The sequence below is a fragment of the Onychostruthus taczanowskii genome, unplaced genomic scaffold (assembly GCF_017590055.1).
Source record: "Onychostruthus taczanowskii isolate IOZ18803 unplaced genomic scaffold, ASM1759005v1 scaffold56, whole genome shotgun sequence".
Lineage (NCBI taxonomy): Eukaryota > Metazoa > Chordata > Aves > Passeriformes > Passeridae > Onychostruthus > Onychostruthus taczanowskii.
Window position 1 is genome coordinate 3,732,753 of NW_024503235.1, and position 287,377 is coordinate 4,020,129.

At 42.7% G+C, this 287,377-nt stretch overlaps 10 protein-coding genes and 1 long non-coding RNA gene across 28 annotated transcripts in view; 4 read left to right on the top strand and 7 right to left on the bottom strand.

Moving 5' to 3' along the window:
• Positions 1–74,518: 74,518 nt before the first annotated feature.
• Positions 74,519–85,946, bottom strand: RRAGC (Ras related GTP binding C). The gene is made up of 7 exons (XM_041417550.1): positions 85,355–85,946; positions 81,727–81,930; positions 80,836–81,035; positions 79,861–79,975; positions 78,258–78,400; positions 76,965–77,113; positions 74,519–76,456 (listed from the first exon to the last, which is right to left on the bottom strand). The coding sequence occupies exons 1-7, from the start codon at positions 85,619–85,621 to the stop codon at positions 76,305–76,307; spliced, it is 1,230 nt and encodes a 409-aa protein (XP_041273484.1). The 5' UTR covers positions 85,622–85,946; the 3' UTR covers positions 74,519–76,304.
• A 1,863-nt stretch (positions 85,947–87,809) lies between these two features.
• LOC121342928 (MYC binding protein) lies at positions 87,810–93,106 on the bottom strand. 2 transcript variants are annotated; one of them, XM_041417683.1, is made up of 6 exons: positions 93,011–93,106; positions 92,739–92,811; positions 92,347–92,532; positions 91,006–91,054; positions 90,173–90,302; positions 87,810–87,905 (listed from the first exon to the last, which is right to left on the bottom strand). In XM_041417683.1, the coding sequence occupies exons 1-6, from the start codon at positions 93,023–93,025 to the stop codon at positions 87,861–87,863; spliced, it is 498 nt and encodes a 165-aa protein (XP_041273617.1). In that variant the 5' UTR covers positions 93,026–93,106; the 3' UTR covers positions 87,810–87,860. The 2 variants fall into 2 exon arrangements, with proteins under 2 accessions (XP_041273617.1, XP_041273618.1); XM_041417684.1 differs by lacking the exon at positions 92,347–92,532 and having other exon boundaries at positions 93,011–93,099.
• Positions 93,107–95,639: 2,533 nt separating this feature from the next.
• GJA9 (gap junction protein alpha 9) lies at positions 95,640–97,446 on the bottom strand. The gene has a single exon (XM_041417688.1). It carries the CDS (start codon positions 97,444–97,446, stop codon positions 95,914–95,916), a length of 1,533 nt encoding a protein of 510 aa, XP_041273622.1. The 3' UTR covers positions 95,640–95,913.
• A 5,231-nt stretch (positions 97,447–102,677) lies between these two features.
• LOC121342932 (NF-kappa-B inhibitor delta-like) lies at positions 102,678–108,594 on the top strand. Of its 4 annotated transcripts, none has more exons than XM_041417690.1 (11): positions 102,678–102,745; positions 103,528–103,616; positions 103,703–103,736; positions 103,907–104,028; positions 104,563–104,747; positions 105,220–105,325; positions 105,992–106,138; positions 106,311–106,362; positions 106,828–106,985; positions 107,369–107,482; positions 107,819–108,249. In XM_041417690.1, exons 1-11 carry the CDS (start codon positions 102,730–102,732, stop codon positions 108,191–108,193), a joined length of 1,398 nt encoding a protein of 465 aa, XP_041273624.1. In that variant the 5' UTR covers positions 102,678–102,729; the 3' UTR covers positions 108,194–108,249. The 4 variants fall into 4 exon arrangements, with proteins under 4 accessions (XP_041273624.1, XP_041273623.1, XP_041273625.1 ...); XM_041417692.1 differs by lacking the exon at positions 102,678–102,745 and adding an exon at positions 108,260–108,594 and having other exon boundaries at positions 103,299–103,616; positions 107,819–107,983; XM_041417689.1 differs by lacking the exon at positions 102,678–102,745 and having other exon boundaries at positions 103,298–103,616.
• A 1,002-nt stretch (positions 108,595–109,596) lies between these two features.
• On the bottom strand, positions 109,597–113,631 carry LOC121342934. Its single transcript, XR_005953619.1, has 3 exons — positions 113,400–113,631; positions 112,143–112,255; positions 109,597–109,884 (listed from the first exon to the last, which is right to left on the bottom strand). It is a non-coding gene; the product is annotated as an uncharacterized LOC121342934 (long non-coding RNA).
• A 591-nt stretch (positions 113,632–114,222) lies between these two features.
• On the top strand, positions 114,223–154,848 carry RLF (RLF zinc finger). 11 transcript variants are annotated; one of them, XM_041417332.1, is made up of 9 exons: positions 114,223–114,415; positions 119,711–119,865; positions 125,606–125,687; positions 134,561–134,693; positions 143,327–143,529; positions 145,098–145,234; positions 146,275–146,416; positions 146,587–148,492; positions 154,658–154,848. In XM_041417332.1, the coding sequence occupies exons 1-9, from the start codon at positions 114,263–114,265 to the stop codon at positions 154,720–154,722; spliced, it is 2,976 nt and encodes a 991-aa protein (XP_041273266.1). In that variant the 5' UTR covers positions 114,223–114,262; the 3' UTR covers positions 154,723–154,848. The 11 variants fall into 11 exon arrangements, with proteins under 11 accessions (XP_041273266.1, XP_041273265.1, XP_041273256.1 ...); XM_041417331.1 differs by lacking the exon at positions 154,658–154,848 and adding an exon at positions 148,836–149,130; XM_041417322.1 differs by lacking the exon at positions 154,658–154,848 and having other exon boundaries at positions 146,587–151,724.
• A 135-nt stretch (positions 154,849–154,983) lies between these two features.
• On the top strand, positions 154,984–166,386 carry ZMPSTE24 (zinc metallopeptidase STE24). Its single transcript, XM_041417335.1, has 10 exons — positions 154,984–155,139; positions 156,304–156,450; positions 157,765–157,851; positions 158,469–158,585; positions 158,893–159,045; positions 160,939–161,080; positions 161,772–161,932; positions 163,309–163,413; positions 164,130–164,273; positions 164,581–166,386. Exons 1-10 carry the CDS (start codon positions 155,023–155,025, stop codon positions 164,803–164,805), a joined length of 1,398 nt encoding a protein of 465 aa, XP_041273269.1. The 5' UTR covers positions 154,984–155,022; the 3' UTR covers positions 164,806–166,386.
• Positions 166,387–168,228: 1,842 nt separating this feature from the next.
• KDM1A (lysine demethylase 1A) lies at positions 168,229–195,517 on the top strand. Its single transcript, XM_041417317.1, has 21 exons — positions 168,229–168,241; positions 168,359–168,588; positions 171,204–171,369; positions 176,223–176,282; positions 180,052–180,185; positions 181,895–181,973; positions 182,885–182,977; positions 183,701–183,807; positions 184,679–184,760; positions 185,966–186,060; positions 186,908–187,050; positions 187,514–187,604; positions 188,321–188,455; positions 189,422–189,495; positions 190,147–190,258; positions 190,627–190,759; positions 191,484–191,671; positions 192,045–192,159; positions 193,220–193,347; positions 193,665–193,811; positions 194,748–195,517. The coding sequence occupies exons 1-21, from the start codon at positions 168,229–168,231 to the stop codon at positions 194,931–194,933; spliced, it is 2,511 nt and encodes an 836-aa protein (XP_041273251.1). The 3' UTR covers positions 194,934–195,517.
• A 4,267-nt stretch (positions 195,518–199,784) lies between these two features.
• On the bottom strand, positions 199,785–228,338 carry LUZP1 (leucine zipper protein 1). The gene is made up of 4 exons (XM_041417334.1): positions 228,215–228,338; positions 204,328–207,594; positions 201,136–201,300; positions 199,785–200,650 (listed from the first exon to the last, which is right to left on the bottom strand). The coding sequence occupies exons 2-4, from the start codon at positions 207,484–207,486 to the stop codon at positions 200,615–200,617; spliced, it is 3,360 nt and encodes a 1,119-aa protein (XP_041273268.1). The 5' UTR covers positions 207,487–207,594; positions 228,215–228,338; the 3' UTR covers positions 199,785–200,614.
• Positions 228,339–234,609: 6,271 nt separating this feature from the next.
• HTR1D (5-hydroxytryptamine receptor 1D) lies at positions 234,610–235,746 on the bottom strand. The gene has a single exon (XM_041417570.1). It carries the CDS (start codon positions 235,744–235,746, stop codon positions 234,610–234,612), a length of 1,137 nt encoding a protein of 378 aa, XP_041273504.1.
• A 49,817-nt stretch (positions 235,747–285,563) lies between these two features.
• Positions 285,564–287,377, bottom strand: part of HNRNPR (heterogeneous nuclear ribonucleoprotein R) — a 20,620-nt gene continuing 18,806 nt past the window's right edge. For all 4 annotated transcript variants that reach the window (XM_041417700.1, XM_041417697.1, XM_041417699.1 and 1 more), the window contains 2 exons: positions 287,058–287,179; positions 285,564–286,862 (listed from right to left, as the gene is read on the bottom strand). In XM_041417700.1, coding sequence (XP_041273634.1) covers positions 286,250–286,862; positions 287,058–287,179 — 735 coding nt within the window. In that variant the 3' untranslated portion in view covers positions 285,564–286,249. The remainder of the gene's footprint in view (positions 286,863–287,057; positions 287,180–287,377) is intronic.

Consider the following 287,377-nt stretch of genomic DNA (forward strand, 5'->3'; position numbering starts at 1 on the left):
ATTGGAATGTGTCCTACAAAATAAAGTCACAGTGCTTCCAGAGTTGTACAGAGACAATATGAAAAATGTTATTCATTATGAATCTTATGATTCAAGTATTTTGCTTACAACAAAAATTAACATTGCCATTTAAAATAAATGTTAAGGGCAAGTATTTTATCTTAATTAGAAAATAATAGAATTTTATATTTTTATATTGACATTATATCCACTTTTTTTCCTATAAAAATCTCATATAAACCAGGTTCGATTTTATATATACATATATATATATATATATATATATATATAAGTAGTTTAAAATTCATAAATTATTGCACAACATCAAATGGCTATTGTGTAAGATTTGAGTGCAGCTAATAATATTGTAAATCATGGTCACTGGTACTCTGCAACTGAAAAGGTACTATGCATATGTAAACAGAAACTAAAGTAAAGAGTATATGTTTACAAATTCAAATTTTCCAGTGATACCATGAAGGATATTGAACCTTTCTAGCATTCCACTTTGTGTTATTATCCTCTTATATTTTAAACCATGCCTTTTTAATTCTCCTATTTTTCTTCATGGCTGCATCTCTGCAATACAAACTTGTTTCCATAACCATTAAGAAATATTACTAGTGCTGGAAATTCATCTGTCATTTTGCAAATCTTTTTCAAAGGAAGAAATAAATAGGTTGTCTCAGAGAAAGAAAATAACTTAGAAACAAAAATAGTATGCATTTTGCTCCCAGTGGGACAAACCAAGTAATATTTACTCTGACATGATAAAAGATCAGAAAGTGTTAGAATTAATGGCTCTGTAAATAGGAAATTCAGAAGAGAGGGATCCTGGTAGAATCACAAGAAAATTGTATCCATTTTCAGCTGCCAATTTTTATGAAACACCCTGATTTTTCAACTCTGTATTTATAGAACTGTGCATGATAGCAGCACCTCTGCCATCAGTATCATCATCTTTTTTACATTATTGCCAGGATTTCTCCTGAAGAATTATCAACAGTTTCCTGCACAGAAACAAATAAAGCACATTATGCAGAGGTCATTTTCAATGACAGCTACATTTGGGGAGTAGAGTAAAATCAAATCCAGCACTGGAATGAGCCCACCCTCCAAAGAGAACAGACAAGTGTCTTTCTGAAGCACTCAAGACAAGGGCAGAGAAAACTAAATGCCCATTTCACAATATTCCTTTCTCTCCAGCAGAGGGTCAAAGGCAGGATAAAAATATAGCATGGGCAAGATTTTACAGATGTATCAGGATGTGTGAGAATCAGACACAAGCCTGGTGGATGCACCTTCCACACACCTAAGCAAGTTATTTTCTAGTGAGGAGAACACAAAGTTACACCAAAGTAGTTTCTGTTCACAACTTAGCATCAGAGCACAGCAGAAAAACAGCCTAAAATCCATCTAAGGTGGGAGCATCAGGAAGGTCGAGGGAAGAATGCACTTTAAACAACTGCAGATACTCAGTGAGAAGTGGAAAGTTCTTCTGAAATTCTGTCTGATTTATTTGAAGATAAACTCGCAGCACCAAATTTATGAATATTTTATTCTAAAAGCATCTCTCAGGTGATTATTCTCCATAAAGCACACTTTTTTGTTATTAACTCCCATTATTTCTGACAACTGCACACTGTGATGCTACACATGCCTTTCTAAAAAGTGAGAACACAGTGGTGTGACTGTGCCCCCTTCGATGTGGTCAGCTCTTGCTGGCACAGAGTATTTAATTTTGCTCTAGTTTGTGTATTTAAGAAATGCAAGTTGATTAGAGTCTGAGTTTCTGTCTTTCCTGCAATGTTAGATGATTAATAAACACATCCCCAGAACCAAAACTAAAAAATATGCAGTTGTGTAAAACCTTACAATGCAGTTTTGTATTCATCCTAGATGGACACCAGGTCTTCTCCCAGCACTTAGAATATAATTAGAATTCAACACTAAAGAAAAAAAATTGCCAGAATAAAACATGCAAAGATTACAATCTAAATACAATATTGTTAGTTGAAAGAAATGAATGTAGAGTATTGAATGTTCAAAATTGTGTTGAATTAGATAAGCAAATCCCATGTAGACTTTGTTAATGATTCATAATCAGCTAATAAGCTCATCTCTAGTAGAATAATGATCCATGGACCTGTTAGCTCATTTATCACTATGTTTTACAACACTGGCAAAGAAACTAATTAAATCCCAGCATCATTACACAGAATTCCTTTTAATAGAGATACAATGATGCACTAGAGGCTACAGATTACACTGCAAATTGTACCCAGAGATTCTGGACAGCAAGTTTTAATTAACACCTTAGCAAGGAGCTACCCACTTAAATAATAACTAACTAGGAAACATCTGCACACTCAAAAACATTGGAGGAAGGAGAGAGTAATGAAAGGAGCATGATGTGAAGTATGAAAATTGTAGGTTTTTTTCTATCCACAGCAAAAAGCTGTTGCTGTTCACCAATGGCATTCATTATCCAGCACAAATGAGAAGGCAGAACTCTGGCTCCAGATCAGTGTTGAAGATACTGGCAGAGGCATGCATAGCAGGTTATAAAAATAAAAATTAAAACCTGTGCAGCACCAGCACCAGTGCAGCTGGAACATCTCCCAGAATACAGCAAGGATTCACAAAGCACAAGAGAAAGAGTACAAGTTTTGATGTCATTTTGTTCATTGTAGGAGAAAATACAGGTGTGTAACTGCCCAGATGAACAAGCAAAAGATCAGGAAGAACTTAAGAGATCACAGAATGAAAAAAGACTGAAAGACTGAATAGTCCAACACTGGTATTCAAAGGAAAGATGACTCTAACAGTGGGAAAACAACAGAAAGTAGTCATTGGTTTAACCTCTTGCCTTGATAATCCCAACACAGAGTAAGAAGCAGAAATTCTGCAGTGAATCTGAGCCAAGAACAGTGTTTGCAAGTATCTTTCAAATGCACATATAAAGGAATATGCAGCCCCCAAAATGGTGAGTTGTGGCTATGAGTATCAAGAAAGTAATCAAAACACAAGACTTTCTAGCAAAATACCTCAGGCTTTGTTGGTTTAACCTCTTTTTTATTTCTGATAGTAGTGATTATTCAGCGATCAGATTTTTTAATGCCTAAAAAAAATTAAAAGCTTGTCAGTGTATATTTTTATTTTCAAAGCTGAATTATTGCAAAAGGAGGAGCAAATAGGATAAATCTGAGTTTGAGCTGCATCTGTTTTAAAGTTAGTTCTCAAAGACTTTTACAAGAATTTATTACTTGTGAGTGTAACATTCAAAGAAATTGTCTATCAGAGCAACTCCAGCAGAATCATCAACATCTTGTTGATTTTTCTGAGATTTTTATTGTCTGATGAAATGTAACTAAAGATTCCCATGGTGACAATTAAAGACTTGAAAGAACTGAAGTTGGTGTTCACATTATTAGATGGTAAAATGCAGCAATGCTGTAAATACCCATTAGCTATTACAGTTCTCATTAATCCCCAACTCATTAGTGTCCTTAGACATGACAGACAAGTACAGCAAATGAGATAAATCTATCAATATATTCATGGTGTGCAAAATCAGGGCTTCCATCACCACATTCACACAGTGACAATCAGTTAAATGTTCCTCCTGCAAGAAATAAATGTAAGAGCATCTAGCTAGAGTGGAGAATGCTGCAGGGTGAAATAACCAAGACATCAGAGGTTTCAGGTCTACCTTACAGCAGGTTCACACGAAGTTCAGGTTGGTATGAATTGTCACAGTTGTTTAGCCAATGCTAAATTTTATACAACATATTGATCTAGCTTAAACTGCTGTAACTTACAGTTATTTCAGAGCTGAGGGCTGCCAGTTTGTGGAATTTAATGGAGGCTTCTGGTTGTGTAAAGAAAACCTGAGTAGATCACCTAAGAGCTGGAGACACATCCAGGCCTGATACAGCCCTGCACTGATGCCTCAGGATCTCAGCTTTTATATTTTTCATCTATTTGTAATCCTGCAGTTCTTTAGTGCATAACTCCAAACTCCACACACAGTGTGAGCTGCTGCTTTCCCATTTTGGGCAGACACAACAATTCCTCTCCAGGCCTGGCAATCAAGGACCCCTCACTGCCTCAGGCCCTGAGAGATGGAAACAAACGTGAGTTGGGGGAGCAAACTTGGGGTCCATGACTTCATTAGCTGAAGCTGTAATTGGAAGATGAACCCCCAACATGCAAATGGCCTAAACTTATAAAATAGACCAAACTGTGACCCATTGTCCATTTTGGGTGCAGCCCCTTGGGGGCTTTGTCTGCCCTAAATGTACCTGAAGGCCTTCAATAAATAGAACTGCTTTTTATTCCCTTAATTTTGTCTGGCTCCTGTTTTTAGGTAGCCCCAAAAATGCATCAGCACAGTGCTCAGAACACTGCATGCTGCTGAAGGTGCCAGTGCCAGACCAAGGACATTCCAGTATGAGGCACTGAAGCTCCAGCCACTACCAACCATGTTCTGAGTATGGACACATACTTCCTCATATGATAACTCTACTTACCAGCATTCTTCTTTCTCCCATCTTCTCTCTACCTTTTCTTCATGAACTCTTTTGACAAAAGCCTGTAATTAGATAATTTTCTTGTACATCTGGTACTTTCCACCAATGTCTTTATCTTTTTGACATTATGCATTCATCTTTTCACAGCTACCTTTCAGAGTTCTCTTGAGATAAAAACTCTACAGCCTTTTGGTGAAGAACAGCACAGCAAAACTGCTGAATTAGACAGAGACCAACAGGGCTAATAATAATGCCACTGTTTAAATCAATAGCATGGCCTTGCCCAGAATACTGTTTTCATTTTGGGTTTGCTTTATCCCAGAAACAGAGCAGGAAGAGAAAGAATTCAAAGATAGGTCACAAAAATGGTGCCGGGCCAGCAGGAATAATTGCAAGGCATAATTGGAATATGGATCTGCTTAGTTCAGGAGAAAAAAAATCTCATGCAGTTAAAAAAACCACCCAAACTGCATAGGGATTAAAACAAGAGTTCCCACTTGCTACATCTGGGAATACAGACACATGATAAATAAATCTGAAAAGCAAGTAGTACCTTTGCTGCAATCATTAAGAAAAACTGGAGGTTGGGGAATGAATGGAATTGCACATAAAATCCAGTAGGGCGGAACACAAGAGGTGTTGCTGTAGATAAAGAACATCTGCAAATCAAAAAAACCACCCAAACTGCATAGGGATTAAAACAAGAGTTCCCACTTGCTGCATCTGGGAATACAGACACATGATAAATAAATCTGAAAAGCAAGTAGTACCTTTGCTGCAATCATTAAGAAAAACTGGAGGTTGGGGAATGAATGGAATTGCACATAAAATCCAGTAGGGCAGAACACAAGAGGTATTGTTGTAGATAAAGAACATCTGCAAATGAAGGACTAGTGGCACCACTGATGTGATGACTCAAAAATAATTTAGAGACCATAGCCATGCCAGGCTAAATTATTGTTCTGGAGATTTGAGACTGATGTGAAAACTATTCTACCTTTGCAGTTTAGGAAAGGGTTTGGCAATTCCACAGGTGTGCAAAGCACATTCTGCAGCCCTCTCTATAAGGATTAAGACTCTGATCTTCACAGACCTGGTACCACTGACAGCACAAACGAGACTTTGCCCTTCCCATGACTGCAAGAAATCCACATGATGGGTGTTTTTGTGTATGTCTATAAGCTTCTCCTCTGTGTTCAAATGAGAAAGAATAAATTGGATTTTTTGCCATTCTTTGTACGGTGGGATCTATTTTAAATGCATTCTGTGGTTTAGAAGACAATTTTAAAATAGCACCCACATTTCAGAATGGTCTTCTTTAACTGGATGATCACAATTTCTACACCTTGTCCACCACTGAGTCTCTTGCAACAGCAGGGGTCCTAGCAACACCAGCTCATCACAGGATGAAAGGTAAGTCCTGAATCAAAAGCAAACATGCAGTCATTCCAAACCACTTTAACACTATGTATTCCAGCATTAGGAGAAAAAAATTGTTCAAGCAATACTGTGACCTTACTGCCCCCTATTCTGAAGCTTAGAAAATTGCAGCATTCCCTTAACCATACATTTGGCAGGTTGAATGAATAGTTCAGCAGGGACAGGAAAGAATTCCCCTGAAAAGGAAATGGCAGTGGAGATGTGGTTTTTCTTAGGTCCCTAGAAATTGTCATTCTTACATGCTATCTGTGTTTCCTGAAGTAGAGGATGTAGCCATTTTATGCAGAAAGTACTCTGGGGAATTAGTTCATTTTTATCCTGAGCTAGTCCTTGTAACTCTTTGGAAAAAAAGGTCAGCAACATCCAAACACAACCAGCTAGAGAGACCCAAGATGCACGGAGTACATCACTCAAACACTTTCTATCATACTAGGTTATTTTTCTCTTCTTAAAGCATGGAGAATACATTATATAGTTATCCATGCACTAAAGACCTCAGAAAAAGTTCAGACTTCTACATTTTCCCATTTGCTTCCCTCTTCCCTTCCTCCCTGAGTAACTATCTCCCAGCACATCAGCTGCCTCTGTCATTTCTCTCTTCCCCAACACTGTGGGCTCCTTGTCATCATCAGTTCACGTGGCCAAAAAGTAGCAGCTCAGTACATGCTGCAGCACAGCCATCATCTGAGACATTTAACTGAAGATGTACAGGACTATTTCTCTTGAAATACTGAGTGCTGTACACTTTTAAAGAATTCAGAGTGCCCAGATATTTTTACAGCAAGAATGAGGTTCGAGATGGCAAGGTCCATATTGTGTAACACAACTGGATATTCATACACACATCCACATGCTGGATCTGTTTCAATCTATTTCAATTTCCCAGCCAGCTTATTGGACTCTATCTGGAAGCTGATTAGTTTATTCTACTTGTTATTAGAGGAAACAATAACTCCCAATTTAGCTATTGTTTGTTCTTTATGTTCAAACTCGGTTGTTCTGAATTCAATTGTTATGAAGGCAGAGTTACCAGAAGTACCTCAGCTTTACTGAACATATCCTTTGAGTGGAAAAAAAGAACCATCAACAAAACAAACAGCCCTTTCCCCACGAAAAGCATTCAAGCCTCGTATCCACCTCTTTTATAACAGAGTCCATAACTTCTCAGCAGTGAATGTGAAATAAGTGGACAATCCCAAAGCACACACTGGTGTTTGCTCAGCACACTGTTCAGACCCAGGCTGCACGAGCACCAGGACCAGGAAAATATCTGTAAGTCAACAGGTACTGTTAATATGGTGATTAATCAGAATAACATTGGTATCATGGGGTTATTTCTTTGTAAGTGGATTTCCTTTGAGGTACTTCAGATTTCAATATGGCAATTCTTCAACCCCAGTTTCCTTTTGTCCTGTTCAAATTACATGAAGTGGAATGAGTTGAGAATTGTTGATTCTACAGCCAGATAACTGACACAGAAGCTTTACTGATTTCCACAAATCATGGAAGCAACAACTGATTTTATACTCACATTGAATTGGTTTTCATTTTTAAAATTAAAATAATTTTAGCTGACAAAATCTGACATATTTTTTAATAGACAAATCAGTTCTCCCACTCTATTTTACCATCTAAAAGAAGTCTTAAATTTTAAGTACATATCAATTCTAATGCACAAGGCTAATTCACAATTAAGTGAATTAATGCCAAGGTGACTAGAATGCTTGTAAGAATGCACGATTTGGGAGGGTGAACAATGACATTACTTTCCTTTTAGAAGTTTTCTTTATTTTCTGTTTCAGTTATTCCTCATAAAGCAAATATCCCTCCCCTTCTCTGCTCCCAGACTCTCATATTTTATCTACATTTCTTACACACAAAAATTTCTATGACATTTATTCCACAAGGAAGAACTTCCCAAATAAAGTAAAGCACAAACAAATTACTTTTCTTATATCAAAACATATTAGGCAGACCTCACAGTCTCTTTGTTGAATTTTGAAGGGGATTTTGGAGGAACAAGGAAGCTTAGTTTTTGAGCAAAGGTAATTTTGAAAGGTGGAATCACAGCTTATGAAACTCTCCAGAGAATTTTCCTGATGCAAAGCTAAGAAGACTTTGTGATAATTTCTTAGGAGCTGGCCTCATTCCAAGTTGGATTTTAAACACAGATTATAAGGCAAACACCATCCCCCACAAGTATTAAGAAAGAAGAAAATAACAGAATGGGGGCTGCAGAAATGGTGTCTATTGTGGGACAAAAACCTGTCAATCAACCAAGTTGACAGGCATCAGAGATTGACAGACAGGCCCTCTCTCTTGACTTCAGTTATCTAGGGGAATGGGAAAAGTGTCTGCAAGAACAAGTTAAATTGCCAAAGTCATTACCAGTCACCAATTACCAAAGAAAAGATAACAAGGTGTATTTTAGAAAAATCGATGCAACAACATGCATTTCAATAGAGTGAGTTTTTCAGAACTTTAGAAAACAAAATGAACTATTTAGGGAATACATGATGGTTTTTCATAGAATACCAAGCACTTTACTGTGCCAGCAGGCTTTGGAGATTCATCACTATTCTCCCTATATTTTCTATGAAGTCCAAAGGTCAACCAACAAATATGTCCCTTTGTCTCTTCTTAGTCTTAACCTACAGCAAGAAAGTAATCTCTCTATCCCAATGATTAATTCTAGGATCTGTGCTTGGAAAAACTAGAGTCCAAACAGCATTTTGGTTCCCAAGTGCATTTATTCTAGTTACAAGAGAAAATTCTATTATGTGCTAATAAATTATTAAGAAAAGACCAAAGGATCTTGATATTTTCTGCCAGATTTGATTTTTTCATTCACCCAGGCTGAAAAGGCCATGAATTGTGCTGGATCCCCAGTTGATGGCCTTGGGGTGGCCAGCTCCTTATGGCACATTTGGCTCTGATCTTCAAAGGGAAAACCACCTCTGACACTGAGTAATAAAGCTGAACAAATGCCAAAATCCACGTCCACTCATCACACTGAAGAATAGGAAGATATCAATCCTGAAAATGCTTTCTACTGATATTGTGTCTTAATTTTCATTAGACCTTTATTTTTAATGAAGCTTAGGTGTAATATAGACTAATTTCCACTAGCCTGTCTGCACAGGGCCTGTGGAGGAAAATTTGCTTACAGGGAATGCTCTAAAGCAGCTTTAGTATAAAGTACTAACTGAAGTACATTACACTTTAGTTTAGAACATTCAATAGTTCCTTGCTTCAAGGGGGCCCATATTTAGCAGCACATCCCAGACTTGTAGCACAACCTTTGCCAACACCTGAGACTCTTTTGGAGGATCTTCATTCACACCTTGATCCTCTGCAGTCTCCACACCCAGGCAGGCTGACACTTGACTCAGGTTCCTCTGCCTTCCTGCAGAACCCTCACACCAGATAATTTGATCGAATCAAAACTATTTCCATACAATTATAAAACATAACAGACCACAGCAAAAAATGTAAAACCTCCAAAGCAGCTCAAAGCTAATTAATTTCTATTACTAGTGAAAGAAGAACCACTTAACATGCCTTTTCTTATTTAAATTACCATTGACAGCACCTGGGATTTTTTTGTTGTTTTCTTTTTTTACTCTTGGGAACTCCTGTTACAATACTAGTTAAATTCTGTATGACTGTAGAATTTATGAAGATAAGGCAATTACCATTACAAAAACAATCCCAGGTTACAATTTATGGCTAAAAGAAAAGAGTTATGATGGTCTGTTAAATCATTCAATGATGCATTACATCCTTAGTTAAACCTTCTTGTTGTGAAAATTTAGGGCTAATTGGTGTCGTTGCATTCAGTAATTAATTATTTTGTTTCATTTATGGATACTTCATCTATATATTGTTAAGCAATAATGCAACTTAATAAACAGCAAGTGTACAAGCCCTGTAGCAACCATGTAATCAATATAAATGACCAACAGGAGAAAGCACAATTCCATAAAGCTTTGATTTCCACTCACAGCAACGGCAGAGTTAAACCTCTGCTCAGAAGAAGCTTCTGACTGAGAAGTCACAAACTGTAGAGCAAGAGTTGGTTTTGCTGGCAGAGAGCAATTGTGAGTATGGCCTAAGTTAGAGGGCACATTTCCTTGGTATTTTGTACTAAAAATCATTCCAAGAATTCAATTAAAATTATAAACCATGAAAAATTCTATCTAAAGTTGTGATTGAAGCTGTCTGAACTGCAGCATTGCCTTGTCTGGAAGGACCATGCTACACAGAAAGAAAAAGGGAATGATCTGCTCTGGACTGGGAACCTACCTGAAGTAGCTCACTTCATTAATAAATGCCTGATTATAGTACACAATTTTATATTGCCTTTATTTAGATATACAGAGTTTTGGATTTTTCAAGACAATCTCCTCTGCCACCTGTTTTTCAAACCTGTGGTGAAGGAAAATACCCATTATCTCTATAAAAGATTTAGATGTTAAGGAACTAATTTAATAACCTTTCTTTAGTTTAAATTGATTACATTCTACTGGCTGTTTTTGACTTTCCCCATGGTTCAGGCTCACATTTCAGAGCTACCTGATCTCTCTGTAGGATGTCTCTGTGAATATTTATTAACAAGACTGCAGGAATTACCCTCTATATTAATCATCTTCTGTCAAAAAAATGAAGGCCAGCAAGCAACACACTCCAACTGTGGAGCAGTCAATAGATTTGTTTTTCTTAATTAATTTAAGAATTTCTAAGTCAACTGTCCCCAGTGGTAATTAATAAGAAGCTTGTCCACTGCTCTTTAATGCAAAGATCACAAAAAGTGTGTAAGATAAGGAGGCTCGACCAAAGTACACTGTGTCCATCTCTCATGTGCTGAGACAGCTAACTTTGGTTAAAATTAATAATATTTCACAATTGCTATCAATGTACAACTAATTTTAGGAAATGTAATTAAGGCAAAAATTTTACCTGTTAATTTCTGCTATTTTTTTCTATTGCAATAAAGACTCGGTCTGGACCATGATGAATACTGTGTGTCCTGCAAATCCAGATGGAAAGGAAGATAAATGAAGCGAATCCAAACAAACAAAAACCTTAAACCACTCAACTAACAAAAAAGATACCCAATAGATTCACTCTCCAAGATGAGTCTTGCAGGGCAGAAGAAGTTAATGTTGGAATTTCAGGTTTAATCCATTCCTAAGCAGGAAGAGCAATCACTTTGGCCTTAACCTCAGCTTTGAAAACACTGTTCTGCATACATGCTGTTTCAACATTTCTGGGTTGCAATTCAGCAGCAAATAATCAATATTCAAGCCTGTTCCCCTTGCAGCCTCCCTGACACACCAGACTGAATTCCACCTTCTACAAGAGCGCTGACACCATTTGAAATTGAAGAACAAACTTTGCATACCTCCATGTCTCAAAGAACATTTTTATGCAATGCAGATGATATGGTATGAATTTTTGCAACTTCTTGGCACATGCACACCAGTTTCCATTCTTTCAGCTGCTGTCATTACTTCCTGTGTTTCCCAAACAGCAACAGGAATGCAGTGCTGTAAATGCTGCATGCACACAAGAAAATTCAGATGCTAATAGAATTTACCACGTCAAGAAACATTTGCATTGTTAAAGAAATAGTCTCTGTATTATAGTTTTAGCTAATTTTTGATATTTTCTCCACTTTTGCTGCCCCAATCAGGAATCCAGACATTTTCTGCTGTTTTAAAACTGATTTCTGGATGATAGGTGTACCATCTTTTTATAGCTGGCATGTACTGGAGGCAATCTGCAAATATAATTCCATGAAAAGGTATTTTATCTTCATTCACATAAGCTCTCTGCTATCCAGAACATTGCTATAATTCCTAAACCTCGACTGGGAGTTCATTAGCAAAATTTCTGCACAACAGAAACATATTTGAAAATATATTTAGACAGGTGTAAAAGAGACGAGATTTATCATCTCTGTTTTTTCAATAAAAACTCCTCCAACATACTCAGAAAATGAACCATAAGAGAGTAAGATTTATTCTATTTTACTGCAAAACCCTACTTTGAAATTTTCAGGACTTTTCATGTCCTCATTTTGTAACAACAGTGTGTTTCCCAGATAAAAGCAATTACAAACTGAATGTCCCAATTAAACATGGCAAAACTCATGCTTTACAGGGAGAATCTAGAGAGAGATAGGTGCAGTGGCAATTACATTTTCTGTGTTCACTGAGCACATAAAGAGCTTAAGAAAAATACCAACAAGACAAAGCTGTCCTGCAGTTTCCTCCAGAGATGTACCCAAGCTGCATTTTTTCCCACCCACCTGGATTTTTTTCTGGTAGCACTGAAAGTATCTGTGACAGCTTCCTGAACTGTGTGACAAAATGAAACAGATTCTTTTTAGAGTAAAAAAAAAAAACCTGGAGGACTCAGGCACCTTTTGTGCTGGTGAATGTCTGCAGCCAAAGCTGCAGCAGTGTCCCAGTCTGGGCTGACTCTGGCTCCCACTCAGCTGAAAGGCTCCTCACACCACAGAGCTCTAGAGCAGCTCCTGACAACCATCCTCATCCTTCTTGTGGAGGACAAACCCAGCCCAGCATGGTCAAGAATGTGTTGGCAATTACCAGTTTTTCTTGTCACAAACAAAACTTTGACAGCATCATGACTAGCGCTGCGGTGTCTGCAGAATATTCAATTTTGTACCCATCGTTTTCTGAAATCACAAAAAATTTCCCAGTTGTCATTACAGTTGAGTAGAGAACCGCTCTAACTCTTTGCACAGTGGTGCTTTACACAAGGTTTCTGACTGCTCTACCCTTCCTCATTCCAGGAGTTCCTGTGTTTGTGGTGCTGCCCCATGGCTCCCCTCAGCAGAACAGAAATAGTTAAGGTCACTACAGAGTGCTGCTATGTAAAGGAGAAATTTCCCTGTCCTTGCCTAAGTGAATGTCTGGGATTAAACTGACAGCCCACCTTAGTGATGGTGGAATAATTGGTTGTTCAGCTCTGTCCTTGTCAAGCTCTGACAGTTCTGCAGATGTCCTGCTCGGCTCTCCAAAGGTTAGCCTCAGCTGAAGCTGGTGTTCATTAATCATTCCTTCCTGACAGGACTCAGAGCAGCCCACATCTGCCACTCTGTCCCCCTCAATCCCTGCTGCACCCAGCTTGTGTGTAATCACTGATGGTTTTCTTAGCAGGATACCTGATAAGGGAATATGCATTTAACTGGGACACTCGTGGTGTTGCTTTCTTTCTTGGTAATTCTTTCAGCAAGGGACAAGTAATACGAATTTGGTGTCTTTGTTCAAGACAGGCTTGTACAAAATGGGTGGACTTGGTGGATGTGCACAGTATTGCATTTTTTTTATAGTGCCTCTAATGCCTTCACATAGCTATTTTCATAATAAAACTGAAGATGGAAGGATGTGGTACTCACTAACCTTGCATGGCTACATGGTGGGTCCTACAGCTCCTGAGTTGGAAGAAATGGAAAAAACCCCACCATGAGCAGCTGGGGAAGGAAAAGCCTCAATACATTCTTCTGATCTTGTAAGTTTTTTCCAGCCACTGGATCTCTCTGGACTATAACATTTGCTTCACTGTCTCTTTGTGGAGACAGTGACTGAAAATTTCCATCACCAGCCCTGCTATAGCCCAGAAGAACTGGATAATTTTCAGAAATTCACACAGGACTAATTTCTTTGGAGCATTCTCACTGCTTTTACCAGAACCTGTAAGTGTCACTCATGAGTAGTATGCACCCTAGAAAAATTAGAGAACTAATGAGATAATGCCCAGGAATTTCAAGTATACACCAGAATTTCAAGTGTGCCCCAGAATAAACTGTACTTCTTACAGTTAGACAAAACCACAAATATATTACTGATGACTCTTGAGTAAATTGGAATAACCATCAGCACACAGACTGCCAGTGTGTTATAGTTGCCAAGACTGTGTATGAAATGAAATAATTGCCCACTTCAAAACCTTATTACAAGATTGCCCACTGACTTTTTTTAGCCTGCTGGTGTTCATATGTGAGTATTGCAGGAATCATCATTTCAAATAATTGATTAACTGTCTAGTCTACAAAGTTTAAAAAGGAACAAACAAGGACATTAAGCGATTAGCATTCTTCCATTTAATTTGCAAATCCTGTCTTCACAGCTAAAAAGCCAAATGCCTCAGGCTACATCTCAGGCACACAGATCCCAACAAGCTTGACAGTAGAAAGAAGGTGCTACAGAGGCACACAACTGACATGCTGGATTAAAGCAATCAACACATTGACCATTAATCACGACTGAAGGCTTTGCAGTGAGCTCAGGGAATGGCGCTGGGCCCGCTCTGCAAGGCAGCAGCAGTGATGCTGAATTTCAAACTGCTGAGCCCACCCACCAGTGTGATCTGGGCAACACAAGCCATTGTAGCAGCAGATCTTCAGTTAACTCAAGTAAATCTTGGATTTAGATGAAAAGAGAAAAATCTAATGGGCTGCCTTTCAAGTTCCACAACACAGACTTTTCTGGGGAAGCCTAAATAATCAAACCAAGTCCAAATGATGTGCTCATAACCAGAGTCCCCATCACGTCCAGCTCTTCTCCCATTGCTCAGCTGACAGTGACACTTTGGGGTGCTACCTCCAGTGGATATATCCAATCTAACAAAACCTGAAGAGCAGGAGAAGGTGTAGCCAATTGTAAACTGTTTTGATTCTCTGCAGGACTGAGTGCTTGTCAGTCAGAAATGTGTGTGCTCCATTGCTGAACGGCACAAAACATGAGAAAACTGTGGAGTCCCCTCAGCCATGTCAATAATTTCATTGTTGGGGACTGCACTAGGACACAGAAAATAAGCTTATAGGATAAGGGATGAAAACACTGAAATGGATGAGGATCAGTTCAGTTGCTTTGTGAATTGTTTTCTCATTCCTGTTATCCCTATGCATTACAGTAGTACCCAGTTAATGAATCACTCGAGTGCAAAAGAAAAAGTTGGGAAATGACTGCTACTTTGAGAATAACTTTGAAACCGAAGGAACAGACCCAGTAGAATATGGCTACAATTGTGTCCATAATCATTAAACACAGTCAGACTTAAGGTCTTCACTATCATCTATGTGCATGTATAACCAAAATACCTCCTCCTAACAAAGGATGTACAACCTATCTCCCTGATTTTCCTTGAACCACTCATTCAATCAGCATTAATGATCAAATGATTAAATTAATAACACTTTTTGAGTCAGTAAAACTACATTTCTGTCATGCTTTAGCAAGGATTCTACGGGCTACTAAATTACTTTATCAGCTGCATTAGATTATCTAGTATTCCAGAACAAAATATTGTCATTTATTCCTGTATTCTCAATGACAGATACAGAAAATAAAGAGCATTATCTCTTGTTTTGAAAACTAGCCTTGCCTCTGTCTTTCTGCTTCCTGTATTTATGCTCCCTCACCTCACCACACACTTCACTTACCAGTAAAATGGTCTTGCAACACTGACATACCTGAAGAAATCCTTTAAATACTTAGACTACAGACAAGTAGACATATGTGTACAATGACCTTTTTTATTGTGCTCCCTCTGCTGGCTCTGAAAAAATCACTGGTGGGAAAAAACTTTCCAGAACTTCACTGTTACCTTTGCTTACCAATACACAAAAGCTGGGTTTTGAAAATGCCCCAATATTTAGGTTTAAGGTTCCAAAAATTCAGAGAAAGAGACCTCTGTGTCTTTCCAAAGGAAAAAAGACAATACCAAGAGCAAGGTGCTACCTAAAGCTTAGGAAAACTACAAATAATTGGGGAAACAATACTCTCTTGCAGAGCAGCCAAAAGTTGCTCCCCAGAGGGCAAAGAATTAGATATCCCAGTGTGCAGGAGAAATTCTTCTGGTATTTGTGATCTCTGTACAGGTGGAGTTGTATGGAAAGACTCCAGAAGGTGTTAAGTGAAGAACAGGGAAAAACAGATCTTTGTCTGATATGATATCCCTTTAAACATCAGGTGTGTGGCCTGTGGAAAGGCAGCATTATGCAAAAGTAGACAGTGGCATTGCCAGCAATACAGTTAAAATCACTGAGTTGCAAGTAAAATATAAAATATTCTCTCTTATGTTCCATACCTACCTTTTACCCTTCACCCGGTGTTTCTACCCTCTGAAAATATGTGCAGGTCTGTGAAAATAAAATAAAACACACCACTATGACAGTATTTTAGGTTAAAAAATTGGCAACAGCTACTTTTCTCCATATACTGGCAGGACCTGGCAGCTTTAGGCATATACCATGCTGTCACAAAAGAAATAACATTTGACCAAAGACTTTTTTCAGTGTAAAATGTCATATTAGCATCATGAGAGTGAGCAAACTTGCCATCCTTAAAAAGCTGTTTCCTTGCTGGTAAATATAATTAAAATTTTTAAGTCCATTTCAAGAAATCAGACATCAGGAATACAAAAACCTAAGTGTTTCTTTGTGGGGATATCAGGTTTTCCCCCCTCCAGTAAAAATGCCAATTTCATAGTGTCCTCCCCTTCTTTCACTTTCACTCAGATATACAGGAAGGCACCAGAACCTTCATGAAGAGCTGTGACATATTTTGGGGATCATATATAGCACCCTCAAATGTCCCAAAGCATCAGCTGAGAGAATTCAAATCACACCTCTCCAGGTAAACTGCAACACATGAACCCTGTTTTCAAAATACACAAACCATAGGGCAACAAGCATCATGTGCATTTTGTGCAATTGAAAGCAATTCAGTATTAAGCAGGTTTTATAATTTAATTAATTTAATAAATAATAATAATATTGTAATGATGTATATAATTATATACAATATACAATATACAATATACCATATACAATATAGAATATTGAATATAGATTATAGAATATAGAATATATATAATATATGATGTATTATATATTTTACATACACCTCTATTTATTATATCTACATATATAATAATATTAATATTCTATAGCAATAATAAATAATAATTTATGATTTTGTTATCACCTCAGCTCCTCCATACAGGGAAATTCAAGGACAGCAGCCTGATCTACTCTGGACCATTTCAGAGCTGTGGGTTGGACAGCAACCTTCAGCTGGTTCTTCCCACCTATATTAAACTTTGATTCTATGTTTTGTTGAAAGTTCAGCCTGGGTTGAGGTACTGAGGTTGTGAATTTTTGGGACACTACTGATCACAGAGTAATGGGGTTGTTCTTTTTTATTTTTAAATTGCAATTCATTATAGATATGGTGACTAAAGGCTAAGAGGATTTGGAATTTTGAGCAATATGCATTGCTAGAAACTGCAAATCTGCTTCTTGTGTTGAATGACAGATTTTTTTCTTTCCAGACAAGTCCTCTGTTTTGCAAGTTTTGTGGAAGACAGTCTGTTTTTTATAGCTTTAATATGAGACCTGGTCACTGATTGTCTATGAAAATAAATCTGATCTGACATTCAAAGAGGGATTAGACATAATCCAAATTACAATTTTTTGGATGGCTATCTAACATCTTGTCTATGTAAAAATGTCATATGTTAAATGGCTTGGAAACCATGACAACACCAGCTCTCCAGAGCTCCACAAGCTCAATCAAGCCACAATCAAGGATTTCCTTACATGATTGTCTATTATCTCCTTCTCAGTCAGAGATGCACATTAAAGGAGTGAAAAGATCAGAGTGGAATCACCAGCATTAATTACATGCTAGACTAGACCTGTCTTCCTGGAAGTGCTGTCAAAAAGAATTTGGAGTACCTGTAGGACATTCAGAGTAGTCCTCTGTTGATTCTGCACCAACTGTAAAACCGAAATAAAAAAGATTAGCACAGGTCAGGGTTACTGAAAATATATTAAGCTCTTCATATTTGATAAAAGAGAAAGTCTATTCAAATCTGTGAACACAGATGCATTCCTTAATGCTTATTGTGTCCTTCTAATGATGAGAAGGAGCAATTACAGCAAAAGTGAAAAGTGCTTTTGATGAAGAACAACATTTTAGACTAGATCATTCCTGAGTATATTTATTAGAATAAAGACTTGTTAAAGAAAGTACAGTCATTTTAAACCTATACTAAAGAGAAGTCAATTATTTTTCTTTGTAAGGCTGTTTGAAAAGGCACAGCCTTCTTTACACTTATTCTTTAGGTCCTGAAACAATTTAAGTTAAGAAAGAGTTCTATAAATACCTGCTTTTTCCTATGTCCAAAGAGAAAAATAAAAAAAAAACCACCAAAACCAAAAAGAACAACAACAAAAAAACATACCATGTGATTTATGCAGCTGAAGAAAGTCACACAAGAACAATTAAATTAATATTAACAACAAACAAATGCAAAAAGCATGCAAACTACTCATGGATTTTTCATGAGGTGAAAAAGAAATTTGTCAAATTATTTGCTCTGAACTATTCACTGTAATTATGGCCACTTGCAGGCAGTGAAACCAATAAATTGGACTGATGATTTCTGAGCTTTTCAGCATATCCTTCCCATGATCTCAAGAAAAAAAGACTTTTTGCTGGATTTGTAAAGTCATGTGCTTTGTTCAGGCCACAGTCACTGCCTTGGCCTATGACTCTAAGTCAAAATTTTACCCTTGTTTTATTTTGCCACTAATTTATAAATTATTATAAATTTGCCATAGAAAGACTGTGTTATTGTTCAAGACAAAAGTCCTGCTGCAATGCAACAAGGTAGACAGACAACAATCCTAGGCTCTCACAACTGAGCAGAATGCTGCCAATCTTTTTCTGTTCCTATGAAAAACAGTCTTGTAGCTAAACTTCATAAAAGATTTCATCAGTTCTTTCCTTATGCTATGCACCCACTGATTAAATTACCCAAATTTATGATTCTGCCTCCAGAGGTTTTCCCAGTTTTGTCTATTCTTTTCAGTCCTTGCACCTCAAACTTTTCCTGTACGGAAAACTCTTCTCATTTACCTATTTAAAACAAGCAAAAAGGTTTTTCTTTTTCCTTCTAGGATTTCCTTCCCATGATGAGACTAGGCATTTGAGGAGGAACAGAAGCTAATTGTTATCTCACATTCCTCTGCCATTTAAACCCCCTGAGGGTGACCAGGGGAACAAGGAGACTGCAGCCCCCAGACCCCACAGAGAGCAGCTGAAGGCACTGTGTGCTCCCTGCTTCTCTTCAGGGTATTGCACAGCATAAATAACAACAGAACACAGAAAAACAAACAGAAAAAACATAGCTGTCATATAAGAAAGTATCCTAAACCATCTGCAATTTGTGACAAAGTGCACAGCGTATCATAACTGTGAAAATAAAGTTTCTTGCTTCTGAGCCACAGCCTTGGTGAGCAGCTGAGTTCAGCACAGTGCAACACTGGGCACATCAACATGGAAAAGAAAGCTGCTGATAGGTACAAAACTTGCTAGATCATAACTGTGAAAATAAAGTTTCTTGCTTCTGAGCCACAGCCTTGGTGAGCAGCTGAGTTCAGCACAGTGCAACACTGGGCACATCAACATGGAAAAGAAAGAGCTGCTAATAGGTAAAAAACTTGCCAATATTTTGATTAAGTAAGATATTAGTGCAAGAAAGCAGGTACAAAGTATTAGTACTGCACTGGTACTGTCAGAGGATCTATCAGACACAGGCAGGTATCTGCCTGCCATGAATATTGACTTAATGTGTCAAAAATTAGCTTTGTGCAGGCTTAAAACTCTACTTAATGGAAAAGACAAGCTTCAGAAATGTTTGGCATGATCCTGAGTGTGAAAAATGCCAATCACTTGTTTTTTAAATTTGAAAAGTTTAATAGTAATAATATAATTAGAATAATAAAGTTCGAACAATTGAGATTAGGACAATATGAGACAATAAAAACAAAGAGATATGGACGTCCAGGTACCTTTTTCTGGGCATAGGACATACTTGCAGAGCACTTTTTAAAAAAGAAAGTGTCAGTACTGCACTCAGTGATGCTTTTCTGAGAGTAGTAACTGGGCTGCAGCTAGGCTTCTCAAAATATATTCATCCATAAGTGAAGAGTTGGGAGGAAAAAATATAACTGGAAACCTGAACAAGTATTTTCATGATTACAAAACATTTATCAACTAATAGATCTGCTGCTCCTCTGGGACCACACTGGTAATCCCTGCTACATTTTCTCCCATTTTTAAATAAACACCTGAACTTTTGCCTTATTACATGATAATCTAATCAAGAGAAGTATTACTACAAAAATCGGTTACAAAAACTGAACAAAAATAAACCAATAAAATGTTCACCTTGGGTGAAAACCCCCTGACTGACACTCTGAGGGTTTTATTAACTGGAGAAATTTCAAAGCCTTATACAGATAAAGCACTACATTAATTCAGAGAGTTGCATTTCTCACATTGATCAGCTTGTGAAAACGCCCCAAAGAAATTTCTCAATGCCAACATCAAGCTGATGATCAGGGAGTTCATTGTACAACTTGTCAGGTTTTAAATGGTACTGCCAGGGCTTTAAACTGACAGGAATCAACCCAAGTCAGGGGCTGCATTCATAAATGTGTGTAAAAAGAAGCAATTTCAGGCAGCATTTGGTTTCTCTGAGAGTGGAGTGACAGTGCAAAACTGCATCACAGAATTGTTCTTTATCCTGGCAAGAACTCTCAGGGCACTTACAGAATGAAACAGGGCTGCATATGAGCAGGAAACCTGGTGGTACTCTTACATAAGCAAACTGAATGTGGTTTAAATCAAGAATCACAGATTTTGTGCACTGTGAACTGTGCATGCAAGTGAAGCACGTGCTGGCTGCTGAGCCCTGACCACATTGTCACCAATTTCCATTCTTATCACAATTTCATGCTGATGATGCCACAGAACGCATTCTTTTCCTACAGAATATTGACTGAATAACAACTTTCACTTAGAACATGGTCTGCCAAACTCACAGCACAGGTGTTCTCACAGCAGCAGGCTGCACAGGAGCTGCAAGATTACTGCTGCTGCATGCTTTCCCCTAACATAGAAATGTGTGGGTTTGATATTTGGCTTTAACTATTTATCAAGTGAAAAATTCACCTCAGTGCTATGGAGTTCAGTTTTCAACATATAAAGTCTTTGACAAAAATGTGTCCCTAAAGGAAAAATATAGAGAAAAATATCATTAGGTCCCTATTAAGCTCTGTTTGAATGGGCCTACAAATTAAGAACAATCAGGGATTCATAAAGGGAATTGCTAAAACTTTCAGGGGTGCTTCCTTTTGAATTTAAGTGAATTAGCTTCATCACTTCTGGGATAATGGATTGTACCCATACAAACACCACCTTTTCATGTCATACAAGTTCCTACAAGCTCCCCCCACACCAGTGAGTGTCACATCTGCTGGAAAAATCCCTGACTGCAGCAGCATCTCTAGACAGATCCTTCCTGAGAGAGGCTCAGCTTTGGTTAAAATCCGGGGTGCTGGGATGGCAAGTTTGCTGTAAGGTGGGCCAAGAGTCCCCCCAGCCCTTTCCTGGCAGCACTGCACTGCCTGCTCAGCACCTCCTGTTCTCAGGGGCTGCTCGAGTGGCCAGAGCTGGCAGTAATTGCTGTTGACGTTGTTCAGAGCCTTGCCTCGCTGCCAGGGACAAACCTTTCATTCATGAAGAAGTGCTTGTTAGGCCAGTGGTGGACTCCAACCCCACTTAATTAAATTCGGGGGGGGAAAAAAAAAAGAAAAAAAGAAAAAGAAATAAAAGAAGTTGCTTGGTTCTGGTGGGAAATTTGCACACAAAGGCTGGTGTCTGAGCTGTTCCCCCACCATTGTGTCTCCCAAACAGTTTTGCAACACCACAGGATCTCTCTCCTCCATCCCTTTCCTTCCAGGCACTGCAAAGGCAGCGCTGACCCTCATTAAGAGACTGGTTCGTTATGGGATGTTTTCCCCATGATTCACTAACAGGGCTTTTCTCCTCATCAATCAAGGGCTCACAAGTGCCAGGCAAGCACTCTCCAAGGGCTTCAAGAATTTTAGAAGCAAAACATGTAAACAGGTACATAGAGAAAGCCTCCTTTGAGCAGTTATGTAAACACTCCCAATGCAATGAAAAAATGAAACTGTCAAGTCAGACTCTCCTTTAATTGTGTTCACATTCCCATTTCTGAGCAGCAGTGGGTCAGATAGTCTGGAGAGTGCTGGCAAACACACAGTGCAGGGCTGAGAACAGTTAGGGGGAGCACAAAGATCAACAAACAAGCTGCTTCATGAAGAGGGGGTCAGGAAATTGAGTAAGAATTGAGCACAATGCTCGAACAGATTTAGCTTTGCCCTCATCTGCCACTTCTTGGTCTTTGCACTGGCTTTCTAATTAACATGATTTTTTTGCTGTTGTTTGATTTGGTTTTTTATCTTGTTTATTTGTTTGTTTGTTTTAGCATCGATTTAATTTTAATCCTTTGTGGACCCCAGACACAGGTCTGACTATAACACAAAATAACTCAAATTGACAGTATTAGTGATGGATTGCAACTGCATTTCAGAGAAAAGTATCTAACTACTTGGAAAGTATCTACATGGAAAGTATCTAACTGCAAATGTTATTCTTCCTCTGCACATCATATCCTCTTCTATATGAATAAAAATAATCTGTTCTATACAAATAAACTTGTCACTGAATAATTTTCCTTTTATATGGTAACTAATGTTCTGAGTAAAATTACCTGATTCTGTGTGACAGCTGCCTTCAGTTGTTTCTACATAATTCTTTACTATAATTCAATATTTATTTACATAAAGTGAAATGTTTATGTCATTATGTGAAACAGAAGAAATAAATAGGAACAATACTATAATAATTTTTTGATATTTCATGGAGTCAAACATTGAGAAAAGGTAATTAAGCTAGGAGGCAAAGAAAAACTTCAATCTGTCCCACAATTTACAAGATGTTGTTTCTATCCTTACAAAATCCTTAGTATTTTCTACAGAAAAACTGTTACAGATAAAATTAAATTTATCTGCAGACAAATACTTCTTGTCACACCACTTGAGCTGTCATCAAGTAAATACTGAAGTGAGATGAGCACAGGCACCTTTGATACACAAATATTTTTCAAGTGTATCTGTTGTCCAAAAACCTACAAGGTGCTGAACTGAAAACTGCTCTTACACCCCTGATTTCTGCTTGTCACAAAAGACATCAGGCACTACTTGTGTTATCAGCCCTTTGGATTTCAAAACATAAATATTTCAGAATCTTTTGCAGTACAGTTATAAAGCTCCTGTCTCTCAACAACAAATGAACCAGCAATGCCATGCAATGAGCTCCCTTTTTTCCGTTGTTTTCTTTTTTGTTATTGTTGACACCTGTAAACAACAACAACAACCAAAAAAAAAAAAAAAAAAGCAGCACTGGAAAATTATTGGGAAAGTGTATTTATTTTTGTCCTGTGCATTTTTGTAAATATTGAGGTGGTGATAACTATATGAGGTTCTCAGAAATTCAAATTTATATCCTGGAATTTGTTTTTCCTTATAGCACAGCCATAAAAACATGGTGCTTCTATTTCTTTTTGCTTTTTGTATTCAAAATGTTGTTTAATATTTTCAAAAGTCAACAAATCTGAAGTTTTATGTCACAGAAAATCTGAAATAATTATGATTATTCACTGTCTACACTTGAAGCTACTGTTGCTTTTTAAAAGCAGTTTAAATAGATAATAATGAAACAAGTCTTCTTGATGGTTTGGACCTGTCTTTCCCCTTGGCTTTGTTTTATGCCCCATGTAGAAAACAGTATTTCTCAAGAGTAAATGTAAGAAATCAGAAATCACATTTTTTAAAATTCTAATTGAATAATTATTAAAAGAAAAAACAAATAACTGTTTATTTTATTCCTTTTTACTTAACGCCTTCTGGCTTCACATCTGAACTCTTTATTTTATGAACATCTCAATGAAATTTTCATCAGGCTGATTTTGAACTTTCCTGAAACAAACTAGAAGACAAAATATGTACCCAAACCCAAGGTAATCAGAATCTAAGATCAGAAGTTATTTTTTAGAATGAATATTTGAGATTACCCTTTGGTAACCCATGTAAATCAAGCAAACATTTTCAAACAATAAAACTCTGGAAATTATTTTGTATCTCATTTCCTGTATTGTAGGCTACCAAAATTTCCTTTTTACATGTAGAACTGTCATTTTAATCTCAATTCTACTTCATTTTTGCTTGCAAAAAATTCCACAAATACAATAACATTTTTCAGACAATGGGAACTAATCAGGAAAATACATAGATTTGTAAACCTACACTAGGGGCAATTGCTTATGATATGGGTCCTACATTTTCTCATAGGAAAACAAGGATTATCCAAAGGTGCCTGAAGTCTCCAAAGTCACTTCTAAGTGACATTTCAATAGACCTTTGACCACGTTCCAAGGCAGTGGGTAGGTGAAATGTTTATTATGTTCTGATCAATGGAAAGTCTATTAGTCACTCTAATAATTGATTATAACAGCTCCCTCCACAGGGATATTTGGTAAGCTTTGCCACTGAAGGTTTTCAAAATAAGTTTTGGGTACCTAAAAAGTATTCTTCCATTAAATACCCAGCAAGATGGACTGCATGTTTCATACTTTGTAAGTGAATATTTGAATTTTGGTAATACTGCTTTTCAGACATTGAGCAAAATAGGAGGTAAACAGACTTTATGTGGTTCTGCTGCAGAACTGAACCCATAAAAATGGAGCAATGCTCTTCCTTGACTCTTGATTAAAACTGAATAGAGCTAAAATTATTCCTTTATACCTTGCTTTTTTTACTTATGTATGTTCAGAAGAGGCTGGGAGCATTAATTTGTGCATCAGTCCCATTCTACATCTTGTCTCAGCTAAAACAGACTAAGTACACACACACAAAAGATTACTTGTTAGGATTTACTGAGGCTATTAATTGTAATTCTGAAGCATATTGCACATCTTAGTACAAAATCAAGGAGATTTCAACATAGAAACCTCCTTCTAAACACAATAACAACAAAAAAATGTTTGTAAGATTAATTTCCAAATCACAGGTTCAAGAGTTAAAACTAACCACTGTAAAATATCTTTTCAATGTTAAACTGAAAACCCTGGGAAATCTCAGTGAAGAATTTCAATGCCCAGGTAAAGCTGGAAGGAGATTTGTACAATCTCATGAAGTGCACAAATGACAATTTGCAACAGCACATGCAGGACCATGCAGAAAAAGAGCACACAGCTGTGCCAAACTCTCAAAGAGCCAAATTTAAAACTTATCCTGTTAAAGAAATGTAGTGTGGACCACAGCAGGACTGGTGGTAAAAACAGAGTGCAGGATACCTCAAGTCTAATCCAAATTTCAAACCCATCTTTTACTAAAATATAAAGAAAATTTGAATTTACTAAGTACACACACACAAAAGATTACTTGTTAGGATTTACTGAGGCTATTAATTGTAATTCTGAAGCATATTGCACATCTTAGTACAAAATCAAGGAGATTTCAACATAGAAACCTCCTTCTAAACACAATAACAACAAAAAAATGTACCTCAACCTGTAAGATCAATTTCCAAATCACAGGTTCAAGAGTTAAAACTAACCACTGTAAAATATCTTTTCAATGTTAAACTGAAAACCCTGGGAAATCTCAGTGAAGAATTTCAATGCCCAGGTAAAGCTGGAAGGAGATTTGTACAATCTCATGAAGTGCACAAATGACAATTTGCAACAGCACATGCAGGACCATGCAGAAAAAGAGCACACAGCAGTGCCAAACTCTCAAAGAGCCAAATTTAAAACTTATCCTGTTAAAAGAAATGTAGTGTGGACCACAGCAGGACTGGTGGTAAAAATAGAGTGCAGGATACCTCAAGTCTAATCCAAATTTCAAACCCATCTTTTACTAAAATATAAAGAAAATTTGAATTTTTTTCTCCTCCTTACTTGCAACTTGCTGTGAAGTGTAGATAGAGTTGTAGACCTCAAAGATCAAATGCATTTTGCAGGAGAAAGAGGCCAAAAATACCAAACTGTTTTGGCAAGAACATTTTTGTAGTAAAAATTATTTTTGGTCCATGAAAATATACGTTATTTAAAGAGTATACATTTATTTTTTACAATGTCTCTGTGGATGTCTGTGTGCCTATCTGTCTCTAGAAGGAAAAACACTTCCCTAAGGCAATTCAGAGGAAGACAAACAGTCCAGTTATATCCCTTATTATTCAGTTATATCCCTTACATCCCTTATTGTGATCTGCTTTCTGAGGAGTCTGGGAATCTCAAATTGCTAATTACAGCATTTTCATCCAAAAATGGCTTCTTACCTACCCACAGAATACAGAATTCCCAGAAACCAGATGAGATACATCATCATATCTTTAAAGTTTGGCTGGTAGTGATTTCAAAAACAAATACTGTGGTCCTTATAAAACAAAACAAACCCCAAATTGTCACATTATTAATAAAAAGATTTTGCCCATGGCCCTTAACAATATGATAATTTATTTAAAACAGATACAGTCCTGAAAGTGACCCACTTAAAATTATTAAAAAGATATGGTGTTTATTTTTGCTGTCCATAAAACAAGCAAGGGCTTTTGAATATGCAGACTCTTCAGATGTAATTAATATGATTGGCTTCTACTGGAATACAATCTTCTGTGTTTGAGGGAGTTGAATGCAAAAACTAATCAGGTCGATTTAATATGCCTGTGAAAAAATCATCAGCTTTTTTTTCAGTGCAACTGACAATAATGCTGATATTAATCCCCTTTCCTGAGAAAATAATTCAAATTTTCCTCAGTGAAGCAGGAAATCTTAAGAGCATGGAGTTAACCAGTGCTGATAAATGTGGGGTGGCTAACAAGGAGGAAATAAAAGCATGTGTCCATTTATAGTAACAATAAACATGTCATTTAATTAACCAGAAGGTTTGCAGCAAGTGTTATGGACAATTATTTGACCATCACAGCATGGCCTCATCAATCCAGCCCAAGAAGAACAATTCCACCAAATGACCTGCAAATTTCTAACCTTAAGGAAAATCTAGAATGCAACTAAATGTGTTGTGACATCAGCAATTAAACTAAGCAGGTTTGATCACTTAGCACAGAAATCAATACCTATAAACTGTTGAATGTTTAAATGTGTACATTTTTCTTTTCTAGTGGTTAAAATCCCCCCAGCCACCTCAAAATGCTACTCCTGATACTGTTCACATTACTGGATGCTCTAGTATTACACAACAGTTGAAATCTTCCTCCCTCCCTCTTCCAAAATGTAATATTCTACATTACAAGATACAGAAAATCCCCTAATTTGAAATAAAACAGGAAAAAACAGAGCTGGATATTTGGAACTATAGGGGATTTTGCCCTGCTTGAATGAAAAGAATGAAAGAATTTGGTAAAGTTTGAATCACCAGCAAGAGTTTCTAAATACTAAATAAAAAGTTTTGATTTACTTTGATTCACCTGCCTCCTTTACTAAAATACAGATGAAATGAACATTTTAATACAGGACATGGTTCTTACTTGTAAGAAATGTGGTATATTATTTTGCCAAAATCGTCATTCCCTCCTAATGTAAATATTTAAATATTAGCTGAATAAAAAGTCGAAAACATACTCCAAATCCTCAAAACAATCCCTTAAGAGTCTGAAGCAGAGCAGGAAAGATTCATTCTCAGTTTCTGCTAGGTGGAAAAAGACTGAACAATAAATTCCAGAAAAGGACATCAAGTTTGCTAACAAGAAAATTCTGTGAGAAGAGTGATGAAGCACTGGAAAAGATAGTCAAGAAAACTGACCATCAGTGCTGCTTTTAAAAATGCATTTTTCAGGGGTAGTTTAAGGCCAAATTGACCTACTGGGGGTGGGGAATGGGTCAGATGTCCTCTAGCAATCCTTTCAGGTTTCCATTGTATGGTTGGAGTTTCTATTTCTTTGAACAGTGGTGCTCACAAAAAGCAGGTGGCAGCTCTTCAACAGCCCCAAAAATGCAAAAAAAAAAAAAAAAAAAAAAAAAAAAACCCAGAGGGAACCACTCAGAGCTGAAACATGGGCACATAGGAAACACCAAAGAATTGATAAGCACTGTTGGCACTGTAAGCAATATGTAGTGTATTTTTATAAAAAAACTGTTCCACCTTCATTCCCGTGCTTTGTGCCTCTGCCACTTGTACTTAAAGGTCTTCAAGATCTTCCGAGGCCAGAGAAATCCACTTTCAGCCGGGTTCCTGTGGTGTAACAGTGACACCCAGTGACAAATTTACACCGCGACTTCCTGTGAGCATCCAGAAAACACCATCGCTCTTCTGTTTAAAGGGAAAAGGCAAAACGAGTTCGTCTATCAGCTAGAAATGTCCTTTGTGTGCTCCTGGGAGAGCTCAGGAAGGGGCTCAGCCCGGCAGGAAGATGCTCTGCCTGCTGATGCTCCATTCAAAGGCTGAAGCAGGAAGGAAATTTCTGTTTCGGCGCTCTGATGATTTTCCTGGCCTTCTCAAGCACAAGGATTTCACAATTATCTGGCCCACACAAGCCAAGGATGTGCATCAAGTTTAATCGTGGCTGTATTTGAGATTCTGAGATGAAAGTAAAATGGAGTAGACCATTCTTTTGCCTGGACTACAAGGATTTCTAATCTGTAAGAAGGCCATTATGAATTCGCCCTCCCTCTTTTCTCTTTGAGGATTAAATAAAATCATAAATCCCTACAGATATATGCATTGCATTTGCAGTAAAGTTCCCTTCCACAAGATCAAGAATTCTAATAAAAGACATAAATTCTTCTTCAACCTTGAATCACAGTGACAGCTTTTCAGTGCCCAGATTGCTGCATGGTTAAAACAGAAAATATTCCACTGAAAACCTGTCTAGACCTCACAATATATATCAGGCTGTTGCTTTATCTTCAAGGTAGGTATTTTTCTTCTTCAATAATTTTTAGCAACTTAAAAGGCCTGCTAAAGTAAAACGTATAGCACTTTTGGGATGGAGGGAAGCTGTAGTTTTTAAAATCATAAGCATCATGCCATAGGTGCACTCAGGTAAGAGTCTACCTCAGGCCAAACTGCAGAAGTTTACATTACAAATTGAAAACACTAATTCAGGAGCTATTCACCTGTAATTAGGTTTTTTTTTTTCCAATATACATTTTTATGCACCTGCTTCCCCCTGCCATGAATATTACAAAATAAACTACCAGTCTGTACTTTCAAATAGTATTTTTCCACAGTTTCAACACCTTATGAACAAAACCAGTTCAGATGTGAACAATAATATCAGCAGCTCTTGGTGCAAGTCTCCAGCAGCAGATGTTACTGGCCCAAAAAGAAATGGAACTATGGAACAAATGTACCATTACCTGTTCTAATTTCAAACTTCCTAAGAAATGGAAGATGGAAAAGGCTGCACTCATTTTTTGGGGTGATCACTGAGGACACTGTGAGCACTTAGGATCACATTAAGGAAAATAGGAATGTGAATGGATTCAAGGACATTATTCATGAAAGCACAATTTATTAAGAGTAAATAAAGGTGATATTTATGTCTTAGAAAATCTCCTGTTCTGGAATGTGGAAGGAGGCTACGAGGGAAATATCATGGTGCACTTGCTCTATTTCCAAACTCTTTCTTAACACTGCCATCAGAGGCAGGATGCTAAGCTTGGGAACCCTTAGGTCTATCCAGTTGTTTAATGACAGCTATAAAAATAAAAACACATTAAACTAAAAGATAACCAAAGAATTGCAGGATAAAAGGATGATAAAAAGGCTAAGCTAACAGTATTCAGTGAAAAGTGTAGCATAATACAAAAATGTACTTAAGTTTACATATGCTTTATGGATATTAACAAGGCCCAAAGTGTTTATTAGCACTCAAGAGAAAAATCTGGGAGTTAGCTGCAGGTGAAAAAAAGCTTGCTTAACAACAATTTAAAAGGCAAGTAGAAAGTTAGGAATTGTTTTGAAAAGGACCAAAAACAAGAAGAAAAATGTCTCTGACACTTTTTCAGAGTTCTTATCAATGTATCAGAAAATGGACTTAGTAAAACTGTGAAGGACAAAAACTGTTAATGGAAAATCAGAAAGAAATGTATGAATGGCTTCTAAAATGGTCTGTAAACCTGCAGGTGATGGCCAGAGAACAATTCTCACTGAGTTTTTTAACACAAAAGCCAATGAGCAGGGAATATCTGAATAGCAGGAGGCACATTTGGTAAAAGCATTGCACATCCTCTGTACGAGGCAGAGCTGCAGGGTGGGACTCACTAGCAGGAGATTCTGCCCTGTGGGTTTTACACAGGCACAAAGCACCTGGACAAACTCATGCAAAAAAATTCTTTTCCTCTGTCCTCCTACTTTTCCCGAGGCTTCCAAGCCTGGCTGCTGCTGGAGACAGGATGTGGAACTATATGGAGCTATAGACTACAGCCAGGTATGGAGATTCCTGCCACTAGAAAGAATTACAGCCGTGTTTTCTTCTCCTCTGAAGACTGGCTGCATATTTACGACATCTCCCACAATGACCAGCAAGCACCTGCATATACAACAGTTGTAGGGAGATGTGATGAATGAGTCTTGACAGCAACAAATCAGTCCCATGGAACCACCTGTGCCTCCAAAAATGTGTTTTCATGGCATACACAGAGTACCAACAATAGCCATGTGGCACCACTGCCTCTGCACCAATACTCCCCATGGATGAGAGTGCTGTGAAATGTCTCCACTCCATCAGCTTTTGTATGTTATTTTTGTATTTTTATTTTTTGCATTTTTGTATTTTGTATTTTTTTTATTATTATTATATGTTCTTGAAGGGCCTTCAGGTACGTTTAGGGCAGATGGAGCCCCCAGGGGCTGCACCCAAAATGGACAATGGGTCACAGGTTTCACACTTTTATGAGTCTGGGCCATTTACATATTGAGGATTAATCTTCCAATTACAGCTTCAGGTAATGCAGTAATTTACCCCAGATTTTCTCCCCCCAACTCACTTTTCTCATTTACATCTCTCAGGGCCTGAGGCAGTGAGGTGTCCTGGATTGCCAGGCCTGGAGAGGAATTGTTGTGTCTGACCAAAATGGGGAGACACTTGCTAGAACTGTATATGGAGTTTAGAGTTATACACTAAAGAATTGCAGGATTACAAGCATATGAAAAATATAAAAGCTAAAATCCTAAGGCATCAATAGCAGGCAGCATTCCAGCAGGAGTACTTGCAGCCAATGTATTAAGCTCTGATTCACATTCAGTGTCTAACACTTGGATATCTCCAGCTTCAATAAATTCAGCTGTGACAGTTCAGAAAAATTCAGATGTCTGTGAAAAGTCACTGGCTGTCAGGAAGGAGGAACTCAAGACACCGTTGCTTCGTTTCAAGCCTTGTTTTGAAATACAAATCTTGAGGATGGTTTAGCAGGGAAACCAGGTGACAGTCTGGGATGGAGTTCAGCATTTATATGTATTACCTCATCCTATGCTCACACCTGCACATCTAAGGATTTATTCTGTGTCTGAGTAGGCTAAGATTCCTTGGGAGACAATGAGAAAAAAACATGGAAAGAATGGGGTATGACAACAAAAAACTTTTAGACATCTTGCCAAGCAGTGAAATCCACAGCACTGCTGAATTTTGCAAGCAAGCAAAGTAGGGATTACTTATCTGTTAGTTAAATAGTTTCCTCAAAAGGAGTAAAACCTCATAAAATCTTTCTGTTTCAAGTTCTTATTAGTGAAGAGGTAACAGTGAGGCAGATACTAAACCTAAAACACCTCAGATGGATTTGGAAAAACCCTGAAATTAGCTGATTCCACATACTCTTTCCTCTCTACTGTTCATAACAGGCCTGCTGCCAGTTGCCATTCCAACAAACTAAAGTTTCTCTAAAGAAGAGCAAAAATAATAAAGCCTGGAGTTCAGGCAAGTGCCTTGGTGCAGGCATAAGCAAATTAAACTATCCCAACATGACAGGCCTTATGTCAGGCCTGGCCTACATTCCACAGTTCCCCTGCTGAGACCGTGTGGCTGTCAAGTGCTCCTGCTCATGCCCCAGTGATCCCAAAACTCTTCAGCTCAGTGGGTGAAACATCCAAATCACAGTCAGCAGATGTCTAGCACACAGTCAGCACAATGAGACAGCACCACATTGTTAGCAACAGCAACAGAACAATGTCAGCACAGAAGGCAGTAAGCACAATTCTGGCTAGCACAACATTTTGTGCACAAAAAAAAAAAAAAACCCCAGCAGGATCCTATGAAGATGTTTGACATTTTTACTATAGGCAGAAATGCTCAAGTTCTCATAACTAAGGAGATTTTCTCACACAGGAACCCAAAATACTTATGTTCTTCACAAAAACCCAAAGTTTACCCCCAGTTGCATTATCAAGAAAATTAGTGTAGAGTTCTTGAGCTCACAGAACAGGAGACATTTTGGGGATTCAGAAATATGACTCCATTTCCAAGAAGAAAGCAAACACGATCTTACAATCTACACAAATATCAGAGCAAATAAATAGTCCATCAGACAAAAGCTAATTAACATCATTATTTTCAGCCTCCATTTAGTGTTTCACTTTTTCCAGTCTCTCCCCAGCTCTCCTTCTAGCCTGATCTATCAGCAAATTCAAGAAAGGAAAAAGACCTATATGGTGGCTAAAGGGAAGATTTGGATGGTCCAGATCACATCCTTTACAAATCCCTTTGCTGATTCATAGGGCCACACAGTAAGAATGAAATGCATGCTTCAGTAGCTCACCTGGAACACCCTGATGCTTTGGGTTCTGTTCTGCAACCCGAAACCTCCCTTCAGAAAGTCCTTTTTTATTTTGGATTCATGTGGTGGATGACTTCTTCTAAAGTTTGCTCAACACATGCACCACATCCCTTCAGTACCACATCCCCACGTCCAGGACACCTTCAACAAGGGGAAAGTTCCTTCCAGTGTCAGCACTGAAAATCACAAAGATCACAAGTTGTAAGGCAGTGCCAGAGCACACCCCATTTACTAGGTCTGTGGAACATTTTAAAATCTTCACACGTCACAACACTCAGCAGTGTCCACTTTTTGGAGCTTGTCCCATCATCTCTCTCAATCATCCCATTTTCTAAATGAACAGCTTCACACACAGCCACTATATTCTCTGATACTCCTGTGTGGTTTTTTCTTGCTTCTCTCCCCTAGTACTGCAATTCTCTCTTTTATCTCCATACTCTAAATTTCTCTGGCCTTCTCCCAGGGCATATGCAGAAAAAAAAACCCTGTTGGAACTGGAGTTCTGCCAGATCTAAATTCATTGACACTTAAAGGAATTCCAACTAACCTCAAATCGCACTGGAAAGAATCTCTAATGAACTCTTATTTTTCATTCTTTTTCAGTAGATGAATTTTTCTGGTTTATTGGGGGAGTAAGGCAGATCTAGGTTTTTACAGATTGCTTCATGAATATTTCTTACTACGTGCTCCATGTCATTATTCTCCTGAGAATCAATTAGCCCAAATGTTGTTATGACAGTTAAAGAAAAAATTGCAATTTTAACTACAATTGATGGAGTTTTGTCTTTTCCCAAGCAGTCCTCACAGAAATGCTAAACACTTCAAACTTAATCAGGCAGTGAAAGAAAATCTCTTTTATAAGGAAGAAATCTATGTGATGGGGAGAGTTTTCTAGAAGAAAACATAAGCCTTTTGCTTCTAGATGTACCCTGGTATTTTAAAGGAGTCCAATTGAATGTATAAGCAAACAAAAAAGCAGAAAAACAAGATGCTGAGCAATCATTTTCCATGGAAAACATCAAACAGATTTGTTGAAAAACAATTTAAGTTGTTCTCTAGAAGAACTGCAAAATCAAAAATCCAGTTTAATTTCAAGTCTAGTGTTTTAACAAACAGTGTTTCTCAATTTTTTGAGTCCTATTTGTCGAAGAAATAAAGAGTAAAAATATTTAACCAGATATTAAGAAAATCTTAGAAATATACCCTCAAACACTTCAGGATCCTGATGCTTGGCTTTCCTTAAAACACCCATGTCAGGCAGTACAATCCCATTCACCATAAAAATTTACAGGATGATGGATGATCTGGAAAGTGGAAAGTAAGTATGAGGACTTCTCATTCTGGTAGATGTCTCTCTACAAGTGGCAAAATACAGAAGCAAATTGTCACATTGTCCATTAAGCACCTTCAGTGAGCTGAAATTCCTTGGAAAAAGGAATGACAACTGTGTGGAAATGACAAAGTTGCTGTTTCTTGTTGAACTAATCACTGAAGGATTAATTGAACTCACCAGTGAAGAAAGGAAATTAATGTAAGAATGAAAAATGCTAAAGGAAGTAAAACACCCACTACTACCAGCTAATCTAAAAACCTGAATTCCAGAATTAGTCAATATTCTGGAAAAATATTTCAAACTATTTAATAAAATGTGATGAAAAAAGCAACATGAAAAAGGACCAATCTAAATGTGACCAGTGACTGGACTCCAGGAAATAGCATAAAGCTGATTTAGGAGAAGCTTGGGCTGGATATCAGGAGAAGATTTCCAGCCAAAAGGTGCCTGGGCACTGGAACAGGCTACCCAGGGAAGTGGTCTCATCACCAGGACAAATAATGTGATATTTGGGGTGTTCTGTGAAGGGCCAGGAGTTGAACTTGATGATCCTGATGGGTCTCTTCCTATTCAACATATTCTGTTCTATATGCCAAATCATCAAATACCAGAAGAATACCAACATGTGTACAATATTTATAAAATGGTGAGGAGAAATACAATAAACACCTGAAGGAAAGAAAAAAGCAGAGTCAGAGAATTGAGAAAAAACTCCTGAAATTACCTCTAATTTGGAAAAATTCCAGCAGAAAATCAGTCTGAAGGTGGCAGCTAAGAAAATACAATATGTACTCACAGCTTGTCTAACCTGCCCAGTGAATCCTGGGCTGCATGGTGTAATTTTTACAAACTTTCTTTCCCTTGTTAAGTATGGCAAACATAGCTCATGTGATAGTAGTCTACATTTGAAGTGGTAAATTAAAAGGAGAGGGTAATGATCCAATCTTATCTCTGGCACCAAAAGTATCCTAGCCAGCCAGGAGAGAAGAAATGCAGCGGGGATGGTCACTGGATCCCGAGTGTGAACAGCTCTGCCAGACTGCAGGAAGTGTCTGTCACAACTCATCTATTTTGATGTCCATTATCAAACCCTCCTGGGGTTAAATCATGCACAGATACAAGACAGTTTCACCTCCACTGGAAGGGTTTTAAAAATGAAATTAGACATGTTTTTGAGGCAAAATATTTTGCAGTTAACTCCCCAGGTCTGCACATATTCCTGCAGAATCTGTGGCCAAAGGAACCTCCTCTAAACCATTTCCCATCACCTCCTCTGAGCTGTCAGCTTCAATTGGGCTTTTCTTGCAGCACTACTTGTCCTGTACTGAGAGGATAACAAACAAACAACTTAACTCATCCTTCTGTCTTTATAACTGCAATCTAAAAACCTGCATTTGGGATTTAATCTACTTGCTTTAAAATCAGAACTGTTTCAATATACATTATTCACTGCTGCACATTTCAGACTGCTGTACCTTACCTATTTCCAGCATTTGTTTAATACATAAAATTATTGGGGCTATAGTTTGTTTTTAAGCATTTATTTTATTTTTAAATAACCTTGCAGCTGGCATTGAAACAAATTTAATTCTTCTGAACAGAATTGTCCAACAACCTCTGAGAGCATTTTAGAAGAAAACTGTATTCCAAATCAAATTAACCAAAAATCTGGAAAAGCATCTTGCTTGTTTGACATAAAAAGCAGAAAAGAAACCAAACAAAAATTCCATGAGACCATACAACCACTTTGCAAAAGTCTTGTTTAAAAAATCTTTTAAAAAACTTTTTATTAAAAAAAAAGCTAAATGGAGATACAGCAGACTCAAAAAGCAATTGAACTCTCGGGACAAATTGTCCACAAATACTGGTGCAGGAAATGGAAGAAATGGTGAGGATTTCCATCATAATGGTCACTACTATGGCTGCTTCTTTCAGAAACTTTCTCTCCTGTGGGGTGCCAGTAAATGAGTGGAGAGAAAGTGACACAAGCACAGATAAAATAATGGACATGTTTCAGAAAAGCAAAGCCATCAGCCTTTCACCCTAGCACTCACAAAGACCTTTGACATGAAGTGGATTTTTGAGTGATCTCAGTTGCTTAAGTCAGGATTGGAAAATCCTTTGGTAAAGCCTTTTTTACTACAATTTTTGATAGAACACAGAAATATATGATTTCAACATTTTCCTTTCTATGCTGCCTCATGTTTCTCCTCTGCTGAAAATTCTTGAGTTAGGATTTACCAGAGATCAGCACTGCTAATACACTGCCAAAACCAGCTCAGAACTATAAATTTCTGCAGCACTAAATGATGTTTTTACACTGATAACAAAGTTATTTAAAAAACCAAACAAGCAGCAGTTCCAAGAATTGACATATTTATTTTGACAGTTGTTACTGTTCCTAACACTTCTGTGGCTCAACATGTTTCATTTGGATCTATAATCACTTTAAAATGCTTTTAACATGGTACTGGTTATCTTTACCCTAACCACTTAGGATGAATGAAAGAAAAGTATTTGATGTTTCAGCGCAGTGAGGGATAATCTGATTTAAAAACCCCTCAGCTCTGTTGGTATAAAGAGGTAACACAGCTAAAACTACTATAGTTTTACTCAGTTATATTATTATGACATTATTTATTTATTTAATATATTTTATATAATTATTTATTCTATTTTAATAATAAATTTTATTATTTATAATAAATATATAATATCTATAAATAATATTTTATATAATTATAAATATATTGTTTTATACTAATATTATTTCTTTATATAGTATAAATATTTTAATATAATATGTATAAATAATATTTATACTATATAAATAATATATTTTATAATTTAATAATTAATAAATCTTTATTTATTTTATTTTCTATAATATATTTATTAATATATTATTTACTCAGCATTATGTTCTACTATCACTAGTAGCTGTGCCAATGTGTTTTGGAAGCATCATTAATGCCAAGTTTTACCTACAAAGATAAAAGTGCAACTGCCCAGCTCTGAGGAGCAGACCACAGGGGAAAGGAGCTGGTTCTTTACACTGCTGGATGCTTATGATGCTTACAGGCACAGAGGGAGTCATCCTGCTGTCAGGGCACTCTGTGCTGCTCAAACAGCTCTTTGCCTGCCTGGCCTGAGAGAAAAGCTGAGAAAAAGAATGAAATGTGCACCACAATGTTTCTGTTTCTGCAGCTATGCACATACGTGTTTCACTTTGCACTTCACTGTACCCAACTGGGAGCTGCATTTGATTAAAACCTGTCCTAAAGACTGGCTCCCTCTAGTGCAAATTGCCAGGAATCTGATTCTGTAATAGAAAGGCTTCAATCAGTTTTCTTAAATTGCACATTCTCAGATAGCAGAGCTCTTGTTTGATATTTCTGTCGTTAACAATCTTGCACGGAATAAAACACCTGTGGTCAGCTTTAGTGTTTAATGGAATAAACACAGATTACCTTCAATTACACAATTTCTACTTCTCAGTAGGGATTTGACATCTGGAGTTCACTTCCAGCTGGAAAGCACATGCTATTTTAATAGAAATATACATACACAAAACTGCAACAGCTAATGACTGTCGGCAGGTCACAGATGTGGTGCTTTTGGTGCTCCTTTATGGACAGAATCCGTACTCCCAGGGGCTTTTTTGGTCCTGTTCCAGCACTGGTAGCTTGGTATTCTGGAGAACCTGTGCCAGTACAGCTGTCAAGAACTAAAGTTTGACTCTGGAAGAGATTTGAGCATAGCAACTGGATTTTACACACAACAAGCTTCAACAGGAGCCACCCCTGTCCTTGCAGAGAGAGAAAGGCTTCATTCAGGCGGTTCTAGACCACCACAGCAAGGATGAACAGAAAACTCCTTTTCTCAAGGTATTGACAAGGTCAAATATCTATTTCTTCCACTCCCAAAAGGCCTTACCCTATATTCCCTTCTCCCACTTACATTAGCTGCTGATTTGACTGGGATTTTTGTTTCACATGCTTGCCCTCCACATTACTTATGCCTTCCAAGACAGAAAGCTTCAAGAGTGAGAGTTTCTAGGCAGTCTGTCCTTTTTGCTCTGTCTCTATAGAAATTATACCTTGTAACACATAGTGAAGTGAAATATTTATTCTCTCAGAAGTTGTTTAATGTCATTAACACAGATTCTTCATAGAATAGTAAAGAATAGCAAAGGAAAGTTTATTTGTAATAAAATAAAAGTGCAATTTAGGAAAAAAAAAATCTCAGAAGTGCCAATCCCAGCTGGAGAACTATAATGTACCATCCCCCAAGTTCTTTGCAGTAGGGGTAATGTTTGAAACATCCACCTCTAAGTAGAACTGTTAGACACAGGGCATTTATTTTAGATTTCCAGTAACAGTTCTGTCAGACTCTGCAAGATCTCCCTCTCCAGATTATCTTCAAACATATCTGAGTGAAAGGGCAAACAGAAATTTGAAAGAGATGATTGATTCCTTTGTGGGGGATAGAGTTACCCACTGAGACAGGAACATATATGAATTCTGATTTGCAATCATTTCCACTATTTATGAGGTCACAGGACATGCTCCTGCTGAGCTCAATTTAGCAGAAGCTTTAGCAAGATCAATGCATAGGGTATTGCAATCACATTGACTTGGTGATGTCCAAACTACAACAAATTCATAACTCAAAGCTATAAATAGACTGAAAGCTAAAAATATTTCAGTACACAGCCAGATTAAAAAAACTAAGATGCAAACAGAAATTAAATAATGGCCTTAAAGGCATCATTAGTTATGAGTTTTTAAAAAGGGATGCAGGCATCCACTTAGGCAGGCATGCTGAAGCCAACAAGAACTTCAGGTGGTCATGAAATACCTCACTTTAAAACAAGCAAACAAAACTTCCACCAAACTGTAACAAAAATGTCTCTTTCTGTCACAGAAAGAGACATTTCAAGCATAACCACCCATTTCTCCCAAGTGCACCGAGGACTATCCACTGAATGGCCTGCAGGGGATTTGAATTTCAGTCTCCTTTCTTTCTACAAGGATTGTCTAATGATCTCTGCAATCAGGAGAAAGTTGATGGCTATAAATCCAGAATGTTCTGTAAGATTGTTTTTCTTTAGATTATGCAGATGTAAACAAGCTGAAGCAAATCAACACAAATACTTCACCCCCTTCCTTTTAATTCATCTTTTTTTATCATCCTTGAACTGATGTTTTATGTAAATTAATAAATTGTATGTTCTTCTTTCACCTTACAGAGATTTAAAATGTGCTATTTCCTAATTTTAACAATATGGTATTTGGATTGAAAGATCTTTAACATGTTGTACATTCCTCTATTTTCTTGTCTGGAAAGCTTCCTTAGCTCTTCATATTCCAGATTTTGGCAGGAACCTGTCCATAGAAACAGCAAGAGCAGTGGAAATGGAATCAAAATATTTCACCTAGTTATGTTGGGTTATTCTTTCCTTAAGTGTAGTCTTTGGTTTCACTACACTTAAGTATATTTCATTGGTGTTTGCAATGTGCATTTTAACAGAACTGTGAAGGGTGCTGCAGACCAAGTTGAGAACAATATGCTTTTTCTTCCTGGAAAACCAGCCTATAGGATAAAGCCCATTCCAGTAATTTAGTTTAGCCCTGTGTATAAAATACCAGAAGTCAAGGTGCCTGCGCTGTTATTATTTTTTTCTGATGTTTTTGACACCAATGTGCTGAGCTTTATGGCATTCACCACTTCAGCAGTGGTGAGTTCCCACTAGGTATAGTCACAATACTCCTTAATATTTTCATTTTGATGTAATTTGTGGCCCCAGCTTTTTAAATATCCGCTCTGTAATAATGTTTAATTTCAGGGGTCACTCCGCCAAGGAGTATATTAAAGCCCATAAAACTCATTTCCAAAGCTCAAATATCAAACTGTGATCAGGTTAGGAGGGCAGCATCTGTGAATATTTCATCTTTTATCATGCTGATAATAAGGAGATGACAGAGGCACATTATTACAATGAGAGAATTGCTCATTTCAGCCCTGGCTGCTGGAAGATGGGGTCTGCAGTGTGCATTACTCAATAAAATCAATTCTTATATGAAAAGCAAGTTTACTGAGCCACCACTGTGTCTTATTTGATTGTAATGAATAATATATGGACCCAAGAGCTTGCTCATCTGGTAGGGAGAGGGAAAGGAAAAGGCTTGAGTTTGAAGGGGCATTCAGTGTAGACAATAATTTATCAAAATTGTATTTTATTGTTCAGAAGCAATGTTATGGGACTGAAGTCTGTTAGACTCATAATTTTGAAAATAAATCTTAAAGTTCCACTAAGAAGAGTATTAGCCTACATTGAACAGTGTAAAACAATTTCCATCTTGCTTTTTGTTATTTATGCTCAGCAGATAATGACCAACTAGCATGACTGTTTAAGGTTTACACAATTTCTGCAGCAATTTCTTGTACTTTCACTTTTTTTTGGCCACAATTCACACTACTCTCTACCTAAAGAAGAAAAATTTAGAAAAAAAAATAGTCCATCTTATCATTAGTAAAATGGTAAACACACCTCTATGAAAAAGTAGCATCATACCTGTTTTGAGAGGGACATAGAAAAAAAGGCTGACATTTACTTATCTCTTGCATGATATTCTATTACTTTTTTCCCTTAAACATATTTTTACCATTTGAAAACAGCTTACTAAGAACAGAAATATGGATAATTTCACAGACCAACACATGTTTTGTCCAAATTTTGAACTACAGCTTTAAATCAATGCCTTATAGGAAAATGAGTCTCAGTATAACCACTTATTTATTATTAGCAACAGTATTTAAAAGGGCCATTTCTTTTCAGAATTCTGAGAACAAATGGCCATCATTACAAAAATATGACTTTAAATTGTCATTATCACCATGCTGTGATAATGACCTATCATTTTGGCACTTGTAATCCAAGTTGTGTTTCCTCCAATGCCTTGCTGTAAAACATATTTAACTCATTTACATATAAATATTTATTCTGCCTGCCTTCATTTCTTTCCCTTTTGCTTACACACTACCAAGTTCAGTAGAGTTTAATGTGGGAGGTTTATTAATTTTTTTTTTTTATTCTAAGATTTTAAAACTCTCTCCCCCTATTTTATTTTAGGGGTGCAGTTGAGGCAAACTGAAACAACATTCCCAAGTTCTCAGAAGGAGAATTAAGAAAATTATTGAATATGAGCACCAGCAATATCAGGAAAATTACCAAAGTTTACACATAGACACTCCAATTAAATAAATGCACACTAATGTTTGTAGAAACACAAAAACATACCAAAAAAACCCCTTAGGTTGCAAGGAACTCCGGGGGATTATCTACTCACAGCTTCTGCTTTGTGCAGAGTTAACTTTGAAGTTAAATCACATTGACCAAGCATTTTCCAGGATGATTTTGACATGTCACAGGTTCTCTGGGCAATCTGAGTGCTTGTCACCAGCTCTGCTAAAATATCTTCCTTAGGTAAAATCAGATTTTCCTTGTTGCATCTTCTGACCCTTGGACTTTTCCTGTCGAGGTTTCTCTGAGAAGAGCTGGGCTGAGATGTTTTCAGACTCTCCTCCTGTGTCATTTTATTTCAAAGCAGAACGAACCAAACCCTGTAGCACCTATCATCATCCCCCTATTACAATGCAGTTCCAACACAGACAATTTCTACTAAGGTTTCTGAAAGTTTGCTTAAATAAATTTGCTTTTTAAACCGGCATTGTGTGCAGTCGGTTCAGCTGCAATGGAACCTCATCAAATCCACTCTGCATTATTGTGGTTGAGCCACGTGTGTGCACTGCCAATAAATCTCATTATTTTGGTCTCTCAGTTGTCAAGGACTTCTTAAACTTCCACACTGTGGTAAATTTTTCCTAACAGATGATGTTGAGGTAAACAGGGAAAAAAAATCCCTGCATCACAATTCTTCAAGGACTTCTTAAACTTCCACACTGTGGTAAATTTTTCCTAACAGATGATGTTGAAGTAAACAGGGAAAAAACCCTACATCACAATTCCTGCAGTTTACCTGAAAATGTATTTAAAACACAGGAAATACAGATCTAAACATACCATAAAAATATAGTAGATATACAGATTTCACTGAAAACTGTCAGCAGAAAAATAAGAAACATTTCCCTATGGAAAAAAAAACTTTAAAAAAAATCACAAATCTTCATTCATACAGAATAAAAAATATTTTTAAAGAGAGTAACTTGATTTCTGTAATATAAAATCAAACTATTTTAATAACCATCAGCTGCTTAGAGGATGCCCCAGATAAAAGAAAATTATTAGGTGGAATTGAAAAACACTTTTTCTTATAAATGAGAAATCCATGCTTGAATATTAATTTTTTTAAGAGAGACCATAGAGAGAACTACATGTCAAACATATCAGAAGGGGTTAAAAGAGGCCTGTCACATCTTCACATAAAACAGCAATGACCAATGTGAACATATGAAAATGAAAGACTAAAACTCACCCATTATATGCAATCAGAGCAGTAAAACATCTTTTTCTGAGTTAAACCAACAGAGAGTAAGACCAAAACACCCCAAGGTGACAAGGCTTTTAAATTTCAATATTGAAACAAACATTTTTCAGAGAGATCTGTATGTGAAGTAATTGTCTTGAAAATAAACAGCAAGGTACAACTTTAAAAAGAAATAAATAAACAAACAAACCACATACATCCTGCACCAGCCCCTAACAAGCAGGTTTTAGAGTTGATAGTCTGGGATTTGTTGTTTGCTGTAAAAGACCACAATATCTTAGAGGGGCTCTCCCTCTACCTTAAAACTCTTTAAAAATGCATCACTTGATGTTAGAATTTTGCATGCATAACCTTAAATCAATTTATTGTGAAGGTCATTTCACAGCAATTAAATCTCAACAATAAAGAGCAGGGAGAGTCACTTTTATCCAAACACACGTTGCAACAGCAGTGTTTCCTTCCTAGCCTCAAAACTTCCTTCGAAGTACAAATCCTCTAAGCAAGGCATGGAAATAATTCCCAGAGTCACAGAATCAGCCAGGCTGGAAGGGACCACGGTGGGTCCATCGGTCCAACCTCCCTGTTCAAGGCTCATCCAAGAGAACAATTCCTACACCTTGGCAGATCCTGTCACCCAAGGTGTGCTAATGACACTCACCTCGTTATTATTCCATTAGTAACACCATTACAACCACTGAATAGCAGAGATTTACTCTAAGAAGCAAATATCGCTTGCAAGTGGGCTGTTACAGCTGAATAAGTGCATTTCTTCACTTAAATTAATAAAGCACATCTTCTAGAATTACTTTATTTTGATGATGAATGAAAGGAGTGAACCATTAACAAGCCCTTTAAAAGTTACTGACTACACTAATATCTTCTGTAAATGGAAATAGAACTTTTAAATTAAGTATTTAAGGTTATATACTCTCTAGTAAGTGCTGCTTTGAGCATTTATAGTGACACTTTCTGTGCTGTAATAAAAGGTAAAAATAAGAATATAATTCCAAATGGCAAATTATGCTCTTTTGTAGGTCAAGTTTTTGAAATGGAATCAATGTGAAGCTACCTTTTTATTATTTTTTATATTTTTTCATTTTGATCAGAAATGGGGGTCACTATTTTAGTGGAGGTTACATTGTTTTAGGGAGAATTCAAAGAACAGGAGCAAAATGGTAAGAAGTTTACTCTAGGATGAACGAGCTTGAACAGGGAGGATTCATTATCACCTATACAGGCATTAGATAGTACAGTGCACAGAAAAGAGACAAAGATCAGAGTTAGAGAGAGAGAGTTTTTACCTCTGAAACACAAATCTTCTAAGCAAGAAGAATTCATTCTGCACACATGAGAGACATGGGTTTTTTTTTTTAAAGGGTGGGGAGAGGTAAAGGATGAAAAAGGAAACCCCAACTCAAACGAAACAAACCAGAGAAAAAACCAAAACAAAACCCAGAACACCACAATGCCCATCTTGGATGCATTATTTGCATTTTTCCTGATACATGCAAACTGCTGTAGAATAGCCAGGTGTTATTATTCATTACAGTTTTCTATTACACTGTGATAAATGGCACCCCCAGAGCTGCTCAGAGGATGCTTATTACAGTCATTTAAGTAAGAGGTGATTTCCCTTAAATAGGTTGTTTCATATAGCTGAACTCCATGCCTGCCACTACTACTCTTGTTAGTGCTGGAATAACTCAATTTTAACTCAATTTTAACTCAATTTTAACTGAAAGATGACTGCTCCATGCATGTATCACACTGCATCCTATTTATTTTATCTTGCAAAATAAGACTCTACTAATTCTACATGCTGGACAGCTAGAATCTCTTTATTCTGTTTAGAGATTTGACCCCTTTTTTAGTGTCAAGTTTGACAAAGGTTCTTGTTCAAAAGGCAACCATCACTCTCTAGTGACAATATTAGAGAAGACAATCTGCAGGCTGTACCAGTCACTTTCCCATGTATCAAAAGAAGGCTTCTTCCACCTACATATTTCATAATTTGCTGTCTTATTTATGCACAATGCTGTCCAGACAGCACAAGGGTTTGGGCAAAAACCTGACAGGAGCAGGTTTAACTCCTCTTTGGGACTTTGGCCTTCTCTTCCCTGCTGGCACAGAATTATAGATAATAACAGCAGGTATAAGGACATTCTGCTTCAGCTCATATCAATATGACAGATATTTAAGCCTATAAATAGTCTGGATACAATCAATGTAGGTTACTGGTTTTAAAGCACAAGATTAAATTGAAGCAAGTGAAAGCATGACTTCATGTTTTCAGTGAAAAATGAATGGAAGGTAAGAATTTAACAAGTAAAAAAGAAAAACAATTCTCCTTTTAAACAAAGAAAGTGCTGCATAACTTTCTTCAGCCTGTTCCCAAAATTCTTTTAAAAAACTTAAAGCAAAAACATTTCATCAATAGCCACAGATTTAAATTCTCAGTGGTGCTTTTCCACCCCAGGCAGCAGAACTTTTCTCAAATTGAGGAATTTCTTATTGCTGTTCCTTCCTGAGTATCAGAATCATTATTTTGCAAATATTCAGGACCATTGGCACTATACATGACCTACATATTTTTGAGAAAGAGAGTTTCATTAATGCACTTCTCACACTATTGAGAGAAAATCTCACACAGCTGAATTTTGCTTGATTGTGCAACCACAAGAACACAGGAGGATACAGGAGGATACAGTTTCATTATGCATTACTAGCAACCCAACAATATTTCCCAGTTTGTTTTGTTTAAAAGTGAAAGGCCCAAAAGTAAAAACCCAGGCAAAATTACATGTTAAATTTAGAATTCAGTGCTAAAGCAGCAAAGACTACCTGAAGTAAAATATCTCACTCCAACATAAAGTTCAGACAAGAAAAACAGATTGGGAAATAGCATTATGTATTGTTTTTTCTGATGTGAGAGAAAGCAATATTTTTTCAGATTTTGGCATTCAAATGCAGGTGCTAATAAGGTTCAGCTCCAGGGCCACTGAAGCTGTTTCACAGAACCAGAACTCCCTGTGCTACTGAGTGATGGATAAAAATAGCTTTCATAATCACACTGGTCATCAAATGAAGCCAGCACACCAAAGTTTTTCATCTGATCCTGTAGAAAAAAATTCCTAGATATAAGCAAGAGTAGCATGCAATAGAGAAGGTGAAGCAAAGCTCAACATTTTAAAAAGAAATCCAAGGTACCTGTTGGCAAAACAGCTTTGTATAAACCACCTGCTCTCATGACAGTACAAAATCATCAATATAAATGAGGATGCTAAAATTGGTCATGTATGTGAACTGTAAAAATGAAAGTGGTGATAAGTAAGCAGTTTTAAATAGAAAAGTAAATTTACTTGTTGGAAACAGAAAACAGTGACCCTTGCATTCACCTGCCTTTGGCATCACCCTTTAAATGACTGTCAGAATCAAATCACAGACCCAGTCACAGAAGGATTTTACACCAACTTTGTCCAGCATTTAAAATAAATATTTTAAAAGGAGAGCAGTAGTGAATTAAATTCTAGCTTTCTAACATAAATGGCAAATCCAACAGCCAGAACACATTCTGATGAGAATACATCAGAATTAAACTTCAGCTACTTTTTAAAACAAAGTCTTTTAGATGCTAATGGCCATTGTTTTCTCACTTAGTAAGCAAAATTTTCTGCCACAAAAGGTTAGATGATTGCAAAGATTTAATTGAATGTCTAAAAGAAAGGAAAATGTTTCTTAAAAAAGCTAAGATGGACCTCTAACACCATTCCTACAGTAAAATGTCCTGTAACAATAGAGATGTGATTTGCTGAAATTAAAATGCTATTATGGTGGAATTAGGGCTTCAATATTTTTAGCAGCTTAAATACGCTTTCCATTTTTAAAGGACATCTGATAACAGATAATTACATTTCATCTCATAGAAACTGAGTTGTTTTCTTAAGGAAAAATACTTTTCTTTTTTCCCATGAAGGTTAAAACACAGCCATCATTAGTAGCAGCAGTAGGACTTTGGTGCCTACTTCAGCTTGGAGGATTTATATTAGCATATAAATAGCCACTGGTGGCTGCTTGATTTTACCTATTTTATGTTTCAATGTGGCATCAGAATGCACTTAGCAAGAAACATAGGGGGCAGTGAGATTTTTGCCCTGAGGAGGAATTCTGTAATGTGGTGGTTCTGTAGAAGGGGCATCTTTTGCTATTAAAAAAATATCACCTGTTGTTATGATACTGAGTTTTATGTTTATTATATTAAATTTAAATTTAAATACTTAAATTAAATACTCTAATTAATTCAAATACTCTAATTAATGAGTTCCACAGAGAATATGACACTGTTAGAAGGAGGTGCATTGGTTTATGCAGCACTTCATTCCTAAGAATATGAGAACATGTCAAGGCAGTGCATTCTCTGTATGATAAATACAATTGTTTATTTATTTTATATTTACCTGAAATTATTGTGTCCAAAATTACTGTCCAAAATTATTTCTGCCTTTTTATTGATGGGAAAAAAGTGGAAAAGCAAGGTGTGGTTATTACCCTGCCAGCAGTACTTTCATGCAATACATTTCCTCCTGGGAGGCAGGCAGGGAAGGAAAGCCACGAGCATTCCCTGTCCTCTGTTTCAGACTGACCTTCAAGATTTACCACTTTAAAATGTTAATCATCATGAGTGACATTTCTTGTGTCACTGAGAGGATTGCAGAAGCAGAGGCAGAAACGTTCTTTTTAACAGCTTTCCTCCTAGCCTGGGAGGGGTGACCGGAGGCAGAGCAGAGGTGAGCGGGTAGCAAACACACTTGGTGCATTCTTATGAGGGAGGTGAGGAGGGCCTGCAGCAAAACAAACCTGCCTTGATGCAGGATGGTGGTTGATAAAGGGACGTGGACTCCATGGTTTCACAGAATTCACAGAATCACAGAATTCCCAGAATCCCTGGAGTGGAAGAGACCTTCAAGCTCATCGAGTCCAGCCCAGCCCCAACACCTCAACTCAACCCTGGCACCCAGTGCCACATCCAGGCTTTGTTAAACACACCCAGGGATGGTGACTGCACCACCTCCCCGGGCAGAACATTCCAGAACTTTATCACTCTTTCTGTGAAAAACTTTTTCCTAATATCCAACCTGTATTTCCCTTGGGGCAGCTTGAGGCTGTGTGCTCTGGTTCTGTCAGTGCCTGGAGAAAGAGCCCAGCCCCAGCTGAGCACAGGCACCTTTCAGGAGCTGTGCAGAGTGATGAGGGCACCCCTGAGTCTCCTTTTCTCCAGGCTGAGCACCCCCAGCTCCCTCAGGGGTTCCTCACAGGGTTTGTGTTCCCAGCCCCTCTCGTTGTCTGTCACGTACCAGGTCATGTTCCAGGTTCGTGTTTGTGATGGGACCCCTCCCTCAGAACACCCCTATAAATTGTTACCTTCACCACATCCCCCATCTTTGGATCTTGCCCCTCAGATGATGCAGTTTCTGTGCTTGTTATTTTGCTATTTAAGTTCTTTATTTTTCAGGCAAGTCCATCGCTCCCTGACGCATCAGCCGGAGCTGCACTGGTTCCAAGCCGGCTCTGAGAGCGGGTCACAGCCCAGGAGCAGGATGAGCAGGATGACCCAAGGTGCAGCTTCAGCAATTACTGTGCAGCCTTTCTGGCTGTCAGTCTGTGCTCTGAAGAGGCAAGGATCAGGGGGAGGCCTGTTGCATAGGATAAAAAGAGAATTTATTATTCTGGGGAATCTGGGGGCAAAGGCAAGAAGGCGAAAGCGCAGCAACTGAAATATTGGGGGAGGTTCAAAGGGAGGGTACAAATCATCAGCTAATTGGGGATATCCTGGGGAGGAGTAAAAGGCAGGGTTCACGAAAGCATAGTTCAGTGTGGGAATTAGAGGGGGTTTGGGTCATACGGACAAATGGGACATCAAACTTCAGGGGATTTCTAAAGGACAGCTCCAAGCAGGGCGTTGGCACAAGGTGGGATTGACAGGGAACTCACTAGAGCAAGGGGCAGGTATCAGGATAGATTAGCAATGAGGTGGGAGGGTATAATTTGGACCAAACCATTAACTTGGGCAATAACAGAACATATCCTTAACAAAAAACATGCTCCAGCAGTTCCCATCCCTCTGTTTTTGCCACATTCCCCTGGCTGGAGCAGACTCAGGGTCACAGCAAGCCAAACTGTGCCAGCACCTTTCAGCCTCTGCTGGTTCAGGGTGTCAACATACAGGAGCACCAGGCAAGGTGATGTGAGCACTCTGGAACTACCCAGCTCAGCACTGGCACACTGCTCCTTCACAATCTCCCCAGGCAGGTAAGAGGAAAGTGTTACCTCTCTTTGGCAATTTTATCCACTTAATTTCAGGGGAATTAAAGCATTACCCAGGAAACACCATTAATGTGTATCAGCTTTAGCGGGTAACAGCATAAAAATAAGACAGCCACCATGAAAAAGTAACTTAACTCCTGATATTAAATGGTCTAGGCCCTGAGCTTTTTAGGGTCCCTCTGTAATCACGTGTAATACAGGATGGAACAGAGCCATTCCATGATTCTGTGTTCTAAACCTTTGGGGAGGTTTAAGTTGGACCTTAGAAAGAAGTTCTCCACAGAGACAACATTAGAACAGGCTGCCCAGGGAGGTGGTGGAGTCACTGTCCCGGGAGGTGTCTAAAACCAGGCTGGATGTGGTGCTCAGTGCCATGGTTTACTTGTAAAGGTAGTGTTAGGTCACAGATTAGACTCAATCACCTCAAGGATCTTTTCCAGCCCAGCTGATTCTGCAATTCTGTGGTTCATACTCTTCTGGAGAAGCTACTGGAGCACCTAAAACTCTGTTAGGGTCTGGCACTCAAGTAACTGAGCCAAACCATTCATGTCTATGCATTTTGTTTTGAAAAAAGGAACTGTACAAACACATCTTGCATGCTATTGGTGCATCCTGATATCTAACACATCAATCTCCCATGTTCCAAAAGGTTTTTTAAAATTAGAAAGCAGCCAGTACTGCAGACACTGCTTTCATGGATGCCACTTCTGAACATTCTGCCTGTCAATACTAAGCCCTTTTAATCAAAGCTTAGAATCTTCATTCTACATTCCTTCTTCATTTTGGCCTTCATTCATTTATTCATTCAACAAAAAAGCAATTAGGTCCACAAGGGATAAAGTAAAACATAATTTCTGGCACCACAAGTACCAATATTTGAAATGCTTGTTGAAGAAGTACAATAAGAGATTTTTAGATTGGGCTGATTAAAGTAGTTCTTTAAAGTGTTAATGTTTAATTATAAACAAAACATTGGAAGACATTATACACCAGTCCCATCACTTTTGAAATTACCATCTCACTCTCAGTTAATCAAGTCAAAGAAAGGTCAAAGACCTCTATCTTCTGACAAACACAATTCTTCATTCATTACATTAGTAAAAAATTTTAGATTGCAAAAATCTGACATAATCCTACTATCCTGTCTGCATCATTATAATTTTTAAATATGTTATTTCATTTCCATGACCTTTGCATTATAGTTCATGCTGAATGAAGCAGGGCCAACACCTTGCAAATGAAATGGGAACCCTAACCAGGCACTCTCTTCTTGACTAAAAGAGCTGCTGAAAATAATTATTTTTCAAATTAGTAAAGTCTACTTCTATGGCTTTCAAGTCACTAAACCAGAAAAAAATATTTTTACAGTAAAGGGAGAAAGATGGAAGGACCCTACAATTATTACTTCTTAAAAGAGCAGCTTAACACCCCAATATTACAGGGTATAACAAACATACCAGAAACCTTATCTGCTAAACAACACAAGGCTTGTCCATTATAAATACCAAAATGGTGATGTATTTTTCTTCAAGAAGCTTTGTGAGCTCATTAACAACTGATCAGTTTACATGACATTGGAGATACCACTGCTTTTTCTCTGCCTCCAAATTTTGAGCCTGCACTGACATAACAATGAAGAACATGAGATCTGTGCACATCCCTTTAACAGCTGTACCAAAGAGAGTTTAAGGGACCAAACTAGATAACCAACCAGAGAAAACCAACATCACATGTCATTTGAATTTCTGTTTCCCAGACAAAAAATATTTCTCATGTATAAATATTTTGCCCTTTCCAAAAATCTGTAATAATTAATACCATAATTCCATTAATACCACAATCCCTGTCATAGAGTTTGTTTAAAAATATGTCTGGCAAACATTGGCTCAGTGATCAGAAGTGTGGAAGTCCCACAAGAACAAGGGTGGAATGAAGGTATGTGTTGTAGGACAATGCTTCTAAATGTTTCTAATGCACAGCTTAACCTAACCACAAAGCTAATTTTGCAGCCAGAATTATGTTGGTTCATGATCTCTCTATAGCCACGTAATTAGAGAAGGAAACTGAACATTAATTCTTTAGCAAGGAGCACACCTTGAAAGGTGCCCATGATAGCTCATTTTTTTCCTGTGGCAGTAGAACTCAAGGAGGTACAAACATTGCAGCCTTGTAAGCCAGAATTCACACTGCTCTTAAGCAAACTCTGCTTTTCCTGGTTTTAATGAGACAATCTCCTTCCTGGGAGAAGCTAACAACAGGAGAAACGTCTTTGTTGGGATTCATATGCGTCTTTATTTTCAGTTGGAGCAGCTTTGTTGCAGACCCTCTCGCTTTCATCTCACAGGAAAATCTAACAGGTCTGACCTGAAAAAATAGGAGATTTTAATAGGCATTCCCTGTTCATCTGACTAGGCAAATAAATGGTTCTTCTTTTACTCTTAGGCTGCTCTGTAAAAAACCTTAGTCTGAAAGAGAGCTTTGTTCATTTCCCTTCCTGAAACAGCTGAGAAACTGCAGACTTCACAACAGATTCTCTTATGCAGCCATGTACCTTTTGCAAACATGAGCATTTGAAGAAAACATACCTCAGATCAGAAAAATTTGTATTGTCATGCGAAGAGTTACCATAAAATCCTCTCAAAACATTTTTTTAAAAAGATTAGAATATTTGTAGTCTGCAGCCTCAGTCTGTAAAGCCCTTTGATCCATTCTCCAGCAATAAGCAAAAGCATTTGTGCTAGGATACTTCTGAATTCCTGAATTACCTTAAGCAAAACTTAATGACACTCTCTGAACTATCTGCTTTACTTACAAATATACTGCTTGAAATGGAACCAAACTTTAACCAAAACTGAAAACCCTTCTCTTCAATGAAGATCTAACATAGTGCCTGTAAAAATGAAAGTAAAGATTTTGTAAAAGCAGTGTGCCACTAAGTTATCTTTAGAAACTGCGAGTATTTTCATAAAAAATTAAACATACATAAGAAAAAGCAATAAACTAGTAAATATTTGCACTTATGCATTTAAGAACTTGATTACATTCTTGTTGGACTATTTAATGTTGAGGCACTCATTTTTATTCTCTCAATTCATTCTCATTGGTGAAACAACAAAGTGTAAATGTTACCATGTGATCACACACTGTGGAATTTGAGGGGAAAATGGGAGCTGATTTCTGCCAGGGGAAGGTCTGGCTGCTGCAGAGCTGTAACTCACCAGCAGAGCTCTCATTTCCCAAACCCCACCTTGCCCAGCCAAGCAGAAATACAATATTGTTTGGTACCTCAAGGCAGCAAAGAATGAAATTCCACTAAAATACTGTAATGGCTTTCAAACTGATACTTAGCATCTTGAAGAAATAAGATTACAAACAGCTTAATCACATACATGTTTTAGAAGGGCAAACTGTGGTGAAATTTGCCCACTTGTTTAGCTGCCTCTCAGTTTAAACTAACATTTCATATTCACTATTCCTGTGATTTTCCTTACCACAGGTTCATTTCCACTCTTCACACGAAATAACTCATCCAACTTAATTTGAGAAAACAGGCCAAAGGCATAGACCAATATAAAGAATAACATTAAAATATGCTTTAAAGGGACAAAATCAGAGGAGAAAAAAGCCTTGAAAAGAAAGAACTAAACTGTTGCTCAGCACATCCCAAGCTGCTGAAAACATATAAATGCTACAGCTATATTTCTATATAATCATTCACATGTAACTTGTGACTTTAAAATAATAATAGTAATAGTAATAGTAGTAATAGTAATAGTAATAATAATAATAAATGTTTGAAATCAAGTCTACACAGAGTTAGGTAATTTAACACTACTCTTTGGAAAAAAATACCTGATCTGCTTCTTCCTATTGAGAGGTAATTCAATATTGTAGTGCAAAAACAACCCAGAAACCTATTTCACATTCTGTTGACTGACTGGATGGGAAATGTACTGCCAAGACAGACAAGTCTCCTGAGTGCAAAAACATCTGTAATCATAATTAAACAATAAAGTGCTGGCAGCATCTGTTTCCTCATATCCCTGCAGGGCTTATGTGTAGCATTTGAGGTGATCTCACTATGCTGGCCAAAAGGGTTAATTACTGTACATTGAGAAGGAGAAAAAGTAACACTCTGAGGGGAAAGTATCACTGAGGAAATGTGCTTTACTGGATCAATGGCCATTAACTGGAGAACAGATTCACAGCAGGCTGTTAATGACCAGACACAGATTACAGTAAGATACATCTTTCTGGTAAGGTCATCTGCTCAGAAGTAATAATAATGATGAGGCAGCACACACTGGAATGGATGTGTAAACAAAACAAAAAGAAGGAAAGAAAATTATGAAGATGGGGGGGAAAAAAAATCTCAGTTGATACTTACTCATTCCACTAAGTATTTTAAGTACTGTGAGTCAATGATAGCAGTGGGGGGAGCTTCTTTCTAACCACACTTAAAGCAGATGAAGGATTTTTCCCCCCTCCTCTCTAAAAACTGTCTCTCTAGAGGTCTGTGTTGCAAAGCAGCCCATAAAACTTCAGGGGTTTTTAAGGGTTCACAGGGCCAGACACACGTGCTCCATTATAACTGCTGAACTTCTAAAAACGTGTCACTTTGAATCGCGAAGATGAAGCATAACACAGCGAGATATGTTTCGTTTCCCGATGCCTTAAGAATATTTTGTTCACCGTATAGTTATCACAGGCTCATTCCTGCAAGGCATTGCTGCCTCTTGTACGTGTCAGCTGAGACGACAGCAGCCCTGCTCCAAGACAGCTGATGAACCTCCTGCTGCGCTGGCAAACAGACACTCAACAAGACTTGACTTTCTCTGCTAACAGGCACGGACAGTGAACTTTGCAAACGAAGCCTCAGACTGAGAGAATGTGTCCAAAAAGCCCAGAGCTTCAGTCCCCAAGCTGTAGTCTCTGCCCCTCAGCTTGGTCAAAAGCAGCTCTCTCCGTTGGCCTTGTTCTTTCCGGGTCTTTTAATCAAATTGTGAGCCAGGGAAAGGTTGGAAATGGGAAAAGAGACGCAGTTGGACTATTGACAGCCCAAAATAAAACGTTCTGGAAAACCAACAGAGTTTAATAGGAGCGCAATCTGATTTTCACCTTAAAATAAAACAATGTATTTGCTTTACTTTTGAAATATTATACCACTATTTTGCATAAGGGTTTTTTCTGATGGACTCTCCAGTAACTGAAATAACTTTGTATGCTGAACTTCATTTCACTACAGTAACCCAGAATTTTCTCGTTAATTTACCTAAATAATAACTTGGAAGGCAAACAGGGAGACAATCCAGAACTATTTCCCAGAAGAGGATGACAGTGATTGTGCACTGATATCTGCATTACTTAAAATAATTGTAGCCTGATGACAGACAAGACCTTCTTAAAACAAAATTAAAGAATACCCAAGAAGCTACAGCATGTAAGTTCCCTTCAAATGCCAGCAGCCAATTCTATCCTTTGGGTATGCACTTCCTTGATGTTTATGGTAATGAAAAAAAAAGCATTAATCTTTGGTGCTTTTGAACACTCGTGTCACATAAGGAAGAACTTTCTCACCACATTTCTAATGGCATATGGTAAAAAATTTATTCCAAAAAAGCAAGCAGGAGAAAGCAGCACAACATTCTTGATCCTTCAAGGAAGATCTCTATGATGCTTAGCAGCTTTAAGGAAATCTGAGTATGTCCTTTAGTCAAAACTATTCAATAATAAACGTATAAAAGCAGGCTGGGCTTTTTTAGTCAGCAATTATCTGAAATTACTACCATTAAAAGGAAAAATAATACCTCAGTAAGTGTTTGTGTCTTATAGATACCTTCAGAGCACAAAATACAGAGAAGCAGTGTTACTCTGCTGTTTACCCCAGTGCAAAGCAAGAGCAAGGCAGAGAAACCCAGGGTAGATCCAAATGTAAGCTGGTTTAAGTTTGGAAATGAGTAGAGCCAGAGGAGAAGGGCAGAGGGAGAGCAATGATGGTTTCTGCTCCTTTCAAAAGAGTTTTACAGATTTATGAATGACAGGAGTCCCCCATCCCTGCCCGATGATTCCTTTCATCTGGTTAATTAACTGCAGGCAAATTTGGCAGAAGAATGAAGATACAAAGGCTCTTTTCAATTTCATTTTTTAAAAAACCCTACCAAACAAAACTCCAAACCATGCCAAACCAAGCAAACCAACTAAAATTCCCTCCAAACAAAACAGAAATGAGAAAAAAACATCTCCCAAAGAACTAAGAGATAAATAGAGGGAAAACATTCAATTTGCTGTCTCATTGAAGTAAACTCTACACTGTAAACTCAGTAATTGTCATCCTTCAGCACACACACTGCCAAGACAGACTTCTCAAAATCAAGAATTTTTTAAAACACTACAGCACCCTCTAAATTCTCACAGACAAGTAACAAATCCAAGCTGATTTTAAAGTGAAAATCTTCATTTAGACTTATTATAATCACACCACCAAAAAAAGCACAACTGAAAGAAACACAAAACAAAACAAGAAATAAATTACCATCTCTATGTTTTCATAAAAATTGGGGGGTTTTAAACATTCACAGACAGATGGGTTTCCTTTAGGTTTTCCTATTCTCTGGCAAACCAATTAGTCTGGGGTTTTTTGGCATATCACTACAAAATAAATGGTGTGTTTGCTGATTGAGATATTAGAACATTAAAAAAAAAAAAAAAAAAAAAAAAAAACAGAACCAGAAATGAAGAGGAGTGGCTTTTTTTTTTTTTTTTTAAAAAAATTTTTTTAAAAAAAAAAAAAAAAACCCCCCCCCCTTTTTTTTTTTTTTTTTAAAAAAATTTTTTTAAAAAAAAAAAAAAAAACCCCCCCCCCTTTTTTTTTTTTTTTTTAAAAAAATTTTTTTAAAAAAAAAAAAAAAAACCCCCCCCCCTTTTTTTTTTTTTTTTTAAAAAAATTTTTTTAAAAAAAAAAAAAAAAACCCCCCCCCCTTTTTTTTTTTTTTTTTAAAAAAATTTTTTTAAAAAAAAAAAAAAAAACCCCCCCCCCTTTTTTTTTTTTTTTTTTCTATTTGCTATAGAGAATATTTATTAGAATTCTGCCCTTAGGCTTAAATTCAATACTGAAAAGGAAGCAACATATTTTACAGTTCCAATTAGTGTCCATTTATACTTTGATGTGCTGGTTATGGGAGTCCTGAGAACAGAATATGTTGTAAAAGACATCAAAGACACATTTACCTGATGATTACATAACAAGACCCTAAATAAAGAATGGTTCTTACTAGAGAACAGGTTTCCTTTTTACAGATGATTTATCAGGGGTTCACAGCTCTAATCTATGTGTTATTGATAGGGATTGATACCATTCTTCAGCTTTTTTCAGGCTGATAAAATCTATACTTGGAAGAAAACAAACATTTCATCTATCATAAAAGGTAAAGCAGGAGGTCAGGGACACAGTTGCTCCACCAAATCTGGGATTTTAAAAGGAATTAATAGAATAGAGCCAATTATAGTCTAATTGCTTTCCTTAAATGAGAGATAGAGCCAATATGCAAAATACATGAGAATTTTATGGACTTGTGATTGCTCTAACCAGTAAAATCCAGTCTAGGAACTACAAGTTATAACTTAATGAATAGGATACCTTGAGTTAGTTACATTTAGATGATTGTATAAACCTCTGCATTTTACCTATTTAAAGTTGTTTTGTCTCACAGCTGCCAGACTCCTGAATTCCTCACGCAGATTCATTTTCACTGTCCTAACTGAAAGGGTTTCACCTATTTTCTCAATGCATTATGTGGCCTACAATCATAGTTTTGTTCAGCTTTGGGTTAAGAAGATTTTACCGCTCTCCAGCTCAGTTTGCCTTCTAGCTACATGTCTAAGATTAATCACAAAGTCTCTTCTTTCTCCTGCAGAAAGCTGAAGGGTCACAGATGTCACAGCAGAGACAGCCACCATTCACAGAGTGTCACCATCCAATTTCAGAAGGCTTCAACCCAAACACAGGAACACCAGAAGGCTTCAAGCATTTGCCCAAACAGAGTAACACCATACAATTTCAGAATGCTTTAAGCATTTGCCCAAAAACAGTAACACCAGACCTCATCAGAAGGCTTTAAGCATCCACCCAAAAACAGTAACACCATACAGTTTCAGAAGGTTTTAAGCATTTGCCCAAAAAAAGTGTCACTATCCAATTTCAGAAGGCTTCAACCCAAACACAGTGACACTAGAACCTCATCAGAAGGCTTCAAGCATCCACCCAAACAGAGTAACACTTTACAATTTCAGAAGGCTGCAACCCAGAGTAACACCACACCTCATCAGAAGGCTTTAAGCATCCACCCAAAAAGAGTAATATCATAAAATTTCAGAGGGCTTTAAGCAGTTGCCCAAACACAGTAACACCATACAATTTCAGGAGGCTTTAGGCATTTGCCCCAAAAGTGTAACACCATCCGATTTCAGAAGGCTTCAACCCAAACACAGGAACACCAGACCTCAGAAGGCTTCGAGCATCCACCCAAACACAGCAACACCACACAATTCCAGGAGGCTTTAAGCACTTGTAACACCACACCTCAGCAGAAGGCTCCGGGAGAGCTGGAGAGCAAGAAGGGCAGATGCTTGAACACTTCTGAAGTGGAATGATGTTCCTCTCATGAAGCCTTGCTGTAGAAGCTATGCCAAAATACAGTTTGAAGATGCTTCAATCCAGAGTGAATGAATGCCCCTCAAGGGGATCTCAGTGATTCTGGGAGCCTTTACTTTGAACATTGCAATGGTGGGGTTATTCCATATGGAACAGCTCCTCTCAGCCTTGTAGGGCTGGATTTCCTTCCTGGCCTGACAGGAGCAGCAGCAGAGATTTTAGCACCTTAATATAACAAGAGAACTGTAACAAAAAGATGGAAGCTGACCAAGCTTTCCTGCAGACAAACTCTCTGTTAAGACTGAATCCATCCTGATTTCCTCTTTGTCTACCACAATGAGCAACCTGTGCATGAAGATTATCTGATCACTTTGAAAAAACCCACAAAAATTGATTGAATTTTTAAAAAACAACCAAACTCAAATTTAAAGCATTGTGTTTATCACCACAAACATAGTGAGGGTTGTTATGAAAACATCAAAGATGAAGCTTCTTTCCATGTTTTGCTCATTCTACATTTGATAGTTTTCTGTGTAGCCAGGCAATCTGAAACGTGCAGCTAGAGAAATGTGGAGAGGGGTTCCAGATGAAAAAAGAAACAGGAATAAAATTCAACATAGATCTCCTCTGCTAAGTACACAATATTTGATTAATGAAAGACCTCACCTCACAGTGCAAAAATAACATCCTCCAAGAACTCCTACAGCATCTGTGGGAATTTGTTGGGGCAGCAATTCGATTCTTTTCTGTGGTCTCATGAGCTAGAGGGAGGAAAGTAGGCAATTATGAATGGATCACAGAATTTCTTTTTATATGCATGGTAGGCTAAGTCCTACTTCCTGTTAAATGGAAATGCCTTGGCATCTAATGTTTCACAACTGCAATTTTATATAGGGTTTGGATGAGTGTATTCTGCTTATACTAATGTAATTTAGAAAATAAAACAAAACAAAACCTAAAAAGAATTATACTCTTAAATCTTCCCAAACGTTGAAGGCTCTTAGTATTATGAAACAAGACCCAAAATTAAATTCATGCTATTTGCACCTAGAACAAATAATCTATAATTAGGTAAAGTGATGAAATGAATATGTTAAGCATGCTGCAATAAATTTCCTTATATATATCTACCTTACAGAATGCGGGACCTTTTGTCTTTGTCGTTTTCAGTACAATTTTACATTACAAATCATAGTTTCATGCATGGTGTTAAAAAACTCCCACAGATTATTATCTCTGTCAAAACCAACCTATATTCCTATTATAATACAGCAAATCTGAAAGGATAATACAACAGACTTAAATTATAAAACGTTTCCAAATATTTTTCTGCATTTGAAAATACAAAAAAGTGCATTGTCACACGAACATGCAAAATTTCAATACAGAGAGAAAGTAATGCAACATTTCTTCTTTCCCAATAGACAGAAAGGCAGATTAATTAGAGATATGTCAGTATGCTGGTCTGCACTCCTTCACTCAGCTGCAGATAGGTGAAATCATCTCGCTGTGTATGGATCTCTCCACTACCACTGGAAAAAAAAAAAAAAAGCCCTGCAGTTAAGAAATGCCTGGCTAATAATACATTTAAAACCCCACCTGACACGATAAATGAAAGAGAATAAATGTATACAGCTAGTGAAACTTGCAGGGAGCAGGGGGAGGCTGCGGCACTTCTGCTGACAGTGACTTTGCTGTCAGTGGCCCGTCTCTCTCGGAGGCAGCTGTCAATCAGAGCCCGAGCTGCTGCCCCAGAGGAGCTCGCTGTGCTGTGGAATAACTGCTCCTGGGCGTCAGGGCGGCAGATGGAGTGGGTCTGTCAATCATTGTCACTAATTATTAACTTCTGTCACTCACAGCGAGGCAACACATCTCTCCTGATCCTCTGCGGTTTGATGCGCCGCGCCACCTCAGAGGCAGGCGGCCCAACCTTTGGTTCTGTGTCACACACAGAGCTCTGCTGGGTCAGCCCTCCTGGCTCCAGAGCCCTGCTGCAGCCTCTCAGCGAGGCAGAGAGGAGCTGGGGCCAAGGACACGCTCAGCCTTCAAATGCAGTGGTCACTCCTCTTCTGTAAACATTTTGAAGATCAGCATGGCCCTGATTTTTAAAGGTTTTCTAAAGATTTTCTGATGTTTACGTTCTTGTAATAAACTTCCTCACACTCTCTCTGTAAATAACTTATTGTTTTGCATTCTTTTCTGGAGGAGGAGAAAGTTGATGGATTGTTGGTTTGCCCAGTGTCATTGGAGAGGTGGCACTGTCACCCTCCAGTCCACTGTCACTTTTGGAAATCTATAAATGTCAGAGTCAGAAATTAAACTTCCCTTTTTACCTTGTGAGCAGCAGAGTGTCCGTGTCATGTTATTTTGTGTCTTATAGTGACAGGGAAGCATAGAAACACCTCAGTTTTAAGAAAGGGGAAGAAAAATTATCTAAATGGAAGGCAAGCAGGTCAGATTTTCCCAGGATGAAAAAACTCAGAGAATTAATTTAATCATCATGTGCAAGGATCATCATGGAAAGGAACGAAAATGACAAACATTCTGCAGGAATGCTGGTCTGAAAAGAGAGGAGACAGGACTACACGTGTGTGAATTAGACACAGGGTGAACAGCCACAAATGCCCTGAATCAGCACTTTTTAAGAGTAGAGGTGATCCATTTCCAGCAGTGCACTGCCCACAGTCTCCTGGTACTTCTGAACATTTCCAGACAACCCAATTTAGCTGAGTACAGGGCACATTTAAAAAGTTAATGGGATCAATAAGGCATTAATGGTTGAAATACAGAATCAGTGTGTCCCTTTTCCAATGTTACCTGTCTTGAAGTCTCCTAAAATGTTAAACTTAAAGGTTTTAAAAATTCAAGTAGTTCAGGACTGCTAAGATTTTGCTTTCATCTTAAATTCTATTAACTCTTTTACCCAATACCACTTGGCCTGACTAGATCTTAATAATTAGCTATGCTCATTTATTTACTTTGCTTCTGATAAAAACAAAAGTACTAAGAAAGTTTAAATTTTAAAGACTTTTCCATACCAAAGGATACAGATCCTAAACAGCCCCAGGTTTAGTGCTTCTCTCTCTCTCAAAAAGAAACCACCAAAAGAACCAAAAAGCCCCACAAAAAAAAACAAAAAAAAAAAAAAAAAACAAACCAAAACCAACAAAAAAAAAAGAAAAAGAAAAAGAAAACAAAAACAAAAAAAACCCACAACAACAACAAAAAACAGCAAGCAAACCACACAAAATAGACTTATTTACATATTTACTTTTCAACACTCGTTGCTGTCTTGATGGGTCTCTTGAAGATCCTTCTTCATTTTTCTCAGAATATTTCCAACTGAAAACCAAATAAAATTTCAAATTGGTCAACAAAATAACAGCAAGGAAAATCTGAAAAGAGGAGCCGTTATTGGAAATGGCACAACAAACCATACATTATATGATTGTATTATTATAGAGGTTTGATAGTCCAAATTTATTTCCTCACACAAGCCCATTGAATAGAACATACATTTCAGTGCCTCTAATTATAGGGACTTTTGATAATGTAGAGTTTTCTTTGGGAAATAGGAACAAAAAGAGACCATGAGATTATTTCTCTTTGGACCCAGACCATCTGTTGTCATTACAGGTCAAAGAACATTTAATTTCCTTTCATTACCTTTGACAACAAGAATCACTAACAGAATTTTAGTTGAAGAAACTTTTATAAAATATCACAAATCAAATAAATTGCATCTGAACCTCTAAATGCAACGCAGTGGAAAACACAATAGTTCTTTATTTTATCAGCTGTCTGGTCATATATACATCATCTATAACTAAAACCAAAAGTATTGAGAATGCTATTTATCCAGAGTTAGCAAAAGGAATTATTTGACAGCTGAAAATGAAAAATCACTAATAAGCATTACAGTATATTGCAGAGTTTAAACAATGTGATTAAGGAAACTTTTGCAATAATAAGGAGTGTATGCAATTCTATTTTACCTTGCTTAAAAAATTCCTTTGGGATTTCTTACTCTGTTATACAATAACTAAACTGGAATATTGTGTTAAACAAGCCTCACATTCTACCTGTATTCAGTATATATTTAACACTAAGAAATAAAGTTCTTTCAACTTACTGCCCTTCACTAAAGTATCCATATTTTCCCTCAAATTATTTGCCCAAAGCAGTAAGTAGAGCAGAAGGAAAGTCTAAAAGCCCTAACTAATGCTTTGGCCACTTAGATGCTCAAGACATGCACTGTAAACACATTTAAACCATCTAATACAAATCTATTTTTAAGAGATGAAACTAGAAATTCTTCAGAAAGAGCAGAAGTTTCAGGGAGGGAACACAGTGAAGAGATGGTGGGAAATAAAGCATTTATTATCTCCTGCTGTGAGAAGCCAGTAACAAAACAAAACCAAAAGGAACAAACAAATCCTGCAGCATAATTCTTCATGGAAAAACCCAAAAAATGAAAGCACAGCAGCACAGACAATAATTACATCATCTATACTGTTGTCTTAATGTTTAGAGAATTAAAACCAATACAAACAGAAATCATTCAAGATATTGCCAAGGAGAATGTGCAGATAAGAAGAGCAAAATTTGTCACTTATGCTATCTGCTGTGGTCAGCAGTGATTAGACTCCACCAAGTCACCAAAACATTATCAAGAGACAGAAATTAGATCAGATGGCTGTCACTGAAATGCAAGATTTGACAAGAGCCTCACATCGTCTAGAAAACACCACACTTGATGTTGTGTTCCTGAGTTATGCTGATTTACAGTTTATTTAAAGGTTAAAATTTGAAAATTAAGCCTAATTTTCAAAGTGAATTTACGTTCCTTAATTAAGTTTACTTAGGGCACTGTTTGAAAGTATTCACTGATGAACAAATTATTCCAATATTTGCTGCTGTCAACGTCTTCTGAACCAGCAGCTTCACTACATCCAAAGCAAAGACAATTACTTAAAGTCTTTAAGGTCAAAATCCTCAAATTTAAAGTTTTCTATAAATTTCTTCAGTTTGTGTACAGAAATCTGCAAATCATTAGCAAATATTCTGGCCATACAGCTTGCAAGTTATTATTTAGCCCTCAGTAAGTCCAGATACATAAATACTTTCTAGACAAGTACAGTGCTCTGATAATTGGCCATTCTAAAGCACAATAAAATTTTCAAAGAAAACAAAGTACACACATGCAGAAATAATATTTTCCAAACTCCAAACAATTAAGTGATTACCCAATACTATTTTAAATACTTAAAGTTCAAAATTGTATGCGTCTGAATCAGCATTTGCAGTCCATGTGCTTCCATAGAGTTACAAAGCAATGATGCAAAATCACAAAAATGCATCCAAATTTAGCTCTTGATTTTGCTCAGATTTTAAACCCAGCCACAAGCAGGCTAAATTCATAGTTCTGTATAACTGCTGTTTATGTCAAGTAGGTTGTCACAGGAACATGAGGCGAAAGTTTATCCTACATTTCAATTTTATTTCAGCCAGCTGAGGCAAATCAAAGTCCCCAACACCCTCTCCTTTATAGAATCTCTGGTTTAATCACAATTCAACTTACAGTGCTGCTCTTCAAACCATTCCTGGATTCAACATCTTTCAAATACAATCAATAGAGAAAATGAGAGAGGAAAAGTATGTGTCTTGACCACTTGGTTTAGAAAACACTGAACTCAGTCTTGACAGTTCATGTTTTGAGACAATTAAAAATGGCAGGAACCCATAACTGTTGTTCTTGGCACCACTGAGCTTTAGTGGTCATGCACAGAGGAATGAAGAACTAAACGTTATTCCCTCAAATCTTCAGAAAAAGGAAATACAGAACTCACAGAAGAACCATTCAGCAATAAATTTATAAGTTTAAATTTAAAAGGGACCTATCACTCTAATTCCCAAATGCTCCACTCCGTTGCCAGTCAGCTCTGAGTTCCCTGTCTGTCTAAATTTCCACTGGCCAAGTTCCTAGTGCTCTAGAACTCCTGCCTGAGCCTTCTCCTTGCTCTGTTCTGTACAAAAAAAATGACTGGCCTGCCTCAGTTGCTTAATGAAGCGAGACATTGAAATCCTTAACAAAGCAGAATCTTAAGCCCATAATTTGTTTTGGTATTTTCTCTCTGCTGTTTAAAGCAATTGGGTAAACAGGCCCTTGTGGAGCCCAGTTCTGGTCAGTGGGCATTTTTTATATGGCACAATGAACACGAATATTTAAGATTGCACTCCCCATGTCAATGTAAAGAAATGCAAAGGCTTTCCAGTATCATCATTAGAAAAAGGACAGAATATGTGCTGTGCCACAAAACATAAGGTATGAGAGCTACAGTGCTGAAATAGCAGCCTGCTGTGAACCTGCCTTTTTTGGCTTTCTCAGGCTTCAGTCTTCCCTTCCCTGAAGGCCTCCCATGCTTCCATTTAACATCAAATTTTGTTCTCTTTATCAACAGTTACAAATACAGATAGCTAGATAAGAAGGCACAACACGGTAAGGACCATAAAGAAACAGGAACTCTATTCAGACTTCAAGAGGCTTTTAGATATTACAATAAAGATTCTGAAGCATTATTAAGTGACCAAGGATGAATACCTTTATCATTACAAAAGAAGAGTTGTGTAGCAGTCACATTATGTAAAGAAGCTGAAACAATCAGGAATAGAAAATGAGCACAAGGTAGAAAATTTTTAGAATTAGGCTAATATTATAATTCCTGTGCTGTCACTATAATGATGGAGAGCAGCACCAGAAGAATATTCATTCAAGTAATGCCTTTCCTAGGCTAATAGAAAAATATTATTTTAATGTTGAAAATGAACATCCTGCCCTGTCCAAATCAGAGAAACAATTTACAAAACGAAATGTCACATTTGCAGCAGTCCCAGAGGGACATTTTCTTATTCCTCAGAGAACCGAAGCTGGTAAAAATGATAATAATTTTTATTATTGCAACAACAACAACAACATTTCATACTGAATAAGCAGGGATGCTTTGTGCTCTCCCAGAAAGGCAGGGATAGCCCTGATGTTTGATTCTGAGTGTGTCTGTCAGGAAGCAAACGCGAGCCTTCAGCAGCCGCGGCTGCCTGATTAGTTTGGCAGTCACTCCAAGGAGCCATCAGCTCCTCAGCGTGAAGTTCTCCTGCACCGCTGCTCCAGCCTTCGGGCAAAGGATTCTAATAATGAGTCACAGCGCCGTGACTGAGGCCACACTTCTGCTCTGCTGAGCTGCTTGCTGAGAGGGACTGCGCGCTCCCTCATTATCATCTTACAGCGCTTTTTTTTATTATTATTATTTTTATTATTATTTATTTTTGTTTATTCTTTTGTGTTCCCGCTCCTTCCTCCAAATGCTTGGTGCATTGCAGTGAGAGTGCTAAGTGCCACCACCAGGACAGAAGCCATATGCTCGTGGTTAATAACCTTCTGCACACAACTTCAGGCGGAGTATTTTGGGGGAGAACAAGTTAAGATGCAGTCCTCTAGCACATTCTAAGAAAGGGAAGGAGACATCCTCCTTCCAACCAACTCTTACCCTACACATTTTTCTTTTGTTAATGGAATTATGCAAGATTCAAAATAAAACAAGCAAAGGAAGGTGACTCATTTATTTAGCTGCACCTTAGCAGCTAGGATAAAAAACCAGATCTTTTTATCCCCCTACCTATTTATTATCCACTGCTGGAGCAGGAATTCCTCCAGAATTTGATGATGTTGCTTAAACCAAAGTGTGGTTGTATCAGTTACATCTCACACACACACAGAGTGCTACCAATTTTCCATTTATTAAACATTTGGCAGCATCAACTCAACAAATATTATGGAAAAAATTGACACCAGACTTTAAATATTTCATGCTATTATGCCACTCTAATAAAATGTCCCACTATTTCAGGGCATGTCTGGATTACATGCAGTGTCATGTGGTGATGATACTATTTTGTCTTGTTCATTCTTTGTGTAATTAGAAACCTCTTGTTATTTCAATGTTCTTTACGTAAGATCTAGATTTACTTGACCGCTAGCACACTTCTTAATTACTTCTCTAGAGAGGCAGCGTGACAATAAAAAAATGAAAGATTTAGAATATGAACATATAGTTCTGATTGACTGAATCCCCAAGCAAAACCAGGAAATAAAGTGATTTTAGAGCAGACAGTAAATGGATAACATGACTAGACTCTCATATGAGGAATCCTGAAGTTGCCTTACAGATATGCCACCTGCATGTTTAAAACTAAACAGAAAGAGGAGCTACCACAAATCTTCTACAGACCTACATATTTATATATATATTATATTTAAGTATATATATACACTTTATCATTCCAGTATCAGATATTAAAAAGGAAACTCAGAGAAAGTAAAAGGTGGGAGCTTCAATAAAATTGCAGTAAACTTTTCCTATTTTATCATTATTAACTACTATACACATAGTAGTTCCTGTGCAGGATTAAAAGGAAGGAATGATGCAAAAGCTGGAACAGATGTGATCAGCTTGGTATGTTTTCCCAAATCTGTGAGAGAATGTTGGTCTGAAAGGTGCAGAGCTGGACCGTGAAATTCAGAGCTTCATTTAAATTTACACTGTTCTCATGGTACTTTCAATTAAGTTTTGAGAAAATTATATGGTCTTGGCAATTTGAACAAGTATATTCTGCAAAAGGCACAACCAGGAAAAAAGAAAAAAAAAAAAAAAAATTTAACACAGAGAAAAATGATTACCCAGCTTTTGACTGAAGGACTTTGCTGTAGACACAGAAGTAAGAAAACCTTTTTTTTGTGTTGAAATCATCTTTTCCAAAGACAATACCTCCCCCAACAACTGTTACATTCACTTATTTTTGACATATTTCAGGGATTATCCTCTCTTCAAACACTACTGCTTTAACTGTCCCCACACCTGGTGACACATCTTTCTCACACAAACACAACTGCTCAAAGAATAAAGCTTAAATAAACCTCAAACTTTCTCCTCCTCCTTGAGTTTTCTTTTATGATAAACTGCTCAGATTATCAAGCATTTCTGAAAGTTAATGCAAGTTTTGAAGCTTTTTAAATAATATTACCAAGCCATCTACTTCATTGGAAATATATTTAAATTAGGTAGACTTGAAAATTCTATAAAAACTAATAATTTAATAAAGTGTAATCTAATTGTTGTGATATTTTTTCTTAACCTCAAAAGACTCTTATTTGACTTCTGATTTTTTGAAGTGAGCTGACCAACCAACTGTGTTTTCCAGCCGAGCCCATTCTGTGATTCTGTGTGCAGGAGAGGCAGATTAAAGCAACCACTTCCTAACCCAAAGTTGCTATAACTGTGCTAATTGTCACTTATGAAAACTGACATCATTCTTTGTGACAGCAGAAGGATGTTTAATAATCTTACCATCTCCCCTTCAGAAGCATTAACTTATAAGGGAGTCTTTTCCAGAAAGCAATTATTTTAATCAATGCTCAATCAGGTAAGTTATCATCCCTTATCAATTGTCTATAACAGCAATTAACTGGAAGTAGTTTCTGAACACCCAAAGATCAATGCTGTCAAGAGGAGGGCACTTCTTGTCCAGTGAGCAAATTCCATTTTCGGTAGTTCAGAAGCAGGAAAAGATATATGTGTAAAGACATTTAGAAACAAAAGAAACAGTGAGAAGCAAATGCCATCGTCGGTGTTAGAGGTTAGGATTTTTCTTTTTTTTTTCCCTTTCTTTCTCTCAGGGAATTTTCTCCCATTTGTTGCCTAAGAGTTGGTGATGAGGATAGTAAAGAGAAGTGGCCAAGGTGAGGGGAGGGTGCAGCTGGCTGCATCTCCTCGCTTGGGGGTTTTTGGGAAGGGCAGAGACCCCGGGGGATTTTGGATAGAAAGGGCAGAGATCCCGGGGGATTCAGGGAAGGACAGAGATCCCGGAGGATTTTGGATAGAAAGGGCAGAGATCCCGAGGGATTCTGGCTGGGAAGGGCAGAAATCCCGAGGGATTTTAGGAAGTGCAGAGATCCTGAGGGATTTTGGGAAGTGCAGAGATCCCGAGGGATTTAGGCTGGGATGTGCAGAGATCCTGAGGGATTTTGGGTAGAAAGGGCAGAGATCCGGGGCATTTTGGGAAGGACAGAGATCCCAAGGGATTTTAGGAAGGACAGAGATCCCGAGGGACTTTAGGAAGAGCAGAGATCCCAAGGGATTTTAGGAAGGACAGAGATCCCGAGGGACTTTAGGAAGGGCAGACCTGGCTGGCCCCAGGGATCCTGGCTGGCCCCAGGGATCCTGGCTGGCCCCCAGGGATCCTGGCTGGCCCCGAGGGATCCTGGCTGGCCCCGGGGGATCCTGGCTGGCCCCCAGGGACACTGGCTGGCCCCCAGGGATCCTGGCTGGCCCCGAGGGATCCTGGCTGGCCCCAGGGATCCTGTCTGGTCCCAGGGACCCTGGCTGGCCCCGGGGCCCGGCTCGGCTCCCGGTCTCCCGGCGGGGCAGGCGGAGCCCCGTCCCTGCGGCTCCCCCCGGCTCCCGGGGGCTCTGCCCGGAGCGGCGGGAGCTGCGAGCTCCTTAACCCCGACCCCGCTGGGAAGGACCCTCACGGTCTGCTCCGGGGATATATATAATATGTAATATATATTATACAATTATACATGTATACATATTATAATTACATATCTATATACATCTATACTAATTCTATTCTAATAGAATATATATAATATATATATACATATTATTATACATATTATTGTATGTATAGATGGATATTATTATATATTATAGATACATATTATGTGTATATACAAAAATATGTAATATATTATTATATAATTATACATATATACACATATTATAATTACATATCTATATACATACATAGATACATATTACAATATTGTATACTATATCTGGATTATATATAGATACATATTATTATACATATTATTGTATGTGTAGAAACATATTATTACATATTATAGATGCATATTATATTATAATATAGACATGATATAGATATTATACTAGAGATAGATATTATGATATTGGTTTTCATGAATATTAAAATGGATTCTATATGGGTGGTGTTAAAATAACTTTGTTATAAAGATAGTGTTTTTATTTCTGTTGTTAATTGATGTCCTAGTTCAGGGCAAGTTTGGGAAAGAACCCCCAGAGGGGTTCCTCTAGAAAAGCAGATTCAATTGGCCCCTCCTCCAACCAGTTCAGGAAAAAATACCTCCTTGGAGAAAAGTGGAAAAAACTCTTTTCAACCAGTCAACCCAGCACAACTAAGCTTAGACGTAGTAGTGAAATAGCTGATGTAAGTGTGTTTGTATTAAAGTGCCGGCTGGGATGGGATCACACCCAAGGAACACAGGATGATCATGGACACTGTACAGATGTGCCAACATCAGCACTCACCGTCTGAAGGCAGCGAGGGCCAGGCCCAAACTGGAGGTGATGATGAAAAAGGACTAAAACCACAGCCTAGGAATGTGCACGCTCTAAAAAGGTGGAACCGAGGAGGAGCCATGCTAAACAGCTCTTGGAACACGTAAACTAGTTTGGGGAAAAGTTTACTATGCATAAAGTTTATGAATATGTAACAGGTTGATGGGAAAAAAATTGTATCTAAAGAGTGTTTCAAAATTGCAAGTGTGCTCTTGGCTGAGGCAAAGACACACCCAGCTGGAACATCTTTTGCTCTATGGTTTTTGTCTCCTATTGTCCTTTATTAAACTTTTTAAATTTTCACAGGACAGTGAACGTGTTTTTCACAATTTCTAAGTTATAATAATTAGGAGGGAAGAGGCTCCTGTTCTCCATTCCAAGGGAGGTTACTGCCTTCCTTGGCAGACACCTGTCTTTCAAACCAGACAATCACAGATTCAGAAAACTGGGCAATAGATCCTTATGTCCCTCTGGACTTTACACACAGGAAATACCAGGTCCCATTCTACATTGATTTTTTACTTACAGGTAATGATGTCAGCTGAATAGCAAACATTGTACTTGCTCCTTCCTGCACTGCACAACAAAATAAATGAAGGACTTCAAGAACCAAAAATTTTAGGGTTTTTTTTTTTTGTTTTGTTTTGTTTTTTAACAAGGAAGAATTGAAAACCTCAGGAAATTTTCACTCCACACTGAGCTGTTGTTTGGCAATTATATTATCATTTACATAAGTTTTCTTGTGCAATAAATTAGCAGCTTTTTGATATAATGGAAGTTTATTAGGAATTACTTTCAATTCTCTTAAACAAGTTAGGACTTACCCACCTCTGGCCCAGAAACAGAAGGCACATCAGCTGACAGTGGTTCACAGGTTTTCAAGTCACATACCATAATTTTTATTCATAAACATTAAAGTACATTGCAAATACACAAATGTGTGAAAACTGAGACTAATTAGATAAACTTTTGCCTTACAGCTCTATCAGACTGTGTAATATTCTCTCAAAGAGAACAAGACAGCCATCTAGAGGGCATGAAAGATAAACTGTCTTTAAATCACAGGGGAGCACTGAATAACCAATTCACTCACTGCAAGCCAGAAAGAATGACACGGATCAACACTACTTTTATCCACCAGGCAGTTTAATATTACTTGGTATTTTAACATATTTCCTCTTTGACTTTCTCTGACAGATTTCAGATAAAGAATAATCAGTTAGCAGCCCAAAAGATATCTGGGGGTGGGGAGATTAGTGATGAGAGACAGGGATGGGCACAACATCAACAATAGAAACTTGATTGTAAAAATCAAAGTCAAGCAAGGTGTGGACAGACTGCAATAGCTTCTCTTTTATTTGCCCCTAAGTGACATAAATCCAGGGAATTAACATCATTCCCTTTATCTTTGTTATGTCATAGGGTAAAAGGCTTTAAGAACACTTTGTTAGATAATTACAGATTTAACCATACATGAGACAGCTCCTTTCACTTTCCGTGACACCCTTCAGCCTCCTGTTCCCCAGATGTGTCCAGGGTGACCCGTCCCAGCTGCAAAATCCAACACTTGCATTTCACAAATCGGTGATTGCCCCACCCTCTAATTTGTCACGGTCTTGCTGCAGGGCCTCCACCTTCGAGGGAGTTGACATCTCCTCCAAATTTAACATCATAAGCAAACTTAATTAGTATCCCATGAAGTCCAGCTTCCAGCTTGTTTACACAGACAGCACAAGAGATTTTTGTAAATGTAAATGTAAACCTCAAAAAACGCCAGCATTCAGAAAAGGCGCCTCTAGAACTCCGTTTTTGAAGGCTATGTTTCTCCTGCTACCTGTTTCCACAACTATCAGGGTAAAAAACTGTGCTGGGAGTGCAAAGCATAGCAAGAAAAGGACAGGAAGGGAGACGATGGCCATAGGCACAGCAGCAGGAGTCAGTGGAATCGCATTTTTTAAACCTTCTTGCAGACGCGTTACCAGAGCGCCGTCTGCCGCGAGCGGCTGCTCCAAGCCCAAAACTCAAACCCAAAGGGAACCAAAGGGAACACAAAATTTTCTCTAAACGAGAAAAACTACTCACACACAGGAATCCTGCTATAAAACAAAATCTTCCCTAAATGAGAAAAGACCACGCACACACAGGTGTCCAGCTATTCTGCACCAAAGGGAACAAAAATCTTCGCTAAATGTGAAAAGACCATGCACATACAGGCATCCTGCTATAACACAAAATCTTCTCTAAACGAGAAAAACTACGCACACACAGGAATCCTGCTACAACACAAAATCTTCCCTAAATGAGAAAAGACCAACAACACACAGGCGTCCAGCTATTCTGCCCCAAAGGGAACAAAAATCTTCGCTAAATGTGAAAAGACCATGCACATACAGGCATCCCGCTATAACACAAAACTTTTCCTAAATGTGAAAGAACCAGGCACACACACAGGCATCCTGCTATAACACAAAATCTTCCCTAAATGGGAAAAGCCCACGCACACACAGGCGTCCCGCTATAACACAAAATCTTCCCTAAATGGGAAAAGCCCACGCACACACAGGCGTCCCGCTATAACACAAAATCTTCCCTAAATGGGAAAAGCCCACGCACACACAGGCGTCCCGCTATAACACAAAATCTTCCCTAAATGGGAAAAGCCCACGCACACACAGGCGTCCCGCTATAACACAAAATCTTCCCTAAATGGGAAAAGCCCACGCACACACAGGCGTCCCGCTATAACACAAAATCTTCCCTAAATGGGAAAAGCCCACGCACACACAGGCGTCCCGCTATAACACAAAATCTTCCCTAAATGGGAAAAGCCCACGCACACACAGGCGTCCCGCTATAACACAAAATCTTCCCTAAATGGGAAAAGCCCACGCACACACAGGCGTCCCGCTATAACACAAAATCTTCCCTAAATGGGAAAAGCCCACGCACACACAGGCGTCCCGCTATAACACAAAATCTTCCCTAAATGGGAAAAGCCCACGCACACACAGGCGTCCCGCTATAACACAAAATCTTCCCTAAATGGAAGAGATCATGCACACACAGGCATCCCACTATAACACAAAACTTTTCCTAAATGTGAAAAGCCCACATACACACAGGAATCCCACTGTAACACAAAATCTTCTCTAAACGAGAAAAACTACGCACACACAGGCATCCTGCTATAACACAAAATCTTCCCTAAATGAGAAAAGACCACGCACACACAGGTGTCCAGCTATTCTGCACCAAAGGGAACAAAAATCTTCGCTAAATGAGAAGAGACCACGCACACACAGGCATCCCACTATAACACAAAACTTTTCCTAAATGTGAAAGAACCAGGCACACACACAGGCATCCTGCTATAACACAAAATCTTCCCTAAATGTGAAAAGCCCACGCACACACAGGCGCCCCGCTATAACACAAAATCTTCCCTAAAGAGAAGAGACCACGCACACACAAGAATCCCACTACAACACAAAATCTTCCCTAAATGTGAAAAGCCCACGCACACACAGGCGTCCCGCTATAACACAAAATCTTCCCTAAATGAGAAAAACCAGGCACACACAGGCATCCTGCTATAACACAAAATCTTCCCTAAAGAGAAGAGACCACGCACACACAGGAATCCCGCTGTAACGCAAAACCTTCCCTAAACGTGACTAGACCACGCACACCCAGGTCGCTCCGGCCCCAGCACCGCGCACTGCCCGGGCCGGACGGCGCGGCCCGGGCCCCGGCTCCGCGGCAGGACTGCCCGCAGCTCCCGCGGGCGTTTCACCGCCGAGCGACGGCCGAGGATCGCCGCCGAGGATCGCCGGTGCTGAGCCCGCCCCGAGCCCGCCCCGAGCGGGCACGGCGGCGGCAGAGGCCGGGCTGAACTCCGCTCCGGCCCCGCGGGGCTCGGGGCGCTCCGGAGGCGCTCCCAGCCCAGCTGAGCTGCCCCACGCTCCGCGAGATACAGAGTGTGAAAAGTGCTATTACATGGCTCTACGCAGGTATTTGCTAAATGTATTGTGTTGTATTGATTAGTAGCGTTGTATTAGTATTTTAATAGTATGGTAAAAGTAGTTTGTAGGTAAAATGTAACTTTCGTAGTTAAAATAGAAACTATGTATGTGGGATATTTTTTTAAAGAAAGGAATGGGGTAACCGCACCAGACAGCAGCCACAGGACACCTAAATCCTTCAGAGAAAGAGAATTTATTGCTCCATTATCGAAAGAAACGAACTTCTTCCTGCCTTGCTCAGCCCTGAAGACACTGTTAGAATTAAGAGGAAGAAGCTGACACTGACCAGACAGAATTCTTTGTTTGAATGGAATTTATGCATCATGTATGAGGTGTATGAATATGCAACAGGCTATGGTATTTAAGGGTTAATCCTCTGTTAACGTGGATCCTTTTTCAGGCTTATTTTGCCCAGAAAGAGGTACCCGGACTGTCCATAACTCTTTGTTTTTATTGTCTCATATTGTCCTAACCCTAATTGTCCAAATTTTTATTACTCTAATTATATTACTATTTTAATAATCATTTTATTACTATTAAACTTTTAAAATTCTAAAAACAAGTGGCTGTCGTTTTTCACAGTGAGGAGGGATTTTTGGCTCTGTCTTCCAGCTGAAGGTAGGTGTATTACACCTTCAGAGCAGCAGTGATACCACCTTTGATTGCTCTGCCCCTCGTCCAGGCTTGGCCTTTCCCTCCATCCCTCCCCTGTGCTACAGCTGGCATAATTAACAACAGGAAATTCAGTCAGTCATCAGCAACGCCCCAGTGCCCAACAATGCAAACGTTGAGAGGTACCTTGCAAGGGATTGCTTTAGTCTTCAACAGAAAGAAATTTTATTTCTTCTCTCAGCAGATGGGTTAACATTTTGCCTATGCCCTCCCCTGTCAACACCACTCTTTTCCTTAAGATCACAGGTCCTCAGTTGTTTGCAAAAAAAGACTGAAGAACATCCACACCACTGCAGGTTCAGAGGAGGAAAAAGGGGAAAAAAAAGGCAGAAAAGTGAAGCCCCAATTGATGGTTTCCTCTACAAGTTCAATGTTTTTATTGGAGATACTGTGATACTGCCTTCCCTTTTCTCTAATAGCATCTCTCCCTGCAGCAAGTCAGCACAGGAAGGAGAGACAAGTTCCTGCCCAAGGAAGAAAATAAAGCCTAATTCCTATCCTTCCTCCTCTTTGGCACCATAAAATTTTCAGAAGCCAAAAGCTGTCTGAGTAAAGCAGTCACAGGTTATTAAGACTCTCCTTGTATAACAGCATCTTAGTTCAGTAAACTGAAGAAATACGGTACTCCTTAGTAGAGACAAATTAAACTTTCAGAGCTTAGTTCTGAAACAGTTTTTAATTAAAATGAAAGCTAAGGCTGACTAAATGGGAATGTAGTATTTAATTTTTTTAAGTATACCATAAAGATAACATGGCTTTAAAAACTTTGCTTAACCACACAGGCCTTTACAGACTTCTGTCCATAAAGACAAGCAGAAACAAGTGTTACAGTTTGACTTTTTTTTTTTTTTTTTCATTTTATTAGCACAAAATCTTGTAGTGGTGAAAAGAAAGAGAACATATGCAGGTACTTAGAACATGGAAAACTCACTGCACAAATGGGGATTCTTTCTTCCTGTTATTTTGCCAATTACTTCTCCTCTTACCTTCAGAATCTGAACTGTGATAGTGCTTGCAAACTACAAAACCCAATCTTAAGAGCCCGCTGTACTCCCTCAAAAAAAGCTCTGTAGTTCCATTAGCAAAAGGGGGCTCAGCCTAGATTTAAGAGAATAGACCTAGAGCACTTGAATTCCAGTTTCCTGCTGTAAAAAAAAAAAGAAACATTTACACAGTATGTGCATACACCCCAATGTTAATGCATGTATATTCATTTTTATATATATCAATGGAAGTTCATTCTATAAGCACAGAAGCAGTCCCATGGTTATTTCTGACCACATAAATACACCAGCTGCAGAAATCACTTCAATTAGTTCTTCTTGCAGAAACTTTTATAGTGGGACTTGTATAGTTGGTCCAATGGCTTTGCAACACCTATACACACATAGGGACAGGTAAAAGGAGGCAAGGTCTCTATGGGCCAGTGGCTGGGCCTCCTGCACAGCAAGGCTGGTGTACAGAATGACATCTGCAGTACTAATACCAATAAATTAAAGAATTCACATATACTGCCCATAGTATGAAAGTCAGCAGAATTCACAAAATCAGAAAAAACACTATTTTAGTCAGATTGCACAGCGACAAACAAGAGGGTGTTTGTCATAGTACAGAAACAATGTACTTTCAAAGTCCAGTACTATTAGTAAATTATGGCACAGTGAACTTAATTGCCATGCACAGACAACACCCTCAGACATTTTGCTAGGAATTGTCTTGATTATCAGTCAGAGAGTGGAGAAAGATCCACCATCAAAAGTCAGTAACTTTGTAATTTCTTTGCTTGGGAATAGCTGAAAGTGGCTGCTTTATTCCAACAGATGGCAGACATTTCAGTTTAGTTAGCCATGCAGTTGTTTCATGAATAGGATTAATCACACAGATTTATGACATCCATGTTTTTGCAAAAGAGAGCAGGTAGTTTATTTCTGATTTTAATCCTTCCCTTCCATCAAAGGAGACATACCAAGAAGTGTGGTCTGAAAGCAAAGTATCACTATCTCTTAAAATGAAGCTCCAGGTCAGTTCTCTAAACAAACACATGATCACTAGAACAGAGCTCTCTATCTTGCATCCACTTAACAAGCACAGAATTCATGAGAACTATGAGCACACCAGCAAGAACAAGAACTACTTAATGGAATGATTTGAGACCAGCCTCAGCAAGCAAAAAGCTTGAGTTTCACAAGCCTTAATAACACCAATTTTGTTTTTGCATGACAGGAGGTAAACTTAAGCAAAAGAGGATATTCTACAGATTAATTTAAAAAAAATTTAAAATGTTAAGCAAGTGACTGTTCAGTGTTTCACACAAAACCCAACTCAATTGTTTGTAAGTTTTGACCAGGCAATCAGTCAGACACAGACTGTTAAAAGAGGACTCCAAACTGAAAACCTACTGCATTTGCAATACAGCTGATTTCAAACTGGCATTTCTAACTCCACTGGCCTCAAGTATTTTCACAGTAGTCTCAGTTGCCCAACATGAGTTACAATCTGCTGCTCCACAGTTAGGACCACTCTTCTCTGAAACATACTTCAGGCTTTCAGACTACTCTTCTCTTGTTCCACAAAACTTTGGAGTGAAGAGCTGACAAGTCTATCCAAGGTCTTTAGCTTTCCTCTAGACTGCATTCCTAGGTGTGCCATTGTGAGTCACTGCTTTCATATTTGAGGTGCTTGATTGATGGTTGCAGATCCTGTGGGAGGCAACACCTACTTCAAAAACTTCATGAATGGCTTTGCGGAAGCAGTGGAAATTGTAGTCTATCAAACCTGTCAAGGAGAGGAAAAACTGTGCTCAGATTGGCATATTTATGTAAACAGAGCTTCAAAATCGATATCAAATCTAACCAATAGGTATTTTGCTACTTATTTAGTATAAATTTGGACTCAGAAGATTTAACAAAGTTTTACTGATGTTAGTATTTATTTGGACTCCTTTTTTTGAAAAAAAAAAAGGTACTTATTTGGAATGCAAAGTGTATATTCATGAGCAAAGAGTAGGTAAGAGGCCCATTGCTCCATACTAGTGATCCCACTAGAACAGATGGTAGAGACAGAGCTTGTGTTAGCTACACAAGTCATTTTGGCAGGAGGACAGTGATTAAAGCGGTGATTCACAAATTTAAAAATACAACCTCATTATATCTATCTCCAAAAAATAAAAATTTCCTTCTAGAAGAAACTACACAAATCAAGGTGACTTGTAAAGTCATATTAATATTTTACAGCTGATAAAAAATATTAGATAAAGGCTGTTCAATGGCAGGGAAGTTCTTACCTTTGCGCTCAAAACTCTCTTCCCTAAGAATGCAAACTAATGCCAAAAACTTTGTTACTTCCTTTAAGTACAGGACTGTTGTGTTATTGAGCTTGATAATTGCCATTGACTCTTTATCATAAGCACTTCCAGTGCCATCTTCTTTTAACCTAAAAGAGAACAAGTTAACCCAAGGCACAATCTAATAGGCATGCACATGTAGCTTCCAAGACAAACAGCTGTTAAATGCAGCTAGAAGAATATTACTCATACTGAACTAAGCAAATGGAGAACCTGCAATGCAGGTTAATATTACCAGTGAGTAAGACCATTATCAGACCTCCAGTTTCTCAGGAAAACCAGATCTAAACAGGGCAGAGGCCTTCATTAGATACTACCTATCACAGATGAGCAGTTAAGAGCAAGCTACCAGCATGCATTCTTTTGATGTCTGTAGTAACATCTCAGTGAAATTACTTTTGGTACATGAATACAAAGGATTCCTTTGTGAGGCTGGGGCAGAGGATGCAACATGGAGCAGGACACTTTTTAGTCTTAAGCTACACCAGCCTCCACTTACAAGAAGAGATGAACATGCTGTTTTCTAGCTTCAAGTTGTTAGTATTAGTCAAATTACTATAGATGCAAATGATGTATTGCAAGTTACTTCTAAGCACTCCTGAAAAAAACCCCAAACCAAACAGTCACACAGCCCTGGATCAACCCATCAGGAGACAGACCATGAAATGCTGTAGTATTTTCTTGGTAGCACTGCATTTTCCAGGCTACAATCACAGTTCTAAGATACCAGTTTTTCAGAACCAGTTAAGTTGCCACTTCTCAAGTCCAGTGGGAAGAATAACTCTGCTGTAAATCATGAGATATCAGCACTATATGCATCCCTCATAGAAAGTCAGCAGCAGATGAGCTGACCTCACAAATGTTATTCTGTTCAGACTGCAGCAAGTCTCAACAAAGTCACTGCAAGTTACACTTATGGCATGCTATTGAGCCCAATTATTTGCAGGTATTTATGTACTTGCTCCACCATGCCAAACAAGACACAGCAGTATTCAGATTTTACATGAAACACAGTTTCCACAAATGTCAGATAGCTGTCTAGGGCCACAAGTGGAGGGAAACAAACCAAGTATAAATGCTGCCAAATAATTTGGATTTATTTTAGTTACTCACAGAACCAATGTGCTCTAAAGCACACTTTGCTGCCTGACAAAGCCAGCACCAGTTGCACAGTTTGTAACCTATTCTACACATTCTGAGGACTTTTTTTTCCTAAAAGTATTCATCACTTACCCATATATACAGGAAACATCTATCACTACATCAATCATGTCACAGCACAACTCATATGACTGCATGTCCACAGGAGAACTGTCTGTTGCAATGTAGATTTTGCTGACTACATCGAAGAGAAAGGCTTTTTCAATGCCTGAATTCTTCAGAAAGAGAAAGAATTTGGATTAATTTTTAAAATAACTGCACTTTTATAATCTCAAGTAGAATTCATACATTTTCACATTTTAGTAGCAGAAGATGGTTTAAACATAGGCAATTAGGAGGTCTAAGACAGATTCAAGATTTACAGCATTTACTTTACAAACACAATACCCTTGTTGCTAGAGTACATATCAACATCACATAGCTGACAAAAATAAAACTGTGGACTCTGTTACAATTCTTTTTAGTTTATTATTTAACTAATTGTTATTAAGGTTACATTTTACTATGCTCCCAGAATCCATATTCAGCAATTTACCCCTTCTGTGTTTCTATTAACTCCAGAAGAGCCACAATTCATATCCTCCTAAGGGACTGGAGCTCAGAGATGAGATATTTCATAGCAGTGTGCTGACTCTTAAATTTTATGCTTGTAGTATCTTGGCAGTTTCTGCATGAAGCATTTGCCATGCAGTTTAACATGCAGAGCAACTAAGTCAGTGAGTCATAATGTGGTACTTTCCATGGATTTTTAACTTCAGAACTTTTTAATTACAGAAAAGCACAATGCCATTAGTAACTGAGCACTTTAGTAAAGTGCACGTGCTCACACAAAGTTCAGAAGCCTCTATGGTTCAATTTGTCACACAGACACTACTGGCAAAGCTTCTTTTCTATTTATGCACCAAAAGCATTCCTTATCTCTTCCTAGCTAGTCTGAATACCCAGGACAGTGTCCTGAGGACATCCAGACAATCTTTCTGGCATCAAGATGACCCTCCACATCCTCATGGCACTGGGCAAGGTCAACATACCCTTTATCCACTGGTTATTACAAACAGTCCTCTACCAAACAAGCATTATATGGTAGCATGGGGTGACATGTCTAAGTGTCCAGCTCCTCCTGGATATAAATGTTTTTTTCTTTGTTGTCCAAATGCCTGCAACAGCCTCACAGACAACTTAAATGAGATGGTCTTGTCTCTAGGGTGATATTTTATTTAATTAAAAGTATAGAGCAGGAAATTTCTATGACACTAATTCCATAAGAAACACAAACACTGAAAGAATAAGGGGGAAAGTCCCACAGGTCATATGAAACAGACAGCTAAGTCTGAGGCCAAGTTCATATTATCAAAAAAGTCTCTGGCCAGCACATTAGACTACTAAGTGCCTTAGCAAAGTAATCAGTACACCTTGCTGACAGGAAAACTCCATCAGCTGTTATAACCAGGCAAAATACACTTTGTCAATATTTAGAGAAAGCCCACAAAGCACACACCAGTACAATTTAGCTGTGGTAAAGAGCTTTTAATATAGAAAACCAGGTCACCAGAGTACACCTACATGAGTGCCACCCAAATCTCTCTAGGGCAGATCTAGCCAGCAATCTTTAGCAAAAGATTTTGCTTTACCATGCTGGGCATTTCATTCAAAGTTCTGTTAGATGAACACTTACTGATATGAAGATATTAAGTAGATTTTCCAGAGTTGGCAGTTGTGGAATGAGCTTCTGTACCACTTTACTGAAGGCTTCAAATATTGAATGGTCATAGATACTGGTCAAATAAAAGCTGAGATGAGGAGGAAGGGCAAAGAAAGAAAAAAGAAGATTCAGGAGTATTTCAGAATTGTAATAGAAATGTTAAAGTTACATTTCCTAACATTCAGGCCTGCTACTTCTGCCTGGGATGCCTTTACCACAAATGTGTCTGGACATTGCACAAAGAATCAAAGGTCTGAGCAGCTGGAGTACACGTGAAACAGATTTTCCCCATCCTTGAGAGATGGGAGACCAAAGATAAAAATCTGAACATTGTTAGAACACACTTCACCCACAGAATGCTTATCACAAAGGTGTAAAAATGCTTAATCAGATTTCTTCCAGTCCCATTCCTGGCCTTCCACTTTCACATTAACATTGACAGATACTGGCTCCACAAGATTCAAAAGGACAACAAAACCAGGGAAAAGATAGCTTGCTTTAAAGGTGTCTGTAGAAGATACCTTAAAAGTGAGCCAAATCTCAAGTAACAGACTAAGCTTTTAGAACCAATCACACTAATTACAGGGAGAAGTCAGTGCAAGCCAGGACTCAAAGGCAGAGAGGTTCCCTCTCTTTTCCCTGCCCCTCTAGCCCACATGAACAAATCTGTTACAAATCTGTTACACTGAAAGACATTCAATTATCACTGAGCAGGGATAAATTTGTTGATTTATAAATCTGATACAGTAGCCTGCCTCTTTTTTAGTGTGCCTAACAGCTGAGGCTTGTGCATAAATTCAGCAGTGTATCTTAGTAACACAAGTTGGTTCAATATTAAGAAACTACCCAGACCTTGCTCCAGCTGTTCCAGTATGACATCTACAAGCCTTTAATCTGTATGCATATCAGCAACAGTATGAATCACATATGCCAGAGTCTTTAACTCACCTAAGGTGAAGTTTTTCAAGCCCAGCATCTGTAAGATCATCATTAGCCCTTTGATGAATATCCCTCTGAGTTTCTATTTTATGGTCATCTGATAAACCATCAACTTTATGAATAAAAACTTCAAAGTTCATTTCTGGGTTGACCTTGTAGGCTTTTGAAACTGTAATGTGGAGTCTTGTTAAAGCTTCCATGTAGTCATCCTGTAAATCAGTTTTGACAGGAATGAATGGCAAAGTTTCTGCCTGATAACTATTCCATTCTGCACAAAGACAAAATATTTCAGTGCAAGAACTTCGCTTCTGTAACTAAATAGAAGTATGGGACAAGAGAATACCTTGATGTGTCATAAATCCAAGCAGCTTAGACTCTTTATGTCAATTAAGTTTCATTAGCTATAAAAGGCTCAACTACACAAAAGCAGACTTCAGAACAAAAGGGGGTTACACTTCAACTCCAGCACAAGGCAGCAGAGATCTCCAAGATGGTCCTAATAACCAGGAAACCTGCCAGGGTGCAATTCCTTGGATGATTAGAAGCTACCAGATACCCAGCAGCACCAACACTAGAAACTGAGGTCAGAAGTGTGCTGTTATTAATGAACTCCAGAGCAGAAAAAAGGGACAATTCAGACCATTTAGCCAAGCAGGTTCTCCCTATTATTGCAGAACAGGTAAGCTCAGAGTAGAAGCCCTTTTCCACTCTCTCCACCAGCAGCATACGTTCAGTCACTTCACCAAAACAAAACCACACACTAGAAGTCAGACTGCCAATGCATCTCTTCATACACAGCAGAAGTCTTATGAACTTATCTAAAAATATAAATTACTGGCCTCTCGATCATTCCTTTCACACAAAAAGCAAAATGAAAACTTCCTCGTGATTTGTATTTACCTGGGCATCAATAACATATATTAGAGCACCTGTTCCTCTGAAGATCATCTCATAATCAAATGTTGGATCAAAAAAGTCCATCTGTCCAGGAAAATCCCATATTTGGAAGTTCACAAATGAACTGTTGGAAATATCATCCTTGTAGATTTTGTTGGTACTTTCCAAGAACAGAGTCTCATTGGGAGACATTTTGTGAAACACCACCTGTTAAAAGAACACAAATAATAGTCTAGATTTTACCTTATCAGAAGAAATTAGTGAAAGATTTGTGACTTGAATTCTACAAATAGGTTTGCCCATTCTAAAATGTATAGCTTCCTTTGGGTAAATAGACAGCTTCCTGTATCAGCTACCCCTTAAAAGAACCAAGCAACTGAATACAGTTAAACATTTTCACAAACAAATCTACTGGCTGAAGATGCAGACATCCAAGTTATTCTTTCTTTCCCTGCAAGGCTAGCACAGTGCTTTCAAATTCTGTTATATTCAGATCTGGTATAAAGCCAGTTAATTAAATAACTGCAAGCTTTTAAGAACTTTTCCTTTCCAGTCTTAGAAATTCCTAAAGGAAACTTCATTTTTAGTCTGGTGACAAGTGTTAAAACACAACATGATCAGATGGTTCCTAAGCTACAACAGAAGAGTACAAAAATAACATCTCAGTTTTAGAGGTCCAAACAGCTAGGTAGTTTGCCATCTATTAACACCTCCTTTTGAGCACAGAATCACAGAGTGGGTGAGACTGGAAGGGAGCACACTGGGGTTATCTGATCCAACCTCCCTGCTCAGGCAGGGTCATCCCAGAGCACATGACACAGGATTGCATCCAGACAGCTCTTGAGTAGCTCCAGTGGGGGAGACTCCACACCCTCTCTGGGGAGCCTGTTCCAGGGCTCAGGCATCCACACAGTAAATAAGTAATTCCTCATATGTAGGTGGAACTTCCTGTGACAGTTCACTAAAGAAAGGATGAAGGATTTCACACTAGTTGGCAAAAACAGTTTAGCTGCAGGATGATAAACATACCCATTGCCAGAACTCAAAAAGCCCCACTGGGATTTTAGCCCTTCCTTGTACAGAACCACCAAAAGCAGCCTGTAGCAAAACCAGTCAGGGTCAACAGAGAACTCTGTGCTAATGCAACTCAACAGTATGAAAGTTACTCCAAACAATGCAGTCATACACTAGGACTGCAAAAGTTAAAGAGGTTTCATATACAGCACTTGGTACATCTAAAAACTTCACAACAGGGGCTGCAAACTTGCTAATTTTGGTTTCTTCAAGTGTTTCATACAGCTACAGAAGTCATCCATTAGACACCTGATGCAACAAACTGTCAAAAAAACCTGCAAGACAAACACCTCCACACCCAGTACAGTTTAGTGAGGTTCAAAGTAATACTTCAGCCTAGATTTTTAAGGCCAAGGGAAAGAATTTATTTCCTTGGGACAAACATCTTAGGAGGCCAGGGTCTAAACAAGGTTTTAAACAGCAGGACATTTGTATGGAGAAGTAAGAACAGTTCTAGATACACAGCAGCTGTACTGCATTCTTCCAGGTTTGCAGCATAGTTTTAAAATATTCTGAAATCCACATTTCTTTTGGAACTCAGCATCTCCCACAAGAGCAGGACAGAATTAGTAAATTCAGTTTAAAGCTGGTAAGTCTCTGGGAAGCAACACTGTCACCTCCTTTTTTTTCCCAAAATAGCACACTTCATCAGACTGATGTTCTCCACCTGAACTCTTCCCAGTTTCCTATTACATCAGTACAGTAAGTCCAGTTATGCAAGTCTGCACAGAAATTTGTTTATGACCTCAAGCAATCACTGCATTCCCAAAATCTACCTACAATTTGCTACTGAATATTCACAGGTTACACAAGTATGGAAAACCCAACTGACCAAAGGGAAAAAAGAGCCTAGGACCGTGGATTTTTCTTTTGTGAGAGATCTCTTGTCAATACTGATCTCAGTAGAAGCACGACATTATTTAATAAGTCATGTTTTTCACAGAAATTTCTAGGTAATCACAAAGCCAATGCTTCCCCCAATACAGTGTTTATCTTGCATATACCCCTATTTTCTGGCAAGGGGATCAACAGCTAGTGCCCAGACAGAAGAGCTGGGTCTGGGTATGCTCATTTTTGAACTGGAGAGATTTAAAAGCAGGGACACTGTTAATAAGAAATTTCTTAAGATATTAGTTTGCTCAGGCAGCATAACAATGAACTCTTAGGTACCAGAATCACAGCTTCTAATTCCTAAGTAAGATTGGTAACTGGCAAAAGATAAATTCTATGTCCTCTTACTGTATATTCAATATTACACTATTTCTTTCCTACACAACTACTGGAATAGGCCCTCAAAGAATTGAAGACTACCAATCCTGGCCATAAAAAAGTCCAAAAGCTACATGTATAAAGAGACTTGTAATGTCTTGAAATCTATCTGTAATCTGGAGTTCCTGTCTTCCTCTAGCTTTTAGAGTTCAGTTTTTTCAAAAGTGGGTAATACAATCAGATCTCTAATAAGAGTCTACAACGAATACCATTTACATGGCTAAAAGAGTTAGAAAAAGGCTTTCAGTGAAAGCAGTACTTTTGCACATACAGTGGGAGCATTTGACCTAAATAACGAGGAATAACCGATAAGGCTAAAAAGCAACAACAGTCCAGTCTGCCACTGTATTTCAGCATAGCACAATGGAAAAGATTTCTCACTAACAGAGGCTGAAGCCAGCTTAGAACACATTGGTTTACTGCAGTCTTGGATCACCAAGCAGTCTGCATAAGATTGCTAAAAGAAGCAGATGCATACCTTCTATACTGCAATGTCCAAAAAGGCTTCTCTGCACAAAAACTTTCTAGAAATCTCTGCAGGTTTTCACACTTGCATCTGAAATAAATTTGAGGCCCTTAAGTCTAGAGCTGAGACTTATGCATTTCACTAGTAACATCTTCCCATAAAAATGTCACCTGCAAAGTTCACAGGGAAGGCTGCAAACAAAACTTGCACTGAGGAACAAGGATTGTTCTGACTGCTACAATTCTAGTCAGTTACCTGGCAAATGAAAAGTCAGTTTTGCCTTATTTTTATTAAGAGACACTAGCGACTTAACAAAGCTACCAACAAACCTAAAGCACCGGAACTGTTGTATTTCCTCCTTGACAAGTGGCTCTGTTTACTCGGTCTAAAGGAAACCAGAGGCTGTCTTTCTGCTCACACAAAAGCAGAAGTCTCTCTCAAAGCATCAAAGGGCAAAACAACGGCTCAAGTCTCCCAAGTGGAAGCACTAGCTAAACACCACACACCTCTACCACGTAAAAAACCACCTCATGATAAATTTCACACCGCTGTCTTCACTTTTTCCTTTTGAAGCCTTAAAAGTGAAGAAATACAAAGGCTACAACCTATGCTACACAACCTTCCTCTCTAGGGCAGATGATCAGAGTCCATTCTGGAAAGTAAACGTCTGTAAGGAGGAGGCTCCCGTCGCTCCAACTTCGCCACACGGGCCCACAACAGAAAGTAGAAATTGCCCGACCAGCAGCACAGCAGGGAGAACCAGCTCGGCGCCGGAGAGGCAGCGCGGCAGGCAGAGGCGGGGAGCCGCCGGCTGCCCCTCACCTTCTGGATGGAAGACTTCCCGCTGCGCCGCAGCCCCATGAGCAGAATCCGCGGCTTGGAGTCCGCCCCGCCCGCGCCGCCGCCAGGCCCGCCCGCGCCGCCCCCGGGCCCACCGGGCCCCGGGCCTCCCTCCAGCTCCGCCTCCTCCTCCTCCTCCCCGTAGCCGAAGTCCTTGGGGAATGAGTCCGCAGCCCCGAAGCTCCCCCCCACCAACGCCGGCTCCTCAGCTGTGCCTGGCGCGCCCGCCCCGCCGAACTGCAGCGCCATGTCCGCCCGAGCCCGCCGCCCCGCAGCCGCCAGCGCCCGTCCCGGGGCCTCCTTCTGCTCGCCCGGCCCAGCCCGGCACGGCCCAGCCCGGCCCCGATTGGCCGCTGTCAGGCTCCGCGCCGCCGATTGGCTCGGGCGGGCGGCGAGCTGGGAAGGCTCCGGTCAGACGACCCCAGTCACCTGACGGCGCTGCCGCACGTGAGCGCAGGGGCGGAGCGGCGGCCCCGGGCGGAGCGCTCGGCGCGGCCGGAGCGCGGCGCGCCCGTGCCCCGGCCCTGCTCCCGGGAAGCGCCGGTGCCGCCCCTCCCGCGGCAGGAGACCGCGGCCCCGGGCGACGCGCCCGTGCCCCGGCCCTGCTCCGGGAAGCGCCGGTGCCGCCCCTCCCGTGGCAGGAGAGCGCGGCCCCGGGCGGAGCGCCCGTGCCCCGGCCCTGCTCCCTGCCGGTGCCGCCCCTCCCGCTTCGCTCCAGGCGCAAACCCAGCCGTGGCAGGGGAGCTTTCTCCGAAGCGGCCGCGTAAGAAAGCAATAGTCTTCGTTACCTTGCGAAGCGATAGTCTTCATTAAACAGTCATTAATTTTCTTCTAGCAGCCGTGGTGCAAGCCTGCACTGAGCTGAAGTTTTAACAAATCTTTGATATTTCATCACAATCCTAATTTAAGGTTGGCGACATCCAAGTGCTTTGAGAGGGAAGCAAATACAGTTATGAAAATTGAAGTTTGATTTACTTCCCCGGCACCGACAGCTCAAGTCCTGCCCATGCCTGTGAGGGCTGGACTAACACCTTCACCTGCCTTGCTGCTTCTTTGGCAAGACACGCCAGTCCCATCACTCAGAAACACGTTCAGCTGTACAACACCTTTCCCACAGCATCACCCTCTCCCCACTTCCACATGGTGCAAGTTAATGCTTAATGTTCTACCTTACATTCAAGGGAACGTTCTTCTGTCCTTTATTCCAGAGGTTGGGGAAATTTATTTTTTTGCCTTTCTTGTTTGGCTTCGGTTTGTTGGGTCAGGGCAGGTTTTTTTCCCTAATTAATGCTTTACATATATAAAACAGTATTTTCCCCTCATTTTACCTCTCTTCTGGTCTATTTAGGACAATAGATACAGTAGTAAGGTAAGCAATTATTACATTCACTAGCCTTTGATTGCAATGACTAATGAAAGTTCTGATCCATCCTACCATATTTTCAAGATAGTTTAACTTCCTCATTTTCAGGATGGGTTTTGCAGACTAACAGCCAATAAACTGAATACATAAGACAACTGCATTTCACTTCCCTCTTCCTTTATTTCTGTTGTCATCAGCTGCCTTTAAAGTACTTAATTTTAGGTTAGGAAACAAATACAGCTCTTTAAAATATTACTACTCTTTTATTTTTAGGGGGTTTTTATAAATGACTACTTTGCATTTCAGAAGAGTCATAAAACCAGTTCAGGGAAGGGGAGAGGGAACACAGGCAAAACTAATAATCAAAAGTCACACCCACATCCCACCCCACTGGGATTTTATTTTCCTTGTTAGATGAATCAGAAAGCAGAACTCTCCACACTGTAGTCTTATATGTGCCACTCTAATTACACAGGACTTCCATCACAAGTAAGACTTTTGTATTACGTTCAGAACTGCACAGGCAGCCTCTGGATCAACTCTCCAAAGCCCAGTTTCTGAGATGGGAGCAGAGCCATGAACTGCATGGAAAGAAGACACACCTCATGCAGATTGACATGTAAATTCAGTAGGTACTGCATTTCAACACTGTGCTGTATCCATCACTGAACTATACTTGCTCATTTTATGCCCTTCTCAGTAGTGTTTCCCAGCAGCTTCAGTAGAAGTCTCACCTCAGTGCTGAGTACAAACATAGAAAGTAATTTGAAGGTCCTGCTTTAATTTACAGTTGGTCCATCAGTGCCATGTCACTCCTTTCAGCTAAAGGAAAACAGAGACTGATCCATAGCTCAACAGGACCATTGATGTGAAAATTACATGAAGTTGGCAAGCACAGTTATCTAAAAGTTAATCATAATTGTCATCTTTTCTTAAACACAAAAAGCAAGAACGTTGGCCAGTATGCTTAACTCAGCAGTTGCCAAGGCATCTGCGTGCTCATGGTAATGCATTCTTTCTTTAAGATGATGAAGCAACAAAGTAGACAATGCAGAGTTCACACACAAGACAGCATTTCTCAGGAAGCCCTTTATTAAGTCAAGGCAATAAAGAAAAAAACTACTGTTATTCACCATGCTTCTCATCTTGAGGTGGTTCATACTGAGCCAGCTGTGGATTAAAGAAAGGAATTTAGTTAGTAGCAATATTTCATGTAACACTCTATATTAAGAAGTGAAGGAAATTGCATGGTCTGGACTTGTTCAATTTACTTTACTCATTTTAACTCATCCTTATGCAAGTCCATTTTCAAGTCAGGCAATAAAGTAACCCTTCTCCCAAAACATCCATTTCCCACGCTGTATAACCATGCAGCCATAACAAAGTGATTTTTAAATGCACTTTGAAGCACATGTGTCTTGCCCTTAACTTTTTCCCTGTTTCTAATTCTAGCAGTCTAAGTACTTTCATCTTAAAATAGTGACTAGGGTACTATAAACTTTCACTGAAACATCATTAAATGAAACAGTCAGTCATTCTCATTGCAATAGTATCCACCTAACATTTCTTGTAATCTTTCTAGCTTCCATTTTGCTTTCTGGAGAGTATAGCCTGGGCAACTACATACTTAAATATGACCTTTACTTGTAAAGTTACTACCAAAGAAAGATACAAAGTTGTTCATATGACCTCAGTGGCATTAAAGATTAGGTCAAGCTTCAAAAACAGTTTAAGAATTATGGCCATCTCTCTAAAATATGCAGGTTCAGTTTACTCAATTAAGATTTCTCCCCTCTGCAAACTGCAGAGTAGGTTAAAAATAAACAAAGTACATATAAATAAAATTTTTAAAAAAGCCTAAATAAAAAAGCATAAATAAAAATTAAAAATAATAAACAAAAGAAACCCATCTGTTCCTTCTACCAGCTACAGTAAATTGCAGCACTCTGCTACTAACAAGAACCACTAAAATAGTATTTTTTTTATTGTTGTAGACTTCACTACAACAGATGACTAGTACACAACCCAAAGTCAGTTTTCTTTTCTGCCAAGGACCTAACTGTTGACTTCCTGTCCTCCTCCCAACACACAAAAATATCTGACATTTGTGTGATGAATGGAACAGCAGTTACCAATAAAAGCACAAATAAAGACATGTATTTTATGTTAGAGGACTGCTACAAGAGAATGGTAGTGTTCTCCCTGCATGCTGAGTGAACTTCTACAGTATGTCAGAATGATGGGCATGGCATTGTAGAGGAAAAAACAGGAAGAAACAAAACACACTAATACTGGGAAATATGTAAAGGGGTTATTATTTAAAGAATGAACAGGAAAGCACCAATGAACCCATGATTCCAAAAGGCTTACTTTCCTGCAACAAGTTTTGACTTCTTGAAAAGACTTCTTTAAACAAAGACCCAGATTACTCTGCTCTTATCTATTTATTATCAGCTGCATTTTTAAGCCTGCTAAAACAAGTGGCTGGTCTACTGCTACTCTGCCTAAAATGCTGTTCTTTGCCATATTTCCTAGTCAGAAATAACAAATGTAGCTGAAGACTCATAATGAGTAACAGGGAAGGAGAATTACTAGGACAGCAAGATGGCACTCAGGATTCTTGGGCATTACCTCTTTGTATTTCTTATCCATTCTCACAGAACTAAAGTGAGGTGGTTGTCTCCCAGTAAAAAACTCAGGGGTATTCACATATAACAACCACCATCCTCTTTCAACAAATGCCTGGAAATCTGCAGTGGCACATAAACTACTAGCATATTTAATATCTCACAGGTTTCCTTCTTCAGTGTTGTTAGAAAGCTGTGCACATCTCAGAGCTCTCTCAGACAGCCTGTAGACCCACTAAAGAACAGCCCTACCCTAGCTAGCATTTCAGATTCATTGTTGTTTCAGATAAATACCAAGGCCACTTTAAGTAATAAGCACAAATTATTGTTCCACACGGATCTAAGTGCCTGTGTAAGATCCTGCCATGTGTAAGTCTGTGCCAAGTGACACAAAGTAATACATAATATTCCTCCTTCAATCTGCCTTTTGAAAGGCTTTATACTGGATACAGTACCTTACTTGTTTGTCAAAACTGTCTTGAAAGCATGATCTACATAATATCAGATAACTTAAACACATCCAGACAAGACTCAATACAACGTATTGGACATAATAATACACTTTCCCTGAATAAATAAAATCCCTAGTTTAGCAATATTTTATGTTATATTCTATAAGAAGTGTTCCATAAAAAATAATAATCTTTACTACAATGAATTCTATCAGCATTTCTCAGTCATGAGGTTAAACAATGCAACAACAACTATCTATTACTCTAATGGAAGAAAGTTAGCTCTATTCTAAGTAATTAAAATATTTTTCTTGTTGTATAATATGGAACTATAGAGTAGCACCAAGTAGACTTTTACCTTGGTTTTCAGTTTTTTATTTTCTTCCAGCACAGCTTCATATTTTTCTTTCATCTCTGCCACTTCCAAGCGAAGTGCCTCTATTTCCGGATTCTCAGGAGCTGAAGCTCCCAGATGATGCTTCAGAAAACTGATATTTAGATGTTAAGTATTTCTTCAGTTGTATAACTACATTTTAGTTTTAACACCCGTGTTGAAGTTAACATTGCAGTACACATGGTTGAAACTGCAGTAAACCATTGAGATTACTACAGGAAAAATGTTACCAAAATAAGAGAGCTTTTCAAAGTCATAGCTATATTCCTTAAAAACAAACAAAAACAAGACATCAGTACAAATCCTTATGTGTTACTACCCCCTTCTTCTCTTTTCTCTTCTTAATGGCAGATGTTTTGAAGAATTAAAAGAAATAACAAAAAAAGAAGCAATACCAAAAAATGTAGGCGGCTTAAAAACAGCAAGAAACCAAATATGCTAGTTTCCTTCTTCGTGTATTTAAAAACAAACAAAAAACGACAGAAGAAGGAAGTGTGAAGAAGCAAACTTCAGAACCCATTGCCACTGCAGGTACTCAGACCTAATGCTGCAGGTCTCAACACTGACATGGCCTCTAACTCAGCTTCGTAATTGCTGGCACACTGAAATACCCTGCTCTCTTGCACCCTGTCAGACTCTGTTAGCTTGTGAAATGCAATCATTAGGTAAAGTGCATTGATAAAAGTCACGTTCTCAATGCAAGGCTTTGAAATGAGCCTATCCAGTTCACCCACGAGTCAGAAGCAGTACTGTGCATGAAGTCTCGATAAATAAGTCACAGCAAAGAAAAAGGATACTCCAGTGCACTATCTGGTTTCTCTGGCTCTTCATATAAGGCTACCAACACTGCAAATAGAAAATATTCAACAATTGCAAGAAGTTCATGCAACTCTAAGTCTTTAAAACGCATACCAGCAGTCAGAAAGCATACATGTTGCATTTTTCCATTGAACAAGATTTTCACCTGTACACTTTGACATAAGCAACAGGTCTGCTGTATCAGAGGGGACAGAGCATTCCACCTAGTAACAGCTAAAGAGTTTTCTTGATCCCTAACCCCACATAGTCTTTGGCTATTCTAACACAGAACACGAAACAGCCTGAAACATTTTTACATATGCCATATGCACGCTAGTACTAGCTTTTGCCAGTAACACTGAAATTCTAACTATATTGTTCATAAAACTTCTACTTAAGCTACATCTCTAAACAGCGGGACATCGGCAGTTTTGTAACTTCCTGCAGAATAGCAAACCTTCATTGAGCATCTACAGTTACAAAACTAAATAGCTACTAAATGGCTAACTGACCCTGATAATCTTCACGGATGGGTGCTCTAATGGCCAAAACAACAGACAAAAGCACCAATACCCCGATAATTTAAATAAAAATAGCCACGTACATAGCAACATAATAGGAAACTGTCACATGAAGACCCAGGAAGTTCCCAAACATAACCACTCCCTGCTCCCCACAGGGGCCACGTTTCAGGTGTCTGAACTACACAGCCAAACATGTTTTCAGCTAAGTACCTCCTAAGTTAAAAGCAAAATTAGGCTGCCTCACTGCTTGGGAGACTTTTTCGCCATCCCATAGGATGGTACTGCGATTGAAAAATCAAATGGTACTCACGCACCAGGCCAAGAGTCTTAGTGCAGCAGCTATTCGCTTGACATCCTAGATCTGCTGCTCCCTCTTTAAACAGCATATTTTCAACATTAGCAGAATATTAATTTTTTCAATATTAACACATTTTTGCCACATACTACTGGAAGGGTCTCAAAAAGATTTTAGAAGGATTTCAAAGACACCAAGTCACACGTATCAAGTTTAGCATCACCATTTCCCCCCAGTTAGATAAGGAGAATCATTAATCCAGAACTTAGTTTCATTCATTCTAGAAAAAAGCACTAAGTTCCATCCACGAAAGGGTATGAAACAAAGAGGGTTTTTTTAAGATAACATTTGCTGTTATTTCATCTCAAGCACTGACTTCCTCTGTAGAAGAACTTCACGAAAAGCACCCATGGAAAGAAAATAAACTAACCAAAAGCACGCATTGGAAGTAGCGCTTTGGCCGGAGGGGTCTCGGACACACCAGGCGGGGGAAGGGGCCCGCCTTGCCGTTCTGCACGCACCTCGGACACCGGCCCCCCCAGGTGAGCGTGCGGGGCAGGAGCGCTTTGCAGCTCCCGGCGCTCGTTTCCAGCGGCCCGCTGCCCTCTCCCGGCGTGCACCGCCTCGCCGCGCACCTCGGACTCCATTTCCAGGCCACGCCGAACCAAGTTTTCCAGGCGAGTTCTTCTGCCGGCCGCCTCGCCGGACTGAGGAGAAAAAGCGATCGGCGAGGCGAGGCGGGAAGCCAATGGAGAGCGGCACGGCAGCCCGAGGGACGACCGCGACACTGCCGAGCGGGGCGGCAGCTGCTCCGCGGGAGCGGGACACCCTGAGAGCAACGGCACCCGCCCGCAACGCCCCCGAAGAGCGCCCGCCGGCCCCTCGGGCGGCACCACGCGAGCCGGAGGCTTACCCTTGGTGAGCATGTCCAGCACTCCCGACTTCTCCAAGTACTGGCGGAACTGCTCCCGCTTGGAGTCCGCGGCCTGAGGGAGGACGCCCACACGGTCAGATCGGCGGCGCGCCCCGCCTCGACTGCGGAGGCGGCCCTTTGGCACAGGCCGGTCCCGCTCTCCGCCGCGGAGGCGGCACGAAGGGCCGAGCCGGTGTCGGTCGGCGGCCCGCCGCTCCGCGCAGCCGGCACAGAGAGCGGCACCGCGCCCACGCCGGCGCGCTCCCCCCTACCTTGTGGTGCGCCATCTAACCCGCACGGCGCCTGCCCCGGCCGCGCGCCTGCGCCCTGCGCTTTAACGGCGCGAGCGCTTCCCCGCGGTTACCACGGCGACGGCGCCGCGGCAACGGCCGGGGCCTCGCCCCGCGGGCCCGGCCCCGCGCGCCGCCCTCGCTCCCCTCGGGGCGGCCTCGCTCTCTCTGAGGGGCAGCCGAGGCCGGCGCTGTGCCTCTTTTCTTCTTCTCTGGCCCTCGTCCCGCTCTGCCCTGCTCTCCTCGCCGCGGACGGTTCCGGGGCTCGGCTCAGCCTTCGGGGGCTGTGCCGCCCGCTGCCCGGGACGCGGCCCCGGAGCTCCCCGCGGAGAGGGCGCGCTGTGGCGGCGGCAGTCCGGAGCGGAGGGCGGCGGAGCGCGGCCGGCCGTGAGCGGGGCCCGAGCGTGTCCGAGCGGCGGTGCCGCGCCGTTCGGGCGGAGCGGCGAGCTGTCCTGCGGGTCGCTGGAGTTTTTTTGTGTTTTCCATCTGGTTTGTGAAATTCAAAGTGTCTGATTAATGAATTTCAGTAGCTGCAGCTGACTGAAATCACAGGAGAAAGTTGCAGCGAGCTGCAGCTGCAGGAGTGCCTACCCAAGAGGCTCTGAAGAGTGATTGATACGTGATGAAATCTTCACGTCGAAAGGAAAGTCTTTTGCCTTAGCCTGTTTTAAAAAAGCAGAAACACTTATACCTGTTTATTTTTTTGACACGCTGACAGATAAAATCTATTTATTGTAGAAATAAAATTTAAAAAAAAATAAGCACCAACCAAATGATCTTGCACATATGATGTTAGGGAGTTTTCACGCTTTTTCTCCATGCTCTTCTGCAATGTTTATATTTTTCAGTAGTTACTCTTAATTTCGGTAGGTGCTGTGATTAAACAGAATGTTTGACTCATGGCCAGACATAAAAAAGTTAGTAAAATTCTTCTCACAGCAGCAGAAAAATTCTTTTTTAACTTGTCTTGAACAACAAAAATACAAATGTCCTATCCCATACAGGAACATCTAAATGCTAACTTTCTATTATTTAGACAGCAGGAACAGAGTGCATTAAGTATGAGGCTTTTTATTACGGAGAGATGAAATGCAAAATAAGCATTAGCAGTTATTGCCCACGGAATTTTACACATCAAGAAATGCAAAAATCAAAGCCACAGCAGCAGTGTTAATGCCTAAGTCACATTATAGAGTTATGTACATTCTAGTATATTATACAACCTTAAACTTTACAGTGTAAACACAATTATGGAGGGCTGTATTTATGTGTACACACAGAAGTGAAAAGGATACTTACTGGAGAGAAATCTACAGCGAATCGTTTTAATAGTTCTTGTGTGTATTTCTTACATGGACAGTACCAAATTCATGTTGCTGCTGCAAGCAAAAGAGCCTTTTAGGTTTTCTGGCTCCTTTTTTGCTAGTATTGTACAGTTTTCAGTCAATCTGAAACATGGCTGTCTGGTAAGCATAATGACAGTGCACTTGAGGAATTTAATTGTGCTGTAACATCATTATGCTGTATCTCACAAATTATTTTTTTCAGTACATGAACAGTATGTGAAATCTGCTAGTAAAAAATACACACAAATAGTAATGCATTTCAGCTGTGACCACCTCACCAAGTATTTACAGTGTTTCAGTGCTGTGCAACTCAAATAAATGTATTTCACACACAGAAAGCTTGATTACAAATGTACCATAGTATTTGTTCATCTTTGCCTCCTTTATTATTTCAAGATATTTCATGGAACTTCCTTTACACCATATGGACCTGAACAGTGAGTGGATAAATGTCCTAATATTTTACTATCCCCATAAAAAGCATAAACAAAAATGCTCCTCCTAAACAGGTAGAAGCTTTGTTTGATTGAAAAGTTTATCAGAATTCAGGAGAGAGACAAACAGAAAAGGAGTAATTTTACTGTTTGATAAAACTTTTATATATCTTTTGACATTGTAACTGAAATCAGGAAGGTACTGCCATATTTGCCTCTTTTTTTTTTTTTTTTTTTTTTTTTTTTTTTTTTTTTTTTGTTCTCTGTCTTAGGTTTTTCGTTTGTTTGTTGTTTTTGGGGTTTTTTTTCCATAGTTAGCCTTCTGGTTTGTGAAATTCAAAATGTCTGATTAGTGAATTTCAGTAACTTGTTTTCTGATTTTGCTGTCTTATTATTGTTATGAAAAATGTCAAAAGTAAAGCTCACAACATGCCTGTAATTCATGATGTTTTAAAAAATTAGTGGTGTATTGAAGAAATTCACTTTGATTTTTCTGCTGAGGAAGTCAGTGGCAATACACTGAAAAAAAAGTGTACCATGAAGCCAACAAATTTTAGTGACCGGTTTTGTAAATGCTTTTTCTCTTTGTATTTACAACAATTTGAATAAGTTCAACATTCTGCTTTCAGTCAGCTATCAAATGTCTGTTTGAATTCTCAAATTGATTAGGCAGAGACAAGTTTACCAATATGTTCTTCTGAGAGCCTCTTTAGCCTAATTTGATTTACTGGTCTTTGTAAAAAATATCATTGGACTGTAAATTTTGTCATAAAACCAGCTGTGATTTTATGCCTGACTTTTTCCTAATATGTGGATTGAGAGGATGTGTGTTTTCCTTTTTAGCTGGAGTGTAGAAGTTTATACTGAGGTCTGTGCCACATTTGCATTACAAAGGAAGTAAAGAGACTGTTTAAAATTACTTAGCTACTCTTCAAAGAGTTACACGACTTTTCTACCTATGCAAAGAGCTGGTTAAAGTTGAATTATTTAGCTGCACTTACACATAGGTCTGGGTTATGTCTCTGTTCAGGAATTATCCCAGCACTGGTTAGTGCAGCTAATGAGTTAGTGCAGTTAATGAGTGCCGCTAATGAGTTAACTCACACTATATTTGAAGGTCAGTGGGGGCACGCCTACTGCTGGCATTACTTGACAGTGACTGTTGCCGAGACAGAGAGAAAAGCTTAGGACTATTCCAGTTTCTGCTTTGTGTAGACTCTGAGCTCACCACCCCCATAGAATCAGAAGTGTCTGGTCGGCTGGAATTTTTTCCATCAGCATTGTAAGGAATTTGGGCTTTGTTTACACTGAAACTGCTTTGTCTTCTGTCACCGTTCTTTGGAAGAGAATGTGTTGGTGCTCCTGTGCTCTCAACCACTGCCTGTCGTCTAGAACTGGTACAAGGGAAAGTTGTACCAGCTTGCAGTGAAGTTTGAGATGGCATCTCAGCAAAGCTTCTCAAGTACATGTTTGAGGTGGTATCTGCATTCTGAGTATCAACAGGAAAATGTTTCTTTTCTGCCTCTTCTTGTGCATCATGCCTCTCAGTCCAAAGCTCGCCAAGAAAGCCTTCATTATTATTTGTGCTAGCATTTTGAGTCTGATTGTCCAAAGCATTTGTGGCTGGCCTCTTCTTTGGAGATTTATTTTCCTGATTGCAATGGGTGTAATTGCTGCTGCTTTCTGTATGGTTATTTTGCACAGACTGAAACACAGAAGGAGAATTTAAAACTGGGTAGAGCATACTGTCAGTTTGCTTTTCCATCAAAAAGGTATAATTGCTAAGAGCACAAGGAAGTGTTTTCTGAGGGGTGGTGGATATTCCCAAAGAAGAGTGTGGTATCACAGAGTATTTCTTAGATTTGTTTATGTAGAAATTCTCAGAGTCATCTTTAGTTTTATTCTGCTCACAGAGTCCCATTTTAATTTTTCGGAATCCTAAGTGGATAATTTCTAGAATATTTAAAAACAATGACACGGTTGCTATTGATTGCATAAATAATATAAACACTGTCTTTTCTGTTGGTCTAGATACAAAGCAGTCAACTGTGTTTGGACATGGGTCTCTCTGACATTTATAAAGGGGATCTAAGTGAAAACCATAAAGAAGATACTGCCCAATCATAAAACCAACTTCCACTGCAGATCTTGTGAAAATATGTATCACATAAGTGCAGAGCAAAGAGCCTCTTAGGGGTGCTTTGTTCAGCTTCCTTTGATCCAGTTGCCGGAGCTCCCTCTCCAGTCTTTTACGATTTTCAGTCATTTCTAATTCAGTGCTTTCAAGTTCCACCCTTACCTGAGCTTTCTTTTTTTGCCTTTCTTTTTCCAAGGCTCTTAGTCTGTATAAGGCATGACCCATATACACCAAGGAAGGGGAAGACACAAATATAACTTGCAAGACCCAGTATCTTATAAGAGAGATGGGAAAAGCCTCGTCATAGCACACATTTCTGCAACCAGGCTGCTCAGTATTGCATATGAATTCTGATTGTTCATCATTCCAAACATCCTCAGTTGCCACTCCAAGGACAAGCATTCGAAATATGAAGAGGATTGTTAGCCAAATCTTTCCAATAATAGTGGAATGAATGTGGACCTCCTCTAAAATGCCTCCAAGGAAATTCCAGTCTCCCATGGTTATTCTGCCATATTAACACTAAAATGTATGAGAGAAACAAGTATCAAACATTGTAAAACTTGCATTCCTTCCTTAATATATTATGAAAAACACAACACTGGGAAAACTATCATTATCTCACATTGTAACCATGGGAACATGACCAACTGCTCTTTGATAATTAGGTATTATTTTCTTTCACCTGTGAGATGGAGAACTGCATCATCTGCCTGTGCCTGCTTTATTATTAACATCCTGATAAGCACTTCACTACAAGATATTAACCACCCTCAGACCAGTGGAAACTAGAGTGCCTGACTTGTAGCAGGATTTAAAGAGCATTATGTGATCCATTTGAATATCATCCAATAACAATGTGAGAGTAGTACATTTATATTTAGGTCACTTATTGAGGTACAGGAATATTTGCTTGTCCTCTTTTTTGGATGTTCCAAGCCCCATGTCACAGCTGTAATTATAGCAGTTCAATTACTGTTTCACAGAGAAAATTGGTTATATAAAGGAGCTCAAGAGGGAATAAATTATCTCATGGAAATGTCAATATTAATTAAAAAGACATGTTTAAGCATATCATTTTGTGCAGAGATTTGCTTTTTGTTTATGGATGCCAACAATAAATAAATAGAACTGCTGTAATTGGTTTGCTTCCCCTGATCAATGATACCTGCATTTGAAATAGTGAATAGAATGCCTAAGTGTCAAGCATTACTATTTTTGGTCACAACTCTTTGAAAAATAAATTATTTGCACAAAAATTCTTTACCAGCATTTTCCTACATGACTGTCATCTGAATACAGATAAACTGGTAATATATGTGTGTAACTGTACATCTCACCTTTCTTTCATGTGGTTTTCCATTAACAGGATACTACATTGTGGTCAAAATTTTAAATTCTTTTTCAATATTTATGTTATTCTATACATATACAATTGTAACAATTTTTCTTATGTGTGGGGACAAGCAAAACACTTGTAGCTAAGAAACTTGTCATTGTATGTACAGCACAATTCAATAGAATAGTATCTTACTTTGGTATTTTTAAGATAAAGGTGCTTTAGCATAGCATTTTCTCTTCAAATGGGATTAATCTTCACCCTATAAAACAGGAGTGCTAACAAGTCAACAGAAGCTGGAATTTTATGATTGCAATATTGATGTCCATAGAGGAATCTTTACATTAAGCCTTTTAAACATGAAAATACTTTTGCACATCAGTATACGAATGAGCAAGTTAAACATTTTTTAAAGAGAAACAAATTAAAAAGAAATTATAAAGTAAAAACAAAACATACCTTTCTTTACAAAAATATGTAAAACTAAACATCTGCGACGTCCAATAAAAAATTACAACCCCTGCCATCTTCCATCTATGTGAGTAAATTGACACATTATAAGCAGTTTATTTTGCTACAGTAGCAAATGTAGTGTGAGCTTTGCACATGGAATTTATATTTGCTGGTACTGAAGGGAGGAGAAAATCGATCTATTGTTCAATCTACTCCGCTCCAAGCATAATTTAACTATGAAAGATTATCATTTTTAAAAAGCCAGAAATAAAAAATCTACAGCTTTAATTTCTTTGAGATTATCTTCACTTTTGCCTCAATAGCACCTTTTAAGTTTTAGGAACAGTCTCAGCCTCAGAAAAACAGAATAAACCAGAACTTTCTGACTTCATTTTAGTTTACACATCTCTCTAGCAGCAGACATTCCGCTTGCCTCTGCAAAAGGAGGTAAATCTTCCCAATCATTATAATTGTAAATTCCTGCAGTCAGTCTGTCCTGCAGCAGCTTAGCACCACACTCCTGATGCAAAAAATCAGTGGATGTACTTTTGGCCACTCCAAACTCACTCCCTCCTCATACACAGCACCTCTTATATTCTATGATTCTACACTTCTTATTTATTCTCCTGAGACCACATTACTTTTCATACTGACATCATTAAAAGATTCCTGAACTTGACAATGATTTGACTCTGTTTTCCCCATCCTTATAATTCAGTATTTCTTTTTGGGAGCAAATCATTATAATTCCTGTCTTAAATGACAGACATACTAAATATGTAATTCTTCTTGGTCATGATACTTACATATAGCCTATAAAAACTGACTAGGTGACACAAGTTCCATTTTTAATCCAGACCTTAAGCTACCCATCTGCATTACCTCAGCAGCAAAAATAGGGAGAACAGGCTGAAATATTTTCTGTTATAAAAGAGCACACAAACTGTCTGATCTCAAAGAACATTTCAGGCACTGATGGTAAACTGGGGAAACCGTTTCAAACACTCTAAACATAAAATGTTGGGCAGGGGGGAGGGAAAAATACCTTATTTTACAAAAGGGAAAAAAGAAATAAATATGTCTATTGTGTGTACAAAAATGTTTTCTGGAGCCAGCATTAGCAGTGCAGTGGCCAAGGGCACAGCCTCATTAGGCACGCCTGGTGTTAATGTGCAAGTCCACTGCTGGGACCAGTATGAGGTACGAAGCATATCTAGCACTGTGATGTCCTTTTAGGTGATCCTCATCAGCACTCTGCAAAAGTGTAGGTCTGATTCAAATGTCCTGTAAAAGATAAATAAAATTCCTCTGCTGAGAACTCTAAAAAGATAATCATTATCTTTTAATTTTGGTGCTGAAGATCAGTCAATAGGTCATGTCCAATTTCACACTTGACAGCTTGCCTGAAAGTACTCAATCATTTTGGCAAGCTAGCAGTTTCCAGCCAGCCGTCTCTGTGAAGTACTTAAAGCAGGATTCTAAACATGTGTCTTCTATTGAGTACTTAAAGTAAGTCTCTAAATATTTTTCTGTTATTAATAAAACCCTCTAAGTCTGCTGAAGTGACCCACAGACACACACACACAACCTCCAGCTTGTACAGAGATGCTGAAGCTTTGTTTGAAAACCTGAAGTGTTTGGTGAGACTGAGCTGCCATGGCTGGAGATTTATTTGCTCTGTAAAACCTAAATATTAAAAAAAAACCCCATGTAACGATCCACAGTGTTCCAGGATGCACTATCTCTTTTAAAATAGTACTACAGTTAAATGACAACTTGACAACTCATGAGGGAAAATAAATTCAAATGCCAACAATAATTTTATAGTGTTGATGCTGCTTTTTACCTTAGTTGAGACAGCTTGCAACTCTGACTATCTACATAAACTGTTCATAACACCTTCAGAATTTAGTAATTTAGTGTTGTATGGAGAGGCTATTAATTTTTCTTCCAAGTCTAGAAGCTACCTCACTGGCTTTTTATTCACTGGAAAACACTCTCTAAATTTTTATGACTATATTGATTTTTCTTAGCTTAGGGTCAAACGTCACAGTAATCTTCCAATCATGGAAATAGTCTCTGAAGATCTAGGCCTTTTCATTTCTATACATCAATAATGTGCACTTTATGTGTACAATTGATTTTAATTTTCTGCTGTTATCTGTCTGACCCACAAAGGACAGCTAGATTAGCAGAGGCACAAACATCAGTGACGGGTTCAGGCTAACATGAACTCACTCCCATAGTTTTCTTTCAGTAAAGAAGGAAGACCACAAATGATAAACTGCAACAATGAGAAATTTGGACAACTCTGCTACTCCATGTTGTCTTTAGGATCACCAAATTCAGCAGTATTGTGTTTGAAGGCAGACCAGATACTACCATATGAAGACTGAAACACATACTCTCCAAATTAGTGTAGTTTCTGTGCTGCCTTATAGATTCAGTCTTTATTGCTAAGATACACATGCAAATCAGGAGGTGCACATTTATATTTTCACTTTCACAAGCAAAATTTCTGAAGATGCCCTGGCCTATATCAGAAAGTTTAAGGGGTTTTTTTTTACAGTTTCTGTCTTTATCTTAGTTCACTGTTGATAGTTTTTAATGCATTCCTCTCTTAGCTTTAAAATTTTGTATTTTCTGCATACTTTTATATAGCTTGCTGTCTATTCTCCTCTCTTAATCCCTTGGCTGTAAGATTTTATTTGTACATATACTGTAAGTTTCTGTGACTGCTTTTAGTTCTCTCTGACCTTGCTCCTCTTTACATTTTCAAGTTTCCATGTTACTTTATTAGGCTTCTTCTATTTTTTTTCTTCTTTCCTGCCAGTTCTGTATCCATCTGCTGGGCTCAGGGTCAGTGTCTGTGGTTGGGGTCAGGGGAAGGGAGATGGGCTTCACCTGGGAGCTGCAGCATCTAGGTTGTTCCCATGAGGTGTGAAAGTGGCTGAGCCAAGGATTGAGATCGGGTGGAGGAAGGGATGGGTTGGGGCAGCAGACGTGCAGCTACTGAGGCTGGGGTATACAAACCACAGCCTCTGTCAGGGTGCTCTGCTGTTCCTCCAGCTGTTTCAGCTCCTAGGCTGTTTCAGCTCTTTGGGCAGGTGTGTTCTGGAGTTTAGAGAATGGAGCTACCTGTCTGGGTAAGGCTTCAGGACCGGTGAAGCTTCGGCAGCCTATGTAGTAGAAAGTACACTTGTGACAGACACCCCCCAGTCAGGATCCTGGAGAGAACCCCCCTGCTGCATGACATCCCCCAAAATAAATCCACCAGCCTTGGTAGTCTCAGGGGTCTTCATGGTCTCAGTGGGTCTCAATGGTTTCCTTCCCATGTGTCAGAGACTCCCACCAAGATCAGGCTGAGTCCCCCCAGCCTAAATGGCACCCCCAAGTGGGTGGGAAACCTCCCTCAAGTGGGGCAGAGATCCTCCCAAATGGGTAAGACACACCCCACACCCCCCAAGTGGGGGGTATGGAGGGGAGCAGTGACATCCTGCAAATTGTGGGTGGGGGGACAGCCCGGTCCCCCCCAGTAAAGACATCAGCCCTGGCGTCCCCACAGTCTTCATGGTCTTCGTGGGTCTCGTGATCTTCTGGGGTTGGGGAGACAGAGCCCCCCCTTAGAATGGGGAAGACAGCCCCCCAAATGGGACAAAGACCCCCACAGAATGATGGGGGGTGAGAAGGACCCTGGACTGTCGACCCAAATCGGTGCTGATGACGCCACAAGGGAACAACCCAGGACCTGTGACCCTTCCCGACACCCCTCAGAGGACCCCGGCTCCCGGGTGACCCCGCCACCTTCACCCATCCTCTGGGTCCCATGGGCCCCTCCGAAGCTCCGCCCCCCTTCCTTGTCACCCGTCGCAACAGTGACAGCGTTGGCGTTTTGGTGGCGTTTCCCTCCGGGGCGGGGTTTCCTCGCCCAAGTCCCCCCAAAAAGGTCCCCGCGCCCGCCCGGTCCCCATTTGCCCCCGGATCCCGCGGGGATGCGGCCCCAGAGAGGTATGGGGGGATAAGGGGGGTGGGGGCGGGGTGTCGCGGGCCCTTTAAGACCCGCTTTAAGGGAACGCTGGCCTTTTAAGAGTTCTGGGGGGGCGGGGGGGCGGGGTGTCGCGGGCCTTTTAAGACCCGCTTTGAGGGAACGCTGGCTTTTTAAGAGTTCTGGGGCAAGGTGCTGGTCCTTTAAAACACCCAGGAGAGAGTGCTGGCCTTTAAAGACGGTCTTTTAGGGGCGCTGGCCCTTTAAGAGCTGCTTTGGGAGATACTGGCCCTTTAAGAGCTGCTTTGGGTCATACTGGCCCTTTAAGAGCTGCTTGTAGGAGACACTGGCCCTTTAAGTCTCGCTTTTAGGGGACACTGGCCCTTTAAGGAGCCAAGACGGGTCTGCTGGCCCTTTAGGAGAGCCTGGGGGCAGGAGGGGGACACTGGCCTTCAAGGACGGGGGGATTCCCGGGGCCTCCCCGCTGGATTCTCCCCGCGGGGGAAGAGGGGGTTCCCCGGGGAGGAGGGCGGTGACGGCGGGGGCGGGTGATGATGCATGGGAATCCCCGTGACGTCACGACAGGGGGATTCCTGGGGGAGTGCCCAAGGGTTTGGGGGTCCCGGGGGACGCGGTTATGACACTGCGGTTTGAGGGGTCTCAGGAGTTCAGGGGGGACCCCCGAACAGGGTCTGGATGAAAAACGGGGATCTGGAGGACGCCTGGGCGTTTGGCGGGGTTCTAGGAGTTTTCAGGGTTCCCCGACATCCCGGGGACCCCCGAACCCTCCCTTGCACACCCCCAGGTCCCCCGCGCGCCGCTCCGCCCCAGACGGTGAAGCAGCTGCTGAAGGAGCTACGGCAGCAGAAGAGCCGGGAAGGGGCGAGATCCCCGGTGGGTGACCCCCTCTCCCAGGTGGCACCTCCCCCGGGACACCCCCACTCTCCTCACTGACCCTGCCCTCCTCGCTCTCCCCCCAGGTTTTGGCTCTGCCATCCCCGCGCCCCTCGGATGGTGAGTGACCTCCGATCCCCCAGATCCTCCCCACACCCCCTGTGCCCCTAAATATTGTCCATGCCCTCCCCCCCGCCATCCCTACATCTCCCCCATTCCTCTCTCTGTCCCTCAATTCCCCTCCATGTCCCTCCGCCCAAACCTCCCCATGTCCCCTGGTCTCCCCTCAGGCGCTCCCTGGCCCGCTGTCCCCGCAGTGACGCCCAGCCTCTGTGCGGTCCCACACGTGTCGCCCCATGGCAGCCCGGGGGGGGCCCATGGGAGAAGGGCCTCCGGTCCGAGGGGGTTTCAGGTGAGCTGTTGGACGGGACAGTGGAGAAATGGGGCGTGAACTGGGAGGTTAAAGGGGGGGCAGTGTGGTAATTGGGTCAGTGGGGGAAAATGAGAGCGCAGTGGGGGGAGAATGGGGGAATGGGAGACAGAGGGAGGGAGATGGGGGGGGAAGGAACTGGGAGGTTAAAGGGGGGGCAGTGTGGTAATTGGGTCAGTGGGGGAAAATGAGAGGGCAGTGGGGGGAGAATGGGGGAAATGGGAGACAAAGGGAGGGAAATGGGGGGGGAAGGTGGACAGAACACTGGGAGGGGAATGGTCGGGCAATGTGGAGTTAGATGGGGATAATGGGATGGTTAAGGGAGGCAGTGGGAGGGAATGAAGGAAACAATTGTGGGCAGTGGAGGGGCAATGGGGGCAGCAGTGGGGGGAGATGATGTAGATGGGGGCAATGGAGTCGCAGCTGGTGGGGGTAAGGGGAGGAAAAGGGGGGGGTCATTGGGGCAGGGGTAACTGGGACCAAGCCCCCCTCCACCTTGACTGCTGCCCCCCCAAGGCTGCTGCCATCCCTGGCCCTGCCTGGCCCCATCCCGCAGTGCCGTGGGGAGAATTTGGGGCCACCCTGCTGGGAAGGGAGATCCAAGACCCGTATCCTGAGCCCCAGGACCTGGCAGCCGCCCGCGCTGCACTGGGGGGCCGAGACCCCCGGGAGCTGCTGTGGCAGGACGAGGAGGGGGACACGTGAGCAGGGGGGCCATGGGAGGGCACTGGGGGGTACGGGGGTGATAACGGGGTACTGGAGTCAAGGGGTCCATGGTGGGTCAATGGGCTAAACTGAAGCAAATGGGCGTCAATGGGGGGCAATTTAGGGGGTCACTGGTGTGAAGGACAGTCAGTGGGGCCCATAACAGTGCAATGGGAGGGCAGTGGGGTGAGTGGGGTCAGTGTGGTGTTCAGTGGGGGGCAACGGGATCAAGTGGGGTCTGTGGGTGAGATCAGTGTGGGGTAAATAGGAGAGTCAATGTGGAAGTCAGCAGGGAGTCAATGGGGGGTCACTGGGACAAGGCAGTGCTGGGAAGCCCCCAGGGGCAGTTGTGAGGCACTGGGAGGAGCTCTGGGGTGACAAGTCCTTTTGTGGGGTCTGTGTTCTGGGTGGAACGTGGCGGGTGGGTAGAGGCCAAGGGGGTCCCCTGTAACCCTGCTCCACCCCCAGGCTGCTGCACGTGCTCTGTGCCGGGGGGCAGTGGGCGCTCGCCCGGGCTGCGGCCGAGGCTCTGCGGGACCTGGGGGGACTCGAGGTGCGGGAGCACCTGGGCAAGGTGAGAGGGACATCTGGACGAGCAACCTGGGGGGCCTGAGGGGACATCTGGAGGAGATCAAGATGCAGGAGCACCTAGGCAAGATGGGGGGGTCGGCGAGGGGAAACTAGAAGTGCAAGAACACCTGGGAAAGTTGATGGCATGGTAATAAGTAAAGAAGGGGTAATAAGTGGGTCTTATTGGGGCAATAAGGGGGTGATGGGGGTAAAAAGACAATAACAGATCAGGGAGTGATGGGATAATTAATAATGGGGGTGGGGTAGTTAATTCTGGGATAATTAATCACAGAGTTCTGTTGCAGTCTAATAACAGGGGGAGTGCTGGAGAATAAAGGGGGTAATTAATACTGGGAGGTAATAATGGGTGATTACTGGTGGTGTAATTAGAATCCAGTAAAGGGCAATGAAGGGACAATTAATAACAAATAATTAATGAGGTGATGATAAAGGAATGATAAGGGGAGACAGAGCAGTAGCAGAATACCAGGGTGATAATTTGAGGGTTCAGGGGTGCTTGATGCCCCCCAACCACTCCTGACTCCCCCAGATCCCACTGACCTTCCTTTTCTCCCTGCAAGAGCCCCCAGACCCCCTTTACCCCCTAGACATCCAACTCCCCCCAGGAGTCACTCAAGTCCCCCCTGTCCCCTCCATTTGATGCCCCCAGACTCCTCTGCTGGTGGCAGCGGCTGCTGCAGCCCCGGAGATTGTGCGGGACCTGCTTGTCCTGGGGGCCAATCCTGATGCCGCAGACCACGGGGGCCGCACGGCCCTGCACCTGGCCGCAGCCTACGGGCACCCTCAAATCCTCCAGGTGAGATCCCAACGCAGGAGGGCCGGGCAGCCCTGGGGACCGCAAAACCCTCTCAAAGGGGACCCCAGAGTGCGTCCAGAAGGAACGCAGTTGTTCTGGGAGACCAGGGAACCAGCCTAGTGGGGTTCCTGGTATCCAGGGGGACCCCAAATCTTTCCCCTTGCCTTCCCAGGCCATGATGTCCTCGGGGGTTCCTGTCAACGTGGAGGCCAGAAATTTTGAGGGTCAGCAAATTTGAGGGGGGGGCGGGGCAAGGGTGGTGAAGGGGCTTGCAGTAGGCCCCTGGTTTTGTGGTGGGGGTGATTCTTGGGGAGTCCTTGTTTGGGTGGGACAGGGGAGAGTTCAATTGGTGGGTCCCCAATGGGAGGGGGACTCAGGGGTCCCTGATGAGTCCCTATTTCAGGGTGTCTTGGGAGAGTCCCACTTGAGGGGTATTCAATACAGAATGGGCTTGGGGGTCCCTGGTTTGGAGGGGACCCTGAGGAGCGCCATTTTGTGGTAGCTCTTGGTGGGATTCCTGGTGGATGCATCACTGTTTTGGGAGGATGGGGGATTTCCAGTTTGGGGTCCTGGTTGATGTCCCAGGGGGGTGTGTCTGTAATTTGAGGGGGTCCCTAGGAGGGTTCCCAATTCAAGGGGGTCCTGTTTGGGGGAGGGGCCCTTCCTGACCCCTCTTGGTTCTTCTCCAGGCCAGACCCCTCTGCACTGCGCCGTCCTGGCCCACAACGCCTCGCTGCAGGGAGGGCACAGCCCCTTGGGGGGCTCTGGAAGGGGGTCCCCCACTCCCCAGGACCGATTCCACTGTGTTGAGCTGCTACTGCAGATGGGGGCAGACAGCAGCAGCCAGGTACACACCCCCCCAAGGACCCCCAGGTACCCCACAACTCTCCAGGTGTCCCTCAGATCCCCTGGGTTCCCCACACAGACCTCTGTGCCCCTCAAAGATGACTGTGTCCCACTTTGAGGTCCCTGTGTGCTGGGCAGACCTGAGCTCCTGGCCTTTGGGATCCACTGGGGTACCTTGGGAGGGTTGGGGAGGGGCGTGAGACCCCCACAACACCTGTGTGCCCCCCAAAGACCCCTGTGTCTCCCTTTAGGGTCCCCATGGGCTGGACAGATCTGTGCTCCCAGGCACTGGGATTTCTTGGGGTCCCTTTGGGGAGGTTGAGGAGGTTGTAGGGGGGTGAGACCTCCTGTGGGTCCCCCCCCCGACCCCTATCTTGCCCCCAGGACACCAAAAGCAGCCTGACAGCACTGCACCTGGCTGTGCGGGGAGGGAACCTTGCCCTGGCCCACCTCCTGCTGCGCCAGCCTGGCATGGCCCCCCGCCTTGTCAACATGAAGGTTTGAGGGACTTGTGGGGCTGGGGGGAGCTCTGAGGGGGGCTCTGGGTTCCCCCAAGGGCTCTGTGGGGCACATGGGGCTGGGAGACCTCTGTGGGGCTCTTGGGGTTGATTGGAGGGCTCTGTGGAGCTCTTTGGGGTTCCTCTAATGGCTTGCGGGGTTTGAAGGGGCTCTGGGAGGCTCAGGGGGATCAAAAGGGCACTGGGGGCTTTGGGGTGTCTGTGGAGGGTCTGGGGGGGCTGGAGGTGTCGGTATCAGATCTCAAGGGTCTCTGAGGTACCTCTAGTGGGCTGGAGGGTGACTTGTGGGTACCCTGAGCCCCCTCACATCCCACAGGCCCACGGGAACACCCCCCTGCACATGGCAGCAGCACTGCCTGGGACCCCCAGCCAGGAGCCCCTCGTGAGGCTGCTCCTGGCCTGGGGTGCCGACCCCAGCGCCCGCAACCTGGAGCACGACCTGCCCCAGAGCCTGCTGCCCCCCGGGGCCCCCGGAGACCAGGTGAGACCCCCGATCACCCTCACACCCAGCACCCCACTGCACCCTAAACTTCCTGCTGATGGGGGGAAATGCCCGGAATTGCTCCTGGAACCCCAAAATCCCAAGGTTTTCCTCAAAACCTTGCTGCTATGCCCGAATGTTCTGCTGCTTCACCCCCTCATTTTCACCACCCCCCAAACCGTGGGGTCCTGTCCCAGGACCTTTGGGTGACATCCCCGTATTCTGGGGTAGAACCCCGTGTTTTGGGGACCTCCCTGAACCTTCCCTCTCCCACAGCTCCGCCTCCTCCTGAGGAGCCGCCGGGGGTCCCATCGCCCCCCCCACACCGCCGAGTGACGTCAGAGGGGCGGGGTCTCCCCGGTATCAGATGGAGGGACACCCCCATATTGGGGGATTTCCCCATGTTAACTTTTCCTGATTTCAATGAAATTGCCCCCAAATTTCTGTGAAATGAGTCTGAACCACATTGGTTTGGTGGGGGGAGGAGCATGGAGGGGGTCCAGCTCCCCCTTGCCCTCCCTCACAGCCTCATTAATGGGGGCTGCTAATGAGGGGCGTCTCCTCTAAATTAGGGGATTTGGGTGGAGTATGCCAAATTGGAGGGGACACCCAAAAACTGACAGAATTCTGAAATTAAATAAAAACTCTTAAAATCTGAGTGTTTTTTCCCAGTGCATCCCAGTGACAACAGAAAAAGGAGAGGATTCTGGAACAAAGGGCTTCAAATTGAGAAAAACTCCTTTTTTCTTATTTTGAGGATTAAGTTATCAAAAACACCTCTTTGACACTATTTTAAATCTTTAAATTATGGGGGTAAATGGTGGGAAATGTGAAGGGAAAAGAGCAGGAAACATAAGGGAGAAGGGGTGGGAAATGCAAGGGGAAGGAGGGTGATAACCATGAGGCACTTGGGGTGACTCCCAGAGGTGCCCCCAAATGCTCAGGTTCTCCTCTCCCCAGGGCTAGAGGAACTGCTGAGGGGAGCATCCCTCAGAACCATCAAACCCCTCACTGCACCCACTGAATCCCCTCACAGCCAAACCATCCCAGATCCCCCAATCCACCTTCAAACCATCCCAACATCACCGAAACCATTTCAGCCAGCTACAGCTCCTCTTTAGCCCTCTCAAACCTCACCCAGCACCACTGAAGGGCCGATTGATGCCACCCAATCAATCCTTCCAATTCCCTCTAAATCTGCTTTAACACCACTGAAACTCCTCCTGGCCTCTCCAACACCACACCAGCACCTTACAATACTCCTAGAGACAAAAAATTATGGAACTTTCCTAATTCATTTTTCTACTTAATGGGGTTAATTAACTTTCAATTAATTATTTTAATTAATAACAAGCAGTGTAATTTTCCACTTTAGCCAGCATGTAGTAAAGTTTTTTCACAGACTGCTATTGTTAGAACAGTTTGGAACAATTACTGAAATTTAAAGTTTTACTAAACCAACCTTGATGTCCTTCAATGAACAAAGCCTGAGGGAGAGAAATGATGCTGAGAACTTGTTCTGCCAGTTGATAGGGGTGATTTAAATGACACAGACACCAGTGGCAAGAACGGTCTTCTTTTACTATGACTATTAAGGCAACACAAAAGTAAAATTATACATTCAATAAAACTCCAAACTCCACACACTTGGCTTTAGCAACAAAGAAAAAAGCAAGGTAATGCACCTAATCATTACTACAGAGTGACTGAGAAAGATACCTCCAAAATTGCCTAGATACTTGTGCCATCCTCCAGAGTCTGCAGTCACTGGGGAGCCTCATTTCACAGTGAGGACCTGGAGAATCCTTCCCAGCAATTGGGAAAATCCTGCACGATGCATCCACCCATAGGTGAGGTCTCCAAAGGGCCCCAAAACTGGGTCCAGCTTTTATAGGCCCAAACTAACAAGACAGAGTGGCTTGGTTATATTTTTGGCCCAGAAACACCTGGATCTGATGGCACACTCCCTGACCAGCAGGGCCCAAGGCTTGGCCAGAGCCCAGGCCTTGCCTGGGAGGGTTTCCCCTAAACTATCTTACAAACAAACCTCTATTGATGTCAGTTGGGAAAATGTCTTCAAATGATACATTTCTAGCAGATAACTACACAAGGTTATGTGCAAGTTTCAAAGCAGTGGGTTTGGTGTGAAACAGCTGGCATAAGCATCTTGGTCATCTATTTTTAGCTAAATAATGGGGTGTGAACTGGAAGGTTAAAGGGGGGGGGGGCAGTGTGGTAAATGGGGGCAATGGGTTAATTATTTAACTATTATTTTAGCTAAATAATGGGGTGTGAACTGGGACGTTAAAGGGGGGGCAGTGTGGTAAATGGGGGCAATGGGTTAATTATTTAACTATTATTTTAGCTAAATAATACTGATTGTGTTAGTCACATAATACCCAGGGCTGATCTTGTAAGTCAGCTCTGGCTGAGTCCTGCTGCTCAGGCCTAAGCACATCATGGACAGCAGGAATGCAAAATTTACAGACTGCAAGAACATGTTGCAGAAACCAGAGATGAAGAAACAAAGACAATTCAGCATCTGTACTGAAACTCTCCCTATGACAAAGTGTGATGCTAGGAATAGCTGAGGAAGAAAGTGCAAGACACCACCGTGTTTTAACAGGAGCAGTTTGCCACACTGCTTCTATCCTGACACATTTTTCTGTGCAAGAAATAGACACACACTTCAGACTCTGCAGGACTGAAATTGTGTGATACAGTGGAGAACAAAAGTACATTGCCACCATTGTTATGTGCACAAGCTGCAAGCAAATGTAGCTGCCACTTGTTTCTGGTGTGAATTTAAGCTTGCAGATGGGAGGGAAGATCAGTGAAATCTTTCTGTTCTGGTACGTTTTCTCAGCGAGAGTGAAGGACATTTTCAACTTTGCATCTTCACTCTTGGACACCCTGATGCCTTAGGATTTCAGCTTTTATATTTTTACATATTTGTAATCCTTCAATTCTTTAGAGTGTAACTCCAAACTCCACTCACAGTGTAAGCTGCTGCTTTCCCATTTTGGGCAGACACAACAATTCCTCTCCAGGCCTGGCAATCAAGGACACCTCACTGCCTCAGGCCTGAGAGATTGAAACAAAAGTGCCTTGGGGGAGCAAACTTGGGGTCAATGACTTCATTAGCTGAAGCTGGAATTGGAAGATGAACCCCCAATATGCAAATGGCCCAAACTTTTAAAAGTGTGAAAACCTGTGACCTGTCATCCATTCTGGGTGTAGCCCCTGGTAGGGGTTCATCTGCCAAAAATGTACCTGAAAGCCTTAAATAAATATACCTGATTTTATTATCTTAATTTTGTCTGGCCTCTGTTTTTAGGTAGCCCCAATGATGCCTTGGAGGGGCTCCCTAGAACAGAGGCTAGACACAGTTAAGAGAATAAAGTGAGTATTTATTAAAGGCCTTCTATAGACACACCCTGGGCAGTCAGAAGCCTTACAGAAGCTACACCCAAGATGGACCATGGTCATGAGTTTTTCAGCCAGATCTAAGTTTGGTCTATTTGCATATCAGGGGTTAATTGTCCAATTACAGCTTCAGGTAATGAAGTCAGATATGCCCAGTTTGCTCCCCACTCCTCGACTCACTTTTGTTTATACTTCTTGGGGCCTGAGGCAGAGGATGTCCTTGGGTCTCAAGCCTGGAGGGATTGTTTTGTCACCGTGATATTTTCTGAGAAATCCCTTCACCAAGACTTCTTCTCCTGGGAAGCTGAGAAGCCTCAGAAAAGAATGAAAACAATAATTATCTGATTGCTTTGGAATGTGGTCTGGAGGTTGCTTCCCAACAGGTGCATGTTTGGTTCCATGTGAATTGTGTTTCCTAAATGACCAATCACCATCAGCTGTGTCGGACTCTCTGAGGAATCACGAGTTCTTATTATTCATTCTTTTTAAGCCTTATGATGTATCTTTTTCTCATTCTTTAGCATAGTTTTAATATATAATTTCTTTTAATATATATTATATATAAAATTATATACTTTATATAATTATAAAGTATATAATTTCATAATATAATATAATATAATATAATATAATATAATATAATATAATATAATATAATATAATATAATATAATATAATATAATATCCTAATAAATCAGTCTTCTGAGATCATGGAGTCAGATTCATCTCCTACCTCATCCTGGAACCCTCACAAACACCACATCGTTTTGTCTGACTAGCATGTGAAGAGAGCTTACTACCCACTCTATATGGAGTCCGTTGCTATACACTGACGCAGTACAGGATCTGAAAAACACAAAAAGATCAAACTTAAAGCAAAAGGCGAATTTGAGCCAATGGCCGGCGCCGCCTCTTTCGAGCGCACAGCGCCACCCCGTGGCCGCTCCCCGCTCAGCAGCTCCAGCAGGTGGCGCTGTGTGCCCACCCAAGGGCCCTCAAGGGCGGGACCGTCCGCTCCGGTCACGGCGCTCGAACGGAAGCACGGCGAGAATGGCAATGCCAGGCACGGCAAATGGGGACAGCTGATACCTCTGTGACCTGGGTCAAAGTTACAAGATGCTTATATAGATTGAGTTATACCAACATAACCTGAATCACGGCGCTCGAACGGAACCCGCGGTGAGCAAATGCAGGGCTGGGCAAGCACGGCAATGCCGGGCAAGGGAGATGAGGACAGCTCATACCTCTATAACCTGGGTCAAAGATGCTTATATAGCTTGAGTTATACCAGTGTAACCTGAATCATAACTTTCTGTACAATGTAATAGCTAGTATATGGTTAACTAGTTGCTTAATGCTTAAATAAACAGAAACTCGCCAAGTGAATAATCTCAAAAATAGACAAGTGTAATTATACTGGGAAGCATCAGGATGTACTAATGAGAATTTGGCAAATGTAAAGCAAATTAGCCACGAAATGGAGAATTTAAACCGGTTACTTCCAGTAAGACCAAGGAACACCATAACGGCGCGGGCTCCAAAGACGAAGTTGAGAAGTTCAGATGCAAGGAAGACCTTGAGCCTTCATCGAAGAAGACCCCCAACACCACCTAAACTGGGGAAGCCCAAGCGCAGTACAGAAGAGCTATTGCCTTGCCTAGAACTTCATTCACTTGCCAAGCCACGTCTATGCCTTCTTTCCATGCCTTGCCAAACACTTCCGTGCCACATCTTGCAAGGTCCCTTGAATTGTCTTGACTTTTCTTACCCTTCTCTTGCCTTGCCTTCCCTTCCTGTAGTGGAATGACCCTGGCCGGATGCCAGGCTCCCACCAAAGCCTGTCTGTCACTCCCCTCCATGAATGAGAAGTGGGGAGAAAAATATGTATTTCATTAATTGAGATAAGGACAGAGAGAGATCTGCTCCGATCCATGGGCCCAGCATCTCATGTCACTACACACACTGCAAATTCTTGGTAAAAGCTATTTACCATCCTCCCCGGTCCCGTGTCTGGGCAACAGCGTCTCCAGGGCTATCCTGGAGACAGGAACGTTCTGCTGCCAACACCGCGCTGTTAACGGGAGATTAAAGTAACGGCAACCTAAGTTAAAAAGCCGGCTCTGGCCGGTTCCGTTATCATGTTTCAAGTCCCCTGGCCCTGCAGTCAGTCACCTTTATCGCAGAGGGGCTGTCACTGGGGGGCCGTGCCGGAGCCCTCACGGCCCGGGGGGCGGGGCTGCAGCGCCCCCTCACGGCCCGGGGGGCGGGGCTGCAGCGCCCCCTCACGGCCCGGGGGGCGGGGCTGCAGCGCCCCCTCACGGCCCGGGGGGCGGGGCTGCAGCGCCCCCTCACGGCCCGGGGGGCGGGGCTGCAGCGCCCCCTCACGGCCCGGGGGGCGGGGCTGCAGCGCCCCCTCACGGCCCGGGGGGCGGGGCTGCAGCGCCCCCTCACGGCCCGGGGGGCGGGGCTGCAGCGCCCCCTCACGGCCCGGGGGGCGGGGCTGCAGCGCCCCCTCACGGCCCGGGGGGCGGGGCTGCAGCGCCCCCTCACGGCCCGGGGGGCGGGGCTGCAGCGCCCCCTCACGGCCCGGGGGGCGGGGCTGCAGCGCCCCCTCACGGCCCGGGGGGCGGGGCTGCAGCGCCCTCTCGCCGGCGCCGCCCTGAGGGCCGCGCGCACCGCCTCCTCGTCACGTGGGGTCGCTCGCGGGGGGGAGCGCGCCCGCTCCCCGCCCCGCCCCTCGCGCGGGCGCGGCGAAGCGTCACGTGCGCGCGCGTCACGTGACGCCGTCCCTGGCCGATGAGGTCATCGGCGGGTCACGTGACCGGTGCCTACGCGCAGTGGGGCCGGGTGCAGATGGCGGACGCGGAGGCCGAGGCGGCGGCGCGGCCGGAGGTGTCGCGGGTGGTGCCGGCGCTCCGCGCTCGCCTCTGGCAGCTGCAGACGGAGCTGCGCGAGCAGGAGGTGTCGGAGGCCTCGTCCCGAGCCTACTGCCGGGGCTTCTGCCAGGTAGGAGCCGGGCGGGGCGGGCCGCGGCGCGGGCTGCAGGCCGGCTGCGCGCAGCGAGGATGCGGCGGGGCAGGAACGGCTCGGCACGGCGGGGCAGGCACGGCACGGCTCGGCCCGGCGGGGCAGGCTCGGTACGGCGCTGCCGCTCGCTCTGCCGCTCGCTCTGCCGGGGCTGCCGGTGCTCCGTGGCCGGTTGCCCAGCGGGGCTGTGCTCGCCCTGCCCGGGGCGCCCCGCGGGCTCTGCGCCGCCAGCCGGGGCCGAGGGCTCTGCTCGCCCTGGGGCTTTGGAGTCGCTTCGGAGCGGGGCACGCTGCGGGCTCGGCTGGGTCTCCGGGCCGTACCGCATTTACTCGGTGCAGTCTTGGCTCGGTTCCGAGACCTCCGGTTGTCTGTTTCACTTGTCTCGGGATCACATCTGCGTATTTGCCTTGTTTGAGATCAGCCAGGGGTGCAAGGAGTGCTTGCTGGCCTGTCAGGGCCTACGGGGCCCTTAAGTCGCTGAATGAGCTGTGGTTTGGATAGCTTGTCTTGAATACTTGCTTAGTGCAACCAAGAGAAAGATCACCAATTTCTGAATTGGGGCCCTGAGTTCCAGAAGAAGAACTGATCTAGATTAAAGCCACAGTGATGGAGATAAGTCGTTCTTAAGTAAACTCTTCCAGTGGTTAGTTTTTGCTACCCTCACAGCATCATTTACTGTGAGCTCTAAGGTTGAAAAATTGTTGTTATGATGCTGGGTTGAAGAGTTGTCTCTGTTGAGTCTGGAAAGATTGTGGGGTTTAAGCAAGAAAAAAATCTGTTTTCTAAGCTGGTTTACAATACCTCAGCTGATTAAGCTATAGTATTTGACTGATGAATGGTAAAACCAGAGAAAAAAGCTTGCTGGGTTATCACAAATTATGTACAAGTGGTGTTACCCTTCACAGTCTTCCATTTTGCATCCACAGGTTTGTGCTGTGCTGTACCATTCTGGGAGGATGTTTAGCTCATCACTTACTGAAACAAGAGAATAAGTGTATTTACTAGATTTTAAAACTCTTTCAAACTGCAGGGTGCAGCTGCATCCTGCTGTGTTAGTCCCACGTTCAGTGTACGTGACCTTGCACTGACATGGAGCCTGCTACAAAGTGTCAGCCTGTCCAGGTTCAGGTTTTGCTAAAATTGTTTCTAGTTGTGTACATTGTGGCAGAACATTGAGGCAAATATTCAGCTGACCCTTAATAGTGGATCCTTGTCAGGATGATCTCTGTACATGTCCAGGTTCCCAGATTGGTTGGGTACAGAAGAAGCTTTAAAGATGCTTGATCAGTGGAGTGTGGTGGTGAAAGACAGTTCTGCTACCTAAAAGAAAAGTAAACAACAACAACAACAAAAAAGACCCCAAACCATGCCCCACAAATAATGCAACCCTCTGTGTCCTTGTGCTGTTATTGTAGTCTGGTTTTTAAATGCTGTGATAGCACAGATAAAAATGGTGCAAAATAAAAGTTGATTTTGAGTTGTTACCAGTCTGGCACTTTTTGGATTGTCATGCCTGTACTCCAGGGGATGCAGTGGGAAACATGGAGCAGCTGGTCCATCCTGAAGCACTTCATCCCTCATAGAGGATGAATTTGTGATGTCTTTGTGCAGTCACACCACTGTGGGTGGGGTGGAGTTTTATGTCTGGGTTTCTCCTGACAGGGGATGTTCGTGATAACTTCAATAACTTAAGGTCTGCCCATGAATGAAATTTAGGGAGCTCAATTTTGTATTAATTAGTTGGAAGGTACCACTGATGCATTGCTATAAAGTTATTTTGCTGCAGCAAAATGTGCCTAGAAAGAAGCTGAGTTTGATTTTGGGAAGTAGCTGATGTAAGGAGAGCTGAAATGTTTTATGTTTGCCATCCTGTGAGTACAGCTGGGGCAGGGGCCTGGAAGTTGCTGTGTTTTGCTGTGGAAATTACCATGGCTGCCAGGCAAACTGAACCAAATTAGTGAATTTCCTTTGCTTTGAGCTGTCTGAATGCTGTTTTACTGCTTGTAAACTTGTGCTGCTGTGTGCAGCTTTCCAGTAGCTCATACAGGGAGTGATGCTGGATGTCACAATTTCCTTGAAGATCCCTGTGTTCAAGCAGGGAAATGGTACTGTTGTCCATGATAACAAAACAAAGAATCTGCTGAAGCCTAAAAAAATGAGTTGACTCTGCAGCTTTATATTGTATAGGCATTAATGCTTTGCACATTCACCTTGTTACTTTGTGGAGAGCAATATGTACCCAAACAGCCAGATAGAACTACTAAGGGGAGTGTTTGAGGCTGTGCTGTCATAAATAGGAAGAACAGTTTTCAGTGAAGGGGAGCTTGTAGGATGGCAAAGCATCCCATCTGCCAGTGCCCAGCTGCTGTTGGCTTTCTGAAAGTTTTGAAGTTTACATGTTGAGTGCACTCAGATACGGTTAAGAAGACAGTCTTTTTCTTAAAAAGTCTCAAAGCTTTACCAACAGGTCAGGAAACTTTGAGATATTTGTCTTTAAATTGGGTCTGAGCAAAAAAATTACAGTTCTGAGAAGTGCAGCTAAGCAGGTGTTGTGTCACTGCAGAAAGTGAAAAGCTGTGCAGTGTGGAGGGCCTAGGCTGGCCTGAGTGTGACACATCAGGGCCCTGTGGTCTCTGCACTTCTCACCCCACCTGCCCATGAGGTGTGATCCTGCAATGGAAGAGGAGGGTGGGATGAAGTGTAAATGAGCCAGACTTTAAATGTGTGAATACTCTCTCGGGTAATTATACTGTAAGGTATAATTGCTTCTAAATTGTTACTTGAGAATCCCTTAAACTTGTAGGCTATCTGATTCTGTCAAATTAATCATTTTTCCATAATAGTTTTTATACAGACTGCCAGGAGAAATCCGTAGTGGACAACTAAACTATTACTTGTGAAATTGCACAAGAGCTTTGAAGAACTTCTTTAATGCAATTACTACATTTGGCTTATTTGTCAGTGTGCCCACACTCATAGCATCACAGTGTTCCAAACTACAGATCCTTGAAGTCTAAGCTATTAATAAATCTGCCACCTTGAATCTGTTTTTTACATTGAAACCATTGTTTATGTATTTGACAAGAAGTTTCTCATAAAGAGTTACTCAGTGAATTCCTAATGGTAGCTTTAAGACTTTGATCCCAGTGCTCAGGTTGCACTTGAGCAAGGCTGCAGTGTCTACTAGAAAATTTATTTAATCTTAGAAAGTATTCTGCTGTGTTTTATGGTTTACATAGACCAGGTAGTTTGTGATCAAAGTGTCTGTCAAAATAATTGAGTACTAAATTTAGCTTTTTAAATAGATTGGTTTTGATGGATATATTTTTAGAAAAGTGCAGGGATTGGTGTGTTTGATCTGTTTCTCTAGTCAATGTAATGCTAGTGTTACTGCTGGCTTTATAAACAGCTGATTTATGATAGTCATCAGTTGGCTCTCCTTGGGAACTGCAGCTTGACAGTCTTTGAATGTGATTTAATGCTACAAAGCAATGTGTGATATGAGTTATATTATCAAATTCATTAATCTCTTCAATAAACTTGAAGACTGGTATTACCATTACCTGCTGCAGCTAATAATATTTGTGCTGTGCTTAAGGATGATTTCTGCAAACTTCCAATTCCATGCCCCCAGCTTAAGTTTTTATAACTATTAATATTGTGTGGGGTTTTGGGAAAGTTTGTAAATTCCATTCACCCAGAAGTTCTATTCATTAATTGTTGGAGAACAATCCACAGAACAGCAGATTACTGATTCTTAGATGGTATTTTTTATAGATTTCTTTTTCTTAACTGTAACACATGATTCTGCTAGTCTGCATTGTTTTTAGGCTAGGACTAGTGTAGTGTAGTTATATCACTGATGTAACATTGGGAACTGGCCACTTGTTTCCTGCTGTGATGGAGGGTAAGTTTTGGTCATTGTTAGGACTGCATGTGGTTTTAGCAAACTTGTAGAAGGGTTTGTTCCATAGTGTGCTGTTTCCATTGACCACCTGATAAGATCATGTGGGGTTTTTGTAAGGTGTTAAAATAAATTTGTTGTGTCAGAGTCACAACTTCAAGTGATTTGAAAACTGATATGGCCTCACCATCCTTGTAAGGACAATTTGACTTGTTCTAAATCGTAGGGTGAAGCACTCTGAACTTTTTTTTCCCCATGCAATCTTCACAGAATCACTGGGTTGGAAGAGACCTTAAAGATCATTGAGTCCAACCCATGCCCTAACACCTCAACTAAACCCTGGCATCGAGTGCCACATCCAGGCTTTTTTTAAACACATCTAGGGATGGTGACTGCCCCACCTCCCTGGGCAGGCCAAGTCTTGGCCCTAAGGATTCCAAAAAGCACAGCCTCTTGCATTGGTTTTTCCTTTACAGCTGCTTTAACCAAGACTGTTACCTTGTTTAGTCTAGGGAGAGTACCACGAGGCAGAGGGAGCTGGTAAGTACACAAGCATCACTGCTCTGCAGTGCAGGAGGGTGTGCAGGGAAGGGCTGTCACCTGTGAAGCAAGCAGTCAGCAGAGCTAGGGTGTCCTCAGCTCAGTGCCCCACTTGCTCTCAAATTGCACTTCCTAGCACAGCGTGGTAGTGTGGGTACCTTTTAAAAACTTTGGGGTGTACTAGTGTTGTCCCTGTGTTGATATGAGTTCTGTTAAAACTGGCTGGATTTTATGTTGCTGCTTTAGTACCGTGCCCAGGTAATGTGGGATTGCTGTGGCCAAGGAGTAAAATCTGGGGTAATTGTGTTGGAAAAATGCCTACATAATGATCTGATCTGGGTTTTGGATCCCTGTCTGGTGCCTTCATGTTTGCTGTGTGAGTAATGCACGGATGTTTAAAACACTACATCTGTAGTAATGTTCTTAATCTTGAGTTTCTGCCTATTTTTTGTGCATTCTCAGTAGTAATAAAGATTCCAGTGTTACATACATGGTTCTGTCTCCATGGTAGTTGTACAAAAAGAGCCAAGTGTAGGACTTCTCCCTGAATTTTCTACTTAATAGCTCGCATTTCTGCCAATTGCATCTGGCTTTCTCCCCAGTAGAAATTCTGATAGCTTTATCAAGATAATAAAGAAAATAAAAATATATTTCAATAAAAGGGAGAATTTCCGTTGCGGTAAAAAGCTGTCACTTTAAATTCTTCTTCAGAGTAAAAATCTCTCACTTGCAGAATGATTCCACTGTATGTGTCTGATGTTGTGTATTGATATCTGTTTTTAAGCAAAAGTGTGTTGTAAGAACTCCTAATGATCATTATTTTGTTTCAGACACTGCTCCAGTATGCTGGCAGTCGGGGTGCATCGGAACATATTTTACCTTTTTTGGAAGTGTATCGAATCTCCATCCAAAGCTTTGCTAATGCAAGACCTTACTTGACTACAGAATGTGAAGATGTTCTTTTGGTACTTGGCAGGCTAGTGCTGTAAGTTTTAAGTTGGTATATTGATTTTTTTTTTGTTTTAAAAAGAATTGCACTTTATAAATTAAAGGGCAAGCTGTTGAAATTGTTTAGTGCTTGATTTGACAACTGTATTTGCAATTTATCTAGTACATTTAGTACATTTTTAATTATACCACAAAAATGTATCTGAGCATTTAATTAATGTGGACAAATTCTTTATTCTTCTGTATTTGGATAATCATGTAGGTATTAGGAAGGTTCTGTTCTTTCTTAAAACATTCTGCAAGTGTTATTTTCTGTAGAAGAAGCTTAGTGTAGTACTCATTAAACAGAAGCTTCAATATTAGACTTTCACACATGGATTAATAAACCTGTCTCCTTTGCTCTGCAGTTGCAGCTCTGTGTGTCCTGTCTCCTTTAGTGCAGGGGCATTCTGAATGAAATCCTTGTTGAAAAGGATAAGCTGATTTTTGTTCATGGCAGTCTGAGTTGTGCTGTGAGATTGCAAAGCAGACTAGACATGACTTAAAGCACAGCAATTCCTGGAACAGAGTAGAGAACATTTTACAGTCCATCAGCTGAATTGGGATAGCTCGTAGCTCCTCAAAGTCTGTCCTAAGTGCAAAGCAGCTTTTTGTAATTGAAGAGTGTAGACTGAGGGCTTTCATGTGCACTGGGGTATAATCAGTATAACCTGGGAAGGATAAAGTGATGTGCTGGTCATTCCTTGCCTGGTGAGGTTTCATCTGAGGAGGGAGGGTGAAGATCTAGAACCTTGAATATGAAGATCATCATAGAATAGAAGTGATTCTGTGAACAATTTTTGGGGTTTTTTGTTAGTGGTCTCTTACTTGTTTTGTGGTCTGAACTCAGGTATTCTCTTTAAGATGGACTTTAGCAGTGAACTCCTTGAGCAAATGCTTTATTTTGTAATGGACTGACTTGCAATATAAATGAACAGCTCAAACCAGATTATCTCCAGATTATCAATTATGATGCCTTGAATTATTTTCTTTTTAGTTGTTAGAAATATGTGAACTAGGAGTGGTTTTTGTTTTTTTGAAAACATGTAATCAGGAGAAGTGTGTCGTAGGTTCTTACAGTGGAAACCTAAGAATTTAACTGCATTTACTTGGTACATGATACACATTTTTGGCAAAATATCTTCATTGCTTTTCAGACTGTCCCCTTAAGGATTGAGTATTATTGTCTTCATCATACTATCATTAATTAGCTTGTGTATTTTGTTGTTTCCTACTTAAGTAATTTTAAAAGTTTGTCATTTAGTGTTTGTTTGTAGGGCATCTCTACTTGGACTATTTTCTGTATATTTTGCCACTGTTAGATATCTTGGGGTGTAAATCCCAATTCTGTATCAAACTTGCTTTTCTCTTGTTGGGAAATATCAGAATATTCTGCTTTTGCTAATATGATTTTTTTCCAGCTTTCAGGGGGAGGAGTTTGTTGTAGCCTGTATATTGAGAAAACTTTGTGTTAGAGGACAGTAGAAGAGCTGACTTGCTGAAATCTCCTTTTCTTATAATGATTACATTTGAAAGGAATCTAAAGAATGAGAAATACAAAGAGTGAGGTGGAAGATAAGGAGGATAATTGCATACCCGAATTAACTCTCCCACAGTTTTTCATAAGTTTCCAAGGGAGCGTAAGAGAAGATAGAGCAGGGAATTAAAGATAGAAGTTGAGGTTCCATGAGGGAGAAAGACTGTTACCTAGTTAGGGACATGAAAACATACTGTTCCCATGTAATTGTGACTTTTGAGGAGACATTTGGGTTACCCACAGCTGTCATACACACTGTGTTTTCAGACTTGAACCTTGACTGGAAGTGAAATGAGCAAACTTGCTGTTCCAAAGCAGAAGTGCTCTACTTCCTATTGAAATCCTCCTTCCCTTCCAACATTCCTCCTGGAGAAGAGGAAAAGAATTTCCTCCTCCTGACTTCCTTCTCAGCAGGGTGAGCCAGTAGCAGCAAAACTCAGTATACTGTGGTTTCCCCTGCTGCCTGCTGGGGTCCTTTCTGTGTTCACAGTGCAGCTGACATGATGTAGGCACTGTGCCTCCCATAACATGATGCTCGTGCAGTCTGAGCTATTGTTGGTCCACTGTCCAACCTTAGGAAACAAAGGAAAGCTTGGAGTGGTTGCTCTTGTAGATTGCAGTTGTGACAAACGATTGGGGGTGTCTGTGGGTGGGAAACAGGAATGTTCTTTTTGGCCAGGGAGTGACTTACCTACTCAAGTGGAACCTAGACAGGTTATTCTCACAGCCCCAAAGCACACTGCATTCCCCTCAGTATCACTATTCCAAAGGTATTGCCTTTGTAGAATAATTACTAAAGAATTAGCCATATCAGAGATTTTCACTCACAGTTAGTTACCTGGCTATCCTTGTGGATCTCAGGAGACCCTTGAAGCTGGTTATTCACTCAAGCTTCTGTAAGTGCTTTGTTTCTGAGGCTGGTGTGAGGGGGAAGGTGTCATGTTACCATCAGTATGAAAATTTTACTTCTATCTGAAAGTGGTTTATTTGATTCTAAGATAAATAGGTTAAAAAAGAAGAAATATTTGGTCATAAGTCACATGGTGTTTGCCAGTAACTGAGGTTGAACTGCTTTCTGCTTTCTCCTGTGTGCTGCATTGGCACTGAACTGAAAGGGAATTTACCACTTTGACAACTTTGAGAAGGTGTTTGTGTGGGTTTTTTTTCAACCATAAAAAGTGAAAGGAGATTTGAATGCCATCAGGTTTAAGAAGCAAAGCTGTATTGAACCAATCAGCCCAGTCTGCCTCAAGCTTGGAGGGGTAGCTCACCTTGGGGCTGTACCTGTGGAATCTGGCAGGTGTTGTTCCAGGAGGAGTCTGCTTGCTCCCCTCAGCACTCTGTGAGCAGGCACAGGTGACACTGAGCTGGTTGTGTCACAAAGCTCTTCTCAGCCTAATCCACTGCTGCAGGTTGATTCACTAGCTTGCATTTACCACTCTGCTGTCTGTCATTAAGAGCTAATTCAACTCTTAATGAGCACAGGAAAATTCCTGGCAACAAGTGAACAATTCGTGCTGATAATCCAATGTATAATGAGTCATCTTTGTGTTTCTGAGAAGATTAGGGTAGAAAAGTGTTCTAATACAATCTAAAGATCAACACAGTTCTGAAAGGTTTTAAAATTTAATTAAAAAGTTTCCGTGAATGAGGTATAGCTGAAATGAGGTATTACTGAAAAATTATGTGCAAATAATATATTGAATTTTGCATAGAGTTATTTGTTCCAAAATAAAGAAATTTATATCTAAGACACCTTTTCTTAAAAGATATTTTGAAGTTGATAGTGTATTTGAATATATTTTATATATATTTGAAGTGGGTAATATCTTTTTCTAATAACGTAAGCATTCAAGTACCCATTACAGTTATTTACAAAAATTGTGATTGAAGTTTAGAATTGGATTTTGTACAGGCAGGCATTGTGGTGGTACTGGTGGAGTAGGGTTAGAAAGGCTTGACTTCATGGCATGACCCTGGTATTTTGATTTGTAGCCTAGCCATGACATGTAAACTCCTTTAGCTGCATTACAATAAAGAGCAAAATGGGATTTCAGGGGCAGAGGTGTGTTTTAAAGTATTGTATAAGGACCAAAAGAAAGAATTAAGCTAAATAGTGTGTTGTCCCCCTTGGCACTGGGAAGATTTTATACACCTGTGTGTTTGAATCAGTTCTTACCAAAAAATGTAGTTAATTGACTTAGAATTCTAATTGTTTTTCTGCCAAGGAAATTGTGATTGGAATATCCTGGATATTACTTTCACAATTGTGCTGTAGGTTTTTTTTATGTGATAGCTTATAATTGGAGCTCCAGATTTCCTATGGAGTGACTTCCAGACCACAGTTTTCTGTGCTGGGATCCTGAGGAGGACTTGAAGTCTTGCAGCAAAAGAACTTTTCCCTTTGGGTTCAGACCAGTCCTGTGTTACTACAACAGACAGTAACTCTAGAGGCATAAATTAAATCCTCTTGTCTTCCTAGACTATCTCACCCTGTGTACACAATGCTTTGAAAATGTAATTGCAGATTTTTTCACTGTCCAAGTAGCAACTTTATGCTTAAGTTTAGAAAAATGATGTTTAAAAGCTTGCTTTGTCATTTTGTTCAAGTCTATTATATTACACAGCCAATATCATAGATATGAAAAAGAAATGTTCTAGAAAATGTAATTCTTGGAATTGCAAGTGGACATAGGTAGGATTGACTCAGTCTGAAAGTGAGGTGTGCATCAAAAGACTTTATAAAAGCACATTGACCATGAAGTTTGCAAATGTGCTACTGGGTGTAGAGTCTGTGTGACTTGGATGAAAACAGAACACATACCTAGGGATTTTCTTGGTTGGTTGGTTTGTTGTTGATTTTTCATTTGTTGTTGGTTTTCTTGTTGTTGTTTTGTTGGGTTTTTAAAGTTTTATTGGTTTTTATGTTAAAATAGAGTTCAGGTGTTTCATGAAGTTGGTTTTGATAGTCTGTTAGCAACCACCTGGGTCTAAACATTCGGGCTGGTGAATTAGCTTGTACTGCCAAGTTGGACTAGAAGGCAAAACAAAGTCCTGGTTATTTTATTAAGAATATTCATCCATTTGGTCCTGTTGATGTATATGGCTACTGAATCTGGTTAAAAACTGAGTATGTATAGCATTTGGTAGGTACCTGTTAAATGTGTTAGGAGGAAGATGGACATTCTTTTTGAGTACTAAGCAAATCTGAAACTCGTGTTTGCTCCCTGGTCATCTCTTCCTTTTCCACTTCCCCAAGCTCAGTTCTTCTGTCTGTCATAAGATGCAATGTGTTGCCCTATCATTCTTCTATTTAATATTTGAGAGAGGATGTTTTGAAGAAAAAGTAGCAAGAGTTGAAACTATCTAACAGTGTAGATGTAGCTTATGAAAAAGCTTATAGTGCTTTTTTGTCCTAGATTGGTTTTCTTTCCTTATATTGTCACCATTTATGAAAACACTTCTGCTGTAAGTCTTGTGAATCTCTAGGCAGAGTGTCATCGTTAGCACTTTCAGTTTGACTGGGTCTAATTGTTCAGTAGGGTTTTAGGCAATCCAGGGCTGGATAGCTCCTGTTGGAGAACCAGACAGGCAGCAGTCCTGCTGTGGCAGGTTGCAGTTTGTGCTGTAGGTATTAAAATGCTCTCCCTGTTGGTATCAAAGGCTCAGAAGGTGTTTCTAGGTGCTGATGCTCCTCTTGACATATCTTGTCCAGATCCATTTTGGTGCTAATGCATGTGTCTTCTGTCAAGCTGTTTCTTGGGGGTTTTTTTTCTCGTGTGTCAGTGCTGAAATGTTGAGTTAGGTGAAGCTGGCTTTCATTCTCCCTCTAGGCAGAGACCATGCTGGACTCCAGTGAGCTTTATTTAGAATGATTACTAGGTTTCCCTTGAGAAGAAAGAACAGAATTCTGTGATGCAGTGTTCCTGAGCTACATTGAATGGACTAGCTTTATGATAAGAGTAGCTGCAATCTCAAATTAGAGAGGTTGCATGTAGTAAAAGGAGCACTGTTTCCATATGATGCATCATGCCTGATTTACAGGCTGTTTCAGGCCTTTAATTGATTTGCACAATCTAACATGTTTCAGTGTTGCTGTCATTACTTAGCTGAATTCTAAGTAGTATGTGCCAGAAATGTTATTTAATGTAACAAGAGAATGTGTTCAGGTAGCTTGTTTACTTGCCTTTTGCTTTTCCAGGAGTTGTTTTGAGCTACTGCTTTCAATTCCTGAAAGTGAATTACCACATGAGGTGTGGTTAGGATTCCATCAATCCATTCAGGTAAGTGTTCTGAATTTCTTTTTTGCAATTTACATATTAAAAAAAAAAAAAGGCTGCAGTTGTATTCCTTCTCTTCTACCCTTCCCCTGAGTTCCACTTGTCCTGCATTGCTGTTACCTAGGCAGCAAGAATTTCTGAGCAGCAAAAGTCTGACTGCAGCAGCCGTATTGGGAGTCTTAAGGGCCAACAGCATATTTATAACCACACAGTTGATGGCAGCTTAAGCAAGAGAACCTCAGTAAGTCTCGATTGAATGATTTGTAGAAGAGATAGATTGAGTTAAATAAAGTGATTTAACAGCTTGAAGCATTGCTTTGATGAGGCCTGAGTGGCAGGTTAGTGTCTGTACCTGATTTGCCAGGGATGGAAATGGTAGGGCAGGTCTTTAGTCCAGGTGAATTTTAGAAGTGTTTCTTTATGGGTGGTGCTGGAATAAGCTCATACTACAACACTCCTACACTCAAACCAGCATGGCTAATATAGACTGTGTAGGAAGAAGAGATGTTTTCTGGGTTTTAGTCTGGAGGTAGTACCTAGCTGTCTGCAGGAACTGGTGCTCCTTGTGGAGCTGAAAGACAGGAGTGGTATTGCTGTATTCATATTGATGGGCCCTTCCAGGACCAGGGACTGCTCTTTTTCTGCTATTGCCTGTTCTGGCTTTAGCTGTGCCTGGTAAATTTGGAAGCTAATCTCAGTTATAAATTACTGAAGTGAGGATCCTGGCAGGAAATAGTTGGAAGTGACTTAGACCTTGCAGCTGTCTTTATTGCATGACCTTATACCCCTTTGACTGGGGATTTTCTCAGTCCCTGAGGCTTGGCTACTGCTGCATTAGCTCTGAAGATGCTAGTACTGAGCTTCTATTTTTGTTTTCCCTGCAGTCAAGGAAACAAGAGGTGTGAAAACTTTTCAGTAGACTGAAGGTGAATAAACCTGTCATTTTAAAGTGAGAGAAGCAGTCTGGCAGAGCTTTGTAATCCTGCTAGTAGCAGAAGGAACAGAGATGGTCTGTGCTTGACTGAGTCCAGGTGTAGAGAAACCTCCTTTTCCTGAAATATCATGGAATATTTACTGTCATGAAACAGTTGTATGTGGCATGTACATGTGGTAATAGAAAGAAATGCAGTTTGAATGGCTTAAATCTTACTGCTTTAGTGGTGACAAAGATCTGTCTTTTCTTTTGACTGCATAGGTCCTACTGCAGTTTGAATAGCTTAAATCTTACTGCTTTAGTGGTGACAAAGATAGGTCCTATGACTCCCTTAGTGACTGTAACAGAGCACAATGGACATTGCAGCACTCCAGAGCCAGGTTGGAGGGTGTAGCAGCTCATTTTGATAGTGCCCAGCTATGCTGTCTGTTTGGCTGTTGGCCAAAGGCTAGGTCTGTGCTCTCAACCCCATTGTTTGTGAGGATGCCACAGATAAGGGTGGTCAGCCCCAGTTTCATCTTTTATGTTAGGGCTGATGCAAGATGCTGAAACTTAGTGTTTCCAAAGTAACTCTAATTTACTGATACAGTCAGTTAGGGTAAAGAGGAGTGAATCAGAATCACAGAGTACCAGGTTGAAAGGACCTCAGGGGTCCTCTGCTCCAACCTTTCTTGGACAAAGGCAGGGTCTAGACAAGATAGCCCATCACTCTGTCTGTCTAATTAAATTGTCCAACGTTGGAGAATACACCACTTCCCTGGGGAGACTATAAGTGGCTGAATCTTCTCATTATGAAAAATTTCCTTGGTTGTCCAATCAGAATTTCCCCAGGAGTAACTTGTACCCAATACCCCATGTCTTTTCCATGTATGCAAGATGCTGAAACTTAGTGTTTCCAAAGTAACTCTAATTTACTGATACAGTCAGTTAGGGTAAAGAGGAGTGAATCAGAATCACAGAGTACCAGGTTGAAAGGACCTCAGGGGTCCTCTGCTCCAACCTTTCTTGGACAAAGGCAGGGTCTAGACAAGATAGCCCATCACTCTGTCTGTCTAAATCTTTAAATTGTCCAACGTTGGAGAATACACCACTTCCCTGGGGAGACTATAAGTGGCTGAATCTTCTCATTATGAAAAATTTCCTTGGTTGTCCAATCAGAATTTCCCCAGGAGTAACTTGTACCTAATACCCCATGTCTTTTCCATGTGAGTTCTTGTAAAAAGGGAGTATCCATCGATTTTTGTAGCTACCCATTAAATACTGGAAGATGGGGATAAGGTCTCCCCTAAGCCCTGTGATCTTACCTTACACTAAAAGGCAAATATGTTTGTAGCTGAGATGGCCTGGACCTGAAAAAAGATTTTTGGAATATAGGAGGGCATATACAGGCTTTTTTTCATTATAGCAGAGTTACAGTGCAGCTCTAAAAGTTGCTAGCTTTTAATTGGAGGGATCTGCAAGGAGAATTCTTGTTACCAAGTTTAGTGATTTCTGTGATGTAACAGATCTGTGCATTTCTAGGATTTTGAAATGAGCAATCAGACTTTGATATGTCTATCAATAGAGCAGATTTTTAGTCTGATGAGATGGCTCTATTTATGCTGAATATATTGGAAGGGAGCTGTTAAATTCCAGTGGCTGAAGGGTGTGATGTTCCACTCTTAAGAGGGACAGAGTATCCAAGATTTGTAAACCCTTGTGGCCTTAAGAATCTACAGAAGGTAGAGGATGCACAAAACCAAAATTTTATTAGTAAATTACATGCTTGGCATGGAAATTGGTGTATTAGTGCTTTACCTACTCTGTAGGCACACAGCAGGGGGGATTGGATGAAGGGTTAAGATAACTTTTCCAGCCCCATTTTGTTCTTTCTCGCAATGTGTTATTAGCAGCAATCCTTGTGTGTCATTACTAACAATCCTTGGTTGGGTCCTCAGCATCTCACTGTCAGTATTTGAGACATACATGTGAGCCCTTCTCTTCTGGGGTTCTACAAAGGGTGACACAAGCTCAGATCTCTCATGTCAACTTTTAGAACTAAGGGAGAATTCAAGAGGTGCTGCTGCCAGGAGTAGTAATATATACTTGGCTTTTGTAATGACTTTTTGAAGCTACGGCTTCCAAGTTTAGCACTCACCTAATGCTCCCCATAGTTCAGATAGTGAACTGATTAAACATGGTGATGTTCTGAAAACTTGCTGAAGAGGTTTGTGGACTTTTACAAACAGGTGTTTCTAATAAGATTTTGAGGTAGCTCTCTGGCAGAAGTATGAGAATGACAATGCTTGTACCCTGCCTTGGAGTACAGTAGGAACCCACTTGTCACCACAGAAGGAGTATGTAAGTCATAAGAAGGGCAATAGGGACCTTCAGACAGGAATCACTTGTAGGCTGTCTTGTAGGTTTAAAACCTGTGTGTGACTGTGTGATGTGATGATCTCCAGGCAAATCCATTAGGAAAGCACTGCAGAATGCTATGTTAGCACATGTCCAAGACTGATGGATGTAAATGTGCTTATTGCTTTCCTAGTAAAACAGACAAGCATGGCTTCAGAGGACTGTAACTCCTAATATGGGAGGTATTTTTTGGATCTGCCTGCAGTAGTTGTTGCTCTGTAGTCTACACAGGTAATGGGAGTCAGTGAAATTTCAAATAAATTTTCATCCCAGGAATGTGAAAGGTGAGTGAGGGCTTGCATTTCAAAACATCAAGGTGTGGAGACTGTCTTAGACCTGAAAGTGGAGTGTCACTGATGTCCAGCTGATACTGGACACACAAAATGCAGTCAAAATCTTTATTTGGTGTCTGAACCTGTTTGTTCTGGTGTCCTAAATAACAGCAGCTATGTCCTGCAGTCACCCATGAGTCCAGTTTTCCTCATCCCTAAGCAAGATCAGAGGCAGTTTGGGCAAAATGAAAACAAGATGTGAGATTGTACGGCAGGAGTCTCAGCATGGATTTATTCAGTAGCAGCAAGCAAAAAGATGCAGACACAAGTGAGGGAATGCTGTGAAACATGAGTGAAAGGATTGGGGCAGAATTACAATACAGCTTTTGATACAAGTAAACTCTGTTAATCTGGGGGAGGAGCTCAGGGGAGGAGTACTGTGTGGATCGATATCATCTAGTCAGGTGAAGAAGGTAAAACCATGCATTCAAAAACATCCTCAGTGGGAGTAGAGATGTGTTGTTCTGAGTATTGAATATGGGTTGTGGAAAAGGGTTCCCCTTCAAGCCTTACAAAGAGCATCATTGCTTTATTTAGAAAAACTGTGAGTTGAGGAGAGCAGAAGCCAAAAACTTCTGTGAAGCTGTAGTAGATGCTGATCACTCTAAACTGCCAGGAGTGAAAAATCCTGATGTCTTCAGTAAACTGTTTCAAGGCTTGTCTTTTCTTTTGAACTTTGTCCATAGACTCTTACTGTATTATTCTTTCCTGACTTCATCTAGAATGAAATGTTTTATGTCCTGCTCTTTAGAACCTGTTTATGGTGTTGTAACTTGGTGGGATCTGTATATGTAAATGTTGCATTAAGTTTCTTCAAGGACTTTGGATGTATTCATAACAGATTTTTGCATATATTTCCATTAATATTAGTTTTATATTCTTCAGCAGGTCCAATATGGTTCAGCTAAGCACTGTAGTGAAAGCGGAGTGTACTGACAGTAGTTAATTCTTATGCTACATATGTTGGTGAATTTTATATTTGCTATTTTGATATTGATACCCTGAATCTCACACACTGTGCTGACTCAGCAAATCAGCTTGCTTGTATCAAAAGTCCTTTCTTTCTCACCTTCTTAGGTCCTTTCAGCCCACAGAGGTGCTGAAATGTGATGGATCCCCATAGCTGGGCTCTGCTGGCTCTGTACTGCATCCTGAAGCCCTCAGCTTAGGGAACAGTTGCTCTTGGGAAGACATTGTTTATGTTGGATGTCTGGATCATTGAATGTCATATCTGAGGGACAGTGGTATTTTTAGTAGCTAACCTGTGTCCAGGTTATGTGATTTTAAATTTTTTTTGTCAGCCATGTCATTCCAGGAGTGCTGGCAGATGAGTGGGCCACTCTGGCTGGTTTTGAGCCGTGGCTTCTAGCTCCTCAGTGCTTTGGTTGGTAGTTCCACCCCTTTCTAGGGCATAACAGCTGTGCTGAATAAAGCTGATTAAATCTCATCGAGTTCAGTCTTCAAGGTGAAGTTTGAACACGTAGACTCTTAAATGCTGACAGTTTTTTGGAGTTAGTCTTTGACCTGATCTATAGTTGAGACTGAGATTAATGCTGTAACATTAGTGTGAGGGAAGGGAATGCATCATGGATGCTCTGGCAACCTGTTGTGTTGAAAAGACTTAATGCTGTGTGACATGTAGTTGGGAAAGGCCTGAAGTAGAGGTTGTTGAAATGGGCTTCTATTGATTTCTTTAGGTGACATCCAGTATCTTGTCTACCTGCACATCTGTAGCTGTTTTCTTAATCATCCTCAAGACTGAAGATAATATACATAGACTTCCCATAGGAAGTAACTATCAGTTACAGAAACTGGCCTGTTATTAGGTGTTTCATGGATGGAAATTTAGATGTTTGTTGTTTTCCAGTGGTGTTTTTAAAGCTGTCCTGAGGCTGCTACAACTTGAGCATCTTTTGACAGTAGCATTGTGTTAAGCATTGTGTGTCATTCACCTGGCTGGTTCCATTGGCATGCCATTTAGCTCAGTGTAAAGTGGGGAATTGATCATGTTTTAGTTTTAAAAAGCAAAACAAAAAAAATCCACTTCTTCCCTAAGAGTCTTTGTGGTGAGTTTTGTTCACTGTTCCAGCATGCAGTGGAAGCAAAGACTTAAGAGGAAGAACAGCTGTCTGAGCCTAAGGATTGCTTAAGTGATGTTCTCAAATGCTTAAACACAGCCTGAAATCTTCATGTGTCAGTCTCTCAATGCTGATAGCTGAGAGCAGTTTGAGCTCTGGTCAAGAGCATATAAAGTCCCTTGTGTCTTTAGGGTGCAGGTGTGACATTCCAAAATTACTTTTAACCTTGTGAGTAGCATTTCAGGCTCAAGACCAGAAATCAGTCATTGCAAGCATCCTACTTGGCTGTCTTTGCATCTGCCAATTAGCACCAACTCCTCTACCAGTACCAACACCTGATTTTTTGAGGTGGTCTTACCAATAACTCACTAGTTTTACTTTCTTTATAATCACTTTTAGAAATAGCGTGGTCTTTAATGATTTCAGTTAGCAGGTTGCTATGAGCTGACAGTTGGAACACAGTTACAACAGTTATCTAAAGCTAAAATTAACTTTGGGGCAATATCTATAGAAAATCTTTCATACTGCTAAGGAAGATGAGATTGTTAAAATTACCAAAACTGCTTGATGGTTGCATTCAGCTATGAGACTTCTAATTTTATGGTACTTAGAAGGTGGAAGTCTGCAGTATAGTTCTGCATTTGGAAAGAACTCGTAATGTGTGGTTTTTTGCTCAGTCTGATGTTGGTTTAGTTTTTTTCTTGCAGTTGGAAAAATACTCATATAGGGCAGAAGCACTGACTTCCACAAAGTGTGCTTCCAGACATAGTTTGAAATTTCAGTGTGTTCAATCTGCAGCTCTGGGAAGGTTTCTGTTGTGGCAGAGACATGAGTTTGCTGGAAGAAAGCTTAGTTATCTGATCCATCTCTTCACTCAGAGTAAGAGGGCTTTCTTAAATCAGATTGCTTAGGGTCCTGCCCCCACCACATGTCATCTTTAAGAAATGGAAAATGCACAAACTTTCATTAGTCCTTTCAAAATGAATGTTTACATATGGAAGCACTTCCTGCACACACACTTAGAGAATTTCCTTTCCTGTGACTCCCTTGCTAGACAGCTCCAGCTACCTTCTGGCAATACAGGGAAGATAAAGACAGCTCTAATATTTTCATTTTCACCCTTCCTTCTCACTTGGTGGTCTTTGCTGAACGTGGGTTACTGTGGCAAATGAATTGTACAGGACAATAGTTGCCAGCTAGGTGTTGTACTGCAGTGGAATTTCAAAAGTGCCAAACGGGAATAAACATTTCAGGAATCTCTTGGTCATTCATGCTCTGTTTGAGACTGCTCAGCATAGCTAGCCTTGTTTGCAGTAAGAGCTCACTGCTGACCTACACCTAAATTACAGACCCTAGAGACCTGTGGTGCCAAACTGGGACCTAGGCAGCTGGTGACCAACCTGTTCTGCTGCTTGGGGCTGTACCATGTGCAGCCCTTCCATTTGCCTGTGTTGAGCTTCACTGAGTCCCTGCCAGTGTTCTGCAGCCTGTTGAATGCCCTAATGGCAGCCTGCCCAGCAGTGTCAGCTGCTCTCCTGGTTCTGTATGACCTGTGGGCTGGCAGGGAATGAATCTGCTTTGTCCTGTTATTCAGACAATAAATGTGTTCAAAATACCAACTCACTGTTGACCCTGAGAAGTGCTACTGGGAGACAGCTGCCAGTTGGGTTTGTACAGTTTGTCACCAGCCTTTTAAGTCTGGCTATTGAGCTGGTTTTTTTACCTGTATTTTGTCCCGTTTTCCTTATTTTAACAATTTTGTTTTCAAGATACTGTGGGAGATTGTCAGAAGCCTTGCCAAGTATGACTAATGTCATGTGTAGCTTATCACAGAATGTAGTCAGATTACTGGATGTAGTTTCCAGGAGAATTTGTCCCGTGTTCTTTTTGGGGTCAGGCTATGCTGACTGGCCTGTAATTCCCCTGGGTTTCTCACTCTTGGTGATTTTTTCAGGTCACTGGAAACCTTTCTCCATTGTATCTAAAGGGGACAACAGAGACTATCAAAAGCAAGCCTGAGGTTAAAGATTGCGTTAAAAATACAAGCAGCTTGAAACACAGCTCAGCAGAAGGAGGGGGCATTGCCACATATTGAACTTAAGATCTGCTGTGAGAAGCCTTTTTACTGAAGGTGTAGCCACAAATTGCTTACAGTTAGTTGGCTTTATTTGTCAGCATTAGCAAGTTCTGAAAGATGATATTTAATGCTTTCAGTTCAAGTCACCCTGCATCTGTTTCTCTACTGGGGACATGAAATGCCTGGAATTTATTTCAAGCTACCTTCTTTTCTGTGTTAGACTCTAGATTCTTCCCATGTGTAATGTCTTTTTTAAATTCCTCCTTTACTCCTCAGATTTCCAGAGTTCAAAGCAGTAGGGCCCTGATCACTCTGAGCCATGTGCTGTGTGTAGAGGTTTTGTGGGTGAACCTCAGCTGGAGACCTGCTGATCACGGGGAGTCTCTGGGTCAGCTTCACAGCATCAAATGTGCTGGGATCAGAAATCCCTGGATCTTAGAGTAAATGCACTGGACATAGATTAGTTTCTAAGAAGTTTGCATCTTAATTTCCAGTAGAAGAAAGTTTTCATCTTAATGATGGAATATCCCATGGCATTTTTCAACTAATGACTGATGGCTTTCATGACTCTGAGAGTGAATTGACTGGCTCATCTTTAGTGTAAACACTAAATGTACAATTTTAGATTCTTACCATTGTGTTACTAATTTTAAACATCTAATCTTTCTTCTGAGTTTTTCAATAGCACTATATGCTTTGATACAAAATCATCCTTTGTCTTTCATACAATTCCTTTGTATTTTATACAATATATATACACATGTACATGAAGAACCATAAAAATTGCAGAAGAGTTACAGCTGCAGAATAGGCTTTTTGATTTAAGCCATTTCAGTCAGCTCAGTAGTCTGAAATTGGAACGTTTTGCAGTAGGATTAGAGAAGTGAAACGACATTGGACTATTAAAATCCCAATGCAAACTTGTCAAAGCAGGAATGACTGAGAGGAATAGTGTGAAAGTATTAGCATGTAGTGAAATACTAGGATAGATAATGTAAAATTACATTGGCTTTAATATTTAGCTGAGACTTTTAATGACTCTTTTTTACATTTTATAGGATTCACATGATGCTTTACTGGAATTTGGGAATAACAACCTCCAAATATTGGTGGATATCACAAGGGAAGGGGTATGGAAAAATCCAGTTCTTCTTAAAATTCTGTCCCAGCAACCAGTAGAAACTGAGGAAGGTAAGAGTGTGTTTTTAGAGATAATGTGTGGTTGTTCAGAAATTACTTGGGGCAGTTTTGGTGGGTAAGCAGTGACTTGAAGACAGAAGAGTTGCATTTTAAATTGTATTGATTCATATCTTGCTAAATAATATTTATTATGAAACTGTCTCACTGGCATTTTGAATAATGTGTTCAATTGTACAACCAATGCATCTCTGCTTGGACTGTACTATCCATGAGTTTGAATATTTTGAAACTCCATTTTTAAAAATAATTATTTCCTTTTTTGATCATAAAAATACAGAAATTTTTCTTCCTGAGATGCTTTGTTTCTCATAACTCTATGCTTTTAAATGTTTCCCTGAACTCTTCACAGGGAGGAATTGAGTATGTCCATACTTTTCAGAGGCATAAAGGATTCATGTGGAAGGACAGTGTGGAGTGTTAACTGTAGGTTGGGAGGCACTTTGTGTTTAGACTATGGAAATCAGATCTTGATTCAGAAACTGCTGAGAGGTGAGGAACAGGAGGTGCTAGTGTCACTTTATGTAATATAGTCTTTCTAATGTCTTATAGTAAATTCTTCCTCTACTCTGAATTTTTTCCCCGTTAGTGGTGCCATTAAGTACTTGTAGGTATTTTATCTGTGTCATTAACAGTGCACTAGACTGTATTTACCTCTGGTAGTCTAAAGTTAAAAATAATACAAAAGGGAAGAAGAGTTTAAAATGAAGTCTTAAAAATTAAGGAGGAAAAAAAAGTTTAAGTATTTTAAATTTTCTTCCATAGCAGAATCCTTTGTTCTGGCTTCGGCTAGCCTCTCTTTGAGTTGAAGTATGTCAGTATTTTAATAAATAAATAGAAACATTACAGTTATTGAGACAATATGTTGCTCCTTGTGCTAAAAAAAGAGCAGCCAGTTTGGACTGCAGTCTTCTAGCCTTCATGTCAGGTATTAATAGCATGGCAGAAGCATTTGAACTGTTGTGGTTTAAACTCAGCTGGAAACATTTAACCTCACTCAGCTGCTCCCTTTTCCCCCACCCTCTCTGGTGAGAGGGAGACAAAGGCTCAGTTGAGATAAGAACAATTTACGTGTAAACAGCAACGAGATAAGAAATTGAACAGTGACAGCAACAATACCACTAACAACAGCTTATAAAAGAAGTGATTGCATTCAAAAACACTCTCTGAGAAGCTCTTCTGCTTTGGCCACAACAATCCCCTGCAGCACTGCAGGCTGGGGACAGTGGCTGGGCAGTGGCCGGGCAGAAAGGGCCCTGGGGTGCTGCTGGACAGCAGCTGGACATGAGCCAGCAGAGGCTCCAGGTGGCCAAGAAGGCCACTGGCTCCTGGCCTGGCTCAGGAGTGGTGTGGGCAGCAGGAGCAGGCAGTGCTGCTGCCCCTGTGCTCGGGCTGCACCGTGAGTGCTGTGTCCAGTTCTGGGCCCTCAGCTCAGGAGGGACATGGTGATCTTCAGACATGTCCAGAGGAGGCTGGTGAAGGAGTGCCTGATGGAGCTGGGGGTGTTTAACCTGGGGAAAAGGAGGCTCTGGGGGGACCTTTGCACTCTCCTGAAAGGAGGGTGTAGTCAGGTGTGAGTCAGCCTCTTCTCCCAGGCAGGCCAAGAGGCCACAGTATTAAGCTGCATCAGGGGAATTGTAGGTTGGACATGTGGAAAAAATTCTTCACTGAAAGAGTGATTGGGCACTGGGGTGGTCTGCCCAGGGAGGTGGTTGAGTCACGGTCCTGGAGGTGTTTAAAAACAGACTGGATGTGGCACTCAGTGCCATGCTTTAGTTGATGAGGACGTGTGAGGGCATGGACTTCATGATCTCAAGGATCTTTTCCAGTGTAGTTAATTCTGTGGTTTTGTGGTGTTCATTGGAGCTCTTCTACACAGGTGCATCTTTAGGTAGTCAGGGATACTCCACAGGCACACCTAAACAGTCTGAATGTGACTCAGGAATCCTGTGTTAGACAAATCTGGCAAAACACGTTTCTCAAGCAAAGCATTAGACATTTTAAGTAAAGGGTACTTCTGGGAAGTTGAATACCTGCCCAAAATGTTGCTTCTATCACATGTCTTGCATTTGTGGCAATCTTGGAAACCTTGGTTTGTTTCTCTGCTTGCTGTCTGAGCAGCTGGAATTAGTCTCTTGGCCTTGTGTAGGACATGGTTGGAGTTGGTGTTAAGCAACTACCTCTGATGTCTACTAAATTAACTTAATCATTTGTTACCTTCAGAATCATATCAAGTTAATACTAATTTCTGTAATGGATTGTAAGTCACTGATGAATTACAAGGTTTGTCTTCCTACTTTCACTTGTGTCACTTCTTTGATCTGTACGATGTTCTGTGCTAGCAGGCTCCATTTGAGAGAAATAGGAGGAATCAAAGTGTACTTCCTGCAGCTCCCAGAAGGGATGGCAGTTCTACTTTTAAACTTGGGAGTAGGGGCTGCAGAAGGAGCTCCAGTGCAATGGATTTTCAGTTGCCTTAATCAAGCTGACATTTTAACCTTCAGTACAACAGCAGCTTCTCCAAGTGTCTTTTTCAGTCATCTAAAGCTTAGTTTCTTTGAATAGTTTGTATTTTGTGCTTTTGGGGTTTTGTGATGAGTTCCTGAAAAGCATTCCTAGTTTTTGCTGCTGTAAGCCAGATGTGAGAGTAGCTCAGAGTGCCTTGCTGAAGCTGTGTTTTGTGAACTGGTAGTTCATGTTAATGATCATCAGATGCTTTCTTGAGTGAACAGTCCTGAAGGTGCGTCAGGTTCCTGCCTTTCTTTTTTAGAGTTCTTCATTTTAATTCTGTTTTTTAATGTACTGGCCTGGAAGAGGAACTGACATCAAATATAAATATGGTTTGCCAGATTTGTTCCAGCAAAAGTTTCATAGCAGCATTGCATTAGGTTCTGTCTGCTGCTTCTATGGCTGTTAATAAATTGCACTGCCGTGTGCTAGGCTGGTGGTTCCTAACTTTTACTGTCAGATGGCTGAGGATGGTTGGTTGGGGCATTAATATTTGCTTCAGGAAAGGGCTTTTAGGTGACTAAACAATACCAGCATTCTGATGGGACCATAGTTGATGCTGTTCAACAGTTGTGACATCCCATGTAGTTCTGTGCCTCAGGCAGTTAGCTTTAATTCTGATTCCAAGACTTCCCCCCCACTTTTGTCTTAACAAACCCGGAACCGAGGAGGTTGGGGTCAGCTTGAGTGCAGCAGATGAATGCCAGCAATTTGGTATGTCTGTGTTGGTTTGTAGGACAGCTGGACAACCATGCAACAACTGCTACTGTATAATACACAGACCTCAGTGCCAGTTGTGCATACTTAACATACCTTGCTGCACATCAGCACCTGTCCCTTTGTCCTTTTCCACAGGGACTTTCAGCAGAAATGCTCACCCAAGAGGGTGCTGTTCTCTGGAATGTTCATCATAGTAATCACAGAGTCTTTTCATGCCCTAGTGCCATCCATGCTTTGTAAAGGTTGTATTCATAATATTGTGGTGTAACTTAAATTATCTTTCACTGCAAGTGTTTTGTGTAAGAGAGGAATCTCTTATTGTTACTTTTTGGTCCTGGCTTAAGATCTTAAGATATGTATAGAGTTGGAAACTGCACCGCCCTTTTGGCTAAAGGGTTTGGAAGGGAAGGGTTGCAGGATGTCTGCTGATTTTTATAGCAAGTTGTTTTAGTCTTGAGAAGTTTGATAGAACATTGTGACAGAACACATAACAGCGGGAGAGCTAGGAAGAGAAGGAACAAGAAAGTCTGTTCATGGACATGTATGGAAATGTAACAGATTTAGGACTGAGTACAAAATTAGGTTCTCTGAGGGAAAACAACTCTTCTCATTTTGCTGTCTATTCCTCAGTTTTTGTTCCTTTTTCAGGAAGAGGAAACTTTCCACTTTTGAGTAAAGCGAAGAGCTAAGACAGACGTCTGACTAATGACTCATTTCTGCATTTTGCTCCTACCATCATCACCTACATCTGCATGACAGAGGAGCTCAGTTTGTCATTTGCCTCCTTTGCAAAGTTCACTACACACTCGTTTGGGTGTGAAAGAATTGGCCTGAGGGCACAGACCTGGCACCCTTGGGGAGCGTTTGCTTACTGACTGCTCTCAAAGACTGCAGCAAGTTGAGACCCTCATGTGCATACTGGCAGGGCATCCACCTCCATCAGAGTTTCTCATTTGTGCTGGAAGATAAAAGTGTAACTTAAACAGAAAGTGTTTCATTTCACTGACTGCAAGCAGTCTTAAAATACTTCCCATGTCTTGACTAGCTGGCTGTGACACTTCAGTAAAACTTCATTTAAGCAGTTGCCAAGTGCATGTCTAGATGTGTAAGCAAGAGGAAATCTTAAGAATTCTTAGAGGAGATAAAAAAGAGCTTTTTTTTTTCTTTTCCTAGCATGTCCCTTATTCCTCTTATGGACCTGGAGATAAAAAAGAGCTTTTTTTTTTTTTTTTCTTTTCCTAGTATGTCCCTTATTCCTCTTATGGACCTCAAAAAAAGAAGTATTCTGTGAGCCAAGAGGTGTAGAAATAGGGACTTAGATAATTGCTTTGAATTGCTTGTGGGCACTAAATTCCTGCTAGGCCCATGAATTGCAGTTCCTCTTGAAGAGGTGGCTGATCTGATAATGGTAAGCCAGCTTTGTGGGAGTTCTCCCTCAGCAGTGATCTCCTGGCCATCTGTTGTGGTAGCAGTCTCATACATCAAATATCCATACTGAAGCACTGTTAGCTTTCCTCGATGAGTATTCAAGCAGTGTCATACAGATGCGATTTTTAAGGAAGAGAGGAGGCTTGTTTCCTAGCAACTGGAGATCTTACTGCAGGCTGCCTCTTGGTCAGGCAGTTCTTTTTGCGTTATTCATTGAAGTTCCTTTAATGTGAAGTGTCAGCTGGATCAAGAGTTTAATGCTCAGAGGTTTTTCCTGTGGAAAACAGAAACCATTACCATAGATTTAAATCTTAAAATGATTCTCTAATGGACCACTAAGCTGACTCCTGCAGAATACAAGTAAGCTCCACTACAGGTATGTGGTATGTACCTGGCACCTGAAATGAGTTTTCTGTTCAGGTGTGCTTTGTGAGTTTTCTGCTAACGAGGGTAGTGTCTGTTAGAAAACACTGTTCCTTGTTTGGGCAATATTTTAAGTGCAGAAAGCAGGAAAACTTTCTTGCTATGTGCCATTCTCTCTTTTAGAAATGTACATACCACTGGTTTCTTAACTACTCACCTTGCATAGTAATAATAAGATGCTAATGCAGTGGAAGAGCCATTGAATAGAAATATTTTCTTAAGTTGTCAGTCTAAAGCAAACATTATTTTTTGACTAATCCAGAGCCTCTTGCAGGCACCAGAGGTAACTGGTTGACTACAGTTACTGCAGAACACCATTCTAGCATTTTATCAGAATGTCTCATGCATTTCCTTGATTTCTTACAGTTCATCAGCCAGTTTGTTCCTTGGTTCATGTGCATTACTGCATGTAGTGTAAGCAGTACACTTGTATAGTGTTGAACCATCTCTCTTAATTCACAAGAGTCCTTTGAATGATGTACAGATCTGGAGACTCGTATCAAGGCTTTGTGAAGATATTTATGTTAAGCTGAAAATAGCACCACAGATATTTTGAAGAGTATGATTTCATCATGTTGGTTTTGCACAGCCTGATTTTTGGTAGCGGGGAGGGCATGGAGGTGGCTTCTGTGAGAAGCTGCTGGAAGCTTCCACCATGTCCAGCAGAGCCAGTCCCTGATGGCTCTGAAGGTGGACATGCTGGTGGCTAAGGCTGGGCCAATTAGAAATCATGGTAAGGCCTCTGTGATAACAGATTTAAGAAGAAAATTTAAAAAAAGGGGGAGCAATTTGAATTCCAGCTAGAGAAGAAGAGGAGGTGAGAACATGTGAGGGAAACAACATGGAAATACCAAGGTCGGTGGAGAAGGAAGGGGGGAGGAGGTGGTCCAGGTGTCAGAGCTGAGACCATGGTGAAGCAGCTGTGCCTCTGTAATCCATGAAGTCCATGGGAGAGGCAGAGATCCACTTCCAGCTAGAGAAGAAGAGGAGGTGAGAACATGTGAGGGAAACAACATGGAAATACCAAGGTCGGTGGAGAAGGAAGGGGGGAGGAGGTGGTCCAGGTGTCAGAGCTGAGACCATGGTGAAGCAGCTGTGCCTCTGTAATCCATGAAGTCCATGGGAGAGGCAGAGGTCCATCCACACGGGAGGCAGAGATCCACCCAGAGCCCTGGGGTTCCACGGGGGAGGCAGAGATCCCCCCACAGCCCGAGGGGAAGGTGCCCCTGCTGGAAGGGTGGATGCCTGGAGGAGGCTGTGATCCAGTGGGAGGTGCAGTGGAGAGAGGGGGGTCCTGCTTCCAGGCTGGAGCAGCCTGTCCTTGCAGGACTGCAGCCCGTGGAGGAGTGACCCACGCTGCAGCAGTTTTGGGAGAGCTGTTTCCTGTGGGAGGGACCCCACAGTGTCACAGGGGAAGGACTGTTCTCCCTCAGGAACAGAAGAACCTTGGGTGATGAGCTGACCAAACAAACCGCTGTCTCCCTGCACTGACAGTGGGAAGGAGGGAGGGGTTGGAGGAAGAAAAGGTGGTTTTGAGGGCTTATTTTACTTCTCATTGTCCTCCTCTGATTTTGTTAGTAATTAAACTCACTTTGTAGTGCTACATTGGGCTTGGTTTGCCCATGGATTGTTTTCTCCTGGTTCTTATCTCAACTCATGAAACCTTCATTAAATTTTTCTCTCCTCTGCCCAGCTGTAGCAGGGGAGTGCCTGGCATTTGGCCAGTGTCAAACCAAGGCAAGTACATGTACTTTATGAAAGCTTTTGATGCTGTCTCTCACAGCATCCCTGGATTAAATGTCCAGGACACAGCTTGATAAGTCCACAGTAGGTTGGGTGAGCAGTGAGCTGACAGGTCAGGTGCAAAGAGTTACAGTAAATGAGATTGTCAGGCTGGTGAGCAGTCAGTGGTGGGGTTTCCTTAATGTCTTCATAGATTATGTTGCTGTGGAAGTTGAATGTACATGAAATAAATTTGCTGATGATGCTGTGTTAGGATCTGTGATCTCCTTTGAGAGCAGAGGCCTTATAGAGAGATTCAGAGAGCTGGGCAGTCACCAACCATATGAACTTTAACAAGAGTAAGCAATGAATTCCCCACTGGGACATGGTAATCCTGGTTATATGGACAAACTAGGAGATGGAGAGCAGCCCTGTGGAAAGAGATCTGGAGCGTTTGGGTTGGTGGCCACTTGAATATGAGTAATGTGCCCTGTCAGAGGGGCCAAAAGTGTACTGGGGTGCATCAGGCACAGCCAGTCCAGGGGAGGTGACTGTCCAACTCTTTTCTGTGCTCAGATGGCTTCACCTTGAGTCCTGCTTTGGGTTGAGCAGTTTTGGGTGCTTCAGTGCAGAAAGGACATCAGGCTACTGGATTGTGGCCAAGGTGGGGGGAGACCTCGAGGCTCCTCCTTACAAGGAGCAGCTGAGGTCTCTTGGCTTGTTGAGCCTGGAGAAGAGAATGCTCAAGGGTCACCCCATCACATTCTGCACCTTCCTCAAGAAGGCTGTGAGGAGGAGGAGGTGCTGGTCTGCTGTGTCTGGTGACCAGCAGCAGGACAGGAAGACATGCAATGAAGCTGTGTCAGGGTAAGCACAGGTTAGACATGAGGAAAATGTTCTTTGCCCCAAGGGTGGTTGGATACTGGAACAAGCTCCCCAGAAAAGTGGCCACAGCACCAAACCTGCCAGAGTTCAGGGAGCATTTGGCCAATGCTCTTAGTCAGAGTTTAATTTGAGGTAGTCCTTTGATTCCCCAGAAAAGTGGCCACAGCACCAAACCTGCCAGAGTTCAGGGAGCATTTGGCCGATGCTTAGTCAGAGTTTAATTTGAAGTAGTCCTTTGAGGAGCAGGACTTGCAGGTCCCTTCCAACTGAATTCTGTTTTTATGATAAACACCTGGGAAGAGCACGGAAGTAAATCTGTGAGGCATTTAATCCAAATAAATAAATTTTGCTTGCTATTTACAAAAGTAATCTGAATTTTTACTATTGAATTAGTTCATCAAGTCTCATCATGATTAGTAGTATCTGCTTGTTTAAGAGCATAAGCCTAGAATGTCTTTAACACAATTCTTCAAAAGTCTCACAAAGATAATATTTTTACCCTCAACTTCATTTTACATATTTTGGCATTACATGGGGTTTTAACAGCTTGGGTGGAAAATTTTCCAGTTGAAAAGCATGAATGACTTAAAATACTTTTTTATTTTTGGAATATAAAACTGCAGTTGAAAGGTGATGATTCTGAACTTCAGTTAAACTGCTGGTATCTGTCTGCTGTGATCAGACATACATCTTTAATGGTGCTGTCTTTTGGGGGCATGGTGGGGGGTGGCTGTGTAGGGGTCTGTTTTCTGTAGCCCAACATTCTCTTCCTGCAGAGTTTGGGAGAAGAGTCCATTGCTGTCACTTGTCACCGAGCCTAGAGTTTCCTAAAAACACAGTCACTGCACAGATTGGTGAAGAAGTGTAAATGCAGTGAGACAATTTCATTTAAGTGTCATCTGTAAACCGGTCTGTTCTCAAAGGATTTTTTCTTTTCCTAGCTAATAAATTGATTACACGAGAAGGGCCTTCCTTTCTGCAGATGCGAATAAAACATTTGATGAAGTCAAACTGCATCCCCCAAGCCACCTTCTTGTCAAAATTGTGTGCAGATTCTCCAGAAATTGCAAATGTTTCATCTTTTCGCCAAGCCTACATCACATGTGTGTGTTCAATGCTGCCTAATGAAGACTCCATTAAGGAGGTTAGTAACCTGTAGTCCCTTTTTAATACTTCCTTCCTCCCCCCCAGAAATCTGCTGTATTTTACTTTATCAAATGCAAAACTGACACATCTGCAAGGCCTTGCAGCTTGTGAATTGCTCTGGAAATGTCTGCTGCAAGAGGTCAGTTCTGGGTCTCAAGTTGAACACCAAAAGTCAGCGGACCCTAGAAAATGCTGGCATTGCTCAATGAACTCCAGTGTCAAGCCTGAATGGGAAACTGGGTTAACATCCCTGCTTCTGCTCTTCCTGCTGAATGAGATGTCTGCAAAAATCAGTTTAACTTCCTGTTGTTTGTTCTCTGTCATCGTTATTCATGATGTTATTCATGATTCAAAGAAGTTTGAAATGTTTATAATATCAGCAGCTGTTTAAAGTACATATTTCTAGAACACAGTTTGTTCTGTGAAGCAGAATAGATCCAGTGGAAAAATGTATTAAAATCTAGTGTTGTCTTAGTAGTAAATGTTCTTCATAATTACTTTGTGGCTTATATCCAAGCTGACACCCTGGTTTGATACACAGATATGTTCTACTTTAAGTAGACATTCCAGAACCTCCTTGGGATTTGTCTCCTTGTCGTGGTTTAACCCTAGCTAGACCCAGGCCCCTCATAGCTGCTTGCTCAACTCCTCTACCAGTGGTACCAGGGTCAGAAGTGGAAGGGTAAAAGTGAGAAAACTTGCAGGTAGAGGTAAAGACAATATAAAAGGTGAAGCAAAAGCCATGCACAAAAGCAAAGCAAAACCAGGAATTAATTCAGTTCTACCCACGAGCAGGCACCTCCAGAAGAGCAAGGTACAATTGTGCATAATGGAGACTTGAGAAGATAAATGCCATCTCTCAACATGCTCCCCTTCCTCCTTCGTCCCCTCACTGCATGGAATGAGCATGGTGTCATGGTCTGGAATATCCCTTTGGTCAGCTGGGGTCACCTGGCCTGGCTGTGTCCCCTTCCAGCCTCCTGTGCACTCCCAGCTTCCTTTGCTCTGTGTGAGTGCTGCTCAGCAATGACAAAAGCATCTCTGTGTTATCACCCCTGTGTCCAGCAGAAATCCCAAAGCCACGAGGGAGAAAATTAACTCTACTGCAGCCAAAATCAGCATACTACTCCAAACACTTCTGTTTCTATCATCATGCTTTGAAATGTGGTTGTCCAGAATCAGCACCTAGGGATGAAGAGAGCAAGAGCCTGGCTTTTTCACAGCTCTTGATCTTTTTGGACCTGGCTTCTAATTTTCAGAAGTAACATAAGAATCTCTGTAAGTGTAGAGAGACAGAATGGGAAGTTTTAGATAGATAGTTACCTGCATGCAAATCTTTAGCTGAGCTGCCCAAAGTGGAAGGTTGTCCCAAAGAAAACTAATGCTGAGAAGGGCTCAGAATTAACAGGTGAACTTGTCATACCATTTTGTAGCTGAAAGGTGTGGCATGATCTCGGGGTATGGGAGACATAATGTTTTGTTTGTGAGATTTTGATATAGTAAATATGCATGTCTTTTGTAAATATACTGTGAATCAAGTGCCTTTTCTTTTTAATTTTCTTTAAGATTGCAAAGGTGGATTGCAAAGAGGTACTAGACATCATATGTAATCTAGAATCTGAGGGACAAGAAAATACTGCATTTATTCTTTGTACAACATATCTTACCCATCAGCTTCAAACAGCAAATGTATATTGCTCTTGGTAAGTATAAGCTGCTTCTGCTAACTGTTCCTCACTAGCTAGAATTGAGTGAATATAGTACAAAAATATGTAGAGAAGGTGGATTTATCCTGTACTTGAGAAGTGCATCAGACTGAAGTTCTTCCTAGATAATTACTTATTTTGTCACAAGTTGCTATGCTGATAGAGCAGTTAGAGAAAAGTAATGTTTAAGCAATTTAAAACTGAAATAGCACACTGTTGGCATGAACACTCATATTTCTGTGGGGTAACAGATCTGTCAGTGGTGCTGGGTCAGTGCTCTCGGGGTTGCTATTAAACCCCTGGCTTTGTGGTTCCACAGAGTATGTTGTCAGTCTGTTCTTCCCTTGGGAGTACTTGGCCCCAGGAAAGTCTGGTGCATTTTTTGGACCTGTTCCACAGAGATGTCAGTATTAGGAATGAGCAGAAGCAACATCCTGTTGCTTCTCTCCACTTCCCCTCCAAGAGCCTTTTAATATTTTTATAATTTCTGTAACTCCAAGAATTCTCAAGTTCCAGGTGTCTTCCCTGGGGATGAGATGGGAGAATGAAGTCTTGTGTCTAATGGTAATGCTGACCCTGCAGAGGTGCATCAGTTGAAGTTCTAGTAGTGTACCTAGCAGTCCTTGTACAGCTGCTTGCTTATTGGAAGAGAAGTGGCAACTTTCTGTTATTATTCATCTTACCCATTTTAAATTTCTACTTGAGAGGTAAAGACTCTGGAAGTGTGGGACTGTGGGGTTTTTTTCCTAGAAAGGAAGTCTGCAGCTATAGATGTGTGCATTAAGTGAGATGAATCCCAGTGCCAGTGCCTTTCCCCTGTAAGGATCAGGAGATACGCTGGGGTTTGGTCTGGTGCTGGAGTGGGGCACAGGAACAGTTCTCTGTGGTGTCACTTGAAGATCAGGACCTAATTGAAGTGTGTGCTGTCCTTGAATAGCACTTGTGTTTTTCTTGGCATCAGCTCTGAACTGACACTGTGACTGCACAGATTGTGTGTATCTGCAATGTTCTTACGTTCTGCTTTCAACTCTTCACAGGGAACTGACACTTTTCTGGAGCAAACTGCAGAGAAGAATAGATCCTTCCTTAGATTCCTTTTTGGAGAGATGTCGTCAGTTTGGCATCATTGCCAAGACACTACAGCATCTATTTTTCTTGATAAGAGTCATACAGTCTGAAGTAAGTAACAGTCCTGAGTCTTTGGGCACAGCTAGAGCTGTCTACATTAATTTATTGTTTTCTTAATAATTCTACTGGACTGAAAAAAAAATACAGCTTATTTCATTATTCATACTTTCTGATTATGCCTAAGAACATACTAATAAAAATCTTCTGTTTCCTTTAAACAGGCAGAGGAAGCAGGACTTGCTGTGTCTGTGTTGTTGTGTGTGAGAGCCCTTCAGATCAGGTCCAACGGAAGCGATGAAATGAAGACATCAGTGTGCAAAACGATTGCTTGCCTTTTACCAGAAGACCTTGAAGTTAGAAGAGCCTGTCAGCTCACAGAATTCTTACTTGAGCCAACTTTGAGTGGATTTAATGCCTTGGAAGAGCTCTATATGCAACCGGACCAAAAATTTGATGAAGAAAACGCACTGGTTCCAAATTCACTCCGCTGTGAACTGCTGTTAGCTTTGAAAGCATATTGGCCATTTGATCCTGAATTTTGGGACTGGAAGACTTTGAAGCGGCATTGTCTTAAACTATTAGGGAAGGCAGCTTCTGATTCCGAGGATGATGCAGGCTGTCATATGTCACTCAATGAAACTGACATGTTAGAAACTTTCTTTAGTGACTATGATGAGACAAAAGAACACAAATATTATGATGGGAAAGACACCATGAGCCACCCTAAGGAAAAAGCAAGAGTAAAAAAACCAATTGGTTCTTCAGAAAGATACCAGAGATGGCTTCAATACAAGTTTTTTTGTGTGCTCTGCAAAAGGGAGTGTATAGAGGCCAGAATACTGCATCATTCTAAGATGCACATGGAAGATGGTATTTATACATGTCCTGTTTGCACAAAAAAGTTCAAGAGGAAGGAATTTTTTGTACCACATGTAATGGAACATGTTAAAATGCCACCTAGCAGAACACACAGACCTAAAAAGAAAATAATTCTGAAAAAAGAGAGATCACCACAAAAGGCAACAGCTTCCAGCAGCCCACCCCCAGTGTTTCCAGAAAGGTCACACCAGGCACAGCTCCCTGAAAGCTTTGACGATGACACGGAGGAATATGTCACATTCAGCCAACTGGAAAATTGCCAGCTGCAAGACAGAGACATCTACCCCTGTCCTGGGACAGATTGTTCTAGAGTATTTAAACAGTTTAAGTACTTAAGTGTACATCTGAAAGCTGAACATCAAAACAACGATGAGAATGCAAAACACTACCTGGACATGAAGAACAGGAGGGAGAAGTGCGCGTTCTGCCGCCGGCACTTCATGACCTCCTTCCACCTGCGGGAGCACGAGCGCGTGCACTGCGGGCCCCAGCCCTACATGTGTGTGTCCATGGACTGCTACGCCAGGTTTGGCTCAGTCAATGAGCTGCTCAACCACAAACAAACCCACGACGATCTTCGCTATAAATGTGAGCTAAATGGCTGTAATATTGTTTTCAGTGACTTAGGGCAGCTTTACCATCACGAGGCGCAGCACTTCAGGGATGCCTCGTACACTTGTAACTACTTTGGTTGCAAGAAGTTTTATTATTCAAAGACTGAATTTCAGAATCACCTTGCAGCACATGATATTAAAGTGTCAAATGGGGAAGGGAAGCAAACGCTGAACCTTGAAGGGTTGGTTTCAGAAGAAAAATCCAGTTATCTTCCAGAGTCTCAGCTGCTTGAACAATCTGAAAATTCCAATCTGAATGATAACTTGGATCCCTCAGGCTCTCAAGAAATTCCACAGGTGAAGGAAGAATCTCTCTCTGACAGTGAAGATCTCAACAGTGAAAGTAATTGCAGCCTGCATTGTGGGAAGCACAGGGCAGATGCTGCAGCAAGCCAAGGTCAGGCATCTCCACGGCTGCTTGGAGCAGTGGCTCACAACCAGTCAGTTCCAGGTTTTGTCGTGTCCCAGGAAGGAGTCTTCCATCCAGCAAATATGAAACAACAGTGCTCCAATGTGGCAGTTTGTTTTGATGAAAAAAATCTTTCTTGTGGTTTTGAAGGCTGCTGTTCCACCCACAAAAATTCCAGAAGTATGCAAAAGCACCTTCGAAGAGTCCATCCGTACAACTTTAAAGGTAAAAGAAATATGGAAATGAAAACTAAATACTTTCTCGATCTGTTGAGTGATGCTCAGGACAGTAAATCCCCTACAGATATGAGTCCAGAGTTAGGTCATAATTCTGATACAAATGCTGACTCTCCAGAAAGCGTGTGTTGTGCTGTAGATGCTAAAGGAAGCAGTGGCCTGAGGGAAGAAACCTGTCCTTCTTCCCCAGAAACATCTTTTTATGACAGCTCTAAAGAACTAGATATTGAAGATAACATGTTGGAACTAATGTTAGGCTTGAAACATCTAAGCTTAAAAAATAACATTCAGAATTCTTCAAGACAAAAATCTTTTCTGGGCTATTCATCTAGGGATGCCAAGTGCCCTGAGTCAGTTGATGAAGCTACCTCAAAATTTCACCTTCAAGAGCAAGAAGATAATTTACCCAGTCAGTACCTTACTCAACTGGCAGCTAAACCGTTTTTCTGTGAATGTCACGGATGTACATGTGAGTTTGTGACCAGAGAAGCTCTCTTAATGCATTATGTTAAAAAGCATAACTATTCAAAGGAAATGGTTCTTCAGCTAAATATGTTCCAGCATCGGTATTCGCCATTTAAGTGTCATATTTGCCAAAGATCATTTACAAGAAAAACACATCTTCGAATTCACTATAGAAACAAACATCAGATTGGCTGTCAGAGGGTGGCTCACAAGGCATGTCCTGGTGAAAAATTTGATCATGTAGGTTTATGTACAGAGGACATGCATAAGAATAGCACTGCTTCGGTGCCTGCCTGTGCAAACAGCGTTGGGTTCTCTGGACATTCGGACTCTGAACAGCTGTGTCACCCAAAAAAGGAAGACTGCTGTTCTGAGACTGATTTGGAGTCCAATGAAGAGACAGACAATGATGTAACAAGAAAAACATCTAACATAACTTCTCTGGACAGTCATAGGGAAGAACTGGAAGCAAGACAGGGAAGAGGAAGCAAAAGAACAGTTGCTAAAGGAAACTTATGTTACATATTGCATAAGTACCACAAACCATTTCATTGTATACATAAAAGCTGCAACTCAGCATTCACAAACCAGAAAGGTTTGATTCGCCATTACAGAACTGTTCACCAGTATAACAAGGAACAGCTCTGCTTAGAAAAAGACAAAGCAAGAACAAAAAGGGAACTTGTCAAATGTAAAAAAATATTTGCATGCAAACACAAAGAGTGTGGTAAGCGTTTTCTGTGTTCTAAAGCTCTTGCTAAACATTGTAGTGACTTCCACAATGAAATCTTAGAGGATCAAAAACTGCTTTCTGAAGCTGAGTCTGCCAGATTTGCTTGTAACCAAGCGCACTGCCATGCTGTATTTTATACATTTAATAAGCTTAAACAGCACCTAATAGAAGAACATGCCAATGAAGAAAAATTAAACAAAGATTTTGAAATCCATTGTGACCTTAATGGCTGTAATCGAATTTTCACAAATTACAGTCACTATTCTCAACATGTATATTTCAGACACAGTGAGTATTACGATAGTCTCTTTGGAAATCAGAAAGAGGAGGAAGATGATGAAGATAAAGATAAAAATGAGCAAAATTGTTTGAAAGACAGTTTTGGCACAAGCAAGCAGAATGGGAAGCAATTAAAAGAAAAAGCTAAAAGAATTAACAGAAGCAGGGAAAAGCATTTGCTGAATTTCAAAACAAAAGAGGAAGCCCTACAAATGTGCAAAGAGAAGTCTAACCAGACGCAGTACCCCTGCATGGTGCAGGGCTGCCTGTCTGTTGTCAAACTGGAAAGCAGCATAGTGAGGCACTACAAGCGCACACACCAGATGACCAACATGTACATCGAGCAGCGCCTTCAGAAACTCGTTCTTTGTGTCAAATGTGGCATCATGATTGAAAAGCAGACTTGCTCTGACACAGCTTCAGACTTGGATAAAAAAGGTGTAGAAGTTAATGAGGATCAATCAGCTAATTCAGAGCCTGTGCAGGAAGGTGACAAACCCCTTGTTCCAAACCCTGCATGTGATCCTCCCGAAGTGAGTAATGATGACCAAAAACAGTGTTCACCGAGTAGTGTGAATTGTGATGCCAGTGCCTTTGTGTATTCAGGCACTTTAAAATATAACCACAGTTCAAAGAGCACTTGTTTTGAAGAGCCCAACACCAGGGAGACAACTGTGTGTAAAACTGAAGATCTTTCTGAAAGCAGTGAAAGGGAGAATAGCTCTTCTTTGTCCAGTTTACAATTAGAGTTGCCAAGAGAGAAAGACCCAGAAGGATGTCAACATAGTGCAGTTAATCAGAATGCAAAAAGAAATGTACTTTGTGCTACAAAAGACAAATTTCAAAAGCCTCCTGTGTCCAAACCATTTGATTTAAAGACATATAAACCAATGGGATTTGAATCTTCATTTTTAAAATTTATTCAGGAAAGTGAGGGAAAAGATGATGATGATGATGATGATTGTGATGAGGTCGTAGAATGGGAGTCTCCTGAGCAGTTGCCAGTAGATGAAACTTTGCAAAAAGAGGGAGGCAGTCAAGGGAATACACCAGTAAACAACTTTGTAAGTGATGAAAATGTAATCATAAGCCCAAATAATCCTGGGCAGCTAACAGAGATCCAGCCCTTGCTGTCAGAGTCCTCATCTGCCCCTTCTTTAGAAAATCTGAGGGCAATCTTGGACAAGGCCCTAACGGACTGTGGAGACCTTGCCTTAAAACAGCTGCATTACTTACGACCGGTCGTCGTTCTTGAAAGATCTAAGTTTTCCACACCTCTCATAGATTTATTTCCAACAAAAAAGGCAGATGAGCTGTGTGTAGGAAGTACATAAGTAGCTTTGCTTAGAGCAGATAGCCTCCACTACTGCTGTACGGGGAGAACTTCAAATTAGAACAGTAATTGTTACAGTACACACTTTTTAGGTTAGTTTTGACTGTTTAATTCCATGAATGTATAATATCTGTCAAAAGTAATGGCCAAGTTAATTTAGCTCCCCATTTTTTTCAATGAACAATGCTGATTTTGGTGCTATTTAACACATCAGAATACTGGGGGCTTCCTCTTGAGTAAATGTGCATGATTGTATATGGAACAAGTACTGGGGTACCAGGGTTTGGGGGGCGATGGAGTTATTACTTGACTTGAATGTGCACCCTAGGGTGCTTTGTGTAACATATTGTACACTACAGCATCTTATATTTTTTGAGTTATGAGTTTCAATAAATTACAGTTTTTCACCCATTTGTTTACTGTACAGTAAATCTTTAATGTGCTTTACTTGTAACTGAGTTTGGGACCATTCTGAGTGCATTGGACAGTGTTGCTTAAGTTTTATGCATTTGTAGATAATTTATCAGACTGATAAAATAGATACAGAAAAGTAAAGTATTACATTTTATTTTACAACATTCTCTGTGATTTTTTCAGACTTGAAAGAACTATAATTAGTACAGGCTTACTAATTACACTTATGCATGAGAAGGTCTTTGTTCCTTTAAAGGCAGAGGGTGTTTCCTGAGACTGTCTGGCACCACCTGAGTGTGTGATGAGTGTTGCCAGACTTGCAAGCAGGTTGTGTCACATGAAAGTACCAGTGTACATCCAGAGTTCCCTGGTTAGCTTTTGGACAATGAATGAAACCTAGCTGGAAGATTCAGCAGAAGAGTCAGCCAATATTTTAAACTCTGTTTCTTGTTCTGTATTGCATTTCTTACCACACATGGCTACATCACAAGGCCCAGAATCCCTGTCCCCTTTAGGGAGTATTTCCCCATCTCCATGGGGATCCTAATGAGCAAGCAGCAATCAAGGCTTCTGACTGTCTGAGGGCTTGGGTGTTGTTGGGACTTCTAAAATCACAGTTTTATACTGTGATCTGAAAAGCAGCAGTGGAAAGGAAATGGAAAAAACTTTGGGAAATGTTTAAAACAGAGCATGAGTATTGGCTGGGTGCAGAAATGATGGCAGCTGTCAAACTGTCTAGTGAACTGTGGTATGACAAAATGAGGCAGAAATGGCATCTTCGTACTACAGTTAGGAAAATAAAGTTATTTGGGCATCCTTAAAAGTTAGGTTAAAAATCATACACTAAGCAAGAGAAGTGTAGCTTACTGCCTAGCCTTTAATGTGATTTCCTTTCTAAACTATAAGCTTCTTTTAATAAAAGAAATATGGTGCACCAATCTTCTCACAAAGTTCTAAAAATGGAAGTAAGCTGTGTCAAAAGGTTAAATACTGCAACATCATCAAACAGCCTTCAATATGTTCCAAAGCAATTAATATAATGAAGTACCTTTTAATTTCAAGTTTGAGATATGTTTTCACATACTTGAATCTTCAAGATCTCAAAACAGGAGAAGAGTTGAGCAGCAAACTCAATAGACTTGTGGCTGCTTCAGGTGTTGGGCCAGAGAAACCCCGTTACCCTCTCAGGGTTTGAGTATCCCAGAGAAGAACCTGTCCCTTTGTGGTCAGCATGAATAGTAAATTCCTTGAGGTTTGCAGACTTCAGTTTCAAGTCAAGCAGCTGTATTTCCCACAAAACAAGTTGCATGTGAAACTCACTTCCTCAGATGCAATTCTGCTTTTGCCAGGTGAGTTCCTGTGTGCCTGCAAGCCACACACAGTGCAGACTGGCACTGCACCTCTGGTGTTAGAGCCTGTTGAGTAGGGGCCTTCAGTTACTGCTCTTTCCATAGGCTGGGCTGTACCACAGGACAAGACAGAGACAGACATCATTTCTGTCTGCCAGGTATGGAGACAAGTCCTGCTTCATTCCTCAGTCCCAGAGCTGCATTTAGAAAATGGTTGAGTTGCTTTGGGCTGTATAAAAGCAGCTTGGAGGCATTTTCCTGTGGCGATGTGACACTCCATGCACTGCCAGGACTTTTAGTAATGTGGGCTCACGGAGTGTTCATATTTCAGCTCAAAGATACCAGTACAGCACTGGTCAGCTTCTTCCTCATTACAAAAATTATATCTCTGCCATTTCAGAGACTGTCAGTGTGTTTCAATCTTTGAACTCCATCACCTACACAATGCTCTAATATCTCCATGAGGTAATAGGTGTCACAGCTTCAGAAATGTACAGCTTGAATCTACATCTTGATCCCAATTTCTTATTGGGCTTTTTTATCTAATCTAATTGCCTGGCACAGATGGGTGTTGGAGAAGGAGGCCACAAAACGGTAAAGGTTTGAAGAGTTTTTACTGTCTATTTCTGTTTTCATGCCATGAGGTAGGCCATCATTTTCCCTCTCAAGTGCTACCAGAATTTGCCTTACAAATGATGTAACATTTCCAGCTTCTTGCTTTCAAGCATATGGGAGAAACATTTTGTTCTTCAGTAGAGGAACACCATTGCATTGACTTTCCAAAAAAAGAATTCTTAATGTGAAGAACAGATACCTCAGAAAACACAGTTCATAGGGAATGTTGCTTCCATTTTTTAAATTGTTGTCTTGAAGTGTGTGGGTTTTATAGGACAAAAACATACTGTGGGCTGCCCTGCTGTGTTCCCCTGGGCAGTAAAAACCTGTAAATACCTTTACAATGAGAGACATTCCAGACTGACTTCTCTCTTTCCAGCACAGCTCTCGGCAGAACCAGCAGCACTTCCTCATCTACCCCGTTCTTCTGCAGGGATATATTAGGTTACAGTAAAAGCTGGCTTCAGTATATTTGATGGGTCATTCTTCTATATAGTTTTAAAAAATATAACTAATAGATAATGAAAACATTAGGTTGGCATTATTTTATTAGAAGTTAATGACTAAAAATCCACAGGCATGTCATACTTTAGACCGGTAGGAATTAGAGAAATTACTAAAATGCCATATCTAGAAGTGGCTCAATGTTAACACTCCCCTTACTGTACCTTTGTCAGATGACACAGTCCCTGTGCTCTGCACGGCGTGCTTGCCCTCAGTGCTGGCGAGCTCTGCATTTCGGCAGCACCCTGCTGTCTTCACCCAGCATTACAGAGGCCAAATCTGAAGGGCGCGTTTCGCCTTGAAATAAACCAGCAAGTACTGCAGCAGTCAGTGTCAATTTTTGTACTTCTCTTAGTGTTTCTCTAAAAGATTTTGGACAAGTACTAACGAGGCTTTATATGCATTATTGTACGCGGTCTAAGTAACTTATACTGAAGAAATATAACTTAAACATCTGCCCAGATGCTCGCCATGCTGCCCCCACACGCACTTCACTGGGGTGGCCGCGCCGTGCCGGGCGGAGCTGAGCCCGAACCCACCGCACCGTCCACGGAGCCCCTCACGGAGCCCGCCGCGGCCGCCCCTCACGGAGCCCAGCCCGGAGCCCCTCACGGAGCCCAGCAGGGAGCCCGCCGCGGCCGCCCCTCACGGAGCACAGCAGGGAGCCCCTCACGGAGCCCAGCAGGGAGCCCGCCGCGGCCGCCCCTCACGGAGCCCAGCCCGGCGCCCGCCGCGGCCGCCCGTCACGGAGCCCAGCCCCGCCCAGCCCCGCCCTCGGTTCCTCCGGCCGCCAGGCGGCGCCGCAGCGTGCGGCGGGTGGAGCGGCCATGGCGCTGGCCGGCGACCTGTGGGCAGAGCTGCCGGCTGAGCGCCGCATCTTCTGCTCCGTCCTGCTCTTCTCGTGGGCCGTCTACCTCTGGGAGGCTTTCCTGGCGCACCGGCAGGTCGGTGGGGCTCTGGCGGGGACGGTCGCTGGTGGGCCGGGGCTGTGCTGGGCCCGGCCCGGTCTCACGTGGAGGGTGGCCGGGGCCGGGGCCGGGGCCGGGGGACGCGGGGTCTGTCACCTGCCTGTGGAGGGCTCGGCCCTGTCCCGGGCCGGCCTGAGTGCGCTGTAGCGGACGGTGGGAACGCTCACAGCGGCGAGTGGGGTGAGCGCGATAGGGTCACGGCGGCTCGGCGCCCCCAGCAGCTCGGTCCTCCTCCCCGGGACAGCTGAGAAAGAGCGGCGTGAGCAAATATGAGGAAACGCGTGAGTTGAAATAGCGGCAGTTTAATCGGTGGAGGAAAGAGGAAGGAAGCGCTGCACAGGCCGTCCTTCAGCATCTCCCCGAGCAGGTGATGCCTGGCAGCCTCCGAGCGATGGCCACCCTGGAAGGCACATCCCTGCTTCTTATTGCAGAATACAACACAGAGGACGGAGTGTCCCTTTGGTCAGGTCCCGGCTGTCGCCTGCCAGCCCCATCTCCACCCCCAGCCTGCCCACCTGGCAGGTTTGGCAGCAGCCGCTCACCGCGGTCTTTGAGCCCTGGGGTCGGGGATTGCAGCCTGATGCCCGCACAGGAGAGAATGTTTTGAAGTGACAAAGGGTAGGAGCTTTTCCTTAAAGAACGGGTAAGTATACTGAAACAAGATAGCTGAGGAAAAAGACTTCTAGTCTTAAAAAATTTCAAGTGGCAAGTTCTCTACTGAAAAGGAAATAGCACCTCGTTTGTGCAGCCACTCCGTAGCTCTGTGTTCTGGTGAAGTCACACGGTTTGTACAGGAGGATCCGGTGTTTGGTTTCAAAATTAGCTTAGCTGTTAACTGTGGTGCGGTAAGTAACATCCTGTGGAAAAATCAGTTTGTGTGATCTGTATTTGAACTATTCTAAATAAGTTGTTAAGCCAGCAGTTCAGTTCCTGGTTACAACATGATAATTATGCTTCAGTTTTATATTTAGAACTTGATAGAAAACCGGAATTTAGGAATAATTGTTCCATTGTGTGTTGTTTTTTCTTTTTAACTTTCTGTGGTGGCCCACGGGATCATTTTATGTGTTATTTTTAGATCTTATTTATCTCCTTTAAAATATTAGGTGTGGACTTGAAGTTTTGTCTTCAATTTTTCAGAGGCGGGTGTACAGAACAACAACACATGTACCACAGGAGCTGGGACAGATCATGGACTCAGAAACATTTGAAAAATCTCGCCTCTATCAGTTGGACAAAAGTACTTTCAGCTTTTGGTCAGGCCTCTATTCAGAGGTTGAGGGCACTGTAAGTACCTTTCATGTGCTATTTTTCATGTACTCAAACTGTGAAGTACTTTGGTTCTTAGTGAACCCATGCAGCTGCACCCTTGGCATTCTGGTGTCATACAGCAAACACTGACATTTATATTCTGGTTTTGTTTGTGGCTGTATTTGCTACACAAAAAGAAGCAATTATTCAGAAAGCATGTAATTTCTTTCTGCATTGCTGAGTCATACTGCACAACTACTGTGTTAGCTTACATTTTAATTATGTTTTATAGTAGTTTCCATTGCAAAATAATTAAGCAGCAAGAGAGTTATTTTAAATTGTTAAAATACAGACCTTTCCCTGTGTTTGGAGGAATGCAACCACTTTCATTTTTAGATAAAATTTAAGTAGAAGGTAAAAAGAGAGAAAAAAAAAAGGTGCAGTTGAAGTGGCTTTCATTTCTCCATTAAGCTTCTAAAAAAGCCAGCAGACTTGCTTTCATCCTTTCCATCTCCTCCTGACACTGAAAATGTACCCTAAGTGTTCGGTTGTAAGAGCAAGCCTTTTCAAAATAAAGAAATAGATAAACCCCTGGTGTCATCAATATTGGAAGGCTGCTTGCTTGAAAACTGATTTTATATGTAGTGATGCATCACTTGCTAAGAAAGCAAACATGAGATATTTACAAGTTGAGCTGTGTGAGAAGTGCTGCCAGGCCTGGCTGTGAGCTGCAGGGAGCACTTGCCTCAGTAGCTCTGGCTTGGGCATTTCTCTGGTGGTGGTGTACCCCAGGTGTTCACTCCCTGTTCCTGGGCAGCAGTGTGTCAGGAGACACTGGGAGCAGGCACAAGGAGGAGACCATGAAGCTTTCTTCAACATGGCTGTAGCAACTCCAGTACTGAAAGTGAAACTGGGGTTTTCTCTGGGCAGGGAACTCAGGTGAACCTCCAGGAGAGGAGGGCAGCTCCTCTTCAAGAGGAGAGGCTGCAATATGAATGTGTGTGTGGTTGTACAACCCCAGGGCACACGAGCTTTAAGGTCTTCTGAAGATATACCTTATGTCTGAACCAGACAGCAGCAAAGTGTACAGAAAATAGGCTTGCAAATATGCTAGTATTTCACAGGAAAAAAAATTAATTACCTGCTCTCTACTTCTGTAAAGTAAAAATTAATTAATGCCAGATATTCCAGGGTTGTTTTACAACTGTTAAGATTAGAGGGATGGCAAAAAGCTAATTATAAAACTTGTCTTATTCACCCTTAAAAGGTTCTTATCATGCTGAAATGTTAGTAGACTAAGATGAGAGTGTGTTTCATACTGCCTCTGTGGTATGTGGTTTTGTTTTTAAGATGATTCTCCTCTGTGGAGGAATTCCTTTTCTATGGAAACTGTCTGGTCAGATCTCTGGTCGTGCTGGGTTTGGACCAGAATATGAGGTAAGTAGGCTTTAAATTCCTGTGAAAGTGTTTGATCCCTACTGCAATAATTATTTTTAAATTGGTATTTAGTTAAAAGTGAGATTTAGCTAACCTGTAATACAGTAAAAATAACAGATATTTTCTGGTGCACACAATGACTCTGTGATTCTGAGAACTGTTAACAGTAAATTAGCTTGCTTTTAAATTAGCTTAATAATTAAAACAGTCTTATGTATTAAAAGCAAAGTCTGGTGTCTGCTTGAGTCAAATGAGGTGGTGAGCTGAGTTTTTGGGAGCTCTTTATTTGGGCGTTTTCTTTTTACTAATCCTAGAATTGATCTACCTGCACACTAAAAGGGTAAGAAATTGGAGTCTACTGGTTATGTTACCTTTGTGCTGTGGATGAGGCATGTATCCAAATTTGTGTTCCATATCCTTAGTAAGCTATTATAGTGAGCAATAATTAGTCATCATGAACAAGTTAATTCTGTGAATTTATCTAGCGTCATCTTCTAACCAGTTTCAGTTAAACCACTGACCTAAAAGCCATTTTTAACACCCAGAATATTTGTTGGTATGGGTCAGTAAATATCAGGTGGTTTTGATACCAGGTTTTGTTTTGTTTTGTTTTTTAGATTGTTCAGTCATTGGTATTTCTGCTGCTTGCAACACTCTTCAGTGCAGTGACTGGTCTCCCATGGAGTTTATATAATACATTTGTCATAGAAGAGAAACATGGCTTCAATCAACAGGTATTGCAGAAAGCACTTGTGCTGACCAAATTGGTCAGATTGTTAGATAGACTGTCCTTTAATGAATGTGCAACCCAAAATAATGGTTTGGGTCAGGACTTACTAAGGAAGAGTGCATGTGCATGGGCTTGAGTCTATGTAAATGTAAGGAGCTACTAGGAGAGCTCCTTTTTGACTTACTCTGCTTTTCTTATGGCACTGGCATTGCTGTTTTGCCCTTTGTCTTACCTGAAGGGATCAGTTCACTAACCAGGGTGGCTGAATATTTACATTGAGGTCACTGATCCCATTTATCCTTTCTTTGCAGACGCTGGGATTTTTTTTTAAGGATGCTATCAAGAAGTTTGTTGTGACTCAGTGTATTCTGTTGCCAGTGACATCCCTTCTGCTTTACATTATTAAAATAGGGGGAGACTACTTTTTTATCTATGCCTGGCTCTTCACGTTAGTTGTTTCCTTGGTGAGTATGAGAGGATATTTGGGTTTCTTCCAGACTCCTGCTTACTGGCATGGCTCAGCATGCTGAATGCAACTGACAGGAAATGAAGAAAAACCTAAATCTCCTGTGAATTTTAATGTCTACAAACTTTAACAGAGTGTCTTGCTCTCAATGTACTTGTTCAGGAATAATGGCTCATATTAGTTGTCCACATTAATGTCATAGATAGCTAATCTATTTAATATTGGAGTATCTTAATCAATTGAAAGAGAAGCAGTGATAAAGCTTTAGAATAGGTACTGGAAATACAGCACTATGTGGTGATCTGTTTTCCATTCTCCTGAATGTAGAGGTTAGAACCAGAACAGATGCAGCTGGAGCCACATTCCTCTCTCTCACTTTCCTATCACAAACTAGTATTTTATGTTTGCTCTGCCTGTGCCTCCCCGTTGAGCTGTCCACATAGATTTTGTCCTGAGGTTCTACAGATAATTTAGAACCTGGTATAACAGGGGTTGGTCTGTCTTTAATACTACAAAAACTAGAAAATAAAACATCTTGGCAGAGCTGCAAACTGCTGTATTGAAAGAACATTTTCCTGGCTCACTCTTGTCCTCTGAGCCCCCTCCACCCCTGAGGGTTAAGTGCATGCTTAAACAATGGTGTGTTGCCACCTCACTGCAACTTCATAGGGTTTCAGGCCTTAATGTGTTTGAACAGCCTTTGACGTGCAAAGTCATCCTAACAGGTATTGGATTTACCCTTTAGAATCTGGTTTTGGAAAAAATTCCAGTTCCATAACTCTGTAATCAGAGTTAGAGTTGCATCCTCCTACTAGTTTGTTATGCCTGCTGATACCAAGGCATTACACAAAGATCTGAGATAAAACCTGAAAATTCGGCCCCACATGCTGTATGGTCTGAAACAGTAGTCTGGACTGAAAAGGTGATTTATACTCTATGAAATAACCTCCTGCACCTTCTGCAAAGGTTTAAGTTCCTAAAAATTACAGTAACAAAACTTACTTTAGTGGTGTTTCATATCGATGCCCTCACTTCTTGTGCCTTTGCAAAAGTCAGTTTTTCTGATTTTCAATTTCATTGGACTTTTTCAGCAGTGCATATACTGTCAAAAGTCCAGGTACTTGTTTTCAGTGAAATAAAATGTATCAAGATAGTTTTGAATTTAATGTTGATGTCCATTTGCCTCTCATGTCCTGTTCCTTTTTCGCTAACCAGAATTTAAACTTATAAAACAAATAAATAAAAATAATTTTGTGCTGTGAGGAAAGGGAGTTCAGCTTGCCTTTCCATCATTATGCTAGTGCTGGCTTTCTCAACTGGGCTGCAGCTGATGCCAGTTTGAAGAGATGCAGGTGCACTGTAGTGATGTTTTTAGGTCAAGGCTATTAGTCATTGTGGAGCCAGAGGCATCAGGCAGACAATTGCCTCAGTCTGCAGACAGTTGGGAGACAGAAAGAAAACAGGGGACATGAAATTCCTTTCCTCTTTTTAGACAGCTGTTTTGCAAGTTACCAGGAATTAGTCCCACTTTTTCTGTCTCTTGGTTCCTTCATCTCTTCAGCTGAGTATGAAACACTTCAGAGCTTTCTAGGATTGGTGGAAGTGACAGCCTTTCACTGAGCCCCCTACTCCCAGAGGCCTTGTCTTCTGCACTGTTCACACCAGTTCTGCTCAGGTGTGTAGGTGGTTTGTGCACAGTTTGCTGAACTGTGGACTGGCCACCAGGCAAGGCAACCCATAGAGAGCCTGCCTGTAGATCCCACTTCACACAGGACTCTGCTTTATCAAGTGTTTTTTTCTGAAATTGTGCCCTCTTTTTGAACTTTTTGCTCCACCTTTAGTGCTAAACAGGTTTGCATGCCCTGTTCTTAATATCTGCATGTGTTTGCAGGTGCTTGTTACAATCTATGCAGACTATATTGCACCTTTGTTTGATAAATTCATTCCGCTTCCGGAGGGAGAGCTCAAGCAACAAATTGAAACAATGGCAAAGAGCATTGACTTCCCATTGACTAAGGTGTATGTAGTTGAAGGTGAGGTTTTGTGATTTTTTTTTAATAAAAAGGTTTTGTAGTTGTAAATTTGTGGGGTTTTAGCATTGATTGTGAATGCTGTAGTAGGGCAGTTGATTGCATTGCGCAGATACTGCAGTGCTTGCCAATGTCTGTAGCATTTTCCTGGTCTTTTTCCTGAAGCTCAGTGCACAGCCTGAACTCACCTTCTGGTTGGAAGTATTTTCCTGGGGCTGTGGAATGGAAATACACAGCTTAGCCAGGAGTGGAAGCACAAAAGTAGTCAAGATTATCATTTTAGAACTATGAAACAAAGGGAATAACTGTTTCCATTCACCTTTGCTGGCACGTTTGAAAAAATTCTACATAATTTGGCACAGGTTCTTTGCCTGGAGCAGTGTCAATTCAGAATGCTCTTTCCACTCTAAATCTGAAATTGCAATAGGATTAGCTTTTCTTCTTGGACATTAGATGTTCACGACTGCTCTTAGGGTTTTAGTGCTTTTAGTGATTGCACACTACATTTCTCTATTAGAGACATCAGTACTTAGACATTAGAATATGCTTCAGCTTCCAAACAGATCTGCTTCAGTTTGTCTACAGTTCATTTGGGGACTTTGAGAATTCCTGTGGAAAAATCTGATGTGTCATGCTGTGCAGGCTTCAGTGCATGGGATTATTCAGATCATGGTGTTTAAATTTTCCCCATCAGGTTCTAAGCGTTCTTCCCACAGCAATGCTTATTTCTATGGATTCTTCAAGAATAAGCGGATAGTACTCTTTGACACACTCCTGGAAGACTATTCTGCTTTGAACAAAGAACCAGCAGAAGGAGAAGATGGTGAAAATGAAGAAGCAAAGTCTAAAACCAAAGTGAGTTTGTCTTTCATTGTGTTGTTTATATTGACTTCTTGGTGAGATAGTCCCTTGTTTTTTCTAATGTATTTTAAAGATCTTGAGTAAGTTGCTAAAACCCAAACCCTGATGATTTCAACACCAACGTATGCCTCGTTTGCTATTGGAATTTCTGGGGCTGTGTGAGTTGTGCAGATAGCAGCAGAGACTGTAAAAATCCACATGGGCTTTAGCAAAACGTTAGTTCCCTGCATGTAAAAACTAGACCTTCCCTATAATTCTTTGAATAAGGGACCTGTTCAGGGCTTTAGCTCATCTTCTCTTGGGACTGCCATACCAAAGGTTCCCTTTGAAGGAAATACTTTTAATTCTTAGTGTGTCATTTGTGTGCCTTTTACTGCATGCAGAGATTTCGGTGCAGGGGGACAGACAGATTGCACATGTGCATCCTCCCATGCTCTGGTCAAGAACATGATGCTGGCCTGGCTCTGGCCTGTCCTTTGACGTGCAGCTGCACATCTTGAGTCTGCTGGAACAGCTTGTGGCCTCAGAAGAGTATGGAAATGACTAAAGCTAATACAATACTCTCTGAATAACCTGAAGGAATTATTCTGAGAAAAACAAAAGGCCTTGTGCAGCCTAAGGTTAGGCCACTGTCTAGATTGTTGTTCAGTCCAGCTTCTGTTCCTTGACGCCATGTTAGTGGTGCCCAGGGCTTTGTTTGGCAAATTCTGCAGAAGTGAGTGGTGAGAGGAGGGGATGTTGAGCTCACCTGATCTAGCCATAATGAGAGTGTGTTCCATTTCAACAGGTTCTTCAGCCTTTGTGTTTGCTTCTGACTTGCTAATGGAACTTTGAAGGTGCAGGTGTCCCTCCTAATTATAGCTTTAAGGTGTGTCATAGGGCTTTTTGAAGAGGACAGTTCCTTTTAAAAGGACAGTACTGCCTGGGAGGAAGGCTACATGTTGAATGTTGAAGGAAAGTAGGAACAGGGCTTTGCTCTCAATTCTCCTCTGAAAGTGTGCAGCTCTGAATACCTGTTTCCAGTGTCATGCTTTGCTTGAGTAAAGAAACAGGATGAGAAGGGATAGGAAAGTGTTTGGAAGGCAAATCTTCCAGTGTTCTTTCAGGTTTGCATCAGCATGTCTGCATACATAGAAATAAGAGAACACCACCTTGTAGTAGAAATCTTCTTAATATTAAAAGGTTATATTTATGTAAGTATCTTCATGAAAAAGGCTCAGCAAGAAATTGTATGTGTGTTTCTGGTATTACAAGGGAATGGCCTGATCTAGGGACACGTAAGTGATCAAGAAAAAAAACAAATTAGTAAGAAAATCATTTGGTTGTGTTCAGACATACCTGATAATACTTCTGCTTTGCTATTCCCTCAGAATAAGAAACAAGGATGTAAAAATGAAGAAGTTCTGGCTGTACTTGGTCATGAATTGGGTCACTGGAAACTAGGTCATACTGTCAAAAATATAATCATCAGCCAGGTAAGTTATTGGTAACTGGCTTTTTTTTTTTTTTTTTTTTTTTCCCCTGGAGCATCTGTAATTATAGCTGTTTCCAAATGCCCTCTTCCAGATTTGTTAGTGTACATTCACCTAGTACACTTACACTGTGTGACAGGAAGTTGCTCTGGATCACAGCCATCCTTCTTTTCTGTTCTGTGTGTTTCAATAACAAGCAATATTCTGGCACTTTCTATTTTACTCTAAAAAGACCAAAAAACCACTTGGATAGCTAATCACCCCCTCTAGAAAACTTGGTAAGGCGTGGTCCTGCCTCTTGGCTCTGAAAAGCCAGGCAAGCAGTGTTTGTACAGAACGCTGCACAGCTTGGATGGAAGCACAGATTGTTTCCAGGAACAGAAGTACAACACAGCACAGACACATTTTGTTTGGTTTTAAACTTCTCAGATCCTACACTTAATTCCGAGGAGATGGGTTCTGTCCTGTACTCCCTCCTCTCTTCTCTGCTTGCTTCATCTCCCTTCATTGTTTGTTTTTTGCTCACTGGCAGAAAATAGTGCTGTTTCTACTGCTGTATTTTCAGAAAGCAGGTAAAAACCAACTGTTTGTTCCTCTCTGTGCATTAGTTCAAAAGTAATCTACTTGTTTTTTTTTTACAGTGGCATCCATGTGCAAATCTATAATGTGTTGTTATGTAATGACTTATCTTAATCAAGAATATTTTTTCTTTTCTCCAGATGAATTCCTTCCTTTGCTTCTTCTTGTTTGCTGTGCTAATTGGTCAGAAAGAACTCTTTGCTGCATTTGGTTTTTATGACACCCAGCCTACCTTGATAGGCTTGATGATTATTTTCCAGTTCATTTTTTCACCTTACAATGAGGTAAATTGTTTTCAAGACATAAACTCTGAAGTATCATCCTATTTAAATAATGATTCTGTTTTGTCAGGGAAAGTTTGACTTTCTAGGGGCTGTGTTGGGTGTCTCATTTTGATAATCAGGCTTAGTGCTGCATGTTGGGCAGCACTCCCAGTTTCAGGTGTGGCTTGGATAAAGCTTAGTGAGATCAGTCTGCAGCCACAGCCATGTGTGGGATGTGGGAAGCTAGATGTGGTGGTATTTACTGGCACTGAAGGAATTTGCAGACAGCTGAATTTTAAAATAATTTTTAATACATTTCTCTCCACAGGTTCTCTCATTTTGTTTGACAGTATTAAGCCGACGATTTGAGTTTCAAGCAGATGCATTTGCCAAGGAACTTGGGAAGGCTAAAGACCTATATTCTGCTTTGATCAAGCTAAACAAAGATAATTTAGGATTCCCTGTTTCTGACTGGATTTTTTCAATGTGGCATTACTCCCACCCACCCCTTTTAGAAAGACTTCAGGCCTTGAAAGATGCAAAGCAAGAGTGACAGCAATGATTGCTGGTTCAGAGACAGTGCTTCCATCTCAGAAGCAAAGTTCAGAGCTGCTTTTTAATTTTTTTTTTAAATGGATAATGCAAATTAAGTGCGCTGTTAACAGCACCACAGATCTGAGTATCCTGAAACAGGTGTTAAATTATAAATGACTTATTTTTAACCAAAACAAAACTGTGGAACTTAATTTAGAAAAAGTGCTGGGTGAAGACCTTCCCCCCCACCCGCCACACTGACTTTTATTTCCATATCATAGTATAGACTTATAAAGGGAGGAAAACAAGTGTAGACTTCAAAGCACCTTTTTCTTCACTTTGTGTATGCCTTGAACATTGCTTTTGATCCTTTTTCTATTCTCAGCATTTTGTGAACCTTCCCAGTCTCACCCTCTTCACAGTGAAGAGGCTTTGGGTGACTTGATTTCCTGTATAATGATACTTGTGCTTGCCAGTGTGTTTTAAAAAGCTGAATGCAGCTGCAGGCTTCTCTCCTGCATTCATGTCTGTCAGAATGAAAAATGCTGCTTAATAAAACCTTCTTTCTCTGAGGTGTGGGAAGAAGGATGAATTATAGCTGAGGATATGTACCATGTCTTCCTTGAAAATTAGCATTATTATTTAGTAGCATTATAGTGGGATTAGGCTGCTCCTATTGCCCCAGGGCTGCTGGGGGTATGGAAGGATGTTACAGAGAATCAGAATGGGACCCACGTATTTGAGAAAATTACTGATTCTCTCTTGTTCTCCCTTTTTCCATGTCTCAGTTCCTCCATTTCTGTTGTACTTTGCCTAGATTTCTTGTGTATATGGAAGTGTCCAGTTGCTCAGCCAGTGTATTAAAGCCACGCTTTCATTCTGAGGGGGCTTATCCTCCATTCCATTGAGGGTTTTTCATTAATATGAATCCAGCTGAAATAGTAGCTGAACTTATTCTTCATCATTGTTCTTATACATAAAAATTCTCACGTATAAAAAGCCCAGGAAAGTTTGCCCACATCAGTTACTGAAGAAAAAAATGGGTAAACCTGGAAATGGCTTCAGCATTGATTATCTCAGACTTTTCTGATGAAAAATAGGATTATATTTACTTTTGTTGAAGTAAAAATAAAAGTAAGATATAAGTTTGCATGTGCATACAAATGTTTTAACCAGCGTGAATATACAAACTCCATATAAAAATCAGATTTTCTATCTCTGTAGTAAATTAAAAAGTTCTGCTCAGCTCTGTACAAACAGAGAAGTCATCAAAGCAAATTGTCATTGTTTCACGTGTCAGAATGCTCTCATATATTTTATTGTTAGCTTACATTTGTTTTTCTGATCATAGGGAAAAATGCCTTATAAGATGATGGGCACAATAATGTCTTGGGTGAAACAAGATGTTGCTGAAAGCCCTTTGTATGCCTTATTCTAATTGTGTTTATACCCCAGCAAATATGGAGCTAAGCTATAGATATGGATTTAGGAGACAGTTTTACAAATCTGGAGAGCCTATGTTTGTCATGTGAACTGTATTTAATAAAAGGCCCTCAAAAATAAAAGCATTAAGTTGAATCTGTCAATTCAGAAGAATAAATAGTGTATCAAGTTTTGAATGAGCTGTTGGCTAGTGTAAAGCTATGGAAAACATGTTAAGTGTGCTTTAAGAAAATCATCTGTCTCATCCATTAGGTAATAATTATATGCAAAAATTAATTTTCTGGCTATTTTAGAAATTTGGGTAAATGCAAACAAAATGAGATTAAAGTGTGAAGATGAAGGAAATGTCAGTTGCTATGGAAGCATGAAATACTTAAAAACACCTAGGTGAAGATAGCAATTGCCTGTTACTTCCTTTTCTCCCCATCAGTGTTTAGTTATCTCTGCAGGTCTTCTAGCTGGATTTCATATATAACTACTGAACAAGGTTTCAGGGTTGGTTCCATTCTGCCCCAGTTGCTTCTCAGCTCTGCAATTGTCAGTGTGTGCTGCTGAGCTGCTACCTGCCCACATTTCTACTGGGCACCTGGAGTGCATCAGCTACATCTTGCAGACCTTCTACAGCCTCAATTTGCTTCCTGTCTCCCTGAGAATAGTCTAAATTACACCTAAATCTTCCTGTGCAACCTTTGCCTCCCCAGGTGCCTAAATGCTCCCACAGTGTCTGCACAGCCGTGTGATAAGCCTGCACCAGCTTCATGACAAAGTAAGGGTGCTTAAGAGCAGCCACCATCCTTTCCAGGGAGTGACCAGTTTTAAAGAAAGAGGCAAGAAAATTAGCAAGCATGCATTTAGTTTTCAGTTACCTCTAGCAAATATTCTTCAGATACTCAAGGGAACCCAGAGCAGAACGTCTCTGCCTTCTGTGGGACTGCTGGACATTCATCAGCAGTCCTGTCCAAAGGCTGGAGCTTCAGCTTCTGTTTCCTGCCTTAGCAGCTTTTTCTGTTGGTCTAAGTAGAAACCTGAGAGAAGACATGCTGAGGAAAAGCAGACCTTGAAAGGTGCCAGAAGGACTAAAATGGAATCCTTTGTGAATGTGAAGCTTGATGTGTTTTGGTAATGTATGCTGGCAGCCCAGAGCCCCATGTGCCCTGGGCTGATCCCCAGCAGGGATGGGCAGGACAGGGGAGGGGATTCTGCCCCTCTGCTCTGCTGGGGTGAGACCCCATCTGCAGAGCTGCCTGCAGCTCTGGCAGCCCCTATACAAGAAAAGCCTGCTGGAATGAATCCAGGGGAGGCCACAGAGATGTTCTCCCCACAGAGATGTTGGAGCCCCTCTGCTCTGGAGACAGGCTGGGAGAGCTGGGGGTGTTCACCTGGAGAAGGCTCCAGGGAGACCTTACAGCCCTTCCAGGATGTAAAGGGGCTGCAAGAGAGCTGAGAGGGACTTTGGTCAAGAGCCTAGAGTGACAGGACAGGCAGGGATGTCTTTAAGCTGAAGGAAGGTAGATTTAGATCAGATACTATGAAGAAATTCTTTACTGAGGGATAACTGGCAGTTTGCTCAGTGAAGCTGTGGCTGCCCATCCCTGAAAGTGACCAGGTTGGACAGGGCTTGGAGCAATCTGGTCTAGAGGCAGGTGTCCTTGCCCATGCTTTCAGATGATCTTTAAGGTCCCTTCCAATCCAAACCATTCTGTGATGAAATAGACATAAACGTGGCCCTTTCAAAGCGTTTCAAGGGCCTCCATTTGCTCACACGGGACTGTTACGGCCACAGGGCTCCTTCCTGCTCTGGCTCCAGCAGCTCCTGCTGCTGTGTGCGCGGGCCAGGGGCGCAGGCTGGGCAGCGGGGCAAGGCCGCGTGTGCCGCTCGGTTTGCGCTGGCCGGGAGCGATGTGCGAGCCCTGTGCCTGTTCAGGCTCCCCGGGAGCGGTGTGTCACCCCTGTGCCAGTTCAGGGCCAGCCCTGTGCCCCCTCATGCTCCTTGGGAGCGATGTGCGAGCCCTGTGCCCCCTCAGTGCCAGTCCTTTGCTCCCTCAGGCTTCCCGGGGGCGGTGTGCCAGCCCTGTGCCCGCTCAGTGCCAGCCCTGTGCCCCCTCAGTGCCAGCCCTGTGCCCCCTCAGGCTCCCCGCCGGTGCCCCCGCCCGCCGCCGCCGGGGCCCTGGGCTCCTCTTCGGATAGCGGCGGGGCTTCGGAGCGCACGCCCCGCAAGAAGGAGCCGCCACGGGCCTCGCCGCCGGGCGGTGTGTCCGAGGCCTCGGCCGTCGGGGCCGCCCCTGCGCCCGGCGCCGAAACCACCGGCATCGCCGAGACCCCTGAGGGCCGCAGGACCAGCCGCCGCAAGCGAGCCAAAGTAGGTGTGGGGCGGCCCGGTTGCGGGCCCCGCCGGTGCCTCGTGCGCGACGCGCTCGGGCCGGCAGGGGCGTCCCGGCCCCGGCCCCGCTCGGCCGGCCCTTCTTCTGGGGGGCCCGGCCCTGCCTGCCCGGCCGGCCCTTCTCTGGGGGGCCCGGCCCCGGCCCTGCCGAAGCATAGCCGGGACCGAGGGCTCCGGTGTCGTGAGTGCGAAGGACTCACGAAGCCACTTTGGCTTAAGATTAAGATCAAGATCCCCTGTTCTAGCTCACCTTCGTGGGCTCTGGGGAGGGCTCGTGCCCTGCCATAAAGGAGAACTTTCTGCAGCTGTTTAGGAACTTTCTGCGGTTTCTGACCGGATACAGAACAGTAAAAACACCCCAAATGCATGGCAGTGCGTTGGGGCGCTCGTGAGCTTACATTTTATCAGCAAACTCTTCTGTTACTGTGGTATATGGATGAGCCTCTCCACGCTCGTGTGCCGGGGATGATGCTGGTTTTGTAGGGTTGTGAAGGTGATGGCCATGCTCAGTCCACTGTTCCTCACCTTCCTTCCACTGGTGTTGGAGAGCTGAGTCCAGGCTGTGTAAGGGTGGGATTTAGCAATGAAATCTAACAGCTGTAAAAGGTCTCCAGTAGTTTGGGTGTGTAGTATGTAATTCTCATCTGTTGTTCTGAATATATGAGACCCTTCTTTTTTTCGTGAAACCTTTTCTTGGAAACCTTGTTTCAGAAGTTAGTGAAGATTTGAATGTGCCCGGGGTTGAGATGTTTGATATGGAAGCTGAAATTACTTTTTGGAACTCTTTTGTCCTGTGGCATTGAATGTGGCTCTTCAGAGCTATTGTGTGGTGTGATGTCTGAACTGGTCCTTCACACATAGGAGCTGTTGTGTTGGTCAGTCTGGTGCATCTTTTAAATCAAAATAAGGTGGGTGTAGACTGGACATAAGGAAGGCATTTTTTACAATGAGGGTGCTGAGGCCCTGGCAGATGTTGCTCAGAGAAGCTGTGGCTGCCTCATCCCTGGAAGTGTTCATGGCCACGTTGGACAGGGCTTGGAGCACCCTGCTCTAGTGAAAGGTGTCCCTGCCCATGGCAGGGTGGGTGGGTTTGAAAGTCCAAACCATTCTGTGATCTTCAGAGGCAGCATTCCTTCCTTATAGTGCTCTGGTAACTAGTAGGAATTAGTGCTCTGTGTGGGTTGTGTGTTGGTGGTGTTTCTTTGCACTGACAGTGCCCATCTGCAAAGGGTGTTTGTCTCTTGTGGCACCATCTGTCCCCTTGAGCACTCAGGCCAGCATGAGGTCACCTTCCCTTGAGTGTTTGTAGGGTGAACTTAGTTTGGGAGGGTATCTAGGCTAGGGGAGAGCTTAGGGTTTTGTATTGAACCTGATTGTTCTTCAAAAGTTGTGGAAGCTCAGAGGGAATGAGGGCCTCTGGACAGAAGTAGCTGTGTGTGGATTCAAATACCCCTGGTAATGTATGCGTGTGCTGAGTGGTCACTGTTAGAGTTCACAGGAGGTCCTGGAGGTGCAACAGTGTGAAAAACTGAATATGCTGGACATTGTGGAATGTAAATATTTAAAATATAGCAGATCTTGGATTATATTAGTATCTTAAAGAATCCAGGTTTTCCTGTGCACAGGCTTCCCAAAACTCCTTTGAATTGTGCCCATTATTGCTCTTTTTTAGTGTGCTGAACTTAGACTATGCAAGATTTTTGTTTCTGGTGAGAAATCCAGAGTTGTTTTTATCATTTCCTGGTGGAAGCTGACATGTTGGATGTTGGGGGATCATTAGGTGCTTTCCTTTTATTTTTCCCATGGCTGCATATTGAGAAGTGCTTTTTTCCTTTCCAATCAGTAGGGAAATTCACTCGTGATATACAGAACTTTCTTACTGTGGATTAAGGCTTGGTTGACTAAGCAGTATGAGATGCAGCCCTTCCAGCCTAGTTCTTGGGGTTTCCATGTTCCTTCAAGTTGGAGTGAGTCTTTTTGGCTGATAATTTTATCTAATTTTACTGGGGAGCAGTAACAGAACAAGACATATATGGCAATAGAGATTGAGAGGGATGAGGAGAAGAGGGGTTCCTTGTATTTAGCCACCAGTGTGACCATTCTGGAGAGGAAGCAGCTGTGAGCCTCTGTACCAGGACAAGATTCCCAGTAAGCAGGAGACCATACAGGGCACAGGTGGGATTTCTGCAGGAAATCTTGTGTGTGCTTCTGGTCATCTGTGTTTAGCAGATGAAATTCAGGTTTGAACACATGAAATGGGCACAGAGGCTGCTTTTCATCCCTTGGCAGGGACGTGAAGGAAGGCAAAAAATCCAGAGAGGTTAAATGATAATAAAACACACATAAACTGGGCTTGATGAAAGCTCCTGTTACAGGATGCTGAAGATTTTTTTTTTGTGGGTGGAGGCAAAAACATTTGGAACTTGTTAAGTTTTGTTGCATTTTATAACATGGTATCTGCAATACAAGTCTGCATCAGGTAACTCAAGCCTTTTCTTTAACCTGTAAGCAATTTTGTTACTTGCAACATCAATGTTAGTAGCCTGACTTAAAGGCATCTTCAGTGTGTTTATGTTCTGTTGTGCTTTTCACAGGTCGAGTATAGAGAGATGGATGAGAGTCTTGCAAACCTGTCAGAAGATGAGTATTACTCTGAAGAAGAGAGAAATGCTAAAGCTGAGAAAGAGAAGAAACTACCCCCACCACCTCCACCAGCCCCTGCAGAAGAAGAGAATGAAAGTGAGCCAGAGGAGCCATCTGGTGAGTAGAGAGAGACCTTCTCCTCTGAAACTACTTACCTGATTTGTTAAGAGAAATTAGGTAGGGCTGGGTGTGGCATCATGAATCCCATGTCTGGTTTCAATCTGGTTTTGAATAATTGTTCTACAGTGTTTTATTTGCTGGCCCCATACATGGAAGGAGGGGAGAAATGCAGGACAGCCTGATAAAGATAGGAATATGCATTAATGTAATTCCAAATGAAGCCAAACCTCTTGTGCTAGATTCTCATGATCCTTATAGACTTGTCTTTGGAAGCTTATTGACCAGAATAGCCTCTCTGGCTCTCTGCTGCCACACCTGCTTGGGTATGAACATTCACTTATTCCTCAGAGAGAAAAGGGGTTGGGTTTATGGGGGTTTCTTATGCAGAAGAACAGATTTAAACTACTGTGATCCCTGTGGCTTTAAACTATGACTCTAATCTTAAATTCTGCTTGGATACTGTTTGCTTAAATTTCAGTATTAAATTTCAGTATTCAGTGCTTTCCTTAGTAGCTTAGAGAAAGCTTGACTTTACATTGGGATGTTTTTTGGTCAGTCTTTTTCCAGAGGCAGCTTTTGAAGTTTGTGGTAGTAGCAGGACCCTATTCTTTACCTCCACTGTGTTTGCAGCTGCCACCATGAGTGAGGTCTGTTGGTATCACTCAGCTGCCTAGAAGGTGATGCTTTTGCAGAGTTCAGAATCAAGAGATTTCATGGAATAATGTGTATACTAGCTGGTGTTAGACAAGAGCTGAAATCTAGTAGTTGAATCTTTGCAGGTTCATCACTGATGTGAGTCACTGTTAGTCTTCAGTTATCTTAATTTTCTTTCTGGCTTGCAGGTTTGAGAGCACAGGAGTGATGTTAGCTTGGGGATACCTACCTTCAGTCAAGGAAAAATATGAAAAGCTGTGGGTGTGTTTTATCTCTTATGATTTGCCATTGTAACCTTTCCTTGTTGCAGCTGTGGGCTCTTGCCTTGATACAGGAGTACTGTAACTCCTATGCTTGGCTGAAGTACTTGCAGAGATAAAAATCCTGCCACCCCAGTTGTAGCTGAGGTAGCAAAAATGGATTTTTAATAGGTGTAATTAAGCAAATATTTTAAGCTTACTATTAATTTAGCTTAGACATTGTATTTAATCCTTGAGACCTAATATTAATACACTTTTTGATTTCTCTCAGATTCCATTTTATGCCTCTAAGAATAATTATTGAAATCAGTTTGAGGCTTAATCAGTGAGGTACAGTGGAACAGGTTTTGTCCCATGAAGGAAGAAACATGGCAGATCAGCAGTGATGAGCCATGCTGCTCTGTACACACAGCAGCCTGTTAGACACTTACTTTGCAAGCACTGTATTTAGCCATCCAAGTACAATCAATTTTCAAACAGGCTGTATCCAGCTGCCTAGAAATGAGTAGGTTTCAGGTCATCATATAATTTCTCTGTTCCTAGAAATTCTGTGAATATACATGAAGCAATTAAGTAGAAAGAAGAGATTTCAAGCTGTCATTCCACAGCTAGTCTTACTGTAATTTTAAAGGTTTCTGAGACTATATGTGTTTCTGGATCTCTCTATTTTTGTCTTTATTAATGTAGGTGTCAAGAACATCAGGTCATCTTATGCTGGCTGTTAAAAGTGCATTGAAACTTCTAATTCAACCACCCTTTAGAAGGAGGAGGCAGCATGGAGGCTGCTGTGTATAAAAGCAGTTTTTGTGATTGAGGTTTTCTCTCTCTCTGTCACTTTGAAGGAAAAATTGAAGTGTTCAATAAGAAATACTGAATTGGACAGTAATACTAGAGGAGGATTGCATACTGAAAATCTAGGAAAATTTTAGTTAGCCTGGGTATTACTGTTAATTTATTCTCATTGCAGACCTTAAAACATTCACTGCTGTGTTTAAAGCCTGTAAAAATGCAGGTAATGCAGTAGAAGCATAAAGTTGTCACATTGCAGCTTTTGAGCAGAAAAGCTGATTGTGCAACTTAAAAATGTCCTGGTGCTACTGTCTGGTATTTCATTAGCCTGTCCCCACAGACAGCTTACAGGAGAAATAATAATCTTGAAGGAGATTAAGTGTCACACTACAGGTGACAGCACAGTGCTGGTCTTCCTTGAGTAGGTTCCATTCGTGTGTTCAGCTGTGGGGAATTCCAGGTGTCCTGGCTATTGCAGGGTGGATTTGCAAGATATACTGCATGCTATTGCAGAGCAGTTTTAAAAGGTGTGACAGTATTTAATGGTTAAGAGAATTTTCTTAGAGTATCTGTTCTTTTTACTTGAGGAATATTGTCTAATAGCAAAAAGCTTCCAAACTCCCTTTCAGTGATGACTGATGACATTTGTGTTCTTGTTTGCCAGTATCCCTTTTTCAATCAAGGAGCTTGCTTTTTTTTTTTTTTTTTTTTTTTTTTTTTTTTTTTTTTTTTTTTTTTTTTTTTTTTGTTTTTTTGTTTTTCCTTACCAAATTGGATTTTCATTTTTAGAACTACAGAAGATTTTTTTTACTAGCTCCTGGCCTTTTAGTGTTGTCAGTATTCTTACTTTGTGGTAATCCTGTATTTTTAGGTGCTGTTTTCCAAGGAACTGAATATGATCAAGATTAAGATCAAGGGAATGGTCAAACTTAGTGGTGCTTTATCTCTTTATTTTATCTGACTTGTCTGTTTTCCTAAATAAATTCAGTACTCTGTGATGCTCATGTGCAGCTATTCTTAATTTTGAGACAATGGATAATTATTTGAAGTAGATTCCCTTCTGGACCTTCTTCCTCATTGCTCTTCAGCTCATGGTCTGTTTTTCTGTTGCCTTGGGGCTTGGAGCAGATTCTGCTCTCGCACATGTTCCGTTGAGCTGCAGGAGTTTGGTGTTAGCAGGGATCAGTGGTTTGCTTGCTGCTAGTTCCTTTTCAACCAGAACCTTTCTTCCAGGAAAGGAGAGGCCATCTTCACTAGCAGGCCTTGTTTCCACACTTCTCTGCTCAGACTGGGTAGCACATAGAATAGTGTCCAAGTAATCAGTAATAGTGATGAGGAGAGGAAGATTCTGGGTTTTTTCTGTAAGTAAGCTGAGAGTAATTTCTTCCCCTCTGCTCATTGTCAGTATTAATTCAGGGATTATGAATGCCATAGACTGAAGTCAGGGTCTGTTTAATTTCTTGACTTATGGAAGGCATGGGTGAAACTCTTATTGCAAATTAATGGCCTCTGCTTGACTGTAAATATTCATGTTTCAATTGTGTTAGTCTCTCCCAGAATGGAGGCAGGTCTTGAAGTGTTCCCTGCAAAATACTACTTGCAATGTAGATCAAGTAAAGAATTACATCTTGCTGTTGCAGGTACATTTATTCACAGAATCATAACTTGATTCTTGTGAGGCCTTTAAAAATACAATTATTTGTCACAGTCTCTCAGTGAGTTTTTTGGCAGACTGGTTTTATACAATACTGACTATGGCTGCTCTGCTGGACTGAGGGAAAATGTCTGTCTTGTTTCAGTTCCTATTTTGTTTTATTTGTAGGTGTGTAATGTTGTGGCATTCTAATTTAATACAGTTTAGCACAATATAGAAACATTTGTTTAACTTTCTGTGTCTTGCTTTAGGGGTTAAATCTGTAGTTCAGATTAAATTCTTCTCATTTAGTGTGTCCCTTAAGAGCCTTAAATGACATTCTGCCAAAATTGTCCACCCAGACTCTAAAGAGTACTCACAGTTGTGTGTTTAGCCTCAGGTTAGACCTTGCTCTTACCTGTTTGGAGATTACACCTGAGCAGTTGTGCTCTAGGAAGCAGCTGTTCCATTCCAGTGACCATTGCAGTGTGTTTCAGTGCATGTTGGTTTGGACTTGATCACTCTTGAAGTGTGTGGTTTGAAGGAGCCTTGGTGCAGCAGGAGCCAGCTGAGCAGCACTGGGCCATCTCTGGGGTGTGCCATGGCTTCCTGAGCTCTGCAGGTGATGGGACTTGAGGCAAACTTCTGGTGGTGGAAGAATATTGCCCATGAGCTCACCTCAGAGCCAGTGCCTCCTGTGAAGTGAGCAGTGTGTGAGGTGTGTAATGGCTTTGTTCCTGCAACACTGCAGCTGTACTCCTCTCTCTTCTCAACATGCTCTGTTCCTGCTTGTGTTGCAGTCCTGTTTAGGACTTGGATGCAGGCTAAGGTAATTCTGAGACTTCTTCAGGTCTTTCAGATGCGTGCTTAGCCTTTTCCTCATGTTTTCACTGCTGGGAATGTTGAAATACTGATGTCTTTCAGTGCTGGGTATTGATCACATCACTGATCAATGGTATGATGTGCATTTGGCTTCAAAGACTATCTTAGTGTGTCAGAACACTGATGGTGTATCAAGGTACTGAAACCACCTAAGTGGTCTGAGCCTTTCAAGAATTGTTCTAGCATCAAGCTTAAAGGAAGGGTTTATGGGGGAAAAAATAGGCTCTCCTGAACATGAGAGGCTTTTCAAAATGCTTTAAACTATCTCCTTGGCATATGGGGAGACTTGGGAGCACCAAAGGCAAGATAATAAAATTCTCAGGGTTTGAGATCCGTAGAATCTGATGGTATCCATCTGCCAGATCATAAATATGTAACAACCAGGAATGCTTCATATGGTGTACTTTATTTCCCATAAAATCTGATGTAAAGCGTTCCAGTAACCTGGATAACACTTTAGAACATAAATTTTTGGTGCCCTGGATCTAGGTTCCAGAAGATGGGATTCTCAGAAAATGGGTTTAGTTAGTTGGTGAAATTTAATACCTAAAACGCCAACTGCCGGGCCTTTATGTCCAGTATGGTTTAATTTATGGAGTAAGGTCCCTGAGTTCTCCTCTTTCCTTCCACAGGGCAAGCAGGAGGACTTCAAGACGACAGTTCTGGAGGGTATGGAGACGGCCAAGCATCAGGTGAGGGTGGCGTTTGATGCTTGCCACTGAGTAGCAAGAGCCGCCAGTTAGGGATCGATGCTTGCAAGTGCGCATGGGTGTGGTTGTCCCCAGTTTAGCAAGAGGTGCAGGAGTTGTGTTCCCCCTGTTTAAAAAGTGTGGGGTATTCAGATTTCAGTTGAGGTTTTTAACAACTGTGGAAAAGGGTGCTAGCTAACCTGTGCTGAAATGCCTCAGGCCGATCTCTCATCCCTCCACTCCTCTCCATGTTCAGAGGAGTCTAAACATACAGAAAGCTGTTTCTTGCCTAGCCAGTCTGTACCACCTAGATTGACACAGAGAGCTTTAGAACAGTGTCCCCTTTTTTCTAATCTGCTGAAGAAACATAGCACGGAATACCTTTTTGCTCCTTTCTTTTTGTCTTTTGAAAGGGTTTGTGTTTGACCTGTGTGCCAGCACTTAGCCCAGGGCGTTGTCTGCTGGGCAGATTCATAGTCTGCTGCTCACTGCACTGGATTGTGGATTGCATTTGCCATTTGGCCTTGGTACTGCTGCTGGCAGTACTCACTCACTGCTTTGTTCACAGGATTGGTGTCTTTACTCCTAAGTACTTGGAGTGCTACTTAAAATCTTCCTCCAACTCTGCTGCTTTTGCTCTCACTTCAGGATTAGGGTTTTAAAACAAGAGTCAAAGACTCCAGAAGCTATTCTGTACCTCCAAGTTGCTCTTTTTGAAGCAAATAGAACTTCAAGATACTCATCTAAGAGTGCATCCTTTGCTGTTGTAAGTAAGGGAGCCAAATACTGCTATGGGCGTTACCACTTGCTTGGCTATTATGGCTCATGGGCTTAAGGATGCCTTGCCTATTTCATTTTTAGGCAGGCATTGGCTGATTGGAAATTCTGTATATTTTGTATTATATGCTGAGAGTATGGTCTAACAACTGTCCAATTTGGCAGCCAGAATCCTTTCATTCAGTGTGTTCATCTGCAGATGTTTTAGTAAGTCTTTAGATGAGCAGCATCCCTCAGGATTTCTTCTGTGGGCAAGGATATACTCAAAACTTCAGCAAATTATTTGCTAGTGCTGAATGTCAGGAAATGGGCAAGTGTGTGTGTGCAAATGTGTGTGAAGAGGAGCTGATAATCCAGTCTAGGCAGAACCTTTCCAGGGAGAAACATGTAGTTTCAAACTGGTAATCCCTGTCATGTGTAGCTTTCATGAAATACAAGCAGTAAGGGTGTGAAATGGGATTTAGTCAGCCTGAAATCCAAATCCATTTAGATTTGAGCTGTGTAGTTGCAGAAGTAAATTCAAGGACATTTAGTTCTTACAAGATCTTCCAGTGGATGGCCAAATAAAAATTATATCTTTGCTATTAATAGCTATACTTTTTCTAAATTCTTGTATGAAACACTCTTGTGGGTTGTTTTATTAGCGCTTTTTTCCTCTGAATACCTGTGCACATCTGGAGCTACTCTGCTATTCTGGTTTTAAAGTTTGGGTATTGCCATGATAGGTGTTTGGCCTTAAAAGCCCCCCGAACTCAACCCACCTCGGGAGTTCTTTTCAAAACTGTTAGTAGCACCATGCTCTCTGGCTGCTCAGTTTGGAGAAATAAATCCCAGAGCTTTTCAAGACACTGCCAAGTTGCCTTAAATGCACACATCTGAGAGTTTGCTGGTGTTTGATGCTACAGGGCTTTTTAGCAGGTACCTGGAGAATCACACTACTTCTAGCACAAGCCTGAAGAGTCAGGGAGTCAGGTTCAGCTTTTCAGGTCTTTACTGGCCATTCTGTGAAAATTGTGCTGCTGAGCTTCTTGCTAGCACTTGAGCATCTAGAGCCTTAATTAAGATTGTTAGCATTAATAAAGTATCAGAGAATGGGTAGCTGGTTTGATTTCCTTGCCCAGTTTTACAGAATTCATAGCTGAGCTTGTGCATTTCTGCACAGGCGTTGGCACACTTGGGCCAGTGTTAGATGGAAGGGCAGCAGAAGGGCTGGGCACTGGTTGTTGCTGGAGAAACTGAAGTCACAGTAGAGCTATGGGTTTCTATTCCACAGCTGAATATTAGTGTAGGAAGCATTGCTGGTGCTCCTCCTCAACTTCTCCTGTGGTTAATTTTATTTTACTTGCAGTGCTCTGTAGCTTCTGTTACTAATTTCTTCTTACTGTAAAATTTGTGTCAATGAATACAGTTTTCTTTACCTGGAGTCATCACACAGATCTTTTGATCTTTCCTTGTAAATGAATTTTTGGTTGTGGGTTTTTTGGTTGGTTGGTTTTTGGTTGGTTGTTTTTTTGTTGTTTGGTTGGTTTGGGGTGTTTTTTTTTGGTTTTTTTTTGGTTGTCGGTTTTGGGCGTTTTTTTGGGTTGTGGGTTTTATGTGTTTGGTTGGGTTTTTTATGTGCTTGTTTTCGGTTGATTTGTTTTGGGGTTGTTTGGTTTGGTTTGGTTTTTTGTTAGTTTCACAACCATCTCCTTCCTTGATTTTTTTCCAGCACCTTTGGGAAGTAAAAATGCTTGCAAGTTAAAGGGGTGTGTGGTGGCACCAGAATTAAGAGCAGGGAACTTCTCTCCCTGGTGCAGTTACATGTACTGCTGTACATGAACTTCAAACTCTTAAACAGTTGTTTTGGTTAGTGTAACACACTGCAAGCTTATTTACTTTGCTATTTATTGTAATCTTTGGAGCAATTCCAGTTTCAGCAAGTGATCTTAATCATACTGTGTTACCTGTGGGGTTTTTTGCCCCTGGCATGTATTGGCTTCTGTCTTTCTAGATTGAATGCCTTGTCTTCTGTCCTGATCAAAGTCACTTCTAGGAGATGGGAGATCTATATTTTTCTTGCTATATTTCACATCTCAGTACTTTGTTTTGCTCGCTGTGCCTTCAGGATTTGCTTTCTGCACTTGTGCTGTAGCACCTGATGCAGCTGTGTCTTAGTTTGTCACTTTTTCTGTAGTGCAGCATAACAGAGACTGAGGAAAGCAGGGTGCAGAAATGCAGTTACATCACTGCCAGCGTGTGGATTGGTAGAAGTGCAGGTTCCTGTATGAATGAAGGCTTTCCATAGAGAAAAGCTCTCCTGTATGGGTTCAGCATCAGTGTTGTACATGTGGAGTATTCAGACAGGACAGTAGGAAATCTGTTATTTGTAGGGAGCACAGGAAATAAGTGCTTCAGTGTGATTGTATTTCATTGCACTGCCTGCTGTAATATATCAGATATGCAAAATGAGAGAGTTTAAGGTGGGTTCCTCTGCAGGAAGGTCAGCTGCAGAAGGTCAGTGCAAATTAAACTTTGAGAAGCAGGTGAGAGGGGGGTGGTAGATGCTGTACCTGTATATTACAGATATTTTGGCTTTGAACAGGATCTAAAACAGTTTTCCAGTTCTTTAGAAACTGGTAACCACACAAATTAAGGACAGCATCTAAAATAGTTATGTTTTATTGTTCACACATATATATATGTGTGTGTGTGTTATATATAATGTATTGATATGTGCCCCTGCCCCACTTATTTTTCAGACTTTGTTTTTTTGGGGGGTTTTGTTTGCTTGTTTGTTTTATCCCCCCTGTAGTGTAGCTTTTCCATTATCTCTAGATACCTGTAATTCAAAGAACTGTTGACTTGGAAACCTGTATGTCTTTCAGAAGTAAATAAAAGAATTAAAGGAAAGCATCCCCTGAGGTTGGCCATGGTATCATCTGGCTGCATGCACTGGCTGGGAAGGGCAGTGTTCCTTTGCAGTGCCTGTAGACTACTTGTCTTTTTATTGTAGGTGTGGAGGGTGCAGCTTTCCAGAGTAGACTTCCACACGACCGTATGACATCTCAAGAAGCTGCCTGCTTCCCTGATATAATCAGTGGGCCCCAGCAGACTCAGAAGGTGTTTCTGTACATCAGGAACCGCACCGTAAGTTTGTTGTAAAATATTGGTGAAAAAAGGGCAGGAAATTTGTGTACCTTGCTAAGACTTTTTGGCAGTTACTAAGTCTAGCACTTGATGGAATTTTTGATTTTGAGACAGTGGGGTTTCATTTCTGGCATCCTGTCATGCCCTTAAGTTGTTAAGACATGTGCTATCCAGTTCTTGATCGGTGCTGTGAGCAGCATAAGGAATCTGTAGTGTATTTGCAACATCCAAAACAGGGATCAAGGCTTTCTCCTGTATTTTGAAAAGAGTACTCTGGAAAACTGAAGTAATGTTAGAAAAATTACAGTGGGAAGGCAAGAAATATTTTGAAAATTGCTGTGTTACCATAGTTAAGAGACAAAGCACCTTATGCACCACTCAGTTTTTTCACAGACTAAAGATGATCAAGAAACATCATGGGGCATCAACCATGGTAACACCCAGTGCTTAATAACTTAAATAAGTTATTTCAAATTTGTGTGGTGGACGTCTTCATGCTAGGAGCATGACTTCTGCTATTCCTGTAATGTTTTCCCCTAACTCAAGTTGTAACTTCTGGGAAGTCATGGAATGTGTAATGACAGGCCAGAGCATGCCAAAAAGTTTGGAAAACAATTTGCACAAAATGAACAGTGAGTAAATAACCTAAATAACCCTTTTACAAATGTGTTGCAAGCAGAAAAACCTTCCACTAAAACTAGGAAATTACTGGAGAGAGATATTTGCAGGGAAAAGCAGCTCTGCTGATCTCTGGGCCTTATTCACTACAGAGGAACGTGGAGAAGTTCCTGAGCAGGAATCCTGTTTGAGGAAGGCTGGTGAGAGGAACTCTTCCAGCAAGAATGGCAGAGACTGTGGAACAGCTGATATGAACCCAGTGCTCAGCAGAGCTGCAAACTTCAGTGTGCAGCCTCTTAATTAGCCATTTGTCTGAAATAACCTCCCAAATTATAAGGAAAATATTTCTTAACCATTCCTATTCATTATAGTTGTAGGATTTCCACTTTAACTTGGTGTCTGTGAGGAACTGTGGAGCTCAGTAATGCAACTCTAGAGAAATACTCAAATAAATTACTAATTATGGAATGCAAAATGCAGTGGAAATGCTATGTATGACCTAGAACTAGGAATGGAACAGTAAAATTCTTTATTAACTCCTGCCTCTGTGCTACAAAGTAGGAGTTCTGTTGGGAAAACAGTTCTTTTCTAGTATGAATTGACCTACTAACATATCACAGACAATTCTTCCTGCTCAGTTTTTGAACTGTGAATGTCCTGTAAATGTGGTTTTTTGTGTATGTGTGGCTAGTGTAGTCCATGGTTGTGTCTTATATTGGTGAAGATGGATTGGATCATTAAATGTTGGAGATAAATAAACATTCTAACATGATAAGTACTGCTGTAGCTTTTATGAAAACACGAAATCTGATACCAAAAAGACAGTGCTGGCTGACTTTGCCAGCCACACACATCTTTCTGCTACTTTGGTGTGTTTCCACTTATTTGAAATGGTGTGGGAATTTCAAGCAGACTAGTGCACCTTAAGGAGCACTGGAAGGTGAAGTTCAGTGTGGCTTGGGTAGTCCTGCCAAAATTTAATTCATTAGGGGGTTTCATCTCCTGAGAGCGTTTGGTAGCAAATACGGGCCTGGAAAACACCTCTTTTGTATTGCTTAATATGATGTGTTGTGTTGTTTGTTTAAATCCAGCTGCAGCTCTGGTTGGATAACCCAAAGATTCAGCTGACATTTGAAGCAACTATCCAACAATTAGAAGCACCTTATAATAGTAAGTCAAGTTTTTCATTGCCAAAATGGATGTAGCATTGCTGTTTTCTTTCACTTTTGTTTGAGGAAAAGCTGCTTCAGATGCTTCAGTCCTTTGTCAGTGGAGCTCCAGGAGTGGTTGTGTACAGACTGGGATGTTGGTTCTGATTTAGTAGAGTTCATTGTCTGGTAAAGAAATATCACTAGCAGGATTCATGAAAGCTGCTAAAAAGATGGATTGTTACAGTAGGGTTAATTCATGTGCAGCTTTTAAGGTTTGCTACAGCTTCTTGGTGGTTTTTCAGCTGTAAAACGTTATTAATCATATGGTTTTTGGGAGGTTTTTTTAAGACTTGGACTGGGTGTGATGCAAGAAGGCAGTAAAAGAGTGAGGAGTTACTGCTTGCAAATGGAGACCATTCCACACTTCACAGACAAGATCCCAATAAACTGGAAAAAGGTGGAAAGTAGCCTTAAAAAATAATTGAAGAAGAAAATAATGTTGAAATGAATCCAAATATACTGTCAAGGATTGCAAAATAGTGAGTTATTGTGCTTTTAGAAATAAAAATGAGAATTCAATGCTGCTGTAAGTATTGGCATAATACTGGCAAATCACATCATAGTTCTGTGTGATGGTCTTGGGATTTTGCAGTCAGTTTCAGAAAAGGTGTTCTTCTGCACTAGATTAAAAGAAGCACCTAATGTCCTGTACAGCTTTTCAGGCAGGATTCAGAACTGCAGTACAGCATGGGTGTTTTTCAGAAAAGTTGCCTCAGGCCTCCTGAGGAAGATCAGTGGGGTCAGTAGGGCAGCAGAGCTGTGGGGCAGGATGTGTTTAGTGGCACTTGAGCAGGCTGCTGTGAGTATTGCTCAGTATGTATATGCTGCTGAACATACAGAATAATTTTGAAAATGTCTACATTCTTTTAGGTGACACAGTGCTCGTTCACAGGGTTCACAGCTACCTGGAGCGTCATGGGCTGATCAACTTCGGCATCTACAAAAGAGTGAAACCCCTTCCAAGTAAGAGGCTTGAACTTTGTTTCTAGTTGAAGTCTTGTTTTACTGTTCCATGATTTCTTAGGACAGTTTTAAGTGTTCTTTTTTAGAATTGCAGTGCTAAGAAAATTTTTAAAAGGCTGGAAGGCCATCTGGCTATTGATGTTAATGTGTTTTATTTTGGCATAGAGAAGCCATGTATTTATGTAAATCACTTTGAGAGGAAAAATTGTTGGCAAATCTTCTGTAGATAATTCGGTGACTGTCACTTTTTAATGAGTTATCTTGGTCCCTCATTTGAATAACTAAAGTCAGAAACACAATATTGTACTTAGAAACTCAGAAACACTTATTGTACCGTTACATGCTTATGTGATTCTTGAATTTTGCAAGTGAACTTCTCTGCCCTTTTTAAGTTTTATTCTTCTGAGGCAGAAAGAAATCAAACCATGATACTTTGTCCCCTCTAATTAATATGAATTGCTTTCTTCTTCAGACAGTTGTCTGGAAGCATATTTTCTCCTGCTTTCTTCCTTGTTCCAGATGTACTGCTAGTGTATTTTCCTTGTCCCTTGAAGTAATTCAGAATTACTTCAGCTTTCTTTTTGTTAAAGAATTTATTCTGCCAGAACTACTCATAAGAAGAAAGCTGCTTTTTGTTCTTGGTATCTCTTAAATGCAACTTAAAAAGACTGTTTGCAATTTAATACTGCACTTATAAAGGACTACATTTTTCTCTTTCTTTAGCCAAGAAGACAGGAAAGGTGATCATTATTGGTTCTGGAGTCTCTGGGTTGGCAGCAGCTCGCCAGTTGCAGAGTTTTGGAATGGATGTCACAGTTCTGGAAGCCAGAGTATGAATTTCTGTGCTATTTTACTTCTATTGCAGCTTAACCAGTAACCCTGTTCAGTACTAGAGCTGGGCTGTGTCCCAGCAGCGTGCTGGGGCTGGGTCACTGTGTGCTGTTCCAGGCAGTCAGGATGAGTTGCTGCTACTGAGCCTGTCTCACAAGGGTTGAGTGGATCTGTCCTTGCTGGGAGCTTCTGATGCTTTCTCACAGCTGGGCTGGATAGTCAGGTGCTAGTGTTGTGTGCTTACACCAGAAACAGCTTAAAACAATCTTCTTTCATGATTAGAAATTGTTTTTTCATCAGAAAGCAGAGTGCAAGTCCAGAATGCCAGACAAAGGGAAGACTAAGCAGAATTTCAAGAGTTTATTATTGAGAGTTTGTTAAACTGTGGGAAAGGGCAGGAAAAGTACTACAAGTTATAACTGTGTATTGACAGTCTACAAAGTTACAAAAATATGAAAAATGCATAAAAAGCTAAAAATCTTTAGGCATCGTGGGGAGGAGGAAACCTAGTACATAACTAAATTTGTGCATGGACAGTGAAGAGATTGGCTTTGGAATCACAGTGGATCCTACTGTAGAAATAGTGAAATCTGTCCAGATCAGATTAGGCATAGTTTTTTCTATTTTTTTTTCCTTTTTTCTTTTCTTCTCCTTTTTTAAATGCTACTTAGCATTTTATTCCTTAACTTAGACAAATTAATTGTGATAGAGTTTGTTTGCAGAGGTTTTTGGAAAAGTGTCCATTCTGTTTATTGAACCCTCAGTTAAGAGAATACTTGCACCATGTTTTGTAGATGTTTCAGTGATTCTATTTCAGTGGGGTGTCTTACTGAATGTAACTGGAGGTTTAATCTCTTGTGCTTTTCAAAGGACCGAGTAGGAGGAAGAGTTGCTACCTTTCGCAAAGGGAATTATGTTGCTGATCTAGGAGCAATGGTGGTGACAGGACTTGGTGAGTTCTTCAAAATCAAAAAGACAGGGGAGGAAAACTGAGGGGCAAGATGCTATAAATGTGAAATCTTAATGCTGTTTTCTTTCATGGGCAAAATAATGGGGTATTTTTAATTCTTTCAAAGTGTGTGTTCTCATTCAGCCATTTTGGCAGTTAATAGTTTTCATAAATAGCAAAGCTCTGTGATGGGAGAGACCCTAAAGAGACAGAATTTATTCTTTCAGTTTACATGGGAAAACAAGGGAAGAGGGGAAATTGAGAGCCATTCTAAAGAGAGAGCTCTTCCTCATAGTTGAAACCCCAAAAGTACTTTCTCCATGTGATTTCAAAAGTAGTTATAAAAACAATGGCAAACAAAGCAAATTTCTTCCTGTTTATTACTGTTTTATGGGATGGCATCAGTTATTTACATGGCTACTCTGCTGAAAAGATGGGCAATTGTTGAGTGTGGAATATCCTTCAGCAATGTAGTGAAATTATAAAATACTGTAAAACCCATAATAAACCCCTGTTTTTACTGACAGCCTAAATTTGGTGTCTGTCTCATGATTAGTCTTATTAAATTGCCTACAGAAACTGGTTCCAAGGAACTGGACTTGCACAATCATGGAACAACAGATTTCATTTTGCCTAGTGAAAGACTGTAATATTTTTACGTTTAACTCATAGAATCATGGAATCTTAAAAGGTTGGGAGGGACCTTAAAGATCATCTAGTCCCAGTCACCCTTGCCATGGACAGGGACACCTTCCACTAGACCAGTTTGCTCAAGACCTTGTTCAGCCTGGCCTTGAACATGGCCAGGGTTGGAGTATCCACAACCTCCTTGAGCAGCCTGTTCCAGTATCTCACCACCCTCACAGGAAAGTACTTGTTCCTCATAATCCAGCTTAAATTTCCCCTCTTTCAGTTTGTACCCATTACCCTTGTCATATGAATACTGCTTCTGACAAGGAGTCCCTCTCTGGCTGCCCTGTAGGACCCCTTCAGATCCTGGAAGTAGAAATGTGGTGGTTTTTTTCCTATGTCCTCATTGCAGGAATCCCTGTGAAGTGCAGACCTTTGGCAGGGTTACATTAGGTCACTGAAATGCATACACTGGAGCTGGTGTTTTAGTCTCTGAAATTGCTTAAACTGTGGAGTTTTTGTTTAATTGCAGACAAATTTTACAGGAGTCTCTGTTAACTATATAAAATCTTTTCCAGGAGGAAATCCCATGGCTGTGGTCAGCAAACAAGTAAATATGGAATTGGCAAAGATCAAACAAAAATGTCCACTTTATGAAGCAAATGGACAAGCTGTAAGTCTGTTACTGTTTCCATGAACCTTTTTTAAAAGAAGTAATATCTCAAGTATGTTTGTTACCAGGCTAGTGGTCTAGCATGAGTTGGCTTCCAGAGAGGGAAGAAGGAAATACTGTGTCCCCCTTTTTAGGCATTTTAGTAATATTGTAGCATACCTGCACATATTCTTCCATAACCTGCTCTTTCCACATGAGTTTTTACCTTTGCATTTCAGAGGTTTTGTGGAAGCCAAGTTCTCTCACCTTTGTTTAACCCGTGAGTGGTTTAACAGATGTGAGGTTTGCTCTTTCCAGCACTTGAGCTCTCATCATGTAACAGGTATTTTCACACTGGCAGCACTCACTATTTAACTGAGTATCATCAGTACAGTTAAACACCACCATTCCATACGTGTCCTGCAGTGTTTCCACCATCATCCTAGAAAAGCTGGATTGGTAGTTCTTACTCACAGTGACCATTCCAGAAGATAAATGACTGTCTGTCTACTTCACTGAGCTGTGCCAAGCTTTCTAAAGCCTTGTGATTGTGTAGAGCCATCCTTACCATCAGAGTCTTTTGGCAAGCTTCTGTAGCTTTGATGAACACACCTTCCTTTCCAGTATGGAAATCTTATGAGCCCTTAAGGCACTTTGGTTTTCTCTTGCAAGAGAAGTCTGTTGTCATTGTGGTTTGACAGCTCTTTTTGTGCCCATCCTGCCAAAGTGTGGCATTGTGTTGTACAGGCCTTGGTGTCTGACCATTTGAGAGAGTTGAGGGTATTAATTTTTTTTTCCAAGGGTTATTCTCAGCAGCTGCATTATTTATGAATGAGTTAAGAACAATGCTTGTTCTTTTGTCTCCTAGGTTCCCAAAGAGAAAGATGAAATGGTGGAGCAAGAATTTAATCGTCTGCTGGAAGCCACATCCTATCTCAGTCATCAGCTGGATTTTAATGTTCTCAATAATAAGCCTGTCTCCCTAGGTCAGGCTCTGGAGGTTGTCATACAGTAAGTGACTTCTCTCTTTTTGCTAGACTTTCCTCTTTTGTAGATGAATTTCCAAGATACCTCAAACAATTGTGGTGCTCCTAGATTTAAGCATTACTCTCTTAATACTTGATGTCACAGATGGTTGAAGGAGCAAACCTCTCTTCTTAAAACTTCCCTGAAAATCATTGCTGGAGTGGCTCAGTGTGATTGGTGTCCATACAGTGCACTGACACTACTTGAAGCTAATGGCAATTGTAATGGCCTTTAATAGCAGAAGGTAACTTAACACTCACATTTTAGCTAGTCATGTGTCCCTTATTTACAGAAACTTCCATTAATTTTCCAATTGCCACACAAGTATTTACTAAACTGTCCAATGACATGGTTTTATTGCATTCCACTGATTAGATTGTGATAATAAGTTTTCTCATTAACACAAGGATTTTATGTTGACCTGACTCTTGCTTCTCACCTTTTCCAGATTGCAGGAGAAGCATGTGAAGGATGAGCAGATTGAGCACTGGAAAAAAATTGTGAAAACACAGGAGGAATTGAAAGATCTTCTTAACAAGGTCTGATGATGACATTTAGAACAAGATGATAAGCATTGTGTTCCTCAGAAAATGGCAAAATATACAAAAATGTCCAAAGAAAAATATCAGAAAATTGCTATTAATGCTGCTGTTAAAATATGTCTTGGCTTAAGACCTACATAGAAGCCCTGTTAGGACAAAGGTGTCACCTGCTTGAGGAGGAGAAAAATAGATTAGGCAGAAAACCATAAAACAGAATATGGGAAAAGAAAGGAAGAGGACAGACACAATGAACAGTGATGTTTCATAGCTTCCTTTAGAGATGCTGATACTGCTGAGGCTTTTGGGAGCTATTTAAAAATGTTTGCTGTCTTCACTACACATCTGATTTGTAGTACAGAAACAGTGGTTTAGGACAACTTCCATTATTTTTGCTCTTGGTAAATGATGTTTTTACTTTTCTGTGTTCCTTAAATGAAAAATGTGAGCTTGTGAACTGCTCTCCAATTACTTGCAACATAGGAAGGAGTCAGTGATGTTGGGTTTCAGCCATGTTGTTTAGGGTTGGTGGTATTTACTGTGGCTTCTTGGAGGTAGAATTGAATGCATAAGGGATACTTGCCAAAACCAGGAAATCTCTTTGGTATAATGGCAGTTAGAGGTGAATATCCAGTTTACACAGTAACTTGTTGAAATCTGCCTTTTGACTTTTTTTTCCCCTCTTCTTTCTTTCTTCCTTTTCCTGCTCTAAAAAGATGGTGAATTTAAAAGAGAAGATTAAAGAACTTCATCAGCAGTATAAGGAGGCATCAGAAGTGAAGCCACCTCGGGATATCACAGCAGAGTTCCTTGTGAAAAGCAAGCACAGAGATCTGACTGCACTTTGCAAGGTGAAGGATCACATAAGCAGTGTGTCACTCTGTTTTCTCAGCACTTCAGCAGCCAAATATTAGCCAATTAGCCACATTTTTCAGGAGATAAAAGTAGCCAATATAAATGTTTCCACATGTCTCACTATGATCCAGTGCTTTCAAGAGAATGTGATTGACAGTAACTCTGGGTTCTAACACTGACCTGCTTTGAGTACCTTTAGCTGGGGAATACTAAAGCTCAGTTTTAGGTAAGTCTGCTGGCTCATGTCAGACAGCACTGTAATGTTTTGAAGATGAATTTTTCTCAGCTTTGGTCTTTAATACAGCTGGATTTCACAATAGTCTGGAAATAAAATCTGCATTTGAAGAGAGAGAACTTTTCTCTAAGATAAATAAAGGTGGTTTCTTGACTAAAAGGCTTTCTGTCTAAAGATTGTCATGTACAGAGCTCTGTCTTAACAAGCAGTTACTTCCCCTCTCTGAGAGTATCTTCATGTAGAGATGTACCTTAGAAAGGAAACTATAAAAGCTTCATTCAGCTCATGTCTTTGGTTTTTAAGTATGGTTGATTTTGCTTTGGATATCTTCATGTTCAATATTAGCTATAAACTTTTAAGAGAGAGAAGAACAGAAGAAACAGTTTGTGGAATATGAAGCTCTCAGTACCATAGGAACCCTTAAAATATCAGGAGTGTAATGGAACCTCATGTTCTTCAGTTCTGAGTGTTTAAATTCCTGAAATATCACCAAACTGATCTTTTCTGCAGTGTGATACAGAGCTCTGTGTATCCAAAGAGCAGAAGAGCAAAATATGCTGGATTAAATATTGAAAAAAAATAACAAACTTGATTTAGCTTTCACTAAATCCATGAGGTGATTTTTCTGGTGATTTCTCTTGAGTCTAGGTCCAGTCTGATGCTACATGATGTCTTCAAACCCTTTTACATGTAAACTGATTTTAATTTTAGCTTTTAATCTTAATAGGAGTATGATGAGTTGGCAGAAACACAAGGAAAGCTGGAAGAGAAATTACAAGAACTTGAAGCCAATCCACCAAGGTAAAGAGACAAACTAAAAGGATAAATACTTAGGAAAGCAGTTCTTTTACTACCTTTTCCCTGAGTTTCAAAAATGCTGTGGTATTATGGGAACTCAAGAGGTTACAAAGGTACAAACACAGAGTTTGAGTTCCCTCAGCTTTAGAACTCAATTTCCTTGTTTTTAGAGATGACTCAAGCAGAAATGGTGGTTCTGAGCTGGGGTGATTCTGTAGAAATCCTGGCAGTGATCAGTGCCTGACCTCAAAAGACATTTGAGGTTTTAAGTACCTGTCAGTAATGATAGCACAGCATCCTACTTATATTGGTAGAATATTATTCTTTGCTATTTTACTATGTTTTTTGTTGTTGTCCTTATGCATGCTACTTAAGCCATTATTTATGTAACCTTTTTTATTTCTGAAGTTTTTAGCTTCCCTTTGAGTATTTTATATGAATTCTGCTTTAAAAACCTGAATTTGCTGGGTTTTGATGTTCAGCTTTCATGAAAGAAGTCCAGATGTGTGAAAGAGAATCTGTGTTTTTTAATGTTTTTATTTCTGGACTAAGGAGAGAGTAAAAACTGACTTATGAAGACATTTTCAGAAGCAATGCATTTACAATATCCTGTTCTAACAAACTAAATGTCTTTGTTATATTTGTTTTTTCTAGTGATGTTTATTTGTCATCAAGAGACAGGCAAATACTTGATTGGCATTTTGCAAACCTAGAATTTGCTAATGCTACACCTCTTTCCACACTGTCACTGAAGCACTGGGACCAGGTAGGTAGCCAGTACTCAGCAATTCACTAAAAACTTGAACTGTGTTTATTTTATTCTCATGAAAGTTTATCAACATTAAGAGCTTCTAACTGTTAAGTACCTGCTTTTGTGCAGGTACTGAATTCTTATGTGGTTATTATTTGATGATGAAATTCCAGACAGCTTTTTGTTAGTGCCAAAACAGTCTCTAACAGTACTCTCTGCTGAAAGTTTCCATACTTATTACTTGACAAATAATCAGAAATAATTTCACATTTGTTTGAATCTCTAAAAAAGGTTTTGAATTTTTTTTGTCATTGTGTACAGTTGTTGATAATTTTCTATTGACTCCATTTTGACTGCATGCTTTTTATGCCTGTTCATTTTAGGATGATGACTTTGAGTTCACAGGCAGTCACTTGACTGTGAGGAATGGCTATTCCTGTGTGCCAGTAGCCCTGGCAGAAGGGCTGGACATTAAATTGAACACGGCAGTTCGACAGGTTCGCTACACTGCATCAGGTACATGAAAGCTCCAGGAAACTGTTAGAGGGAGTGTGGGCATAGAAAGTGCATTTCAGTGCTTCTGGAAGCAGGTGTGAGGACTGGCATTGTAAAACCCTTCCCATGACATGTTTGGGGTTAGATAAACAGCCATGTTTCTTAATGGGATTGTGGAAGTAATTTATTAGTCTTGAATGGTTTTTTTATTATTTCTGAGACTCATCTGACGTGGTGTTTTTCAGTTGTATTTACTGATTGTTCACATTTATTCTCTTATTTACTTCATTGATTGAAGCATTTGGAGTAAGAGGTCTGGGCCTGCTTAAGACTTGGTGCCACAGGACCTGGTATTGGAAATGTAAATTAATGTAATGGAAAGAATGTATCTTTTTGTTGTTCTTCAAAACATTGGGCTTGGGAAACTGTCAGCTGGGAGAGCAATGTAATGAGAGGAACACTCTCTACTTGTTGCTTATTTATGGGTATATTTAAGTAATATTTACTGACCTGTATGAGCCTTTAGGCTTATCCCAGTTAGGCCATTTTCAGGTGCTACCTTAATTGTGTTTCCTGGAATAGAGTTAAATGGCCAATAACAACTTGCCTACAAGTTACGTGCTGTTAGTGTAAAGCTGTCTTCATAAAGAAAATACTTTCTGATGTGGTTATGGTAATTTCTTTAATTTTTAATCCAATGCTCTTGCCTCTTGGCCTATTAAAGTGTTTTTCCTCCCCTTTCCAGGCTGTGAAGTGATAGCTGTAAATACCCGATCTACCAGCCAGACCTTCATTTATAAGTGTGATGCTGTGCTGTGCACTCTGCCCCTGGGAGTGCTGAAACAGCAGCCCCCAGCAGTTCAGTTTGTGCCACCTCTTCCTGAGTGGAAAACTTCTGCAGTGCAGAGGATGGGGTTTGGCAACCTGAACAAGGTACATTGTCACTGGGGGAGCTGCAGCAGAGCAGAGCTTGTCATCGAGTCTGAAATGTGGGTGGGATGTGGCTGGTGGGGGAGAGGAAGAATGCCTTTTCCACAGCTGCTCTGCTAGGGTTTGATGATGAAAACTGTCTGAGGAACTTGCAGAAGAAGATCTGATGGAACTTGTTAACCAGAAGATTGGGAGCACACTAACCTGTGGGAAGGCAGTTGCAGGCATACACCTCTGTGTATTATGTATATGCACTCTGTATTCACCACATTTCCTTTTCATGACCTGTCCAGTGATAAACATCAATGAGTGTAATTGTCTTTATTTTTATTTCTTCCCTGCACTCTTCCTAACTGTTGATATTCTTTCTTTCTAGGTTGTGTTGTGTTTTGATCGTGTCTTCTGGGATCCCAGTGTCAATTTGTTTGGCCATGTTGGGAGCACTACTGCAAGCAGAGGAGAACTTTTCCTCTTTTGGAACCTGTACAAAGGTAACTATGGTGCATGTATGCTTTTGCCAGTGTCTTATTTGTATAGTTTCAGATCTGGAAAAAAACACTTTTTAAAATGCTGTTAGTGTTCACATGTGGCTGTGATAAAAAGGTAGTATTTTTAGGAAGACAAATGGAAGCAGAGAACAGCACTGACTGCAGACAGTTCCAGGCTGTACCTGTTAAATTGCATTACTACCACAGCAGGACTTTGCCATTAGTAGTTCTGGTTTATCTGTAGCTGGTGCTGCCACAATAGATTGTCAGGAGATGTCTGCAGTAAGTGTACTGGTTTTGTTACAGCCATTGACCAGACTGAAAGCAAAGGTGTGTTTAAGGAGCAATATTAAATGAGTTACTTGTTCAGCAAATGACCAGTGGGTTTCCTTCCATTCTGACATTAGCAGGACCGGTTTCTCTGTTAACTGGAAAAAATTGTTGTGCAAGGGAAGTGCCTTTCTAGGCTATTCAATTATTAAAATGTTTGGTTAAGATTTTACTGGAGAAATACAAGTAATGAGCCTTGGATAGCAAGGCTGTTCGTGTGGCTTTGTGATGGCTCTGTTGTGTAGCTAACAGGTAGGGTCGTGGTTTTGGTTTAGATGGAAAGATCATGTCATGTACAAATTAGCTTCACATGCTAAATTCTGAGCCTTCCTTCTCATGAAAATAGGTAGAGCAGGTAGAAATGAAACAGAAATGCAGTAAAAGCTCATGTTGAAGCACAAGTCAGATGGCTGAAATCAAAACCAACAATTACCATTTCAGTTAATGTGGTTAGACCATGAAACATTGAAACATCATTCCTAATGTTTTTATTTACTTTTTAGTACATAAGTTCTCTTGATAATTCTAAATAGTACCATGGCATATAAAAATTCATTTTCTTTTAGTTATATTGACATGATGGTGGAAAATTTAGGACTATTTTGTTGGATTTGTTTAGTCTCTAACTTTGTGCCTTAACTGCAGATCCATTTCTATCCAAGTCCAACTTCTCTGATCAAAATGTTCAATTTCAATAATTCAGTTGTTCTTTTTTTCTCTCCTTCCCCCCCAGCACCGATTTTGTTGGCCTTGGTGGCAGGAGAAGCAGCAGGGATCATGGAGAACATCAGCGACGATGTCATTGTGGGTCGGTGCCTCGCCATCCTCAAAGGCATCTTCGGCAGCAGCGCCGTGCCCCAGGTCAGTGCAGCCTTGTCACCGTGTGGATGGTGGCAAAGGAACAGAGCAAACAGTACACACACAGCAGGTGTGTGCACCTGTGAATGTCTGAGTTCCAGCTGAGGATCTGGGTCTGGTAGGATTTTTGAAAGGTTTAAGGAATTGCCATCAAAGATTCACCTTAGTGTGTATTATCAGAGAATATAAACATGGAGTTCTGCCACTAACGTCAGCCCAAGGACTTTGTCCCTTGTGTTGTTGCAATCTGCATGGTTTGTATTTGTCACATCTGTAGAATTTGCACTTTCCCAACAACTGAAGCTCCTGTCTTGTCTCAGCCCAAAGAGACTGTGGTGTCCCGCTGGCGTGCTGACCCGTGGGCCCGGGGATCATACTCCTATGTAGCTGCTGGATCCTCTGGAAATGACTATGATTTGATGGCTCAGCCGATTACTCCAGGACCAGCCATTCCAGGTGCTCCCCAGGTGAGAAAATATTTTTAGAAAAACCTCAGAACAAAATTATTTTTTTGAGAAATTTGCATACATATCTAAACACAAGTTTAGATAACTTGCATCTTATGATGAATGATTAAAACCCGTAAAATAATTAATTTTTTCATTCATTAATTCTGCCATCACAGGTTTGGTGTCATTTGTTTGCTAAAAAAAGAGCATTTTTATTCAGAAAGCCAGTTTGGTTATGTCTGAACAGAGTATTTAATATTATACCTGTGTTTTGTACTCCCTATTTTTATTGTCCATTATCATATTTAGGTGAGTTGTAGTGATTTGAAAGAGGGTGAAGGCCAGAGTGAGAAGAACAGGTATCAAAAGTTTCTTCCAAATGAGGGGTCATCTCCAGATCATGTTGAGAGAATTAAGTTTGAAAGCAACAGCCACTCTTGAAAGCACTGCCAGGAAAGGGTGTGTGGCTTTGGCTTTCAGTTCTTGTTCTAATAATACAAGTCATTAATACACACAGCTATGATTAAAATTATTCCCTGCAGAATATAATATATGAACATTTATTTTTCTCCCATTTTTATGATTCTCTGGGTAGTTGTTTAAGGTCTCAGTTTAAAGAGAAACTGCTGATTTAAGTGAGTTGTTGAAGTTTTTGTTTGCTTACTGTGCTAGAGTTCATGTTCCAGGATTGGAAAGTATTCTTCCTAAACACATTTGGCTGTAGAGTTCAGTTACAGCTGGACATGACCCTCTGCAACATCGCTCATGGAATAGAGCTTTATTTCCTTATTTTCTTGGTAATTTGTACACAGCTTAAAACAGGTTCAATCTGCCCTATCCTATATGCACCCTTCACATTAGTGGAGACTGTGCTGTGATTAGAGAACCTTTGACATCTTAGAGCATCACCCGCTGCAGAATGCGATCAGTGAAGCCCCGCTGTTCTCCCCGCAGCCCATCCCTCGGTTGTTCTTCGCGGGCGAGCACACCATCCGCAACTACCCGGCCACGGTGCACGGCGCGCTGCTGAGCGGGCTGCGCGAGGCCGGCCGCATCGCCGACCAGTTCCTGGGGGCCATGTACACCCTGCCCCGGCAGCCCGCGCCCGGCGTGCCCCCCCAGCAGGCTGCCAGCATGTGAGGGCAGCTGCACGAGCAGAAGAGGAGCGAGAAGCCGCCGGTGCGGACCCCGTTTGTAGCGGCGTCTGCCGAGAGGAGCCCAAGTCGCTGTACGAGCCTTGTCTGAGAATGGCCTTAGCAGACCCTGGGCTTGGCAGCCTTTTACAAAGGGTCGGTGTCAACAGAACCCTTTACTGCAAAGCTGGCCGGGGACTTTGGCTCTGCAGATACTTCTTGGAAGTCAAAATAGCTGGAGGGATTTTTAGGGGGTTTGGGGGTTTTTTCTACCTATGTGTGTGTTTGCAATTTGGTAATTGCACAAGGGCCTCTAGAAGCTGGTTGCTACGAATACTAGCTTAGTGTAGAATGTATGTAAATTTCTTTGTGTTTTTTTATGGCTTTGTTTTGAAGAGTAATATTTTTGACCAATTCTGTTCCTGTCTGGTATTCAAGAATTTGGGGCAACTGTTTGCCTACTGGTAGCAAATCACACCTCTCCAAAATGGTCCATTGGCTGCTACAAACCTGCATTCTGCTGTAGAGTAACCTGGTATCACTGAGTATGCTAAGCATACTGATTTATTAAATACTTCCAACAAAAGAAAAGGTACTGAACCGTGTTCCAGTGTCCTGAGGTGAACTGTGTGTAGTGCCTGGTGCAGTACATGAAACCACTGAATGGCTTCTGGTGTGTTAAACATCCCAAAGGAGAGTGAAACAATCATCCCAGGGCACGTACCTGGAATGCCAGTGCTTGTCCTGTAACCTTAACAGGGACCAAGAGAACAGGCAGTGCTAGCTGGGATGAGAGTAATGATAGGACATCCCCAGCCTGGAAATCCCTGCTTTGGGGCTGCTGTCTGATGTAGGGACATTGCTATAATGCCTTTGGTTGAATCTTTCTGCCTGGAAAGCTGGCACAGGGCTGAGTCCTGGCACAGCAACAGTCTGGCTGTGACCCTCTGCCTTAACCTGCAGCAGATCTGGTGATGCTTTGTCCACCTGGTCCCTGTGACACCAGGCTCGTGGCAAACATCCCCTGCTCCTAGAACCCCTCAGGTGGCACAGGCCATTCTCAGCAATCCTTGTCCAGCTCAGGGAGCCTCAGTGGAGAATGGCTGTGCACAACTTGCTAAGCTGTGCATGCACCATCCCTGCCTCAGATGCATCCTGGAACGGGCGTGTGCGATCTTCCTCAACCAAGGCACAAAAAGAAGTGCAAGGTGCTCAGCTCCAGCTGAGCCACCCTGCAGTGTGCACACACAGACAGACAGACAGACACACAACACACACTGTGCTGCCTCAGTGCACCCCCAAGCAATGGGCACTGCTGTAAACACCACATCACACCAGGTAAAAAGAGAAGAGTGTTTATTGGTTATATACTGTAGCACTGACAGTGTTTGAGTCAGGAGACATGCAGATAAGTGTGTGTTTACATTTGGCATGCAGACTAAGAGCAGTGTGTCGCTGGAGGGAGGTGAGCACCATCTGTATCCACTGCATGGGCAGCCTGGGGAGGAAAGTGCTGGCTTTCCTCTTCTCAGCATGCTGAGACAGGGCAAGTTCTAAGGGTGGAACACTGCTCATTGCTCTATTGGACACAAAGTTTATTTTAGGGGAAAAGGCAATACTGCAACCCTGGAAAATCTGCTTAACTTGGATGAACCTGTGATTATGAAAAGACTTCTTGCATTATTTGTCTTCTAACTAAGCTGCCCCACCCAAATATATGTTCACAAATACAAAAAAATAGATTTATTCTCTTAAAAATACATTCCATGCAGCCTGGAGTGCTGCTTCCCCAAAGCAGGAGCCGGCACTGCACGTGGGGCAGCCCAGGAGGATCCTTTGGGCCCTGGGTTCTGACCATGGGAGGCATCTGCTAACAATGGCTTTGTGTTCTGTTCACAGCTCAGCCTGGGGGCTGGCCTGAGCAGTGCCCTGATTGCTTCAGCCGTGTGCAAGGGTGGCAGAGATGAGAGGTCTACATTAGAGATGTATGTAGAGACCAGTGTGACTATTGCTTCAGTCTGTAGCTGGGAAATTGCTTGTGTCAAGTGTCTCTTGAAGCACCGAGGCACGTGGCTCTGCCCTGTGCTTCCTGCCCTTTTCCCTTGCTGGGGCCTGTCCCCGGGGGTGCACTGCACAGCTCCAGTGGCCAGGCTGTCACCCAGAACCTCGGAGGGGCTGGGCAGGCAGCTCTGCGGGCTGCAGAGGTGTTCCAGACGTGAAGCAGTGAGCTGCTGGGCCCTCAGAGCACTGGCTCTCCAAAAGGGACCAGCAACTGAGGTTCCTTGGGAGCAGCAAGCACTGACACACTTCCTCTGTACAGCAAATACATTTACAACTTTGGAATTACCCGAGGGCTTGATGCATGGCCTTGTGCATCATCAAGCCTACTGAAAAGCCGGTTATATTTATATGCTAAAATTACAAATACTTCTTCAGTGGTGGCAATATTTACACATATACTCTATTTTACAGCTGTTCAAAAAAAGTGTGCAATTCGAGTAAACACATTGTGTTTCCTGAAGTCATTGCTATAAGATTAATAATACAATCAGCTCCTATTGCACTCATTGACTAGAGGGCATGGCCCCTTTCCATACTAGGTAGGGTTTTCTTTCTCAGATATAATCTCAGCTGTGGTAAAAACAACCAGTGTGCAGTTACCAAGTGACATCTGTGTCCAGTATTTACAAGCAGTGAAACCGAGTCTAGAGCAGGAGTTCAAGGTATCTGCTGTAAAATAGTGAACAAATAACTGAGGCAGCTGGAGAAAGGAGAGACATCATCTGTGAGAAGCACCTGAAGACAGTGCCAGCAGCGCTGCGTTGCTGGGGCAATCGCTGGGGCTAAGCCAGCTGAGCAGCAGGGTAAAGCCCTCCCATTGCTCAGGCAAAGCCTGGTCCTGGCTGACAGAAGGAGAAAACTCAACAGCTCTTGCTGCTGGTGGTTCTTCCCTTGCACTTCAGGCCGAGTTCTCGGGGTGAGCTGGGGTTGAAGGTAAGCCGGTGTTCCGTGGGTAGGCACAGGAAGCTGCATTCACCGCACATGCTGACTCACAGGAAGGCAGAGATTTCCTCACCACAGCTGAAACCACTTCCCTTGGAAGGCTCCTTGGGAGCACCGTGCTAAGCCACATCCACGCCAGCAAGGCGAGGAGGAGAAGGCTGGTGGATGTGTAGGGACGTCCTGCGGCGCGTGGAGCCGTGTCCTGCAGCAGGATGGGGCTGGGCCGAGGGAGGGCGTTCAGGCACTGCCCGGTGATCCCTGTCCTCCTCGGGGCGTCCGTGCTGGCCCGCAGTTTGTGGGGAGCCCCACACCACGCAGGATCCTGGAGGCAGAACAGCAGTGCCAGCAGTGGCTCTCCCACAGCCACTGTGACTGCTGCAGGTGACAGCTGGAGAGCTGCTCCAGCAGGTTCAGGAATGTGCAGGTGGGATCCCTGTGACATCTGAAGAGGCAGGGACGTGCCAAGATGCCTCCCAGGGTGAGCAGGCAGGGACAGCGTGAGGCGTGTGGGCAGCTGAGGCAGCAGGGTTAGTCTGGAGGGGCACATGAGAAGAAGGGGCAGGGGCAGCAGCAGAGCAGGGCAGAGCTGGGCAGGCAGCAGGGCTCGGGGCAAGGGAAGCTGCTGCTGCCCAGGCAATGCCCTCCCTGGTTCTGGGAGCTGAACCTGGCACACAGCGAGTGCTGAGCAGAGCAGGGTGCTCAGGAAGGACACAGCCATTGCACAGGACTCTTACATCCACTGGCTTGAGACTGCACAATCCATAAGGATTGCCAATCCTTCCTGATAAACACAGGGCAGGGGGAGGCAGTAAGAAGTCTGAATTTAGCTTCAGAATTTCACTTTCTTTCATTTTTAGTTTGGAGTTTAATTTTTTTTTTCTCATTATCTCATTCTACTAGCACTACTATGTCAATGGTAAGAGAGAGCAGTTGATACAATTTATTTTAATATAATTTAAAATTAGAGCTGCCACTCAGTACTAATTTAAAAGCATCTTTTTGTCGTGTTATGCAAATTGACACACCTGTCATGACGTGTAAAAGAATAAAATGAAGGGTTAAAAATATACACTTGGGAAAACATCTTTAAAATTCCAAAAAGAAACTTTTTTTTTTCAAAAATAATTTTTCCCTTCCTCCAAACAATCTTTATAAAAAAATAATCATGTCACTAAAGCACATCCCTTTTATAGAAATGTTTTCATAGATATTTTGCAACCAGCTCTATTGGTTTCTTTTTTTTTCTTTTTTTTTTTTTTTCTGATTGATTTTCTTCTCAGAACTGAGGTGTGCATTTCCCAGGCCAGGGAGGAGCTGCAGTACAGGCAAGCAGATGGCTCTGGTACCTGCTCCTGCAGAGGTGGGATGTGGGCACAAGTGTGGGGTGCAGCTGTTGGGGTGCAGCTCTTCCCACAGCACCTCTGAAACAGATCAAGGACCTTTTCTGTCTGGAGCATTCTCCTTGTCCTGCTGCAGGGAGGGACAGGCAGCACTGGAGGTGCCAGCCCAGCAGCTGGGGATGGGATGGGATGGGAAGGAAGGACTGTCCAGCCCTGCTGTGAGAGCCAGGTGCAATCACCTTGCTCAGGACAGATGCTGCTGATGACCTGAGCACCTCCTGGAGCTGTGGGGACGTGTCTGCCCCACAGTGACACCAACTGACACCAAGTGGCCTGCAGGCACTGATGGGGGTGACACACAGCTCTGTGTTTGAGCAGTCTCTGACCATACCTGGGTCCCAGGCATGGCAGACAGGGCTTGAGGCACAGACCAAAGCTACCATAGATCACCTCAGGGTCCAATCCAGCTGTCTCCACCCTGTTTTGGGAAGGAACAATGACACTCTGCTTGTCTGTGAGGACAAGCACTTGTTTCTTTTTCTCATAGGGCTCAACTGCCTTGCACAAGCCCCGGAGTTGTTGCCTGCAGAGTGTAACACATAAAGCTCCAGATGAATGGCACCCTGGTCCCAGGCAGGAGGAGGTGTCACTGCTGTGTGGTCTGGCTCAGTGGATGACTTCTTGGTGCAGGATCTCAGCTGGTGATGAGTAGATCATGCAAAGCTTGTTGCAGAGAGTGACAGTGATAGGGAACCAACTCCAACATTTTCTGCTCTCCTTTCCTCTCAATTTGTAAAGTAACCAGTGGGGAACAGTCTCCTCTTGCCTAGAGACTAAGGGTGCTGGAAACACAGGTACTGAGGTGACCACCACCCCAGCCAGCAAGGGTGTATTAGGAGAATGCAAACTCCATATGAACTGAAAGCCTTCAGTTGTGGTGGACAGCTTCATGGGCTGGTGGATGTAACCACAGGGACACTGCTGGGATCTTGTGTGAACTCAAGTGAACAAAAGTTCTCTCTTGTGCAAGGAGTACCATTGTTCAGAGAGGCTAGGTAGTCAGAGTTTCCATATGGAGACAGACCTATCATCCTACAGGGAAGATTAAGATTGCAGGTACAGAGATGAGAAGTGGGAGTCCCCTGAGCAAAGTCTCTGCAGCTGCCTCTTCAGCAATGAAGAAAAAGAATTCACTGGTAAAGCTCCTGTACCTTTCAAATCGCATTACAAAACTGGTTTCAGGCTAGTTGAAGCCTCTGGAGAGGTTACAAACAGGTGTGATGCCTGTGAGCTTGGTACTATCCTGCCTCTTGCTTCACCATGGTCACTGAGCAGGGAATGCAGCTCATCTCCGAGACGTCCGGCCAGCCCGGGCAGCGCCCTGGAAGAGAAACCCACAAGGTCACAGCCTGCCCACAGCCCACTGCTGCCCCAGAGCATTTCTCCTTGCAGACAAGATTGCAATTCCCTTGGCAACCATCCCAAATCCCACCAGGACCACAGTCCTTAGCTGGCACAGCAGCAGGGGTATAGCAGCAAACACTCCAGTAGTAAAGCTGCCAGCTGAAGCAGGCACTCTGCTTTTATCTCTTTGAATGTTTTTTTCCATCCCTGATTGATCCAGGTACCAGAGGATGACTAGATGCAGTGCCACTTAGTTATCTGAGAATATTCTTAGCCATACAGCTTGCTGAAACAAGTTTATAAGAGAAAACACAGCAGCCACTCCACCCCTGGCAAGTGCTAACTTCAGACTTGATTTCTCCTACAAGAGTGGAGACTTTCTGGACAACTTCTCTACATTAGGTTACTGGGAGGTCAGTTCAGATATTGTATTCTTGCCTTGTAACTCCTTCCCTCACATACCTGCTCCTCTCCTTGGAGCCCTGGTGGTGCAGGGGAGGTGGATTCAGGGTCCTGCAGTTCCACCTTGGTGGCTGTCCTTTTGCCCAGAGCGTCAGCCTGGAGGAGGTACTCAGAAGAGCCATACTGCTTCCTCCTGGAACTGGACACAAAATCCTTGCTTTCATCCTGTGCAAAGGAGAATAAAAAGGGTTGGGATCCAGGGTCTGTGAAGGATCTGGAACAGCACTGGGGTCCTAGTGCCAGCTTTGCAGTGTAAGGTGTGAGCCTGAGTCCTTTTAGCAAGGAGGGACTTAAACCACCAGGCCAGCTCTGCCATGGCCTCATTTATGTGCTAGTTCATAAAGATCTTTTCTCAAGAACCATCCAGTAATTTTAACCCAAGTTATGGGTGCATGGTCACAAAACAGGACAGATCCCTTTAATGAAATTACTGAGGTCCAAAAGGAAAGATTCATTCTATTTTCTCTCCCCTGTCCAGTTTTGGAAGGGAGTGATAGAGAGGGGCCCTGGTGTGAGCCTGGCATCCAGCCAGGGTCAAGCCACTAGAGATGCCCTGTACATCAGTCCCCAAAGCAGGGGAGAGAAAGGGTGAGAGGCAGCACATCCCTGGCCACTGCCTGGGAGACCTTTCCAGCAGATGGACTTCTGCCATCTGAGGAAGTGCTGATGGCTTCCCTTGAAGACAAGGCTACCTTTAGAATTTTGCCAATTTATGCAGCAGACAGCCCAGCTCCAGTGATTAATGTCAGTGCATAAGAAAACCATGCATTCATCTGACATTGCTGCTGCCCATCTGCCCCCTGCCTCCAGCACATTTGCACTAATTTTCATCAAACGTCACACCAGAGGAATACAGACTCCACTCTGTGAAACATGAACCCCAACTCAATGACTGCTCGAGGTCCTGCACTGCCTCAGGTCTTTAGGGAGCTGGAGAAGGCTGGCTGCCAGCAGCAGAGGGAGCTGGTCCCCAGGCTGCAACACCCACTCATCCATCAGCAGCTCCTGCTCCCTGGGGCTCCCAAAGCAGCGTTCCAAAGAGTCAACACCCCCTGAAGCTTCATTAGAGACATTTTCCCAAATCAGCAATACACAAAGGGAAGGTTGCAATGAAAGAGAGAAAGATTTTGGCAAAAACAGCACAGATCCCACATTTCCCACATAAGATTCTCAGGGCAATGTCAGACTGTGGCTAGTGGAGCTGGAAGGAGGTGACAGTGATCATAGGACAGCTCTGTGCCCAGCCTTCAGCCAGGGAAAATAGCCACAACTTTAACTGAAACACAAATCCCAGCAGCCACATCTTTAACTGAGACACAAATCCCAGCAGAATCAAGCTGCTGTGATAATGAGGCATATTACAGGCCTGAAGATACCCCTCAAAGGGCTTTTTTCCAAGGGCACATGGAACAATTTAAGTTGCATACAATTTGCTATATCTAGTACAATTGAGTATCTGCAGTCTTTCAGATTAACTTCATACTCATAATTTACAAGCTAAAAACACACAATCCATGACCAAGAAGTGAGGTTTGTGGCTATGAGGTGACATGGGTGATTTTATTGCAAAGTCTGACATAGAGAGAGATCCCAAGCTCAGTTCTGTGTGAACCAACCATGTGGTTGCTCTCCTGACACAGGCAAGGCTGGAATCCAGCTAATCCTGGATATTTTTGGGTTGGCCAGGCAGAGATCAGGTCGCTCTGTCAGGTACACCTCAGCTGCTGTGAAGGTACACTGCACAGCTGGCAAATTTATCTGACAGCAACCTGGACAGCACCTGCAGAACACACTGCAGGGCTACACTCAGCCCTGGGTGGGCTGCCAGGAGGAAAACTGAAAAGAAATCCTTGAGTTCCCACTGCCTAGGGCTCTGCAACCAACCCCACATGAACTCAGCTGTAAGCAGAGATTGCTTCAGTTGTGAGAGTCAAGGCTGTGGGCAGAGTGAATTGGAACTCCTGGGATAAAGGACACCCCAGGAATGGATCTCTCATTTCCCAAGCACACAAACTGCTGTTCTGCAGAAGAACAACTTCAATCATATCAGCTCTGCTTGGAATCATGAATAAACAGAGCAGATTGCCTGTGACCCACCCTGGCCAGGGAGACAATGTATTCTCAGTTTCCAAATGTAGCTGGAAGGCCACCCTGTACTTTCTAACACCAGGCAATAGACTCTCTGCAAAGCTAAGAGAAAATTCTTCTGTGCTTCTCATAGCCAGTGAAGTGGAAGAGATTTGAAAATGTAAAACTCCTTGCCTATCTCCACCAGTTCATCTTTGTTAATGCCAAAGTAATTCAGTTATGAACCCATCCCCTCTGCCACCAGCCCTGTCAGATTATCCATTTTGCTTCCTCCTGCAGGCTGGCAATAGCAGAGCTGCTCAGAGTAGTGCTAAGTGAATAGCAGAGGCAGGAGCTGCAGCATGAACCAGTGTGGGTTTAGTGGCCAGAAGGGCACATGATGCCATGAGTTCAAGTGAAATCTGCCAGAGCCTGCAGCTCCAGTGGCAAGCACATCCCACCAGAGCAGCTGTCTGCATGTGCCACTGCTTCGAGTCAAAGGAACAGGGAAAGAGCACAGCTGTCCTTGTGGCTCTTGCTGCTTTTCAGGTGGAATATTGGCACAGAGCAAGGAGGGAGCAGCCTTGTGTTCCCAACCACCATCCACCTGTTTAGGGGATGCCCAGGAAGCATTTCCAGACCAGAGTCTGGTTTCACATGAGGAAACCATGAAGCTCTTACCAAAAGGAGCTCTATCTATCTCTACAACTGCCATTGGAGCTACAACTGTACCTCAGGCACAACCCCACTCAAATCTGCTCATTTCCATCATTTTTTCATTGCTACTCCAAATTTAAAATGCTACCTAAAGTGACTCTGAAAAGCATACCACGTCCTACTTAAGCTGTGACTACATCTTCTCTGATGCTACTATATAGTTATTCATATGGCATTACAAGACCCAAGCAGATGGATCTCATTTCAAGAAGGCTAAATCTGGTAATTCACACATGAGAAAGTTGTGGGCGCTGTGAATTGTGAACTCACTGAAGGAAGACAGCAGGAGCTGGGAGAGGCAGCACTTAGGACATAAGCTGTAAAATTTCAAATCATCATGCAGCCTACAACTAACAGGCAACTTGAAAAACCTCATCAACTGAAGAGTGTTGAAGACAGGACACTTACAGGTGGCGTGGTGCGCTGCCAAGCAGCAGCTGCTGCAGGGTCACTTGCATAGCTCCTGCGTGTCAGCAGCTCAGATGCACTTAAGTTACTTTTGGTCCTTCGGGACCCCAGCTCAGGGGCACCCCAAGAATTAGCTGTGGCACTTGTCCTGGATGAAGCCTGCTCCAGGAAGTCTGTTTTTGAACTACTCCCTTCCCCTTCTAAAAGGTCCACTGAGGATCTACACAAGTTTGTGGCACTGGAAGTTGCACTTTTCTCCACTTTGGTTTGAGAGTCCTCCAGGGAATGTAGGCCTTGTCTTGTTCTCCAGGAACTTCTGACAGTGACGTGCTTTGTTTCGGATGAACCTGCATCTGACGAGCCGTGGCTCTTCCAGCTGATTGTCTCCAAAGGTGTCTCACTGTTCCTCTCTGTCAGTTCAGAAGTCTTCAGCATAATGCTGCTTCTCGAGACCACTGTTTCAGCTTTACTTCTCAGCACTGCCTCTCCACCTCTGTCTGTCTCAGGTGACTTCAGAGCACTTCTATTAACTGACACCTCAAAGGGTGAAGGGGCATTGTTTGTTATTGATGGTGAAGGCTCATTTGAAGCAACTCTGATGTTGCTGGTGGCAACATGCCTTTCCTTTGCTGCTGTATCTGCAGTGGTCCTTGCAGCTGTTGGCTCAGAAGGAAAGATTGTGATGCTGCTTGTCATTTTATTTGTTACTGTTTTAAAAGTAGACTTCTGTTTTTCTGACTCTGCCTCTGAAACAGTCCCTCCCATGATTGCCTTCATATCCTTCTCCACAATTGCAGGTTTAATGATGGCTTTTGATCTCAGAGCTTCTCTAGGGCTGAAGGATCTTCTGGATTTCAGTTCTCCAGTGCTGGCATCAGATGGTTTTATGCACTTGGTAGAGTCTTCATCATTCACAGTTTTTTTGTCATTTTCAAAAAGTGATGCTCTAAAAACTCCCCTAGAATTGGAGAACTGCTTGGAACTGACTTTCTTTCTTGTCTCAAAATCTGACTGAGTGGTTGGTTTTTTGCCTCTTCCTGATTCTTCATCTGAATTAAATTTTTCCTGGTTACTCTGGATGGTTTTGGAGTCAGTTTTTAAACCCATATTTACATGATCTGTTGCTGAACTTGAAGACTGCTCGGTGCCTTCTTTATCAAGACCTGTGAGAATCTGCAGAATGTCTTCCTGACTCCTGGAGTGGTGGGAACGCTTTGTCAGCGTCGAAAGCTTCACACTTTCAAGTGATGTGTCTGCAGCTTCTTTTTCCTGGGAGATTAATGCCCTTTTAGCCCTCCCCTCTGAGGGCTGTCTGTGTGATGCAAAAGTGCTCACTGCTTCCACTTTAGAGCCAGCAGAGTCCGAGACTGACACGCTGGAGGACACGTGGTACCTGTATGCTGAGGCTGTGCCATTGGAAGAGCTGTGGCTGCCCCTTGTGAGCTGTGTATCCCCCAAGCACTCACTGACATCACCCTGACTTGTCTTCAGCTTCTCAGACACAGAACCCGTTGATTCTCCTTTGCTTGACCTTTCATCCCGTGTGTCAGCACCATTTTGGCAGTTCCCACGGAGCACCTGAGATGGCTTTTCCACCTTGGATCTCAGGCCTGTATCACCAACAGGTTTGGAAGGTGCTTTCCAAGACTTCTGCTCCTGTGCAGCAGGAGGATACCGGCTGAGCACAGATGGCTGCTCTTTGGATCTCTTCCCCTCATTCTGCATGATGCAGCCTTCCTTCTGACCAGAAGAAATAGTGGAAACTAAAGATTTCTCTTCCAGTCTTCTTGTATCTGTGACAGCAGTGTCTGAAAGGGCAGATGCACCAGAAGCTTTCCCTGCTCTTCTGCTCATTAAGCTTGGACTGGGCACCCGTTTCCCACCGTGGCTGTAGCTGTCATGACTGAGACAGAAGTCTCTGTTCCGTGCTCTCTCCCGGCGCTGCTGCGGGGAGAGCTCCCTTGGCTTGTGCTTAGCAGCTGCCAAATCAGTCATGACCCCCCTGTATTTAGGTCGGTCATGCTTTCCCCTGCTAGAAAAGCTTGTATCTTCATTTTCAACTTCTCCATTCTCCAGATCTTTCTGTTTCTTTATTTGCATTTTTATTTCTTCTAGCTGACCTGTTAAGAGTTTGTTTTTATTCTGCTCACTCAAGTAACTGTCTTGCAGATCATTATTTTTGGCTCTCACTTTTTTAAGTTCTTCTTCTAAAGATTCAAAATGTTTGATCTGAATTTTAAGTTTCTCAATTTCTTGGGTGAGATCTTTCACTTTGTTGTCTTCCTGGTTTTTATTCTTTTGGTTTTCTGATTTATTCCTGGTTTCATTTTCTACGTGTTTCAGGTAATCCACACTTCCCTTCCTCCTGGTCTCTTTAGAAGGCAGTGCAGAAGTCAAGTCATCTTCAATTCTCATATCATTTCTGTCCAGGAGATTGTTGGATGACCTTTCTAGCAAGTTGGATGCATTTCTAGTTTGATCTGCCCTATTTAGTTTATTGTTTTGTTCTAGTTTCTGTGTTAGCTCCTGGATTATTTTTTCATTTTGCTTTTCTCTTTCGTTAAAATGTTTTCTTTCTGTGATAAAGCTCAGGGCTAAGGATTTCAGCTTTTCTAGCTCAGCTGTTAAGGTCTGCTCAGTTTTATCCAGCCTGTCTTCAGATGATTCTAGTTCTTTCACTTTCACTCTAAGTATTTCTAATTCTGTGGATATCTTTTTGGTCAAGTTCTTTTCTTCATTGAGGCTAAGACACAGCTGTGTACAGTCATTCTTGCTCCTGCTGAAGGCCTCCTCCAGCTTCTCCAGCTCTGCCATTCTCCTCTGAAGGAGTTCAATTTCTGACTTCAGATCTCGAGTGAGGCTCTCCTCCTCTTCAAGCTTTTCTTTCATTAATCTGCAAAGCTCTTCAGCCTTCCTAATTTCTTCATCCTTGCCTTCAATTTTCAGCACTCTTTTCCTCAGGGCTTCAATGTCAGCCAGCATGCTGGAGTTGCTGCCTTCTGCCTGGATGACTTTGTCCTGGAGGTCAAGCAGTTCATCCTCTGCTTTCTGCAGATTTTTAGTTGCTTCCTCCAGTTCATCAAGGCGGCGACTCAGGCTCTGCAATTTGAAACGTAGGTGCCGATTTGAGGTTTCCTTGTAACCTGTACATTCTGCCATGATTATTTTATTCCTTTTAGAACAAAGCTTTTCTTAGTCTGGCTGAATGGTATACACCTCGTGTATTTCCAGTATGTTATTGTTCCTTTGAGTGGAGGCAATCTCACCCTGAAAGAAAAAATGCTCAAAATCAATATAAGAGCTGAGAATATAAATATAGTCACAGTTTAAGTTAGGCTGTCAATGTTTATATAAATAATTTTTTAATTAAACACATTTCTGAGTACTAAATTAAGTGAAATGAAATTGAAGAGAAGAGCCACAGTCCATTTACTTTGGTTATGCAGGGTTTCCAAAACCAGCCTGTTCCCCATAGCTAAGGGCAGGAAGTGTCCTCCCCTGCTGCCCTGCCCAGGTGGTTTGTGCACCACCAGAGGAGCCTCACCCAGGGCTCCACAGCTGCTCACAGGTGAGGTCCCAGGCTGTAGAGGGTCACACTTCTCCAGGACTCATGCCCCTGTACACCCATGCAGCAGACACCTCTCTTTCCAGCACTGCACCTCTCTTCTGAAGACACCTTAGTGATGAAGGTTCAGAAACCACAGACAGAATAAGAAAAAGGCAAATCCCAGCCATACAGTAACCACTGAGGATGGGGCAAGCCCCCCATGCTAGCTGGCAGATGGAGGGGACTGGGACCTGCTGCCATTTGACACTGCCAATATTTCTCCAGCATCTCAGGCTGCTCAGCAGAAATCTTCACCTGGGCTGTAGTCACATCCCAAGGACACCTTACCAGTGGAGTTTCAAGTTTCTCCCTCCCATTTCCAAAGCTGTTGTTGCCCTCGGCTGCCACCCACTCACCCACCCAGGAGATGAGCAGTTGTTTATGCCTCTCCTTGCTGCTGCTGAGCATGAGCAGCAATTAGAACACATCAGCACACTACACACTCAATGTGAACTCTTCCCAGCTCAGCTTAGAGCTGGCAGGGTGTTTTTAAACAACGCTTCTGTGCTTTGAGGGAGGAGCAGGAAGGGGCCCCTGGGCAGACCAGAATGGCCCCTGGGAGGTTCTGGAGTTCCCCTCTGGCACTCAGCATTAGCACTGTCCTGTCCTGGGCCTGAGGCACGGCCCAAAGCATGTGAGGATTACTGCAAACCTGAGTAGAGGTAGGATGACTGCAGCTCTTGAATCTGCACCCTTGCTCAGGCAGTGTGTCTTGGAACAGACTTGACCTCCAGAATTTTTGTGGACCTCTCTGCAGAGGAAACTCGCAGGAGTTTCCTATTACACAGCGTCAAGAAGTCATGACCAGGATGTGGGGAGGAGGCAGTGCCAGTAAGGGAGGCAGCAGCACTCTGACACACACCCTTGGGCTGGAGGTGATCCATTTCCAGGCAGGCAGGGGGCCCAGGCTGCACCCACCACGGGGACCCTCCTGGTGCACACTGGGCACCCTGTGGGACCCAGCTCCTGAAGGACCACTGGGGATTTGTGGGGGAATCACCATCCCACGTGGCTGGGCTCAGGCTCTTCCAGCCCCTGAAGGAGCACTGCAAACAGTTCCAGGAGAGGAACCTTGGTGTCCTGGTCGCAGCAGTGCACCCAGCCTTGGCCACAGGCCTGTCCCCTCCCTTGCACCATGGCCACGTCCTGCTCCTGGGCCACCTTCCCCCTCGCTGCCCACACACCGTGGAGGTCACTGCAGCTGCCTGCAGGCAGCAAAGGCTGTTCAGACCCCAGCAGAACCCCAGGAGAAATGTCACCAGAGCAGCACAGGAAAGGCCACAGCGAGCAGACTCCCAGTGCTCTGAAAACAAAAGCCTGTCCTTACCAGGCCAGGGGCTGGGAGTTAATGGTTAACCCAGCACCAGCTTCTGGCTGAAGCGAGAGCAGCCTCCTCCCCAGACAGCCAGAGCCCCAGGGAGGCAGATCTGCAGGGCTGGTGGCTGCTGCTGGATGTGGCATTGCTCCGGCACTGCCACAGGCTCCACACAGGCCGTGGGACATTCACAGAGCTGTTCAGAGCTACCAGAGATGGCTCTGGAACTTCCCAGAACCTCCCAGCTGACATGATTTACTGCCAGAGAGGAAAGAGGCTCAATTTAATTAGTTTAGTAAGGAGAAGGAGATGTAAAGCAATATCTACAAACAATAAGATCTACAAACAAAAGGATCTACAACAGATCTCCTAGCTGGAGGCTCTTTAACTTCCTGGCATAGCCAGAAGTAACCTCAGTGCTTGGAGACAGAACCAGACCAAATCAGTATTCCAAACAGAGTGCACATTTATAAGATTGAGGGGAATTGGCCAATATAAAATATTATCTCAGGTATACATAAATACACAGATATATAGGTATATACATCTGACTGCTTTGAAGTCACAATTTGAGTTAGGGCTTGGAGCAGAGAACTCAAGGGGAATTCCAACCTAAACTACTCTGGCTGTTTGTGACTGCCCTTCTCCAGTCTGTCAGTGGTACCAAAGTATCAGAACAAATGGTACAGGATTCAAACACTGGGACTATTACTAATGCTAATTAATATTGTGGGTGGATTTTTAAACAGGAGATGTTAAATAAATCTGATAAAGCTTGTAAATGTACTGAACAATCTGATATGGATGTATGGACTTCATATTTTTCTCTCTTTTGGAAAAGTAGCAATTCTCAGCCTACCTCTACCTTACAATGTTTGGAAAAAAACCCCATCAAATACCCAAACCAACAAAAAACCAAAACAAAGCCCCAAAAACCAAACAAACAAAAAACTCACCCCAAACCATTGAAAACCCACACACAAACAAAAAACCACAAACAACAACAAAAAAACCCCACTCAAAACTGAACAAACAAAAACCCAAACTGAAACAAAAAAAACACAGGAAGAAAAGAGGATGATAACTTTCACAAAAGCAAGTAAACTGCGGCAGTGGCAAATGTAGTAGGGGGAGTTCAGTTTAACAGAGCCATCTGAGTCAGCAATAAAATCAGATTAAAGACTGACAGGCCATATTCCTGGACACACTGCAAAGGCTCAATGGTCACAGCAGCAGCTGATGTACTCCTGCAGCTCAGGACAGCTCCTCTTGGCTGTACCAGAGGAAATACTGAACAGAAGCACAACAATAGAGATGATATTATTTTGTATGTGGCACTGGACTGCACATTTATACACCCAAGACTGATGCATCTCACTTGGCTGAGCTCCGGAGTCTTCTAGATTCAAAGAGAAAAAGATGCTCGGCTGTCTTCACCTGACCTTGCCAGGGAAACAGGACTTTCCACAGGAGGAGAACTCTTCCCCCACTGACAACAGAGGGAGCCCAGGCAGGGCTCAGGCACAGGTGTCTGCATGGCAATTCTCTCCCCCAGCAATGATGCCACTCTTTCTCCAGGCAATGCATCAAAAACATGAACTGAAAGCTGAGGAAAGCTTTGGAAAAGCTCAGAAAAGCAATCAAGTGTGTTTCTTGACTCTTTAAAACCTAAAGACCTGATTTCTCCTCAACAACAAGGGCAGTCCTGCATTAAGCCAAGAGGCACAATAGCATCCCTTTGGATGTGAGTTCTTGAAAGAACATTCTTCAAATGAGACATGTAGGAAGCCTGGGGAGTCTCCAACTACCTGCTACTCAAACAAAATATCAAGGCAAAATATGTGGCCATAACTACCTACAGGGAAAAAACACTTTGTCTGATCTAAAAGGCTTTTTATTAGAGCACATGGAGACAAACCCCAATTTCACACATTTTAACCAATTCAAAGCAGTAATCTAATACCAAACACTGCAGTGAATTTACCAGGATTCACTATGTAAATGACTCATTCTGATTCTACTTTCCCCCATAGATTTATCATTGGGTTTTCTGATCTTCTTCAATAAGTGTGCCTATCTCCTAACTACATTCATATTTATCATTATCAATTGCCTGCTCCCACAGTTTAAGGCAGACTGCCTTTGAGGGCTCTTCTGACTCTGCCTGGTTTTGGCTACACCATCCTGTTAAACAGCTGTGAGAATCCAGTGTTCAAGACATTTACTAGAGTCATAACTCTCAATTACCCTTCATGTTCTTAAAATTAATTTTTTTCTGCACACTCACTTCCGCTCATTATCTACAATTTTATGAAAATGTTTCTTTAGCAGAATCATTGGATTTAACTTCCCCATGAACTACTTTAAATTGCCTGCACAAAACACATGCAATCAGCTCACAGCTGTGAACAGAGGGAAAAAACCTCCAGCTAGAAACATTTGTGTTAGCTAAACACCTTATTAATTGGAAGATAAGAATCATCTATTTCAGAAACAGCAATTAAATGACTGCTACCTGAGACCTACTCACATCATCTCTGCCAGAGTTCCTGTGGCCTGCAGTGCTGTTTCTCTCCAGATGCACAGAAGCATCTTTCCCTACACATCATCTTCCGTGCTCTGATTTGGTTGTTGGGACGAGTCCCACAGGCACCCACTGCTCTTGATATCAGGATGTCCCCAAAACACTCACCTGGGAAAATAACTGGAACAGACTCCTACTGTGCCCTCTGTTATGCCAAATAAAAATGCAGCCAGCTGCCACACATCTGTCGAGTACTAGGAGACACTGACATCTTTCACAAGCACATTTTGCATCTAATCTTTGGGGTTTTTAATATTTTTGCTTGCACTTTTATACTGATAATGCCACATCCCTCACTGTGGCTGGGTGAGCCTGAGCTGCCAGTGATGGCACTGCTGGTGTGTCACAGCAGCCATCATCACAGCATGCATGATACATTTGGCTTTGCCCAATCCTACAGATGAATGAGAGTTATTAATGGCTTAGTCTGCAATCTCTTTTTACTAATTTATTTGTTTGCTCTTGAAGTTGCCAGGGTTTCCCATAGACTCTGGAGAGCAGCACTCATCAAAGGCAATAGAAAATCAATAGATTCAAGCACAGCTATAATCAGAGAACAGAAAGGCAATTTGCCTCATTGGAGTTTGGTCCGTGGGATCCTCTGTGTTGTGCAACCACACAGGCTGAGGTTTGCATTCCTCAGCTGACAGGTGGCCCACATTAAGGTGAGGAGCAGAGCAGGGCTATTGTCCATGTTCTTATGGATGCAACACTTATCTGGTACTCCTCCCTCCCCTTCCCCAAATGCTGGGGTGAACTTAGATCCCCCCTTTCTGTTTTCTGCTAAACTATTACTCAGAATATCCCTGCAAACTGTGTTTTTGCATTGAACACAATGCTAGGAGTCTCTGGATACACCTGGGGAAATGGAACCTTAGGCAATGCAGGTTCAAATTACATTAGGTGGCTGAGAGTCACTTCAGGCATGAGGACAGCTCTGAGGATGCACATCAGCAAAACCCGGGGTAGCAAGGAAGTTCCTCTGAGCAGTCCCCAATGGCCAAGCAGGTCAGGGAGAAGCTGATGAAACCATTCTCCTGTTCTAATGCATACTTTTCCATAGGTTAGATGTGTTGGTTGGATTCTGCCCCATGTGCACACACACCTGCAGTTTTAATTAAAAGGTTTCTGGTGTTGCATATGTAAGGAAGGGAGTGTGAACATGTCATGCTCACATACAAAAATGCTTGATGAATCATGCTTGTCTCACAGCTCAACGTGGCAAGAGCATCACTGGGACTTCTCTTCCCTGCCCCAGGGTGAAATGGGCTGGGAGGAGTTCAGCATGTCATTCTTCATTTGTGAAGTAAAATTTCTCTACCATCTATACAGAAAAGGGACACAGGTGTCACAAATTGCAGAAAATGGCAATACTGTGGCCAGAGCCTTCAAGTAGTTAAAAAGAGAAGGAAGGAAAGTTTTTCTTAATAAGATTTTGCCTTTTGCAAGTTCTTCCCAGCACCTGGTTCTTGACTTGACACAATGGCACACAGTCATGAGAACAGGAGAAAAACACTCAAGAAAAGAAAAAGGGTATAAAACAAGACAGACTGAACAAGAGCCAAAGTCCCCTATGTGACATCAACTCTGCATGCCACCTGCAGGCATTTAACAACCTGGGACAGCTGAGGAGGCAGATGATGTATTTGCTTACACAGGAAGGGGACAGGGGCTCCCTGGCCCCACTGAACACAAAGGCAAAGTGACTTTTGGGGATGCACATATTTTGAGGGAATTGTCTCAGAAATGGCTGCATCTAGTGGGAGAGGAAATTCTAAAATTCAGAAAAACTCAGCAATCTGGAAGTGAATTGACTATTGACCAATACGAGACTAGAGATGTGAAATGATGAGACAGCAGTCAAAAATAACCACAGTGACCACAATGTTCAAGGAAACTCAAATTATGACACCAAATAGCATCCACAGCAATGTGAGACACTGCAGCAGGCTCTGCAGATGCCAGAGAGGATCTGGCACATCACTGAGTCACACTGACCCTACGTCAACACTCCAATCACCCAGTGAACTCCTCAGCATTGCTCTTCTCCTTGCAATATAAAATAAGGTTCCCTATATGGAGCTGGCAGGGCCAAACAAAAGCAGCAGAGCATAAAGCCACCCAGGGCTGCTCACAGCAGATGCTCTGAGTAGCACTGGGGTTTGAGCAGCTGTGCTTTACTGTGCACAGCACAGCAGAGACTCTGCTTTCCTCCACAAAGCCACTCTCCTCCAGCTCCCCCTTGAAATCACTGCTTGATTCACACTGGAAGGACTCACTGAAAGCAGCTCTGAGCATTTGCTGACCAGGTGCAGCATCTTCCTTTCAGCAACACAGAACAGTGTGAACCTGCACAAGTGCCAAAGAGAGAGCTGCTAGTGGCATCCTTGCCCTGGGAGCTCCATGGCAAGGAAGATGTTACCCATGCTCTGGGGCTCTTGATCAGAAATGGACTGATACTTCCAAAGCCCCTCAGCATGCTACTCCTGTGTGCCATCCTGCACTGGAATGAAAGCTGAGAAAGATGTTTTATTTCTTCCCATGCTGCCACTTGTACTGTCCTCAGAAGCAGATTTTACTGTCACATTTGATTTCACAAACACTATGCAGGCATCTCTTCAGCGAGTCACAAACTTGGCAGCATCCTGCAGATGGCATGGGAAAAGCAGCCCCAGCTCAGTGGTGCTTTTGTAATAATTACTGGACACAGAAGTCTCCCACCTCCTTCACCCTCCTTCCCTCCCTGCCATCTCCATCAAGCTCAGTTTTGAAAGGACTTCAGGGACCATGGCTCTCACCATCGCTTCAGCCCCGAAATATGTGCCAGAAATGAATGAAATTATATGCCAAAGATTATTGAATGTGAAGAACCCAAAGTTCTGTGACTCAGGACATCCCTGGAAGCAGACAATAGGGAAACACATATTCATTATTTTCATGCTCCTCCCCAACATCTGGTTTGGGCTCCAGGTACAGCTAGGATGCTGAGGAGACAGGCACTTCTGCTGGACCTACAGTGCCTTCTCCTCTGTTCCTTTTCTTCTCTCCTGCATCACTGTATCTTTTGTGCTTCTCAAAATTCCCATTATTCCCAAATATTCTGCAAAGAGTAAAAGCTCTTCTCAGACTTCTCTTCCACATTGTCACTTGACTCTTGAACTTGCTCTTCTACCCTCTTCATCTGGCCACTATAAATCTTACCTTTCAAGCACAGTGTTACTCCCCCCACCCTCTTCTGAAATGCCTGTGCTGAAGGCTGGGCCAGTACCATCAATCCCAGTTCCTGCTGGGAACTGGGTGTTTTCCCTCCCTTGTCCCATCCTGGTGCCTTCTGCTTGTCTTTGGCTGGGCTCACTCTGTTCAGTGCCCTACTTCTGCTTGTATGCAGTGGTACACTAGGGAACTTCTTGCTGCATGATGTTGTGGAAGCTAGAAGTCCTCATGGGTTCATAAAGCAGCAATTAGATACATTCATGGAAGAAAAATCCCTCAAGGTCATCCCTACAGAGACCCACTCCTAGTTCAGCAAGACCACTGAGACAACTTGCAGGTTGGAAGAATTCTTTGATCTGCATGGTTGCACACTTCCCCTGTCACTCTCCCTCCTTCCTAGGTGTCCATTTCCAGCATTGTTCTCATCCACCAGAGCTTTTATTATCTTCTTGAGCTCCTTTATTGTCCTGTCATAAATGCTTGTCCAGGTGAAACTGCACATGTGACAAGTACCACACTGCAAATTGGCTACACACCCAAAAGCACACAATTTTTTTCATCCAGCAGCATCTACAGAGCTGGGAAAGGCCTGCCTGGTACAATACACTTAATAAGATTAACTTCAAGTATTCATAACCATCTTTAAATCATTTTGCTGATTAGGCATAGGCAGCTCTAACCTTCACATTCTTCCTAACACTATACCCAAGAGCCACATGGCTACACACATATCCCTGTTGGCATGAAAATTATGGAGTATTGTGTGTTTCTCTGCATCCTGTCTGACACAGGGCACATTCCATTCTCCTAACAGAGTAGAAGGACATCTGAGCCAGCTTTGCAGGAACACTCCTTTGATTGCTGTGAGTTTTTCTGGCTAAAAGATTGGCTCAGGCACTCAGAGGTTTCCATGTAGATCCCTACAACACCCTGCAGAAAACTGGGATTAACCAAAGGTCCTCCCAAATAAACAAGCTCATGAACTCTGTAGCACAGATAACCAGCTACTCTTGTGACTTTCTCCCTGAAAGAATTCATTCAATTAAGTTTGTAAGAGCCAAAAGGAAAGCTTTTCAGCTCTCTTACAGCTGCCACAGCTACTGCCTCTCCTGGACTGCTGCAGCTCCCAGTCCATCCATTTTCTGCCTTGGACAAAAATGAAAGGACAGGCAGGCAACCAGCCTGTGGGTGGTACCTGTGCACCCAAAATGTAGTCTGCTAGAGCTGTGCCTTCAACACATAAATATTCAGGCATTCCCCACAGACAAAAAAAGTCTGCAGCACTGTCAGATAATCACCCAGCTGATCCCAGTTTGTAAAGCCAGGTGGATGAATGGCCTCCTGGAGACTGCACTGTCATCAGTAACCAAGAAGAGCATTAGGGTGCACCTGTACCAGTACATGAGCCTGGCTTAGGTCTGTCCTTTGTGCCAAGGCCAACTGGCACAGAACAACCCCTGCCCTCTGAAACCTGCTTTGCCTCCAAACATGACAGACCTTGTCTGGGAAGATCCAGGCCAAGCCATGCCAAGAACTGTACAAACATAAGGCAGCAGTGATGTGATCAGGATTGTCCCCACTCCTTAGCACTAGAAGGGAAGATCTTTTGGGAACAGCTTAGACTCTCAACTTTAACTCCACTTCAGGAAAGGTGCCCTGTCCTTTCTGCACACCTTGCCCTGCACTTCCTTCTGCTCCGTGCACACAGGGTTTTGTTCTGAGCAGGTCCAGCAGGCACTGCACAGACCCTCAGACTGATGGCATGGCAGCACAAGGAAATAAAATGTGACCTGAAATAAAAATGATCAATCATATTTCAGTGTCTAAATTTTAATTTTCCATTAATCTTTAGTAACAGCCCTGTAAATCAATGATTCTAAGCAGACATCTAAGACTAATTACTCTGATACAATTCAATATTCAAGCATAAGCCCAGTTTTAATTTCTGTCTTGTAGGTCAACTTTATAAGTCATTAGCATTGCTATCCACCCATTGAAAAGAACAGCCCTACCACTAGAAAGAAACATGATCATGAGAAGTCTCCCAAATCAGTAGGAGTTTTACCCCAAGTCTCTGCAGAGCTGCTCTTGCTGAGGGGATCCCTCTTTCGGCTGTGAGAAGCTTGCCCTGGCCTGGCTAACACCTGACACAGCCTCCCCCATGCAAATCCACAACTTGCCCTGCTTAGTGCAGATGCAGAAGATTAAATTGCTGGCACATTTTCAGGACCCTGCCCAGGGATAGATGGACAGCAGTACTTCTGCAGGCATGCTCAGCAGCCTGGTCTGCCCTGTGCTTGCAGCTGAAATGCAAAGGGCTGAACAAAGTCTGCAATTAGCAGCAATTCAGACCCATGGAAGGGCCCCTGAGGAAGCCAAGGAATCTGATTCAGGTTACAGGTGCCACTGCTTCTGCTCTTGGAGCAAACCAGGGCATAGATTTGAAGTGTAAACTCCTGGTGAGAGGGCTGTGTGTTAGGGGAGCTGCAGTGCCTGGCATGCAGGCACGCTGGCAGGGGCAGCACTGCAGCAGCTCAAGAGTGTGCTGGAGCTCACTGCAGCTGTGCCACTCTGCAGCTTTTGGACAAACATTTGTTAGAGATGTGGGAGAGACTAGCAGCACGCCTCAGCTCAGCACCTGGGGAACAGAAGGGTTAACATTGCTGTCAAGAAAAGTCCAGGAGGAACCTGTGAGCCATTAGAAATGCCTCTGGCCAGCTTGGGTTACAGCAGCAGCATCACTTCCAGCTTGAGGCAAACCTTTTGGCCGCAATTCATGAAATCCACACGCTCTGAAGCAAGACACCGGGTGCTGTTACCAAACCAAGGTGCCATCACCAGCTCAGGGTCTCTTCCAGAGCTGCAGGAGCAGCAGCTGAACCCAGCAAGCGCCCAGGACAGCGAGCAGGCAGGCAAGACAGGGCACGATGCTGCAGCAGGACGCCCTTCCACCAGCCAGGTACCCACGCACCGCAGGCACTGACTCACAGGCAGGGCAGCCAAAGCCTGGCTGAGTTCTCCCCAGAGCCTTGTGAACTGGGTGGACCACGGGCACAGAGTCTCACAACCACTTGCTCAGGTAAATGAAGGCTGGCTGGCTAACCAACACACCCTGAGTAATCTCTACATCCTTCAAGGCCGCCCAATACAAACAGCTGGTAACTCTGTCCCCTGTTAGTATTTGCTGTACCACAAATACTAATTGTGATCCTGGACTCCCTTATAACAACCAGCTTTTTTTTCCTCTCTGAGCTCCCAACCTGCAGCTTTTTTGTTCACTGGCAAGTGTGAAGTCAAATGAAAGGAAGTATTCAGGAACTTAAAAATGTCTTATAAATCACTCTTAAATATGATTTTCTCAATGAGGACAGCTGGGTGGATTGGAAGATCCTAAGAGTAGTCTTTGTGTTCAATTTATTGCTGAAAATACCCTCAGGTAACAAAAAAGTAAATAAAATAATGTTTACAAACAGGAACATGCTGCTGTTGTGAGAGCATGCTTGTAGCTGTGGGGACTTGAACCTCAAAACTAACACTCCATGGACAATGGGGAGACTCCAAGACAAGCTGCCAAGATGGTGTTATGACACTGGGCAGCACTGCCACTGAAAACTGCCCACTTGAAAGCCTTGATGAATTTATGGATGGAATACATTCACTTGCAGGCTGAGCCTCTCAAAATGACAACAGGCATTTCACACACAGACACACAGCATTGTGCCAGGACCAGGGCAAGCAGGACATAAAGGTGAGGGCACCTCATTGCCCTAGCAGGCAGAGACCAGCCACATACCCTGCACCACACACTCTGCTCTGGGAAGAGCTGCAAGGGCAACTGAAACTCTCCATAAGCCAGAGGTCCAAGGTCTGGTAACTGTCTGGGGCATTCAGCAGCCACTGTTGGGATTCTCCTTAATGCAGAGAGATACCTGGCCTCTGCTCCTTCTTTCCAAAAATGGGCCAGAGTAATTCCCCACATGCCTGGGGAAAAGTGTCTCCTTTGACTAGGGAGGGCACTGAAACAGCAGAACAGCTGTAACTTCCCAGAGAGACCATCCTCAGCACCCAGCTGCCTCCTTCAGTAGGCAGCTAAGAAGCTGTTGAGTCAGAAGCGTGGGACAGGATTTCCATCAGGAAGGTCCTGAGCCATACCTCTTCCAAGGCTGAATAACATCACCAACTTTAAAGTTCTTCCATCTCCCACCAGTTTCTTGTTGATAGGACATGAAAGGGTTAAAGATGCCACTCCACTCATGACTACCATGGGGAAACTTTGTTCCAAATTCTCCATTTCATGCTGCTAGAAGACCAACAATCTTGAATTACCTTGTATTAAACAAGGCAGTTCTACAGAGCAGCTTGCATTTGCTTTTAAGTCCACTGGTTATCCAAGGCTGTCAACTAATGGACAACAGACAGACAAATTCTACTGCTCCTGGAGCACAGGTACTCCTGCAAGCATTACACAAGATGCTAATGACAAAATCTGCAGGCTTAATGCCAAGCATTAATTTATCTGAATCCTATCCTAAATGAAGATCAGAGCCAAGAGGGCATATGCTTTTCTTGCAGCATGTTGAAGAAGTGGAGAGTGAGAAATAGAGCATGACACAAAAATGGCAGCAGAGGATCCCCTCCAGGACACTGTGCTCACTTGCATTGTTATTTACATGTTTTTTCCCCTTGTACTCCCTGGACTGAAGGAAGGAAGGATGTTTCATAGGAAGGAAGCACTGGTGTGGCTGTACTGAGACAGGACCACACTGCTTCCCCACCATGCTGCTCCTTTCTACAGAGGAGGGAAAGAGTAGAGAATTCACATTTTCTCTTTCATCTTTGTTAGCAGTAAGGAGAGGAAGCTAACCTCAGTCCAGCTCTGATTTCAAACAGGGTTAGTGTCCAAGGCTGGAGCAGGTTGCTCAGGACTGCATTAAGTTGTGAAAATCTCCAGGGTGAGAAATGCCCCAACCCCTTGGCCCTTGTTTCCTGTCAGAACAACATCAGGGAGAAAATTATTTTCCTTTATGTTCAGTCAGAATTTACCATGCTGTCACTTTCTGCATCTGGAATGGGGCAATACCCAGCATCAGTTCAGACTGGTGGATGAACGGATTGAGAGCAGTCCTGCAGAGACAGACTTGGGGGTATTGGTGGACAAAAAATTGGACATGACCCAGAAATGTGTGCTTGTAGCCTAGAAAGCCAACAGTGGTCCCAGGCTGCATCAAAAAAATTATGGTCAGCAGGTTAAGGGAAGTGATTCTCCTGCTCTGCTCTCATGAGACCCCACCTGGAGCACTACATCTGGAGTTCTGGTGTCCTCAGAAAGACTACAGTGGGTTCACAAGTGGCTACAAAAAAAAAAAAAAAAAAAAAAAAAAAAAAAAAAAAAAAAAAAGCCAAGGGCTGTAATACTTCAGTGAAGAAGGGCTGAGAGAGTTGGGGTTGTTCAGTCTGGAAAAGAGGAGACTCTGGGGAGACCTTATAGTGGCCTTTCAATATATAAAGAGGGTTTATAAGAAAGACACAGACAGACTTTTGCCATGCACTGTAGTGATGGGATGTGGGCACTGGTTTCAAACTAAGAGAGTAGGTTAAGATTGGATATTAGGAAGAAATTTTTCCTTGTGAAGGTGGTGAGTCACTGGCACAAGCTGCCCAAAGAAGCTGTGGATGCTCCATCCCAGCAAGTGTCCAAGGTTACATTGGATGGGGCTTTAGGCAACCTGGTCTAGTGAAATATCCATCTGAATGTCATGATACTTAAGACATCTCACCAGTACTGAGCAGAAAAGAACAGCCTTCTCTTGATCTGCCTCACAGGCAGTCACTGCTCTGCTGCCATTGCTTTGCTAAGCCTGTCCAGCTTGCTGCTGCCATTCTTGCTTTTGCAGAGAGAGATGCTCTGTGTGCCCCATCACCTCACACACAGCTGGGTTCCAAAGCAAGGACTGTGCTGAACTCCCAGCCACATGCCCCAGCAGTTGCAGCAGTCACTAGAGGCACACAGGGCAGAGATTACAAAAAATAAATAAAAAAGCTTTGCAAATCAGCTGAAAGCGTAGGCAGCTGAGGAAAAGTGAATGGAGATGATCTGTGTGTAAGGACTTGGGAGCGTATTCCTGTTGTAAGGCAGCCAGAGAAAGCAAGCTAGAGAATGGGGCTTGCCACTCCTGCTGCTGCAGGAGGGGAATGAGGGGCAGGTGACCCAGTCCCAAGGAGTGCCACCGGGCAATCAAGGCAGTCAGCAGGGCACAGCTGTTTCCCTGCACTCAGCAGTTGCTGTTTCTCTCTGCCTGCACCTCCAGCCAGCCCCTAAGCCCAGCTCTCACACACCAGCTACCAGCAGCCTGTTTGTGCTCTGTGCTCTGCAGAGAGCACACCCCAAAGAGCCTCCCCATCTTCCCATCTGCTGGAAAAGAGTTCCCCACCTCCACAGCAGCATTGTTCCTGCAGTCACCTTCAAACACACACAATTTCACAGCTTCCCCAAAGCACTGTTACCTTCACAGCCCCTCTGACAGTGGTTACGGACAAAAGGAAAATATCTATTCCAAACTGGGCTTCTTGCTCCCAGGCTCTGCCCAATGCATAAAAGGTAACATCCAGAAAATTTTAGAGCATATGCAGGCAGTTTACAATATACTAACAGCCAAAACTCACACAGAAACATCAACACCCACGTTACACAGGATACCTTTATGCAAGGACATTAGTCATACTCAGCAACATTAAAAACAATCTTGAAGAGCAGCTATACAGAATAGGATGCAGACAGAAGAGTGAGAGACTTCATTAGGAATTCTCAATTGCTTCAAGTTCAAATTCTCACCACAAAGCAGTACTAGTAGTTATTTATTATCACCCAGGAATAATTGTTTCCCAGTAAAAACAGACATATTTCCAAATGATTCACACTACCTGAGAAATTAATGTTTTTGCAGCTCTGTTCCAGATCCTAGGTCAGGAATCTCCATTCTATTCCAGTAAATTCCACTAAGATATCACATGTAACAACAAGTTCTTGAAGAAGTTTCATCAGATTTTCCCTTTAAGGTAACCCACTGCACTCCCACGTGAGGCACAGGCACCTCAAAGGCACAAGCAGCTGAAAGTGCTGCAGTGGAATCAGATGATCAAGACAACCTTGGAGCCTCTGCAGCCTCGAAACATATCCTGTGATTTTCAGATCAATCCAGCGGGGAAGACACGAGCCAGTGCTGAACCTTAAGAGCCAGATAATGCTTCTAGAAGCAATTTTAATTAGTTCAATTCTGAGAATGAATGTGCCTGACAGATTTTGCTGCAACACGTACGGAGGGTGCAGCACTGCAGCAAAAGCTGTCACTCCCATCTGTGCCGAGCTGTGCGGCATGCAGCACGGGTGGCAGGGCTGACGACACCAACCATCAGAACCACCCTTGCTGCACAGCCCAGAGCTACCTTGCTGCAAGCGCTGCATTGCATGCAGCAACAGAGGAAAATGTGAGAAGTAAGCATTCAAGGTAAAGAGAAACATTCTTGAGCTAATTAAAGAGTTGCTTGAGCTTATGTTCATCGTGATCAGTCATGCAGAAAGACATTTTCAGCTTAGGATGAAGCTACCAATTTTAGAGGTCAGTTAGAACACTGCAACACTTACACAAGAAGGAGGAACACAGGCCCTGCCATGTCACACAGCAACATGCTCCTCTTTTGCTCCCACACCACCTTTACCTACCCTGGCACTTGCACTTCCAGTGCAGGGTACTTGCTGTCACCTGCTCCAGAACCCTCAGGGGAGATGGGAGCAGTCACTGGGATCACCTGCTGCATGCTGCCCACTGGCTCCCAGAGTGGGAGAGCTGCTGTCCTGGAGCAGAGGTGACGTGTGTCACCAAAATGCACCTTCCTCAGCTGCCCCACAGGACTGCTGTGCCATGACACAGGTCAGGCAGCCCTCTCACATCACCTGCCTACAGCCACAGATGCTTTCCTCTCCTTCTGTGCAGCCTGACACATGAGCCCCAAGCTCCAGTGGTTTTGTAATATTAACCACCAAAGCAGAATCCTACCAGGGCTAAGAAAGCCCTGGTTCTCATCTCCTGCTGCTCTGCTTTCTCTGAGGCATGCAGTGCACAATCAAGGATAGCCACAACACTATTTGCAAAGGGTCTGAATGAAATCAGTCCTACTACTTCTGAGCCAAACAACCACAAATCCAAGCAAGCAACACAGGGTTTTTGTGGCAAAAAAATCTTATTTAGATCAACGCCCCCTCCCCCCTCTCCAGGCATCAAGTTTGCAAGTTGAAATCACAAACCTCAAAACCGGCTGAGTTAATGAGTTAATTCAATACTAAGCAAGGTTTGATACTATGGCCTGGGCAGTACAGGTCAAACTATGACTTAAAAACCAATTAGCTAAGTAAATTCAGAACTATAAATGTTTACATGCAGGGGCTTGTCCACCCAGTACTGATTAAAAATCGTCAAAGCCTACACTTTCCCCTTTGTGACTCGAAGCAGCTAAACCACCACATTCCCCACAAACCAGGGCAGACAGCAAGGAGGAGTGATGAGGAAGTATCCACAGCTGACAGTGCACGTCCCCCCTTACTTCATCCTGGAGCACTCAGGAGCCCACCTGTGAGAAGCAGATGTGGAACCAGGCCAGTCTGCCTGCGCCTGCAGCCAAGGGAGGGCAGTGAGCACGGCTGGGCTGTGGACAGCTGGTCCCCTGACACGCAGGGCAGGGCAGCATCACAGCTATCGTGCTGCAGCAGGCCAAGGAGCAGCCATACGGAAGTTTCCAGAACACACAAAGTATTTACACACGTGAGACTGGTGCACTTTGCTGGCTCATGCTCAATTCAGTTGCTCAGGGCCCAGATGATAGGACTCTGAAGTTACTTTGTGAGGAGGACATTTCAGGCTTGCTCAATTCAATGAAGCTCTGACAAACAGGGCCAAAAAGACTGGGACTTAATAAATGTAGAAAATTTTCCACTGAAGTCCTCTAAACATGATGTCTCTACTCCTGTACCCAAACCTGGGCAGCACTTTGTATGATCAGGAATTTTGCAAAGGTAGCACATCCAAACGCACTGTGAAAGCATGGACAGAGACCTCAATGCAGACAGCAATGCTTAGATGCTTGAGGGATGCTATTACTGCACAAGTGACCTCACAAACTTTGGACCAGATCCTCAAACTTAAGTTTTATAGTCATTTTCAGGTGGCCGTGCACTGTGCCTGCCTCCTTCTAGCTTCGTGCTCCCTTCCCTTGGCCAGAGTAAAGCAGCCCTGCAACCAGGCTGGGAATCTGGCAGGGCTAAAGGGAGTGGGGGGAGCCTTGTGGTTAATTTTCACCCAGATCAACTCTCTGAACACGGCTGCATGGAGTTTTTGTCAGCTGGGGTAGGGCTAGAAAGGGCACTTGGAGGAGAAAGCAGTTAGGACAAGGGGAAAGGCAAACCCACCTCCTCCAGGCACAGCGCCCACCTGCACTGATGTAGCTCTTCCCAGACCCATGACTGGAGAGGATGTGAAAACCCATCCCTCCACCAACTTGACAAGAGCAAGCAGACACTCTCATCCGCCCACCGTCACACAGAAATAAACTTACCAGCTTATGTGTTCTTATACTTTATACCTGTGTATTGGCAACTTTGTCCCTAAGCAAGGAAGTGATACATTTCATTCCTGGGGTTATTGGGGTGGATCCTAAGGGGCTCTATTGTGAGAAGTGACAAGGCTGCAGAGCGGGCTGAGTGCTAAGTACAACATTAAAACTCTTCTTTTTCTAAACACCCCCTTCTCCTTTCAGCCCATCAGTCACAGGGTGCATTCACCTTTCTGGACTGTGTTTCTGTGTGAAATTCAAATGTTCAGGAACACAAATGTTACATTTGCTGCACAACAAAATACTCTCAGCTTTCTTTTACAGAAAATGAAACAGAAACTGCCTGTGCACAGCATTCACGCTTCTGTGCCTGCTCCTGTCACGCTTAGGTAAAGCTGTGGGTTGCACCTGCATATCTTACTCCACCCTGGTGAGGGTTAAAGCACACAGGGCTGAGGCATCCTTACAAACCCTTATCTGCCCAGATTAGGGCCTCAGCAGGGGAACATCACTGCCAAAACCTAAGACACCACCAGAGACACAAAAGCATCGAGGCCTGAATTGCCACATTCTGATGGCTGACATCCAATGCCACACTTTATATTTGATCACTTCAAAAACACTGGTTTTCAGGCTGCTGAATCAACCCAAACCCCACAGACTTCACAGGAATGGCATGCCTGGCATGCCTTCTCAGTCAGGGTGGTTATGAAGGCTCCTAAATCTGGACAGTTAAAGGCAAATGGTTTGTGGGTTTTCCACCAAACTGATTCAGTCACCAGCTGTAAACCCTCAAATCCAGAGAGATGTGACTGTCCACAGCGTGTGCAGTGAGTGGCTGCAGTCACCACCAGGAGAAGGCTGCCAGCCCCTGTTACCCTGGCAAACAGAAGAGCTTGGACAGGGAGATTAATCATGCCTTTGATGGCTACCGAGGGAAGAAGAGATCAAGTTAAAAGACTAAAGCCCTCCAAAGATTCAGCCCATTGAAAGCAGAGAGAAAAACATTATGGAAGGACAAAGCCAACCACCAGCTTTGGGAATGCAAGAAGTGCTGGCAATAACACCTGCTCATCAGCTGCCACCAAGTATTTGAAAAAATTCATGCTTTCTACTTCATGTGTGCATTACAAGGCAAAAAGTCTGTACAGGAGGCCTTGGATGTATGTAACCATGCCATAACCATCACAACAAAGGTTCTCCATTCCAACAAGTTTTAAGGGCTCCCATAATCTGCAGTCCACTTGTCAGTGTAAAACATATTACTGCTACAAATCATCACCCTTCCAATAAAAACTACCTCCTAAAGAGATTACAGGCTTCATTTTAGTGTAACAATTGTATCAAAATTGTCCTTCTTTGTCATTTCACTCAGTAATGCCAGCCAAAATTCTGAAAAACTCCTATGAGGAAAGAGGCCTCTGGTTCCTCACCAGCTGCAACCCACGGTAGGAAGGAAACGTTTCATGGAGGACATGCACAGCCTCAGAGTCCCTGGGTACAATACTCTGTAAGGTCATGCTCAAAGATCACCAACCCATTTGAACATACAAAATAACGTGACCCAGATTGCAAGGCATACTGGGCTTTTAAACATTATCATTCTCGTAACAGCCACATTTGAGAGTTCTCTTTTTTAACACGAGTTATTTTTGCCTACAATTCCTAGCCTCGTATTAAATACAGAAAATCAGTAACTTCCTCTCAGTTGGGCAATTTTCAGAACACAGAGACAGCCAGAAGGCTCGTGAAAAGGCTACACTCCTGTAACTTATTTCTACTTCTTAGGAAGTCAGCACTGGTCCGATAGGCCTGTACTGGAGTGCAGAAACTTTACTACTTCATAGCACTATGAGGAAGCTGAGGTTGAAAAACTACTTAGATCAGGAGACATTAGTTAATGGGGACCTGATTACTCTTGAATTGTGCTGCTCCCCCACAGTCCCTCTACCCCAACTCATTCCTTCCCCAGGAACTTTCAGACACATATCCAACAGAAACACAGCAATCAGCTCTCCCCGTCCTCCTCCTCCTGCTCCCTGAGCAGCCCCAGGCGTGCAGGCACTGCCGGTGAGGGGGTCCCATGCCCGGGAGGGGTCTTGCCCTGCTCCAGTATCACAGTATCGCTCCCTCGGGACTCCTGGAGCCCCAGGGTGGGGATGTCAGCCTGGCAGGCACTGCCCGCCGTTTTGTGCAGCCCTTACTGCTGCAGCGCCCATACAACGGAGGAATTACACTCCTGCAAGTACCGCAGATGCAAACCAGCCACAGAGCACGCTGTCCCGGCCGAAATATGCCAGCTGGCTACTGGCTGCACAAAGTGACCAGAGCACAGAGCTGCTGGTTCTGTCCTCGCACAGACTGTAACACTGGGGAACGACGCCTCCCCCCAATGTCCTGCAGGTCAGCAGATGCATACCTCTGCCATGAGGCTGCAGGCATGTGGGAAGTTACTGCATTTTTTCCCTCTAAACACGGAATGCCACAGACGATTCCAGGTTGTAAAAATCCCCCTTCCCCGCTGTCATCACTGTGGTGAGAGGCGTTCACCCACCCCAGCTCGATAAGCAACAAGCCCAGCACACGCGGCAGCGATGAGCACTCCTTCCCCCGATTTGTGTGGAACGCTTTAACAGAATTTACGCACCAGTTAAAACCTAACCTCACCGCACCTAACTCAAATGTGCTGATTAGCTGGGATGGTAAGTTTAACTTGTGTTTAATTGGTTTAAAGGCTTCAGATGTAGCATTACAAAGGGGAAAAAAATGCAGATATGCAAAGAAAGCGCAATCGCCAAGGACAACAAGCAAAGGTTTGCTGTGCCACTGGCCTCACATGCCAACACATGGGACACCTGACAAAGCCAAATGAGGCAAGTTTCAGACATTTCCGAAAGAGGCAAAGAAAAGTTTCACAATGCTCCATCAATTAATTCCCTCACGACGGGGGAGCAAAGAAGACTGAAGTGATTAACAAAGTCAGAGCATCAGAAAAGCATATATATAAAAGGACGTTATTAATTATATGATAAACGTGGGCGGGCTGGGAAAGAAGGGGGAATTCAGGAAAAATAAGCAACAGGAAAGGGAGTATGTGGCTGCAGCAAGGGAAAAAAAAAAAGGTTATCCACAGAAAACGCGTTAAGCGCCTGGAAACCTCCAAAATCTCAACCAAGCCCCAGCCAATGGGTTTAGGAACTTCCTTGCGGGCAGTTCGCTACAGCGAGGAGCGGTGGGACCGTGCCCTTCCCGGGCGGGGACGGGGCCGATCTCCGCTCAGGAAAGCGGTTGTTCCGGTCCCGTCGGAAGGAGCCCGACGGCGGCTCCATTTCCGAGCGGGAGCCGAGGCCCCGGCGGGCGCCTCAGGGCCGGCTCTCCCGCGGGGGGTCCCCGCCGCCGCCGCCACCGCGGGCGACCCGGCCTCGAGGCACCCGCTCGCCCGCACGGGAAGGGACGGGAAAGGCGGCGGCGGTCAAAGACAAAGCGGATGCCTCAAATTCCTCCCCGCCCCGCCGGGCTGCGGCACCCCCCGCCCTCCGCCCCTTCATCGCCCACCTCTGCCTACCTGGGCAGCAGGAGCGGCCAGGCTTCGCTCCCTCCCAGCCCGGGCTTGGGCAGCCGCAGCCCGCGAGGGGCTCCGGGGCTCGGGCGGCGGGTGCGGGCGCTGACAATGAGGGGAGGGACGCGGTACCGGGCGGTGCTTGACGTCAGCGGGAGCGGGCGGGGGCTGGCGGCCCGGCCCGGCCGCCGTGCGGCTCCGCGGCGCCCGCCCCCGGCCCTGAGAGGGCGGGGAGGCCCCGGCCGCCATTTTGGGGGGGCCGGAGGGCGCTTGGGGCAGGGAGGGAAAGTTTCCGCAAGGCCCCGGCGCGGAGCTGGGCGGGGTTGGTGGCGCGGATGGGCGCAGCGGAGGCGCTGCCGTGGCTGGTTTCACGGTGGGTTCGTGCTCCAGAAGGACAACCCCTTCTCCGGAGCTGCCGCTGCCTCGGGGCTTTGGTGTCGGGGCAGGCGGTGCCGGTCCCGGCTCTCTAAAAGCAGGGCAGCGCCCCAGGCCAGGCGGCACAGCGAGGTTTTGTCCTCCTCTCCCGCCGCATCCCCCCTTTAGTGCCATCTCTTGGAGGGTGTGGGACTTGGTGGTCAGTCCAGCTGTGGTTGGTTCCACCTCTGGTATCTGCAGCCCGGGGATGCCGAGATGGGAGCAGAGACAAGAGATGTCCCCCAACACTGACCGGGAAAAGTTGCTCCCGGTGCGGCTGAGCGCTGAGCAGAGCCCCGGGCTGCTGGCCGGGCGGGAGGCACGGTGAAGGACCCCGGGAGCTCTGCAGCACCGCGCTGCCCTGGCCCAGCGGAGTCCCCAGCAGGCGCGGTTAGAGGCCGGTGAGCGATTCCAGCCTCCCGGCCCGGCAGCGGGACGTGACGGGCTCGGAGCCTACCGGCCATTGTGGGACATCTGGGGAAAAGGGGAGCTGCCTCCTCACCTTCTAACACCCCTCATTCCACTCGTCCCTTTCTGTACTTTTGTCGGCAGCTTCTGCTGACTGCACTAAGTCCCCATCATTAAAAATATTAATGAAAAAGTTGTTTTATCTTGGAGCAGCCAGAGCTTCCTTATTTTTCCTCTACATCATTTCCTCTCCCTGGACAGAAATTTCTGAGTGTCTAACCTCACACCACTAAGCTTTTTTCTTTGAAATACCAGCCTGGGCCGTGGCAGCCCTTCTTGCCACGGGCACCGTGCCACCAGCTGCAGCCATGACACAGAGCAGGCAGGCTGTCTCTCGCTTGGATCCAGGGATTTGACAATTATCATTTCCTGAGTTTCCGTTCACTCTCTTCCCCACACTGCAGACCCCACCCAGCAGCTGGTTCAGTTACACCTTGGTGAGGGGCTTCCTTCTCCTCCTTTATCAGCTCAGCTCAGTCTGTTTTCCGTCACCTCCCTCCATCACTCATGCTGGGTGGGTCAGGACTTTACCTCACACCTTGTGCTTTCCCTCCAGTAGCAGTTCGCTGTGCCAGTGCTGCTGGCATCTGGTGGCACAGGAGGCTGAGGAGTCCTTAGTGAGCATTTGCTCTTGTTTGCACTACTCCACAATGAGGACTCACCAAAGCCTGAGGCATGGTTGCAATGCTTATCTCTTGGATTGGAAGTGTGGGTGCTGGATTTCCAAAACCCAAAGCAGGGTGCCAGCAGCACTGGTAGAAAACTTTTTCCCCAGATGTCCCCACAATGGTTGATAGAAAGGCTGCATAGTTCCAAGGGAGTGGGGTGTAAGTAATGTGGGCAGGTGTGACCAGAGACAATGGGCAAGGAGAAATGACAAACACAATAAAATCACAAATGATACGGGGAAGCAGCAGAAGCTGTCAGTGCGTCTGACAACAGAGGATCCATATGGGTGTAGTGGCTTTAAACAAATAAAAGTAACTCGTGCATCTTATGCACAGCTTGATAACGTGAGAAGTGGATGGCTCTAGGATGCCATGAACACCAGAGGCATGAGATTCAAAAGGGATTAGCCAAATTTAGAGAGAACAGATTTCTCTGTGGTTATTAAAAATGTCCATCTGAGTCATCTTCCAGTTCATGAAGTCCCTGAACTGACTCTTCAGGTATTCTTGCTATTCTGTACTCCCTCTGTTTGTCTGGTTAATTTAAGTGAGGTGTCTGAGTTGATCTTGCTGCTGCTGATACATGCAGTTGTGTGTCCCTCCTAAAATTACTTGTGTGTGTGTGCTGCTTCTTCTGCACCATTCTGGCATTTGTTCCATTTATCAAACTGGCAGACAACTAACTCAGAGTCAATACTTCTCTGCCTCTAGTGAGTTGAATTAGCCAATACTTTTCTAAGCCAGTGGTTCTTGCTTCTCTCTGCAAACTAGAAATGCAGATTCTCCTGTTATCACCTGGTTCCAGGTGTTCAGGTTTTAAGTATTTAGAAGATCAGAATCATTATAAGATCCTGATATTTGTTTAATTAATTTCTAACAGCTCCAAACAGAGCTGGAGCCTTGGTTGTGCTAGAAGCCACACAGAGTTTAGGAACAGTATTAAACACAGCAAGCAGGGAAAAAGAAACAAAATCATGCTTATGAGGACAGATGTGCTGCATGGCTTGCTAGTCTCACATCATTATCAGCAGTCTATATGGCAATGTAAATATGGCTGGGTTTGGGGTTTTGTGTGTATGACTGTTTCTTGTTCCTAGAATCAGCCAGGTGCCACCATGAGCCTCCAAAGAAGCCTGCAGCCATGTCAAGGTGTGGTAACAAAGGCACTGAGAAGCCTGCAGCATATAAGAAACAGGTTGCTGTCTTGTTAGTTGGTGCTGCTTCCACCTTCCTCTCAGTCAGAAAGCATATTCAGTCCAGTGAGAACACCATCTCCTCAAACCAAGGGTTTTCATATCCATCTTCACCAGCTGCATAAGGAGCCAAACCTGACACACCTGGAGAACACCAGGATGGGGAGTGGCAGTTGCTGGAAGTAATAAACAGGATTTACACACGCTGTGAGTAGGGTTGGTCTGAATACATCAGACGTCTCCACTACCGATCCTTTTACACAAGTCTCATTTCAATCTTGCAACCTAGGTAATGTAAATAATGTCTTTAAAGTCAGTTGGTTTGAGGGGATCTTTCACCTCTTCCTGGAGCAGACATCTTAAAAATGTCAGCTAAATTAGGTCTACACATGGAGCCAGAAGGGTGCATTTAAGGATGCCAAGGGTGCTTGCCAATATAATTTCAAGATTGGCACCATAGCTACAGCTGTCTCTTCTAACATTTGTTCAAGGACTGGCAAGGTTTACTGCAGAGGGAGTTGTGAACTCAAAAAAGAAAAGCAGGATACCGAGTAGTTTCCATGGTAGTTCAAAACTTGAAATTGTCTATCCATCATTAACTGCTATGGAATAGACAGGAAATACAAAGTATCATATCTTCACAGTACCAAAGTACCTTTTGCATTAGAATATCAGAGTGGTAAAAAATCATAATTGTCAATGAAGGCATTCTGACACTGTGTTATAAAGTGTGTTCTGCAAAAACATTTCCATCATGTCACAGACTGATTACAAATACAAAACAGGAAGAGGACTTTTGGCATGTTTGCTTGTGAAGATGTAATCTGTTCATCAATAGGGCTTCATATACTTAAGTAGTCTTACATATTGTTCTTTTGTTCCTATTGTGCATTTTGTTCCTTTGTATTCCCCTGACAAGGAGCTGTTTTCAGGTTGGTGAGCATGGTGGGATGGCTTTCACTGGCCATATTTCTTTCACATAGCAAGGTTCAGGTTTGTCCTGGGAGGAGTGATCGTGTTCCACATTCATTTTCCTGACAGTCTTCTGTCATTGTGACTCCTCATTGGTGACACTCATCCTCTTCCCTGGATATTCCCAGGAATAACCTGCACTGGAATTTAAATGCAGGGTGCTGCAGTGAACACACATGCTTTGACATATATTTAGCTATTTCTTCTGTTTTTCATAAATGTTACATTATCATTGAAACAACTATCTTATCGGACCTATCAATTTGTTTTCTATACAAACATGACATGTTTTAACATACCTTTGTGCTTGTAATATTGCAAGAGCTTCACTGGAGAGGCACTGAGATATCACTCAGCCCTCATGTACTTTCTGTAAAATCTATTTGTGTGCTCTGGACTGCAATTCACAGAGCATTGTAAAACATGGTAAATATGGACATTGATCTCTGTGACATGGGAGCCTCCTCCTTTCAACTCAGAGGCTGTAGGTGTTATTTATCTTTAATTTATGATCATCCCTAGCAAGTGTTTTCATCTGCCAGTTCCATATCAGTGTTTTTTCCAATATAAATTACTGAGGCATGCTATCAAATATTTACTAACAATAAGAATGGTGTAATATTAGACCATATGCCTTTTAAAATTAACCTATAATCTAACCAAAGAAAGGGCCTACTTTGTTTACTCTTGAATTAAACAATGTCAAAGAAGAGTGGTGGATCATCTTCCTTTGCTGTATCTTGCCATTCTGTTGATAATTAGAAATCTTCAAGGGTAGGAAATACAGAAAGAGAGCAAAAGCACAGTTGATACAGGCAGGGAATGGCCCTTCCAGGACCATGATCTGCAATTTTATGTTTCACACTGAGCAGGTGAATCACCCATGGATCTTGGAAGTCATCACAAACTGGCCCAAAGGTGAACATTTCAGACTATCATCATCAGAGGAGAATGAAAACTTGATTGCTGCTGTAACAGCAAGTTGAACAGTACCAGGGACTGGCGTCAGGTGTGGGAGTTCAGTTGTCCACACTGGTTTATGGCTGAGACCTTCCCCTGTGGCCTGTGGCAGCTCGCACGTCCCCAGCACTCTGGACACACTTTGGGAGGACACTCTGTGGTTGTGGTCATGTAGTGACACCATCCAAATGTGTTAAGCTTGACAGAGCTAGATCAGTGCCCTTTTGGGAGGGTGGAGGAGCCATGTCCCAAACAGAGCAGCCTTAAATGCCTTCAGTGAGAGAGAGGACTGCCCTTCCATGACCACACAACTGCTCTGCCTGACTCTGCAGCATGTGGGTGGTCCTGGGGCATCACTTTATGGTGCATCCTCAGCAGAGGCACCAGCAGCAGGGAGAAGCTGCAAAAGCTGTGCTACAAAAGCAAAGGAGAGGCTGACAGCTGTGGTGGACATGCACTGTGGTGGAGATGAACTGGGGCAGGCTGAGAGATGGAAGGGCGGTCAGAAGGATGATGGGGTGATTTTCAAAGCAATGTGAGGCTCTCATATTCAGTACAGACATGACACTTCTGATGTAAAATGCTCAGAGACTAAAACGTTGCATGACATTTGGGCTGCACCACTTGGTGTGCTGTCTTGTCTGAGACTTCATCCAAGACCTCCATGTGCCAGCTTCCCACCTGGCAATCAGGGAAATAATCCCAGAGGCAGAGAAGGGCAGGTTAGAAGGGACTTGCTCTGTGACCTCAGCAAAGGGTCCTGACAGTGATTCCTGAGCACAGTTTGTTTGACCAGTATTAAAGAATTCCAGAGGCGGGTATGCCACATCCACCCCAACAACCTTAATTACTGAGAAAGTTTTCCTTGGTGTGTCACTGTGTTCTCCCCTAACTTCCCATATCTTGTCACCAAGGAGTGAAACTTCTGGCTTTTTTATGAGGTCCTAGTCATTCCATACCAGCACTAACCATATTTTCCTGTTTAAGTTTATGCATGCAAAAAAGTTAAATGACAGAAATATAAGATCAATCATTTTCATGCTATTTATTTTGTAGCATTTCTTTACTGGCTGTTCTATTAATGATAAAATGTGTAATAACTAATTCAACTAAATTGTCTCCTTTCTACACTTCACCAAAAGCATAGCTTCAAATGCAGCGTTTGTGAAATATCCACATAACTTACATCTGTGCTATGCTGCTCTGCCCTGCTGCTGATTATAGTCAGGCTGTGTCACACATCTTCTGAAAGAGCTACAGGTTTTATCAGCTTCATATGGGTAAGATACATGCCATAGAAAATACAAGTATCAGATCCTGCTCTCCAGAATTTCTCTCAGCTGACATAAATGGTTAATAATATACAGGAGAAATACTAATGTCTTGTAAATACACACACAATTTCCTCCCATCAGGGTAATGTGTCACCTCATCCCACGAGACAAACTCCCTGGTTCACACACCTTGCCTCGTTGCAAAGCTTATTTCATGTGTCATTGATCTTATATACACACATGATCACTGCAGAGACCATGGACAAATTCTGTTATGGCACGTACAGTCCCAGACAGAAAATATCAAATTGGCAATAAATTCCCAGTTACATGCACAGAACAGGGTAGCAGCAGAGATGGCAATTACCACTCCGTTCCTTAGGAATAAAAGCATGGAAAGTTTCAGGTAGGCTGTGAGATTGCACAAGGGTCAGTTACACAGGAGGAGAGTCTCAAGAGGAACTCTTTTTGAAAAGTATTAGTTTTTGGAAAGCCTGTTTAAATTCTTCATTAAAAGCTGTATAAATTACTGGATTGATTAATGAGTTTAGGTAACCCAACCAGGTAAAAAAGTCCAGTAGGATGGGATGAAACCAACAAGCATCTTGGCAGATTGGTAGGACTAGGGATATGACAAAAAAAGGCAGCCAGCAGATAATGAAAGCTCCCAGAATAATGCCTAAAGTTTTGGTAGCTTTCCTTTCTCTCGCAGCAGAAATTCTTTTCCTTTCCAGCACACTATCTGCAAGTTTTATTTTAACATGACCAAGAAATATTGGGGATCCACCTGAATGGGAATGCCCTTCATGGAGGCTAGCATTAATGGAGCAGAGGGAAGAGCCTGCAGAACCTGTGATCAGGTGTGCAGTCGTGAAACGTTTCCCATATAATGGGGGTGGCTTCAGAATCCTGGATCGAGCTGCTACATAAATTCTCCCATACAATATCAGCAGGAGCACGGTTGGGATGTAGAAAGCTCCACAAGTAGAATAAATCGTGTAGGAAATTTGCTCCGTGTTTACAGCGCACTTTGCAATCTCTTCATGAGCTTTCACTTGCCTCCAGAAAAATGGTGGCACAGAGATACTGATAGAAATCATCCAGACCACGGCAATCATGAGGGCGGCTCGGCCGGCAGTGCGGCGTTTGGTGTACTCCAGAGCGTCTGTGATAGCCCAGTACCTGTCCAGGGCAATGACACAGAGGTGCAGGATGGAGGCTGTGCAGCACGTGATGTCTGATGACAGCCAGATGTCACACAGCAGCTGGCCAAAGGCCCACGTGTGGGTGACGGTGTAAGCAATGCTGACAGGCATCACCAGGACAGACACCAAGAGATCAGTCACTGCCAAGGAGCCAATGAGGTAATTTGCGGGTGTGTGGAGCTTTCTAGTCAGAAAAATGGTAATAACAACAAAAACATTTGCGAGGATCGTTGCCAAAGTTATAACAGCCAGAAGGATTGACAGTGAAATCTTCAGCCCTAAGAGTGTCCTTTCATCCCAAGACAAAGGTGTTTCAGTGACATTTAATGATTTATTTGCTGAGCTCTGGAGAGAGAACTGTGCTGAATGGTTGTACTGAGTCATCCTCTGCTCTGATTTCACCTTCCAGTGGAATCTTTCCAGGACAATGAAGAAAGATGCTCACTTTTGTTGATAAAATAGAATTTTTCATACTTTGGTCAAACACTGAATTAACTTGTTGAAAATTAACTTGCTGGAAACTTCAGCTGATGCAGTAGATGAGGTACTCTCCTATGCAAGATTTTGCATCACATCACATCACATCACATCAATTACATCATTGTTACAGCAAAATGTCATCCAGACACAAGTCTGGTGTACAACAATGAAAACAGTAATATAAGTGATGGGAATTCAGGTGGTTTTCATCTTGAAGAAAATGAAATAATTTTTTATTATCTTTTTTTCACACCTTCTTTCTTACCTAATCTTCTGAAAAGTTGCATAAATCAATACTGAAGGGGTAAGAGATGGAAAAGAAACATCTGGGCATGCAGTTGATACTGGATATAAAGCTACCCACAAGATTATTTTCCTTTTCTCTCTAATAGCTAAGGGTCATGTTTTTGGTATTTACAAGGGACACTTTATTAGTAGAGTACCTAACATATAAAACAATACTTCTGAATTCCTTGTGTAAACATAATTTCTCCCAGATTTGCAAATCAAGACTTCTTCAAGTACAAATCTCCATTTTCATTTGTTTCTCCAGACTATTCAGGTTTTCCCTTCAACAATTAGTCTTCAAATGCTGAAGTCAGGAGTTGGATGCCAGACCCCAATGCACTGGAGCACATTACAGCACAATATGCAATCTACAGGCTTTCCACACTTTTCCTTGTGTTCACCAGGAGTGGATTTCCTGAAGTCTTCACAAACCTGAAGGAAACATCCTAAGACAGATTTCACTCACTTCCATGAGTACCAAAATGTCACTTTTATTATGCCAGCCCAACCCTTCTTGAAAGAGGTCCTGAATGTGGGTCAGGAATGGCTTTGAAGAGTTCTGTGAGGGCTACAAGGAGGAACACCACACTTCTGCAAGGAGCCAGTCACCAGGCCAGCCTTCTCCCAGCCATGAGAGCCTCTCCCAGTCATCCCCGGTGCCAATTCGTGCCATCCACCCAGGCACTCATCTGGCAATCTGTGGAGCAAGAGGAGCAAATATTCTACATGAAACATCAGCACTTTGAACTCAAACAGCCTCTCTTAAGCTCCTAAATCCTAATATAAGAAGCAACACTTTTCATTCTGTTTGATTTTTCAGTGTTTGATTTTTTTTATATACAACCACCTTCTGTGAGTCAAACATTTTCAGACATGCTTTTTCTTTTGACATGTACTTTTCTAATAAGGAGACATAGAAAAGTCTCATATTTTACACTAGGCTATTACTTTCTTGATTTTTTTTTTCTCTAGGAAGTGAAAAATCCCTTTCTCATGGCCATTTTGTGATACTGAGCAAAGTCAGTACATGATTATTTATCATGTACTCTGGAAGAGTTACCATCTAGACAAAATAAACATGTTCCCAATAATTTAGTATTTCAATGAAGTTACCTTTTACTCAACAAAAGAATGATGAATACAGGTAAATTATTTTCCTGTTAAAAAGAAAAAGAAATTAAATTTATGTAAGCTACAGATACTGAAGAAAAATAATATTAAATGACAAGCAGTCATTAAATGATGTCCAGTGCAAGGTCATACACATAACTGCCTGCTAAGGAAAGCAGAACACAGATGCACAGACTACAAATCCTGAGCCCAGGAGTGGGAAGTGGCCGTGCAGCTTTTCCTAGAGCAGAGGGATGTGCTGCCTGGGCAGGGTGCACACAGCCCCTGGAGCATGAGGAGCAGAGCCTGGGTGTTGAGGAATACACCGAGTGCCAGCCGTGCTCAGCAGGGCCAGCTGCAGGCTGAGCTCTTGTAGATGGCAGCTCCTAAAAGACATCTGAGACTGCCGCAGGAACCCTCGTGTCGAGCTGGTGAGGACACCAGGGGTGTCCCTGTGAGCCCGGGGGTGGCTGCCAGGGGATTTCAGTGCTGCCAGCGTGGCTGCCAGAGCGGCTCCTGCGTGGTCAGACACGGAAATCTCCCTGATGCTGGTGGTGTCATCGCCTCTAGGTAAGATAGCCGCGTTGCCTGCCGTGGGTGCCTCTCCCAGGCTGGCTCGGTCCGTGGGGTGGCAGTGCAGCCTGCAGGCAGCCGAGCGCACCCGGCAGGGCACGGCAGTTTGTCACCCCGGCTTGTCACCAGGTTTGTCACACTTCACAGGACGGGAATCCGCTCAGGTGCCTCGGCTGCATCACACTGTGCTTGGTCCGTCTTTCCTTGGGCTTCACCCGCTGCTCTTGGCCATGGACTGTGGGTATTTTTTTCACTTCAAAGCACCTAAAATAAATTGCAGGTGATGTCACGGCCAACCAGAGTGAGATTTGCACAGCACAGCGCGCTGACATACAATGCCAAGCTGGAGCAAGCCAGTTTAACTCTCTGCAGTAAATTCAGGGAGCAAGGGCAGGGTGGCAGAGGAAGGTCTCTCTGAGGAAAAACCAAGCAGCAGGTGTGCCAGGGCAGGCACACTGACGGGCAGGAGAAGGCTGGGTGGCACCAGGAGCTCCTCGGGACCAGGTGTCATCATGTGGGCTCTGGGCATGGAGCTGCAGAGATTGCCCAGGTAACCAGAGGTGCTCAATCCCAAGGGTAAGCAAAGTCCCAACACATTTCTGTTCCTTCTGAAGCACAGGCATTACTGGAGAGTGAGGCAATTCCTGCAGACTGCGATTTCATGGTGCAGCTGACACACTTTCTGAGGGTGCTGGGCTGCAAGGAGAAGGCTTTGATGCACCTCTGCAGTGCTGGGCTGGAGAGGGATAAATAATGTGTACAAAATAGGTATGTTGAAATAAAAATTCAGAATTTACTCTTTCACTAAATAGAACAGAAAAAAAAAAGAAAATAAGATAAAATGTCCTTTAGTAAGTTGCACATTTCCTTTAAGTTCACACAAGTTAGAGGAATTAAGGAATTAATTTTCTTCTCTTGAAGCTGGAGAATTGCAAAGGGATGGCTGAGAACAGAGCTGAAGTTCAGCAAACTACTGAAAATTCATTTTGTAACTTATTCTCACTTTTCATTTAAATTTAGAGTCCACTAAATAGAACAGGTCTAATCTGTCATGCTGAAAGTGTGATCAGCAGTGAAGCTGCTTCCAGCAAGAGCCAACAGCAGGTGGCCAGAAGGCAGGACAGGAGGTGGCACTCTGGCCAGGAGGAGCCCCTCTGAAGGCCCATTTCAGAGCAGAACTTAAAAAGGGAGCAAGTTTTGAGTAAGTTCTTGTGTATTTGGGACAATTGACTCAAGCATGCATCATAGAGTAGGTATGGAGCCCAACCTGAAGACAAAAGCACTGTTCAAACAACACGAAATACTTTTAGAATTAGCTCTAGGAATGTGCCCATGCAGAGATCATAACCAAACCTGGATGCAGCTCCTGGGAGAAAACCAGGCAATGCTGTAGTGTGTTGCACTGAAAAATCAAAGGTATAGTCTATGTAAATTCTGTTTGCATCAGAATTTCTGCTCAAGCCCAGCAGCAGCTGGGCCCTTTAGGGCTGAGCATCTCTCCTCACTGCCAGTGAGGGGAGCTGGTAGAGAAGAGTTCATGTTTCTGGAAAAGTGTACCTGACTGCGAGTGCTCACTCCAGCACAGCTCGTGCAGCATGGCTGGGTGTCTATCTGCCAGGATCATTGTGACTATTTCCAAGTAAATCAGGTCCCTATTTTTTCATTTGATATAGAGAACAGCATTCTATATGAGAAACTATATGCAAAACATTTCTCATTTTAAAAAAGCAACTATAGTAATTCACAAGCAAATACTAGCAATGTGTAACACCTTCTCTCTCTCCTCCCCACCTTCTATTTTTGCTCAGCTTTTAAGAAATTATTGGCATTTTCTTGTAAGAATTATTGGTATTTTTCCTCTCTTACCTTTGTTTACCAAAAGGTATTAGCTATCCAACCTATTGATAATTACCAAGTTACAATTACTATTACAAATTATAACTAAATATTACTTTCAAAGAGAAAGTCTGGGGTTTAATGGGCAGTGATTCCAGTAAATGCTACATTGCAAAAACAGCCTGTACAATATGTTACCAATAAGTTCTTTGTGGGGAGCAGGGGCTGGGAAGCTCTCAACCATGAAGTTGAGTTTAAGGACAAACGCAAGGTAGGTAGTTCAGGTAGAAATGAGCAGTTCCCCTGTTGTGTGATGGAGAGCAACCAGCTCAGCAAAAGCTCTGCTCAGTGTGGGATCAATGTGCACCGTCAGCAGAGCCAGTGACATTGTGCCAGGGCAAAACAGCAAACTCCTTGGCAAGTGTGTCACTGGGAATGAGGCCTTGAATAGATTCTGCTCATTTTGGGCAAGGCCAAATGGCAGCCTGGCATTCAGCTCTGGGCACTGTTCCCAAGAAGATACAGACCACACAGCAAGAAATCAGAAGAAAGCAGCAGGAATCATCAGAAAATAAAATGTATGGGAAGAAACTGCATGGGAACAGGAATGTTGGGGTTTAAAGAGCACAGCTGAGAGAGATGCTCAACAGTCTTTCTGTGCATGAAAGCCTGCAGAACAGGAAGGAATAGTCTGTTCCCTGTGGCTGTGACTAATATCACTGAAAGGAGAGAGACTTAACTACAGCAAGGAAGACTGAGCCCTTAGGAAAACTTTGGAGATAGTAAGAGTAGTGAAACAAAATATTCCTTAGAGACACTGACATCTCCATCTCAGAAAGTCACAGGGACAGGTCAAATAATCTTTTTGGAGTGTGATTTCCTATAACCAATGAAGCACCAGGAAAGTAAAGTGAATTAGTCTACCCCATGTAAAATGGTGAAAACCAGAATTTTTTGACTGCAATACAGTGCAAAATTAATGGACTCCAAAATGAACAAAAACCCAAGAAAGTGAAAGTTTTTGTAGAACATCACAGTTCAGGTCTGGAACCAGCTCAAGACTCAGCATTGTGGTGCTGTGGTGTTCCACATGGGCAGAGGAACACAGAGAATTTTTATTGCTTTCTAGAAGGGACTGGTGAGGAGTGACACAGCTGCCTGTAAGAGCTGTCACTGGATGTCACCGGGTTGCAGAGCCCCCGGGCTCATTCCAGAGCATGACCACAAGGAACAAACTCCCTGTGACTGTGGCAGGGAAGAGCACAGAATGTCCTTTTGACAGACTGGGCATCAGGCTCATGAGCGTTTTCCACGTGCCTTTGGCTTTCTAAGCATTGCTCCCTGACAGCTCTCCACCTCCTCTCTTTGCACTCGATCTTTGGTGTACTCCTCTGCTTCTTCTTCACTTTCTAGGACGCAGACACGGGGTTCCCTGACATACAATGCTTGTTCCTTTGGTCCCTGATCATTTGAAGCAGCACTCCCTTCAGCTCTAGCAGCCCTGGCAAAGAAGCTGAATAGTTGTTGCTCTGACCCCAGTCTTTATGGCCATGACGCTGGGTTATTTTTTGGGGTTTTTTTCTGTGGCTTAGTATCAACTCCCCTAGCCATCCCAATTTCCTAGAGCTCAGAGATGGGAAGATATCCAGGTTTCTTCTGCATGATGTCTCTGTGCTCATCCAGGGTCAGGAATGGGCAGGCTGGGAGCAGGCAGGGAGGAACCTCTTGGCTGAGTTCTGCACTGCACCTGGGGGATCACAGAGGGTGGATTATGCCTTGTGTGCACACTGAGGGATGTCTTCCTTTACGTGTATCTCTGAGTGCATCACCAAGGCACAGAAAGGAGTCTTTACTCAAAAGATGGGAAAATCCAGTCAGTTTTTATGCTGACTTTTGATATCTGGATGGCTTCCTTCAGAGCTCTGTGTAGGACAGTTTTATCCAGGCAAACAACTACAACACAAAAAGTATTGCCCTGCTGTGTGCATGCCAGAAGTGACTGATACTTGTCACCAAGTTTAGTTCTGCATTTAAGGTGAGCACAGTACACTGCTATCATTCTTACTCTGTGTTAAACACTGAAAGTAGCCAGGTCCCTCACATCTTCCTGCATTTTGACACGTCTCAACCCAAGAAATACATTTCCCAGATTCCTAAGTAAGCTGCAAACCAGCAGAGTTTACACCATGGGTTTGATTTTTTAAAAAATGTCATAATTCTCTGCATGTGCTTGATTCCCAGCCCATCAGAACTGTGATACATCAGAAGAAAATGAATGACTGATGAGTGGTGAGAATGCTACTCCAAGACCAACCAGATCTGGGGTAAACGTGAAAACCAGAAAATGTTACAAGCAACATGGAAAACAACAAATTGACTATTTGTTTGGTATTTGCTAATTTTAATATTTGAGAAGCATGTAAGATATACATGATAAATCCTTTGTTATGATGCTGCTTTAACTTTTAAGACAATAAGAAAAGCAAAAGCAAATTTGCCTTGAGAAACCTCACAGATCCTAGCCATTACTTTCTGGAATAATCTGTTTAACACTGTATTGGCAGCAGTTCCTAGAAGGAGGAAGTTACAATTACTGGCAAAGGAATCCCACCTCGCTAAAGTCAGTTGTCTCCTTAATTTTGCAAAAGAAGTTTCTTTTCCTGGGGCTTACATCAGGCTCACAACTGGGAAAGGGACTGTTTCTCTGGGGAAGCATGACTCTCCTAGAAGTCCCTGTTCCAGTTTCATGCATTGCTGCCTGCAGTACACTGGAAACACCAGACTGCAACGCTGGCAGTCCTTGTGCTTGGCTGGGTCCTGCTCTTTGCTGCAGGACCAAAGCCCATCCCAAAAGTGGCTGACATTCATCATTGATGCAACAGGTGACAGGTGGCTGGCCCCATGTGAGAAAACAAAGCATGTTGTCCTGAAAAGCCTGGCTTGCATCCAAGCAGGTACAGAGACATGGATAGGTGAGGATTCCGAGGGTTCAGTACCACAGTGGCAGCTCCTGGCTTTGCACTAGCACCTAATCAGAGCTGACCTCTGGCCACCATCCTACCCGAAGCAGGAGCAAAGAAGAAACCAGGCAGCTGTGTCACCCATGGAATACAAACCAGGATGGTGTGGGATAATAATGGAACAACCCTTAAAGCAACCCAAAGCTTTCCCCAGGGCAATCTACATAAAATCACACTTCTAAAGTGGTCACTTCATTTATACAGTAATACTCTGTATCTGGAGGAAGAGACCTGCAAGAAGCATTTAAAGCTCTAAACCGCCTGTGATCTTCCCTCCCAGACACACAGGGGCATCACGGGCTGCTCAGAGAGGCTGCGGCTCCAAACATTCAAGGTCAGGTTGGACGGGGCTCTGAGCAACCTGATTTGCTTGAAGATGCATCTGGTGGCTGAGGGGACGGACTAGGTGACCTCTAAAGGTCCCTTCCCACGTAACCATCCCGTAATTCCGTGATGCCCGTGTCCGGCTCCGCGGGGTCCCCGCTCTCCGCGGCTCCGCAGGGCGATGCTGCCCCGGAGCTCTGCCCGCCCCATGCACCGCGCCCGCAGAGCCGGGGCGATGCTGCTGATCCCGGGGCGATGCCGCCGCAGGCCGCGGCCTCCCGACCCCCGCCTCCCGTTCTCCCTGCCCCCCCTGGGCTTTTTCAGGGACCGCCGTGGCGAAGCCCCCGCGCTCTGTCCCCGGGCACCAACTTCAGCTGGGGCCGAGCGCCCGCCCCGTCGGCAGCGCCCCGGCATCGTCCCGGCCGCCAGCACTCACCGCTGTCCCCGCTGTCCCCGCCGTCCCGTTCTCGCCCGGCTCCGGCAGCGTCCCCCCGAAACACGGGCTGCCCGGCCGGGCTCGTCGCGCCCGCGCTGCGCGTCCCGCTCCGCTCCGCTCCGCCGCTCTCCTCCGCTCCGCTCCGCTCCGCTGCGCTCGGCAGCGCGGCTGCGGCTCGCTCGGAGCTCGGAGCTCGCTCGGAGCCGGGTTCTCGCTCGGAGCTCTGCCCGCCCGAGGGTCCCTCCGGCCCGGCGGGGGCGGGCTCCGGGCCAGCGCTGCCCGGGGCTGCGGGGGGCGGCTGCGGCCCCTCCCGGGGGTGCCCTGCACCGGACCCGCTGCGCCAGCCCGGGCCGTGCCCCGGTGCCGTGCCCCGGTGCCGGCTGCGGGGCTGTGCCGTGCCCCGGTGCCGTGCCCCGGTGCCGGCTGCGGGGCTGTGCCGTGCCCCGGTGCCGTGCCCCGGTGCCGGCTGCGGGGCTGTGCTGCGGGGTCGGGAAGCCCGGTGCTGTTCCGGCTGATGCGAGGATCGATAACTCAGGGCAGCGGCGATGAGCAGAGCGGCTGGGGAGGCCCCGCCGGTGGCCGAGGATGGAGAGCGGCTCGGAGCTCCTCTGGATGGGCTTGACCCAGCTGCTGCTTCAGCTTGGCTCCGACCTGGGCTTGCACAGCCTCTCAGCACAGCCCTCCTGCTTCCAAACCTAAAACACCCAGTGTTAATCCCAGCATTTTTAATCTATGCAGTTAGTGGATTTTACCAGTTTTAGTAGCTAACTAGAAATGAATGTTATTTTTCTTTTTGGGTTTTTTTTTTTTTTTTTGCTTTTTTTGGTTTTTGTTTTTTTTTTTTTTTTGTTTTTCGAAGAAGCAGGAACTATGTTCACACTAGACAAAACTTTAACATAAAAGTAATTCAGATTCCAAGGTCTTGAAACAGAAATGCTTAAGTCACAGCCCCTTTGCAGCATCATTTGGCCTTAAATAGATTCTAAATTAGCCATTGCCAGCTGTCTCCATTTTCCTCTGGCAGCTAATTTACATATTGGATTACTTTCAAAATACAGATAATCTATGGTTTTTGCACACTTAATACTGTGCATAGCCAGGCTCTGCCCTCTCCACCACGGTGTCTCAGTAAAAGATTTTTAACCCTGAGCTCAAGTCTGCTGTAGCTGCCCTGAACTCAGTCTCAAAAAAGTCATGCTCCTTCCAAATATCTTGGAGGGTTTTGCCCCAGCTTCAACATCTCAAATAGCTGGCTGCTTCCACAACAGCAGCATTTTACCATTTTTGAACCTGGAATGGCTGAGTATGGTGTAAATCATAAAGGTAAAGCCTCACTTGAGACAGAGAGGAAAATACAAGCTTTTTAAACTGCAGCCACATGGTGTGAATCTTATACAAAAAATAATAATTCCTTGCAGCATCACTTCACTCCCAGGCTGGGAGAGGACACATGGTGAATCTTTTGAGCCTCCAGAATTTCCCACTGAGACAAGAGTAGCTACAATAGGTTTTCTCTGAAAGCCTGAAGATGCCTCTCCATTTATTTTCCTCCCAAACAATGTGGGTGTTGTTCTGTGGGTGGGAATGTGTTTGATGTGATACAATGTGAAAGGAAAGAGGTTGGCTCTTTAATATCTCCGACTGAGGAATAAATTCTGCCCTTGGGGTAGAGATACTCCATGGAATCTTGCAGAGCTTTGCAGCAGAGTGCAGGCTGGTCTGGGGTCTCTGGCCACCCCAAGACCCCTGCAGTCCCTTGTCGGGAGAAGAGAGCTTGTGTGCCACAGGCAGAGGACAGATTCCTCCTAGAATGGGAAAAAAAGGAGTAAAGTTGCTGTAGGGTTGTTGTTCTCCCATGCCAGGACTTCACAGATGTCAGTTATTTCTCACAAACAGTAATTCATGCAGAAAAAGGAAGTGCCTGGTGGCTTTCCTTAGGCTGACTGGGAAAATCAGAGAAAATTTCGGGGTGCAGACTGGTCTTCAGATATTTTAAAAAAAGAAAAAAATTCTCCCTCTGACTTTGATCCTCCAGATACTCTCTAATAAGAGCTGTAGCACATTTCTCTCATGCTTTACAAGGTCAAAATCAGTATTGTATTTAATATCCTGTGTTGAATGTTGTGCTTAGAAAAATAATACAACTACTCTTTTTTGAGATATATTATCTTCATTTTTGATGGAACAGGTGCACAGAGAGAATTTGTGCACAGCCCCAGAGCTGGTACAAATGTGCACCAGTAAGACAGACAGATCTACAGATAAAAGAGTCTTTGAAACAAGTCTACTCTTTGGCCTAGCACTAGGGGAAAAACCCAACCCACAGCTGCATTGGCACGGTTGGCAGCCACAGCAAAGTGCTGGGGGTGCTCAGTCTGTGGATCCCTGAGCTGGAGATGTTGGTGCTCTGCAGCACTGGAGCTCAGGCACATCTGCATCCACTTGGTGCTGTCTGAGGCAGGGTCTTGGGTGAAGATCGGGATTTCATACCCAGCTTTTAGTAAGTTTCTTCCTTTAATCCACTTATTAAACTTTCACAAGGCTGATTTCATTTTTCCTTGTTAAACTGAGCCCATCTAAGCAGTCCCACCTCTAATTTTGTTTCCTGTCATGTTTGACTCCCAGAATTTCTCACTGCTGCTGCTCACAGCCTAAACATTTCCCCAGCAGCCTGAGCCAAAGTTCTGATGCAGCTGAGCCTTGGTCCCCCGGCTCTGGAGTGGTGGAGTAAGGGTTACAGGCAGCTCCAAGGAGAATTAAACCTCATTCAAACCTCCTTCCTCAGAATCCTGAGTGAATGCCTCACCATATCGACCAGACATGATTGCTCTGAGGTGGTGAAGAGCATTTCCTGGGTGTCTGATTTCACAGGGCTCAGGTTTTTATTCCCTTGCTGCAGAGGAAAGGCTGAGAAATTGCTATTTTCACAGTGTGGGAAGCAGTTTCCTCCCTTGGTGTAGCTGGAAGGCATCAAAGACAGAGCTGATGGTTTTCCTCTAAGGGTGTCCAGGCTGTCCCAGAGCCAGCCCACAATCTGTGGTGTGAGCCCTCCTCTGATCTAACCTAATTCAAGACCAAACACATTGGGGTGATGTTGCTTCCCCTGCTGTGACTCCCCAGGGAAGCAGGATGGTGATTAACTGTTTAACTTTCCCAGAAATGCTGGAGGAGTGTTTTTACTTGTTTGAGCTGGCAGGAGAGGTGACAATCAGTAATGAAAGCCTCTGCAGGACTGTGCATAGGCACAAATTAACCTGGTGCTGGTAAAAGACTGCTGTGCTACACTGAGAACCAGCACAAGTAGAGACAAAACCTCTGAGACTGGAATTATTTTGCTGCCCTGCTTGTAGCTCTTTCTAGAGCTGGAAAGTATCCCAGTCTCCCTGTCCAGCATATGGGAGGAAAGTGGAGTGAACAATTCCAGTGAATTCTCATGAAAACCATCACCTGGACACCTCAGAAGATGGGAAATGACAATAAAATGGCTGCACCTCCACGGTGTTCATGTGAAAACACCTCCTTCCTCAGCAGCAGCGTGGCTCCTGTGGATGCAGCACAGTCTGATCCACTGCTCATGTGAACAGAGATGCTGCTTTTCCTCTTTGTAGATCTCGCCAAGCCCAGACTAGAGAAGGAGAGAAGGCTGATGTCATCCTGAGTACTACAGCAAATTCTTCAAAATTGCTTTTGCTCACCATTAAACTGTGGTGAGAGCACTAATACAAAAGACCCTTCTAGTTTTCAGACTAATTTTGCCCACTGCTAATTTACATCTATTTTTCCTGCATCCAACAGGACCTTCCTTGAGGTGTACCCTCATGATTTACCCACCAAGTCTTTTTTGAGGCAACAAAATGTACTGGCTCCTTGTCACAGAAATTTACTTTTGCTGAGATGCATCACGTGAGGTCCCTCCTTTTGCTTCAGGAATTCTCTTTGCTTTTTGATATTTGTTGTCACCTTACTTTATAATTGAAAACTTAAAAACCCAGGCATTCCAAAAAAAGGAGGAAATTCACAGTATTTTTTTCCTACATGAGCCATTTTCCTCTGAATTCCACGTTTTTGTCACATTCCAAACCTCACACTTAGATGCTGACATATGGAGAATTCTTCAGGCACTGCTTCCCTACAGAAGGTGTATTTTGGCTTTAAAGCTTTATTCTCAGTCTTACAAAGGAGCAGAACCAAGAACCCAGCCAATGCTCCCTTCTTCTGGGGCTCCTCTCTTTCCTGTCTCTCTATCAAATAGGAAAATGCTCAGAAATTGGTACATAATGAAAATACAGAACGTCTGCTATGATTGCTGAGGTAACTCTAGCAGGGCTTGGCTGTTGCTTTCCCCAGAGTTCCTCGAGCCTGTTTTAACCATCTGATTTATGCAGAATGTGGCTGAGAAAGGCAGTCAGCCCCCATGAAGTTGTGTGTGCTCACTGAACTTCATGAGGTCTTATTCACACATTAAACAAAACAATATTGTTATACACAGACATGAATTTTCTTCCCCAGAAGAGAGGAATTCTCTGTCAGCACTGCTCTCTCACTGACTTTTTTGGAAGAATTTTTCTGGTCAGAGTGTAGGTCCTGACATCAGGGCTGGAGAAACCCACCAGACATTGTGTGAGGGAAGACTGAAGGACCTGGCATGTTCATTTTGGAGAAGACAAGGGGGATCTAAGTGCCATCTTCAGTTAACTGATGGGGCTGTGGAAGGTGCCAGGGCCTGTGTGACATCTCCATGCACAGAGTGGGTATTTTGTCATGCCAGCACTGGCTGGGTCTCATAACGAAACCATCAGTCACAAGTGAGGTGAGGAGAGGGCTGTAAGCAGGCTGAGCCAACATTTATTTCTTTTGACAGTGATCCCTGCATGCAGCCACTGAGAACCCTGGATTTTAGGCTGACATTCAGCTCTGATGTTGTGGCAAATCCTCTGTGGAGGAAATGTCTATCTACCCCAGGTGCTTATCAGTGGGAAGGCAACTGAATAAATATTTATAATCTTGATTAGAAATTATAGATCTGTGTCTGCTCTGTGCCATCCTTCCTTGCCTTACAGGCTGTTATGAAGTTAATGTGTGTGAAGAGAAGAACAAGGGAAAACACTGAAGCACAACACACTCTGATTTTATTTTAAAAACCACTTTCCCTTGTCAACTCCCATTATTTTCCTAACAACATGTTTTGCTAGGAGGACTTCAAATAGCCAGAGCTGTGAGAAGAAGCAGTCCCTGGTGCCCTGCTCTCCAGTGAGGAGCTGCAGCGTGCAGGATGGTGCCAGCAATGCGACAAGGCACACGGGCAGCCAGCAGCGAGCTGTCCTCTCCCAAATGTCAGAGACTGAAATAGTCTCACTGGATGGAAACACAAGGCAAATCACAGGAGAGCTGCAAAGGATCCCTGGAGGTCTGTAGTCCAATCTCCTGCTGAAAGCTGGCAAGTCTGGAAGCTACAGACCAGGTTATGCAAAGCCCAGTCCAGCTGAGAGCTGGAAATGGATGAGGGTGGAGTTCATAAAGAGTTAAAGCCGGGGGCACCGGGGGCTGAACGAGAAGTTGCCTCCCCGTGGAAGCAGCTCCTGTGAAGGCAAACCACCAGCGGTGCCAGTGGCCCACTGACACATCCCAAAAAAGCACAACTGGCTGTCACCATAATATTTTATGAAAATCCCTTTGCCAGGATTTTTTTCTCCTGAGAAGCTGAAAAGCCTCAGAGGAAAAGAAAAACAATAATTATCTGCTGCTGTGGATTGCAACAGGTGCATCTTTCATTGGTCCGTGTGGATTGTTTCTGTTTGATGACCAGTGGTGGTCCAGCTGCTTCGGACTGTCTGTCTGTCATGAGTTTTTAACTTTCCTTTCCTTTAAAATGTACTATTATAATATAATATCATATCATATAATAAATATAATATAATATATCAGCCTTTTGAAACATGGAGTCAAGATTCTCATCTCTTCCCTCATCCTGGGGACCCTCAAACACAACCACAACTGGCAAGCAGCCAGCAAGGTGTTACAGATAAGAGGATTATAGCCCATAGCAGAGAAAGGAGATAAAACATGAAAAAAATCAAAGCAAATGGAATGTTCATGTCTTTAATGCATATTTCAAAATTATACATTTGATTTTTCTCAGTGGCAAAAAATACTGGAGTAGAAAAAGAGAAGGATCAGCCTGGGAATGGAAGATCTTCTGTCCATCATTCACCTAGAAGAACCAGTCTTGTTTCTAGTCAGGAGAAAAACAGAATGTACAGATATAATAAATAATTCCTGATATTTTGTGAATTTATAGGTAATTACACATTAGAAACCATATGGGAAAAGCAACACCGAGGGGAAAAAAATCTCAAAATAATTTCCTTTTTGTACATTTGGAAAAAATAAATTTTTGACATTTTATCCAAAATCTCATTAAATTTTTTTAAAATTTGTGTTTCCAAACTTCTTATTGGCTATTATTTTTTGTTTTCTGTCTTTTTTTTTCCTTTGGTCCAAAATTTTGAATGGATTTTTTGTTACTTTTGCTCTATCTTCTTTTCCTTGCATTTGACATTGTCTCACTGCGGTTTTTTTGTGGACAAACTGAACAGTGAAGAAAATAAACTATTTGTGCTCATCCAAATCCTGTCCAAAACTACGCTGGAAAAATAAAATGAAAGAAGGGAGAGGATAAAACCCATCTGATCAGATGAAACAAGGACAACATCCTGCTTATTGACCTTTGTGTTATTTTTGTATCAAATCTCAGCATCAGTCTGAGCTACTTGCTATTGTTCATGGATGTTAGTGAGAGGCTTTTACTATTATTATCTCCCTCTTCATAACAATGGAGCTACTTTCACTTTTATATCATATTTAGATCCCATGCTTTCAAAATAATTGCTTCAATATCTGTCATTGTCATTAGAAGAAGGTATTTTGGATGTTTCCCCTGGGTCTGATCCAATTTTTTCTTGAGAATTGTAGCAAGCACCCCCATCCTTACTGAGGCAGTTCACAATGGAGCTTTAGTGCCTAAGGAATTTAGTAATTTACTTTTTAAAGTTTTAGCAGACAGCTAGAGTAGATAAATGCATTGCTCGTGAAGCTCAACAGATAAAGACATTGTTCATTTTCATAGCACTGGATAAAAATACCTCAGAAACTTCTAAGCCTGGCAGAAAAGAAAGAGCTAAGCATTATAATAACATTTAAATGCCAAATAAAGAAGCAGAAACTGTGTAGTTTGCCTTTGGAATAGAACTGCTTGGCCCACAGCTCTCAAGAATTGCAGCTGCTGAGCTGAACGTGGCCCAGCAGTTCTCTGATCACTTGCAGAAGAGCTCATTCCATCTGAATATTGCCAAGGTGAAATGCACAAAGCAGAGCAGAGCTGGTGGACCATCACCAGGCAAAGGTCTAAAGGATAATTTTAAATTATTTTTCTTCCTTCTTGTGTTTGCTGTGCCTGCCCCAACCCTTGCAGACACGGCAGTCCCCTCGGCAGCAGAATCTGAGGAATGGGTGAGCTGAAATGGCACTGCAGTTCCTGGGGTGCCAGCATCCCTCCCTGCCTGTGGAATACTGGGGCTGCAGCCACACAAATTCAGAGTCAATGGCTGCATGCTAGATTATTAGAAAATGTTCACTTTGAAAACTTTTGGATCTTCTTTGCTGCAGGAAATCTCCTCAGGGGCTACCCAGCTGCCTGAAGATACTCCTGCTCTCACAATGGAAGGATCCCCTCAGAAGTGCTTTCTCCCACAGCAAGTTTCCTTACAAGCTGCACAAAGTAGAGAAACTTGGAGTGATGCTTCATTTGTCTCTTTTGATTTCTGCCACCGGCTAGGAACAGGCCTTACCAGTGGTCTTTCCTTTAAAATGAGCACTGGGAGTTTAAAATATTGGGAGTTATTTCTCTGTGCAGAGCACCTTTCTCTGCTGAGATTGTAATTCATGGTCCTTGCTGTGGGTGAAGTCACACCCTCCTTGCTTCCTTTTTTTGTCTTGTTCTGATATCTTTCTTTTTTTCAACTTTTTTTTAGCTTTCCTCATGAAGCAGAATTTGCATCACTTGCTTTAAGCCTCCACATTGCAGCTGTCTGAATGAGTCACCCAGGAAAGGCAGAAAAAAGGAAAGTCTCCCAGGAAGTGACTGATCTGATCCTCCCGGGCTCTGGCTAGCTGCACCCCAGTGAGTTTGCTGCTGCAGGGAGCAGAGGGCTGGACAAACCCACCAGTTTCATCCATCACTTCCACAGTGCCACTGGGGCACCCTCCAAAATGCCTCTGACCCAGCACCTCCCCTGCTGAAGGACAGGAAAACCAACAGCCACCTTCCTGTGGAGCTCTGCCTTTGCTCCACCCATGTCCCAGGTTTAGCTTTTATATTTTTCAGATTCCTGGCTGCTTTAGTATGTAAGTTTAGGCTTCATATTATGGGATGGTGAGCTCTCTGCACAGAGCAGGGAGACAAAACAATTCCTGCTCTAGCTGGGGACCAAGGACAAATGATCCAAATCTCAGCCCAAGAGCACAAACAGCGTGGGCTGAAGAGAGAAATGCAAGAGGATGGGACTGCATGGGCTAAAGCTGGAATTGGACAATGAACTGCAATGTGCACATGGAGCAGAGCTGATCCCAGGGAGAGACCCCGTGAGCGCTCGTGCATTTTGGGACCATTTTGGGTTGTGCTGCCCAAGGTGGATCCATTGAGGAGATCCTTTTAATAAACCCCTGCTTTATTCTTTAGCTCCATCTAGTCTCTGCTCTAGGTCAGCCTCCACAAGGCATCACCACCACTTCATGTTCCCTCTGGGGACTGTGCACCAAAAGGAGATGTGCCCCCAGAGCCCCAGCCCACCAAGCATCCATCACAGCTCAGAGGATCAAGCTGGGACCCCCAATGGGTATCTCTCATTTGGGCTTCCTGATCCAGAGCTACCAGCAAACACTGGCCACAGGACAACACAGCAAGGCAGTCAGCAACTCTCCCCTGTGGAGGCTCAACCCCAGGGTGCCAAAGTGCTGCTCAGGTGAGCTGGACCTTCATCCCGTTCCTCCTCTTTCTTTGCCAGACTCTTATTATGTGGTACAAAAAGCCAAGTCCATTGCTCCTCCCTGCTCATGTGAGAGGAGCCACAGCCACAATTTCCTCAGATAAAACCACTCCACTCTCTTTCCATGGGAGACAGAACATTCCTGGTGGAAGCTTCCCTTGGGTGAAGCTGCAGCTGTCAAAGCAAAGGGGATTTTGGCATGGAGAGAGCAGGTTCACAGCTCTGAGCTAGAAACCCTGTGGTGGTTGTGGACATGAGCTCCTTCCTGATGTCACAGTAACCCTGTGATTCCCAACAGATGTGACACATGGGTGACCTGCTGAGATGCTGGCTGCACCCATGCCCTCTGCCTGGGTGGAGAGTGGAGACCTTGGGGCATACTGGGCATTCCCTCACCTCCTCTGCTGTCCCAGGCTGAACGTGCTTCTTGCAGTTTCCAGAAAATTTCATGAAGAGAGGAGAGAAGAGTATGGAGCAGGAGGGCAAGGCTCAGTGCAGCAGGTTTTGCTTGGACAGAGCAGGAAGGGTAGAGATGCCTCGGCTCCAAAGTGGAGTTTAGGGAGCAGAACATAGCAAGAACAATTCATTTGAGAAGAGAGAGGTCAGAGGATGGAAAGGACACATCCACCAGTGGCACTGGGCCATGGCATCTCACTGCTTTCTGCTTGCTTCTTCTCACTCTAGATGTGATGGCTCAGGTGAAATTGTCCCAGCTGCTCCCACAGCTGTCTGGTGTGTAAGAAGCTGTATTAACTGTACAGTAGCAATTCCTCAGTTTGAGAAACCCTCTGAACCATCTCATTAACATCTCCCTCATTGCTGGATCACTGGTTTCTATTCACAATTACTGTATTTCACACCCTACATCCTGAAGTACATCACATTGGTATTATTCAGGGAATTAAAGATACACTGGCTTATGCTTTGCACATTTTCCATTGCTCCCTCAAAATCTGCAGCACAGAGATTTCTTGCTCTTGAGTTAAATACACACCACAAAGCTGGTTTCTTGCTCTCTGCTGAGCAGTTATTCCATAGAATCCTTTCCTTCTTCCACACAGAAAAGAGCAATATTCCAGGCCAGATGAGGTGACAGATGTGATGCCTTCCAATTATAAACTCCTCTGAAGGTGGTACCTGACCAAACCTTCCTTGGTGGTCAACTACAGTGGAAAAGTCTGTGTAATTTTCTGTTATCACTCCCTGTCTGTTGGGTGTGCTGTTTCTTGGGCTTTTACTTATCCACAGTGTCTAGATTGGACTTTGCAGTTGTCTAGGGACTGGGAGAGCTTTGCAGTGAGGAGTGAAAAGAGAATTTCTACTGGAGCCAGAACAACCACACACAGCCAGAACAAGCCACTTCCAGTTTGAAGAATGTCCTACAACAATCACTTCCACAGGGCAATCCTTCATTTTTCTTTCTGGCAGATGGGTTCAAAGATGCTTCCCAAAGAACAAAACTCACATGTTCAGAGATAGTGGCAAGAGCTCAAAAAAAGCACAGCAAAAAGCACAGCACGAACATCCAGGGCAGCACAGCTGCCACGGGAGGGTGGGTGGGAGAGCTGAGGAGCCAGAACAACCACACACAGCCAGAACAAGCCACTTCCAGTTTGAAGAATGTCCTACAACAATCACTTCCACAGGGCAATCCTTCATTTTTCTTTCTGGCAGATGGGTTCAAAGATGCTTCCCAAAGAACAAAACTCACATGTTCAGAGATAGTGGCGAGAGCTCAGTCCTTGCTGGGCTGCTGCAAAAAGCATAGCACAAACATCCAGGGCAGCACAGCTGCCACGGGAGGGTGGGTGGGAGAGCTGGGTGACCAGCTGGGAGCACTCATCCCAGTGCCTCAGCTCACTTCAGCACTGCAGTCAAGTGGAGAGCACAACCAGACACTGAGGCTTTTCCTTTTGGGGCAGAGAGTCCTCACCCTGCTCCTACTGGTGACCCCACAGGCATCATCCATGGATGTCTCTGTCTGAGGTGGTCTGGTCTTGTTCATTGCCAGCAGAAAAAAAATGTGTCTGAGGGGTCACCTGGACATTCAAAGCAGTCAGCTGAGCAGCCCTCAGGGGGACAGGGTTAAGGTATCCTGGTAATTAGGAGATTAACCCCACGTGCTTTACAAGGTATGAGAGATGGATGCAGTAACGAATCATTTATCTGTGATAAACTCTATCAAAGGGATGCCTCGTATCAAGAGATTTGCTCTGCCTGCCTCTGGAGTGACAAACCACAAAGGCTAAAGCATTTAGTGAGGTTTCCTCCATGGGCAGATAGGAAAAATAATTTCTGCATCTCAGTTGGTTTTGGATAGTAGCATCCAAAACATCTTCTGCACACACTCTCAAAACTTAGGGTGCACCAGAACCTCACTCATAAAAAATCTTCATGATTCACTCTGCTGCCAATGGGGAACGTTTCCTCTGCATTTTCTCCTCTTTGTGAACCACAAAACACAGAAATGTGCAGCCTGTGGATGTGGAATGGTCCTGGTTTTATCCTGAGAGTTGTCATGACTTGGCAGGGACTTTGAGCTGCTGTAATGCAGGGGAAGTCTGAAACATCCAATTCACTGAACATTCTTGAAAACCCATTTATTTTCTTCTTGTAGTTGTGTAGCCTTCCTACTGCTAAATACAAAGGTGGAGATAATGGCATCTGTTATATTAAAAATACTTTGACTTTAAACTTCTAATTATACAATGACCAATTTACAGAAATGTCACATTTTAATCACTCTTCAGTATGCCAGAAAAAAATCACTTTTAAAAGGCAGTTCTAACTGCATTTTCATGTCAGTGGGAGAGGTGCAAGCCAACATTTTGTCAAATATGCTAAATTGCGTGAGGGTGGGGCCACATATATCTTTAAGTGAGGATGCTGTGTGAGGAAGGACCTGTGTGGAGAAGGCTCTGGCAGAGAACAGTGAGTGATGGCAATGCTTTGGGCAAGAACTACTGGGGAAAAAAATTACAAAGCAACATCCATCACAGCTTTGTCCAAATGCAACCCCTTGAAACTTCGGTTCAAACCTGAATGACCAATTCATTATAGTTTTCTTTGTTATTTGTTTATAAATTGCAGAATTATGGAGTAATATGAGACTTCTAGGGACCACCTGGTCCAACCAACCTCCCCAAAGCAGAACCAGCTTTAAAGGTGAATTGGTTTTCAAATTAATTCAGGTTGTTGAGGGTCTTTCATATTTAATATCTTCAAGTATGGAGCCTCCACACCCTCATTGGCTTCCTCTTGCAGTGTTTCATTCCCCACTTCATTTGGAACCATTTGATATTTAGAAATCTGGAGACAGTAATTCATATTCCTCTAACAGCCTGAGCAGGCAAGTTCCAGGCTGTTTCACAGAACTGAAAAGTCAGCAAGGCCCATGAAATAGTTAATGAGATCAAAGCCTCCTGCTCCTGAAAATCCCAATCAAGCAGCCTGTTTTTCTCTTGTTTTGGAGCTGTTTCAGCACAAACCAGGTGGCACTCATCCCCATTACCAGTTTCCTGGGCAGAACACGTTAGGCTGCACCCGCTGTGCTCTCGGGAGCTGCAATCCTGCTGCAATCCTGAGCCCATGTGCTCTGACTCACGGGCTGGAGCAGACCGGGGGAGCTCTTGGAGCCAGCTGATTGCAAGCTGCTTCACTTCTTTAATTGATCCTATCTGCCTGTGAGCATGTTTGTACTCAAGGCAAGACATCTTTGATGGGAGATCCAGCTCTGCCATGGCAGAGAACGTCCCATGGCCAAAGAGAGTGAGATTTTCTGTGTTACCCTCAGTGGCAGTGGATGCTGTGCATCCCATCTGCCTGGCAGGAGAGGAGCAGACAGGCAGCGTGTAGCTCAGGCAGACCCAGCCACTCTGCAATAATGTTGGCAGACTCTGGCATGTGTAGGTCTAGCATATGCCCATATCTGTCATTCCCCAAGGAGGGAAAGTCTGCAGTGGCTCCCACATAATGAGATTTCATGGGAGCAAAACAGTGAGCTAGCAGTGGAAGCAGGATCTGCACCGGGTTTTCCTGGAGCTGGGGGTGCCAGTTCAGCTCCTGGGATAATACTTCCTTTTTGATGGAGCCATGACCATGCCACATCCATGTTGTTCCAGCTGCAGTATTATCAATTTAATATTTAAAGTAAAAATCAGTGTGAGTGCAAGGCAAACTGTGTCAACAAAAATGGACAAATATGCCTCCTTGTAAATCCCTGCCACCCCACCACTCCTGAAAGAAACAAAAATTCTATTTCAAATAAACCAGAATATTTTCTCTTGGTCCCGGAAGAAAACATTTTCGTTTTCCAAATTAAATTAAATCCAGTATTAAATGTAATGAGTGCTGAAACCACAATGTCTGCATTCCCTCCTGTGCACAAGCAGAGGTTTCAGAGAAAAGTGCAGAAATCTCTTTATAGCAGTGCTGTCCCAGCCCTACCAGACCAAACCATCTGCTTCTGGCTGAATTTTAAAAGGGAGAGAGTCTCTAAAGAGCAACATGCAGCTTATCCCCATGAGATCCACACAGCTGCATCTAGAATTCCCAGGAGTGTTTTGGTGCTCCAGAGCTTCTCTGCTCCTCCAAACTGCTCCTCTTCCTACAGCTCTGTGCTCTGAGGTGAATTATTCTTTATGCACAGATTAAAGAGGGCACTGCGTACAACTGTTTGCATTTGTATATCTCAATTCTGCGTGGCCCCTGCCCCCTGTGCCCACATTGCCCCCAGAGCAGGGTCACTGAGCCCTCTGGAGAAGGGCTGGGCAGCCAGGGGGGAGCTGAAGCCCTTGGGGAGCACAGGATGAGACCCAAGGTATCCAAAGTTCTCCAAGCATGACTTTTGCCAGTGAAAATCCTGCTGCTTAACTCAGTGTCAGCTGAGTCTTGCAGAGAAGGTTTCTAGCAGAGGCGAGTCCTGTGATGCAAAATTGAGTCTATATTTGTGCACAGATAGGAAAGTTCACCCACTCTCAGTGAGGAAACCTCAATGTGTCGTGTGTGCTCACTGCTTTTTCTGTGTGTGCTCACACACCCGCTGGGACAAATTTAGGCTGCTCTACAGAGCCATCCCTTCTCCTGCTGATGCCTGGATCCCACAGAGGCTGCGTTACACAAGAGAGAAGAAGCAACACAGCCATTCCCCAAACTGTGTTTACAACTAACCCTACATCACCCTCCATGAGTCACCGTCACCCAGATCTCGTCACACAAAAGAACATTTTTGACTGTGTAGTCAATCCAAGCATCTAACTGGAAATTCACTGCAATGAAAGTGCAGCAGAACTTTTAAGGAGGTTTTAAATTTTTGAGTAAACCTGGATAATTTTTCTCAAGCCTTAATAAAAGTTCAGCTTTATATTCTGGAGTTATTTAGCTCTTTCACTTACATGAAGCTCATTTTTCCAAGCAAATGTTGAGTATGTTCCTTTAGAAAATTTTTACACCAAAAATCTTACCAGTTTGTCTTCTGGTCTTAAGATCTAGCCTGCATATTAAATGTAGTTAATGAGATGTTGTGTAAAATATATTTAATCACTCTAATGATAATTAAAACAATAAGCATATTTAATATACAATATTTCTTAAAGCCTAATTTTGTAAGCACTCCAGTGGTCTATTTAAGTAGCTTTTCCCTTTCTCTGTGCTTCTTCATTTTAGATTGAAAGGAATGAGAAGGAGGTGTCCTTATAAACAAACTGTGGGCCTGCTGGTAGATAAAGCCAGATGCTGACAGGTGAAAGAAGCAATGTGGAGGAACCAGAAATTCCATAGGAATTCCACTAATTGACACAGACTGTTACTCACTTAAGACTGTGTTAAATCCCTGGACTTAGAGGAAAAGAAGAGAGACACAAGGAACAGAAAAAGGGGTGGGGTATACATTAGAAGGGGGTCTGTATTAGGCAATTTGGGAAATTTGTACCTCTTAAGTACCTCAGACAGGTATGGCAAAGAGAGAGGGAAAGGTGGCCAGGAAATTGGGATAAAAAGGAGGCTGCCCCCTCTAACAACTTGAAACACCCCACAGGAAATGCCCTATGGCCTCTCCCTTTATTCAAATAAAGTTACAGGACTCCTCTGTCTCTTTTTTTTAAAACAGACCTCAGGTGTTTGTGGATTAATTTTCCTGATCTTCTGAGCAGCAATCTGTCTCCCAATCAACATAACAGGAAGAGAAAATGAGTGTTTGATCTGTGGTACTTTATTGTCAGCCTGCTGCAGGAGTGCATGTGCTCTGATGAACTCATCTGCATCTTGTCTTGACACAAATAACATTTTCCCAGTACTAACCAATTCTATGGCATGGTCCTTACCCTGGTATTCTCCTGATGCTTCCATGCACAAGATATGCAAAAAATCCAATCAAAGTCACGTGTCATGGAATGATTTTCTCTGCACAGCCTGGGCTATGTGTGAATGACATGATTTCTGTTGCACATCCTGGCCAGAATAAAGTAATAAAGTAATAAAGTAATAAAGTAATGCCTCGATTCCCTAACACTGAGAATGTTGTTGCAGAGTTCTTGTTTTCCCTGCAGTTTCGGTGACAACCTGAACCTGGCTGAAACTTTTTTGTGGTTACTCAGATTGACACCCAAGCTGTCTCAGAGGTGGGAATTGATGCTCCCTTTCTCTGCAAAGCACCATTCAACTGCTGCTCTGTTTAGGCACTCACCGCCTCCATAGCCATATTCCTTCCTGGAACAGACACCCTCCTACTCCTCTGTGCACACAAACCTTCCTATTCACATCCTCACTAAGTCAATGTATTGCACTTGATGCTCAGAAAATAGGATGGTTGGAGTACTAATGGTGCCCTTGGTGTTTCTGTTATTTTTTTTAACAGCCATACTCAAAGAAGTTCTCAAATGGGCTACAGAGGTGGTGCCATGAATTTCCTAGGGAAAGATTTATCATCCAGAGCATTTTGATAATAGCACTTACAGTTAAGTATGTACTTTTGAATTCAGTCTGAAGACTGTAAAGTCAAAAATCACTGATTTTGGTTTGGCTCTGTGAAAGACTTCCATTGTCATTTGAGTGAGTGGCCACATGGATGAATTGGCCTGTCAAGAGGTCCCAACTGGAAAAAGTCCCAAGCAAGTTGTTACAACTGGCTCCTTCCAGGTCCTTTCATTCTGTGATTACATGATCTATTAAACAGACCTTTACGGTTTGTGGAATAAAGTGACACACATTTTTTGTTAGCATTTCAAATGCAATCCTGAATTTTCAGCAGCTCATTAAAGCGCTCATTAAAGCCAGCTCAATGAGTGCTTTGAGTGGGTATTTGCATCAGTGAAACAGGAACACTGAAACCTTGCAAGGAGAAAATGGGAAATGACACAGAATGCAAAACACAAGTGCTCAACTGAGAGCGTGCTCTTTTCAGCTAAAGTAGCACTCAGAACCAGTCTTGCTGAGCATTTTCCACCCAAACTGAACGATTGGCACTAAGTCAGCTTTCCTGGAGTTTTTAGGACTTGTTCTTGGAGCACTCTTCCAGGCACCCTGTCCCTTGGACTAAGGCTGGGATGTGATGCTTTGGGCAGCCCAGCTAAACCTCATGCCAGGACCAAAGGTGCTGTTCTCTCAATTTGCACTTGCCCAGGGAGGCTGTTTGGGCAGCAGGGTTAGAACCTGCTCTCCAGAGAGAGTCTGCACTTGCCCACAAGGCTCCTGCCATCCTTATGCTGGCACACCTGCCTGATCCCAGGTTTACAGAAACCCCTGGGAGCACTCCGAGGAGCTCTGGAAAGGCTCAGGTGGTGGATGCTGAGCAGCAGATCAGGAAGGCTCTGCCTGAGCAGTGCCTGCAGTGGCAGCAAGCTGGGGCTGTGGCCAGGGGCTGCAGGGGTGGCACAGGAGGGCTGAGGAAGCCTGTCCCACGGAGCCCTGCCCTCCCACGTGCTGCTCCTGACATGACAGCTTGGCAAAGCATGGAGAAGGTGGAGGGACGGATGTGCAAAGCAGGGATCAGCTGAGTTAGCTGCAGATGAGACAAGAAGAAGCCATTCCCTGTCCTGTAGCTGCTGTGTGCCTCAGGGAGAGACTGCTAGGTGCACTTGGGCAAAGGAGAGCTTTGCTGTCACTGTCCTGGACAGCTCAGGTGTTCTGTCACCTCTGCTAGCCTTGTGCCAAGCCAGCTTCTTCTCAAACAACCACAAAGATGAGCCAGCCTCGTGGCTCAGCCAGGAGGGCAGTTCCCAGCGCTGCAATTTTTCCTTTTTTAGTCCTTTTGTTGTATCTTTGTTAAGGTTTAATAAACTGTATAAAATTTTTAAAGTGAGCTGTCGTTTCTCACACTACTGCACAGGTCCAGAGCCATGCTGCTGCTGCACTGGGCTGGCACTGTCCTGCAGCTCCCCTGCCCGTGACAGCTCCTGGGCTCCAGCTCAGCACTGAGCACTGAGGGCATGACAAAACCCTGTTATTGATCCTGAGCAATTCAGACATACTTACTGGCTGCCACGGCACTTTCTAGCAGGAGTAATGTTACCTTCATCAATAATTTAACTCAATGATTGTTGCCTCATAAGAAACCAATACGTTATGTTGAAAAATTACACAATAATCTTATTTTTAATGCAGAAAGAAATCAACAGTGATTATATATAGGAAAAAGCCACATTAAAGTACCAATAACTCTAAGAAATTCTCATGAAACAATAGCATCTGAGTAACATGGAGAGGAAGAGGGTCAGAGAATATGCCACAGATGAGAAAGCAATCAGGAACTAGTGCAGACAAACCCTTTAAAAATTAACTTCCATGCTGTCCACATGCTGCATTATTTAACATAGCGTGGTTACAATACACTTTCATTTATCCAAGTTGTCATCTTAGAACCACCTTCCTATGGCTCTGGAGATGCCTGGGACAGGGGGACATTGTGGAAAACATCCAGTTAAAGCTGCTCTTTGAGGACTGAGACATGAGAGCTGGGTGTCCTCGAGGTAAGAAGCAGGTTCACACACAAGGCACCGTCTCTGCAGCCTGGCAATAACACAGCTCAGGTACCAACTGCAGGCACAGGTCTGCTACTGCAGGACTGTTCAGGGCTGGTTCTAACCAGGCAGGGGACAGCCTAAAAACACCTTGTATACCTACACCCAGCAGTGTCTGAGCCAACCTGGGCTAGCTGAGCCCTCCATTCTCCCTCTCACACAGTCCTCTGAGCCCGTGTCCTACCCAAAGGGACAAGGCACAGAATTCCAGCAGAGCTGTGGCAGGAGCCCTGGAGGTCACCAGTCCCCGCTCCCACATGGAGCAGGGCCATCCCCAAAGCAGCTCAGGCTGACCGTGGTGTTGTCTAACCCAGCCCTTGCTGGCCCATGGTTGCACCCCTGGGGGGAGTTTTTCTTCTCCAAGCTCTTACTGCACATTTAGACATCGTGCCCTGCCGCATGTTGGGCCCCCAGGTCTCAGAGAAGAGTGTGAGCCACTCCCCTGCAGGACAACCTGCCCCTAGCATGCAGCCTGCTTTCAGCCTTCCCTCTCTGGGGCTGCCTTGACCTCCTCCATCAGCTGGAAGAGGAGGAGCTGCAGGAGCTTCAGCTCTCTCGTTTGGCTCTGGGCTGCACGGGTTCCTTCTTCCCCCTCCACTGGCAGCTTTCCAGCTACATCCCCTGTTCTCAGGGGATGACCTGTGGGTCACAGCACCCTCTGCCCCTGTGCAGCAGCTCAGCTGACAGTACCACAAAGGCTGCACTTTGTGGTGCTTCCCCAAAGGACCTTTCTCTGGGGGCTCAGGGGCTCCTGGGCTGGAGGTGTTGTCCGTGCTCTTCTCAGATCATTTTCCAAGAACAGGCGAGGCCTCACCCTCTGTACTTCCCCAACCAAGCACATCCCTGTGTTTCACTGTGTGCCAAGAGAAGGGATAGCTGTGGTTTGGCTCACATCCACCAGCTGCTTCTGACATCGCAAGCTCTTGTTCTGAAAGAGGTAAATGGGAGATTTGAGCCTTTCAATCTAAATGGGATAATCCTGAACACACTCCTGAGGCATCTTCTGTGCAGCTTGAGCTGTCCTGATGTATTCAGCCCTTTTCTCACAAAAGTTATTCCTTAATTCCTGTTTATGTTTGCTGCTCCTTTCTGAACTCCTTCTTGCAAGTTTACCTTCTTCAAACAGATGCTACAGACAGCAATCACTATATGGACAGACCAGGGATTTAGAGTATTGTAAACATGTCTTGTATTCTTTTTAAGCACTTTTCTTAGTTTCTAGCATCTGATGAGTCAAATTTAGAGCCCCTGCTGTCTGGGCAAAATCAGGATCACTTTTCTTACACTGATCTCACTTGCAGTAGCTTTCCCAGCCTTGCTGAGTACTCATCAGGGCTTTAATAAAAAAAGGCAGAGGACTCCACTATGTTATTTTCAAACAGGCTTCAAACCTTCTGTGAGTACTGCACCCTTTGGTCTGTTCTTTTCCTTACATCTTTAACAAGATTTTTGTTTTCATTTTTCATCAAACACTACTGCATGTGACTTTGCCATTTCACTGCCCCTGCACAAGGCAAATCACACCCTCTGCCAAACCAGGCCATGTCAAAAGTCACTTCTCTTTTGGGTTCCCTATTCTCTGCTGCACAAAGCAGTCACCTTTCTTCCTTTCAGCCCTTCCAATGTCCCTCTGTTTCCTGAGCCAGCTCTCAATGCTCCTTTAGCTTTTAGGCCTGTAACTTCATTCCAAAAGGGTCTTGTGTTATTTGTTGAACCACTTATTTGACCTCAATGTTCCCTTAGCACATGGCACCACATGGCACTGACACTGGAGATGTGTTACATATCCCAGCATCAGTGGCTTCCTCGCACCAGGTGGCTGGTGTAATGTGCTTTCTGGTGTCCTCATTTAAAACTAGGATTTCACCTCTTCTCTCCTGGCATCTGTGAGGAAGAATGAGACAATTCAGGGGCTAATGAGCCTTAAATGTGATGTATCACAGCTCCTGTAACTCAGGATTCTGTTATCCAAGAGCCTCACGTGACTGTACATTCCACTGGCCATCTTGCAGTGCTACTCCTAAATCAAATAAGATTTTTAAATCCCAGTGGCTGACTTTGAACTACAATCACATAAGCTTGTCCTCAGCATTGATCCCTCACACTTGCTCTGCCTAAAGCAGACCTGACAACTTCTGCAGCATAAGCAGCAGGAGATTTCCTCCCTGCAGCCATCCTTTCCTTCCCCAGTGCAGGAAATCATAGCCACTCCTTCATCTCCCAGCACCTGCCAGCATTCCACCACAGCACAGCAACATCAGCATCAACACCCCAGGGTGACTGACAAGTACCTGCCTGGGATAAACAGTGTAAATGCCTTGGGAATAGAAGAGAAAAGCCTTCCCACTGCCCACCAAGACTGGCATAAAAGGTGAAGAACAGACTGGCATGAAAGGTGAAGAATGTGTGTCCTGTGGAGAGCACTCTGCTGGTGGCCCAGCACATGTTACAGGGCTCTGGAGGCTGCACGTGCCAGTCTGCACACCCCATCCTGGCACCTCCTGTCTCCTGGCTCTGCCTGTAGGTCAGCCTGGATCCAAGTGCAACTTCCAAGTGAGTTTGGGAGTTCCTCTTCCACACAGAAGCCTCCTCCTCCTCTGATGCAGCATAACCCTGTGCTATTTGATGCCTGAATTGTGGGCACCTCCCAGAGCAGCCCAGGAACTGCTGGAAGGTCTCTACAAGTTGGTCGTTGTCTCCCATCACGGCCCTGCATGCACCAGAGGCAGGGTTACCCAGTCCTTGCTGGACCCAGGCAGCAGAGCACTCCAGCTCCAAGCATGCCTGACCCAGTGGGACACAGACCACGGGGACAGGTCTCTGCACCATGTCCCTGTCCTGCCAAGAGACAGACCCTTGCTCACAGCAGACAGCCAGTCTGAAGTCCTGAAGCCCAAGGCCAGAGCAATGACTGAGAAGAAGCTGGCCTGGCACAAGGCTAGCAGAGGTGACAGAACACCTGAGCTGTCCAGGACAGTGACAGCAAAGCTCTCCTTTGCCCAAGTGCACCTAGCAGTCTCTCCCTGAGGCACACAGCAGCTACAGGACAGGGAATGGCTTCTTCTTGTCTCATCTGCAGCTAACTCAGCTGATCCCTGCTTTGCACATCCGTCCCTCCACCTTCTCCATGCTTTGCCAAGCTGTCATGTCAGGAGCAGCACGTGGGAGGGCAGGGCTCCGTGGGACAGGCTTCCTCAGCCCTCCTGTGCCACCCCTGCAGCCCCTGGCCACAGCCCCAGCTTGCTGCCACTGCAGGCACTGCTCAGGCAGAGCCTTCCTGATCTGCTGCTCAGCATCCACCACCTGAGCCTTTCCAGAGCTCCTCGGAGTGCTCCCAGGGGTTTCTGTAAACCTGGGATCAGGCAGGTGTGCCAGCATAAGGATGGCTGTAGCAGGAGCCTTGTGGGCAAGTGCATTTCATAATAGTTTTCAGAAGTGCCTTTTTGGAAGGTGGCACATTCCAGACCCAGGATGGTGCAAAATCACTCTGTGAAGGGACCATCCTTTCACTCAGCACATTTGCATTTGTCCTACTTCTATTCCTGTAGACCTAAAAATCATCAAATTCCTCCTCTCTGATATGCAGTACCACCCTTCCCAGGATGCTATACCACAGTATTTCAGCAGAATATGTCAGGACTACACAGAAAATATTTTAAGATCCTACCCTGCGTCAGGAACTCCCCCAAACTCACGTCTGCTCTGATTTCACTTCACCCCAAATCACCTGGACAGTCAAAACAAGAGACAAAATATGAACATGAACAATACTTGTTTTATTTTACAGCTTCTCTGTACAATTTTTTTTTTGATTAAGAAAAAAATTATAGCAAAAAATTCAAAACTTCAGGCTGTTATGCCTGCAATGAGCACTGCCCAGCTGGTGCTGCCTACAGCTGGCACAGCCCAGCTGACTGCAGCCAGGCTGAGCTCTGTCTCACCCCTGATATGTATTTACCATGAGACTTCAGCAACCAAGAACTGAGAGCAAAAAAGCTGCAGCCAAGCAGTGGCTTGTTGTGCTCAATTCCACAACCTTGGAGCAGTTGAACAGGTGGGTTAGTGATTGCCACAAGCTGTGAGCACCCAGGGACTCTTGCAGGAATTGTTGCAGGTCCTGACAGCCACCAAGGACACAGATGGCCAGTGGTGTCCTGTCCCCAGCCTCCAGGGCAGCACCAGGACAGGGCTCATGCCCTCTCCAGGACAGGGCTCTAGTCACTGGTCTGATATTAGGTGGCTTTCTGATGGCTCCTCACAGCAGCCACCCTGCACAGTGCCAGGAGCTGCAGAGGTTTTTCTGTATGTGTGTCCTAGGGAGCCATTCCCCTCACTCAGAGCAATCAGGGAAGATTTCCAACCAGCCATTATTGGATTTCTCTAGCCCCACTGTCTTGGGTACATGGTATTTGTCATAGCAGGATAACACCTGTGACATGTGATGGCTGCAACAATCCTGCAGTTCTCACAGGGATAACAAACATGTGACTCAGGCTGTTGTGTCCAGCCTGCTCAATTCCTCTCCTCCCCACAGAAGAGTTTAGTGGGAATGCCTGGGAAAGCAGCAACCCCAGCTGCTGCTGACTGAGGCAGTCCTCAGGAATGGGACCACCAGGACAAGGCTCTGTCTCACACAAACTCCCAAAGCAGGAGTGTGACTTCCTCCAAGCCTGTAACCAAAAGGACTAGAGCAGCTCAGGGCTGGAGCTCCTCTGCCCTGGAGAGCCAGGAGAGCAGGAGTCCTGTGCTCTTACCCCAGGGAGATGCTGAGGCCATGCTTCAATGAAACATCTCTGAGGGGACACAGATCTTGTGTGTGCCTCTTGTCCTATCAGAGGTTTCTGAGCGTGCCAAGCAATCAGATCCCAGGTGAAAAACCTTCCCACTCAGTTCTGTTCAGCAGCTCTCAGCCTGGCCGTAGAACACAGTCATGTCCTGCCTCCAGCCATGCACTGGAGTTGTGTGTTCAGGTCACAGCATCTCCATCTCCCCAGAATGAGTATTGTTACTGCTCCCATTATCCCATCAGTGATTTCCCCCCTGCCAGGACCCTGCTGCTCAGAAGGAACCAGCAGTCCAGAGCCATTCCTGCAGTGCCAAGCCCTCCCACAGCCATGTGCAAAGAGATACACTTCCACCAGGAGAGGGAAAGAGTCCTCCAAAAGCCGGCAGGTGGGAGCAGCTGTCCCCAGCCCAGCCTCTGAGGAAAGCTGGTCTGAAAGAAGAGGTCTGCCAGGGTCATCACTGGCTGCATTTGGACCAGCAGCTGCAGGGATATCCCTGCTCAGGAGGTGATAGTTGGGTCCTGTGTTCATCCTGTAGGAACACAGTATGTGCCATGCTTCTACAAATAAAAGGACATCTAGAGCATCCAGCCCAGTGAGTCACAAAAACCACAGCGCAGTTGAAAGGGAGCACACTGGGAGAGGAGGTCCTTGCCTGCAGGGCTGGGCTTGGGCAGGCACAGCCTCCAGCTGGGCTTTGCCTGGAACAGGGGCCTCCCTGCCTTCAGCACATCAAATCTACATATGAATATTTTCATCTGTCTGGGCAGATCCCACAGCAGCCACTCCACCTGCTGCAGCCAGAGGCCATACTTTCCACCCACTGGGAAAACACTTATTTCTGCCAATAAGCAATTAATGAAGAGAAAAACCAGAGCACTAGGCCCAGCAGGAATTTAGTCTGGGGCTGGATGGGTCTCTCCAGGGCTGCTCTCAAGGGAGCCCAGCTGTGAGCCCGGGATGAGGGGCTGGGAAGCAGCTCCCCTGCATGCCAAACCCCATAGCACCAGGCACAGGTACAGGGGTGCATGAAACCATTCCCACGTTGCACAAGGAAGATGAGGGCAATTGCATACTTAAATCATGAATCCCCAAGCATTTTAATGCACTCAAGTGGCCCCAGGATCTCAAATCTGACCAGACACTTGCTGCCCCACAGGAGGTGGCTCCAGTTTGCACAGGGGTGCAAGGAGCCAGGAAATCTCCAGACTGGAGGTTCCCAAAGCAAAAGGCAGGCAGAGCTGTAGGTTCCCAGCCAAGGCAGCCAGGGCACAGATTTCACAGCATTTCAGTGTGAAGCACTCCCTTGAAGGCTGTGAAAGGTTTGATGTAGGAGGGAGCTCAGTGACAGAACTCGGATGTGGGAGGCAATGACAGCAGGCGTGGCAGACAGATAATGAGGCAGAACATCAGAGCAGACAATACTCAGGTAGAAGAGCTGACACGTGGGTGTGGGTGGTTCACAGGGGGGATGATGGGGAGTTCAGGACCACACCTGAGCAGGGCCAGTGACACCCAGCCCCAACAGCTCTTTTCCAGTAAGGGGAGGCCATGGAGGAAGGGTGCAGGCTGTGTGCCAAGGCAGGGCAAGCCCTGGAAAGCAGATGTGGTCCCAGTTCCCACCCTGCATCATAGCATGTGCCCTAGGATGCCATGGCCTTGGCTTTGCTGCTTTATGCATTTGTCCTAAAAAAGCACAACACACTCCAAATCTCCAAAAGCCTTCCTCATGCATGAGAGCCCCAAAACTCCTGTACCACATACAATCACAGAATGGCTTGGGTTGAAAGGACCTTAAAGATCATCTCATTCCACCCCCTTCCAGGGGCAGGGACACCTTCCACTATCCCAGGTTGCTCCAACCCGTGTCCAACCTGGCCTTGGACACTTCCAGGGATCCAGGGGCAGCCACAGCTTCTCTGGGCAACCTGTGCTAGGGCCTGCCCACCCTCACAGGGAAGAATTTTCTGTCCAATATCCCATCTAATCCTGCCCTCCGGCAGTGGGAAGCCATTCCCCCTTGTCCCTCCAGATCCTTGTCTAAAGTCCCTCTCAGCTCTCCTGGAACCCCTTTAGGCACTGCAAGGGCTCTAAGGTCTCCCTGGAGCCTTCTCCAGGCACAGCCCCAGCTCTTCCAGCCCACCTCCACAGCACGGCTGCTCCAGCCCCCAGAGCATCTCTGTGTTCCCTCCTCACCCCCCAGCCCACCTCTGGAGACACACAATCCCTGAGGGATGGGGAGAGGGGTCTCTAGTAACTACTGCTAAAACCTGAGGTGTGTAAAGCTCTGGGGAGGTCATGATCAAAGAGATTTTATTACTTTTCTTGTTTTGCAAGACCCTGTAGGAAACCCATTTCAACATAAAGCAAAAAGAAGCTGCATAGAGAGAAAATACAGGAAAAAACATCAGAAGTGAGAAGCAGAAACAGTGAAGTCCAAGGCAGAAACCAAGCATAAATATTGGGAGCACTGGGAGTGATCACAGGGCACATATTTAAATTGGAGCACAACTGACAGTTCATGCCATTATCAACACAAAAATAACCATTGTCACTTGCTGTCCTTTAGTTTAACATATTTACATCAGTTGCAGGTGGGTCAGGTTCCTCCAAGCCACTCATGCCAAAGGAAACTTTGCACTCATTTTCCTGGTACACCCCCAGGTCACAATGGGACAAGAAGCTAATTTTTAGTGATCCTGGCTAGAGTGTGCTTTCCAGGCACATCTTCCACAGCCACCCAAAAATCATCAGCACTGACATAACCAACTCCCAGTGACCCAGGCTGCCAACAGCATTGGCTCCTGCAGAGTCTGACCAGTGGAGTTCAGAGCAGCAGAGCTCAGGAGAAAGGATTAGTAAGAAATTTATACTGCAGAGGTGCTCAACTCCATTCCAAATCCCATCTTGGATGAAGGGCAGGCCCAGGAATGCAAAAATCCCCAAAATTATCACCAAGGCTGCTGCAGTTGCCTGGAAACATTTGCTTCTGGAGCTGGAGGTCACAGTTTCCCAGCACTGTTCCCATTCCCAGTGCTACATCTGCCACCTCAGCTGACAGCACCAACATTTGCACACTATTTTCCAATTCCGTCTACTGCCAAACATTTCTGATTTCCTTATAAAGATAAAATTCAAATATTGGCCTTCAGTTGTTTTCTCAGTTGATGTTCACAAACAAAATCATGAGTTAATGAGTGCTTTGGTAAGGGACAGGTTAGCCTGCATTTCTTTAAGTACATCTCTAATGCACTTCATCCAAGGGCATTTCAGGTAGCCAAAATCTATTTTAAAAATCTGACTTTTAATTTGAACTCCAGCAGGTGGCAATAAAATCACCTGTAAAGAGCTGCTTGTTAATTTTTAAAACGCAAGAACTGCCCGCCATGAAGAATTTTGTCTATGACTGATCAAGTTAAATTGACGGGGGCAAAAAAAAAAAAAAAAAAGTAAAATGCTGAGAATGTAACTGTTCTAGCTCTCCTGAAGCCCTTCAGGCACTGGAAGATCTCCCCCAAGCCTTGTCCAGGTGAACACCCCCAGCTCTGCCAGCCTGGCTCCAGAACAGAGGGGCTCCAGCCCTCAGAGCATCTCTGTGGCCTCCTCCAGGCTCTGTCCAGCAGCTCCTTGTCCTCCTTGTGCTGGGGACCTCACAGAGGGGGATGCAGCACTGCAGGTGGGGTCTCACACAATACAACTTACAAGATTCATTTCCAATTCACAGGTGCCTTTGGAAAAGGCAGGAATTCACACAATCAAACACAAACACAAAGCAAGTTTATTCCTGTTCTGGTGGACTCGCAGGGCTGGGGATGGCTCCTCATGTGTAGCCAACGATTCCTTCAGACCAGTCCTAGGTGAAAAGTGTCTCTTCTCTCCCCATCAAAGTGATTTGCTTGGATAAACTTTTTCCATAACAGGAGACATTCACTGAATTTTGATTGAATGCAACATCACACCACCCTGTTCCCAGGGAGCAAGCTGCCTGCCAGCAGGCCAGAGCAGGGCCTGTGCTCAGGGACTGCACACACAGCACTGACACCGCAGTGTGCCAAAATGAGACACTTGAGAAGATTTTGTTTGTTTGAAAAGGGTTAGAGCTGAATCAAACATCAAAACTTTTGGATTTTAAGTTGCCAAACATGTTTGGTTTTGGATGTTTTTTTAAATTGCCAAACATATTTGTAATAGGATTAACTCTAATTCTGTTTTCATGGCCAAGTCTCCAAAATAACCTCATGCCAGCTTCTTAATTTACACTTCTGTAGTAGCTGTTGTTAGGAAACTACATTCCTGCTATTCAGCAAGATTAGTACAATGCTGCATGTAAAAAGGATTAAGCATAGGAAAAAACAGTGTCTTTCTGAGGGATTCTGGTAATGTCTGCCTAGCTGAAGTGAAAAACAAAGCCAAACTGATCTCCACGACATTCCAGAACACTGCCATAGAAAAAAAAAAAAAAGGATTTTTGAAGTCAATACACACATGCACACAGATTTCCATCTCTTGAAACCAGATCTGCATGGGCACACAGGCTACCTTCCATCCTCCCCAGAAAGAACCAAATGGAGGAATATTGAAAACACACCGTTGGGTGCATTCTACTCTCTTCTCAGTCCTCCTCTGAAATAAAAACTAGCAAGCCAGGATGAAGCCAAACTCTTGGCCTTCATGTAAGCACAAGGTAGTTCACCTTCATGTGGCTGAAGTTTCCCCACAGGACTTGGCACTTCACAGGAACAAAAGCCCAAGATCACAACATCCCATTTGTTCCACTATCATCTCCCAAACCAACATTCAGAATTAATTTTTCTTCTTAAGAAATTTCTTTGATTTTGCTTACAATGTTTTTCTGTCTGATCTTAAGCCTCAGGACACTCCAAGAAAATACTCAAAACAGAGAAACTACTAGCAAAGGTCTTGTGTGGACACAGGAGCTTCAAATAAGGTTTTTATTCAAAGGAAGCAGTTATGAGTTTCTCTTCTCCTCCCTGCATGATGCAAATAATACATCAGAAGGATGTACCTAACACATGGGAGCTTGGACCCTTGGAAATCAGCCACAAAGCAAAGACTTCAAAAGATGTTTATTAGGAAAACCAGACATTACAAGAGGGCCAAACAGATTGTACAAGACACGTGCAGTTTGTGGTACAATGCAGAGAACAAGAAAAGTCTGCAAATACAGGTAACACACCCACCTGAACTGCTACCATGGGCACATCAATGCTCAGGTCACTTGCCATGACAGGCAGACACTGGGGTCCTTCAGGTAGCCAGCCAATCCCTGGGATATTTCACATTTCCTGCAGAAGTACAGATTGTACACAGAGCTTTAATGGCAGTCAAAACAAAATTACTGCTCAGGAATTCCTACATCCAAGTTGGGGCATTAATATACTGTATCTCATAAAATTTTATTTCTTTGTTTTCATTCAAGGTCATCTAGATTTCATTTTCTTATAATGCATTTTTCCTCACAGATAATAAAACCTTGCTGTCTGCAAGATTCTGCCTAGCAAAGCATATCTGAGACTGTTTGCTTTGTTAGCTAAGGAAGAGATCCAGATTTAATTACCTGTCAAAACAAGGTAATTCAGATGTATTGACAGGCAAGTCCCTTATAACCCACATGAGAGAATTGAGATTTATATTAGCTAATGCTTTCATTAGGTTTTAGAACAAACACGTCCTAAACTTGACCAAACCCAGGAATTCTTGTCTTTAAAGCACAGCTAACAGCAACCATGAATCCTTCATCACAGAGTGGAGAGCAAAACTCACTGAGCTCAGCAGAGAAAAAAGAGCATGAGCAGCTCAATAGCTTCTAGCAACAAGTGTGACACTAACAATCATTCTCAATCAGGAAAATGAATAGGAAGAATATCTCACTGAACAGTTTGGTGAATTTGCATCTGTGTCTATATCTTAAAGGACAAATAAATACTGCAAGAATGGTTAACAATCTAATTCTCAAATTAGTCTCTTCTCCTCCCCATATGATATAATATATAATATACAGTATACATATAATATAATATATATAATATATGCTCTGTTTCTTGCCATTTTGTAATGGCTTTAGTAGCTGTCTGATCAATCTGAGAGATGTCCATAAATCCAACATCTGTCTATAAACTTTAAGGATTGTATTAGAAAAAAAACCAAAACAGGTTAACTATCCAGAGCTTGGTTGCCAACCCCTTTGCCCCCTGCCCCAAGCTCTAAACTTACCTTCTCTGTTGCAACACAGCTGTTGGATAGGCTATAAATAGAGACAAACATTTCAATCAACACTGAAATTAATAAATGGAGAAAGCCACAACTAAGATACACAGCACCTAAGCCCTCCTCAGACACATCAGACCACAGGGATCAGAGAGGAGTACCTGCCACCAGAGTGCACACTTCAAGTCCATGCTTTAGTGCCCATCACAGTGTCTATCCTTCATGATCTAAAAACAGACCAGAAATAATGGCATTTCAAAGAGGAGAAAGTTATTAAAACAAAGAGCACAGATCCTGCAATCCTACCCATGGAAAAGAGGGAGCTGGCACCCAGCAGATACAAAAGCAGCAAACATGAATAAAATCGAATCCACAATCTCAGGAAAGGCTCTTCATTAACATGGTGAATAATATGAGATTGCTAGGTAGTAATATCAATATGCAAATAGTTAATCAACTCTCACACACACTGTTTACAAAACCCCAGTGAGCATGAGCAGGTGTTACACCATCCTCCTGCCTCTCTATAAAGCCAAAGGTAAGTGAAGCAAAGTCACCTATTTCACATGCCACCAGCTATCCCAAATTACTGAGGTAGACTTGGAAAGATCCTTACTGGGTTTTTTTTCAAAATAAGCTACAATTCTTTGCATCAATTATCTGTAAGCTGAAACTTAGGACTGAATCTGGAAGCAAGAATGCAGGTGATGTTCACCTGAGCTTCAACTCACTAAAGGAAATGTGACATATTGCCAGAGCTGATTTCAGCTATTTTTATACTTCAGTTTCTGAATACCACTTTGGAGGTTTGGTCCATGGTAAGTAATGAATATCCACATTTCTTGACTTTAGCAGTAAGGCTTTCTTTTTTAACTCTGTTTCTCCTGCTATTTTTTAGATGCTTCTCTTAAACATGCAGAATAAAAATAAATCCCAGCTATTATGGAACAGATCATCATCTTTTACAAACTAGCCATTAAGGAGAGAGAAACTGTTCAGAGATGGATCAACCTGATCATCCTGCAGATGAAATAAAATGCAACAGTCATTTCACTAACATCTGCTCAGGCAATTCATAACGTTGTGCAGCAGTGACATTAACTGGTGTTTGTTTACTCTTTTTTTAAGAAATGGCAAGGATTTAAAGTCCTAAATGACTCTGATGTGCTCATGTGAATGAGGTATAAGCAGGCTGCAAGATTTTGTGTTGCTTATGCAAGTATAAGAGATGATACCTGTCAAGGTGTCACCAGCAAGGTGCTACTGCAGGAAGCAGTGCACAACCACACTCCCAAGAGCATTTTCTAACACTAACAGCCAAAAGCAATGAATACAAAACAGCCAATTCCAGAGAAACTAGAGATTTTAAGATTCAAGAACTGTGATCACAACATCCTATTTCTCTAAGAAATGAATGAAGCCTGAAGAGATCAAGAGGCATAAGCTAAACCAGGCTGATGATCCAGCCCAGGCCAGAGACCAGAGATCACAGAACCCAGAGGAAAATCACTCCCCTCAAATGAATGCAACCAACAAATAACTGTTCCAAGAAGCTGTGAAGGTTGATAGGGCCCTGCCACCAGTGTGTGGATATAAAGCTCTAAAGCTCACTCAAACCAAGCTGACTTCTGCACCTAAAACTCTTAGGTCATAAGATATGCAATTTGTATCAGAAAGGCCTCAGACAACAGAGCAAAACCACAAAGCCAAAAAAGGCTTGATCTCATCCTTCCTGTTACCTCTGGTAGAGGGAAACTCTGGCCACTCAGCAGTGCCAGGCAGGCAGCACTAGAGATGGGAACACCTCCATGGAATGGGAAGGTTTCCAGAGTCAGTGAAGCAGAATCACCTCTAAGAACGACACCATCAACAAGTATCACCTACTACTGCCACACCTCAGACATTATCCTGGACTCTGAGTGATGTCAGGAGGTCCTATTCATGGACAAAATGTACCAAAATGAACAAAAGGACTGAAAATATTTTATTTATTGCAAATGTAAACCAGGCAGGAGGCTGGAAGACCAAGCCTTGAAGAGCCGCCATGAAAAGGGGAAAAGGTCCAAGCCTGAAGGGAAAGGGTCACACATGAAGTGGAAATACAGACAAGCACAGACCTCCATGGCAAAACATATAAAAGCTGAAAAGCTGCAGGCAAAGCTACACTTTTTATTTGGACTTGGGCAAGACCAGGAACTTCTCTAAGAGAAACTTGAAAGGATGCAGGTGCATGGGGCCTGACACCTTTGTGATCAAAGAGAGAGAGGCTGCAGACATAGGTCAAGCACAAAGACAGCAAGTGTTGAGCAAGGAAAAGGTGCACCAAAGCCTTACCTCTGTCCAGCTCCCAAGGGCTGTCCTCCTTCAGCCAGGTCATGCAGCTCTGTGCTGCTTTTCACCAGCTATCAATGGACAAAACACCAGAACTGTTTGGTTTGATTCTTCTCCCAACCCAAATCACACGTGAAAAAAGCAGGCACTGAGTTCCACTTCTGAGAACATAATTGATTTTTATCCTCCTCTGCCTCTCTTGTGTCAGTCTCACAAATATTCCACCTGAGCCTTGAAAAGCAGCAGGTACCTGAGAAGGCACTGAGTCAGGTGACACCCAAAAAGATGTTTTCAGACAAATATAATGAGCAGTTATACAAACACTTGTCAATCTCACCTCTACTAAAAGCTCATTAAAACCCAGCTTCCTAATCACTTCAATTTAAAATATAGGAAATCAGGATGATGTGAAATATATGTTTCTTTTCTTTTCCTTCTTAGATGTTTGCAAGGAGCTCTAAACTGTGAGATAAATATGAGCCAAGCCTTCTGACCATGCTGACTACTGGTGCATGATGAACTGTAAGAGATTGAAAGGGACAAAGCCTGTGTCCAGGAGATGTAGAAAACACCTAGAAAAGGAGAAATATTCACAAAATGTAACAATAAATATTGAAAAGAAACTAGGGAGTCATATAATCTTCTGTCCAACTTCTCTACATGCCAGTTATTTCTTCTTTTTTTTTTAATTTTTCCCCCAGTGTAAGGTTGCAAAGGGACACTGAGAAGCCATCTACTGGTATGCCCAAATTCCTTCAGTCAATATTCAGCTGAAATTTGTGTGCAACACTGTAAGAAGCAATTATAAATACCTCAAAAGTGAGTTTTGCCTGAGCAGTTCCAATTCGAAAACCACTGGTCTAAAAATAAACTTGATTTTAGTAGTGGAGCATATCTTGATTATTCCAGGTATTATTCTAACAAGTTTAAGAGCATGGTACCCAGCCCAAGAATCCAGGATGTGACTGATGCTTGTGCTCTAGTAATCCCTTTTCACATGTTCCCTGTTCTGCCAGCTCCATCAGTCAGGCAATGAAGAGCAGCACTGCCCTGCAGGCTACAACCCAGAGCACTGCCACAGGCCAAAAGTCACCTACAGGGAAATGGCAATTTTACTAGATTTTTGTAAATTTAAAAGTACATCCAGGCTCCAACTGATTTCACACTGTGCCACAGCTTTAGTATCCTAGTGTGTGTGCAGAGGCTATAATACCAGATGGCATGAATGAAGTCCTGAAATCCTTTCAGGAAAGCCAGCAAACAAACTTCTCCACACATACAAGGAGAGATAACTTACCAACTCAATTCATATGGCATCATGAATATTCTTCAGGGATTATGAGAATGGAAGCTAAAACATTATTAGTAGATAAATGAGTCCAGGCACTTGTGTAGTAAGATAGAAAAATGAGTTTTAACTTCTTCAGAGCCTGATTTCTGATTGCTGTTAATAACTATAGTTTCTAAAAAAGCTTATTTAGACAACTAATAGAGGGAAAAAAAAGTGTGCATTTACACAGCCATAGGCTTTTTCTTCCCCTTTCATTCTGCCAGCAGCCATCCTCTTACAGGCAGCATTAAGACACCTGCACTGGCTGAACTGTTTTAATGACAGGACTGAACCATGAGTGTAACAAGCAAATGAATCTAATCACACTTACATCTCAATTTTCATCAAGCAATCCTATCTCTGTAAGTAACTGCAATCATTCTCAGGCTCTTGGTATTAAAGTCTGATTGTGGTTTTTTTTCTCACTAAAGGTTTTGTGGTCTCAGTTTGGAACACAGAAGAATTTTTTGCTAACACAAGCAGAGGTTCTGTACATCAAAAAGGAGTCTGTCTTTGCTTGAGATCCACCTGGCTCTGCCAATCCCACGCTTCCTCCTGGAAGTTTTCTGACATATTTATACACTGCAGTTCCTCCATGCCTAGGGAATTAATCAATTCAGGCATCATTATCTAATTTGCACCTACCAACACAGTACCTGACAATAGAGAATCAATGTGAGTTATGTACCCCATGGTTCTGTTACATCAAGAGCAAAGTTCACAGTCTCTATGGCAAGATCCAGCTCTGTATCTGAAAAACATGCATTTTTAAATTTAAAAAAAAGTTACACCAAACATCCTTGTGGTCTGTCCTGCACTAATTAACTTATTACTAGAGGTTTTGTAAGAAATACACAATGGTTAAAAAGATGCAAAACACACAACTTCTTTGCATTTCAAGCTTGAACTCAAAACTGAAAGAGCCACAGGAGGACAGCACAGATATCATTTAGTGTTAGTACTTCCTACTCCTCTCCTGGTTACCCAGCCTATGAGCAAGTTGCTCCTTTGGATTTGGATTTCGTGCATTAGTGAAGAAGACTGCCTCTACTGGTCTAATGTACAACTGCTTTCCTAAATGTCTGATGTCCCCTCTTTTTCCCACAGTCAGTCATTCTGAAATATCGAGTAGAAAACTTTCTGAGCTAATTCACTTCCACCCTTTGTTCACATAAAAGCACCACTGAAAACAGCCTATCTCAGTAGGAACTGCTCAGAAGATCCTATCTGCAGACACATGCTTTCACTTGCACTTGACAGCTCAAACAAGACAAGTCTACCAGAAAATAGACCAATTTTCTTGAGAATGCCAAAAATATTATTTCTACCCTGCAGAAATAATCTTCATGGAAAGTCAGGACATCACACCTTAATCCCAAGAACTCAAATATATGGCCTTTGTATAATTAGAAACACAGAATCAGTAGAAAAATTTCAAATGAGTGAAAATTACTAAAGTTAAAGGAAAAAACCATTCCAAGTGTTGCCTCTGAGAAGAAGGATAATTATTCCCACCACAAAATTGGACTCTAAACCTTTATGCTAGAGTCTAGACTTTGCTGTAACAGAAGAGCACTGCTTTTCATGTATTCCCGAAATGCAAATTTCCATTGCTACATATTCCTCAGTCAAAGAAGGGGTGGAGCTAATCACAGCAATTAAGAGCCGAGCAACCACATTAGTGTTCTTCCATATGTATAAACAAACACTCTGCCCATCCCACACTGCACGCATCTCATACCAGGAAAATCACAAAGAGCTACTCAAATACTTGCACATCTGTATCTCATTTCAGCAACTTCTACTGACACAGTCACACATTTGATGTTCTTTAGCTACTTCTATTTTAAACCTCAGCCTAGCTGCTAAAAGGATTTTTCAAGCTACTTCCAGTGGAAGAAAAAAGATGACCTACATTGGTGAAGATACCTCTCTGGCCACACAGCCTCCCACAACAGGGAAGGTGCAGCCTTCACTGCACAGATCTCACTTTGGCCCAGTGAAATAGATTTAATTTGTGACCTTTAGATTTTACATGCTACACTGCAAACCCTTCTGAACCCACTCCTAAGGCACATAAAAGAAAACATCTATTTGACATGAGAGAAAAGGCTAAAACTTTACAACCAAGAGTCAGCGAAGCAATAAAGCACAGGGAAAAAAGCACATTTATTTTCTATGAACTGCCATGAAAGAAACATTGAGAAGATTTAATGTTTACCAGAACATTAAAGAAAATATATGTTCTAATGCTTCACAAACATGATGAATGTTTTTTTGCATAAAATTATTTTAGCAGCAAATTAGCTCCTAAGTACATGCCTACATCTCTCTGCTACATCTATCAGCTAGAAATGCTGACAAAATTAGTAACTCCAGTTCTCATACTTCATGTAGGTAAGGAATAGTATCAAAGACATTTGAAGAATCCTGCAATATTTTTACCTTTACAGACCACACCAAAAAATCATTTGAAAAACAGTAAGGTCCACTCAAAAAAATCTCAAACCTTGCAACAGAGCATTGCATCTGCACCAGCAGCTTGTTGGCCCAACAGATCCAAGATACTGCAGGAAATACTTTTCTCCTCCTTCTCTCTACATAAGGAGACAAGCACAGCTGAACATCCAACAATGGGACATCCAGCAATGGGAGAGGAAAGGAAGAGCAGAAGTGAGAAGCTACAATGCTACCATTAAGGGTTTAAGCATCCTCATTTCTCAGGAATCTTTAATTCAATGTCTCTACTCATTGGTTTGTCCAGCATGAGAGTAGCAAGAACTGCTTGATGGTCAAGTATCACTTAGGACCTGAATGAGAAGCAGCTGAGAAATCCTGCTGGCAAGTTCACCAGGAGAACTGCTACAGACACACTCTTCAACCTGAATCTGAGTTTTGCCTCTGAGCTATGTGTTCAGCTCAGCAGTGCTCTATCAAAAAGCCTCAAGACTGTTTACTAGAAGTAATGCAACGTATTAACACCTTGCAAATGTACAGCAGTTTGAAAATCAAAGCTACAGAAATCAAAAATAACATGTATGGCATAAAGACTGACTAGGTAATAATTAATAGGGTTTTTGTAGTGAACCCCTAAAAAATAGCTGAAAGAAAATTGGTGGGGCAGAAAAACAAATTTAACAGAAATGGTTATGGTTAAGAGTCATCTTTAAAGCTGTGTTCACAAAAAATTTTTAATTGAATCCAGAACTGTTTGGAAACAGGAGAATAAAGGTGGCTGCTCAAATTTCTGGAGTAAGCACAATGGGATAAGCATGACTGTCCTTATTTATGAGCTACTGCTCAGCTATCTGGCTATTAAAGGACCTTTTTATGATCTACACTCCTCCAGTTTTTGACCCTGTTGAACTTGGCTTGCAGAATGCTAGTGTGCTAATATTCTCCTGACCTAATTTTTAGCACTGTACAAGATCTCTGGATTCCCAGAAGAGTTCTATGAACCCCTCACTACAGCCCTTTCAACTCTGACCTTCCTGATACTGCATCAAGGACACTTCCAAGGTGGGAAGAGAACACCCACTGCAGCATGAACAGATTTATAAAACACCTGAAAAGTGGCCATACCAGCAAAAACAGAAAACAAAAAGAATTCACAGTTCTTTTCCTCTTCCTGGAGTGGCACACAGCTAACTCTGGTAAGAGGCCCCAGAGAACTGACGTGAGACTAGAGCCATCCTGCCAGTAACTCATGTTCACTGAGAAATGATCCAGCTGTTCCTGAACTGCTGCTTTAGTGGGGTGTTTCCCAAATCTGACCAGCTACCACCTACCTGCAAGGACACTACTGCAACTCCTCTGCCCTTCCCAGGGAGAGAAGGAAAAGGTGCCCAGTCCACAGGGTGCTCTGGGCACAGCCATGCTGTCCTTCCTTGTTTGGGACTTCGGGTTTTTTGCAAAGATTGTTGGATTGGTTTTGGCTTTTTTTAAGAATTGTAACTATTTTTTATCACAGGACTTTTAGCCCATGCATCATTTCACTCCTCTTTTCCTGCAGCAGTTAAAGCAGCACAGCAGGGAATTCCAGAAGAGAAAGCAGCATCCATTGCTAAGACAGCTGAATGCCCTCCAGAATTAGATTCCTTTCCTATCATTAAATTAATGCTTATACCTCATCTCCTCTGAAATTCCAGCTGGGTATGCACCTTCTGCACATCAAATCTGAACTGTCTGAAGGTGTCAGAAAGAATAATGTCATGTGACCAGGTGCTGATACAATGGATGCTTATTCCTCGAAATCAAAATGTTAATACAATCACCTCTCACAGGTTGCTGTGAAGATTTAAAAACAAGAGAGAAAACCTGTGTATCCTATACTTACACAAGCTCTGCAGGAAGTTCAACAGGAGAATCCAGTGAGAAGAGTGTATGCTCACTGGTGCTAGAGAAGGAAAAAAGTGAAGCTTGTGTCTGAAGCAGGGAGGGCAGAACTGGAATTTGGTCTGCTTTTCATTCTTTTTTCCTTTTTTTTTGCCTTTAATGCAATTTGGCAGCTTACGATCACATAAATGCATACTGACATTGTGTTTTAAACTCATGAACTTCACTGATAAGAGACTGGTGTTTTATGAAAGGAGCATGTCCCATTCCCATTATTTTCAGCTATCTCCAAATTCCACATGTGCAAAAGCCAATCCATTCAGTTGCTTTTTCTCCTGTAAGGACCTTGCCATCTGCTTCCTTTCCCAGAGACAGGCCACCTGAGCACGTGCAACACATCCTACTACACTCACTATCAGCAGCTCTATGAGACCTGCAGATTGGAAAATCCAGAATTAAGAGATCTTCTTTTTTCTGTTTACAACCTTTCAAGTGAAACAACATTGATGACTTTGTGTGATCATAACTGTTCTCAAGTCGCAGTATGCCAAGGTTTATCTGGAATGAAACAAATACTTCATTTCTGAAAATTCCTTACAAAATACCTGTACTCACCAGGCACATTTCTTCTGCAGTTGCTTTCAGAACTGGCATGCTATTCAGTCCCACGGTAAACAATGACTGCACCTGGAATGCTCCTCTAGCCTAGTAAGCTTTTCCAACTTCTCTGCTCCTTTCCAAGTACTGCATGAACAAGCAGGAAAAGACAAGTCTGCTGGCTGAGGAAAGGTGCAAGATGAGCAGGTGCCATGAAGAATTCAACATGTCCAAGTATTTGATTTGCAAACCTGTTCTTCAGCTTTTGCTATTTGTTTGTCTAGAACCAACATACGCCCTCCACAAAAACAGACGATTATTAAAATCCAGTGGGATTTTATAACGGGATCAACTACAACTGTCCCTTGGTACAAAAGCCATTCTCTCTCCATTAGTGCCTTCTAAGCATTATCATGTTCAATGCATAAAAGATTCAAACTCATGATATGCCAGTTTTGTTATTTCCAAGGCAAAATTTTATTATTTTCCAGAGATCTACTTGGACACTTTTCTTAACAGCATTCTTAAGCTTTGAAGAGTGTGCTGCAAATTCTTTGCTTTTCCACATGTGGGGAAAGAAATCCAACCCATACCTGGATTTAATTAGAGAGGAAAAATTTAATGTTCAAAATGTTTTATGCTTCCAGCACTCCTAAAAAAAGCATCCACCTTTCTTCTGAAGTGCAAGTCATCTTTATTTTCAAATTAGTTTCAAGAACCTATGCCATGCCTCTCTTGAACATGGACAAATTTATCCTCAACCTTTACCTTCCACACTTGCAATCTCTCCATGGTAATGGCAGATTTTGAAAGCTATTCCAGTGCTCAGGCCTGTGGAGCTCACATCCTCCCTCCTCCCACACCAACCCTTTCACCTTACTGAAGGAAATGAGAAAGAAAGTTTTCTTACCTATAACTCCAAGGTTAATGTCCCCTGCGAACCCCACCTAGCAAGTCGACATCATGACATGTCAGGTCAGCCTCAACCACGCTTCCCTGATAGTCAGGTAAAAGGAAGGAGTTAAAATACAAAATTGACACTTGCAGATTTCTGGACATCAGAAAATATATTCTGAACTGTCTTTCAGAGCTTCTGGTAACCTCCAAGTTGTTAAAACAACATTTCTTCAGAGGGATTCTCCTGTTCTAAAATTTCAGAAGTTCCTGATCAATAACAAAGTATCGCAGATCCACCTTGACTATTTTATTTGAATAGCTGATGGTTTCCCTTTAGTACAAGTCATTTTTTTCTCCCTATTTTATATATTTTATCAACTAATGCATGCTCAACAAAACTGCTCTGGGTTTCAAAGGACAATTTAAGCCAATAGACTACAACAGCTTCATTCAAGTTCTAAGTTAACAGAAGCTCTAACTTCTTTTTGTTGTTGTTTTAGAAAAGACAGGAACACAACGTGGTACACTCTTTCTATAAGGCTCTGAGCTACTCACATAGGTCACATGAATAACAGAATTCTACTGACAACCTCCACCTCACAAGCAATCCTTAATCACACACATACTCCACCTCAAGTCATGAATGATCAAAGATTGCAGATGACAGATTTCTAGATGTCCTTGCTGTTCTATGGATGTGCCACCAGCATTTTTGGGTAACAATTAAGTCCTGCTGAAAATACATTCATTCAGTGGGGTCTATGGGTCTTGGTACCGAATGTTTTTGAGAGGTTTAAGACTTTTTGCTCAGCACCTCACATTTATTTCTCTCCTAGCCTTATAATAAGAGTGTCCTCTGTATTTTTTTTCTGTGTAGTTCAAATTATAGAAATGGGCTTAATGTCCAAACATAGAAGGGACAAAAAGTGGTCAGGTTTTTATACAGAGTCACCAAAATCATGCGGTGATCTTCTACTTCGAGTTTATTTTGGAAAGGTTTAAGCAATGCAGTTGTCATTCTTTAATAATCAGACTACAGAAGCTGAGATTTAAAAATAAACAATTGCTAGAAAACACTTTGAAAAAATGCAAACTATGTTGAATGAAATAGTAAAATTATAAGTTCAGTTTAGTAAACTAACTTGTTAATAAAGTGAAATTAAGTATATAATAACACAGTAGCTGTAAAGTATTTTGCTTGAGTTTTGGAACTGCTAGGAATCTGGTAACTTGCTTCTTAAGTCAAACACCTTATCAATACAGACATTTAAGCAACTGCTATAAATGAGTGATCAAATAATTATTAGAACTCCATTTCATGGCTCCTCCTCCAAAGCCAGCAGGACACTCATAAAAGCTGAATATTGGTGTGCAAGTTGAAATCCATTTTCAATATATTATAGAGGATTTTTGCTAAGTTATACTGAAGAAACAATCAAAAGAAATGTGCGAGAGTAAATTTAAATTTATTTTTGAACTAGATGTCAAAATTGTGCTGAGAATTCTTCCCTTGAGTCAGGCATGGTAGTTTTCCACTGTACTACAGTATCTTTCGTTAATTTTTTTCCATAATTTCATTAAGTTCTTCAAGTTCAGCACACACCACTATTCAAATAAGCTGTAGCACACCTTATCTAAGGATTAAATAAAATTACTGCTGCAAATTTAAAAGGTGAATTTGAGTAGCCATAAACCATGTAAATCAAAGAACTTGGTATATCTTGCAAATATAAACTACTGAGTTTAACTGTTATGATTTTCAATTATAAAAACTAATAGCTCGCCCCACATATTTAATAAAACTACTCGTATAAATGATGATTCGGGGAAAAGTAAATACAAGATGCAACCTTACAGTTCTTGAGGAAGACAATTTGAACATTTTTGTTTCTCAGCTCTTTTGTAACCACTATAACTGAGGTGTTTAACTTCCTCCCCACTCCCCCCACAGCACTTACTAGCACCTCACCTCTCCTAGGCTAATGTGCAATATGGGAACACTACCTTCTTCCAAGATGGACAGGACTTGAAACATGATTCCAACTAAGCTCCTCGTACTAGATCCCCTTTACAATGAATACTGAAAAGCCAATGCTTATTGGGACTACAGGGTTCTGCTCAGCACTACAAGAGCTGTATAACTACCAGAAAGTCATATGGATAGGGCAGCAAAACTTTGTGTAGAACAGAATTACAAACCACATCCTCATGACAAGCAAAAGCCTGAAGCGTATATGCAGGCAATAGCCCTCTGAGTTCACTGCTCAGGTAAGAAACAGAGAGGACATGATTTGGCCCCATTAGCTTTATGAAGTGGGGAAAAAAAACCAACAAACCCCAACATACTAGATATTGATTTTTTTAAAAGCACTTTTAAGCTACTTATGACCAGTTCTATTAATTGGAAAAGCCTGCCATGGGCAAACCCATTTCTGAGAAGCAGATAGACATCTTCGATTCAGGTCAAACCCTGCAATCCCATTCCAGATCCACAGCAGTGTGGGGAGGCACATCTTACTGGGTATATTCTGACAGAACACACTTGAGACACCAGACAGGAATAGAAGACAAAGGGAGGAGTATGACCACTGAAGTTTAACTTCCTCAATAGTCTGTGTTTGGAATGCTGTAAATCAAGTATGAGCAATGTATTGGATTTGGATATTTAGAGGTCCGGCAATAGTTTTCTTTAGAGAAAGTATAAATCCGTTTGTTTCTCTCTTTTCTTGAGAAGCAAATGTTCTTCATTGTGGTACAGAATGGCTTAGATGCAACACAAGAGTAATGTCATGATTTGCCAGTTAAAATTGACATCTGGGAATGTCCAAGACAAGGGTCAAAGCAACACATAATATAATGTAGCTAGCAATGCCCTCAAAAGATAAAGTCTTAAACTTTTTAACAGCCTTTATTTTAAGGCAGGAGGATTCTAAGGCAAATTGTTCATCATGGCAGAACATCAAATTAAAATGTCAAGATAGAAATAAGCAGAATCTGGAGAGTATGTTCGCGTTATCTGTAGCAAGAAATTAATTTAGCGTGCCACAGCACCCAAGCTGTAATTCTCATTCCTAGTCAATTATTATCTGAGATTAGATTAAGATGCTTGAGATCAAAATAATTTCCCTGCGTGTTTGTACACTCAATTATACAATAAGGCTGGATCCTACCAGAACAGCCTCCACAGGGACTCCAGAGAACATCACCAAAGGAACAAAATTAACACCATTGTAGGATCTGCTTCCTTCTCCACATTACATTAGAAGACTAGATTTAAATTAGATCTCTGTGAATGCTTCGATACAATTCAACACTTTTAAATAGGGAAAAAAAGTTTCAAAATTAGATGCTGATAAATTATTGAACAGCAATTAAACAGTGAGTGCCTTTTGGGCTGTCTGTAATTTCTCCTAGTTTTCAGTCTGATGTCCACAGTGCTACATGTTGGAAAGCACAGGAAATTTTGCACGAATTTGATCACTCACATAGGCAGTTATACTTTGAAAACAGTATTTTTCACAAGAATTACCAATGAAATAATGTTTTAGGACACAATTGAATTTGAAATAGGTAATGTTTTGAATAGATTTTTGAGTTTTATTGAAATCTTACATGAACAAGAAATTGGAAATACAATCACATCAAGGAACAAATTGCCACGGCTTTGACGTTTTAAGCCAAACAAATTTTGTAGGGCAGATTTTCAAAAAGGTGTGAAGTTATAACAATTTAAAAACACAGTTATCCTACTTCTAGGAATGCAAAACATACAATCATGTTATTTTCAATACAAGAAAACTTAATTTGTTGTAATTTCTTAAAACTACTAAGACAAAGCACTAGCTTTTACTTTTATGTACAGCATACTCCTATGTAGTCTATCCCAAATCCAAAAAAAAAAAAAAAAAAAAAAAAAAGAAGAAACTGTCCAAAACCAGAGGTTCTGCAAAATCATGATTGAACAGTGTGCCATTCCTGCTTTTAAACTGCTAAAGTGAAGCCTAAAATGATAAAAGCACTGAAACCCCATAAGGAGTTCAGGAATTCTGCAAGCCCAGTAATGTCCAAGTGCGTTTATGAAAAAAGAAAACTAAGAGACTCGAGTATATACACAATAGAGTGATTCTTCAGCCCAATACAAATGGCAGCCAATCGCTACTGAAGGATGAAACATTAAGCCAATTTTTTTTTTTTTTTTTGAAAGATGTAGAGCTATAGCCAATTCTATGTTTCCAATATTCTCAATCCCTCCTCACTTGTCTACTTCCACTGTTGCCCATAAGTATCCTGATAAAATTCCTGGTTGTCATTATTGTAACCATAGTTACCGGCATAGTCACCACCTTGCTGGAGCGGCTGCTGAGCGATGGGTTGGGAGCCCCAATTCTGCTGGTTGTTGGTCTGACGGCGCTTGGAATCGGGTTGGTTGTACCCATCTGCCTTTCTCTTGCCTCCTACGTTGCCCCCACGGTTGCCCCTGGCTCCACGAGCACCGCGTCCTCTCTGCTGCTGCGCAGGGCCCCCTCTCCCCCCCCTGGCTCCTCTCGGCGGTCCCATGGGTGCCCCCCTCTGTGAGTAGCCAGCTCTACCTCTTGGTGGTGGTGCTCCCCGCCCCCTAGGTGGTGGAGGGGCACCTCTCCCACCCCTTCCTCCTCCTCCTCTTCCTCTTATAGCATAGCCATCATCATAGCCGTAATAGGGATCTTCATAGCCACCACGGTAGTCATGATAGTCATAGCCATAGTAATCATCATAATAATCTTCATAGCCATAGTAATCTGGGGGATAGCCATATCCACCTCTTCCTCCACGGCCTCGGCCTCTAATAGGAGGTGGCATGCGAGGCGGAGGGTAGTAATAATAGTCTTCATACCTAGCAAGGAAAAGAAGCACAGAATTATTTATCTCCAAAAGCAACCCAAAACACAGTCTACATTTGCCCTTGTCGATTAACAATATGCAACACGGAGAAAAGTCAAGTCAAGGCATTGAGCTCCTCTAGACCAGCCCCTGTTTGACAGCACAACTCCACCCTGCAGCATTACCACGGTGCGAGGGTGACACTCACGCAGTGCTCCGGGAGGCCTGTCTGGCAGCCTGACGTTCTTTCCTTTTCTTATCCGGTGGCTTTGCTAATACTATTTCAATTTCTTCCCCTTCTATCTCTTTCCCATTCATTTCATTCATAGCCTGTACAAAAATTAAAAGAAAAATAACTAAAAATGTTTTTCCATTCAAAGGGAACTAAAACTTATTGCAAGAAACCAGACAGCTGGGCTGCTCCAGGCTGAGATGTGCCATGTGCTTTGCTTTTGTACTACATAAGCAGAATGTTACACATCACTTTTCCAAGTCCCACTTTATTCACCAGTTACAGGGAAGCAGTAT

Coding starts and splice junctions, on each gene's coding strand:
- RRAGC (XM_041417550.1), bottom strand. CDS start 85,621: ATGGCGCTGCAGTTCGGCGGGGCGGGCGCGCCAGGCACAGCTGAGGAG. Junction 79,976..80,835: donor CTTGAAAAACTTCACCTTAG/GTGAGTTAAAGA, acceptor TCCTCATCTCAG/CTTTTATTTGACCAGTATCT. Junction 77,114..78,257: donor GATGTTTCCTGTATATATGG/GTAAGTGATGAA, acceptor GTTCTCTTTTAG/GTTAAAAGAAGATGGCACTG.
- LOC121342928 (XM_041417683.1), bottom strand. Junction 92,533..92,738: donor GCTGGACATGCTCACCAAGG/GTAAGCCTCCGG, acceptor TTTTCTCCTCAG/TCCGGCGAGGCGGCCGGCAG. Junction 87,906..90,172: donor ATAAAAAACTGAAAACCAAG/GTAAAAGTCTAC, acceptor TTTAATCCACAG/CTGGCTCAGTATGAACCACC.
- GJA9 (XM_041417688.1), bottom strand. CDS start 97,446: ATGGGAGACTGGAATTTCCTTGGAGGCATTTTAGAGGAGGTCCACATT.
- LOC121342932 (XM_041417689.1), top strand. CDS start 103,419: ATGAAAAACGGGGATCTGGAGGACGCCTGGGCGTTTGGCGGGGTTCTA. Junction 106,363..106,827: donor GGAGGCCAGAAATTTTGAGG/GTCAGCAAATTT, acceptor GTTCTTCTCCAG/GCCAGACCCCTCTGCACTGC. Junction 106,986..107,368: donor GGGCAGACAGCAGCAGCCAG/GTACACACCCCC, acceptor TCTTGCCCCCAG/GACACCAAAAGCAGCCTGAC.
- RLF (XM_041417322.1), top strand. CDS start 114,263: ATGGCGGACGCGGAGGCCGAGGCGGCGGCGCGGCCGGAGGTGTCGCGG. Junction 134,694..143,326: donor ACCAGTAGAAACTGAGGAAG/GTAAGAGTGTGT, acceptor TTCTTTTCCTAG/CTAATAAATTGATTACACGA. Junction 143,530..145,097: donor ATGAAGACTCCATTAAGGAG/GTTAGTAACCTG, acceptor ATTTTCTTTAAG/ATTGCAAAGGTGGATTGCAA.
- ZMPSTE24 (XM_041417335.1), top strand. CDS start 155,023: ATGGCGCTGGCCGGCGACCTGTGGGCAGAGCTGCCGGCTGAGCGCCGC. Junction 158,586..158,892: donor AACATGGCTTCAATCAACAG/GTATTGCAGAAA, acceptor CTTTCTTTGCAG/ACGCTGGGATTTTTTTTTAA. Junction 161,081..161,771: donor TAAGGTGTATGTAGTTGAAG/GTGAGGTTTTGT, acceptor TTTCCCCATCAG/GTTCTAAGCGTTCTTCCCAC.
- KDM1A (XM_041417317.1), top strand. Junction 186,061..186,907: donor ATGAAGCAAATGGACAAGCT/GTAAGTCTGTTA, acceptor TTTGTCTCCTAG/GTTCCCAAAGAGAAAGATGA. Junction 191,672..192,044: donor GGTTTGGCAACCTGAACAAG/GTACATTGTCAC, acceptor CTTTCTTTCTAG/GTTGTGTTGTGTTTTGATCG.
- LUZP1 (XM_041417334.1), bottom strand. CDS start 207,486: ATGGCAGAATGTACAGGTTACAAGGAAACCTCAAATCGGCACCTACGT. Junction 201,301..204,327: donor GGCAGCGCACCACGCCACCT/GTAAGTGTCCTG, acceptor TCCTTTGCACAG/GATGAAAGCAAGGATTTTGT. Junction 200,651..201,135: donor GGCTCCAAGGAGAGGAGCAG/GTATGTGAGGGA, acceptor TTTCTCTTCCAG/GGCGCTGCCCGGGCTGGCCG.
- HTR1D (XM_041417570.1), bottom strand. CDS start 235,746: ATGACTCAGTACAACCATTCAGCACAGTTCTCTCTCCAGAGCTCAGCA.